The following is a 287,662-nucleotide window of genomic DNA, read 5'->3' on the forward strand; positions in this document are numbered from 1 at the left end:
TTTTACATTATATTTTAATATGTTAGAACAGTATTATTACTGCTCTGTGATGTTTACTTTATATTTTATATTCATTAATAATGTTCTTATAATAATAATTTTAAATTATTATTTAGTTTTTTAAATTTCCTAGATATTTTTCCATATTTATCAAGTTTATTTTTATTTTTATTATTAGTTTTAAAATAATTTTGCTATGTTCCATTGCACCCTAACCCCAAAATCACATTGGTTCTTTGATTTGAATTCCACTAAATATATAAGTTGAGTTTGGGAAGTATGTCTTTTTTGCAATATTCAGACTTCCTGCTCAGGGATTTGTTATGTTTTTCCTTTACCTAAGAGCTTATTTTTTAGGTTCTTCAGTAAAGTTTTATAGCTTTTTTTCTTATGGGCCTCGACATTTCTTGTTAAGGTATGCCTAGGTATTTCATAGTATTTATTCATTGCTAATGGAATATCTTTTTAAAAAGGTATACTTTATAAATGGAAATCACAGGTATTTAGTATTGTGTTTAGAGGACCCCATAAGTAATACATTTCTTCCTTTTCTGAATTTGGAAGAAACTGAGGCATAGGAGATAAAAATACTGTATTCATTACTGATAAACTTGACTGGAAAATGTAGCTTTTGACCTGAAGCCGACTGGACTTGCTGTATTTCCTCCTGAATTGGATAGATTTACCTCTATAGAAAGAGGTAGTTTTGGCAAATAGTCCACTTACCACATGGTGGAGAGCACATGAAAATATTTGCTTTCTGCAGTCAGCCAAAGCCAAAAAGAGAACTCATAAGCATCTATTCTTGTCCACTTCCTTCTCCCAAATTCACTTATCAGGTTGTCATTCATTTTCCTCTAGGGTGGGGAGAGGCCACGTTCAGTTCAGTTCAGTGGTTCAGTCGTGTCTGACTCTTTCCGACCCCTGACTGCAGCACACCAGGCTTCCCTGTGCATCACCAACTCCCAGAGCTTGCTCAGACTCATGTCCATCAAATTGGTGATGCCATCCAACCATCTCATCCTCTGTCATCCCTTCTCCTCCTGCCTTCAATCCTGCCCAGTATAAGGGTCTTTTCAAATGAGTCAGTTCTTTGCATCAGGTAGCCAAAGTATTGGAGTTTCAGCTTTAGCATTAGAACTTTCAATGAACATTCAGGACTGATTTCCTTTAGGATTGACTGGTTTGATCTCCTTGCAGTCCAAGGGACTCTCAAGAGTCTTCTCCAACACCACAGTTCAAAAGCATCAATTCTTCGGCTCTCAGCTTTCTTTATAGTCCAACTCGCACATCCATACATGACTACTGGAAAAACCATAGCTTTGACTAGATGGGCCTTTGTTGGCAAAGTAATGTCTCTGCTTTTTAATATGCTGTCTAGGGCGATCATAGCTTTTCTTCCAAGGAGCAAGTATCTTTTAATTTCATGGCTGCAGTCACCATCTGCAGTGATTTTGGAGCCCACAAAAATAAAGTCTGTCACTATTTTCATTGTTTCCCCATCTATTTACCATAAAGTGATGGGACCAGATTCCATGACCTTAGTTTTCTGAATGTTTAGTTTTAAGCCAACTTTTTCACTCCCCTCTTTCACTTTCAACAAGAGGCTCTTTAGTTCTTCTTTGCTGTCTGTCATAAGGGTGGTATCATTTGCATATCTGAGGTTATTGATATTTCTTCCTGCAATCTTGATTCCAACTTGTGCTTCATCCAGCCCAGCATGTTGCATGATGTACTCTGCATATAAATTAAATAAGCAGGGTGATCATATATAGCCTTGATGTACTCCTTTCCCGATTCGAAACCAGTCTGTTCGTTCTATGTCTAGTTCTAACTGTTGCTTCTTGACCTGCATACAGATTTCTCAGAAGGCAGCTAAGGTGGTCTAGTATTCCCATCTCTTTTAAGAATTTTCCACAGTTTGTTGTGATCCACACAGTCAAAGGCTTTGGCATAGTCAATAAAGCAGAAGTAGATGTTTTTCTGGAACTCTCTTGCCTTCTTGATGATCCAACGGATTTTGTCAATTTGATGTCTGGTTCCTCTGCCGTTTCTAAATCCAGCTTGAACACCTGGAAGTTCACGATTCACATACTGTTGAAGTCTGGCTTGGAGAATTTTGAGCATTACTTTGCTAGTGTGTGAGATGAGTACAATTCTGTGGTAGTTTGAACATTCTTTGGCATTGCCTTTCTTTGGGATTGGAATGAAAACTGACCTTTTCCAGAGAGAGGCCATGAGTCTTTCTCTAATGGAAGTCTCTCTTTATGAAAAGAAGCCTTTTCCTTTAACATTTAGGAAAACCATTGAGTTTGGTTTTTCTCTTATAACTAGCCACTTTACTAAAGTCTCTAAGCTTTTTAGTTGATTCCCTTCCATTTTTATGTTTAGGTATGTATTGACATCACGAACAAAATAATGGCAAGTTTGTCTTTTTCCATTATTTATATTTCTTATTTTTCTTATCTTATTGTATTGGCTTTAGTCTGTAGCAATTATGGTGGGCATTCCTGTTTTGTTTCTGACTAAAATGAGAATGCCCTTAGTGTTTCACCATTAAATATGTTTATGGATGGCTTCTGTTAAGTAAACTTTGTCATTAAGAAGCTTAAATATTCTTCCTAGTTTATTAAGGGTTTTTTTAAAAAAGAAAATTATAAGCTATTGGTGTTGAATTTATAAAATATTTTTAAAGTGTCTCTTCTGTTGATAATATCCTGTGATTTATTTTTCTTTACCAATGAAATGAGTTTACAGAGTCACTAATGTTGAATCATCCTTGACTTTTGGAATAAGTCTTGCCTGATTATAGTGGATTTTGACTTGTTTTAGAGCAAGTTGGATTCAGATTGCTAAGATTTTATTTAGTAGCTTTGCAACTACTATATACTCCAGCAGATTGGTCTGTGAGAGTAATGATTCACAGGTTAGGGATTAATTGCTGAACTTTGAACAGGTGGTCCTGGCTCAGATGAGTTTGGGAAATACCAGATTTGTTTACTCTTGGACAAGGTCCGTCTAGTCAAGGCTATGGTTTTTCCAGTGGTCATGTATGGATGTGAGAGTTGGACTGTGAAGAAGGCTGAGCGCCGAAGAATTGATGCTTTTGACCTGTGGTGTTGGAGAAGACTCTTGAGAGTCCCTTGGACTGCAAGGAGATCCAAGCAGTCCATCCTAAAGGAGATCAGTCCTGGGTGTTCCTTGGAAGGACTGATGCTGAAGCCGAAACTCCAGTACTTTGGCCACCTCATGCGAAGAGTTGACTCATTGGAAAAGACTCTGATGCTGGGAGGGATTGGGGGCAGGAGGAGAAGGGGGAGACAGAGGATGAGATGGCTGGATGGCATCACCGACTCGATGGACATGAGTTTGAGTGAACTCCTGGAGTTGGTGATGGACAGGGAGGCCTAGCGTGCTGCAGTTCATGGGGTTGCAAAGAGTCGGACACGACTGAGCGACTGAACTGAAGTGGATATCACAGAGACCTTAATTATACTTATTGTGATTCTTTAAAAGGTAGACTATATGTGGCATGCAGTACTTTCTCAAGTTATTTGACTGCAGAACCTCCTTTTCAAAAAAACATGTATTAAATTCTCTGGGGACTTGTGTTCTGAACCTGGCCTGTAACTCTCCTTTTTGGTATTATCTCTGTCAGTTTTGGTATCAGTTATGCTAAACTTGGGAAGTGAAATGGAAAACTTTTTTCTTCTGTGTAACAGTTTAAATAACATAGAGATTATTTGTCCCTTAATGGTTTGCTAGAACTTGCCTGTAAAACCATCTGAACCAGTGGCATTTCTGAGTGATAGAAATGCTTGGAATGCACACAGTAGGAAGGCTCCCCCATAGGACATTTTCCTCAACAATCAGTTCTTCAGAACACCTTTTTCTTTTTTTTTAAAGGATCAAACAGCTATTTTAGAAAAGCCTAAGAATGTGTGGAAATTAGACTTGAGACATTAGCAAACTGATACTAATCAGTCCTGCATGGTCCTCATCTCTAACAGCATGCTGGCACTCCCTCTGAGTGCCTTGCTGGGGCTGTGCGGGGCATTTTTGGTTAAGGATGCAGAGTTGGCACCACCGACTAGCCACTCTAGCTGAAGGCCAAGCCCTAGGTCCCTCTCCTCATTCAGTTCCATTTTATCCTTTGGCTTGTACATTTTCCCAAGTACTGTAGGGCCATAGATCAGCTTAAACTTTTAAATACTTCCCCTAAGCCAGCCTCACAGTCCTTGCTTTGGACCTCTGTAGGTAGCATAAGAGGGAGACAGATATTGCTAGGAATTTGGGGTCAGTTTGAGAGGCCTGTATTGGCACTGGGGACTGCGGCCAGGCTAAGCTTGTGTTGGGTCAGCTGGGTGATGGGGTCTCCTGAACCGAGTGAGCTGAGCTGAAAGATTGGTCTGGGGTCCCGTAAAGCATAGGAGGGCTGAGTGTTCCTGAAAAAGGTGTGTGTGTGTCCCTGCCCCTGCAAGAGGCATGCGGGCGTGTGTGGTGTGTAACGTTTATCCCAGGTTCCAAGAGGCTGGATGTCCCTGCAAGAGGCGTGTGGGTGTGTGTGTGTGTGTGTCCCTGTCCCTGCAAGAGGCATGCGGGTGTGTGTGGTGTGTAACATTTATCCCAGGTTCCAAGAGGCTAGGTGTCCCTGCAAGAGGTGTGTGGGTGTGGGGGGTGTGTGTGTGTGTGTGTGTGTGTGTGTGTCGCTGTCCCTGCAAGAGGCATGTGGGTGTGTGTGGGTATGTAACATTTATCCCAGGTTCCAAGAGGCCTGGGGGCTTCCGGAAAAGCATAGGAGGGCTAGGTGTCCCTGCAAGAGGCATGTGGGTGTGTGCGGGGTGTGTGTGGGTGTGTAACGTTTATCCCAGGTTCCAAGAGGCCTGGAAGCTTCCAGGGATGTAAGGACTGGTCTAGGGTATAGTGATATAGTGAGGCCTAGGAGAGAAGAGGGGGCTGCGGGTTCCTGGAAGAGACCAGCTTGGCGGAGGGGGAAATCGGGGCCCAGGCTCCAAGAGGCCTGGGGCTCCCTCGGGTCTGGGCGGCGCCGGGGGGCCGTTGCGGACTCTTTGAGAGGCCGGGTCGGCGGCGCCAGGGCCCTCCCCGGGCTAACGGGCCAGGCCGTGGGGGAGGCAGGCGCGGGGGGTGGGGGGGGAGGGGTGCCGACCGGGCGGCGGCGCGGGCTCCGGACGCGAGGGCTCCCGCTCCCTCCTCCCGCCCGAGCCAGCCTCAGGCGCCCGGCGCCTCCCCCGGAGCCAGAGCCAGAGCCGGGAGGCCCGGAGCCCGGCCTGCCGCCGCGGCCCGCGGAGGGAGCCGCAGCTGCCGTTGTCGCCGCCGCCAGGCCGCGCCCCGCCCCTGCCGCCGCCGCTGCAGCCGCTCCCCGGTGAGGCTCGCGCTCGAGCTGCCGGCCCCGCCGCCTGGGCCCCGGGCCCGGCCCCTTCCGCGCCGCCCGGGCGATGAGAAGCTGCTTCTGCGTGAGACGGAGCCGGGACCCGCCACCGCCGCAGCCGCCGCCGCCGCCGCCGCCCCAGCGGGGAACAGTTAAGTGAGGGCGGGCGGGCCGGGCGCCGCGGAGGCTCGGCCGAGCCGGCCCTGCTCCTTCGGGGGACGGGCGGGCGGGCGCGGAACCCGGGCCGAGGGGCGGGCGGGCGGGCGGAGCCGGGCTGCGCTGAGGCCTTGCGGGCTCCGTGCCCGGCCAGCCGCGGGGACAGGCCCGGCGGCCTCTGCTCGGCCCTGCGCGCGCCGCGACTTCGCGTCCTGGCTTGGCCTTGCAGCCGGCAGGCGGGAGGATAGCGCGGGGACCCGGGGGCGAGCAGCGACCCCCCGGGCCGTGGCAGGTGAAGTCGCCGAGAGCCACGTCCATACGGTGAAAGGTGAGGCGGCCCACCTGTGCCGGGGCGCGGCGGCCACCTGCACAGACCCGGACCTTCATTTCACTGGCGGGGCCCGGGGTCCACTCTCTGTGGTCACGTGGGTGCCGAGCAGATTGCACCTGAGCCTCGGGCATGATCTGCGGCCTCATCTGTGACCTGAGCAGAACAGAGAGGACAGCCAAACTCCAGGGCACCTGTCTGCAAGGTGACGTGCTGGTCGAGGCACCCAGGACCCAGAGTACCATCCTTGAAGGGTAGTGAGCCTGTTGATAGTCACCCCATGGGGACTCCAGTGCAAATGAGGCTCAGGGGCAGGGGCCAAGCGAAGAAGCCAGACCCATGAGCATCTTTGTCCTCTTTGTTACCAACACACAACTCTTTCTAAATCATCAGCCTTTCCCAACCATTAAAAATGATTCTTGTATTCTCTACCCCTCCACAGCCTCTTCAGCCTGGCCCAGAGGAAGGCCCACTGGAGGGCAAAAAGGGAGTGGCTGTTGCCCCTTCTCTGCTCCCTGCCCCCACCATGAGCCAGCCCCGACTCAGTTTTCTGCCACAAAGCAGACAGCAAGCTGGAATCTCTTTAGGGGCCTTTGTCTCTGGTGGTTCCTTCTCAGTATAATCTCATTGTACATTTCTGGACAGCTGGCTGGATCTCATCTCATTTTAACAGGGCAAGAAAATCTTATCAGCTGCACCAGAAAAACCTTAGAAAAGTTAGGAGATGAGCTCAGTGGAAGCCTAGACTAACTCAAAAACTCAGCATACTCAGAAAGTTAGCACAGGCGACAGGTGACACCTTTCTTGCTTGCGGGAAATTGAACTGGCTATTTCAAGATGTTATGCCTTGCATAGAATATTTAAATGGGGCCTCTGAGAGATGGGGCCTCTTCTGGGACCTGGGCACCAAGACCTGTGCAAAGCAATTGACATAGCAATTACTGGTTCACTTGAACCCAGAATCATCTTCTCTGATCCACATTTTTCATTCCTTCCTTCTAGCTTTTAGGCCACACTCCTGATTTATGCTAAAGGCATTTCTCTGCTTTGCTTCCTTCCCACTGGTGGGGTTTTCCCCCACTTCTAGATGGAAGAGTACAGTACACCATGATTAAACGCGAGAACGTCAGAATTAGACCTCAGCTTATGCCTTGGCTGTCCTTATTGTGTGTTCTTACGCAAATTAGTGAACTTTTCTGAGCCTCAGTTTCCTCATCTGTAGAGTGAGGCTCATGATAATGTCTATCTCATAGGATTATAGTAAGAAGTAAGAGAAATATAACAGGAGCAATGCTCAGCTCCGTGCCTGCCACAGGGCAAGTGGTCAGTAAAAATTAGTGGTTAGTATTCAGGGTTTGTTAACTGGTTAATCAGAAGAGTAGCTTCAATTTTTTTACTGTGCTTCTCTGTTAGTGGTTGTATTGAGGGCCACTAGGAAAGGATGCGGAGAAGGCAATGGCACCCCACTCCAGTACTCTTGCCTGGAAAATCCCATGGACGGAGGAGCCTGGTAGGCTGCAGTCCATGGGGTCTCTAAGAGTCGGAGATGACTGAGCAACTTCCCTTTCACTTTTCACTTTCATGCATTGGAGAAGGAAATGGCAACCCACTCCAGTGTTCTTGCCTGGAGAATCCCAGGGACAGGGGAGCCTGGTGGGCTGCCGTCTCTGAGGTCGCACAGAGTCGGACACGACTGAAGCAATTTAGCAGCAGCAGCAGCAGGAAAGGATGGGAGTAGAAAGAACACTGGGCTTGGAATCTCAGGATACCTCCTGGAACCTAGGTAACCCTAGGCAAGTCATGGAACCTCATGGAACCTTTCAGAATCCCCATTTGCTTATTTATTAAAGAGACCTAAGCGTAAAACCTACCCTGTAAGGCTGAACAAGCTAAGGTATCTGAATATGTGTGACACTGTGGAGGGGGTGGGAGGATCCTCACTAAATTTAAGTGGGGTCTAACCCTAACCCCTAGTCAATTAACTAGGGGTCTAAGACCCTAGTTTTGTGGGTCTGCCATTTTGACAATTTGTTGTGGGTGGGAGGGGCTGGAAGAAAAACAATGCAAGAATATCTTGCTGTACATTTTACAAAACCACACGACCATGTGAACACTTTGTGATCTGCTCTCAGGGCCTTGGAAGGGGTAAGTGGGGGCTGGGGCAGGGGATGTCTGGGTCCAAGCGTCCTGGGCCCCGCTGCCATAGCAGATTGAAAGTGCTCCGTGCCTCGTGCTCAGAGCGCGGCGTCCTTGCCACGCTGAAAAGCAATGATGGTGTTGGAGTCAAGCGTGGGAAGCTTCAGAGGTGCTGTTATGATGATGAAGATAACAAATGACTACATGGCTGGATATGATGGGCCGAGAACACTGCGTTTAGTTGGCTGCGGCTGAGTGAGCAGGGTCTTGTTTGCTCACTGGGTTGTGGGAGGGGAGGCCTGGGTTCCCTGAATGAGCTGCCTTTCTGCAGGCTGTCCTGGCTCTCCCTGAGGCTGCGGTGCCTGACCCCACGGGCTCTCCTTGGCCTCCTGCTCACTGGGCCGCCACTGGGAATTGTGGTTTCCCTGAGTTGTCTGCACTGTCTGCAGTGGGGTTGCTTGCCTCAGATCTCTTCTTCCCAGCTGCTTGGGAGGCAGGGTGTGTTTGACATTACCTCCTTGCTGGGGACATCCTGTGGGCAAGCGTTGGGTTACACGACACACTTCTGGTGAGATGCAGAGCTTGTGTAGGCTGAAATGTGAGAAGCCTGTGGGCCCAGAGCCCAGGGGTCATATACTTGAGCTTTGTAGCAGCTCAGACTCCCCTGAAAACTGGAGGGCCATCTTGTTGGGCCTGTGGCTTTGGGATTGTTCTACACACATACACACACACATGCACACACACATACACATTTTTTTTTTTTCCAGGTACTGATCTGCCCAGGAAAATGTTCAAAAGAATACCCTTTGATCCTTTAGAAGAGAGAAATAAATGAATTCTTAATGAGCTAAATATCCCCAGGATGTTTCTTGAAATGCAGATCCCAAGGCCTCAAACCCAGACTTTGAATCAGAATATCTGGGGAAGGGACCCCAGAATCTGCCTGTTGATCAAGAATCTTAGGTTGTACTTAATGCTTACTGAAATTTGAGGACCACAGTTACAGATGCTTTTTAAAAATACGGTGAAACACACAAAATAAAGTTTGCCATCCTAATTTGCTACCTAATGCATTGGTGGCATTAAGTGCATTCATGTTGTTGTACAACTAACCGCTAGAACTTTTTCATTTTGCAGAACTGAAACTCTGTACAGTTGACCCTTGAACAACATGCATATGAACTGCGCAGGTCCACTTACAGATGGAATTTTTTCAATAATAACTGTTGCAGTACTACACCTTCCCCAGTGAGTTGAACCCCCATATGGGAGGGACCGTGAATTTGGAGGGCCACCTATAAGGTATATTCAGATTTCTGACGACTCGGAGAGTTGGTATTCCTAACTCCTGCATTGTTCAAGGGCCGTCTGTGCTCATTATGCAACTCCCATTTTCTCCTCCTCCAGCATCTGGCAACCACCATTCTACTTTCTATGAATTTGACTACTGTGAGTACCTCATACCTCATATAAATGGAATCATGTAGTATTTGTCTTTTTGTGACTGTCTTATTTCACTTAGCGTAACAACGTCAGTGTTCATCCACACTGTAGCATGTGTCAGAATTTCCTTCCTTTTTAGCAATAGTACTCCATTGTATGTAAAGACCCCATTTTACTTATCCATTTATCTGTCTGTGGACACTTGGGTTACTTCCACCATTTGGCTATCGTGAATAATGCTGCTGTGAACATACACATACAAATATCTCTTCGAGACTCTATATCCAGTTCTTTTGGGTATATATCCAGAAGTGGAATTGCCAGATCATGTAGTCATTTTACTTGTAATTTTTTGAGGAATCACCATACTGTTTTCCACCAAGAGTGCCCCAGGTTTCCAATTTTTCCACATCCTCAACTATACTAATTTTCTGAGTTTTGCTAGTAACCATCTGGAGGGCATAGCAACCCCTTCCAGTATTCTTGCCTGGAGAATCCCCATGGACAGAAGAGACTGGTGGGCTACAGTCCATGGGGTGGCAAAGAGTCGGACATAATTAAGTGACTAAGCACAGCACAGTAACCGTCCTCATGGGTCTGAGATGATATCTCACTGTGGTTTTGGTTTGCATTTCCCTAATGAGTAGTGACACTGAACATCTTTTCAGATGCTTTTTGGACATTTGTATATCTCCCTTGGAGAAAAGCCTGTTCAAGTCCTTTACCCTTTTTTTTCCATCAAGTTATTTGCTTTTTGTTATTGCTCTGTTGTAGGAGTTCTTTATAGACTTGGATTTTAACCTTGCATATATTTTGTTTGTTTTTCTTTCGTTTATTTTTGGCTGCACTGGGTCTTCATTGCTGCATGTAGACTTTCTCCAGTTTTGGTGTATGGACTTCTCATTTTGGTGGCTTCTCTCATTGCTGAGCACAGGTTCTAGAGCACAGGCTCAACAATTATGATGCACAGGCTTATTGCCCCTTGGCATGTGGGATCTTCCCAGACCAGGGATCAAACTCATATGCCCCACATTGCAAAGTGAAAAGTGAAAGTTTCTCAGTCATGTCCAACTCTTTGCAACCCCATGGACTCTGTGTGTGTGTGTGTGTGTGTGTGTGTGTGTGTGTGTTAGTCGCTCAGTCATGTCCGACTCTTTGCGACCCCATGGACCGTAGCTCACCAGGCTTCTCTGTCCATAGAATTCTCCAGGCAAGAATACTGGAGTGGATTGCCATTCCCTTCTCCAGAGGAACTTCCCAACCCAGGAATCGAACCCTGGTCTCCTGCATGGCAGGCAGATTCTTTACCGTTTGAGCTTCTCCAGGCCAGAATACTGGAGTGGGTAGCCTTTCCCTCCTCCAGGGGATCTTCCCAACCTACGGATCAAACCCAGGTCTCCTGCATTGTGGGAGGATTCTTTACCAGCTGAACTACCAGGGAAGCCCAAGAATACTGGAGAGGGTAGCCTATCCCTTCTCCAGGGGATCTTCCAGATCCAGGAATCAAACTGGGGTCTCCTGCATTGCAGGCAGATTCTTTACCAACTGAGCTATCAGGGAAGTGTGTATTGCAAGGCAGATTCTTAACCACTGGACCACCAAGGAAGCCTGGATTTTTAACCTCTTATCAGATATATATGGTTTGCAAATATTTTCTCCCATTCTTTTGTTTCTTTTAATGGAAGTTCTACAAGTTCTTTATATAGTTTAAAACCCTGTAAAGAAAATATTATGCATTGTTCCAGTTTTATAGGAGTGGAAACTCAGGCCCAGTTCAGTTTTGCCTGCCTGCGGTCACACAGCTGTGTCTGAGTTGCAGCTCAAGCCCTGGTTTCTCTGAGTCCAAAGCCCACACCTTTCCTATTTCTCTACTTTACCACCCAGCCCTCCCCGGAGCTAACAGCGTAGAGGCCCTGCCAGGTCTGCAGGAAGTGGCAATGGCTTGAGAAGCGTTCAGCTTCAGGAGAGGAAATGGGAACCCAAGACTTGGGAATCTCCCTTCCGACTACTGGGGCGCTCCTTAGATCCTCATCATTGCTTGGACCTTAGAAGGAGCAGAGAAGCGCAGACAGGTTTGGAAAGGTTTTGTTTGTTTAGCATTTCATGAGCTTGTTTCAGAGCCCCTTGCTCCTCACAGTTTCCCAGACAGCCCGGCGCTTCGTGCCTCCGCTGTTGCCCTGTGCTCTCCCCGCACCCCTTGCAGCGCTCTGTGCCCGCTGTCTTTCAGGAAGGCCCGCTCCCTGGCCGCACCCCCACCACCTGCCCCTGGCAGAAGGGAGTGTCCCCTTCATTTACAGTTCCTTTCTTTGAGGACATTTCCTCTAGCCCGTGAGCCCGTGGGTGGTGGCCGTGACTTACTGTCGCTGTCACCCAGCACAGTGCCCCTGCACCTGGGCAGTGCATTATCCAGCCTCTGCCCCAGCCCAGACCAATCAGATCAGAACCTGGAGGGTAGCTGTAGTTTTTACAAACTCCATGGGGAGTCTTCATGGAGCCCCCAGCCAGGTCCTCATCCAGCCTACTCTGGATCTAGGACAGACCTGCTTCTGGAACCGCCCAGAGTACTGAGGTCCCCCCTCCCTTGCTCGGCAGGTGGCTGTGCTCTGGAGTTGTGGTGTTTGTCCTGCACCAGGCATCAATGACCCCAGCGGGGCACGCTCACCATTGCTCCTGCTGCTTTACGTGCCCCCTTAGTCCAATGGAACACAGACAGTTTTGAAAGCAGGACAGGGACTTCGTTTATCCATCCTCCCATCCGTCCTTCCATTTATCTATAGTCTATTTATTGATGATGCAAATTTATTGAGTATTCACTATAGACTAGGTACTATGATGGACATATACCTTTGGACAACTAATGCTCTGCTTGGGAAAGTGTTGTAACCTTCTGAGAGTCAAGACCATGTTTCTTTACGTGTGTGTGTGTGTGTGTATGTGTGTGTGTGCGTGTGTGCCCATGTGCTAAGGTCATGTCCTTGAACAACATCAGAATTCTTAGTGACAGCATCTGTCTGGCTGGGCAGTGGGGAGGGTTTGGGGTGAATAGGAGATGTGATCCAGAGTTTGAATGGTGGGTTGGGTGCCATAGGGGAGGGTTTAGGTGCTCTTGGGTAACCTGTGTTAGGGAGGGAAAGACTGAAGGACTTACTCTGAGGCTGCTCCCCAGGGATGATGACCTTTAGGTTCCTTCTTCCCTCTTCCCTCCCTCCCTCAATTTCCTTCCTTCATCAAACATCCCATGAGTACCTACTGCCTTGTACTCAGACTTTGGACTGTGGACCAGCTGTTTCAGCATCTACCTGGATCTTGTTAGAAATGCAGCTTCTCAGGCACCAAGTCAGCATCTTGGGGAGTGGGTGTACGACTTTGTTTTCGTGAATTCTCTAGGTGACTCAAGCATGCTAGAGTTCGAGAATGTCGGGCTTCCCATCTTCGTCGCTGCTCCATGCTCAGCACAAGAGCTTTCCACAAACATCTGTGGGCTGACTGTTATGCACCAGGTCCTGTTCGGTACTAGGGATGTGGAGATGCCTCGGGGGGAGGATGGCGAGGTCAGCCAGGTTGAAGGTATCAATGGGACACGCAGGTGGCAGTAGCCAGCAGGGCACCAGATACACATATCTGAGTCTCAGGAGAAAAATCTCAGCCTTGGAGGTAATTTGGAAGTCATCAGCACACACAGGTAGAATGACTACATGACCAAAGAAACTCTTAAGGCCCATGTGAAAGTCAAGAGCGTGGGTGGTGATGAGATGGGATGTCTACTGACCTGAAGCCAGGTGTTCTGACGATTCTGGCCTCAGGGCCCATTGTCCAATGTTGAGGTGACATGTTAGCATTTTTACTCAGCAGACACTGTGGTCATCAAGCCAAGGCTGTGACTGTTTCCCGTCACTGAATATTAGGCAAACAGCCAGCCGGCTCTTGGGGCCTCCTGGGATGGTTTCATTTGTAGGGCGTCTGCCTTCCATGGTCCACCTTCTGCCTTCTCTCCAGGGGGCACTATGGCACTAAGATCTGATGGGAGTGGGTAGGGACGACCTTCATCTGCAGAACTGTGAGCAAGTTGGGGTGGGGCTCACAGTGTGCTGGAGAATGCCCCCTCCTCCCCAGCACCAGGCTCCTTGGTTTTGCAGAGCTGGGCCTGTAGGGGCAGGCCTTTGGCCACAGCCGTGCTGTAGAACTTGATCCGGATTTATTTTGGGAGAGTGTATTCTGGGATCCAGCACTGCACTGTACTGCAGCCACCCAAACCCCAGGTGTGCCTCACATGGTTTATGATAAATCTGTTTGGCTATCAAATGGTTAATGCCAGTCTAAGCAGAGGTCTGATGGGGTGGATGCATTTGTACACCAGATTCTTCTATTAGAAGTAACAGACTTTTACTGGAAAAAAAAGGAAGTGCTCACCATTGTTAGTTCCCTGGCTGGAAAGTTCTTTGTGATCCAGGGGAGCTTAGGAAAATACTTGCTTTCATTCCCCAGTATCTTAGCAGCCTTCCCAGCAGCCTGTGGCCTGTTGCCACCAGATCGTACTCGACAGCATTTGTCAGAACGATTTGGTTTCTGACTGGTCACTCGGATCAAATGTCCAGGCCAAAGTACAGGATGCACCAGGAGGCTATCCTGAGGTTCCACGGTGGCCGCCTCTCAGCCTGTGTGCGCTATCCCTATGGGTGGTGCCCAGAGCCGGCTGGCCGTTTGCCTGGGTGCTGCATGGACCCTGACCTCAGCCTGCAGTCTCCTGAGGAGGTAGGGCTCTGCATGCGCCATGGCTGCCTGCGGTGGCCGGGTTTGTGTATTTGTGTGTGTTGTGGGTACCTGGGTGAAGCCTAGCCACCGACTTCCTCCCCTGTCCTTCTGTCCCCCGCTTAAGATTTGTTAGCAGGAAGGAACCGGTAGTTATGGGGTAACAGAGACGAGCAGGGGTTCCTGCAGCCCACCGCCACCACCGAGCTGCTGGGAAGCAGGCAGAGAGCTGCCTCACACCGGGCTGCAGCTTTTCCGCAGGGAGGCTCTGCTCTTCGGCTGTTTGCCACGGGGAGTGAAATATTTATCCACTGCTTTTCCCCAGCTCTGCAAGCTGGTAGATGTGGGCAGACAGTTTATGTCTTTTCTGCCCTTGACTTTGGATTTCAGACAATCCGATCACAAGTTCATCCTTCTGTAGAGACTTAATTAACCCACTGGTTTTGTCATTTCAATCCCAGTAGCCCTATCTAACCTGCCCCACCCCCCCGATACTTTGATATTACTCTCCTCCAAAGCTGTGTGTGAGTGCCACCTTCAGCCCTGGTGGGCAGCGCTGGCTCCGCTTCTGAGCTGGTCTTCCTTCCTTGTCCTGGGTTCCTGCTGTGCCTCCTTTGAAGGCAGCATCCCCTGCCCCCCGGCAGTTGTTGCCTCCCCCCACCCCCAGTGTGCTTTAAACGCCTCGGCTCATGCCCTACCCTGCTGCTGGAAGGGCCTCCGTGGAGAGAGGTCTGAGCTCTGTTAGTTGGGTTTTGATTTCAGTACAGGAGTTGATAAAACGAGATAAACCCCAGGCTCACAGGGCCGGGGAAATTAAACAGAGATGATATCAAAGTTCCCCTGAGTTTTCAACTGTGATTCAGTAGCTTAGTTTTCTCCCAGACTGCGGCCGGGAGGCACGCCTTTGATTCTGAAACAATGTTCAGCATCAGTTAAGCCCAGCACTGCTGACTTTTAGGGATTAAGCACACTGTCGTCGTAATTCTTTGATCAGCTACAAGGGAGCCGTGTGCTGTCTGTGTGAAGGGGCTTTATAGTTAAAGTTCATTTCTCTGTGAACCTGGGGCGACAGCCTTGGTGAGGTGCTGCCGTGCCGGGGGGCTGGGACCTCCCCCGGGCACTGTTTGGTGCACACGCAGGAAGCTCTTCTCTTACCCAGTGTTGTTGGATGGAACTCATTGAGCACGGCTGGAAAAAATCCTGCTGGTCTGGAAAACACACCTTGCCCTAACTGGCCCCATCCAGTCTCTCAGTCCCAGGAAGTACCACACACACACACACACACTCTCTCTCTCTCTCACACACTCTCCACACACACACACACACACACATATACATTCTCTCTCTCTCATTCTCTGTCACTCTTCATCCCAGTCCCCCAGTCCCAGGATGTACAACACACACACTTACTCTCATCCTCCCGCTCGCTGTCTCTCTCTTTCTCCCCCTGCTTTGTGGAGAAATCCTCTTGGGACAGACACAGGCACAGCTGCCCAGGGTGAGGCTCTGTAGCCCCCAGCCTTGGCGATGGTCTGAGTGAGGCTGGCGGCACGCTCGGGATAGACAGGGACTGGACGACCTGTGAGGTTAAGCTAGGAGGACTAGGTCAAGGTCAGTGCTGCCAGGGTACTCTCGACTCTTCCGATCCTCCCCGAAATCAGACGTGACTCCCAGGTGCTGCTACCGTCGTCATTCCTCCCCTGACATTTCCTGGAAATCCACTTAGCTTCAGGTTGGCTCCTTCCTAGAGTTCCCAGAAATCTCAGTCTCTGTTATCTTGTCATCTAAAACACCGAGTGAACTTTTGGCTTTTCCTCTAGGGACCCTCCTTGCAGCCACAGCCGGGGCAGTAGAAGTTTCCCCATCCCCTGCCCCAGCCTCTGCTGGCCGTGCAACTTGCAGCTGGCAATGGAGGTCCCGTCCCCCACCCCCCCCTCCCGTGTGCTGTTGATTGTGTTCACACCATGCTGTACATCACCCCGTTCCCTCCTGTGCAGCACGCGGGTCTCCCTCATTAGGCCTAAATTTACCTCTGTCCTACACAAACATGGCCTTAGCTCATTTTTATTGCTGTAAATTATTTATGAGGGAAATGTTGCATCTCGAAACTGAGGTGTGAGGAAAATTAATCCCATGTTACTGTTATCTCTCAATACTTTTCTCCCCCTCGCTTCACTTACTGGGTTACTGCTATAGAAAGGAGAGCTTTGGCATTTTAAAATATAATTGGTGCTGAGAGCACTTTCTTGATCAAGTATGGGATGAGAAGTTGGGTCTGTCTCTGCCCAGTGTGTGGAAAGTAGACCAGACTGGGGAGGGAGGGTCAGAGGCCCCTGGGGCTCTGCCTTCTGCCAGCCCATGGTGTCTGAGAACCCCAGGCCTCTGTTTCTTTCCTCTAAATTAGGGATTAATATGCTCCAGTCCCCTTCCTAGGTTTGGTGTGAGCATCAGTTGAGAAGGAGCTGGTGAAAGCTTTTTTGGTAATTGCAGGGCACTGCTCAGATGCGAGGAGGTGTGTTCGTGCGTTCTGTGTGCAGCTAGAATTTGGAGCTGGAGGTGGATGCCAGGCTGGGCAAAGAGAGCTGAGGAGGACACCCGTTGTTGCAAGCAGGCCTGGCATTTTCTGCTTCAGCCCAGAGTCAGCGTCTTGCCAGACAGGTTAATGGTGGTCTTAAACACCCCCGCTCGTCTGCCCCTCTCCCCAGGCAGCTCTGCTCTGCAGCACCCACCCCCCACCCCATTAATGGCCTCTTCTCCCCTTCGCCGAGGCCTGGCTTGTGACCCGGGCAGCCGCGGCCGCTGCCGTGCCATCCCCTTCGGGCCGGAGGTTCTGCGCAGCCCAGGGAGCGCCGAGTGCTAGTTAATAAATGGCCTTTTGTGAGGAAGGTCAATTGAAGTGACGGTAGAGACGCTGTTAAGAGTAATTTGCAGTCAGAAAATATGTAATTCAGAGCAAGCGGCTCTGAGTGATTGCCTCTGCCATGGATATCTTGGGCGTTTCTCATTAAAAGCTTCCTTTGCTGGTGGTGGCGCTTTCCTCCGCCGCCCCAGTGAGGAGTCATTTGTCTGTATTTCACAAAGGCTGCTGGATCCCCCAGGGCACTGCCACTGGGGGTGTGTGTGGGGTGTGGGGGCGGGGGGTGGGGGGAGGCGTGCATCTGAGATGCTCAGTGCTAATGCCCTGCCCGCCGCATCCTCCCAGCCTGCAGGCCCGCTGCCCGCCGGCCGGCTCCTTTGTCTGCTCCGGAGGCTGCCCGCAGCCATCTTGGGGCTCGGTGCCCGGCTGCCCGGTGCATTGTGGGAGCAGCGGCGTCAGCCTCCCCTGCTCCCGCAACTTGCTCTCGCTGCAGAGCAGAGGAGGGCAGTTGGTACCTGGACCAGGATGCAGTGACCCGAGGATGGGGCATCCCTCAACGAATAAAATATTTCTTATTTATTCCCATGCTCCCCACCCCCCACCTCAGATAGTAGAGGCAGCACTATCTTAATAATAATAATAATAAAACTTACGTCTCATGTTCTTTATTAAATTCACAGCATGATATTTTAGCACTGGCAGAATTCAGTGCCTTCTGTTAATGAGTTGTTAATTGCAAAGCATTTCGGTAACCAACAGCAGGTATACCAGTATTTTGCTAACGGCAGCGATGTTATTTCTATGTTAACCAAGAATACCGAGTTTTCCAAATGAAGTACTTTTTGATCAGTTTGCTTTGGATTCCGCTGGTGCAGATAGTGAATTCTAAACCTTCCTGCCTGGGGGCATCCCTGCAGATTCATTCAGTAAATATTCACTCAGTGCCTACTGTGTGCAGGAAGCACTGAGCCCTGTGCCTTATGCAGATAAACCCGCCTGGTAAATAAGATCTGAAAATAGAAAACGTTCAGTGATGCGGTGTGATGTCCTGCCCCCCTGCCCTTTACTTCCAGAAGCTTATTTTCAGTAGAATTAAGTAAAGCTTAACTTAGTTTGGCTTTTGTCATAAACAGAAGCTGAGACTGTGGCTGCTGCCAGGCGCTTCCTAGCCTTGATCGGAGAATTAGCTCCCTGGCATTGACGAGCCTGTTTCTGGAGCCTTTCGTGGGTTCCAGGGAATGCTGATTACATGGTGACTTGCATACAGCCCTCTGGTTGTTTCTACGGACGAGGCTGTAGTCATTTTTAATGGCCTCTGCCTTTTCTGATTCTAGGCTGAGAACTTAAAATATTCCTACTGGCTGCCCAGTTAGACGAGAGTGTTTGGTTTGCTTTAGCAGCAGTAACCAGCCTTGAGAGATCTGACAGACCTACAGCCAGTGGAATGTAATCGCTGCAGAAGGAGGTAGAATTTAACTTGCTGTTTTCCACTGCTGGTCCTTTGAAAAAGCTCTAGAAGTCATTTACATAAGGTGTTACCATTTTATATGCTTTCTGGTACACTGCCACTGGAGCTGCCCAGACCCAGTGCTCTCTATATTCTGCTGGTCTCCTCCTGTCACATCAGGAGGCAGGCAGCAGCAGAATAATAATTTCATTTCCCTCCCTTTCTCCCAGTGTCCAACAAGAATTACAGTCATTGTTAGTGTTTAGCTTTGAGTAAGTGTCCACATGACCCTAGGATTAAACACAACAAAGGGACCCACCAGTCCTCTTGGGAACAGCCGTAACTACGTTTCTGGCCGATTACACTGGACCTTTGTGTCCCTCACCCACCCTTCTCGTCTGCATTTCGTTGAGGGCCTACTGTGTGCCAGGGGACCTCTCCAGGCCCTTCGTTTACAGGATTCCCTTAGTTCTCACAGCAGCTCTGCAGCTTTCGGTGTCCTGAAACTTTGCTTGCCTGCTCACCAGCTAGAAGTCATGGAGCCTGGACTCCATTGCCTTGCTGTGTCCTCCATGGCAAGAGCACTTTCCTCTATGTATTCACAAAGCTCTGCCTCCCCAACAGCCCACCCTTGGATGTAGTCATGGCTGTGGATTTGGAGGGCTGTTCTTCTGCCAGGAGATGCTGTGAGGGGGAGAGATGGAAGGTGTTGCTAGATTTAACCATGTCTGATTTATCCTCAGAGAAGCTGCTGGTATCTGTACGGAAGTCAGACAGCAGGGTGGGAGAGTGTTCAAAACTCACTTCAGAAGAGCAGTGGCTGGAGATGACTTGAATTCTTTTTTTTTTTTTTTTTTTTTCATAGAGTATTTCTTTATGTATTTGGCTGTGCCAGGTCTTAGTGGGGGCACATGGGATCTTTGATCTTTGTTGAAGCATGTGAACTCTTAGTTGTGGCATGTGGGATCTAGTTTCCTGACCAGGGATCGAACCCAGGCCTCCTGGCTTTGGGAGCACTGAGTCTTAGCCACTGGACCACCAGGGAAATCCCTACTTGAATTCTTGATCTGAGGAAAGGGTCAGGTAAAGCCAGGGCTCCCTTAGCTGGTCCATGTATGTGAAGCTGAGTTCAGGATATTTGCCCCAGGATTCTGGTTCTGTTTGAGACTTTGTATTGCTCACTTTAAATGCTCCATTTGAATTTTGTGCTTTCTTTTTCCTTTTTGGAATCAGGAGCAAGCCACCATGCCTGAAGTCAAAGACCTTTCGGAAGCCTTGCCAGAGACGTCAATGGATCCCATCACAGGAGTCGGGGTGGTGGCTTCTCGGAACCGAGCCCCGACAGGCTATGATGTGGTAAGTCAAGGTTCATTGATTTGGCAAATATTTGTTTCCTTTGTTCAAGACCCTCTGAACGTTGTGTGTAAGATGTGTTTCTGCACTCTAGGAATGTAAACAGGAAGGGAAAGCACCACCAGCGGCAAGGTGTGGGAAGTGTCCTGGCTGGACCTGAGCCCATCTGGGCTGTTGCTTGGCCTTAGCTGGGTCACTTGACCTCTGTGATGGTCATCTTCACATTCTATAAAATTAAGGGATTGAATTAGTTGATTTCCAAAGTCATTTTTAGTTGTGACGTTTCATGAAAAGAATCCAAGCATCTGAAAGACCCTTGGTTGTCACAGATTGTCTTGTATAAATGTTAAAAATATATTGACATGTGTTTATATAGCTTCTTACAGTTTACAAAGCAGTTTTTCCCACACATGAACTCAGCTGGCTCTCACAATTCCCTGGAGGGTGGGAGGGCAAGTTGCCTTCCGTCCACTGTGCTGATCAGGAGAACACAAGCTCCAAGAAGGGAAGTGATGGAGACCCAGCGCTTGGGGGTGGTGAATCAGGTGACTCAAGTCCAGGGCTGTGATGACCGCATCACCACAATTTAGTAGAGAATTGGCTTTGCTTTTCAGCACACGTCTGTGGTGATGTTCAGTAGTACCGATGGCTCAAATTAATTATGTTGTCTTTTCAGTAGATAAATTCCAACTTGGGTAGGGCTTAAAATGTGCAGAGGAACTATTGGGAGGCTTTAGTTAACGGTGACTATTGTCATGTGTTCTGAACTTCTAAGGTGGGCTTTTTTTTTTAAATTATTATTCACTTTTGGTTGTGCTCCATCTCCATTGCTGTGAAGGCTTCTCTCTAGTTATGGTGAGCGGGGACTACTGTCGAGCTGTGGTGTGAGGGTGTCTCACTGCAGTGGCTTCTCTGTGGCAGAGCACAGGCTCTAGGGCATGCGGGCTTCAGTAGTTGTGGCACAGGGGCTTAGTTGCTCCATGGCATGTGGGATCTTCCCGGATCAGGCTCGAACCTGTGTCTTCTGCATCGGCAGGTAGATTCTTTACCACTGAGCCACCAGGGAAACCCCTAAGGTGGTCTTATTTTTCACTTTCCTTATTTTGTTTGATGACAGAGGATGAGATGGTTGGATGGTATCACCGACTCAATGGACATGAGTTTGGGTAAACTCTGGGAGTTGGTGATGGACAGGGAGGCCTGGCGTGCTGCGGTTCTTGGGTTCACAAAGAGTTAGAGACGACTGAGAGACTGAACTGAACTGAACTGATTTTGTTTGGGATGACGTTTTATTCTTGCTCATTGAAAATGTATACCCAGAATACATAAGAGTAAAAGAATATAAGTCTCATTTGTCAGCACTGAAAACCTGGCACAGTGATAAAATCAGCCTCTGATGTGAGGTGTGAGTTGGGGGGGCATGCCATGCCTAGTCCAGAAGAAGCCCTAAGGCAGGGTTTCTCACCCTTGGCATTACTGACGTCTTGGGCCAGATGATCAGATAGTAGTATGTGGTGGGGCTGTCTCGTGTATGGTGGGGACAGCATCCCTGACCTCTTCATGCTCAATGCCAATAGCCCCAACCCCCAAGGTGTGACAACCAAAAATGTGTTCAGACTTGCACAAGTCCCCAGGCAAAGGGGGCAGGCAGGCAAAATCAGCCCCATGGTGAACAGTGCCTGTCGCGTCAGCCCACGCTGGCTCCCGTGTGAGGAAGGGCGAGCCTGTTACAATCCTCCACATCACTTTCCCAGCTGCTGGAAAGCTTATAAACATTTTTAAAATGAACGAACGGGGGAATCTTTTTTTTTTTGACAAAGATTTGAGTTTTACCTGCTGCCTGACTTCAAAGCACTGTTTGAATGTATAACTTGCCATAAAATAGAATCATTAGGTATGGCTTTATGCCATAAAACTCTTGGGGAAGCTAATAAAAATGTTCCTTATTTGAGCAGCCCAAGTGTCTTTTGATGAATTAGATATGAAGCAGTGCATCGTGAATCAGGGCAGGGGCTTGGTGTGCGCCTGTCTCTGGGAGGACCGTCTCCAGGGTGACTCTCTGGGTGGGGGGCAGGGCTGGGGGGCAGGTGGAAACCCGGGTCTTCTGACTGTTCCCTCGTGTGGATCTGTGTCTTTAACATTCTGCTGGCCCCTTTGGGGTCACTGTGAATGCCGGGCCAGTGGGCGGCAGATGGCCTTTGATAGTCTGGTTTTCTGAAAGTCTTGGTGAGTCTGACAGGAGCAGAATCTATCCCTATCATTTTCTCCTAACGTCGAGCTCAGGGCAGAAGAGCACGGTGTCAAATGAGTGAGATTAATAAGCACATTTCATGGTGGGGCTGCACCAGGCATCATCGTAAAAGGTGAGCAGGCCAGGAGGCTCCAGAGGGTCAGCTCGGCAATTACCCAGCCTCCACACGCCAAGACTGAGTGTCCGAGCTCCTCCAAAAGCCCTTCTGGGGAGAGATGCAGGAGTCCTGTCTTTGTGCTGACCGCTAGACAAGCATCTGCTTCCTCAGAGGTCTGACCCTGAGTTCAAGGGGGATGGGGAAGGACACCCCCCTTCCCTTTATCCAGCGTTTAGTGGGAGGTTGACATCCAAACCGAAGTGCCAGGCTTTTGGCGGTGGCCGGGCTGCAGAGATGCTGAGACAGAAGTGCGGCGGCCGAAGGAGGCTCTGCTGCGGACTACGGCTGGGGCCTCTCCAGCATGTGCAGGAGGCCTAATCCCTCTGTGCGCTCAGAGCATGCTAAGTACCGTGACACACAGACCCGAGAGTGGACGCCAGATGGACCGCTGACTCTCAGTGGCACAACCATTTTAAAATGAGCAGAGGCCCTGGTGCTGCTTGAAGTAAAAGATGCCAAGTGTTTGTTTATAAAAATTGAATTTGACAACTTCTCTGCCGGTCAGGGGATGGTTCCTCAGGTAGGGGCTGGGCATCACTTGCTAAACTTCTCAGTTTACCGTCCCTGTTTCTGCAGCTGCCTCTGAAATAGCCTCCCCTTCCTGCCCGGCAGCCACAGGCTCAGAGTCTAGAACGTTCGGCCAAGGCCCAGGTCTGTCCTCTGGCCCCTCCGTGCCCAGCTTCTGCTCTTTCCTGGCTGCCTTCATTCTCCCTGACTGCAGCGTTTAGAACTGCCAGGTGTGGGGGCTCAGCCAAACTGAGTCTTGGCCTCCGAGAGACTTAGAGATTTTTTTTGTCTTTTTCTTCACTGTGCTCTAAGAGCTCCTTCCTTCCCTTCCTGAGAAACCCCGTGTGCAAATGGGAGTCTTTGTGGCATGGTGACCCAGATGTGACAGTTTATCACCTAGTTCAAGGACTGTTCCCAGACGCCCAGGTGGGGGTGGTTCTTGCTCAGTCCTCTGGAGAACCCCACACCCCGGCTTCCTGCTGCAGTAGGTCTGGGGTGGGGCTGGAGCTTGCATTCTAACCGATTGCCCACTGATGTTGATGCTGCTGGTTCAGGGGCCACACTTTGAGAACTGCTGGTCTAAGTTAAGTCATTCTTAAATAATATGTACCTGTGGACCCCACAAGTCTAACTCAGGAAGGGCTGTACTAGCTTTTCCTGTTAATTTTTGACGTGTCCTGATTTAGAGTTTAGAAAGTCTCAGGGGAGACTTTCTGTGTATGTGTTTGTGGGTTTTTTTAAAATACAAATGAGATGGTACCATTTATACTCTCATAACTTAAAAAATTTATTGTGGGCTTAGCTCAGTATCAGTCTATATAGATGTATCCCCTCCTCTTAATAATGCATATTTATTGTTTGGCTGTTTCCTAGGTGGTGCAAGCAGTAAAGAAGCTGCCTGCCAATATACAGGAGACATAAGAGGAGTGGGTTCAATCCCTGGGTTGGGAGGATTCTCCTGGAGAAGGGCATGGCGACCCACTCCAGTTTTCTTACCTGGAGAATCTCCTGGACAGAAGAGCCTGGCAGGCTACAGTCCATGGTGTCGCAAAGAGTCGGACAGGATTGAAGTGACTTAGCACACATGCACACCAAAATTTGGCTAATAATTCAATATTGAAGAATATTGAATTTGTTCCCATTTTTGTTTTTAATGCAATAAACAACACCCTTGTGTCTGTATTTTGGCATGGTCATCCTGTTAGTGCCATAGAGTAATTTCATAGGTTGAAATTACTGGGTCAGAGTGTTCACATTTTAAACTTGATAAGTATTGCCTATTGTCTTCAAAAAATGTTGTTACATTTTGTGTTTCTGTTCTCACTCAAGCAAGTGTTGAGTAAAGTGAAATTTGGGGGCTGGGGGGTGAATTGATCAAGTCCCCCTCCTTCCAGACTCTGTGTCCAGTTTCCCATCACCAGTAAGTCCAGGCAGTCCTCCAGGGGTGAGGGCCTGGGCAGTAAGCAATAAGTGGTAGCCATGGATCTTCTCTCTAAGAGCATCCTCCTCTCAGACAACCAGAGAGAGGACAGATACCCAAATCCCTTAACTTGACACACGTGTCTTCCAGTCTCTTCTACTCTATTCTCCTCCAACCTCATCAAACCTCTAGTTTCTCACATTTGGAATAAGGGGCTTCCCTGGTGGCTGAGACGGTAAAGTGTCTGCCTGCAATGAGGGAGACCTGGGTTCGATTCCTGGGTCGGGAAGATCCCCTGGAGAGGGAAATGGCAACCCACTCCAGCACTCTTGCCTGGAAAAATCCCATGGATGGAGGAGCCTAATAGGCTACAGTCTGTGGGGTCACAAAGAGTTGGACACGACTGAGCGACTTCACTTTGTACCATCAAGCCCTTGAACCCACTTGGCCCATATTTTCAAAATTCCTGTGTTCCCACCTTTTTGGATAAAAATTTTCTCATCCTTCAGAACCCAGTTTGAAAACTCCTTGGTGAGGCTTTTCCTGATGTTATGTGTTTATTGCTTCTCACATTGGCTTCACAGCTGTTTATTGACCCCCTACTATTGTGCAGAAACCCCGGGAATTCCAGTATCCTGGGAGGGGTTCCATCATGTGAAAGGGGAAAGGTGAGAGATGAGGTAGTGGGGGTGGATAAGGTCATGTCACACCAGAGGATTATAAGCTACACAAAGGCATTGGTCATTATTCTGAGGGTGTTAGGAGTCATTAAAGGACTTTAAGAAAAAGGTTCTTACATTTGTGTTTTTAAAAGTTTCCTTGATGTGTATAGAAGGAGAAGTAATTGGAGGGCATAGATATTGAGTCAGGGGGCTCAGTTTGTAGGGTCTGTGTTGATGTAGGGTGTGAGGATAGAAACCTAACCCACTAACAATGGAGGGAAGTGGGAGCATGGGGCCTGGGGACCCAAATGCACATTCTTTCACAGAAAAAAACGTAGGCTGAATGTTGGGAGATAGGTGCAGAGGTGAAGAAAGGGAAGGACCAGAGCGACATTAAGGGTGTCTTGCTGAGCAGCTGGGGGGATGTTGATGCTCTCTGTTGAGATGGGGACATAGACAACCAGGAAGATTGAGGGTGGAGGGGAACCGTTGGTTCAGTTGTGGACACACTGAGCTTGGGTTGCTCATGTGATATCTGGGTAGGGATGTTGAGCAGCCTTAGGTCTGAAGTCCGGGGAGATGTCTGAGTGTTATCATCACATCGGAGACCCTGTAGCATCATGGAGATGGTCCTGTCACCTCAGACTCCTTGTCAGAGTCCACTGCAGCATCACCAATTAGGGGTGGGGAGAAGGAGGCACTCGGGGGGCTGGGGCTGAGCATCCAGAGAGGTGGATGGAAGATTAGTAAGAAACGGGGGGGAAATGAGTATTTATAGAAGGGGTGGTCGTCATTATTAGTCAAAGCTCTGTAAGGGGTAAATAAAATGAGGCTGAACTGTTCCTGGGAGAAGGCAATGGCACCCCACTCCAGTACTCTTGCCTGGAAAATCCCATGGACGGAGGAGCCTGGTAGGCTGCAGTCCATGGGGTCGCTAAGAATCAGACCGTACTGAGCGACTTCACTTTCACTTTTCACTTTCATGCATTGGAGAAGGAAATGGCAACCCACTCCAGCGTTCTTGTCTGGAGAATCCCAGGGACGGGGGAGCCTGGTGGGCTGCCGTCTCTGGGGTTGCACAGAGTCGGACACGACTGAAGCGACTTAGCAGCAGTAGCAGAACTGTTTCTACTGGGCTCAGTTACTAGAAGGTGCTTGTGAAGTTGGTGGTGGCTCAGAAGACTGCCAGTGGGCTCGAAGTGGGAGGTGTGGGCACAGATGCCTTAAGGAAGGGAGGGTGGCGGCTAGAGGATGCCTTGGGATCAGGAGTCTTCTTGCCTTTGAGGGTGGGCAGGTGTTGAGTGAGTGTGGTCGGTGATAGCTGTCTGATGAAGCAAGGCCCCCGAGGAGCCGAGGACTTGGTGTCCAGAGACTGGTCAGAGAAAAGCCCAGGAAGTCGTGTGTTTTTAAAAGTAATGAATGTTTGGGCTGTGCTAGATCTTCTCTGTTGCCCGCCAGCTTGCTGTAGTTGCGGTGAGCCGGGGCTACTCTTCGCTGTGGTGTGTGGGCTTCTCGTTGCAGTGGCTTCTCTTGTTGGGGAGCGCAGACTCCAAAGCACAGGCTCAGTAGTTGTGGTGCCTAGGCTTAGTTGCCCCTTGGCTTGTGGGATCTTCCCAGACTAGAGATCGAACCTGTGTCTCCTGCGTTGGCAGGCAGATTCGTACTCAGTGGACCACCAAAGATGTCCCAGAAGGTTGTGTTTGTGTCATTCTTGGTCCCTCCCAGGGCTGTGTGCTGGGAAGCCAGCCTTGGTCGTGGCCTCTGACCAGCAAATGGGCCCCCGAGGGCCATGCATGGACCCATCCTCCCCTAGGTCTTTACTTCCCGTTTCTTCTGTGCTTCCTCTTCTCCCGCTTCCTTTCTCTCAACACTCCCATTTATTTCTGGGACTGATTAAACAGCAAAACATTTCTTATAAACTGCTGGACCTGTATAGTTTATATATTTGAGATTTCCTAAGTAATGGGAAATTATTCAAAGATTCTGATGCTAAACTGCCAAATGAGAGGGGCTCTGGGGTGCTAGGAGAGGTCAGCCCCCCTCCCCGGGGCTGTGGGCTGTTGTCGAGTACCATAGAGAAGGATGAGTTTAAATCTGCAAGTGAAGTTCAACCTACAAAAGTGGAGAAAGAAAAAAGTAATTGGCCAAGTGCTGAAGCCTAATTGAAGCACATTGGTATTTTTACATACAGCTCAAGAAGTTTTAAAAAGTCAGTGAAAGACATGCAAAGACGGTCATGATATCTAATTAAAAGCACATTGTAGATATCAGGTGGAAACCGGGGAACATAATCACACGTCCGGCCTAGCACAGCTGTAACGTGAGTCTCCAGAACGCTGATGCTTGCGGGGAGGCCCGAGCCAGGCAGGAGGACCACCCCACTCCTCGGGGCCAGAAGACAGGAGGGCTGCGCCCTCCTCCCCGCCCCGGAAGCTCTGGCTCCACGAAGCAGATGCAGAAGCAGGTGCGGCAGCCTCTTCCCACTGCCCCCAGCTCCTGCCCATGTGGCTTCGCTGCCCAGGGCCTGCTCCCAAGGGCAGACATGACCGCAGACCCGAGTCCCACCACACGCTGGTTCATTTTCAGAACCAGAGCTACTTTTCATAAAAGGCACCAGGTGTTCCTGCCTTTTGTTTTGTGGGAAAATAAAATGAAAAAGATTCACTGAAAACACAGAAAGTGACTTTATGGCCAGCCCTTGGGCCTTTGTTTCCTGTGGTCTGGATTAGCCAGCTTCGGTAACAGCATCATCCCTGCACCTTCCCGGGTGCCCTGCAGAGCCCTGGCCAGTGGACCTGCACCGGGTGGCCTGGCAGGGCCACTAACGTGCGCACATGCCTGGCTTCCAGGAGGGGCGTGCAAGGCAAGCATCGCTGTGGTCAGGATGACTCTCAGAGATCCTGGCTTGAATTGCCTCCTTCTAGGCTGCTCTCCCCCACCAAGTATGCATTTTGGTTTTGACCCAAAGACTTTATTCTCGCTAATGACTTGCTCCATAGTGGGATCAGTGGGAAAGGAGAGAGGACCTGGGGGGCACTGCAGCGTGCTGGCACTCCATCCTGCTCACTGCAACCTCCTATTTACCGTTTACAAAGCCTCCTGACAAAGAAACCTCACTGAGTGGATTAATGGGAAAGAAGAGGGACTTGCTTTAATCTTTCTTTCATTTTTTTTCAGTCAAACTTTTAATTTTGAGATAGTTAGATTCACATGCATTTGTAAGACATACTACTGGGAGAGCTTGTTTTTATTTCCCCCCAACGGTAACATCTTGGAAATTCTCGTAGAGCATCATAACCAGGATATGGACAGGGATATGGTCAAAATACAGAACATTTCACTTCTAAAATGTACTACCTGGGATTTTATTTTTCTTCGGGTGTGGTGAGGCCAACAGATCAGCAGAACACTGCCATTGGAAGGAGAGTTTATTCTCACAGTTTAAGAGAAGGGATCCATCCACTCCATGGAGGGCCACACGGGGAGGCACCAGGGGTTAGTCAGCAGGCAGAGGGAGGGAGGAGCGATTTCTGCGGGGAAGGCAAGGCAAGGCAGCATAAGCAGATTTAGGATTGTCTAGTTTAAATAATTTCAGCTTGCTCTGGGCTTTCAGGGTGGCCTTAGTTGTCAGATAGCTGGCCTTGGGGTGATTTAGGGCAGGGAGAGAGTGTTTCAGACTGAAGGAGCCTGAGAAAAGAGGGCAGGTGGGCATATGGCCTCAGGATTGGTTGGTTTGCATATCAAATTGTGTTCTGTCTCTAGGAATTAACTAACTCCTCTTTAACCACTGACAATCATTAATTTGTTCTTCATTTCTATAATTTTGTCTTTTCAGGAATGTTATATGAATGAAATAATATACCATGTAATATTTTGCAAGTTTTTTTGTTATGTTTTCAAAAACTCGGCATAACTCTCTGGAGATTTCATCTAGAAAATCTATTGCGTATGTCAATAGTTTGTTCCTTTTTATTGCTGCATAGATTTAATTGATACGACTGCAGCGCAAATTGTTTAACGATTTACCCATTGAAGGACATCGTGGTTGTTTATCCAATTTGGAGCTATCATGATTAAAGCTGCTATAAATGCTTTTCACAGGTTTCTGTGTTAATGTGCCCTTTCATTCCTCCGGGATAAATGCCTAGGAGTGTGCTTGCTGGTCGTGTGGTAGTTGGATATTCAGTTTTGTAAGAATATGCCAAACTGCTTTCCTGGGTGGCTGGTAACCTTTTACATTTCTACCAGTTTTGCCACTTCTTTTCCAGCGTCTTTTACTGTCAACATTTGTTGTTCTTGTTGTTGTTTTTAGCCATTCTGATAGGGTTGTGGTAATAACTCGTTTGGTTTTCATTTATGTTCATCTAGTGGCTAATGATGATCTTTTCCTGTGCTTATCTGCCATCTCTGTTTCTTCAGTGAAATGTTGCTTCATTTCTTACTCATTTTATAATTGGATTGTTTGGTTTTTTACTGTTGAGTTTTAAGAGTTCTTTGTATATTATAAATGTGAGTCTTGTTGTTTGGAAACACTTTCTTCTAGTTTTCACCTGTCTTTTTATCTTATCAGGATCTTATATAGAGCAAAAGCTTTAAATTTTGATGAAATCCAATTTATCAGTTTATCAATCATATTTTTGGTGTTAAGTCTTAGAACTCTTAGTCTAGCCCTGGATCCTGGAGATTTTCTCTTATATTTTTTCTACATATTTTACAGTTTTACATTTAACAAGTCTGTTTTAAATTTTGACTTAGTTTTTGTATAAGGTGTGGATTTAAGTCAGAGTTCTTATTTTCCTCAATGCATGAATAGCTGCTCCTGTACCATTTGTTCAAAGTTGAATTGCTTTTGAACCTTTATAAAACAAATCAGTCGGGCATATTTGTGTAACTCACCATTCAATTTTATTCTGTGTGTCTAGCCCTCTGCCAGTACCACTCAGTACTGATTGTTATAGCTTTATAGTAAGTTTTGAAATTGGGTAAAATGTTTTCTTCAACTTTATACTTCATTTAAGGTATTGTTTTTAACTATTCAAGTTCCTTTGTCTTTCCATATAAATTTTAGAATAATCTTATTGGAATTTAGATGGGAATTAATGTGTAAAAGGGGCTGTGGACCAACAGGGAGGTGGTTCCCTATATCAACAACAAGCAGTTCTCAGACACCACCTGTAGGTACCCTATAGTTGAACACTTCTGACACTGTCTACCTGGAAATAGCTTCAGAGTCCACAGGTTAAGAGCTCAATCCCGCAAGACTGCGCCATGCCCCACCCCAACTTTGGTGCTAATCTCCAGCCCAGATTATCACCTGTGTGTCTAACCAGTTGGCTGTAGTTCAGGGGTTCGAATGACCTCATTCCTTAGGTTCAATTACTTTGCTAAAGTGACTTACAGAACTCAGAGAAACATTTTACTTACTAGGTCATTGGTTTATTATGAGAGGCTATACCGCTGGAGCAGCCAGATGGAAGAGTTTATAGAGCAGGGTATATGGAAAGGGTGAGGACCTTCCATGCTGTTTTTCCTAGCATGCAACTCTCCCCAGATCTCCTATGTTCACCAACCTGGAAGCTCTCCAAACCTCATCCTTTTGGGTTTTTATGGATGCTTCTTTACATGGGTATGACTGATTAAATTAATGCCATTGGTAACTGATTCAACTTCTAGCCCCTCTCCCCTTCCTGGAGATCAAGGAATAGGACTAAAAGTTGCAGCCCTTTACTCACGGTTGGTTTCCCTGGCAACCGGTCCCCACCTTTAGGTGCTTTCCAAAAGTTACCACATGAACATTAACCCAGTTGTGAAAAGGGACTTGTTATGAATAACAAGACACATACTTCACTTTTATGGCTCTGAAGTGATTGCAGGAACTAAGGAGAAGAGACCAAATATTCTGACAAGGGACTTCCCTGGCAGTCCCTCAGTTGAGACTCCATACTTACATTGTAGGGGCCATGGATTTGCTCCCTGTTTGGGGAACTCAGATCCTGCATGTTGCATGGCATGGCCAAAATTTCTTTTTAAAATAAATGTTATGACAAAAGATGCTCCCATTGCCCTTATTATTCAGGAGATTCCAAAGTTTTGGGGAGCTGTGAGCCAGGAACTGTGGGTGAAAACCAAAGATGCATTTTTTATTATAAATCGCATTATCACAGCCTTAAATTTGTACATAAATTTGAGGAGATTTCACATCTTTATTATGTTATGTCTTATAACTCATGATCATAGTATGTGCCTCCATTTATTTATTATTTTTAAAATTACTTTCAGCAGCATTTTGTAGATTCAAGCAGATAAGCTTTGTATGTGTTTTAGTTGATTTAAGCCTAAGTGCTTTATTTATTTATTTTTTGAACAATTCTTAATGGAATTGTATTTTTAATTTTGATGTCCATGTGTTCATTGCTATTATATAGAAATATTTCAGTAAAATTGAGTTTTGTATGTTTGTTTTTGCTGAATTTTAAGACCTTGCTGAACTCACTTATTAGTGTATATTCCTTGGGATTTCTCTGTAGACTATCACATCATCCTTTTTTCCTTTCTAGCCGGTATGTCTTTTATTTCTCTTTCTTGCTTTATTGTAATGGCTAGAACTTCTAGCACTATTTTGAAAAGAGTGGTAAGAGTAGACATCTTTGCTTTATTCTTGATCATAGGGGGAAAGCATTCAGTCTTTCACCATTAAGTATGACATTAGCTGTGGGGTTTTGTTTTTTATAGATGCTCTTTATCAAGTTGAGAAAATTTCTTTCTTTTTCTGTTTTTCTAAGAATTTTTATTATGAATGGGTATTTTGTCAAATGCCTTTTTTGCATTGATTAATATATCATGTGATTTTTTTCCTTTAGCCTGTTAACATGGTGAATTACATTGATCTTTAAAGAATGAACCAGCCTTGCATCCCTTGAATAAGTCCCAATTAGTCACGGTGTATTGCTGAATTTTCTTTCCTAATATTTTGTTTAGGATTTTTGACTCTGTATTCATGAGGGATGTTTATCTGTAGTTTCCTTTTTGTACCATTTTTATCTGGTTTGGTAATACTGGATTCATAAAATGAATTGAAAAGTGTTCCCTCCTATTGCATTTTCTGGAAGAGATTATGTAGAGTTGGTGTTAATAAAATGCTGTTGTTACTGTTCAGTCACTCAGTTGTATCCACCCCTTTGCGACCCCAGGGACTGCAGCAAACCAGGCTTCCCTGTCCTTCACCATCAAGTTTGCTCAAACTCATGTCCACTGAGTCGATGATGCCATCCAGCCATCTCATCTTCTGTTGCCCCCTTTGCCTCCTGCTCTCAGTCTTTCCCAGCATCAGAGTCTTTTCCAATGAGTTGGGTCCTCACATCGTGGCTCAGCCTCTTCATTCCTTCTGCAGCTATTTCTCCGCTGTTCTCCGGTAGCATATTGGGCACCTACCAACCTGGGGGTTCATCTTTCAGTGTCATATCTTTTTGCCTTTTAATACTGTTAATGGGGTTCTCAAGGTAAGAATGCTGAAATGGATTGCTGTTCCCTTCTCCAGTGGACCACATTTTGTCAGAACTCTCCACCATGACCTTTCCATCTTGGGTGGCCCTACATGGCAGGGCTTATAGTTTCACTGAGTTACAGAAAGCTGTGATCCATGTGATCATTTTGGCTAGTTTTCTGTAATTGTGGTTTTCATTCTGCCTGCCCTCTGATGGATGAGGATAAGAGGCTTGGATAGGCTTTAAACATTAGGTCAAATTGTCTAGTGAGGTCTGGGCCTGGAAATTCATTTTTTGAAAGTTTTAAAATGATGAATTCTCTTTTCTTACTAGTTATAGGGCTATTCAAATAATGTATTTCATATTGGGTAAGTTGTGATAATTTGAGTTTTTCAAGGACTTGACCGATTTCATCCAAGTTACCAAATTTACGTGTGTAGAATTGTTCGTAGCATTCCTTTATTATCCTTTTGATGTCTGCAAAGTCTATAATAATACTCTGTGTTTCTGATATTAATAATTTGTCTTCTCTCTTTATCTGTCTTCCTAGATAGAAGTTTGTCAATTATATTAACATTTAAAGCAATTTTTCTTTATTTCATGGTATTTTCTATATTGTGTTTTCAAATTCATTGATTTCTGCCTTTATCTTTATTATTCCTTTCCTTCTGCTTGCTTTGAGTTTATTTTGCTCTTTTTCTCTATTCTTGAGGTAGGAGCTTAGATTATTGATTTAAGAGTCTTCTTCATTTCTAATATATGCATTTAGTGCTAAGAAATTTCCTTCTCAGCACTGCTTAAGCTGTATCCCACAAATTTTCATATGCTTTATTTTTGTTTTCATTCTCGCCAAAATATTTTTAAATTTCTCTCTAGAGTTCTTTGACCCATGGATTATTAGAATTGTGTTGTTTAGTTTCTAAGAATTTAGTCTTTCCGTAATCTTTCTGTTATTGATTTCTAGTTCGATTCCACTGTGATTGGTGAACACACTCTGAATGACTTCAGTTCTCTTCAATTTGTTGAGGTTTGTTTTATAGCCCATGAAATGGTCATTTTGGCATGCATTCATGGTTGCTTGAAAAGACTGTGTCGTCTTCTGTTACGGAGTGGAATTTTCTTTAAATATCAATTAGATCCTCTTGGTTGATAGTGCTGTTTGTGTTTCTCTGTATCCTTGCTGATTTTCCATCCAGGCATTTTATTAATTTTTGAGAAAGGAAAGTCTCAAACTGTAATTTTGGAATTGTCTTTTTTTCATTTCATTTGTATCAGTTTTTTTCTTCACATATTTTTCAGCATTGTTGTTTTTACACTTACCATTTAGGATTGCTATGTCTTTTTGGTATATTGGCCATTTTATCATTATATAATATCCCTTTCTGGTAATTTTCTTGGCTCTGAAGTCTGTTTTATTTGGTATCAGTATGGCTACTCCTGCTTCCTTTTTATTAAAGCTTTCATAATATATTTTTTTCCATACTTTTACTTTCAACTTGCCTATGGAGTTATGTTTGAAATAAGTTTCTTGTAGATGTCACATAATTTGATCAAAGGTTTAAATCTCCTTTGCCAATCTCTGTCTTTTAATTGGTATATTAAGACTGTTTGTATTTAGTGTAATTATTGATATGGTAAGGCTTAAAGCTGCCGTTTTATTTTTTATTTTCTAGAGGTTTTTCCCCTGTATTTTTCTCCTGACTTCCTGTGAGTTACTTGAACATTTTTTAGAATTTCATTTTTAGCTTAGCGAAGTGTTTTTGCATGTACCTCTCTGTATGGCGTTTTTAGAGGTTGCTCTAGGTCTTGCATTTTGTTTGTATCTATGTGTGTGCCTTGTAACAATCCCCTGGTGACATCATTTTACTGGTTTATATGAAGTGCGGAACCTTTACTCTCTTCTATATCCTTTTGTTGTTGTTATTGTTGTTCAGTCGCTAAGTCATTCATGTCAGACAATTTGTGACCCCATGAACCGCAGCACACCAGGCTTCCCTGTCCATCACCATCTTCCTGAATTTCCTCAGACTTATGTCTGTTGAGTCAGTGATGCCATCCAGCCGTCTCATCCTCTGTCTCCCGCTTCTCCTCTTGCTGTCAGCTTTTCCCAGCATCAGAGTCTTTTCCAGTGAGTCAGCTCTTCACATCAGGTGGCCAAAGTATTGGAGCTTCAGTTTCAGCGTCAGTCCTTCCAGTGAATATTGAGGGTTGATTTCCTTTAGGGTGGACTAGTTTGATCTCCTTACGATTTGAAAGCGGCAATTCTTCAGTGCTCAGCCTTCCTTATGGTCCAACTCTCACATCCATACATGACTACTTTTACTCTCCTTCATTTATAAATATGATTATCTTAAATATTTTTTTCTACATATATATAGAACCATGTCAGCAGTGTTACAATTTTTGTTTCTAATTATCAAACATAATTTTAAAAATTCAAGAGGCATGAAAAGTCTACTTTATTTGCTCATATTTTTGCTTGGCATATTTTTTTCTTCCTTCCCAGTGTTTCGAAGTTCCTTCTTTTATCATTTCTTTTCTGCTTAGTGAGTGTCCTTTAATGTTTTAGAGTATGTCTGCTGGAGACAAATTCACTTAGTTTTTCTTTATCTGAGAATGTCTCTATTTCTTGTTCATTCGTGAAGGATATTTCACTGGATATAGGATTCTGGGTTGATAGTTCTTTTAGCACTTGAAAAAGGATATGTCATTTCCTTCTGGCCACTATAATTACCAATGAGAAATCTGCAGTCATTCAAATTGTTCTTCCCCTTGGAAGTAAAGTGTCATTTTTTTCTCAATTCTTCAAAAATGTTTCTTTGTCCTAATTTTTCAGAAGTTTGACTGTGATATGTCTTGGTGTGGATTTATTTGGATTTATTTATGTGGATTTATTCTGTTTGAAGTTTGCTTACCTTCTTGATTCTGTGAATTTGTGCCTGTTGCTAAATTTGAGGAAGTTTTTAGACATTATTTTAAGTTCTTTTTCAGCCTCACCCTCTTTCTTCTCTCCTGGAACTCTGACGGCAGGAATGTTAGATCTTTTGTTATAGTCCCATGGGTCCCTGAAACTGTGTTCATTTTTTGTTTCAGTCTGTTTTCTCTCTGTTGTTCATATTGGATAATTTCTATACTCTCTCTCAGTTTACTGATTCTTTCTTCTCTGTCTTCTTTTCTGCTGTTGCGCCCATCTATTATATTGATTTCAGTTATTATATTTTTCAGTCCTAAAATTTCATTTTGGTTCTTCATTTTCTATTTATATATGAAACTTTATGTTTCTTTGCTGAGACTTTTTGTCTTTTCATCTGCTCCAAGCATGTTCATCATTGATCAGTGAAACATTTTCACAATGGCTGCTTTAAAAATTCTTTTCCGGTCATTCTGACATCTCTGTAATCATGACCTTGGCATATTCATTTTTTAATTTGTATTCAGTTTGAGATCTTTCTGTTTCTTGATGATTTTCTTTGATGAGTGAATTTTGATAGGAGACTGGAAATTTGGGGTACTATGCTACGTGACTTTCGATTTTATTTAATCTATTTTACCTGGCTTCTTTTGAGACTGCTGTGATTCTTGACAGGAAGTAGTAGTCCAGTTTCTCCCTTTGGTGACACCTGAGGAGTTGGGGCTCCTTGTTACTGCTGGATGGAGGTGGGGGGTTCTAACTCCCTACTGTTGCTGCTGCTGAGTCACTTCAGTCCGACTCTGCAACCCCATGGACGGCAGCCCAGCAGGCTCCTCCATCCCTGGGACTCTCCAGGCAGGAGTATTGGAGTGGGTTGCCATTGCCTTCTCCAATGCATGGAAGTGAAAAGTGAAAGTGAAGTCTCCCAGTCGTGTCCGACTCTGTGCGACCCCATGGACTGCAGCCTTCCAGGCTCGCCTGTCCCTGGGGCTCTCCAGGCAAAAGTACTGGAGTGGGGTGCCACTGCCTTCTCCAGGCCTCACTTAAACCTTCCTGGCAGGAGTGTCTCATTACAGCTCCCCCGTGGCCTCCACTGACATCACAGGGCTGGGGAGCTGGCCTCGGTAGACAGATGATCATGGTGAAAGTCCTGGCTCCCTACTTGGCCTTCCCTGGCACCATCTTGAGGTGTGGGGATGTCTTGTTATAGCTTGGTGAGAATGGAAGTCTGGGCTCCCTACCTTGGTTTTGCTGGCATGAGTAGGGGTGGGGCTGCTATATTTTATGTGGTGTTTGGCTGGAATCCGGTACTGCCTGAAAGTGTCTGTCTTGCTAGGAGCCCCTCTAGAGAAAGTAGCTAGCAGGGGCGGGGGCAATATTTGGTCTGTGTCTGTTGCTGTTTCCGGGTTGTTGGCCTCTTTAGCTCCAAGTCAGGGATGTGTCAGGCTGACGGAAACCCAGAAACTCACCGCCATGTTGTACCTTGGGTCCCGAGGTCCCTACCTGCTTGCCTTCTTCTCTCACCTTTCAGAGTCCACTTACTGTTTGTTTCATATAATGTTCAGGGTTTTCAGTTGTACGTAGGAGGAATAGGAAAAAGTATATCTATTCCATACTCCTGGAAGTGGAAGTCCTGGTTTGCTTTAATTTTATGTTAATTCAGGGTTAACTAGAGAATCTGTTTGTTTCTAAGCCTGTCAGAAATCTTCCCCTAAGTTTATGATCCAGCCTTACATTACATATGTAGGCAAGAAATACACTATTGCATGCTTGTGAAATACTTGTTGGATTACTCCTTAATGCCTAAGACTCAGAATGCTTCAGGGCCACCTTTCTCAAGTTTTGTGGTCCACATTTACAGTGTTAGGAGGCTGTTTGTGTGAGGATGGTGTGTATCTGGAAGAGGAGATGTGGCTGGAGTTGAGAGCTGTGGGTGGTGAGCTGTGTTTTTGAAAGACCCAAATCACTGAAAGGGAGAGTTGATACAATGTTTCCAGATAAGGGAGATGAGACCTGAAGGGAGCATCTGCACTGGTTCTTGAATAGGCAGACATCCAGGGGATCTAGTAACCAGTTCTATTCGTTAACTAGCGCATTATTTCGGAGAAGGCAATGGCACCCCACTGCAGTACTCTTGCCTGGAAAATCCCATGGACGGAGGAGCCTGGAAGGCTGCAGTCCATGGGGTCACTGAGGGTTGGACACGACTGAGCGACTTCCCTTTCACTTTTCACTTTCATGCATTGGAGAAGGAAATGGCAACCCACTCCAATGTTCTTGCCTGCAGAATCCCAGGGATGGGGGAGCCTGGTGAGCTGCCATCTATGGGGTCGCACAGAGTCGGACACAACTGAAGCTACTTAGCAACAGCAGCAGCGCATTATTTGTAAAGTATTGTTTTACCTTAATAACAAGTAACTATTGTTAACAGTTTGGTCTGTATCCTTCTGATTCTTTTTTTGTGAATTTGCAAATACCTGTTTATGTATAGAGAGAGGCTGTACAGTCTAGTGGTCAGAAGCATAGACTCTAACTCTCCAACCTCGGTTCAGATCTTGGCTCCTCCACTTACTAGCTGAGTGACCTTGGTCAGGATACTCTACCTCTTAGTGCCTCAGTTTCCTTATCTCTAAAGTAAGATCAACTACAGAACTTTCCTCAGTTTAATCCTTTCCTGGTGAGGATTAAATGAGCTAATAATGTTCATGGAGTAGCCTGAAACTGCCCAAGCTATGTAGCTGTTAGTATGTTGTTGTTGTTATTATTTGTATAAATGCTATATATAATATTCTTTGACTTTCCTCTTTCCTTAACAGTATGTATAAGAAATCTATCCATGTTATGTCTGGGCAAATAATCAGTCTCATTTTTTCCAGTGGCTGTTTTCCTGCTGGGTAGTAAGTAGCTTGTTAACCCTTTGTTCTGCAAATGAAAACTCAGGTTTTTTGTCTTTGTAAAGCAATGCTAAGTATCCTGGTACATACATCTCTAGGTGTGTGCTGATGGATCAAAAGATATGTACATTTACAATTTTTCCATCAGTAGTTACTATCAGTAGCTTTTCAAAAATGCTTTACCAGTTTATGTATACTCCCAGTAAATGATTTACAAAAGTTTCTATTTACCCTCATCCTTACCATCGTTGTTTATTATCAGTCTTCCTATTTTTATTTTTCCAAACTAGGGGTTTGTGGTGTAAATTTGCAGTTCTGTAAATAAGGTTTGAGCACCTTTTCATGTTCATTGGCCGTTTGTGCTTTTTCTATTAATTTCCTGTTTTTACATTTGATTCATTTGGTTGGCTTTTTCTTATTGATTTATACGAATCCCTCATATTTTCTGTTTATTAATTCTTTGTCTGTTATATTTGTTACATATATTTTTCTCAGACTATCATTGTCTTTCAAATGTGTTCCTAGTGTCAAACTTTGATTGATTCATCTTATCAGTTTTTCATTTTATGTAGTCACATCTGTCAGATTTTTTCTTTTTTAAAAATATTTATCTTTGGCTACACTGGCTCTTTCTTGCTGCATGCGGGCTTTCTCACGTTGCGGTGAACAGAGGTTGATTTCTGTTAGATGCTCAGGTTTCTTATTGCCGAGGCTTCTCTTGTTGTGGAGCAGGGACTGTAGGCCCACTGGTTTCAGGAGTTGGGGCTTGAGATTCAGAATCTGCAGCACACAGGCCACTAGCTGTGGCTCGTGGGCTCTAGAGCTCAGGCTCAACTGTTGTGCTGCATGGATTTAGTTGCTCCATGCCATGTGGGATCTTCCCGGATCAGGGATCAAACCTGTGTCCCCTGCATTGGCAGGCGGACTCTTAACCATTAGACCACAAGGGAAGTCCCCAGTTTTTTTCTTTTTGGACTTAATGGTTTAAAAGACCTGTCTAGATGCTAAAACTAGTAGGTCCAAGTTTTAGGGGGGAAAAAACATATATTTACATAGTCTTGAAGTATCTCTCACAAAATACTAATTACAAAAGAATAAATGTGGGGAAACCAAGCAGATACCACCTTAAGCAAGTCATAGAAGTTAACATTACCAGTGACAAATCAATATCATGTTCTCTTGACATGGTTATAAAATATTACATATATAATGTATGTGAGAGGAAAGAAAAGAGAGAAGAAGCAAATATGGTAAAATGTTAACATTTCGGGGAATCTGGGTAGAGGGTATGTAGGAATTTTTTATATTATTTTTGTAACAGCTCTAAATCTTACAAAATAAAAATTAAAGATACAAAGCACTTTCCTGTCTCGAGATTGTAGAAATATTATCCTATAGTTTTTACTAATACTTCATCTTATTGATTTGGCTTTTTAAACATCCAGATTTTATTCTGGAGTACAGTGTAAGGTGGAGTCTAACTTATTTTTTCCAAATGTGTAGCCACACTCTGAGCACACCTTCTACCTCTCTGACGTGTAAGCTCCATCCTCCAGTGGGTTGTGCTTGAGAAGCTTGTTTCCTGACCCAGCGGTGGAACTCTTCTCCTTAGGGACAGGGCCCTTCTGCAAACAACACAGGATGTGAAACAAACAAAAAGATTACAGTCTCCTTCTGACCTCTGCTGACCCCCCAGCCAGACCACCAGGGTGGAGGTTATGGAGTAGGGGAGAGAGAGCTGCTCTGGCAGTTGGCGGGTGGGGTGGGGGGTCCTGCAAGGAGTGCTGGGTAGCCCTTGCCTGTAGGGCTGGGATGTGAGGTCCATGTGCCTTGTTAGTAGGTTTAATAGCTCCACTGCAGCAGGCCCAGGGCCAGAGATAACACCCCAGTTTGGTCAAATGATACCACTAACAGAAAATTGTGCCCTTAACATTCAACCCTGGCTTTTGTGCTTAAATCTAAACTACTGTATTATATCAGTGTGGCAACATCTGCTTCTAGCTGAAGGCCTGCAGCCATCAACTGATTTAGGAAGCCGTTTGTTGACCAGTCTTGTCACAGGATAGCATTTGCTGGAGTCCCAAAGAGGGGAATTTTCCAGACTATTTTCTTCTGTTCCATTAATTTATCTAACCTATTCTTCTACAGTAACACACTGGTTTAGTTATTGAAATTTTATAGCACATGGGTTTTCTTGAAGTCAGCAATTCCTTGGTTTTCTAAAAATATACATGAAATTCCTGTAACATAAAATTAACCATTTTAAAGTGAGCAGCTCAGAGGTGTTTCATGCAATCAGAGTGTTGTGCAACCATCACCTCTGTCTAGTTCCATAACATTTGGTCACCCCAAAAGAAAACCCTCTTCCCCTTAAGAGGAGAAGGCAATGGCACCCCACTCCAGTACTCTTGCCTGGAAAATCCCATGGATGGAGGAGCCTGGTAGGCCGCAGTCCATGGGGTCTCGAAGAGTCGGACACGACTGAACAACTTCACTTTCACTTTTCACTCTCATGCATTAGAGAAGGAAATGGCAACCCACTCCAGTGTTCTTGCCTGGAGAATCCCAGGGACGGGGGAGCCTGGTGGGCTGCCATCTATGGGGTCGGACAGAGTCGGACACGACTGAAGTGACTTAGTAGCAGTAGCAGCTACCCCTTAAGAAGTCACTGCCTCCCATGTTCTGGTCTCTGGTAACCAGCACTGAGGTTCTGTCTCTATGGGTTTATCTATCCTGGGTATTTTGTTTATTTGGAATCATCTAAGTATGACGTCTTTTTCTTTCACTCACCATAAAGTTTTCAAGGTTTTCATCGCATGTGTGATATTTGATGGAGTGGTTTCCTTCGTTTTTCTCATTTTTCCAAAATTTTTGGTTATTACAAACTATGATATTTTCTGAAAGAACTTGAGAATCGACTTGTCAGATTCCACAAAATATTATGTTTTGACTCTCAGTACAATTATGCTGAGTTAAACATTGATTTTAGGGGAATCCGTATATTTATGATATTGAATTTTTCCATCTAGACACATGGTTTACATTTCTATTTATTTAGGTCTTATTTTATCAATGTGTCCTTAAGTAAGGTTTGTAGTGTTCCTCATATGTCTTATCATTTCTAGAAGTGCTTTACTTTGATTTCTGTTATATATGGGTTTTTTCTAATACAGATTGTTAAGATATAATTGATCTATTGCATACATCCAGTGTTGAGTTTGATGAATTTTGATGTAGGTATGTATACATTTGTGAAACCATCATCACGGTCAAGTTGATGAGCAGGTCAGCCAGTGCCCCAGACCATCCCCAGAACGATACTGGTCTACTTCCCTATATTGGAGACTAGGTTGCATTTTTTGCTATTTTATATAAAATTTTTTTTATTTGACTTTTTTTCTCTCAGATTTTTTTTTTTTGGTCTTACTTTTTGCTCTCAGAATATTTATTCTGAGGTTCATTCATATTGTTGAGCATGTCAGTAGTTTTTATTTTCTTGTTCAGTTCAGTTCAGTCGCTCAGTCATGTCTGACTCTTTGCGACCCCGTGAATCGCAGCACGCCAGGCCTCCGTGTCCATCACCATCTCCCAGAGTTCACTCAGACTCACGTCCATTGAGTTGGTGATGCCATCCAGCCTTGTTAATGAGTAGTAAATACTTCACTGAATTCTTACAGTTTGCTTGTTGATGACTTTTTGGGTTTTTTTCCAGTTTGGACTATTAAAAGTTAAACTTCTGAACTCTCAGATTCAAGTCTTTGTGTGCACATATGCTTTCATTTCTCCTGGGTAAATGCCTAGGACTGGATGCTGGTTTGAATGGCAGATGTATGTTTAAGCTTTTAAGAAACTGCCAGACTATTTTCTAAGTTCTTAAATCATTTTACATTCCTACCAGCAGGACATTAGAGTTCAGTTGTTTTTATATCTTTGTCGACACTTAATATGTTCATTCTTTTAAATTTTGCCATTCTAGTGCATGTGTACCCACTCCAGTGTTCTTGCCTGGAGAACCCCAGGGACGGGGGAGCCTGGTGGGCTGCCGTCCATGGGGTCGCCCAGAGTCGGACACGGCTGAAGCGACTTAGCAGCAGCAGCAATGCATGTGTAGTGGCTTTAGATTATGGTTTGGGTTTGCATTTCTCTAATCACCAGTGATTTTCAGTGTCTTACCTTGTGCTTTTTTCCACTAGTATATCTTCTTTGGTGAAGTGTTTGCTCAGTTTTTTTTTTTTGCCTGTTTTCTTATTGGGCTGTTTGTCTCACTATTCAGTTTGAAGCGTTCTTTATATATTTGAAATGCAAGTCCTTTATTGGATATATGTTTTACAAATATTTTCTACCAGTCTATAGATTACCTTTTCATTTTCTTCACAGTGTTTTTGAAACTTTTAAACTTTGATGAATTCAATTTATTAATTTTTTTGTAGATAGCATTTTGTATTACATTTTTTAAAAATTGCCTAGTTCAGATCAAGATTTTTCTTTATAATCCCTTCTAGGAGTTGTATGATTTTAGTTCTTAACATTTAGGCCAAGGACTTCTTTCAAATTGATTTTTGAGTGTGTTATAAGGATCAAGTGTCGCTTTTACATATAGCTGTCAAATTGTTCTAGCACTGTTTCTTTTAAAATGATTATCCTTTCTTCACTGAATTGCTTTGGCACTTCTGTCAAAAATCAGTTGATTTAGTGTACAGGTATATCACTGGACACTATTCTATTACTGACGATGCTTCAGTTCTGCCATCTCGCACCTCCTCTCCCTCCTCCAGCCAGTAACTCTTCTTGCCTCTTCACTTGATGCCAGTCCCTGTATGCCAGCTCTTATACTGTACTACTGTACCTTTCAAGGTAGTATTCAGTAAGCTTTGGAATATTTTTTTCATTGTTTGTATTTGGTGTATTATTTGTGTGAAAAGCATTGTAAACCTATTACAGTACAGTGCTATATAGCTGATTTTGTTAGGTGAATACCTAGGCTAACTTAGTTGGACTTAACAAATGTACTCTCGGAACTGAACTTGTTCACATGTAGGGAACTTACTGTCTACTTACGTTATTTATTAACATTTAATTCCATGTCATCAGAGAATAACTCAGTTTTATGGCCTAGCATGAATCAGCAAGAGATGCAGGTGTGATCCCTGGGTGAGGAAGATTCCCTGGAGGAGGAAATGGCAACCCATTCCAGTATTCTTGCCTGGAGAATCCCATGGACAGAAAAACCTGGCAGGCTACAGTCCATGCAATTGCAAAGAGTCAGACACGACTGACCATGCATGCACACACATGAGTCAACAAACATTTTCTGTAAATGTTCACATAGTAAGTATTTTGAGTTTTGTGGGCCACATATGGTATCAATTGCATACTGATTTTTTTAACCCTTTGAAAAACATAAAAACCATTTGTAACTCACAGTCTGTACACAATCTACAGTCTGGATTGGCTTACATGACCCCAAGCCTAAACGATAATCCATCTTGGTAAATGTTTCTTTTCTCCTAAAAGGAATGTAGATTCTGCTGTTACTGCAGTTGAAAAGTTTCTGATAGTTATTAAAATTAAGTTTTTCATCTCTCCTTTTCTCTGAGACTCTGATTACATGTATGTAGACTACTTTATATTGTCCCAGCTATACCTAGATGAACACATGGAAGGAAATAATACAGATATAATCAGAAATTAGAAGTAAGAAAGAAGAGAGGAGAGTTGTTAATTGAGAATCAATTCTCAAGCATAATAAACTTGGCAAATGTAATAGTAAAAGAAAATAAAATAATTGTAAGCAGAATTTAGATGGCGAAGAGTAAAGTAAAAGTGTAAGGAGATTTGAAAATTATAAAAGAATATGTTGCGTAGCTCTTATGTGTAGCCCTATACAGCTAAGATTGAAATTCTTGATGAGTTAAATCATTTCTACTGCTATTTAAAAAGAAGGAATTGGATGTCAAACCCATATCGAAGGAAAAAATTGGAAAAGTCATTAGAGAATTATTTCCAACAAAAGCACTTGACCCAACTCTTTTTAAGGTTCAGTTCAGTTCAGTCGCTCAGTCGCGTCCGACTCTTTGTGACCCCATGAATCGCAGCACACCAGGCCTCCCTGTCCATCACCAACTCCCAGAGTTCACTCAAACTCACGTCCATTGAGTCAGTGATGCCATCCAGCCATCTCATCTTCTGTCGTCCCCTTCTCCTCCTGCCCCCAATCCCTCCCAGCATCAGAGTCTTTTCCAATAAGTCAACTCTTCACATGAGGTGGCCAAAGTACTGGAGTTTCAGCTTTAGCATCATTCCTTCTAAAGAAATCCCAGGGCTGATCTCCTTCAGAATGGACTGGTTGGATCTCCTTGCAGTCCAAGGGACTCTCAAGAGTCTTCTCCAACACCACAGTTCAAAAGCATCAATTCTTCGGAGCTCAGCCTTCTTCACAGTCCAACTCTCACATCCATACATGACCACTGGAAAAACCATAGCCTTGACTAGACAGACCTTTGTTGGCAAAGTAATGTCTCTGCTTTTCAATATGCTTTTTAAGGTAGCATTCTATAAAATTGTCAACAAAAGGTAATTCCCCCATTCTGCGAACTATCTTAAACCTTTGGAAAAAGATGGGAAGCTTCTCAGTTTGTGTAGTGTAAAACTAATCTTTTAAAAATACATTTATCTTATGTTCAACAACCTCATTGAATTCTTGTATTGTTTCTACTTTCCCACCCTCTTTCTTGGCTATTTCATGACCCTTTGGATTATGTTTGGGGCTGATAAGTTTATGAGTTTTATGTGATAGGAATTATGTGATTGCAGATTCCATGATATTTGTGAAGAGGAGCAAATGAGAGGGGAGAAGTTAGCAAACATCCAATAATTCAATTCTCCACTCCTTTTTCAGTCCTGTTGAATGGGCTCCGAGCATCTCTCCCTAACTCCATTCTAACCTGTCTTTCCTGCATTCTCACCAGTGGAAATTTTCTAAAGATCAGATTACTCACCTGCTTAGAATTGTCCTCCAACCCTCCATTTTTAGATTCAAAGGCAAGTTCATTGATTTATTTACTACTGGATGCTCAGCAGCTAACACTCAGTAGGTGTCTATGCAATGGGTGGACCTCACTGGAGTCCAAGACGTTTTTAGATGTGCCCCCTCCCTCCCTTTCTAGCCCTCCTCCTGTCAGGGGACTCCATGCAGTTCTCCAGACCTGCTGCTGCCATTTTTGCCTTTGTGCACACTCCGTTCCTCTCCCTGTGGGTTATGTTGGGCTCTGTGTTGTGATAGCACCTTTATTTCCCTCCATTGCAGCTCGTACCACTCTAGGCACGGGGCAGTGAGCGTGCCTCTCCCTGCAGCCAGGGCCCCTGGAGGCCATACGAGGTGCCTTTCACCTGCCCTCCCTCCAGCACACTGCTCGGGTGTGTCCGTGCACCAAGAGGCATGCAGCAAGCCTTCATTGAGTTGTAGTCGCTGGCTCCTTTCTGGTTGGTGTTTCTATGTCTGGGATATTGGATGCCAACCTCCAGCTAAGTTATGTTTGTGTTAAACATGAATTGAAATGTAATTACAGCTGGCAATGTGGTTTGGGGGCTGAGTAATAGAGTAAATAAGAAGGGTGGCTTCGTCCTGAGCGCCGGTTCATCTTCTTTGCTTTCCTGCCTCCTGTCATTGAGCATGACTCATGAGTTCAGCTTGTCTCCTCTTAAATCCCATCACTTTCACTCTTCCTGTCCTTCTTGCCTTGTAGGAGCGCTTGCAGGGCCCCTTTGTTAAAGCCAGTCAGAAGCCCACAAGCCAGGCCTTTGCGGTCTGGTTGGCCTCCACAGCACCTCCACAGCTGGCTCCGGTGGTCTGTGTGGAGCCTGGGCAGAGGGGCCACTCAATAGCTCTTTCCTAATTCTTATTCTTCTTGACCTCATCTCAACTCTGGATGCTGTTGACCAATTTCTTCCTTCCTTAATATATTCATTTTCTGAATATAGAACTAACTCATGCTCACTGTAGCCAACTTGGAAGAAAAGTACGAGGGAAAAAATGGCTCATAATTCTACAACTCAGAAGAAATATGCTGTTAACATTTTGAGATGCATCCTTTAGTTTTTTTCCACCTCCATGTGTGTGTTAGCGATAATGGGATTCTATCATATATGCTCTTGGATAATATGCTTGTTATTGCATTGCATGTTGTTGTTATGCTACCGCAGTGTTTTCTTGGCTCATCAAGTATTCTGTAGCCCTTCTTTCCTGAAGCACTCTCATCCCTTAGATGTAACCTCACCTCTCTTCTCCCTTGTGTTTTCCTGATTTCCCCTTTGCTTGGGGTCTCTGCCACGCTGCACACGTGACCCAGCCTCCTTCCCTGTGAGCCCTCCTCCAGCCTGGGGCCCAGCCACTCCCTTCCCCACCAGTCACCTGCGCCAGCCTCTCTCCTTAGCCAGGCCCACATTTCCTGCCTGGCATACAAGCCCACCCATCACGGCTGACTGACACTCATCCTGAATATTCCCAAACTCCACTGTCTTCTGTGTCCTCTCCACTCCCCACCCAGGCCCCCAACCCACAGCCATCCCTGGCCTGAACTTCCTCCCAGGTGGAGGCCAGGTTCCTCCTAGGGCTCCTCTGCCCTCCCCCACCCCTCCCATACCCCATCTGGCAGTTTCTTGGATTCTCCTTCTGCCTCATCCTTTGCATCATCCTTTCCTGTCTTTGCCTCCCCGCGCAGGTCCTCACTGTTCTTGTTCTGGATGGGCTCTTCCAGGGGGACTCTAGTCCCTCCCTTCTCAGTGCCAGGTTTTCTCCTCTAAGCGTCACTCTTAGAATTCCTGCTCCTGCTCTGGCTCCCCAGAGACTGTCCCTCTTGCACAGGGCCGAGTCCTGACTCCTGCACTTTCCCTGACACCCCAACCCTCTGTCTGCTCTCACCATCCAGCCATTCTTGTTCCTCCCATGCAGGCCTCTTATGACCCAGGTCCATGCCGTTCCTGCTCCTGTCTTTTCTGGGGCCGTGCCTTCCCCCCTTCCTTTGCTCCATTCCCAGCTGTCGATGCTTTACGAGACCCCCACCTAAAGCTGCCTTGGATTCTCCTCTCACTCACCCTTCCCTGCATCCTGAATGTCCATGCTAGGTCTGCCCCAGTGGTAGGTGCTTCCATGGATAGTGTTTACCTCACAGAATGACCCCATGAAGATACTATTATAATCGCACTTTACAAATAAGAAAACAATCTCAGAGAGCTCGAGGGCTCTTCCTAAGATCACACAACAGGTGTGGATGAGCCAGAATCAAACCTGGGGGGTCTCCTGCCTCTCAGCGTTGTGCCCGCCTGCTGATCCAGAGTATCTCCGGGCTTTCCTCCAAGGGCGGTTCCCCGTCTTACTCATACTTGTAAATACTGAAGCGTGTGGTGCAATGCCTTGCACGTTGTAAGTGCTTAGTAAATATTTACTGAAAGAAAAGGCTTGTGGCCCGAAGGGATGAATTGCAGCCTAGTGAGGACTGTACCTGCAGGTAGAAGTCTCTGCTTAAAGCCAGGTCAGGCTGCATACCCCAGGGCGGCACGGGAAAGACCCAGAGCATATCATACAATTTGAACACCAGTATTTACCACTGAGGAAGTGTTTTCTGTGTGCTAAGTGAAGTGAAAGTGTTAGTCAGTCATGTCCGACTCTTTATGACCCCATGGACTGTAGTCTGCTAGGCTCCTCTGTCTCTGGAATTTTCCAGGCAAGAATACTGGAGTGGGTAGTCATTCTCTTCTCCAGGGCATCTTCCCGACCCAGGGTTCACACCTGGGTCTCCCTCATTATAAGCAGATTCCTTACCGTCTGCACCACCAGACTAGGTGCTGGGCAAAGCACGTTACTGACACTTTAAATTATTACCGCAACTGCTTGAGATAGAACCTGTTGTCTCCATTTACAGAGGTAGAAGCTGAGACTCAGAGAGGTCAAGGAACTCAGCCAAGGTCACACAGCTACTAAGTGACAAAGCCAAGGTTTGAATTCACATCTGTCCTTTACCATAGTCAATTTTTTTTTAATTAATTAATTTATTTTAATTGGAGGCTACTTTACAATATTGTAATGGTTTTTGCCATACATTGACATGAATCAGCCATGGGTGTACATGTGTCCCCCATCCTGAAACCCCCTCCCACCTCCCTCCTCATCCCATCCCTCAGGGTTGTCCCAGTGTACCAGCTTTGGGTGCCCTGTTTCATGCATTGAACTTAGACTGGTGATCTGTTTCACATATGTATCAATGTTATTCTCTCAAATCATCCCACCCTCGCCTTCTCCCACAGAGTCCAAAAGCCTGTTCTTTATATCTTGTGTCTCTTTTGCTGTCTTGCATATACGGTCATCATTGCCATCTTTCTAAATTCTATATATGTGCGTTAATATACTGTATCGGTGTTTTTCTTTCTGACTTATTTCACTCTGTATCAGTTCAGTTCAGTTCAGTCTCTCAGTCGTGTCCGACTCTTTGGAACCCCATGAACCGCAGCACACCAGGCCTCCCTGTCCATCACCAACTGCTGGAGTCTACCCAAACCCAGGTCCATTGAGTTGGTGATTCTATCCAACCATCTCATCCTCTGTCGTCCCCTTCTCCTCCTGCCCTCAGTCTTTCCCAGCATCAGGGTCTTTTCAAATGAGTCTGCTCTTTGCATCAGGTGGCCAAAGTATTGGAGTTTCAGCTTCAACATCAGTCCTTCCAATGAACACCCGGGACTGATTTCCTTTAGGATGGCCTGGTTGGATCTCCTTGCAGTCCAAGGGACTCCCAAGAGTCTTCTCCAACACCACAGCTTAAAAGCATCAATTCTTTGGCGCTCAGGTTTCTTTATAGTCCAACTCTCACATCCATACATGACCACTGGAAAAACCATAGCCTTGACTAGACGGACCTTTGTTGGCAAAGTAATGTCTCTGCTTTTTAATATGCTGTCTAGGTTGGTCATAACTTTCCTTCCAAGTATAATAGGCTCCATTTTCACCCACCTCATTAGAACTGATTCAAATGCATTCTTTTTAACAGCTGAGTAATATTCCATGTGTATATGTACTACAGCTTTCTTATCCATTTGTCTGCTGATGGCATAGCCCATGTTTTAAGCTGCTGTGTTCTCCTGCTTCCTTGGCTCAGGAGAGAAGGTATTTGGTCGTATGAGGTCTAGGTTGTCAGCCCAGAGTCCAGCCAGAAAGGGACTTTGAAACGTTGTCCCATGGTTAACAGGGACAGAGAGGGTGGTCTTGAGGAGCCGAACTAGCCTTCAGCAGTAGCTTCTCTTCTCTTCTCTTCTCCTTCCTTCTCTGTCAGCAGACACATCCTCCATAATGAAGTTCTAACCCTCCTGATTCTGTGATAGAGAATTGGTGAACCCTGCCTTTTTTTAATTAAAAATATCTTCGTGACATTTTAAAAACTATAAAAGCTCATTTCAGAAAATCCAAATCATGTAGAATTATATAAACCAAAGACCAAAAATGCTACCTTTTCTTCCGTGTAATTCCACGCCTTTTATTAACAGTTTGGAGATAGCCTGCTTGGGTTGTGTTTCCCTTCTGCAAGAAATCGTATTTACTTTTAATTAAATAAGGAATACAAAAGCTTCTTATTTAAAAATATCAAACAGCACAGCCAAAGCTCAAGCACATTTTGACCACACTCCTTGTTTCCGTTAGTCGCTGTCCTCAGTTTGCTTTTTCGTCCTTTTCCCCTTCATTTGCACATGTAAATAACTGTCAGAAATATAGCTTCATGGCTTGTCCTCTCAGTATGACTTATATCACGCAGTGAGCTCTCGCTTTGTCTCTGCTGGAGGATGCACGTGTCATTTAGATCTTTCTGTATCAGCGTGTGTGTCTCGCGGGTTCTCACTCCCCCGTGTGTGGTGTGTGTAGGCTGAGCGCTCTGCTCAGGCAGCCGCCTCTCACTGCTCAGATTCAGTTTCCTCCCAGTTTTTCACTAAACAAAGCCTCAGTAGAGGCCTCTTGTTTGGATCACCAGATTTAGCAAATAAGAATACGGGATACCCAGTTAAATGTAAAAATTTGAAAAAAATGATTCATTGTTTACCTGAAATTCACATTTAAGTAGGTGTCCTGTTTCCTCTGGCAACTCTCCTCCTTATGCATATTTGCAAGTATTGAAAGGCCCCACTTCTTTGCTTTTAAAGTCTATTGTCTGATTTTCTTAAAAATTGTGTTACAAAGCATTTCATATATGTACAAAAGTACAGAGAATAAAGGAGCAAATATCCGTGTAATCACCAGGCAGCTTTTCCAGGTCTTAATGTTTCACCAAGTTTATGTGGTTTTTTTCTTTTTTAATAAAAGAAACAAAACATCATTGGTGCCTGTGTACCCTTTAGGCCTGAGTGTCCTTCCTAAGCCTGAGTAACCACTGAGTTCGGTGTTTATTGTTCCTGTGTATTTGTTTCTGCTTTTATATCGATGCTATCATCATGTGGAAAGCTTATCCTACTGTACATATTTTCAACTTGCTCTTTTGCTTAGCATTGTTTTTGAGATTTATCCTTGTGGGTGCATGTAACTCCAGTTCACGTGTTTTTAAAGCTGTGTGGATTTTTGTTGCGTGAATATACTGTGATGTACTTATTCACCCTTCTCTTGATGAGGATTTGCATTGCTGCCAATAATTTACTACTGTAAACTGTATTACAAATAATAATCCTTATGTCTTTATGCTAAGAATTTCTTCTCTAGGGAACAATTTAGGAGCAGAATTGCTAGGTCATTTCCTCCTTACCAAAGTTAGTAAGTGTGTTTTCCAAAGGAGCTGTGCCAGCTTGTGCCCCACTCATTTTAGTCAGATAGTTATTATGGTTTAGTCAGTGATTTACCATGAATGGTATAAAATTGTTATTTTAAATTTGTTCTTAGCCACTTCCCTGGTGGCTCAGTTGGTAAAGAATCTACCTGCAGTGCAGGAGACTGGGTTTGATGCCTGGGTCAGGAAGATCCTCTGGAGAAGAAAATGGCAACCCACTCCAGTATTCTTGCCTAGGAAATCCCATGGACAGAGGAGCCTGGTAGGCTACAGTCCATGGAGTTGCAAAGAATCAGACATGACTCAGTGACTAAACTACCATCAGAGTGGTCGAACATTTTCTCATGTGGCTTTTACATGTTGTATATTACTTTTCTTTTCTCTTCCTTTTTTTCTTATTGATTTGTAGCAGTTCTTTATTTATTTTAGATATTGTCAGTTCTGCATTGCTAACAGTATGAGAATTGTCTTTTCACTGTTTTGAGTGGCCTCTATTGTATCAAAGTTTTTAGTTTTAGGATAATAAGTTTCAATGAAACTATGAGCCATGCCGTGTAGGGCCACCCAAGATGGACAGGTCATGTTGGAGAGGTCTGACAGAATGTGGTCCGCTGGAGAAGGGAATGATAAACCTCTTCAGTATTCTTGCCTTGAGAAACCCATGAATAGTATGAAAAGGCAAAGAGATACGACACTGAAAGATGAACTCCCCAGGTCGATAGGTGCCCAATACGCTACTGGAGAAGAATGGAGAAGTAACTCCAAAAAGAATGAAGAGACAGAGCCAAAGCAAAAACAATGCCCAGTTGTAGATGTGGCTGGTGATGGAAGTAAAGTCCAATGTGGTAAAGAACAGTATTGCATAGGAACCTGGAATGTTAGGTCCATGAATCAAGTAAGTTGGAAGTGGTCAAACAGGAGGTGGCAAGAGTAAACATAGACATTTTAGGAATCAGTGAACTAAAATGGATGGGAATGGACAAATTTAACTCAGATGACCATTATATCTACTACTGTGGGCAAGAATCCCTTAAAAGGAATGGAGTAGCCATCATAGTCAACAGAAGAGTCCAAAATGCAGTACTTGGGTGTGATCTCAAAAATGACAGAATGATCTCTCTTCATTTCCAAGGCAAACCATTCACTATCACAATAATCCAAGTCTATGCCGTAACCAGTAATGCTGAAAAAGCTGAAGTTGAATGGTTCTATGAAGACCTACAAGACCTACTAGAACTAACACCCCAAAAAGATGTCCTTTTCATCATAAGGGACTAGAATTCAAAAGTAGGAAGTCAAGAGATACCTGGAGTAACAGGCAAAGTTGGCCTTGGTGTACAAAATGAAGCATGACAGAGGCTGATAGTTTTGCCAAGAGGACACACTGGTCATAGCAAACATGCTCTTCCAACAACATAAGAAAAGACTACATATGGACATCACCAGATGATCAGTACTGAAATCAGATTGATTATATTCTTTGCAGCCAAAGATGGAGAAACTCTATACAGTCAGCAAAAACAAGACCAGGAGCTGACTGTGGCTCAGATCATGAACTCCTTATTGCAAAATTCAGATTTAAATTGACGAAAGTAGGGAAAACCACTAGACCATTCAGGTATGACCCCAAATCAAATCCCTTACGATTATACAGTGGAAGTGACAAATAGATTCAAGGGATTAGATCTGATAGACAGGGTGCCTAAAGAACTATGGATGGAGGTTCATGACATTGTACAGGAGGCAGTGATCAAAACCATCCCCAAGAAAAAGAAATGCAAAAAGGCAGAATGGTTGTCTGAGGAGGCCTTACAATTAGCTGAGAAAAGAAGAGAAGCTAAAGGCAAAGGAGGAAAGGAAAGATATACCCAATTGAACGTAGAGTTTCAAAAAAATCAAAGAGAGATAAGAAAGCCTTTCTCAGTGATCAATCAGTGCAAAAAAATAGAGGAAAACAATAGAATGGGAAAGCCTAGAGATCTCTTCAAGAAAATTAGAGATACCAAGGGAACATTTCATGCGAAGATGGGCACAATAAAGAGGCGAAATGGTATGGACCTAAGAGAAGCAGAAGATATTAAGAAGAGGTGGCAAGAACACACAGGAGAGCTATACAAAAAAAGATCTTCATGACCCAGATAACCACGATGATGTGATCACTGAGCTAGACCTAGACATCCTGGAATGTGAAGTCAAGTGGGCCTTAGGAAGAAGCATCACTACAAACAAAGCTAGTAGAGGTGATGGAATTCCAGTTGAGCTATTTCAAATTCTAAAAGATGATGCAGTTAAAGTGCTTCACTCAATATTCCAGCAAATTTGGAAAACTCAGCAGTGGCCACAGGACTGGAAAAGGTCAGTTTTCATTCCAATCCCAAACAAAGGCAATGCCAAAGAATGCTCAAACTACCAAATATCTTACATGCTAGCAAAGTAATGCTCAAAATTCTCCAAGCCAGGCTTCAACAGTATGTAAACTGTGAACTTCCAGATGTTCAAGCTGGATTTGGAAAACGCAGAGGAACCAGAGATCAAATTGCCAACATCTACTGAATCATAGGAAAAGCAAGAGAGTTCCAGAAAAAGATCTACTTCTGCTTTAATGACTATGTCAAAGCCTTTGACTGTGTAGATCACAATAAACTGTGGGAAATTCTTCAAGAGATGGGAATACCAGACCACCTTACCTGCCTCATGAGTAATCTGTATGCAGGTCAAGAAGCAACAGTTAGAACTGGACATGGAGCAACAGACTGGTTCCAGATAGGAAAAGGAGTACGTCAAGGCTGTATATTGTCACCCTGCTTATTTAATTTATATGCAGAGTACATCATGTGACATGCTGGGCTGGTTGAAGCACAAGCTGGAATCAAGATTGCCAGGAGAAATATCAATAACCTCAGATATGCAGATGATACCACCCTTATGGCAGAAAGTGATAAACTAAAGAGCCTCTTGATGAAAGTGAGAGAGGAGAGTGAAAAAGTTGGCTTAAAGCTCAACATTCAGAAAATTAAGATCATGTCATCCAGTCCCATCACATCATGGCAAACAGATGGGGAAACAATGGAAACAGCGACAGACTTTATTTTCTTGGGCTCCAGAATCACTGCAGATGGTGACTGCAGCCATGAAATTAAAAAACGCTTACTCCTTGGAAGAAAAGCTATGACCAACCTAGACAGCATATTAGGAAGCAGAGACATTACTTTGCCAACAAAGGTCCATCTAGTCAAAGCTATGGTTTTTCCAGTAGTCATGTATGGATGTGAGAGTTGGACTATAAAGAAAGCTGAGCACCAAAGAATTGATGCTTTTGAACTGTGGTGTTGGAAAAGACACTTAGAGTCCCTTAGAGTCTCCTTGCAAGGAGATCAAACCAGTCAATCCTATAGGAAATCAGTCCTGAATATTCATTGAAAGTACTGATGCTGAAGCTGAAACTCCAATACTTTGGCCACCTGATGTGAAGAGCGGACTCATTGGAAAAGACCCTGATGCTGGGAAAGATTGAAGGCAGGAGGAGAAGGAGACGACAGAGAATGAGATGGTAGGATGGCATCACCGACTTGATTGACATGAGTTTGAGTAAGCTCCAGGAGTTGGTGATGGACAGGGAAGCCTGGCATGCTGCAGTCCATGGGGTCGCCAAGAGTTGCACATACTTAGCAACTGAACTGAAGATTCATCCATCTTCTCTTTTATAGATTTTCTTATACACGTGTTTGTTTCTTTAATAATTCTCTCTATTAAAATTATAAAGATAACTTACATCTTTTTTTGAAAAGTTCTAAAGTTTTGCTTTTCACATTTAATCTTTAATGCACCCAGAATTTTATTTTTATGTGAGACAGAGCTCTAATTAATCTTTAATTCTACAGTGATTGTCACGTGTCTGCATGCTGTTGTGCAGTTCGTGCCTTGGCCCCTGGTGTGTCAGCAACAGCTCCGTCACAGACTGAATGTTCGTGGCTGAGAGGGACGCACCCTCCACGTGGGTGCCCCCCAGCCACGAGGAAACCTCTGTGCCACTGATAATGCTCTCTAGGGGGCCCGTGGAGGAGGTCCAGGGCTGTGTCCTGGCCTGGCCGTCTGGGGGCGGCAGAGGCAGAAACAGGGCTCCTATCTTCCAGGGGTGTCTCTAGGGCCCTTTGCTTTTTTCCACCCACCCAGCCTCAGGAACCAGTCCTCTCTGTGCCTGCAGTAACCATGGCAGCTGGTCAGGGGTGGAACAAAGAGAGGGCCATTCCGTGCAGCTCTGATGTGCTCCCTTCACTCCATGTGCATTTTTCAGACTGTATGTTTTTTACTTGTTCACTCAGACATCTGGTCAATATCTGATTGTGTTCCACCAGCAGGGCCTTGGGTTGGGTACTCTGAAAAACACCCAAGGAGTAAAGTAGGATCCTTACTTTAAGGAGCAAAAGTAATCATAAAGAACTAACATTTTTGGAGTATCTGCTACATGCCAGGTCTAAGGCTTTTTTCCAAAATACAGCTTTATTGAAATATAATTAACCTACCAGAAAACCCTCTCCCTTAATAGTGTATAGTCCAGTAGTTTTTTGTATATTCACAGAGTTGTGTAATCTTCAGTTTCAGAATATTTTCATCACCCCAGAAAGAAATCTCAAACCCATTAGCAGTCACTCCCCATCTCCCCATGCCTCCAGGCCCTGGCAACCATGAAACCACTTTCTGTCTGTGGATTTGCCTTTTCTGGAGGTTTCACATAAATGTACAGTATCCTTTCGCTTGTCATAATGTTACCAAGGTTCAGCAGTGTTGCAGCATGTGTCCCGTCTGCATTCTGTTTTTATGGCCAAGTAATATTCCATGGTATGGATAGATCACATTTTGTTTATCTGTTCATCAGTTGATGGATATTTGGGTTGTTGCCACCTTTTGCCTCCAAAAACTCAAGTACTTTCCTCTGTCATACAGTTTCCTTAATATTAGAGAAGGTTTGATGCAAGAAGCTGTGAGAAGGGAAGATCCTGGAAGAAGAGAGCATAATCCTGGCTGGTGGGAGCAGGGAGACGTGGCAGTGGGCTCTGTCAGCCAGGCCCTGAGTGATGAAAGGGAACCATGGGGACAAAGCCTGGAGGTGGCCAGGTGCAGTCAGGGAAGGTGAATCGAGGAGGGAGAGCTGGGGTGTCAGTGGAGGGACCAGCCCAGAGGCGGAGGGAGCCGTGGCAGGCTCGGGACGGAGCCACACATTCATTTCTCTGGCTAAGAAATACCCGAACCTTTAGCTGAAGATTCCTGGCAGGCTTGAGTCTCCATTCAGGATTCAAAACAATAAGATGATGCAAATCAGATCAGAACCAAAACCAAAGACTTCCTGGGCTCGTTACCAGATAAGTCAAAAGGCTCATTTCACTTTATCATTTTCAGAAAGCATTTTGGTCACACCTCCTATTAGAGATCCAGAAGGATGTTGTGCCCACACTGGTCTGAGTAAGGGTGTGGGGCTCCCTGGTTGGCCACTCTCTGACCTGGGCCAAGTGTGTGTGTTTCAGCAGTGAATGATCTAACACTTCAAGAGCCCTTTGAACACGACTCTTATTCCTAGCGTCTGCCAGATATTTCCTTTGGAATGTCTGCAGAATTTCCTGGCCCTTTGACTGCTTTCTGTCTGCCAAGCACATCTTTGAATTGTGGGTGGGCTCTCTTAAAACACCAGGGTGTGAACGGGTTGATGAAACCCATGGTTAGCAGTCTTTCAATAGCTTCTCCTTGGGCAAGAGTACTTGATCCTGACATTGAAGGACCTCTGACAGTTTTAAGGATTTACTGCCAGCCCCTCTCCAGTCAGCTTAGTTGGGGAGCTGATTTACAAAGTGTTTCTTGGGTTTAAATCCAGCAGATCGTTCTCTCTCATTCCATCAAATGAAGTCTTTTAAACTGTTGTTTTTCTTTTCTTAATATTAAAATTTTTTGTTTTTCTTATTATGAAAACCATAAAGAGTTAAAAGGTACAAACTTCTAGTTATAAAATAAATAAGTGATGAGATGTCATGAACAGCATGGCAACTGTAGTTATATTTACTTGTGACTGTGTCACATATTTGAAACTTGCTCAGTGAGGGTAGGTCTTAGAAGACCTCATCACACACACACAATTCTGTAAGTATGTATCGTGACAGATGTTAACTAGACTTACTGTGATCACTTCACAGTGTATAGAATATTGAATCATATGCTGTATAACTGAAACTAATACAATGCTGTATGTTAGTTACACCTCAATAAAAATAAATGTAAAGCAATAACATTAAAGAATACCTATAATGTCAACTGTGCAGAACCAAACAGTAGTTTAATACGTTGCTTTGATTTGTTTAGATCTTTTCCTGTATAGCTAACTTTTATTTATTTATTTTTTTTGTTTGTTTATTTTTTAATTTTATTTTATTTTTAAACTTTACATAATTGTATTAGTTTTGCCATATATCAAAATGAATCTGCCACAGGTATACATGTGTTCCCCATCCTGAAAACAAAATATAAGATTGAATTTTTAAAAAATTTATTGGAGTATAGTGGATTTACTGTGTTGTGTTTCAGATGTACAGAAAGTGAATCATTTATATATATATATATGTATGAAAAAATGTTAGTTGCTCAGTTGTGTCCGACTCTTTCTGACCCCATGGATTGTAGTCCGCCAGGCTCCTCTGTCCATGGAATTCTCCAGGCAGAAATAGTAGAGTGGGTAGCCATTCCTTATCCAGGGTATCTTCCCTGCCCGATGATCGAACCCATGTTTCTTACTTTATTGTCTGAGCCACCAGGGAAGCCCATATATATACATGTATGTGTGTATATCCATTCTTTTTCAGGTTCTTTTCCCACATAGGTTATTGCAGAACATTGAGCAGAGTTCCCTGTGCTATAGTAGGTCCTTGTTAGTTGTCTGTTGTCAGGGGACGTTTGACTTTAAGGAATCCTATATGTTGTCATTTCTCAAGGATTCTCTGTTCCTTATCAGTTCCTATTCTGGGAACAAGTGAAACAGCACGCTGTTCCCAGGACTGAGGTCATAGGATGACATATGTATGAATCCCCTTCAGTGACTCTTTTCTGCATCAGCGACCTTGTATGTATTAGACTATCCATATTGTGACTATTGATAAAATTTCATCCTGTAATCATCTTAGTAGAGATATATAAGCCTGCATTTCTGCTAATAAAGCACCCTTGCTCCATCAGAGCTTGGGTCCCCGTGTCTGTCTGTCTTTCTTTCTCTCTCTCTCTTTCACTTTCTTATCGTCAACTCCGGACCACTGGGTTCCGGTCCATTAAAGGACGCCAACAGTCTGTTTTATATATAGTAGTTTGTATATGTTAATCCCAGTCTCCTAATTTATCACTTTCCCCACTTTTCCCCTTTCATTGGTTTGATTTAGAGACCTGTGAGTCTGTTTTGTAAATAAGTTCATTTGTATCTTTTTTTTTTATTCAATCCCAAGATTGTACTTTAGAAACCACTGTGTAACTTACTCTTTCCCTTCAGCTTCCCTTGTCGGGTGATGTGTCCTCAGCGTCGTTTGAAATGCTGCAGAGTCCTGCATTGTAAGGACATCCTCTGATCATTGGAAGTGTGTCACTTGCTCCCCTCGTTTGCCTCTACACTGTCGAGACTCCTGCCTCCTGCCAGGCTTTGGCCCCAGAGCCCTCCCCTCGCCCCTGTGGCCCACTCGTCAGCCTCATCTTCCCCTCGCTGCACACAGCTCTGCCTCCAGGTCTCGGGACAGCATCTTCCCATCACAGGCGTTGGCACTGAGGCCCCTCCTCAGAGAGGCCCTCCCTGGTCGCCTGTCCCCATTACTCTCCTTTATGTAAGACTCTTAAGACTCCTAAAATCATCTGATATATTTGTTTGTCTACCTGTTTGTTATGCATCGTCCCCCATCTGGAACGTCCCCTGTGGGGTCAGGGCCCAAGTCCACCTAGTCCAGCCCTCTGTCCTCTGCACCTCGTCCACGTCTGGCGCCCAGAGGCTCAGTGTGAAGGAACAAGTGATGATCCACTCTTGTGCACAAAGCTGATGTTCTCCTTCAACTCTCTGTCCAGAAGTGACGTTCCTTGGTCACGGGACATATATAGCTTTAAGGCTTTTGATAGGCAGCACCAAGTTAATGGAATTTAATACTCATTTCAGGAGTAACTGGTATGTCCATGTCTGCCTTATATGGATTGTCTCATATGCTTTCTAGTACGAAGATCCCTGCTCCCCCACTTAATATATCATGGACATAATTCTCTACATATACGTACATTGTCTTTTCTAAGAACTGAATATGTGTCCTTTGGTTCTGCATTGGTTCTGCACAGTTGACATTATGGATATTTTTTAATGTTATTGCTTTAAATTTATTTGTATTGAGGTATAACTGACGTGCAGCATTATATTAGCTTCAGTTATATAATATGTGTCCTATGTATGTCCATTACATAGACATACCATAATTTATTTAGCCACAATCCTTTTGTTCCTCAATTTCCTCATCTATAAAATCAGCTAGTAACCGATTATTACAGTAACTCACGTAGGGCTGTTGTGTTAAATGAGGTAACTTACATTAACAACTTGAGAATAAGATACTTGGAGTCGGTCCCGGCACCTAGAACGCACACAGTGAATGTGCGGTGTTGCTAGGACCCCCGCAGCGTCTAGAACGCAGTGAACAGACTGGAGAGTGGGTTCATCTGTGACGAGTGCAGTCTCTTGCACAAGCCCCTGCATCTCTTCTCTGAGCAAGTGAACCCCCGTGTGTTCTCTTCCTGAGGCCTGCCTGCTGGCTGGGGTGCTCCCTGGTCCCCGTGTGCCCGTGTCCTCCACTCTCCCCTCGTGTGGGTGAGCTCAGGTGTTCCCGTGTCATGCAAGTTAAAGAGCAGTGTTAGAACACTGGGCCCTGTGTGAGCGCACAGGACCTTTTAAAGCATTCCAGTTAGTCTGTTTCCTTCTCTTCTCCTGTCATCACAGCAAAGCTCTCCAACCCCACGGGCTTCCAGACTGTTCCCGAGCGCTGTCTTCTCTGCAGCATTCAGGGATGCCCTTTCTCAGGGCGTCCTCTCCGCAGCATTCAGTTCAATTCAGTTCAGATGCTCAGTCATGTCCGACTCTGCGACCCCATGAATCGCAGCACGCCAGGCCTCCCTGTCCATCACCAACTCCCGGAGTTCACCCAAACTCATGTCCATCGAGTCGGTGATGCCATCCGGCCATCTCATCCTCTGTCGTCCCCTTCTCCTCCTGCCCCCAATCCCTCCCAGCATCAGGGTCTTTTCCAGTGAGTCAACTCTTCGCATGAGGTGGCCAAAGTATTGGAGTTTCAGCTTCAGCATCACTCTTTCCAATGAACACCCAGGACTGGTCTCCTTTAGGATGGACTGGTTGGATCTCCTTGCAGTCCAAGGGACTCTCAAGAGTCTTCTCCAGCACCACAGTTCAAAAGCATCAATTCTTCGTTGCTCAGCTTTCTTCACAGTCCAACTCTCACATCCATACATGACTACTGGAAAAACCATAGCCTTGACTAGACGGACCTTTGTTGGCAAAGTAATGTCTCTGCTTTTGAATATGCTATCTAGGTTGGTCATAACTTTCCTTCCAAGGAGTAAGCGTCTTTTAATTTCATGGCTGCAGTCACCATCTGCAGTGATTTTGGAGCCCACAAAAATAAAGTCTGGCACTGTTTCCCCATCTATTTGCCATGAAGTGATGGGACCAGATGCCATGATCTCAGTTTTCTGAATGTTGAGCTTTAAACCAACTTTTTCACTCTCCACTTTCACTTTCATCAAGAGGCTTTTTAGTTCCTCTTCACTTTCTGCCATAAGGGTGGTATCATCTGCATATCTGAGGTTATTGATATTTCTCCTGGCAATCTGATTCCAGCTTGTGCTTCTTCCAGCCCAGCGTTTCTCATGATGTACTCTGCATAGAAGTTAAATAAGCAGGGTGACAATATACAGCCTTGACGTACTCCTTTTCCTATTTGGAACCAGTCTGTTGTTCCATCTCCAGTTCTAACTGTTGCTTCCTGACCTGCATATAGGTTTCTCAAGAGGCAGGTCAGGTGGTCTCGTATTCCCATCTCCTTCAGAATTTTCCACAGTTTATTGTGATCCACACAGTCAAAGGCTTTGGCGTAGTCAGTAAAGAAGAAATAGATGTCTGCAGCATTCAGGGATGCCCTTTCTCTGTGGCACTGTTTTCAGTGGCCTGGGTGGTTCTTTGTGTCAGAGAGGCCTGCCCATGGCTTGTCAGCTGTCCCCAAGGCAGGGCCCAGAGGTGCCCTGGTTTTGACCCGGGAGGTGGACCATACTTCCCTGGGCTGTGTGGGGGTGCTCTGCTTACCAGGTTCTGAGGGGGCAGAGCCAGAGGGCACAGAGCCCCACCTCTGCTCTGACCACGGAGTGACTTTGAGTTAGTTTATGGAAGTTCACCAAGCCTCATTTTCTCATCTGTAAACTGAGGGGGAAGTAGTACCCCTTGCATCAGGTGATTGGAAGGATTCAGTGAGACTGCGCAGAAGCTGCCTAGACCAGAGCCCCGACAGCAGTGAGTACTCGGCCGGGATCCCTGCCCCTCCTCCTGTCCTCAAACCAGGAGGCTTTCCTGCAGTTATGCTCAGGGGTTCCTTCCCGCGCCCCATGGGCTCTCTGGGCTTCCTGAACACACATTTCCTTCTGGGACTGCCTCGTGGTCATGCAGAATGTGACCTCTGAGCTGGAGCCCGAGAAGGAAGGAAGTCGGGGGCCTGGGCTGCACGAGCCAGAGGCTGAGCCCAGGCCGGGCAGGCAGCTGTACAAGGCCCCGGTGTGGTCCTGCCAGGCTTGGGGCCGCGGCTCCTCCACATGCTCCTGTTCCCTTGGCGGACTCGGCAGTGGAGAAGGCACGTGCAGCTTTGGACGCTGTCACACACTGGGATACACTAAGAAGATGACCGGAGCCGGGTCACGCTGTACCCGCAGGAACATCCCTGTGGTCCTCGCAGTAACGGCTTCTCTCCAGGGAGTATCGCCCCCATCCTGTCTTCCATGAGACATCTCCCCAGCTCTCTTGAGTTTTTAAAATTAAAATTCACTTTTCTGTTTTTAACCAAGTGATGCCTACACAGTTAAATCAGAGAGTGCTAAGGGACTTTTAATAAAGTATAGCCAGCCCGGCCCTGTCTCATTCCCCAGAAGCAGTTACTTTCAGCTCTTTTAGATTTTTTCGCTTCTGGTACTTCATCTCCATGTTTCTAAATAATGTGATTGTACTGTTTATTTCTTGATTGCCTATCCTGCACATGTAGTTTTCTCATGTTCTCCGCCCATCAGGCAGTATCACAGTTTTGGAACATTAGTGGGCAGCGTTTATATATCATAACAAGGCAAACATTGGGTACCACTGCATCAAGTGATGCAGCAGGACTGGAGGTTCTTTCTTGTAACCATTTCCTTTTCTTGGAATTAGTTCCTGACTTGTCTCTTTCATTTACTTCCTTGTCTAGATGCCTACCGATTTTTACATGAGAATTTAAAGTTTTTCTTTAAAGTTTTCAAGTTAGTTACTAAGTTATATTTTCACGCAGAGCTTCAGGCCTGTAAATGCTCGCATGTCTGTCCCGCGCCCATCCACACCTCTTCCCAGGGTGCAGTCCACATTGCCCCCTCCCCCAGAGACGGCCCACACCGCTCTTCTTTCCATGACCTGCTGTCCTTTCCCTCCATCCAGGCCGTCCCCAGGCTGTCTTGTATGGGGCCTGTCCTGGAGCTCTAGGTTCCTCTGTATGATTCAGTCCCCAGTCATGCTGGCACATCCTCCCCTAGGCTCCCCAGAAAAGGCAGTGGGATGAACTTTGTGAGCCCATGGATGTCTGCTAAGATCTTCTACCTTCATGCTTACTTGACGCTGGTTGAGGTGGAGAAATCCGGAAATCCTTGGAATTTTGAAGAGGTTGTTCGCGCCTTAGTTTTCAGTGTTGCTAATGAGAAGTCGGGTGCATTCTGATTCTGTTCCTCTGTACCTGGCCTGTTACTTCTCTCTGGAAGCTTTAAGGGCAGTTTTTTCATCCCCAAATCAATGGGATTCTCCATGGCTGTGCTTTGGGGTGGACTTTTTTATTCACTGTGCTAGAACTCTCAGGATCTCCTTACTGTGGAGGCTCACTTTTTCTTATGTTTTTTATTTCCCTTTCTGGAAATTTCATTGTTGGATACTATATTGATTCTTCAGTTTTCTTAGGGTATTTTTTTCCCATCTCTAGTTTCTCTCTTCACCTTTGTATTTTATCTTCTGGGAGGTTTCTTAAATTTTCTCCTCCAATATGGGTTTTTTTTAATGTTTAATTTTAGCTATAAGTTTTTATGTCTAAACTCCTTGTGTTGTCTTAAATTGTTCCTTTTAAAACGTTTTCCACAATATTCTATTCTCGTTTTAAAAAAATTGAAAGTGTTAGTTGATCAGCTGTGTCCAACTCTTTGCAGCCCCGTGGACTGTCCATGAAGTTCTCCAGGCAATAATACTGGAGTGGGTGAGCCATTCCCTTCTCCAGGGGATCTTCGTGACTCAGGGGTCGAACCTGGGTCTCCGGCATTGCAGGCAGATTCTTTCCTGTCTCAGCCACCAGGGAAACCCAGTTCTTGCTTGGTGACTGTGTATCTTTTATTCCTCTGAAGATACTCATTACAGGTTTGGTTGTTAATTCTTTAGCCTTTGTTGTTTCCTCCCATTTGCTGTGCTATCTTCAGGTTCCCTTTCTTCTAATAATTTGGACCCTGTTGTCATATTTGAGACTCCCCCAGTGCCTGGTAATTCTTTGTTGTCAGTTAAGAGCCAGGCCCTAGCTCCTAGGGTTGGAGCCCTGTGGTAGGGGTGGGGCCTGATGACTGGTGGGCTGCACAGTGGCTGGTGCACCACGGAGCTGGCTCTTGTAACCGTAACCAGAGACCTCAGAGCCTGTGGGTGCTGGTCTTCTCTCTGGCACTCTTTAATTTCTCCAGAGACACATCCTTCAATTTGCAACATTTATGGGTGCACCTGGCTCCCAAGGTTCCAAAAGCAGGAAGGAGGGTGGGCCTGGAAGGGACAGGGGAGGGCCCACCTTTCAGTCACTGTTCAGCTCAATGTGCATATTTATTACCCTCTGCTCTGACTCTGGAGTTTTACTTCCTCCTTCACCTCCTTCCCCACCAAGCTGGTGTCCTGGAGCTCTGAGCCCTGCTGATCCCATTTCTGCAGAAAATACTTCTGAAGCAGAGTGGGGCTCTAGGAATCTTAATGGCTTTGTTCTGCCTGTCTCCAGTTCTAAACTCGCATCCCACCCATCTCCAGGCCCTCCACCCTCATCCCAATGGTGTCTGGGGCCCTGGGATATCTGTCCCCCCTCCTCTGGTACACCCTGGACCTTCCACTTCCCACGTCTCCACAGATCCGATGGCCTCTGCCTCGTGCTGTACTCCTCTCTTGCTCTTTATTTTAGTGGCTCTGTACTGTCTCCACTAGATTGTCATTTTAGAAGAATATTGGCGGGGAAGAGCGGTAAACCCAAGTGCCCTGTCTGTCACTGCTCACCTCTTCCTCCACAGAGGCAGCTCCTATACTGGGAAGATGGGAGAAGAAGAGGGAGGGTCTGAGTGTGTGAGTGTGTAAGAGGGGTGTGTGTGTGTGTGTGCATGCACGTGTGAACCCCTACGACAGACACGCCCGGGGCACTGCAGCCAGCAGCAGCATTGGGCATCCTCTAGTCATTTTGGGAACAAGACAGGGTACAGATAAAACCGAAGGAATAAGTGGCCTCGCTGTTGAAATTGGGGTTTGACCTGTGAGTGGTGATTTTGAAGGGGACACATACATTCAGCTCAAGGGATTAAGTCCTGGAAATTTCATTTTTTTAATTTGTATTACCTTACTCCAGCAGCTAGCGGGGTTTCTTGGTTTTTCACAGTTTGCTGCAGATCTACAGGCTGATTTGTCCGTTCACGCCTTCAGCCAGTTGTGGTTGAGCCCGTGTGTATCAAGTAGGATGCTGAGTACAGGGGATAAATGGCCATTGGACATCGTCCTTGGCTTGGCGAAGCTTTTATCAGTGGCGGGGCAGTAGAGCCGGTAAAGGTTAATCACACAAGTACATAATCTGTGTTGAAGACCAGGTCTAGTCCCAGAGATGGGAAGGAACCCCAGGGACCAGAGGTTGGAGCTGAGCCCTCATGTGACAATGCAGGGCTTTTCAAATCCTGATGTAGTGTGTTGTAGCTATAAAAGCGTGTTTCATGTCGTCGCGTTTGCGTAGACCTGTCTGTTGGCGCTGGCTTCATGGGGTCGTCACGTTTGCGTAGACCTATCTGTTGGTGCTGGCTTCATGGGGTCGTCATGTTTGCGTAGACCTGTCTGTTGGCACTGGCTTCATGTGGTCCTGGGTGAACACTGAGGCAGGTCTCGTGCATTATCCCCTCTGTCCCCACAGTGCCCTCAGGGGTGGGGGCTTGCTTAAGCCTGGAGTGTCAGGTTGGGGTCTGCTGTACCTAGAGTCCTCTTCCTCTACCCACAGCCTGCCTCCCTGTCCCCCCCTTCCCATCCTGGGACTCAAGACTGAGTTCACAGGGACAGAGTTTAGATGTGAACTTCTGTGGGGCACCCATGTAGCTACTGACCACATACTTACCTCATATGCTCAGTCACTTCAGTCATGTCCAACTCCTTGTGACCCTATGGACTGTAGCCCGCCAGGCTCCTCTGTCCATGGTGTTCTCCAGGCAAGAACACCGGAGTGGGTTGCCATTTCCTTCTCCAACTTACCTCGTAGCTAGTCTAGCTTCATGGGGAGAGTTTAGGTTGGGAACTTGCTCCAGGGAAGGCAAGCTGTGAAGGCCCAGCCTTGTTCCTCCAGGGACTTCCCTAGTCCTGCTGCTGAGCCAGATCTGGGCTCCCCACACCTCAAGCAGCCTTGGAGGTGGATCCAGCCCAGGCTGTGGACCCCTGGCTGCAGGCACCTCTGTGCTCTGCACACCCACACCCACCCATGCACACGCATGTGTGCACGCACACCCACACACACACTTCTCTCCCTCCTCCTCTCTCTCACTCTCACCTCCCTTCTCACTCCCCTTGGCTGGGGTTGGAGGGCGTTACACGTTTTCATTTCACCGCACGTGAGCTGTGGCTCAGGGCAGAGCTGGGCCATGGTGGACCTTGCTGAATGGGTCTCAGGAACAGGTTGGAGGCCTGTTAACTGCAGGGACAGAGGGAGGGAAGGGGGCCTCTGAGGAGGGAGCAGGCCTGCTCCTGCTTCCCGCTCCCCTCTTTGCATTCCTGCACCAGCCTCTTCATCATACCAGGGTGTCTTCTCATTCAGAAAAGGGAAGATTCTAGCAGTGGGGTGAGAGGAGGGAATCCTCATTTTCAAACCCTGGAAATGATGGCCTTGAATGAGGGGGCATACCTCTGTGTGTTTCACAGTTTCACACACACAGTAGCCAGGAATACTCTCCTGAACCCCCCAGGCTTTTCTGTGGAAGGGTGGAGGTACCACAGCCTTTGCGTGTTCTGCAGACTCTCTGTTTTTTTGTAAAAATTTATCAAAAATAATACATTTATTATAGAGAAACTACATAGGTTCCCTTCTTTTTTTGTTCCTGTGGCATCTTGTCACATTTTAATGGTTCCAAAATTGCAATGCATCTGAGAAATAGGTTTCTGCAATTTGACATGATGTTTCTTTTTTTCCTAAAGGAGCATTCTTTAAATCCACAGGTGATTCTCAAATAGCTACATCTTTGAACTGAGGAAATACAAGTACATTTGGGAAACAAAATTCTTTCAAATGTGGAACCTGTGGGAGAAGACAAAGCATAAGGGATCCTTGGTGGTAGAAGTTGGGGCCACGGCCTCAAATCTCAGGTTTTCTGAGGAACTTTATGTGTGACCATTATAGGGACAAGTGCGGACAAGGCCTGGTCTGTTCAGCCGTGTTTCTTTCCGTGGGAGTGACATACTTGAACCAGACTGTCCATGAGATTGTCACCATACCATTCCTCCTTCAGATTTCAGGTCAAACATCTTTGCATATTCAGCATAAGGACCCTTCTTTTCCCTTTATGGCATTTATGAACTTACCAATTGTTCAGTGTGAAAGCAAGCCCTTTTCTTTTGCCAGTTGGCCTTTGGTCTTTTCAGGGGCTCCCTCAGAGAACATGGACGTGGGGGCTCTGGGACCCTCCTGGTGGAGTCGGCCCCACACTCCCGGCTTTGCACGTGACAGTCCGAGCCGTGTGGGCCTGCTGTGCAGTGTGGACACAGGACGGGGCAGAATCAGGGCAGTTTTGTGTAAAGAACAGAGGCATTTTCAGCAGTTTGTGAGGACAGCCCGGAGCTTGTCAGATCAAGGAAGGCTTCCTATAGTCTTCCCCAGTGGCTCAGCTGGTAAAGAATCTACCTGCCGATGCAGGAGACTCAAGAGATGTGGGTTCAATCCCTGGGTTGGGACAATTCCCCAGAGAAGGAAACGGCAACCCACCCCAGTATTCTTGCCTGGAAGATTCCATGGACAGAGGAGCCTGGCTGGCTACAGTCCATGCGGTCGCAAAGAATTGGACCCAACTGAGCACACATGCCTCCCACAGTCTAAGCCTCAGAAGGAGGAGCAGGGAGACCCCAGAGTGCACTTCAGGGGGCCGGCTGCAGAGGGCACTGCTCCCCAAAGGGGCCCTGCTCCCAGTCTTCCTGGAGTCCCATTAGGGTGCAGCCAGGATGTGGATTCCTCTGACCTGTTGGGTGCTGAGGGAAGAAGCAGCACAGAGCCTGATTGTTCCTTAACGAGCATCGTGGAATGGGGACAGCGTGTCCTGGCCAGCCTTCTCCTCCTCTCCCATCTCCTCGTGAGCTCTTCCCATTGATGGCTTTGGTCCCACGGCCCAGGGCCTAGGCCCTGTAAGACTCATATCAAGGCTGGCTTCATCCTTGAACGCGTCTTGAAACTAAAACTGAAAAGTGCTAGTCCCTCAGTCATGTTTGACTCTTTGCGATCCCAGGGACTATAGCCTGCCAGGCTCGTATGTCTATGGAATTTTCCAGGCAAGAATACTGGAGTGGGTTGCCTTTCCCTTTTCCAGAGAACTTCCCAACCAAGGGATCGAACCCAGGTCTCCTGCATTGCAAGCAGATTCTTTACCATCTGAGCCCCCAGGGAAGCCCTTAGAGGGAAATTTCTACAGCCATATATGAGACTATGGCTCCTCAGTGAGACTAGAAACTAGCAGCTGAGTCTTTTTAAAATTTTCCTATCACACTGGTTTTCAACCTTGAATTCCACTCGCAGAACTTGTGCTGAAAAGAAGCGGGGCAAGGCGAACCTCCCTGACGCCCTGCCCGCCCCCCGCGCCCAGTGATAGCAGCCCCTGGCCAGCCCAGTCAGCCCCGGCCCCTCTCAGGTGGCAGTTCATGCCCCATTCTTCCCTCTGCGCTCTGTACCGTCCCCGGAGTGACTGGTAATGAGCACCATACGTGCTGACTTCTCCAGTCCCTTCTCGGTCCACGACAAACAAAAGTTCCTCTTTTCTCATTAGAAGCACTTTTGTCAGGGTGTCTTTAATCAATGACTTCCCCAGGGACAGTATTTTTAGAAGTTGTATTTTTCACACTCTCCCTTGGCCCCTCTTGGAAAAATCTCTTCCCAGGGCCTGGTGAAGAGGACTAATGAGATGCTGCGCGAGTCCGGGCAGAGTTAACTGGCGCAGGCACGGAAGCCCCTCGAGCCCGCCCTCTGTGGCCCCTGCCTCACCTGTGTCCTCCTCCCCGTCTCTCTGGTGCAGGTCGCTCAGACAGCAGATGGTGTGGACGCTGACCTCTGGAAAGACGGCTTATTTAAATCCAAGGTTACCCGATACCTGTGCTTCACAAGATCCTTTTCCAAAGAAAATGTAAGTCTAGCTTTCCGTTTGCTAAGTGAGCACAAGTCCTTTCCATTCGTGTTTGAAATTCTCCTCACTTTTTTGGTGGTGGTTTATTTTCATCGCTGTGTTAATTTATCGGTGGTTTTAAGTAAACAAGGTAGGATCAGCAACCACCACTGGGTTTCATTTATTAACAGTATTATTAACCACATACCCAAGTGTGCAGTGAATTCCATTAAAACCTGTTTTCCAAAGGAAACACAGAAAAGATTTCTCTCACAGCTCTCATCCTGCCTGCCTTTCATCCGAGTAACAAATTGCAGGGTAGTATGATGTGAGCATCTTCCAGAGGAGCTGGCTTTAAAGCTGACCAACAGAGGGGAACATAGCCAGAAGATGCCCCATGGTCACCCCTCCCCGAGACGTGGCCGTGTTGACTTTCTCCCCAGGTCTCTCTGCCACGTGACATTTCATTGTTTCAGCAGGTAGGTATCCACCACACATGCAGATTACTTTTACTGTGTTGTTTTTAATACTTAAGCCCATAAATTAGGAAATTTTAAAGGCACCTACTAAAGATGTTCTAATAGGTGGTTTAGAAAAAAGAGAAGTGGCTCTTGTGAGTATCCTTTCCATGTGAGGCCTGTCCTGGGCACTCTGCAAATATGCTGCCTCCATCCTCAGACTCTTAAAGTAATAGCTCCTGAGATCAGGGAGTTTATGCGCTTGTCTAAGGACACCTGTCTTCCCTAACCCTAATAGGGAGCAGTCAGATTTTTCATTTTTAGGGGTGCCATTTTATTTTGGGCCTAAATGCAAAACAAAAATCAGATGGGAAATATTTTTATTGTTTTTATAAATCTTATGGCAACAATAAAATATGTTCATAAGTGATTTAAAAAATAATCAGGTTCAAGCATCCCCATTCAGAAGCCTGGAAGGGGAAAAGATCACCGTCTTTCTCTCCGTCACAAGCCCACAGCCCCGTGGTCCCGTCATAGTCCTCATGCGTCCCTGCAGCATTTTCTGGCTGTGGCTCGTCACATGGATCTGTGGTCCACACTCTTGTCCAGCAGCCGTTCCCATTTGTTGATGAGTGTTTGTTAGGAAAATGATTTCTAACATACTCAGGGAGGACTCATTGCTCTCATTTTTTCCCACTCATGATGCAAGTAATAAATACTCACTGTAAAGGACAGAGCTCCTGATGGAGGAGGGAAGTTCCTGGCAGCTGGGCCCGCGGTGGGTCTGAGCAGGACCTTCAGGTCACAGAGCAGCGAGGAGACCCCAGGGGCAGGTCTGAGGTCGGGTCACGGTGCAGCGAGGAGACCCCAGGGGCAGGTCTGAAGGCTGGTTACCTTTCCAGATGTCAGGCCTGTGACGTTCGGGCAGTGCCCCTGGCTCCATCCCTCCATCCTGTGTCCATAAACACCTATGGTGCTCTCTTGTCCCCTTTGTCCCTGGAGGTTACCTATACCCTCTTTGAAACCATCCATATTCTTAGCTTTTGTCACCTCTGTTCTGCCGCTGGCTGCCCCTTTCTGCGGGAAGTCTGCGTGTTCACTGCACGCTGGGCTGCGGGACCACCTCCTGAGGCTTGAGCAGCGCGTGTCCACACCCTTGCTCTGCCCGGTGATTTCACGCGTTCACTCCTGACCTGTACTCAGCCTCGGCCCCTCCTGCTGAAGAGGAGTCCATGGCTGCAGAGGACAGACGATCTCATTGGCTGTTTTTGGTTTCTGTTTTTGTTGCATTTCCTTGAAGGCTATGGGGTGTTGGTACTCTCGGCCAGAAGAGCCCCTGATCCCTTGGAGTAGGGACACTAACAAGTTAAAAAATGACAGAGAGAAGTCACTGGGGCTTGTTAATTTTAATGTCATGGGTAAGTGAATGGTAGAAAATAGATCGATCTAATCATTTGTCAAACATTCAGGAGATGTGTGTTGAGTGCCTACTTTGTATCTCTTACTCTGCGAGGACCAGGCAGGCATGGTGAGGTGCCTATGGGAGAGGGTGTAAGACGAGGACAAGGGCAGTGGGAGAATCCCCTGCTCCCCTTTTGAGGCAGTAAGGAAATTAGGTGCATTTTATTTTCAGAAAAAGAATGAATGGGTCCTGTAGTGAGACGCAGAGGGAAGGCAGTTCAAAGGGGTGGCAGGGGCCCCCTTGCCAGCCGAGGAGTAGAGCAGGAATGAGCCATATTTTAATCTGTTACAGCCGGTCTGTCCCAGCCCCGCTGTCAGAGCCAAGACTTTGCATGGCATAATTTTTTACAACTGCAAAGGAGGGATGTAGAATCTCAAGACTGGACAGATTCTTAATTAGGCGACTTGAGACTCCCTGTGTAGGAGTTTGGGGAGACTCCTCTGGAACCTGAATTCCTTTCCCCCAATAATGCTGTTAACACAGAAACCTGGCTTTGGAGTGACATTGCTTCCTGGGGAAGGATCGAGATTAATTGCACTTTTCATGCCCTGTACTTTCTGCATTACCTGTAATAATAATGTACATAGATTAGGTAGGGAGGATATTAAACAGAAGGATTTATGAACATTTGAATATTAAGTTGGTTATCTGTGGCTACCTTAAATGCAAGGTTGTCAAAAATAATTACAGTATACTAGCAAATACTGGCTACCAGAGACAATATAAATACCCTGAGTCAGTGCATATTGGGCTTTTGGCATGAATCATTTGCTCAACAAGGATTGGGAATACGTTCTTCATATTTATGAGGAGGAAATGAAAGAGAGCACAGGATGGGGGAAGGGAGAGGAACAGGCAAAATTAATGGTGTCGCAGACCTACTGTATTAAACGCGGTGCAGCGGCAGCCCGGGGCGCCGAGGGACCTCACTTGGGCTGCAGGAAGCTCTGACAGTGCAGCCTCCCGTTCCATGTGTACCGGAGGGGGGTCTTCATGCCTCTTTTAATGGCTGCACCACTGACGTTCTGGCTTTATGATCAGGGACGTTCGTAGAGTGTGGAGGGTGAGGTCGCTAAGTGGTTTGCAGTTGACTTCTGTTAAAACCCAACTTGTCAGATGGAAGACGTTGGAGAAGGATATTGATGAACGCCCATCCATCTATAGGGCAGGGAAACATACCCAGCTGTTAATTTCTCAATGCAGAAAGCAGTGATGACATGGAAAAGCAACTGCCATGAAAAAAAAAAAATGTATGATAGATTAGATCAGACGATTCTGAAAGCAGCTGATGTTTGCGAGTTGGGTTAATGGTTCCAACCCTTCCTCCACGGTCAGAGATTTATTCCACGTTAGGGTTCCACTCTCCACTTGCTGTGCTGGCCTGTGCGTTGTTTTCCTGAGACCCAGCTACCTGAAATGTAATCATTTTAAATCCTCCACAAATACCAGCTTTTGAGAGAGATGGCTTTCTGACCACAGTGCCGAGAAAACACTGGTCATAGTTTACACTCGACACTTTGACCTTCATGGCTAAATTTCAGGAATTTATTTCATTTGTGTACTTTTGGTTTATAACGCACTTACTAAATATACTTTTAATATTTTTGTTGGCATTATTTAGATTTGTCGTCCAAGCAAGTCCATTTTGATTTCGGATTCTGAGTGGCCCGTCTGGTTGAAAACGTACCCCAAAATAGTAATTTATTCAGCAGTAATTATTGAGTAACTACTGTTTGCCAAGATCTATGCTAGGCTTGGATGTATAGTAGTAGCAGAGATGGTTTTGGTCCTCGTGGTTCTTAAACCCTGGTGGGGAAGCAGATACTACATAAAAACCTCACAAAGAAGATACTACCTAAAAACCTCACAAACATGCCATTAGAAACTGATACGAAGGAAAGTTGAGCGCGCCAAGAGAGAACAAAGCATAGAGTATAGATGATAGGAGTTCCCTGCTTGGTTTTCAGTGATGGTGATGGTACTGGGCAGGACGCATGGGGCCACAGAGACTGAGGGCCACACCCTTCTCTGAGCAGGCCAGGCTTGACTCTGGAGGAACTGCTGTGCAGGGCAAGGTGGTGGGGTCATCTGGGAACGTAGAACAAGTAAACCACGTGTGTGCTTATGGGGGCTTGGGCATTTCTGGAAGACGGGCATGCCAAGTGCGTTGTTAGCATCCTAACAGGAGAGATTTGGGATGGGAAGGCATCATTCTTTTTCTAACTGGCTCTAACTAGAGAGAAGGGGAGCTAAGTTGTAAATGACTCTGAAGATGTTAATGAAACCTCCGAGGTGGCCCCATTTTGTTTAAGTTGTAGGGTAGATCTCTTTAGAGCTCGTTTCCAACTTGAAATGCGGGCTGCAAGTGCCAGGGCGTTTGCAAAGAATTCTCTCTTGCAATTATAGGACTGCATGCCATCTTCGAAGATATTTTTGCTCTGGTTACGGAAAACTGTGCACTGTGGACCCTGTGCACCACCACTAAGTAGAAGCTTTAAGAGACCCCTGTGCATGTCATTTTAGAAGATGTGTAATATTAGGCAGCAGGGCTTTCCCACTCTGTGTGAGTTTACGATTCGTGGGGTTTTACAGAACATATCTAGCCACCGAAATGCGTGTCAATATGCAGAGACCAGTGATCACTGGAGAGTGTGGTTGATTCTCTGTTAGAGATGTAGCTCCCCTGCCTCCCGGTGCAACAGCCACCCCGGGAATGTGCTCTTCTAAACCTGTTGCCCCAAGAGCTGATGCTCAGGGCTAAGGAGCCACGTGGCCCCGGGACGTGGGTGCACAGCTGCTCTCTGCTCGGTTACATCTCGGGCATCTCCTGAGCCACTCATTCTGCTAACCAAGGCCACGTCTAAGTGACTGGCCTTGAGGTTCTGCAGACGAAATCCTTTTCTGGGGGCCACCAGAGTCCCCGTGTAGCCGCTGGGGATCATTAACTGGCACCTACTCTAATTAACCTGCTGTCGTAAGGCTGCATGAGTCATTGTGTTAAATATGCGTTTTGAAGCCAGAATGGCAGACCCACCACAGGCGTGTTCAGATTAATTGTCTATATCTCTTTTCTTTCTTCCCAAGAGCCATTTAGGGAACGTGTTAGTGGACATGAAGCTCATCGACATCAAGGACACTCTGCCTGTCGGCTTCATCCCGATTCAGGAGACGGTGGACACACGTGAGTCACCCTCTGGCCCTACTCACCACAGTGAGAGTTTTCTTCCTCCAGGTGTATGTGTAGACATTTTTATGTGCGGTTTGCTTCAGAAACATTTTAGGCGGCCTTACTGCGTGCCCACAAATAAACCCTGCTGCTTCTGACATGTGTCTGACTTGGCTCTCCTTTGGCATGTTCTGGGTAGGGGTGTGGAAGTGAGCAGAACTCACCCTTTTCTCTGAGATTGGGGCTCCCCGCTGGATCAGTTCACTCGGGAAACCGATTGTAGTTTGTCCTTAGCCCATCCTCCAGCAATGCTGAAGCCAAGCTTCGCACAAGACCCAGAAGCAAAAGGAAAAAAAAAAACAAAAGACACTCAGGGAATACAAGTGCCCTGATACCCCCACTTTTGGTTCTTGGAGCATGCAGGAAAAATCAGAACCAGAAAGACTGCAAGTTAGAGTCCTCAAGATCTGAAATTGAGGGAAGACCCTGAGCCACACGGAGCAGGAGTGAGTGGCTGACATGTCAGAAGCTTCTTCAGGATCGCGTGGCAGTTTGAGGTTCTTGTCGAGGCGTCAGTCATTAAACAGTGCTGGAAACCTCTGCGTGGCTGAGCCTCCTCAGTTTGATGTACAGCGACTAACTTGCTTTATTTTGTATTACTTAGGACCAGTGTTAGGATATCCACAAGAGTGATGTGGCAAATCAGAAACAAATCCAGAGAATCCTTCCTTCATCACACACCATCCATTATGAAACTTTGCATCTCACTTTTTTGTCACACATACTTTGTTTTTCCCATTTTAGACCTATTTTTGGTGGGGGGGGCTGTTTTCCTGCAAACGTTTCTTATAGATCAGACTTTCCATATCTACACGGACGCCACATAGCTATTTTTTAATGAAACAAGTGGATTCCATGGGTAGCATACTTTTCTTAATGCTCTCTTCACTTTTGGACATGGGTCTACTTCTAGTTGTTTGTTATTAACATGTATTAGCTAATAATTTCATAGCAGTCAGTATTTAGTATGTATTTACTATGTAGCCCCTGTCGTGAATGTTCTACATACTTGATCGCATTTGATCTTCAGAAGACCCCTGAAGATAGGTACCTATTTGGAGATAGGTATTATTAATACATACTCATTTCACATATGAGAAAAATGAGGTGCATTAGCAACTTAAAGATTAAAGAGCTTATCCAAAGTTACACATCTAGAATGGAATGGAAAGAATACACGGAGGAACTATATAAGAAAGATCTTAATGAACTGGATTACTGCAACGGAGTGGTTAGTCACCCAGAGCCAGACATTCTGGAGTGTGAAGTCAAATGGGCCTTAAGAAGCACTGCTGTTAATAAAGCTAGTAGATGCAGTGAAATTCCAGCAGAACTACTCAGATCCCTAAAGGATGATGCCATCAAGGTTCTGCATTCATTATGTCAGCAAATCTGGAAGACCCAGCAGTGGCCACAGGACTGAAAAAGGTCAATCCTCATCCCAATTCCCAAGAAGGGTAGTACCAAAGGAATATGCTAACCATTGGACAATTGCACTCATCTCCCATGCTAGCAAGGTCATGCTTAAAATCTTGCATGCTCGGCTTCAGCATTATGCGAACCAAGAACTTCCAGATGTCCAAGCTGAGTTTAGAAAAGGAAGAGGAACTAGAGATCAAATTGCCAACACTGGCTGGATTATAGAGAAAGCAAGAGAATTTCAGAAAAATACCTATTTCTGTTTCATCAACTACACTAAAGCCTTTGACTGTGTGGATCATGACAAACTGTAGAAAGCTCTTAGAGAGACGGGAACACAGACCATCTCACCTGACTCTGGAGAAGCCTGTATGCAGGTCAAGAAGCAACAGTTAGAAACCTGCATGGAACGACTGATTAGCTCAAGGTCAAGAAACAAGTACAACAGAGCTGTCTGCTGTCACCCTGTTTGTTTAACCTATACGCTGAGCACATCATGAGAAATGCCAGGCTGGATGAGTCATAAGCTAGAATCAAGATAGGCAGAAGAAACATTAACAACCTCAGATATGTGGATGATTCCACTATCATGGCAGAAAGTGAAGAGGAACTAAAGAGCCTCTCGATGAGGGTGAAGCAGGAGAGTGAAAGAGCTGGCTTAAGACTAAATATTAAAAAAAAAAAACAAAAAACCTAAGATCGTGGACATCTAGCCCAATTGCTGCATGGCAAATAGAAGGGGGAAAGGTGGAAATAGTGGAACAGATTTCCTCTTCTTGGGACCCAAAATCACTGCGGATGGTGACTGCAGCCATAAAATCAGAAAACGATTGCTTCTTGGCAGGAAAGCAATGGCAAACCTAGACAGTGCATTGAAAAGCAGAGACATTACTGTGCCAACAAACGTCCATATAGTCAAGGCTGTGGTCTTCCCAGTGCTCACATAAGGTTGTGAGAACTGAACTGTAAAGAAGGCAGAATGCCAAAGAATTGATGCCTTTGAACTGTGGTCCTAGAGAAGACTCCTGGGGTAGAAGGAGAAGTGGCTTCGGAGGATGAGATGGTTGGACAGCATCACCAGTGCAATGAACGTGAGCTTGGGCAAACTCCAGGAGATGGTGAGGGACACGGAGGCCTGGCGTGCTGCAGTCCATAGGGTCACAAAGAGTTGGACACGACTGGGTGACTGAACAACAGCAACAACAACAACAACAACACATCTAGAAGTAGGGAAATAACTAGATTACACACGGAAGCGTGACTCCCCACACTTTTAACCACAATGCCACCTGAAAAAGCATGTGTTGAAGCACCTTTTACTGATTTTATATATTGATATATTTGAGTTTTGGGATAACAGCTTTATTGAGGTATAACTCACATACCATACAATTTACCCATTTAAAGTTGCAGTCCAATGTTTTTAGTATATTCACAGAGTTGTGTAACCATCAACACAATCAGTTTTAGAACATTTCATTACCCCCAAAGAAATTGCATACCCACTAGTAATCACTCTCCTTTTCTCCCTAGTCCTCACCTCCCTACCCTCTACCAGCCCAGCCATAGGCAACCACTAATCTACTTGCTGCATAGATTTGCCTATTCTAAACGTTTCATGTAAGTGAAATCATATCACCTGTAGTCTTTTGTGTCTGGCTCCCTTCACTTAGTATAAGTTTTCAAGGTAGGTTCGTGTTGTAGCACGTCAATACTCCATTCTTTTTTGTTGCCAAGTAATTTATGTGCAGAGTACATCATGAGAAATGCTGGGCTGGAGGAAGCACAAGCTGGAATCAAGATTGCCAGGAGAAATATCAATAACCTCAGATATGCAGATGACGCCACCCTTATGGCAAAGTGAAGAGGAACTAAAAGCCTCTTGATGAAAATGAAAGAGGAGAGTGAAAAAGTTGGCTTAAAGCTCAACATTCAGAAAACTAAGACCATGGCATCTGGTCTCATCACTTCATGGGAAATACTTGGGGAAACAGTGGAAACAGTGTCAGACTTTATTTTGGGGGGCTCCAAAATCACCGCAGATGGTGATTGCAGCCATGAAATTAAAAGACGCTTACTCCTTGGAAGGAAAGTTATGACCAACCTAGATAGCGTATTCAAAAGCAGAGACATTACTTTGCCAACAAAGGTCCATCTAGTCAAGGCTATGGTTTTTCCAGTAGTCATGTATGGATGTGAGAGTTGGACTGTGAAGAAAGCTGAGCGCCAAAGAATTGATGCTTTTGAACTGTGATGTTGGAGAAGACTCTTGAGAGTCCCTAGGTGACCTTGGAAATCCAACCAGTCCATTCTAAAGGAGATCAGTCCTGGGTATTCTTTGGAAGGAATGATACTAAAGCTGAAATTCCAGTACTTTGGCCACCTCATGCAAAGAGTTGACTCATTGGAAAAGACTCTGATGCTGGGAGGGATTGGGGACAGGAGATGATGGGGACGACAGAGGATGAGATGGCTGGATGGCATCACTAACTCGATGGATGTGAGTTTAAGTGAACTCTGGGAGTTGGTGATGGACAGGGAGGCCTGGCGTGCTGTGATTCATGGAGTTGCAAAGAGTCGGACACGACTGAGCGACTGAACTGAACTGAACTGAATACTCCATTATATGGATATAACATTTTGCGTATCCATTCAGTTGATGGATATTTGGGTTGTTTGATTTTGGGTTATTGTGAATAACGGTGCCCTGAACACTGGATGCACAAGCTTTTGTGTGGGCATATGTTTTCACTGCTCTTGGGTATACACCTAGGTATGGAGTTGCTAAGTCATATAGTAACTCTATATTTAACTTTTTAAGGAACTGCCAAACTGTCCTTCAAAGGAGCTATACCCTTTCACATTCCAACCAGCAGGGTTTGAAGGTTCTAGTTTCTCCACATCTTCACCAACGTTGGTTATTATCTTTCTTTTTAATTCTAACCGTCTTAGTGGGGATGCAGTGGTCTCTCATTGTGGTTTTGGTTTGTGTTTCCCTTGTGGCTAGTGATGGTGAACAGTTTTTCATATGCTTATTATCCATTTGTATATTTTCTCTAGAGAAATGGCTATTCTAATTCTTTGCCTGTTTAAAATTGGTTTTTCTTTTTATGATTGAGTTATAAGAATGTTTTCATATATTCTAGATGTAAGTCCTTTATTAGTTACATGATCGGAAAAAAATTTTTCCCATTCTGTGGGTTTTCATTTCATTTTCTTTTTTTAAATCAAAGTATAGTTTCATTTTCTTGATACTGTCCTTTGAAACAGAAAAGTTTTCTATTTTGATGAAGTTCCATTTATCTATTTTTTTTTCTTTGTTGTTCATGCTTTTGGAGTCATACTTAAGAAACCATTGCAAATCCAAGGTCACCAAGATTTATGCCAATGTTTTCTTCTAAGAGTTTTATAGTTTTATCTCTTTCACTTAGGTTTTTGATCCATTTTGAGTTAATGCTTGTGAACTGTTCAAGATAGGAGTTCAAATTTATTCTTAAAAAAAATTTTTTTTTGTTGAAGTATAGTTGATATACAACAGATTTATTCTTTTTTCAAGAATCATTTGTTGAAGAGACTATCCTTTCCCTCACTGAATTGTCTTAGTATCCTTGCTGAATATCAGTTGACTGTAAATGTGAAGGTTTGTTTCTAGACTCTGAGTTATTTTCCTATGATCCGTAGGTCTTGCCTTAGTCCAAAACCACAGTCTTGATTACTGGAGTTTTGTAGCAGGTTTTGAAACCAAGAATCCTCCATGTTTGTTCTTCTTTTTCAAGCTATTTTGGTTGTTCTGGGTCCCTCAAACTACCACACCAATTCTAAAATTAGTCAATTTCTGCAAAGAAACTATCTGGGATTTTGATAAGGAATGGTGTTGAATCTGCAGGTCAGTTTGAATATGTATAGATTTTGAATGATTTTCTTGTGATAAGTTTACAAGTACTTGAGGTTACTGGGTCCTGGGTCCTCTATGCCTGCCCCCAGCCTTCCTCTGCAAGCATCTTCCTCATCGTCAGGCACCAGTGCTTGACCCAGACGAAGCCACTCACTGTGCCCTCTTGTGCATCTTTCTTTTCGTTCTTTCTAAAAAGCTCCCTTCTGTTTGTTTATTTATGGCTGTGCTGGGTCTTTGTTGCGGCTCGTGGGCTTTCTCTGGTTGAGGCAAGTGGGCTTTCTCTAGATGTGGTGGCTTCTCTTGTTGCAGGGCACAGGTTCTAGGGCACGTGGGCTTCAGTAGTTGTGGCACGTGGGTTCTGTAGTTGCAGTTCCAAGCTCTGGTGCATAGGCTAAGTTGTTCTGCGGCTTGTGGAATCTTCCCAGACCAGAGCTTGAACCCATGCCCCCCTGTGCTGGCAGGCAGATTTTTAACCACTGGACCGCGAGGGAAGTCCATTTGTGCTCCTTTTTTTTCTGACTCCACGGATCTGCTTTGCTGTTTTCCCTGCCTGAGATGCCCTTTCCCTCAACTCCAAATGTCACACCCCATGTCTTTGTAGGGTGAGCTCTGATCTCTAGATGCAAGTGTAAAGCAGGCTCTCTCCTCTCCTCAGTCAGCTACTGTGGGTGCATGTCTCCTGCAGGCTCTGCAGACTTGGCTTTGGGATACAGAGATGAGCCTAGGAAAAGAACCCACAAGGGGCTTAGTCCAGAGGGTGACTATAATCACCTGGTCAGGAGCCCTGTCTGCTCTCTACTACTCTTCAGCTGCTTGACACAGCACACGTTTTTTGAAGGGCAGGAGGAAAGTAGGCAAATGTAAAGAAAAGTGGTGGAAAGCCCATATGATTCTGGTCCTGAATACCCATCATTCCCTCTGTTAGCACAGACTGCACTTGGCATAGTGGGAGGAACTTGGACTCTGGAGTCAATCTCGCCTAATGTGGAGTCTGGCTCTACTACTTACAAATGAGGGACCCTGGGCAAATGACTTCACCTTCCTGGGCCTCAGTTTCCTCATCTGTAAAATGGGGCAGCACTGTCCACCTCATAATGTTGTTCTTAGCTTACATTATAGCCATTTACATATTTTCTTCATGTCTTTGCTACTTACCTCTTTCTTGAAGGGCAAGATCTGTGTTTAATTCATCTTTGAATCACGTAAGATACCTGCCATACACAGCTCTGAGGATGAGTTCAGTAAAGATAGGCTTTATTACCCTCTGTTGTCAAATTAACTTCCAGAACACCAGTTCACGTTGCCCCTGATGATACCGACTTGTACCTTTTTTCCACAGGCCTGCCAGCATAGGCTTTATATTTTTAATTTAGCTTTACTATTCTCATTTTATTTAATTTTTACTTATTATTTGTTAGCAATATGAACATCTTCACAAGTTTTTGCTTGCTCCTTTTGCTTACACTTATATGAATGGTCTGCTTAAGAAATAAAATTGACTTGTATTAATTTCCTATTTCTCCCCGTGTTTTTCTTAGTTTTAAAATTTGCATTGTCATTTGTTTTTGACAACTAAGTGGCTTAAAATGTCTTGCTATTGATTTACTATAGAGTCAAGGGATTTCTCATTCTGCATTTTCTTCAATTTGTTGAATCTGTTCAGCGAGGAGGCCCAGGACTGAGTCCTGGTCCAGCTACTGTGCAGCCACGTGATCCTGGGAAGTCACCCTGGTGACTGGGGGTGTGTTGGTCACTACCCACATGGCAGTGTGAGGTTGGGTCCTGGTGTCTCCAACAGGTGTCATATCCCACAAGGAAGGACGACTGTAGAGTCACCTGTTCATTTAGGGTCATCCAATCTGTGGTCAGCTCTGGGACGTTTGAGAGCATTTAAGATCCTGATTTTTTTTTTTTAATCAGCCAGCAAGATGAGACTCCTGTAATTAATTTAAAATACGTTTTGTTGCAATCCATATAGCACTTAAAAACTGGAAGACTGTTTGTTTTAGTAAAGTGCTGTGTCCTTTCTCTGTGTTCATTAGCATGACTGAACACATTTCTATTGACTCTGTATAATATGTTTACTTAAAGTCAGGCCTGTTTAAGCATGTGTAATTAGCGGCTCCATCTCTTACCCCCAGTTTGCTGTAAATGGAAGAATGGAGCGAAGAGCAGCTGGCAAAGCAAGTACATAAAATACCTGCATCTTTGTTTACTTTGAGGAAAGGTCTCACCTCCTTCACACTTTCAAAGGCCTGAGTTTACTGGCTAATAGTTTTTAAAGCTGCAGGGTTGCTGTGAACTGTCTCCCCGCAGGAACCCTTCCTGGCTGGTTGGATCCGTGTTCGGGGTCTAGATTCAGTTTCCAGTATTATTACTCAGAGCTGGTATGTCTGATCAAGCGCTCCATTTCCTCTCCTAGGAAAAGAATTCACAAAGTTTCTGAGTTTCCAGCTGGTAATCCCAAAACATCAGCACCTGATTCTCATCTTCCCTTGATAAAATCAAGACTAACAGCAACACAGCGCTTTCCTCTTGTGTCTTGCTCTCCAATGTAAATATGCTTATTTCCTGCAGCAGAACTGAAAGGCCTTGAAAAAAATCAGTGCCAAACACTGACACAGATTGCATGCTCGAGGCTTCCTCACAGTATTATGATGAGAGTGACCACGACTATTCTTTACTGATCACTTTCTGCGTGCCAGGCACCAGGCTAAGTGAAGCGTACGTGTCATCACGTTTCATCCACCCCATGTCCCTACAGTGTCAGGCTTCATTAACTCCCTTTTAGTTGATGAAACCAAGGCTCAGAGAAGTTAAGTCCCTTGCCTAAGATTAGGGTGCTGGAAAATGATGGAGTTGGAATTTTAACCCAGATCTGTCCCACGTATTGAATGGCTGCAGTGATTGAAACTCATCGTGTGCGGTTTAAAAACCACACATGAACAAACCCAAACCATGTGGGGGTCACCCCGTGTGGTTGTTAGGCAGCAACTCCTTACCTAAGACTTGATAAATTAGAGAAAAGAATCACAGATGTGCCTGTCCTTCCTGCGCTGGAGCATGTTTCAGGGAGACCGAGTAGTTGAAGAATGAAAGATTTTTTTATAGGAAAATTCCAACTAATAAATGCAGAAGGAATGACAGTTAGAAAATCGCTATTTGACACCTTTAATGAAGTTCCGGATCTAGGCACGGTCATCAGGGGATGAGAAGACCACCCAGAGCAGGGTGTTAGGGACTTTATAACCAGGGCACCAGGCTGAGGGCACTAAAACCCACCGAGAGTGTCATCACATTTCATCCATCCCGTCACCCATCAGATGTGCGTGCACCACCCATGGAGTGCTCCTGCCTATGCTGTCTAACCTGAGTAGAATCAAACCTTTCACTCAGCCATGTTACAGGAGATACAGCGGATGACCCGAGCTCTGCATCCTATGAGTGCCCTGAAGATGAAGGGTAGGTGGGGAGGTTACCACAGAGCAAAAGAGACATAACCGCCGAATGCCATGCACAGACAGTGTTTGGATCTTGGTCCAGACGAACCGACAGCTAAATGACATTTTTGCGATAATGGAAAAAACCTAAATGCAGACTATTTGGTGATATTAAAGAATCATTGTTTGTTAAGAATAATAACATCTTATTATTAAGATGTTAATAACAATAACATCTTATTATTAAGATGTTATGGTTAAAAAAAATATATATATATATATATTAGCCTACCCTGGATGCCTTCCAAGATATTGGTGGATGAAATGACATCATGTTGGAGAGTCATTTTAAATCTCTGCAGAGCTGAAGAGGGTGGGGGAGGAGACGAGAGGGTTCCTCCATTGTTGACAGTATTGAATTGGGTTCATGGGAACACATGGATTCAGCTTATTTCCTGTTGTCTCTATTGGGGGGAATGTTTGAAAATCTCTGTAATAAAAAGTGAAAAAGAGAAGGCCCGTGTAGTGAAATGTGTTAACGCTGGGGGCGTCCGGTGTGCTTGTGTCCGAGGGTTGGAGCAGCGAGCAGGCTGCCGTCATGAATTTATCCCAGGCTTCCCCTGGCAGAGGTGTGTGTGTGCCCTGTGGGCCCCTTCCCGGCAGTGGGCGTCGGGGATCAGGCCCTGAAGGCAGAGCAGGGTGACCGAGACTGTCCACTGTGACCCTGCCCCGGGCCAGAGCGGTGGTGCCCCAGCCTTTCTGTCGGGCATCTTGGATGACCAGTCATGTCCACCGCCGGGAAGGGAACACGACGGGAGACGTGGTGTTGAGAATAAAGATGTGGTCATCTCTGGAAGACTCATACCTCTTCTTGTGGTCCTTTCCTTCAGAGGAAGTGGCTTTTAGGAAGAAGAGGCTGTGCATTAAATTTATCCCGCGGGATTCAACTGAAGCGGCCATTTGTGACATTCGGATCATGGGCCGGACCAAGCAGGCCCCGCCTCAGTACACGTTCATCGGGTAAGTCTCAGCAAGGCCAGGCTCGTCGCTACTGTCTGCCGAGCGTGCTCAGGTCCCTCCCAGGGGCCAGGTCCGGAGACCTGTGTGACCCACAGCCTCTCAGCCGCCTGCCTCTCCTGGGCCTCCATCTGGCCCTAGCGCTTCTCACTGCCCTTCCCACCTAGACGACAGCCAGTCCAGGACACCACCCTCCCAGGCTCTCCTCCCGTGCTCATGCCACCTGCTCCACCTAGGGGGCTCTCCTTCCCCCTTCCTCCTGTGTGTTCATCCTCAGGCTCTCAGGGGTCTTTCCAGATGCCTTGAGCCAAGGGGCTGCCTCCTTTCCGACCACTGGGCCTCAACTCTCCCCACGGTTTATTCACCCCATCACAGTTTAGGGAGCACCCCGTTTGGTGCACAGGGCCAAGCCCCTGGATATGGCGGTGAGTGAGGCAAAGAGCCTGCTCCCGTGGAGCTGATATTCAGAAAGGGAGACGAGCAACAAACAAGAAACCTATGGGTGAGACCTATTTCAGCTGGTGAAGAAATGGGGGCAACTAGGAATGAGGGGTGTCTGCTCCCCAAGTGCAGAGGGGAGGTAGAGAGTCAGAAGGGGGATGAAGGGGTGCTGGCTATCCAAGAGATAACAGATGTTCACGCATCAGGCCTCTGAAATTCGGGTCTCTCAGATCAACAGTGTGGTAGATGGTTTTTGGCCTCTTGGCCACATGCCATCTCCCTGGCCGGCTTTGCAGGCTTCTTGCCTGCCCCTGTGGGTCCCCAGGGATGCATTCTCCTACTTGACTTTGGAGGTCAACTTCCTGGATCTTGCTCATTTGAGCCTAAACCCTCCTCTTTACTCGAAAAGCCATGGCCTTTCCTTGAAGGCTGCACACAGGCTGGGAGGTAGATACATAGATGGATAGGTGGATAGATAGATAGATAGATATAGCCAGCTGTAGTGTTTGCTTGAAGCGCTTGGGGAACAAGTGTCACAGAAATAGAGTTTATTTTCATCTTGGTGCACAACAGCTCGTTTGACTCTTCAGCTATGGAATCTGAACGCTCTGAGATTTTGAGGTCCCTAAGAAGGACTCTGTGATCACACCCTTTCTACACACTCAAAACTCCTATTTTGCAACACGGTTTAAACTCATTATGTAAACAAGATTACCAGAGTAGAAAACAGTTAAGAAAATAACCATACTTCAGGTATCTTAGAAACAGCCACTTACATACAAATAGTAGAAACCAACAATTTAATAATTGCTACATCTATTATGTATATTCAGTTACTATGTGTATTCAGGTTTTTTGAATTACACCCTATACTCTTTTCAAAGATTCAATTTTTAACCAACAATTCTAAAGAATAGATTCTTACGATATATGTCTTGGTAATCAAAACTAGAATCCTTTTCTTACATCATTTTGAGAAGATTGCTAAATAAAGTATATTTTTGTTTCATCTTGGGGCAAAAATTCTTTTCCAGAGGAAGACAATTCCAGTGTTATTTGTAAGGAAAGAGATTTCAGTGTTCAGAACTCTTAAGTTACTTTTTCTTAAAAATGGACACACCCCTACAGGTTACTTTGCAAAGGTTTGGGGTTGTCGGCTGTGAGGGACAGAAACCTCAGACCAGGAACAGCTCCTCCAAACCTGACTGTGGCCATGACCAAGAGGTGGCAAAGTCAGTGCAGCTGATTAGAATCAACCAGCTAATAAGACACGACTGGTTGAGAATAGTTCCTGCAGTGTACTGATACAGAGAAGCTACCAGAAGGATCCACTGAGCAAATCTGTTCTTGTTTTTTGGAGAGATGACCTTCCTCTACATCCCAAGATGCAGATCTATGGGGCAGCTGAGAAGTCGGAAGTTGGATGTGGCTGAGATAATCCAGTTACAATTCCAAAGAGTACACCTGTCTCGTGGGCACCTGACTGTGGGGTGGGGCTGGGCGGGTGTGCTGGTCAAATAACAGGAAGCCAGACGTGGCCAGCTGTCAGCCCCACCTCGGTTGTAGTGGTTCATGGGGCACATGCCTGGCATTTTGTGATGCAAAGATGTCTCCCAAACAGGCCCTGAGAATGATGGGCAGTGAGGGGCCTGGAGGAGGGGCGTGGCCTGGAGCTGGGTGGGGCCTGTTCTCCTGGCAGTTCAACACCAGGTACAGGTGGTCTGCCCTCTTGAAGTGGATTACGGCGCAGATACCCTCAATGAAATGACAGAGTAAAAAGAATTTTGCAGACTCAGAGCCGAGGCACATGTTGACAGCATATGTAGGACGGCAGGCCCCGGGATGGAGGAAGAGGACCACACCCGACAGGCCTGCGGGGTTGAGACACTTGCCATCACCTCAGGCTCTGAACCGTGACACCTTCATGGGCCAGAATCGACTCCCTGATGTCTGAGGCCGTGACCCTCTGAAATGAGTCGGTCTGCTCAGGTCATTTTATGCTAAACCGCCTCCATGAAGATTTCTCTTTTCTCTTAAAGGGAACTGAACAGCATGGGGATCTGGTATCGAATGGGCCGAGTACCACGAAATCATGATTCATCTCAACCCACAACGCCTTCCCCGTCATCCGTCGCTTCCACCCCAGCCCCCAACCTTCCCAGGTGAGGCCCTGTCCGTGGCACTGTTCTGTTATGCATGTCCCAGAGGAATGTGGTCTTGGGTCACACTGCGTAACTTCTTAAACACCTCCACTTAGGATCTGCAGAAACACTGCCGGAGCAGTATACCTTTAGAGGAAATTTTGCAAAACAGGTTAGAAATCTTCGCATTACATGAATGTAAAAGCCGTTCTGTGTTCTGTTGTACATATTCTGCAGGCTTCTAAAATAGCAGAATATGCAGCTTAAAATGGGCTTGTTATTCTGAAGAGCTCATAGCTGCAACCAGTCACATGATCTGTAGCCTTGCGGTTGGGAAGGCTAGCCATGGAAGGTGGAGTTCCTTCTCTGCCTTGGCCACCAACTCATTTCACTCTAGGAGAGTTGGTAAGTGATTTTGTTCATTTCCATATTGTTTCTTTTCCCAAAGAGCTGCAGACTAAGAAACAGGTAGTTTGGGTGTGAGAGAATAGCGAGAAGTTTTTCAAGGGCTGTTCATTTTAATACTTGTTTCCACAAAGAAACGTGGCTGAGCAGACTGGTCTCTGCACCTGATTTAACCTGATTTCCGTCGGAGCAGAAATCTGGTAACAGCTGATTACCTGAGTAGTAGTCTCAACACTTTCTATCTGATCAAAAACCTCTGCATCGTTAGCAGTAAATTATTTGAGGACAAGGAGCAAACAGCAATGATAGACTGAACTTGAGAAAGGAATTACAAAAGTAAACAAGCAAGTAAGGAGTGGCGAGGCAGTGCCATTGGAGGTGGATGAAGGTTAACGAGAAGGGATCTCAGAGCTTCCATTTGGGCGAACAGAGGTGACAGAATCGGTCAGGAGCAGGACAAAGCCGTTACTGGGCGCTTGCCCCTCCGCACGCCCCAATGTCCACACCCTGCGCCCCAGAAGTCAGAGGAGAGGGTGGCATGGCTGGTCCCTCACGCCCTGTTCTCCGCTGAGCGTCCCCTGCCTTCAGGGGAACGTGCTTGCAGGAGCTGGCAGCTCGGAGTCCTGTCCTTCGGGACTTTTCCGAAAGACAGGTGTTTCTCGCTCGAGACAGATTCACACACCAAGAGTGGTGGTTAATCGTAACTATCCCTGGCCTCACCTGAAACTTGAGAAGTAGTTTTTAGTTTCACTTCAGGGTGAAGAGAAGTGAACAGCTTCCCAGAGTTGTGTCTTTGTTTTAGGAGCATGAGGCTCACGCAGCTCAGGTCAGCCCTTTGGAGTTCCTCTCTCACTCCCCCAAGCACCGTCACAGCTGTGATCACTTTCACATGTGCTTGGGGTTGGCTCGGGCTCATCACCTGTGCCTGGGGTCGGCTCAGGCCCATCGCCTGTGCCCGGGGTCGGCTCGGACCCATCGCCTGTACCCGGGGTCGGCTCGGACCCATCGCCTGTGCCTGGCGTCAGCTCAGGCCCATCACGTGTGCCCGGGGTTGACTCAGACCCATCACGTGTGCCCTGGCTCAACTCAGGCCCATCGCCTGTGCCCGGGGTCGGCTCAGACCCATCGCCTGTGCCTGGGGTTGGCTTGGACCCATCACCTCGGAGAGTTTACAGCTGCTCCCTGTTGACGTCATATGTTGTGGAAGGGCCTAGAAATAGGCGCCACCTCTGGGCAGGTTTAACTTTTTGTGAGATAAAGAGCTCCACTACTCCAGTTAAGGCAGGAGGAGTGCCCTCTCCCCACCCAGAAGCTAGCCGATCAGCACGAGAGCACAGTCACTGGGACCTGAAGCTGGGGGACGTGGGAACACAGGCCACGGAGAGTCTAAACTGGAGGTAGCACATCAGAAGGAGCCTTACAAGGCTTGTGTATTTTATAACCTCTTGTTCAGTTTATGGTTTACAATGGCTGCAGGAAAATTGGATCAGTTTCATTTTACTTGCCAAATAAAGCAAATGTCAAAATAGTCAATATAAAATGTATTCTAATTTGACTGAGTTAAGTCAGCCAGGGTTCAGTAGGATAATTGAATGTTACATTAACACTCCCCTTGTCTGTCCCAAGCCCTCCTCTCTCATTGTGCAGTCATTTATAGATGGCCCACACACCTATGAGCCTCCTAATTCAACAGGGTGTTTTTGTTTTTTTTTTAATGTTCTTCAGTTTTTGTATTGTTTTCCTATTGCATGTGTTTGATTTAAAAAAAAAAAAATGAAATGCTGATAATTCAGGTTGTCTACTGAAGATTTGTGAAGTGATGAGTGTGTTATTCTGTGCGGCTTCTGTCCAGCAGAGGAACCTGGCAGCTTTCTGGCGGAGAGCTGTGGGTGACGCTTGTGTTCCCGCTGGGGTCTGCAGGGAGCCTGTAGGGTGGAGGCCTCTGTGCCTAGTTCCCAGGAATGGGCTTCTCTCTTGTCCGAAAGCCTCCAACTTAGAACCAGCAGCCTGTTTTTCCTTTCCTGTTTTGTGCTTCTGCGCCTTTGTTCATGTGGACACTTGGGCGTCCCATATGTCTCGCATTGCCTGCCTCGGATGTCAGCTCAAATACTGCCTCTTGCAGGAAGCCTTCCCTGAATGCCCTGTGCCAGGCTCTGCCCTCAGAGCCTTCTCAGCCGTTACCCCTTCACTTTGTGGTCATGTTGTAAACTCCTGGAAGGCGGGGACTGTGTCTAGTGTCTGTTACCTTCCTGAGCTCAGCCCAGGTGCAGACACGTTCAGTTATGCAGGAAATGCCTCTCCAACAGCCTGGGACCCCATGCTGCGGCCTCCCCAACCCCAACCGCAGATGCCTTGTGAACCCCTGAAGACTCCTCAGGCTTTTCTGATTCTGAGAGAAGACAAGCTGGTAGAAAACAGCATAGAAAATAATGAAAGAAAAAAAAGACTCCAGTAAGCAAAGGCTCATTACCTTTGGGTACATTTCTTTCAAGTCGTTTTCCTGTGTACTTTTTACATAGGTGCTATTATATCACAAAAAAGCAAAGTCTGTGTTTCGCTGCTGCTTTCTCTTGTGAAAGCACAAGCAATACCTCAGCTGTGGTCTTTGTGTGGACGCAGGGATCAAGTTACAAAGCCAGGGCTGCGGTGAGAGCGCGGTGAGGCAGCGCCCTCTACTGACCAAGTGTGGAGGAGGCTGGAGGACGGGCAGGCTGTTGGAAGCAGGGCCTGCGGGCCATTTTCCCACTTTCTCCTTTTCCTGGGGGCGGAAGGAAGCCAGGGAGAGCCAGTAGCAGGCCTTGTTGCCTCCGTGAGCTTGACTTTATGTCTCAAGAGCCAAAAGCGTGCTCTCTGCCTTCATTTCTTTTGTTAACTCAGGTTTCTAATAATTTCCCGTCATTTTTTTGGAGAGCTGTTCACCCCCGTTGATCTTAGCCCAAAGGGGCAGTTGGCAAGATGGTGGGTCACCACCCGAGGACCTCATGGTCCTGGCAGAACCGCCTTCTCCTTCCAGAGGCAGGTACTGCCCCTCGGAATGCATGCTTCCTGCCCATTTCTTCCCTGTTGTTGCAGAGAATGCCAGCTGCGGGGCCAGACGTGGTGGTGTCCTTTCAGGATGGGCAGGCCCCTCGGCTGTATCCGGTGAATGGGGCAGAGTGTTTGAAGTTCATGGCAAGATCCAGGATAAGGTGTGTTGGCAGAGCTCCTCTTCCTCGTCCAGCGAATCTTTCTCTCTCACGCACATCTCTCCACTTGTTTCTTGACAGTTTTACCCACGTGAGGAAGGGCGTGTCACTTCTCCCCCGGGGGCCTGGAGCCTCCATTTCTCCCTAGGCCCCAGCGCTGTTCCGTCCTCTGCCATCTGCTTCATGAACATTGACTAGCAGGGTGGGCCTGGCCATGGGCCTCGGGCGTGATCCTACGAGCCCACCCGTCTCCTGGGCTGGCCTCAGAGTTTTGGGTCGGCCCGGTGCGTGTGAGCAAACACTGGTATCCCTGGGTCCTGGCCCTTCTGATCCTTCTCTGCTGCTGCCTCGGGACGGGTGCAGACAGAGCAAGCACCTTCCTTCCCCCTTCAGCCTGGGCAGCCCCCACCCCAGCCCTCATATGTGATTCTGCCAGGATAAGAAGTTTCAGCTTCTGCTGGTACCAAGGTCTGGAAAATCTTGGGGAGGCAGGAGGACTTGCAGCTGATGGAGCACCAGCTGCCCCAGCGTGTGGGAGAGGGAACGGTTCTGTGCCCTCCCAGGAGGGGCCCTGATGGGCTGCTGCCCCCCGGCTTGCCAAATGGTAGAACCCATAGCTTGATAAAGACATCAGAGGCATGCTTATCAAATGTGCAGATGACACACAGTCATTAGGGAGAGCTGATGTGCTGAATGGCAGAATCAATACCCGACGTCTCCTCTACAGTCAGAGCATCCTGCCGCATCCAGGAGATGAAAGTTGATGGGTGAAAATGGACAGGGCCCCCCACAGTTCAAAACATCCAACTGCACGGGAGCCAAACTGAGGAAACCTGGCTTAGCTGCAGTCTGTGTGAAGCGGGCGTGGCCTTGGGTGCGTGGAATGAATGCAGCCTCATGCGCACAGTGGGACGGCTCGCCTTGTAGAAGTTACGCAAATCGAGCATTGAGCTTGAGTCCGAGGAATCGCTGAGTTTTGACCTGAGTAAAGATGGGGCAGCTGGCTTCAGATGTCCAAATGATTACTGTGTAGAAGGGAGCGTAGAAGTGCCTCCAGGTGGGGCTGGAGCATTGGAGCCCCTGGAGGCAAAATTAAATCAGGTGGGCTGAAGTCACAGGGAGGTAGATTTGGGCTTAACCTTTTAAAGTCAATAAAGAGAACTTACCAAGGGTGAAAACCCCATGGCATTAAAGAAGCCAGCTTAGGAGGCCGTGTGCACCCAATCGCTGGCAGGATTCAAAAAGCAAATGGATTTTTCAGGCCTTCAGTGGTTCTTCTTTAGCCTGTTAAGAAATGTGTCACGCTCTCCAGCCCCGTCCTCAGGAATCCAGATTCAGCTGGCCTGCACGTTAGGGCTGCAGACCCCTTGCCCATGGGGTGCTCCACTGGGCGCCTGACACCCGGGTCTGCTCACAGCGTGCCCAGTGCTTCCCCACCCTCCGACCTGTAGCCCGGCCTCCTTCAGCTCACCCAGAACCAGTGTCAGTGGGTCGGAGCTTGGGGCCTGCGGGTGGCGCCACAGAGCCCTGTGTGGTGCAGCCGGACCACACGGTTCCAGCGGCTCCTTCTGCCCGTTCTGCTGGCTTGGGGTCCCCAGGGAGGAGCTGCCCCCCCAACTCTGCTCCCGCAGACCTCAGGCCTTGGGCGGTCCTGTGACCCTCCACGGACACTGTCACCCCACCCCCTGCCCCGGGAGGAAACGTCGTCTTCCCTCCGGGAGCCTCTCCCCCGTCAGGCGGGGGCTGAGCCTCTTTATAAGGTGTGCGGCGCTGCTCCGAGTTGTTCCGGAATCTTCCGGTGATTTGTCAGCTTCCAGCAAGTTGTCAGTCACAGGTTCCGAGGTATGTTTCTTAGTGACAGACATAATTGTACTTAACTTTCTGCGTGGATGTTATCAATCTGTGACAGATACTCTGGGAAATGGGGCATTTTGATTGCAGAAGATCTGTCACCCGCATTTACTCTTCTACTCAGGGACACCGGGATTCAGTCACAACTTTCGCATGTCCATGTCAGGTTTTTGAGAACATGGATCCTCGCTGACCTCAGAAATGGTTCCGTCACTGCCATCCCCTGGCTGTCATCTGAAAGGTTAATGGCTCCTCCTAAAAGAGAGGCAGCATCCCGCCGCGGCGATCTAGCATTCAGGCTGCGCACACGCAGGCTCGTCCCCGCCATATCTGTTGTCAGGAGCCTGCGGGCTGCCGCGCTCCATCCTGGCCCCCTGGCCCCCGCTTCCTATGGACGTAGGATCCACCGAGCCATTTGATCTACTCACAGAATAATCCAACAGCCGGGATGGAGCCTTGCTCACCAGCTGCAGTCCTGCTGGCTTAAAATCCTCGGGCTGCCTTCTGTCCACGTTGTATGACTAGGCCACACCTGTTGTGGCAGGACTTGAACGGGAGGCCCAGGGCTGCACAGATCAGGGAGGCTCTTTTCCCTTTCCTGCCGAGGTGCCTGCCCCCGCCCCAAGGGGCAGCAGGCTTGGCGAGGTGATGTTTGCCTATAGGGAGGCCTGGCAGTTTCACCACTTTTGTAGCTTTACTAGGAGAAGCCTTCCCTGGTGGCTCAGCAGGAAAGAATCCGCCTGCCAATGCAAGAATTGCAGGTTCGATCCCTGGGTCGGGAAGATCCCCTGGAGAAGGAGATGGCAGCCAGCTCCAGTATTCTTGCCTGGGAAATCCCACAAATAGAGGAGCCTGGCAGGCTATGTATAGCGCACGGGGTCGCCAAGATTTGGACACGACTTAGCAACTGAAGAACAACAACAAAAGGAGAAAGCCCAGCCCAGAGGATTGGAGGGAGTTCATTTTCGAGTTGTGTAACAAAGATTCATCATTTATGAGAAGGGTTACACGGGTCCCACATGAGGGTGAGATTAGAAGGCGAGCCCAAGGGCCGGTTCTGGTGACGTTCCCCGCCGACCTCCTGATAGCAGGCAATTTAGGACATGAATTTTGAGCTCCACTTCTGCAGTAGCAACAGTTTGGGGGGGTGTGAGCCCAGCGAGGTCCTGTGGGACCGTGCCCGTCTGCAGGGCAGGTCCAGGCACAACTGTGAGTCTGGCTTTACTTAGGAGAACTAGACTTCCTTTTTGTTCACACGCACACCACACGCCTTTTTTGTTTCAGTCTGAAAATAGGACACACGTGTTTGTATCCTTCCTGCTGTGACCGTCCTTTGAAGATGGAGATGGCAATGTGGCTTTGCCACCTCCTCCCCCTGCTCACGGGCACCCACCCACCCACCCAGCTGAAAGCACCAGCCTCCAGGGGGATCCCAGAGAAGAGGGGGCAGAGCCAGAACACGAAATCAAACTTAGACTCCAGGCTCCTGGGGCTCGGTATTAATTTCATCTAAATAGCACACACCTACATTCTTTGTCTGGAGCTTTAAAGTCCTAGGTCGCCTCCCATCCTGTTGGGGTTTTCAAACACATACATACACACGTCCTTCCCCTCCCCGCCCCCCCCAATTCAGAGCCTTCCCTGGCCTGTTACCTGGTCTCACATGAGTCAAGTCCATCTCCTCTTGGCTCCTGGGCACATTGTCCTTATCCTCCACCCATCTCTGCTTGGGCCATTGCTATGTGCCTCGCCTCCTACCAGCCCCCGCACCCCCCGAAAGCGGCAGATTGGACTCCACAGAGTGTGAAGGCCTGGTCCTGTCCAGCCTCCAGGCTTGGCCTTGCCCTCGCCACTTCTGGAAGGCCGTCCTCCCCTCCGTTGCCCGCACCCTGCAGTTTGGCATTTCCCATTTCCCTGTCATTGCCATGTTTATTTATATTTGGTCTTGTGACGAGATCTGCTGGCTTATTGATGACAGGGAGTCTCACATTCCTTTTTTTTTTTTTTCTCCCTTTAAGCCTCAGAAAAGGCTAGTCACAGAAATAGAGATGACATTGTATCACGTGTATCAAAACTTACCAGGTTCTTTAGGCTGCATCCTCTCATTGGAGACTGTAAGTGTTCAGTGGAAAATGGTGTGGCTCCAAAACGGTAGGGACCTTTGAACTCCAGATGCCTGGCATGTGGTGGCCAATGTTTACTGAATGTATAAAGTGAGCTGGTTAGACACATCGGACCAGGTATCGTATACATCTCTCCTTCCGTCTAGCCAGCCAGCCAGCCAGCCAATCGAGACTTACATTTGCGTTCTCTGGGTGTCAGGCACTATTCAAGTGCATTACAAAGAAAAGCTTATCTAATCCTCATAACACTTCTTGAGTTGGGTACTGTTTTTTTCCTCCTTTTCGAAATGTGGAAACTAAGATCAGGGAGGTTAAATTCCTTTCCCAGCATCACACAGCTACTAAGTGTCAGAGCTGGGATTTGAACCGAAGCACGGATGAGCTGCCAACTCAATGGACATGAGTTTGAGCAAACTCGGGGAGATGGTGAAGGACAGGGAAGCCTGGTGTGCTGCAGTCCACGGGGTCGTGAAGAGTCCAACACAACTTAGCGACTGAACAACAGCAGATGAGCTACCCCTGGTTGGCAGACTGTCCTCGTGCCCTGATGCTTGAGGTCACAGGCTCCCTGATGTGAAGCAGGTGCCTTGAGGGGCCGGTGGTTGGGGTGTAGCTTCTCCAGGCTCCTTCACGGCTGCTGGAGAGGACTTCCCAGAGCCTGTGGTGTGGGCAGCAGCCCATCGCGTTCACACTCTTCCCGGGAGACGTGTGGAAGCTGGCTGGGGGCCAGTCCTCTCGAGTTGTGATTGCTGCCTGAGGAGAACATGTGGGAGCCATACCCCAGCGGGTCCCTCAACCAGCTTCAAAGCCCTCGATTACGCAGGGTTACAAGCAGTTTGATTTATTCTGGTGATTATGAGAGTGGTGTGAAAGAGACCTGCAGAGCGAGGTTATTTGAATATCTTTGAAATGCTTGTGCCGCAAAGCCTGGACTGCCTTTATAACAATACCCAACTTAGTTTTGGTGTCAGAGTAATTCTGAAGGTGAAATTTCATTAGAATACAGTTTGGTATTGTTAGATATGAATGATGAGTTTAGGCTGAGCGATACGCTTTTTGATATTAATTTTTAATATGGCTTCTTGGGAAGTCAGAGCTTCTGTTTAATGAAGAATTGACTAGTAGTCAATACAGCTCCCACCTCTGAGCAAGCTTTCTCTGTTTTCACTCTCCTGAGTCAGATTTTTGACAAGGTATTTGCTGCTTGTAAATGTGTGATCTTTGTGATCTTTGTGACTTTGTGAGTGTCTTATTTTTCTTGGTGGTTATGATGGTTATGCAGGCTTGTTGCTGTTGTCCCAGAAGGCAGGGTTATAAATGTGAAACGATTCCCTCCAGTGTCTGCTTCTCAAATGTGCAAGTGCTCTTTGCACAGTGGGTGTAAGCTCTGGGGTTTGGAGAAAGGTCTTTTTCAGGATTATGAAAATAGTTTTCCATGTGTCAGAACAGATTTATCAGTTCACTTTAGGGTCAGTTCTGTGAACCAGACCATTTAGAGGAGGATATTTTACCTTTTATCAGAGTGGAAGCTGACAGTCTATTTGCAGGTAGCTCTCTGGAATATTTCACCTGGGTCTCTCCGTGTAAATCCAGCCGCTGAACAAAGTAAAAATGAGTGTGAAGCGGAATTTCCTGGTATTTCACCACTCCTGCATGTGCTGCCCACCCCCGCCACTATTCTATTTCAAGACAGGGTTTCAATGATTAATTTGGGTATTTAATAAAATATTTTGCTTGTAGTAACTTTTCAAAGGCCTTTGGATTTACTCGGGTAGGGGTTTTGCCCATGAGTAGGGTGGCATTCAACTTGAACTCCCTTCTGAGCAGCAGATGTTTTGTTTCCAGTTGAATAATAATATTAATAATTATCAGAATAAATACAATTATCACCACCATCATTATTATTTCAGCTACAGGGTTTTGTTCTTCTTCTTTTTTTTTTTTTTTTTTTGAGCATCTTGTACCAGGCATTGTGTAAACACTACATATTGTGTTTAATCGTTCCAGTCTTTACAACCATGCAGTGGGGTGAACAAACGTGTCCTTATCTTGAGAAATGAGAAATCCGAAGCTTGGCGAGATGGCGACTTACCCCAGGGCAGAGGGTTAGGATGAAGAGGAGCCAGGATGGGAGCCCAGGTCCCTGCCTTCAGGGAGCCTCAGGCGTTTGGCATTTAGAGCCCTCCCCACCTCAGTGTCCCCTGCAGCCCGTGGCACAGCCGAGGCCAAACCCAGCCATCAGAGCTTCGGACCAGGGCCCACATTCCTCCACCCGATTAGTCCTTGTTTCACTTTGTTTTCCGCAGCTTTTGACACTGAGTGGGCAAGAAGGGGAAGAACGCGCCTTGGGTTCTTGATGAGACTTTGTTTTCTGCCCCAGGCCCCTGCCTGTCCTCCCCGTGCTCTCACGCACACGGGGCCTTTCATGAATCTGAGTTTTGGCAGGCTCGCTCCCCTTGAATTTTGGAGAAGCGGATATTTTAGTAGGCTGGAAGAAGATGAAAAGCTCGCAGTGCCCATATGTTCCTTGTTTTTAAAAGCAAGGTCAGTGAAGTTTAGAGACTCTTTAAATATTTCAGTTTATAAGATGAGACGAGATCATCTGGAATGGACGTGCGGTGCCCCGAGTCCCCGGCTTGGTTCTTTCCTTCTGTAATGGAGGTAGGTGTTTGGGCATTTCAGGGTTCAAGTGTAATAAAACTTAAAGTACTGCATAAATACCATGATTTGGAACATTGCTGCAGCTATGAAAGTTAGATTTCCTGCCACCCTTTTTTTCACCCCCCTCTTTTTTGCTTGTCGAGTAATCAGTGACTTGAAAAATAGCAGATTGGTCCAAAGATGGTAGTTTCAGAAACCAAAAACTCCCAAGCTTTAAGGGAGTACAGTGTTCAACATTTTTCTAAGAAAGTGTTTTCTTCATTCAACTAAACCTTCCCCATTTGAGATTAGACATATGTTCCGAAATGTATGGCTACTGTACTTTGAAATGCTACACAAGCACCCGTTTTTAGTTAAGACAGTGCCACCCTCTGCCTCCGTTTTCTCTTGAATTTCACAAAACAAATGACATGGTGGGTGTTTTTCTTGATCCCAAGTTATTTATAGAAGCCCAGAATCCAAGCGACTGTCCAGCCCATCCCTAAGGATACAGTGAGGGGGCCACTGGCATGACCTGTTGATGCTGGCATGTGGGCAGGAGGATCAGGTCTGGGACCAGGTCTCATCTCCCTGTTACCACATGCCTGGGAGGTGAGATGCTGGTCACCGACCCAGGTGCAGGCGGGGGATGGCTGTGGTCATAGCCTCGGCAGGACCTCCGAAGGCCCAGAGAGGCGGCCGTGCCCTTCATTGTTTTCCAGGGCCTGGCCTTCCCCCACCCCCCGACACCCCACCCCATGGAGGAAGCAGGAGCTCCGTGCTGCCGGCATTTCCTGTCATGTTCCCTGCACTCTTCATACCTCTCCGATTCTAAATTTCAGAAGTAATTTGTCAGTCTAGAGGCGGGAGTCATTAATAACCATTATTTAGAACTGTCGAGTCTTCCCCTGTGTGTGTGTGTGTGTGTGTGTGTGTGTGTGTATGTAAGTTAAGCATCCAAAAAATTGGCTTTGTTGGTGGCAAACAGGGAATCTCTATTGACAGATCAGGCCCGCCCCACCCCTGCTGGCCTTTCTCAGGTCTGGTTATTCCAAGTCTGTCTTTAATCACCAGAAAGGGTGGTGGCAGAGTGGTTAACGCATGTCCTCCTGGAATTCATTAGTATTATTACCAAAGACCGTGTTGTAAATTGTTAATTTTTTTTTTAACTGCTTGGAAAAAATGTCTCTCTATTTCATTTTAATGTACTTAAAGAAAAAAATTTGTTTTTTCCTCGTCAGACATTTGAAACAGAATAGTTGAGAAGCTGGGACTTCGATCACACTGGGGTGGGCTCTGGGTGGTCGCCCTCATGGCGCTGAAGCTATGTCACAAAGCTGGGACTCAGATCGCACTGGGGTGGGCTCTGCGTGGTCGCCCTCAGTGGTTCTGAAGCTATGTCATGAAGCTGGGACTTAGGTCACACTGGGGTGGGCGCTGCGTGGTCGCCCTCATGGCGCTGAAGCTATGTCACGAAGCTGGGACTCAGATCGCACTGGGGTGGGCTCTGCGTGGTCGCCCTCATGGCGCTGAAGCTATGTCATGAAGCTGGGACTTAGGTCACACTGGGGTGGGCGCTGCGTGGTCGCCCTCAGTGGCGCTGAAGCTATGTCACCATCAGATTGGGGTGCAGCTTGAGCCCCCAGACCGTCCAGCCGCGGTTACGGAGAGGAGTCGGCATTCAGTGTCTGTTAATGCAGGCTGTTATTCTTTAACATTAAAATTCCACTAAAGGACTAATAATTACTGTTAATATCTTTCCGTGGAAACTTACAGTAAAGGAGCAATAGCAGAAACAGTATTTAAGGGAGAGCTGCCGGCATGAGGAGAATGCAAATAAGTGTTATTAGCCTAATGATTTTGCCGTCGCCATGGTTGTGCAGCAGCTCTGTTGTGAATATGTCATCCGGCACCCGTGAATTTGGAAAGTGTGTCAAAACACAACTTCAATTAGTTTGCTCTAATTATGGCTCTGGAGAGTTTGTAACTACATCACTCCTCATTAAAAGAGATTTTCTTATATGGATTAATGTAATATACAAAGGAAAGTTTCAAAGTTCCTGACGCCATTTGCTCCCACAAGGAGCAGGCGCCGAAGAGACGTTCTGGATCCCGGGTTTCCCGCTGCCCACTCAGCTGGGCAGGGGGGCTGGGCAAGGGGGGCTGCATGGCCGGCTCTTCCCTTCCTGCCAGAAGTGGCCACTGCCAAGGAAGCTCTGGCCACATCCACGTCCACAAGAGGGTAACCGAACCCATCTCCAGCTTTTAGAAGAGACCCGCTAATCAGAAACCATCAGGACGCCCACCCCCACCCAAGCTCCTCTGTGGAGTCTGGAAGCAGAAAGCTCTCTGGACCCACCATGGCCAACTGCAGGGTACGAAGTCAGCCTTTGTCCCCGTTCCAGGGGCCATGGGGGAGATTGCACGGAAAAACGTGTTACTTTTGGTCACGCCGAAGCGCATGGTGCCCACAAAATGTCTTAAGTCTTTTTCATACAGTGAAAAGAAGACCTTAAGGAAATGCAGTTCTCTTGGCCAAACCGATATGTAGTTATAAAGGCTATTGCTGAGCCACTGCCATTTCAAAAGAAAAAAACCAGATTCACGTTTTCTTGTCCCATTACCAACCTTCACCCCCTGGCCTGACCCCAGTGGTGGTCCACAGTGACCACCTTGGCACGGCCCCCTTATGCAGGGTCGGGGTGGGAGGGAGGGGGCAGGATGGGCAACAACTCAAGGCCGCTTCCTCAAGCTTTGCTACCCATCCCTTTGTCCGGCTCCCGAGCAGCTGGCCATAGTGGCAGAGATGTCCCAGCTTGGGGAGCTCAGGGATGCATTTTTAATCCAAGAGTTGAAGTTTAGAATGCTGCTTGAGGAGGCCTGGGTCTCTTGCCCTTCCCCTCCAATTTATTTGCAGGATGCAGAAAACCAACAATGCAAAATGATGCAGCTTTAAATACATTTTTGTTAACCGTTAAGTGTCCTATTTGTTACTTTTGATGAATACAAGGTAGGGGTGCCTGAATGATGAGTAACTCGGCCTTGAGACTACTCAGAAGCAGTGTCATGTTGAGTAAGTTACATCACTCCTCTGAGCCTCAGTTTCCTTGTCTGTAAAATGGGGATAAGAACGCCCTCTCTGCAGGGTTGCTGTGAGAACCAAATGGGAAGACACATGGAAGTGCCATGCTGGGCACACGGTGGGCACCTATGTGTGTGACTTTCTGTCATGGTCCAGGGTTTGTTTCCAAGTTTCCTTTGGGCATAAGCAGCCAGTCCCCTTAAGACCTTTCTGTTGTCCCCATCCAGCCCCTTTGAGCCTTGATCGCCAGCATCCCCAGCGAGTTCCCAGAGCATCAGGCTGGTTACAGGCCTGCTGCCCCGCAGAGCTGCGCTCACAGGTGAGCAGCTGGGAAGGGGTTAAGATAGTAATTGTGTAAGTCTTCCAGGCTTTCTCCCAGTTCTGCGATAATTTGATGAAGAACTTCACCCTAATTAAATATTCAAATTAGGAATAAGTGTCAATATGGCTTCCCATTGCCTGGAATGATGATTAATTGTATTCAAAACTCTAGTGGCCCACTGTAATGTAAACTGAACCGTTGTTCTTGATTATTTCTGCACCACACTTGCCATGTTTTTGTTTTAAGATTTAAACTAGTAATTGATTTGCCATATGCTGTCGAGCTGCACATACTTTAAAGTTATACGTTTAGGAACTTGGGGAGTTTGGAACTGAAATTTCCTAATCTTGCAGAGGCAGCCCTTTTATTCCTGGTCCACTGCAGAGTGATTTGGTTGGAGGGTACGTGTGTCTGTGCATGTGTCAGTTGTCGTCCACGAGGAAAACTCATTATACAGTCGAGTTGGTAGGTTGAAGTTATATTGATCATGGCAAATGGGTTGCTTGAATGGAAAATGAACAAGTCTGCATTTATACTTCTGTGCTTCTGCCGTCTCGGTAAAGCAACATGGCAGAGTGGAAAAAGCATGAACTCAAATCCCAGCTCAGTCAATTCCTTTAGCTGTGTGACCTTGGACAGGTTCCTTAACCTCTCTGAACCTTCTTTCTTCCTACCAGTAGAACCTCCCCTGGGTTGTGAAGATTCAAGGTGAGTGAGAAGCGTGAAGAATTGTGCAAGTTTTCAGTAAGGGGTGACTGTCGCAGTCCCAAGTGATTCCAGGAGCAAAGCCTTCAGTGGTCCCCTGCTTCCAGGAAGCCACTTCCAACCCTGAGTCAGAAATGATGCCCCACTTGTCTCACTGCAGGAGGCTCTGTTGCCCCTCTCTGACTTTGTCACAAGTCTTAGGTCATTGTCTTGACTCTTGAGTTGCTGTTGCTGTTCTGTTGCTCCAGCCTTTTCTCCCCCACGACATTCCTCCCACTTGGCAGGTAACGCCACGACGCCCACGTCCCTGGGTACCTCACAGGGCCTAGTCGGAGGCCTGGTGTGTGGAAGTTGCTGAACAAATGTTTGTTTTGTTTTATGCCATTGTTTTAAAATTGAAGCATGTAGCCTTATAGTTTTCTATTTGTATATCTTGTGATATTTAGAATTTTTAAGTTTTATGATAGAGGGGCTTCCTTGGTGGGTCAGTGATAAAGAATCTGCCTGCCAATGTAGGAGACTCAGGTTCGATCCCTGGGTCGGGAAGATCCCCTGAAGAAGGAAATGGCAACCCACTCCAGTATTCATGCCTGGAGAATTCCGACAGAGAAGCCTGACGGGCTGCAGTCCACAGGGTTGCAAAAGAGTCAGACACGACTTAGCGACTGATCACGCGCGTACTTTGTGATAGAATTTATATATGTCTTCAGTTTACTTACAGATACATCTAAAAGGGAATGATGAGTCTTAATTGGGTTTGGGGTTTTTTTTTAATTCATTTTTAAAAGACTTTATTTTTTAAAGAAGTTTTAGCTTTACAACAAAATAGATACAGGGATTTCATGCCCACATCCAGCTTCCTCCATGATCAACGTCACGCACCAGAATGGCTGTTTCCTTTTTATTTTTAAAAGAGGAACCTACGCTGTCACTGTGTAATCACCATAGTTTACCTTAGGGTTCAGTCTTGGTACTGTGCCTTCCATGAGTCTGGACAAATGTATGACGACATATGTTAATCGTTATATTGTCATAAATGGTACTTTCACTGCCCTGAAAAGTCTCCGTGCTCTTCCTGTTCATCTCTCCCTGTGGCCCCTCTGGCAACTACTGCTCTTTTTCCTGTCTCCATAGTTTTGCCTTTTCTGGAATGTTGTAGAGTTGGAATCATACAGCATATAGTCTTTTCAAATTGGCTTCTTTCATTTAGTAATAGGCGCTTATCATTTTAAAAAAAACCTCTCAAGAGCCAAACACAGTGTTGGGACATACAGTAGGAGCTCAATTAAAAACCGGTGCTCTGTGTTGGTCACAGCATATCAATTCTAGCACCTCCGGGTGCCTCTGGACCCCATGGTCTGTATCCCCTTGGATGGCATCAATTTACTGGCTATATTTGGAATTCAAGTTTCAGGTCTGGGCATGGAAAGTTTGAGATGGTGAATTGTCATTGCAGAGGAAATAGGTCCATTGTTAGGTTTTTATAAAATCTCACTTGACTTCACTGGTGTCATTTACAAAAAGAAAGAAAGCAAAAGGTCTCATCAATAGAAAGGGTAGTAAACTTTGTACTTTCTGAGATTGACTTCAAAGTCAGTGAGGGAAAAAAAAATCACCTCACCTAAAAATATTCTAAGGCCCAGGTCATTAAAATAGCTGACTCTCTATTTTAGTAGAAGCTAGTTACAAGAAAATGCAGCGTTTTCTGGCCTCCCTGGGTCTGCACGGATCTGAATGGTAACTCAGGATCTCGGTCTGGAAGCACAGGGGACCTGGTGCAGGGATTCTACCTGTGAAGTCTTCGAGGAGGCTGTGCATGCTGGCCAGGCCCTTCCAGCTGAAAATGATTCATTTTAATTACCTTCCTGGACACTCCGTTACCTGAGCATATGGTCCTTAAGAAATCAGCTTCCCCAGACTGTCAGCGAGTGTGGGCAGTGGTCAGGGACCTTGGTTCTGACATCGCTGACCAGCCTTGGAGAGCGGACGCTCAAGAAGGTGCTTATTAAAATGCCAGCAGGTGCGGCCAAGGTCCCCCTTCCTGTGACTCCCTCACCCCGCTTGTGCCAGGTGTTCTATAAAAACCTTTTTCTTCATTAAATGGCATTCATTAAGCACATCCTTACACCTGGCACAGAAGCTGTGTGTCACAGATGACTTCTTCCCAGTGGTGTTTTGCAGGAATAAAGTGGAATTTCATTTAGCCGTTTGCCATGTTTCTTTTCCCCTACCCACCTTAGCTCAATCACTGGCTTTTGCATAATACATTCTTCCTCCGTCCCTACCCCCATGCTGTGACTTTCTTTTGCACGCGTTGTCTCTGGTCCTTGTCCCCCAGCAGCCACGTTAGCACCGAGTGCCGTGCAGGACGTTTCTGTAGACTGTAGCTCTTGCAGAATTCTCCTATTGTCTGCCATCTTTGTTTTCTGATAAAAAGGAAAATAATTTCTCATTGAAAAAATTAACATAAAATATATGAAAAGCAAGGGGAATAAATCTTTTCTCTGACCTCAGACAGTGATTTGGGTCATCTACACCATGGGCATAGTCCTGCCGTGAGCCCAGGGCCATCGCTGCTCTGAGCAGGCACGTCCTTCCAGGTCATTTTCGTCCTGGGGCATGTGTATATCTGTTGCCTGTAGGAAGATGTCATTCTTGTGGTGGTTTTCGTATATGTCATTCTGCAATTTGGTTTTCGTTTTGTTTGCTTTTATTTCAACCTAACAGCCATGTCTTTGAGATCTGACCACATTAACGTTAGTATAAAAACATCCAGCTCACTCCTTCTCCTTGGTCTGTTCCGCTAGCATCATATGAACACTTTCCCAGTTCCCTGCTCTTACAGACACCACCCCAAGGATCCAGTTTCTGCCTCTTGCTGTAGCCAAGATCACTCTCCCCACACAACCTGTGCACAAGTTCCTCACCTAGCATCATGTCATAAGCACCATCCCCCAGTTCCACCCAGAAAACCTGGAAACATCATTTTAAGTCTGTAAAGCATTCTGACATCTTATAATGTTATTTCCAGTTTTTAAGTAGAGCGTCGTGACTCAGAGCTGAATTTTGTAATTTGCTCCATCAGGGTTCAGATCCAAGCCGTGCCCCCTCAGGCCAGCTGCTGAACCTTTCTGAGACCTTCTGTCCGGTAGAAATGATCTCAGCGCCTGGTAGTAGGATTCAAGCAGGATCACATGATCCCTGTGCAGGGTAAGCCCTGCGAAAATGTCAGTGAATGTTATTTTACTGTTTCTATCTTAAGCAAGTCATCTCTCATGTTTCAGGTTGTTTCCTCAGGCTAGGTTTCCAGAGGGAGGGAATAAACGTTGGTCTTTTTGTCCCATTACTTCTCCATTCTTAGGTCTTAATTTTGAATCACCTGGAGCATGTTTTAATGTATTTCTTTCAGGAAAAGGGACATGATCTTCTTTGTTGTCATGTTCACATATAAAAGACAACCCGGGGTTCAGAACTGTTTCATCTGTTGCGCATTCTTTCCCTTCCTGACTCTGTGGCTCCCTAGCCTTCAGCATGTCATATAACAGGAAAGGTGTGAGGTCACCACCAGTGTCTGCTGGGATTCATCGTGGGTCTCTGTTTACTGCCCTTTCTGGAATACTGTGAACCCCACTGGCTTCTCTATCTAGGTTTTTTTTTTTTCTAAGATCAGGAAAGTGTTTTCAGCTTTGCTGAAATACACTAGATGCACAATAAAGTGTACATATTTCAAGTATAACTTGATGAGCTTTGACACAGGTAGGTATGCACCTTTGACACCATCACCAAAATCAGGATCGTGACTAATTCCACCACCCCCAGAAGTTTCTCTGTGCACCTTAGTAATATATCCTCTCTCTTCAGCCAGCAACAGATCTTCTTTCTAACCCTATAGGTTAGTTTGCATTTTCTAGAATTTTATACAAATGGAATCATACCATGTGGATTCTTTTTTGTCTTTCTTATTTTACTTAGCATCATCATCCTGAGATTATCCATCTTACAGGTATCACCAGTTCCTTTTTGATTGCTGAGTAGTATCCATCATATGGCTGGACCGCAACATGTTTATCCAGTCACTTGTTACTGGACATTGGGCTTGTTCTTAGTTTTTCACTTTTACATATAAAGCTGCCCAGTACCTGTGTATCGGAATCTTGGTAAAGACATATGCTTTTGCTTCTCTTGAGTGAAAATCTATCCATGTAATGGCTGTCTTGTACCAAGGGTATGTTGAAGTTTTTAAGAAATTGCAGACTGTTTTCTGAAGTGGTAGTACTATTTTACATTCCTACTAACAGCGCATAGGCGTTCTAATTGCTCATTAGCTTTGTCTACAATTGATATTGTTGGTCTATTTAATTTTTGTCATTCTAAAATATGTGTAGTAACGTCTCATTGTGGTTTCAATCTGCATTTCCCTAATAACTCACTGGTAATGCTGAACATTTTTTCATGTACTGATTAACCATTTGTGTACTTTCTTTAGTGAAATGTCTGTTTAAATCATATGGTCTTTTTAGAACTGGCTTGTTAGTCTTCTATTAGGCTGTCAGAGTTATGCATGTATCCTAGTTATAAGTCACATGCGTGGTCACAAATATTTTCTTTAGATCTTTAGCTTGCCTTTCAATTTCTGTAATAGTGCCTTCTGAATAACAAGAGTTTTAAGTATTGGTGAAGTCCTGTATATCAACTGAAAATAGTTTGTGCTTTTTTGTGTCCTTTGCCAAACCTAAGTTCACAGCGATTTTCTCCTGTCTTTTCTTTGACAAGAGGCCACTCTACACCTGGCCAGTCAAGATGCATTTAAATAAAAAGTATCAAATCCTGGGCCTGGACTTAATAATTTATACCTTCCTCTTTTCTGGAATCTCTGAATCTCTTGGGTTATTTTATGTATGTGTGTGGTGTGAGATAAGTGTCCAGGTTCTTTTTTTTTCTCTTTGCATGTGGCTATCCAATTGTTCTAGCACCATTTGCTGAAAAGATTTATTTCCCCACTGAATTGTCTTGGCACCTTTGTTGAAAATCAGTTGATCATGTATGTGTAGGTCTATTTTTGGACTCTCCATCTGTTCTATTGATCTGTATGTCTGTGTTAATGCCAATACCACACTGTCTTGATTACCGTAGCTTTACACTAAGTCTTGAAGTTACGTAGTCTTGAAATCGGGATTTATTTAGCTCTGAGTCTCTTTATTGATTTTTGCTTAGAATCTTGGAAACCATGTTGGCTTCTATATTTTGTTGTTTGTGGGTTGGTTGGTTTTTAATCAGGCAAGCTTTCAGTATTTTTTTTTTGGTTTTCACTTTTAATTGTTCTAATTTCTTTCTAATACCTGGAATGTTTAGGTTGGTCTTTGTTTTCCACATTTATCATATTTTTCCTCATCATGATCATCTTTGTTTTCTTTCTTTCTCTGCATTCTGGAAATTCAAGAGGGGCAGGGGTTTATCCATGATGCTGCTGATTTAGTTTTGAGGGATTTTATTTCTGCATTATTTCTAATGCAGATAGCTTTTTCTACATCCTACAGGAAATTTTTTTCCCAGAGGTAATGTTCTTTTCCTCTTGTGTGACACTTTTTTTACAGGCCCTCACAAGGAGATGTATTTGTAGACTGGGTATTGGCCAAAGGGCAGGCTGTGTGCATGCCTCCTCCCCTCATCTCTCCTGGGCACTCGTTATTTGAATGATTCATCTTCCGAATCTTCATTACCTTTCTCTATTCTCGTTAGCTTTTGTAGACCCTTGGTGACCGGAGGCTAGCTGAAGCTATCACTGGCCCTACAAGTCATATAGTACTGTTATATTTTTAAGACATGTATCATTTCATCCTCCTAGTTTGAATTTTTTTTCATTCTTTTAAGTATTTTCAACTAACAATTCTTTATATCAGGAAAGTGAGTAAGCAAATGATACTTCTCATTATGGAGGGGATTGTTGTTGTTCAGTCACTCAGTTGTGTCCAGCTCTTTGCTACCCTATGGACTGCAGCACGCCAGGCTTCCCTGTCTCTCTCTATCACCCAGAGTTTGCTCAAACTTATGTCCACTGGGGGAAATGCTGTTTAAAAATCTAGAGTAGCCTTGTCATTCTGACTCAGGAGGCTTATGTCTGGGCAACATTCTGACCCAGAGGTCGTACAACCAGACATCTGCCTCCGCCCCACTGGCCGGATGTTGAGTCTTCTGTAGAGTTATGGTTAACACATTATCCCCTATTAGTAGTTTTCAAACCTTTTGGTCTAGGACTTTTGTTTGTTTGTCTTGATGTGGACCATTTTTAAAGCTTATTGAATTTGTTACAATATTGCTTCTGTTGCTTATGTTCTGGGTTGTTGTTTTTTTTTTTGGCCTTGAGGCATGTGGAATCGTGGCTCCCTGATGAGGGGTCAAACCTGCACCCCCTGCATTGGAAGGTGGAGTCTTAACCATTGGACTGCCAAAGAAGTCCCAAGGTCTTAAAAACTGAGGATTCCCTCTTGCTGGGGAAAAACAAATTGAGAATTAAGACTAATTTTTGTTTATGTAGGTTATATATATATCTATATTTATTGTTGTCATTATTTAGTTGCTATGTCATGTCCGACTCTCTTGCCACCCCATGCACTGTAGCCCACCAGGCTCCTCTGTCCATGGGATTTTCCTTCTCCAGGGGATCTTCCCAACCCAGGGATTGAACCTGCATCCCCTGCATTGCAGGCAGAGTCTTTACCACTGAGTCACCAGAGAAGCCTAGTCTATATTTACCTTATAAAAATTAAAATTCAGAAAAATGTAAAACATGAGACTACCTATGCAAACACCAGAGTGATGACAGCCTCACGAGTCACACAGCTTCTGGAAATTTTTTCTGCCTACTTGTGAGGATGGAGAAGGAAATGGCAACCCACTCCGGTATTCTTGCCTGGAAAATCCCTTGGATGGAGAAGCCTGGTAGGCTACAGTCCATGGGGTTGTAAAGAGTTGGACACGACTGAGCGACTTCACTTTCACTGTTTGAGGATAAGCAGGCAAAAGACCAGTGGTGTCATCTTATTATGAAAGTAGCGATGACCCGGTGGGCTCCCTGAGTCTGAGGAGCCCCCGGAGGCCCCCAGAGCACACTCGGGAAACTGCTGCCAGACGGTAGTCTTAGTTTAAAGTACAGCAGAAAACAATGGCAATTGTGATTTTAACACCACAGAGTGCATTGGTTGCAAGGGTGCACGTAGGGGGTGGGACATAAAAGTAGCATCCATCTCTAACCACGAGGCCGCCTCTGCCGTTCCAGCAGCCACTGGCCCCTCGGCGCTGCCCTCTGACGGTCTGAGAGGAGAGCGGGCATCGTGGCTGCCTGGGCAGGGCCATCTTCATTGCATGTGGCCACTGGGTTCAGAAGATTAATAGCAACATTTTAAAAATTCACACAGACCTGGAATCAGCACGAGAAAATACAGATTTAAATTAACAAGGAAAAAGCAGAATCCCATCAAAGGAAATAAATCGTACTGGCAACTATTGTCACATAATAAAATGTATTCTATAACTGAAGGGCTTTTATATGGAGCTGTCTGCGGCTTAGTGGCCATGTTAATTGAATAAGGTGCCAAAGACTGACTTGGGGGAGAAAAATGAAATTTCCCTCAGCCTCTATTTAGCAGGAGCTGTCGTTGGCAGCACGTGCGATGCTGACCTATTTGTTACAGAACAGCCAGGGCCCCTGCAGACAGACGTGATGGCTCTCGGGGTGTACCTGGTCTCCTCTGGGCTGTCCTGGAGGCAGGGGCCATGGTGGGGAGCTTGGTAAAGCTCCCCCAGGATTCAAGGGCTGTTCTAGTTGGAATTCTCCAGTGACTGAACAGATTTTGGGATCATGATCCATCATTTGAGTCAAGAGGCAGAAATTGTTGGCCTCTAATGGTCAGTGCCCTGTGCCAGTGGTCCAGAACCTACTGGGGATGATAGCCGAGGGTCTTCATCCCCAGGTGACCCCCAAGATAGAGCCAGTCTCATGAGTTCTTGGGTTTGCTTCTCCTTGGTCTGCTGGTAATCTTTATGAACACACTTAAAATCTAAAGTGTACTCTTCTAGATCAATAGAGAGTGGTCTGGAGGGATCACAAAGTGATCAGTAGCTTGGGGTCCATTGAAATGACTCCAGTGAAACTGCCGTCTGGGGGGGCCCCAGCCCGCATCGTGTTCACAGACTTCTCAGCTTTGATGCCGTCGAGTACCAACTCGTGTAACTCCCCTAGGCTGAGGTACTTCGGAACACCTGAGCATTTAGTGCCATGATCTACTGAAGTGCCTGGCTCTTTCTTTCCTCCTCCAGTAACCCCCAGTGTCATGAGTCGCGCATTCCTTCAATCTCATTAGACAATCAGGTTATGGAAAAGAAGCCACAGAGTGTTGGGTTAACTGATTACAATTCCAAGTGTAAAAATAAGGATTTTATATATTTTTTTCTCAGTAGATGGTTATGGTAATGGGCATGGGCCCAGGCTATTAGTCTTCTAAAATATTTCAAGTGACTAAAACATTTTATCAGATGGCTGTACAATAATTTTTTAAGTAGTCCCCTATTTGATCTCTAATTTGACTCAAGTTTTTTGGCTTTGTAAGCAGTGCCATGATGAATGTAATTCTTGTTTGCATAAAAATATTCATGAATCAGAAATAGTCACATTTTCCAAACTATTACCCAGCCCAGCCCCAGGGATGAAAAGACAGTGGGAAGCCCTCCCCAGTGATCTCTAATTGCAGGTCAGAGTCAGAGTCATTCATTTTTTCAGCAGCATTGGGTGATCTTGTAGGGTTCTCCCTAATGTTTCCTTAAATGCCTGCTGTGTGCTGGCCACAGTTGTAGACACTGTGGATGTGGTAGAAAGCGCCATGGAGATCATATTCTGGTGGCGTGTAAACAGATCGACAGTCCTACAGAGCTGGAAGGGCTCTGCAGAACGGGGAACTGATGGGAGAGCCACAGGGGAGGCGGGGTGCCTCCCACAGGAGGAAACAGCAAGTACAAAGCCCCAAAGCAGGAATGAGAGTGAGGAGGGGAGGACCAAAGGCAGGGGGTGAGGCTGCAGGGTGTGAGTGCTGGGACCACCACCAAGACCAGAGCAGAGAGGAGGGATGGGCCAGAACCGGAGAACTGGCAGGGCCTGGCAACCATGGGCGGAACGGGGCTCAGATTTCCTTCTAGTACAGAGGGAAGGTACAGATGTGTTGTCATAGTCCTGTATTGAGGCCCTCGTGAAACTGTTAGTCGCTCAGTCATGCCTGACGCTTTGCGACCCCATGGACTGTAGCCCCTCAGGCTCCTCTATCCATGGGATTCTCCAGGCAAGAATACTGGAGTGGGTAGCCATGCCCTTCTCCAGGGGATCTTCCCATCCAGGGATCGAACCCAGGTCTCCCATATTGCAGGCAGATTCTTTACCCTCTGAGCCACCAGGGGAGACCCAAGGCCCTCATGAGTGGGACTTAACGCCAGGGAAGCAGGAAGGGGAAGAAATCAAGATAGGAGTTGTGCTCCCATGCGCTCAGCGCATGCCGGTTCTATGCTGTCGGCTCTGCCTGCATCTGTGCGCTGGGAGGCAGCCCGCCCATGATGAAGGGCACCCAGCTCCTGCTGCTGGCACTGGGATTTGAACCTGTGTCGGCTGGACATTGGGGTCGGTAGTCTTCACCACCGCACCTGCTCTGCCTTCCCAGGTAGATGGTTGGGCCGTTGGTTGTCCACATCTGTATGTAGCTCTTCCCTTGTTACCAAGTTAGATTGACTGTGACCAGTCGTCAGGGTCACTGAGCTAGCAAGTGGCAGAGAGGTTGGGTCCCCGGCACCATCGCTTTCCCAGGTGGATCCCAGTTTCCTGGTTGAGTGATCTCAGCCTGTGTATGGACGGTGAAGATGGTCCATCAGGGTGACTTCTGAGATGCTGATGGTGACCCCCCAGGGGACTCGTGGACCCACCTTTTCATGAATTCTGGCTCACTCTCTGTCAGCTTTGCCTTGGAGGACCTATAAGTGATTGTTCCTACCTAAAAAGTTTGCTGAGAGGATCAGGCAGGTGATGTCCATGGAGGAACTCAGCCCAGTGCCTGGCAGGTGGGCTCCCACCAGACGCTGAGGAATTAAGACTCTCGTTGCGCTCTGAGGTTCAGCTGACCACTGGGCCAGTCCTGCCCATCCTCACTTCCAGGCTGATCTGACACCGAGCCCCTGGGTCACTCCTCCTTCATTGGATTTAAACCACGGGTGCCCTGTCCCCTCAGCCCGAACTGTCCACTCTCATTAACAGGAGACCTTGATGTACCTTTGTGGCCTCCTGTCCCCATGCCCCTTCCTCCCTGTGTCCAGTAACCAGAGAAGTGATGATGCCAAAGCAGCTGTTTGTTATGTGGGGTCTCCTCCCTTCAGCCCTCTCTGGCCGGGGGTCTTCTTGCTGCTCAGATTGCTGCCCTAAAACTCCCTCCCCACCTGGTGGCTATCAGCCACCAGAGCTGAAGCTTTTGGTGACTTGACTTCAGTTGGATGGATTCCTGTTGAGCAATTAGCCTCTAAAAGAGTCAGGCCTGTGACTTGAATTCTCTTGGAATTTCCCACTTAACTGCATCAGCCCCACATTGTCTGCCTGTTGTATAGTGTTCAGAACCTTTCTTTCTTTTTTTCCCTTGTGAATTCCTGGTCACTGCCACCACTGACTTCTTACACCTGACCTGTTTTTCTCTGTAGTGTCGGGAAGTGGGGTGTGTGGTGTCATGGGTCTCCTAGAGACCTCTGAGTCTAACTGACCAAGCCCACAGGCAGAAATGCAGTAGTAGAGGCAACAGCAGTTCGTGTCCAAAAAGACCCAGGGGTTTTAGTGGAGTCGGTTCAGCACTCTTAATTGTTCAGCGATCGTCTGCCCTGGGGAAGAACCTGTCCTAGAAAATGGGGTACCAACTTGATGAGAGTTGGCCTTTTCCTTGACGTGTCTTGGGACAACCGGAGTGAGAGAGGACATCCAGGCACCCAGTCCCCCCCGGGACAAGCCCAGGAAGGGTTTTTACCAAACGAGGATGCTCAGACAGAGTCTTAAAGGACCAATAGGAGTTTGGAGAGGAAGTAAGGAGGAAGTGGAGACCGCAGGAGGAAGGAGCAGGGTGGACGAAGGATCAGGCCAAGGCAGACCCAGAGAATCACAACTTTCTCGCTTTCTGGTGGAGGCAGGAGTGACAGGAGTGTCTGAAGAGGTGGCTGGTGTGTGAGGATGGCTCAAACCAGGGTACAGGTGCCGGTTAGGCTGCCCAGGGAAAGTGGGTGGGGTGAGAAGAGAGCTAAACCAAACCCTTGCCAACAGCAGGCCCTGCAAAGTAGAAGAGGAGCCAGGAAGGGCCATCTGCGAGGGGGAAAGAGAACCAGGTCCCAGGGTGGGGGCAGAGGGGAGGGGGTTGCGGTCTGCAGGATGGGGTCAGCCAGGCAAAATCTGATGCCCTCGAAAGGCAGGCAAGCTTGGACGGAGAAGTCCTTGTGGATGGGGCAGCTGTAGAGCCAGGCAGCTTGATTCTCTGATCTACACTTCTTAAGTTCTGTGGGCCATAGAATCCCCCTGGAACTGTCTGTTTAGAGGATCACAGCAGGAGATTTGGGTGGGAAGCATTGAGTCTGCACACAGTAGGTGCTGCATAACTGCTTGCAGTTCCATGATAACCCTCATAAAGATTGGCTGCTCTCTTCCCATCTACAGTACATCTCAATTTTCCCCCCTCACTTTCCCACAGGGAGGTAATCTTCTAAAGTTGTTAATTGGAGCTTATCCCTTCTCAGCTTAAAACTCTTGAGGGTAAAGTCAGAACTTGTGCAGGGCCCTGCGTGCAGTGACCCCAAAGTGCTCTCTTCAGCTGGCTTCAGGCCCTAGCCACCCCCACCTCCTTCCAAGCCCCTCTCCTCAGCCAGACCTCCTGCTGCTTAGGAGTTACCCCAGAGCCCCTCCTTGCCCCCCATCCCCAGCTCCCAGGGGGAACAGCACTTCCTGGGGTATCGTGGAGAGTCTTTCCACTCGCCCCGCGTCAGCCATGGCTCCTGTAACCTGGTGGCATGTCCCTGACCCCTGCTACAGGGTTCGGTTCAGTTCAGTCGCTCAGTTGTGTCCAACTCTTTGTGACCCCATGGACTGCAGCACCCCAGGCCTCCCTGTCCATCACCAACTCCCAGAGTTTACTCAAACTCATGTCCATTGAGTTGGTGATGCCATCCAACCATCTCATCCTCTGTCGTCCCCTTCTCCTCCTGCCTTCAATCTTTCCCAGCATCGGGGTCTTTTCAAATGAGTCGGCTCTTCACATCAGGTGGCTGAAGCATTGGAGTTTCAGCTTCAACATCACCCCTCCCAATGAGTATTCAGGACTGATTTCCTTTAGGATGAACTGGTTGGATCTCCTTGCAATCCAAGGGACTCTCAAGAGTCTTCTCCAACACCACAGTTCAAAAGCATCAATTCTTCGGCACTCAGCTTTCTTTATAGTCCAACTCTCACATCCATACATGACTACTGAAAAACCATAGCCTTGACTAGACAGACCTTTGTTGGCAAAGTGATGTCTCTGCTTTTTAATATGCTGTCTAGGTTGATCATAACTTGCATTCCAAGGAGTAAGCGTCTTTTAATTTCATGGCTGCAGTCACCATCTGCAGTAGGGGAGCTCTGCAAAAGCAGGACCCTGCCCGTCCTGCCACCCTGAGTCCCCCCTCCCCAGGTCTGGTTTGACTGGACCAGGGCTGATGGCCATCTAGCTGGTCTGGCTCTGTCTACTCAGCCAAGGAGGAGGCCCCCCCGTGCTGTCACCCAGGTTGCCCTGTTGTCTGAGGTTCTGCCAACACCCTGCCTCCTCTGCAAGGGCCCTGGAGTGCTGCCACACCATGCCAGCAGCGTGGTGTGTCCTTAGTTAGGTGTGGCGTACCTTCTTAGGGCTTTCAGGGCTCAGTGGTCTCAGGGCATGGCAGTGCTGAAGCTCAGTTCTTCCCCGGCTCCTGGAAGAGCCCTCTGGGTACAGTGGGTGCAGCGCCAGCACGTGGGGCACACCAGCTGCATGAGCGTGTGGCCAGCGCATGGCACAGGCCCCCGTTCTGGAGGGCCCCACACTGGGTTCAAGGCTCTGCTGTTGCCCTCTTGAAATGCTTAAAGATATTCAACCCAGGTCCCCACGTTTTCACTCTACACCAGGCTGGGTTCCTGCCTTGCAGGGCCGGTATGCAGAGCCAGGAGAGAACCCGGGAATCTGCTGAGCCCGGGGCCCCCGCTCAGGGCTTGCCGACCCTCTCCGCAGGGCCGCCTGTCATTGTTTCAGCTCTGCTCAACCACAACCACAGTCAGGAACTTACTCTTCTGTTTGCTCAGCTCCGCCCACTGAGTGCTGCGGTCGGAGGCATCGATCACCTGCTTCCACCCTCTGAAGCTCTCCTCCCCCTGCCAGGGTTCCCAAACCAGCCCATCCTCAGAGTCACTGCTGGCCTGGTTCCAGGGATTTCTAGGGTGCACCCCCCCAGGCCTCTGAACAGACTCCCCAGGTCGGGGAGCTGAGTCTGTGTTGTTAGCGAGCTCCCAGGTGCCTTGAGCACTGCCTCTGCACTCTGACGAGCAGAACAGAGTTCGAGAACCTTCATCCAAGCGGATAGATCCCAAAGCCCATAGTGTGGCTTCTGGCAGCCTTTCCTGTCTGGCTGTGGCTTTGTTTCCCACGCTAGCCCTGCAGCAGAGTGGCTCCCTGACTGCCCGTACGTAGGTCCTGTCCCCTCCTGTAACCCACATCCAGCTCAGAGGGGCTGTCACTGGAAGCCCTGCACCCCCGCCTTCATGCTGAGTGCACAGATTTTATCCTCCTTGGAGCACATCTCCTGGTGCACCCCAGCTTGTTCCAGCCCTTCTGTCCCCTGTAGCCTGGAGCTCCTTGTGGAAAGAGCTCGCCTCGACGTCGCCCTTTCATCAGGAAGGAGCCAGCAGTGCAAGTTCACAGCACATGCATCCCAGCGCCTTGTGCATACTCCCCTCACGTGAAGTGTCACCCGTCCCCCCGCGCCCAGCAAGGCCCCGCCACCTGCTCGAGCGGCCGGACGGACGGCACCGGACGGCACCGGTGTTCACCTTCAGGGCTCACCCCACAGCTCAGCCACCTCACTTAGAGCCCTCAGCTTTCATCTTGGCCCTGGGAGGGCCTCTGCTCCTCCTGGCCCCGTGAGAATAGGCCCCGCCTCCCTCCCAGAGCCGTTCTAGAAGACTACGTGTTTGTTGTATGAAAAGGGCAGCGTGCAGAACGTCAGCTTCCTTTATGTGATCGGTCCTCTCCATCCCAGCCTCTCCCGTTTTGGGAATGACTGTGTGACTGGAGCTCAGGGCGCTGAGTGACTTCAAACCAGCCCCAGTCGTACCATGAAGGGGTGACTGTGCCCCCCAGACCTGTTGGGTTTTAAATGTCTTTCCTACTATCATCGTCTTTTCTTCTCAGCATTCACTAAAAGGCAGCTGATAACCACACCAAATGGATTATATGCTTTGAATGAGGATGCACTTACGCTCTGGGCGTTGAGCCTTAATGGCCAACACCTGTGCCATAAAAGACACACTGGGTCAATGGAAGGTGCTTTCTGAGCATCTACTCCGTGCCGCCACCTGAGGCGGACGTGTGCCGCTCACAGAATTCAGAGGAACATGCCATTCTGATTCTCAGTGGGCCTTGTTTCCTGGGCTCATCTGGTAATAACCCCTAACATCTTCCTTCACCAAGTGCTTCCTGGGACAGGCGTGGAAGCCCCTGGGTGGGTAATGGGACCAAGATGACGGGACAAACCGAGGCTTGTGTTCAGAGCTGAGCATCCTGGTCCCCTTGGTGTGCTTTGCCCAGTGAGCAGAGATCGGGGTTAAGTCACCCGCCTCCTCCAGGCACCTGGGACATCATGTAAGGCTTGGGAAACCCTTTCTTCCTCTTGGATGTCCTTCTGTGTATGGAAAAGGTAGCTGCTGATGTCCAGACACTTCTCAATTCCTTGGGGAACTCGAGCTGCTTGGGTAGATGGAGGCCTGCTGCGCTGTGGGCTCATGGTGGCACCTGGGCTTTCTGAGCCTTGGGGACTGCTCCATGCTCCCTGTAACCTCCTTTTCTCTCCTCTGTCTTCCTCAGGCACATCTCTCTCACGCTCCCCGCTACCTTCCGGGGCAGGAACAGCACTCGGGCTGACTATGAATACCAGCACTCCAATCTCTATGCCATCTCAGGTAGGTGGGCCACCGCCAAGGGCCAGCGAGCATGCCTGTGTCCCGGGCACCACCTCCCTCTGCGCGTCTCACTTCTAATGGCACCTGTGCGTCTCGTTGCTCTTTCTTCCCCTGCAAGGGGCCTGCTCCCCACAGGGTCCAGGCCTCCCCTTTCCTCCGTGTCTCTGCAGCACTTAGTGAAGGGCCAGAACCTCAGCATGTTTTGAAACTAATGATGAAAAACAGCGTGTGGGTTTCGCAAGCTTGAAGGGAGGTTTCAGAGAATAGTGACCACATTGTTCACCTGCCAGGTCCAAGCCAGGTTCCCCGCAGGGACCGGGGACCGCGCAGATCCGAGGCCCGGTGCCGCCTGCCCTCCTGTCCACATCTGTCCTCGCCTCTCGTTTCTCAAGACCGGGTTTGCGACCAAAGGGTACACGGGGGGCCTCCCTCCCGCTCCCCCCAACCCCTGTCATCTGAGTCTGTGATTTCTGAACTCGGCCTTGAAATGGATAGTGTTACCTTGTCAGGAACTTCATCACAGCTTTCTTTTTCACCTTACCCAGAGAGGGAAAAACTTACAAAGCCTTATTACGGAATTGAGATTCATTAGGTGGCGGGCAGTGCAGGGGAGTTGCTAAGAGTTGAGGAAACCCACGAACTTGACTCCGATTATACAGGGGCCTCCAGTCGGAGGCCTTGGTGTATCAGGGGGAAATGGCACATCGGTGCCACTTACCAGCGCACACCCCTAATGGTGAGTGACGTTTTGAACACGGGAACATGGCATTCATTCATGTACCATAATGAACCGGTTATTTGAAAGGTAATCTTTTTTTCTAAAAATTGCAACTTCAGGGTACTAAACAGATGAAATAGAACAATGGTATAATTCGTGTCAGTATTCGTTTTTCTTTGTTATGATCGCTCCCTAATAGGTTTGGAAGGATAAGCAAAGGCCAGTTGTTCCATTTCTGGGTGGCACTCCTGCCGGGAAAGGGGAGCGACAGGGAGGTCCCCACAGCCCTCGTCCTAGCCCCATGCCAGGAGCCGAGTCCCCAAGGGGAGCGGGCGCATGTTGTCTGAGAGCAGCGTCTCCAGGGAGAATTTCTTCTGCGCTCTGGCTATTTCAGCAGAGTCGACAAGGAGCATAACAAGTGTGGAAAGATGACCTATTTTGTAGAAAAGCTGAATATTTCCCCAGATGCTTAGTGGCAGAGTGGTGCAAAACAGGCCTGTGAAATCCAGCAGGGTGAAATCCCGCTCTGAATGCACATACAGGCAGCTCAACCAAAGCAGATGCCTTTTTCCCCCCCCTCCAGCTTGCAAATCTTTTTCCAGCCACAGGGTCCAGCTGCCCCCACCTCACCTGGGTTCTCTGATGGCTTTCCCAGCTGTTGACATTTCTGCAGAGAAGGGCCCACGGAGTGAAATCTCCTCTGGTTTGGCAGGAATGTTCCTGTCTGCCCCTGGACCACTGCTTCCTCGCCCCGCAGCTTTGATGAGGTGTTGTCTGGGTTCATTTCAGCTGTTAGTTTAGCAGTACCGAGGTAACAGCCTCAAGACACAGGGGAAGCCATTCAGGAACTTCCTGTTACATTTATGTAAGTGGCAGTCAATTGGATTTTATCTTCCAAACAGAGGTAGTTGAGGCCGCAGCCCATGACGGCAGGCAGCTCAGGCCTCCTCGGTGGCTGCAGGCCCCAAATTGCTCTGCCAGGGTCCAGGACTGCTTCATTGTGAGGCTGCCAGGCGTGCCCTGCAGGGCCCGCTGGCTCCGTAAGGCCTGCAAGCTCAGCACTGGGCAACCATGGTGCAGCTGGGAAGCCTGCCCGCCCACCAGCAGCCTGCCTGCAAGCCGATCTGGCTAGAGGGAAGCAGAGACACCCTCCCCGCCGTCCCCCCCGTTCCAACGGTGCTTGGCACCGAATGGCACGTCTCAGTTTGGTGTTGCGAAGTTAAGGTTTCAAAGGTTTATTCCAGAAACAGTCAAGGCAGCGGGTGCCGCAGGCCCAGCCCGGGCCCCGTGCCTGCTGCCATAATGGCTGGTGCTCTGCTAGTAATGGATTAAGCCACCACACTGTTCTCCTTCTAAACCAGCCCTGCACACGTTCGCTGCAGACCTCAGGCCCTGAGCCTTTGGTACAAACTCCTGGTCTGCTCTGGTTCATTCCTGAAAACACTTGATTACCGCTCCCTTCATTTGCAGTCCCTTCCTAAGATAAGTAGATTTCCAAACAAGGTAATTAGAAATTTGAAAAGCAGCCCACATTTCATTTGTACATGTGGTTATTAAAGTGATATTTACTTTTGCATATTTTCCCAAGGGCGTACCTGTTAGGCTCTCCCCTCTGTGCTTTCACTGAGACAGTTCCTCTGTGTCCTGCCTGCAAAGGGAGTGACAGTGCTGGGGAATCGGGTGCGGACCACGTGTAGCTCTGTCCCCAGCACACACAGGTGCTCCTGAAACAGTTGTGGGAGGAAGGGAGGGAGGAAGAAAAGCTTTTAGCTCATGTCTACCTTGCCCAGGAATACCCTTTATGACATCTCAGGGACGCCATCATTCTAAATGCTGTTTGAGCTCTCCAGCAGCTGGGGCCACTGCCTCCGAGCAGCCCAGCCCATCTCCACAAGGTCCTCTGTGTAGTTCAGCAGTGCCGTCTCGCTGTGCATTCATATCCGCCCATCCATTTGGGGTACCACGCATCCCATCAGTGATGCGTGCCAACTATTCTCCACCATCCAGCCCGTGGGTAGCTCTCTCCTGCCCACAGAATTGGGGTGAGGAACTTCTAAGCCTCTGTGCCAAAATCCTGAGATGCTTACTCCCTTCTCTGCCAGCTATTACCCTCCTCAGAATGGCCATGAAGCACAACTTTGATCCTCACACTTCCTCTTCCAGGAATTTCCTCTGGAAAATGCTTACAGATGTGCAAAAAAAGATTTATCCGCAAGGGCAAGCACTGCTGCTTTTTAAATGTAATAACTCAAAAAAAGAGGTGTGTGTGGGGGGGTGGATATCCTAAATGTCTAAAACAAAGGCAAGTCGGTTAAATTATGAAACCTCCATACAGTGGCCTTAACTTCTCAAGCATCAAACAGATTTTTTATTTAGATAAAAAGGTGTGCATGAATACTGCTAAGTGACAACTGGAGTGTGCAGTGTGATCTCATTTTAAAGGATATATCCACAGACCTGGAAACGTACACACACAAGACATTCACAGTGGTTTTCACTGGGTTTTCCAGCTCTTCTTTTTGTTTCTTTGCAGTGTCCCACTTTTCTATGATAGCACGTGTTACTCCCGTAATAAAAAATACCGGCTTGGGGTTAATTCAGCACAGTCTTGGGAAGCTTCCCAAGTGGCCACCGTCTTTTCTGAGGGCTCACAAGCCTTCCTCTGAGTGCTTCACAAGGACTTCCCCATGGCTCAGATGGTAAAGAATCTGCCTGCAATTCAGGAGAGCCTGGGTTCGATCCTTGGGTCAGGAAGATCCCGTGGAGAAGAGAATGGTGATGCACTCCAGTTTTCTTGCCTGGAGAATCCCATGCACAGAGGAGCCTGGTGGGCTACAGTCCATGGGGTCGCAGAGTCGGACACGACTGAGCAACTAACACTCTCACAGACTCATACTGTGCTTTCGAATTCTAATGGAAATCACTTCCAGACCACAGACCAATAGCTTCTTCTTGTCCCTTTTTGTGGACATGATTGTCCTCTGTTGTCCCATCCCCTGGACCCTCCTGTCCACTGATGTTCCTCAGAGATCACTGACCATCCTCTGCGTCTGCTGGCCCTCCAGTCCCCAGCTGAGCCCGAAAGCACCTGGATGCACCTGCTGCCACCTCACCTTTCTTGCCCCTCAAATCCCCCATCTCCATGTTATTCACTCTCTAGGGTTTGAGGGTGGTTTTCCTTGAAAGAGTAGATGAAGTAAAACGGTGGGTGCCTGGTGTGGCCCACTCTGTAACCCGCATATATTAGGGTCGGCAAACCACTTTTTAAACTGGTCTCACTTGTGATCCATGGCAGCTGGCAGGCGCATGCTTTCCCGGTCGTGTTCTCACTGCTGTGTCTCCCTTGGTTAGATGCCCTTAAGGTCTTGTCCCCCAGGGGGACTCTCTTCAAGGCCGTGTTGATTTCTCTAGATTCTGTCCCAGAGCCCCAGCTCCTAAGTTTCCTTGTCAGAACTTCTAGTGACTGTTCGTTTTCTTTTAAAGAATGTCTTCTTGCTCCTGAAAGTCTTCTATTTTGGTCCCAGGTGGTGGTGTCCTCCCTTTTTTTTTTTTCTTATCATTTTTTTTTTTTTTTTGATGCTTAGATGTCTGAGCACTTACTCATTTCTCTTCCACTTATTCCAGAAAGATTTAAGGTAGCTCTGAAAACGCTAGCGAAGTGAAAATGGAAGGGGCAGAGCAGGAGTGAATGAAAATACAGGATAGCAGAGGAGGGTGCAGCCTTGGGTGAGGTTTTGCATGAAGGGGAGATTCCAGGTTTGGTCCAGAGTCAAGTCTTTTTATAGACAACATAGAAACAAGCCAGTTGTTCGGGAAGAACGTAACTATTCCTTTTATGAATTCTTCCTCATAGAGAGGGCCCTGTAAGGTGCTGGAAACAACAGAAGAGCCGCTTTTCAGTGAGCTTGATAACGAGAGAGTGTGACCTACTCGTGTTGGAAACCCTAAATGTTTGGAAGTTGAATGCAGTGATTTTTTTTACTGCGCTGAGTTGTCATTGCTGCACACGGGCTTTCTCTAGCTGCGTGGGGGCTGCTCTAGTTGCCGTGCACACGCTTCTCATTGCAGTGGCTTCTCTTGTTGCGGAGGAGGGGCTCTAGGGCACACAGCTTCAGTCACTGTGGCGCAAGTGCCCAGGGGCTCCGAGGCACGTGGGATCATCCCCGACCAGGGATCGAACCAGTGTCCCCTGCATTGGCAGTTGAGTTCATAACCACTGGACCACCAGGGAAGCCCGAGTGAGATGTTTCTTAAGACATGTCCTTGTGCTGGGCATCAGACCAGGGGCTGGAGACCTGGGGGACGTCAGGAAAGAGGAGCTCCCTGATGTCCTGTCCACCTTGAGGGTTTCCTATTCCCGGGGTTCCTGTAACGAGCAGCTCAATTCAGAGACCCCAGAATTGCTTTTTCCAACCTAGGAGTGTCCCATCAGTCTCATGGCAGGTTTTACTTCATGAACAGGGAAACGACACTGTAACGTTCTTTTGTTTTTGTGGTGGTTATAAACTGATTCATAGCTCCACGTGAAGAATTTTTTCCCAAAGAACTTATTTTTCTTGCTTTTGAAAAAATCAACATAGTTGTGTAAAATAGTAAAATAAAGCAGGTGCATATTAAAACTAGCACGTAATAAAGCCAAAACTCTCAAACAGCCCACAGTTTCAGGGTGAGCCACACGCAGAAATGCATGGAGGCCACACGGTGCGGGGAAGCACCTTTTAGCGCCTGATGTCTTCATCTGTCCATCAGTACCAGGCCGACCACTTAATGTATTTTCCACGTCATCACTTTTGAGAGTGAAAGGGGCGTGGAGCTGCCCCAGACAGAGCCAGAGAACCCAGAGCCGACCTGGCCAACTGGGGGTGCAGTCACCCTGTCTTGAGCTATTCTGGGTTTTTCAGGTTTTGGGGGTTTTTTCCCCCCTTTTTGGTTTTCTTTTTGATTGTGGAAAAGCCAGCTTATTGCCTTCCACAGCTGTTCCCTCTTAAAAACCAGTCCGTTTTCAAGATGTTTGACATCAGGAAGCATGTGAGCATGGACAAGCCCGAGTCCATCAGCAGGCACTGTAGCCATAACCCTCATTCAGAGAGAAGGGGGATTTTATCTGAAACACAGAACCCCATACCAGCTGTGTGACTCTGACATCAGACCAGGAAAGCGCAAAGCAATTAAAAATAATTAATGATTTCTGAATATCAGCCTTCTCCATGCAGTTTTAATCTAGTCCTCATTTAAATTGGAAGATGGACATTTAATTATCAGTATTATGAAATTCATGATTTATATATTTCATCCAACTGGATAAAATTTCTGCCACCGGCTCTTCATCTTATTATGAAAAGAAAAAGAATCTGTGTGTTTTACAATGTGATCCTTTAGAAACTCGTCTATAGCATACCAAACAATTACGAATGTGTTTTCCTTTCATTTTTAGTGATTGCGTTATTTCTGTCTTTCAATTAGGAGAAGAAAATCTCTCCAGGAAAGTCAGAAACAAACTTGATACTTTAATGCCAGGTGGGAAAACGACCAAAAGACTAAAACAATCGGGCATGTGAGAAATGAGAAATGCCCTTCTCTTTTGTGTGAGGTGTTCTGACCGACAGCCATCCACATGCCACGTTTATGCTGCAGAGTTTGCATGTGTTTTGTGTGGGTGTCACATGTGTGGGTGAGTGCCAGCCTGCAGGTGGGTTCACAACCTCAAAGCTGGGGAAGGGCTGCTAGCTTCCAGCAGGAGCCCCAGAGTAAATGTTAGTCACCCTCTGCATTCACAGTTACCTCTGTGGCCTGTGAATTAATGGACATGTTCTTGCGGCTTCTGTGGCCTTGAACTTCAGACCTCCCCCCCACCCCCCCGCCCACCTCTTTTCATGTATCCTCCACTGAGGATTTCAGACTCACCTAGGACTGCTCAGAGCGGTGGGGGGTGAGCTGGAGGGAGGGGAGGCAGGGAACCAAGGGAGGAACGTGGGTTTGACGGGCCCCAGATGATAGCATATGGGGAAGATTCCTCAGTGGAGTGAAAAAATATATATATTTATAATAATGGTGCTCGAATCAAGAGGGAAATAAGTCATTTTAAAGGCATATAAATTTTTATCATCCCCTCTAACAGCCATGGCGTCCCTTGTCTATCCATCTCTTCCTGCCCTGACAACAAAACCGAGCACAAAGGAAATGAGGAGAAGAGCAGGCAGAACCAAGCGGGCGCGGGTGGGGACTTGCTTGAGTAGTAGATCTGTACATCCTGATGCAAAGGTGCGGGTGACAGGTGGCCAGGTTTGCTCTGTACACAACCATGTGTGTGCTGTCAGGCGCTCACACGCCGCCTTGTTGCGATTGATGAATTGCCTGCTTTCTTGATTAAACCTTCCGTCACTTAAGAAACAAAAAGCCTGTGTTTAGATGGCAGAGTGGGACACGTCAAAAAAATCTGTCTCCTTTACCTTTGTGCAGATGTTGGGCACAGACTGTAACATGTATTATTAAAATGAATGTGGCATTTACTGTGCATTATTCCTTTCCTGGGAGAAAGGACTGTAAATTATATGCTAATAATAAGCTTTAACCCTTTCGAAATGCAAAAGATTTAAGAGTGCAAATATTCATGTAGGCCCGGCTAATTGGACGTGCCTTCATACACCCAGCCGTGGTTGCCGTGTCACCGGAGTTAATGAACAGCGTGTGCGGGCAGACACGCAGGGCGCTTGGGGAGCTCTCGCTTCCTGGAGGGGCTCCGCTCTGCAGGCGCCTCTGCTAGGATTTTGCAGAGAGAGACCCCGAAACCCCTGGGCTGGGCTCTGGGTCACCCTTCTGACAGATGAGGGCCAGAGCCTTGTCCAGTTCCCCCGGCCCATCTTCTGGACCCGAGCGTCAGGCGTGGTCCTCTGTGCTCTGTGTCCCTGACTCTGGGGCCAGCTGGGCTCGGGCCTGGCAGGTACCTTTTTGGTACTCAAACTTCCTTGACCTGGCTTATCAGTCCCCAGTCCAGTTGCCCAGGTGGCAGACTGACATCCCCAAAGCACACCTCGTCAGATCACGTTCACACCAGCCCCAGCCCACTGCCGACTGCATTCATGCGTACCTCACTTGCCCAGAGTGGGGGCTGTCGATGGCCAGTCTCTCCCTGTGCGGTATCTCTTCCTCCAGGCCCCCCAGCCCAGGTAGCTCCCGGTGTCCTCTCTCCATTGTGTCTTTCTGTGCACCTGTCCCTGCCGGTCCTGTGGCCTGATGGCCCCAGCGTCTCCTCTTCTGACCCATCCTTGAAGGCCTGCTTCCACACTGCCTCTGCCACGAGGCTTGTCTCATTCCCTCCCAGTTGGGGTGCTGGTTTCCTCCCCCTCGGTTTTGTGTTGGAGCCATTTCACCTGTGAGCACGCTCAGACAGCAGAGGCTGTGTTTAGAAGAGAGGACGGAGGCTGTCTTCACTCCTTTTTGAGTCATTGAGGATGTTATTAAAGGCAGAGAGAGAAGAACGACTGTTCACTTCTCTTTTCATTCAGCAGACAGCGCTGCCGTGTGCCAGGCCCCGTGTTCCCACTTCCAGGGCAGTGGGAAGGTTCAGCATGTGACTGACGGGGCATTTGGGGTCAGAAGCGCATGCAGCCATCGCACAGAGCCGCCGTGAATGGCCACACAGGTTGTGTGCTGAACAACCCACACGCATGGTTCCCAGTAGAGCTATGCAAGGGCCCTGTGTTACGTGACCCTGGGCAAGTCACTCGATGCTAGTTAGTCACCCCTCCCCGGTGGCTCAGATGGTAAAGGATCTGCCCACAATGCGGGAGACCTGGGTTCGAGCTCTAGGTCAGGAAGCTTCCCCTGGAGAAGGGAATGGCAGCCCACTGCAGTATTCTTGCCTGGAGAATCCCCATGGACAGAGAAGCCTGACAGTTACAGTCCATGGGGTCGCAAAGAGCCAGACATGACTGAGTGACTAACACTTTCACTTTCGAGATAATGCAGTAACCGCCTGTTGCCTTCCCAGTTGTTATGAGGGTCCAGGACGTGTGAGAGTATTTCATAAATCGGGAAGCGCCTCCCCTGCCGGAGCCCAGAGGTTTGTTGAGAATTATCACCCAGGGCACACCTTCTCAGTCCCGCGCTCCGTTGTATGATTTTGTGCATAAGATTTCTTCTCAGCAGTCGGCGTGCTCTGAGTGCTCAGGGAAGACATCTTCCTGGGGCCGGAGAAACTTGCAGTAAAGGCTCTGGCACAGCTCCGCTGGGCACCACCCAGAAAGGAGACGTCCTGTCACGCGTTGTCACTTAGACATGGGCTGTTTTGCGTGGCCAGCGGCCCACAAGCCCTTTCTTGGGAAAGTGACGGGATGCTGGTGTGGGGGCAGGAAGGGAAGACGCCTCTTGGCAGAGTGAGCCGGCAACCTCCATAAAATCTTGCAACGTGCCTTTGGTTTTTCAGAGGAAAAGTGCTTGCAGCAGGGGGTTGGGTGTGCTGCTTTCGTCTCCAGGTTTTCATTTCTGCTTTTCCTGTGCTCCCCCGGCAGGAGAAAGTTAAGACTTTTTCCAGTTTCGTCATGGTGAAAAATAAAAATATAATGAGGTGACAGATACTTGAGTGTTCTTAAAAGATGGCCACCCCCTGCTGTGCCTTCATTCTTCATATTTTTCTTTCACGTGTGGCAGAGAGTAGGCGGCGTTGGTTTAATGGGCCACGTCCCCCTCCCTCTTAAATCCTTGAGTGAGGCAGCTGAGAGGTGGTGGGAAGATTCTGGGCAGGAGCCAGAAGGGTAGGTGCAGCGAAGTTTCTGCCACGGACCTGCCCAGTGACGTCAGGCACAGCACCAAGCCTTTCTGGACCTGATGCCCCCGTCTCTCGACATCAGTAATTGCAATCCTGTTAATCATTCAATTGTAGCAATAGTTCAGCTCATGTTTTTTGGAAGCATCCTCTGTGTCTGCCATTGTCTGGCATCTAGGGGAGCAGTGATAACACCTCCAGGGGCTAGGGCCATGTGGGAAGGAGCTTGTGTGGTTTTCACATTGGGATACCCGAGACGTTACCACCAAATGCAAACTTACTGCCTCCACACTTCAGAGAAATGCCATCCAAACGCTGTCTTGACCATAAAGGTCCCACACGTGGACAGAGAAAAACCATCTCTCTGACACCTTTCTCTCTGCATGTGTATCTTCTTTGTGTAGTTTTTAAGCAGAAATATGTCTCCATTTCCCATCATAGTTCGCTTCCTGGCAGGCAGCGTGACTGTGGTCCTTTTTGAAGGCCTAGCCAGAGAAAGGGCTACCCAGGTGGCGCTAGTGGTAAAGAACCCTCCCACCCAAGCAGGAAAATGCAAGAGACCCAGGTTCCATCCATGGGTCAGGAAGATCCCCTGGAGAAGGAAATAGCAACCCACTCCAGTATTCTCGCCTGGAGAATCCCATGGATAGAGGAGCCTGCGGTCCATAGGGTCGCCAAGAGTCAGACACGACTGAAGCGACTTAGCACGCAGCCAGAGAAATGCTGAAAACAAATAGAAGACACTCAATCTCAGCACTTCATCTGCTCTTAGCACTTCTTCAGAGGTTTTCTCTGGGGTGAGTGAAGTCATCGGGGTTACCAAACACTCCTGCCTAGGAGCAGCTTGTATCAAACTAGCCTTTTGTTTCTCTTTATACCTGTGTCTCTGTCTTGCAGTAACAGACTATCAGCTGAGAGGGAAAAAATGATATAATTAAGGTAAGTTCTTTAAACACATTTCAGGAGCTGAAGTTGTTTTTGCTTTTATTAAAATGGATCACTTTAATTTATTTTAATAAATCTAACCTTCCTCTAGACTTACCATGTACAAAACTCTGTAGTAAGCCCTTTCCATGCATTTTATTATTTAATCCCAGCAAATCCTTATCAATAACCTTATAGAAAACCTCTCAGGGTTTGTACTGTTACTGCTGTGATCTCTGTTTTACAGACAGAGCTGCCAGTGTTGCTGAGTCCCTATGTTCAAGCCTTGTTCAAAGCCTTGGAGAATGAATACCTGTAATAATAATGAAAATGAAAATGCAACCCACTCGGTCGTGTCTGACTGAGTACAGTCCATGGAATTCTACAGGCCAGAATACTGGAGTGGGTAGCCTTTCCCTTCTCCAAGGGACCTTCCCAACCCAGGGATTAAAGCCAGGTCTCCTGCATTGCAGGCAGATTCTATACATTAATATGACAATAATAATAATAAATATTGTGCAGGTGGAGAAACTGAGGTTTGAGAGTGATTTACCCATAGTTAGCAGTGCTAGTCAGCAGAAGGGCTGACATTCAAGCCCAACCAGCCCCTCAGCTCCCTGCCACTACCCTGGGGACAACTCCTCCTAGCTGGGGACCCTGTCCCTCCCTGTGTCAAGCGATGCTGGAAGGACACACACACACTAGAGTGGCTCACATGAGGACTCATCGGCTTATTAGGTCTCAGTGTAGTTTAACCTCAGGTGGCCCCTGGACCATCGTCTCTGGGACCTCGTCAGAGTGAGGCCTTCGTGCTTGACTGAAGATGCCCTTCCCCACCCCCGCACCCTCAGGGCACCTCCAGGGGGAAGTGTGGGTCCTGCTGGGCAGAACAGTGCAGAGCTGAGCACACAGCCCCTCTCGTAAAGCTGAGTGACCTTAGGTAAGGTCCTTAGTCAGACCTTAGGTCCGACTCTTTGCGACCCCATAGACTGCAACCTACCAGGCTCCTCCGCCCATGGGATTCTCCAGGCAAGAGTACTGGAGTGGGGTGCCATAAACTACACTGAGACCTAATAAACCTTCACCTTCACCTTTCTGGGCCTCAGTTTCCTCATCTGTCAAATGGGAACAGTGGTGGTTTGCAGTGAGGATTGGAACTGAGCCTGGAACATAGGAGGTGCTGCGGGGGTGTCCTTATGATTGTAATTATCCCACAGCTCCTCCCTCCGCCCCATCTCAGATCCTTTCCAGACCAGCAAGGGCAATACTCCGGATGCTTCAAGAAACCTCTCCGCCATTAGCAGGCAAGGCTGCCGCTGGTACTGCTGTTGGAAACCTCTGTCTGGGGTTGTGGGGAGCTCTGGGCACCTGGGTGTCCCCTTGCCATGGTCTTCTCTCAGCCCTGAGGTGACAGTGGCCAGCCCAGACACACCTTCTCACGTCTTGGGACTGAACTGTAGGCGTCTCCCCCCACTCCAGCTCTCTGCACACAGCAGGGCTCCTACGTGAACTGACAGTCACCGTAGTGCCACCTGCTCTGAAGCTTCACCCTCTAGGTTGGGCTTCCTAAAGTGCCAGCCTCTACCGAGGTGACCGAGCTGTTCCAGACCCTGTGCGACTCTGTGCTCCTGGTCCCAGGTCCCCTCCTGCCGGCTCCGCTGCCTGAGTTCTGCTGCTGCCTGTGTATCCCCGCTTCCAGGCTCCAGCCTGGCTGACCTACCTCAGTAGCCCTCGGGGATCAGTTGCCAAGTGGGCATCTGTAGACTCCTGATGACTTAGTAATGATGGGGGAGTTGGTAGAACTCGGGGAGCGGCTGGACAGGATCCCATGATGAGACGGGAAGTTTTCTCTGTCCCCCACACAGGATGTCAGGATGGGTGCATTTAACTGCTGGCCTCAGGACCAAAGAGCTCTGATCCGTTCTGTAGCAACAAAGCCGCCTTTCCCGTGGACAGAATACGTGCATCCATCCGTTGTGCGTTTGGCGTCCGTGTCCTGAGTACCCAGTACTTTTTTTCCCCATCTGTTTATAAATGGCCAGTGACGGTCTTAACCTGTTTATGTTTAAAGAACAGACTTCATTGCTCCAGCCTAGAGTTGGGATGGGGTGTATTTATCACATGTCCTAGAGAACGCGGGGCCCTCAGTCCTCAGATTTGTCTTTCGATTGTCTCCGAGACAATGAGTGATGCAGAGCTCTCAGCCAAGGTTGAGATCCTTTGTTAGCGCGCGGTTTCTCACTCCTGGCTTGTTTTATAGCGAGAACGATCTGATGATCCACCGGCGAGGCGACATCCATAATTTTGAATGAGAGAGCAAAGCTTGCCTCGTCGGCCCTAAGCATCGCTCCTGGTGACACGCTTAGAAGTACTTAATCGCTTGCTACCTGGAGGCAATAAACGCACCCATCTTTCTGTTCATTGCCTCCTGTGTTTACCTTAAATATGCCCTGGGCTAACAGAATGCCACTGACACTCCTGTCAGAGGATCCCTTGGCTTGTGAATTACACAGCTGCCTCTCACCCTTTTTCCGGCCAAAGATGGTTGGGCCTCCCGTAGGCCCAGCGTGGGCACCTTCTGTGGCCAGAAGCCTCTTGGCTGTTGATGCTGCTTGTAAACTTTGCCGTCTGATTGGTTTTCCCAGTTCTGAGAAGGGTGACCTGTTCTTGGTTGTAATGTCTCGTTCTATGCTCAGTTCTCCGCTGGAGTCCACGGTCTGTCCCGGGAGGTTAGGACCACAGGTCTCACACCCAGGCAGCCCAGCCTTCGGGAGGTGCTGAGATCCTCACTGTTGGACTGATTCTTGAGACCCACCCTTTGTATCCACCCTCCCCGGCTGCACGACTTTGGACAGTTTACGTAACCCTTCAGTCATTTCCTCTTCTAAAACTTGGGGATTAGGGATAATGTATGTGAAGTGCCTTGTACTGAGCGGGCCCCCCAGAAATGGTAGCTCACATGACTGTCATAGACCCTGGCATTCCAGGGAGCATGGGTCTTATTTCCCACTGAAGTAGGACCCCAGCCCCACCCCACCTAAAATGCAGTCAGGAGTGGGGCTTAGGTCCACTAAGGCAGGGCCGGATGGGGACTCACAGGTTGGAGCCTGCCCAGGTCCGGGTAACCCTCCACCCTCGTTCAGAAATCTATAATTGCTTGAGATGCAAGTTTGTTAGTGGGTGAAACAGTTTTGAAGAGAACGTCTCAGCGTTTAAATCAGCCTCCGATTTCCCTTTTCCCTTCTCCTTGAATCAGCTCTGGACTGAGAAATGAGCATTACCTGTTCTCAGCGCTCGAAACATTTGACTCCTTTCTTCTTTGTCCTTTGGCTCTTTTTTTTCCTGCCCCTCCCATCCCAGGACCCTTGCCCCAGAGTCCTTACAGACCTGTGAGCCGAGGCTAGGTCTCAGGATACGTCGAGAGTCCCACCACCCACCGGGCACATCCTGAAGGCTCTCTCATGCTCCAGAGCGGCCACCGGGCCAGTGGGGCTCCAAGGCCTGTGCCAAAGGCCTGTGCCAAAGGCTGGCTTGGCAGCCACGGGACACACTGTCCACTGAAGACCATCTTTCTTGGGGTTTGGGAGAGTAGTTTAAGCAACTTTCTGAGACATTCCCATCTTAAGAAAGGATGCCAGACTATCTGTCGATGCTGAGGGATTGCTCCTTTCTTCAGACTACCTTTTTAAAAAAGATATTGTACCTTTTATTTGGATTTAATGAGGGCAGACATTTTAATCAGAGGTTAGTCATTTATTTTTGCAAACTATTGTTTTGATTCATCATTTATGCAGATAATTAAATGGTTCAGTTGGCACAGTGTGTCTACTTTATTAAAACAGGTAATTTTGGGGGGAAAAAAGAGAGAGATGCTGTTTTTTGGATCACTGCACAAGAATTGCTTTTATCTTCATCTCTGTGCATAGTTTCTGGTTGTGTTGCCAGAAGGCTCTCTCACCTTCAAGTGTTTGGTGTCCTCTCTGGTCTGGGGGGTGCTTGCCCTGGGATGATTGGGGTGTAAGCCGTTATACCCTTTGAACTGGGAGATGAAGAAATCCTGTGCTGTTACCTTTCGGAAAGTCTCCAAGGTTTTAATTGGATTGGGGGAGAAGAGCCTACAAGTTATGAACTTTGCAGAGCAGCAGTTCTTATGCTAAAAACAGATTAATTGTAGCCCTCGCAGGGGGTGGAGTTTAAAAGTCAATTACTACTTGTCCTATTATAATTTATACACCTAGGATTTGAAAAAGTCTGTCACTTGGTGCAAAAATGAAAAGGTTACGTGTACTAGTGTGAGTATTGCCGTGACTTTTCATTTGTAAATGCTTTAGCTACACGCATCTGTATGTATGCAGCTTGTAGGTGCAGAGCTCCAATATTATTGCAGCTTAGAGCAGGGTTTCTCAGGAAGAGTAACCTTTAAGATTTCAGTCTTTAAATCCATAATGGCTTGAAACTTAGTCCTTTGTCTGGCAGTTCACTCCATTTGTAGGCACCCTGGCAGCCCTAGCTAGGGCCCTGGGGACACTCCCGGGTCACAAACCAGTAAGAGATGGCCCTTTAGGGGTCAATTTTTTAAAAACAACAAATTGCTTGCGAGGTTTGCTCTCCTTGATTTTTCCACGTTTGCATCCTGAATCAGTTCATTCACTCATTAAAAGGATTTATTTTAGGCAGACCAATTAAAACTTTGGAAGCTAATATTTTGCTGAGCAGCGCGCAGACCTCAGGAAGCACAATTTATAACAGGGCTTCCGCCCTTTTCCACCAAGAGCTGTCTGATGGCGCTGTGATCCCCCGCGCTCAGAGCATAGAACGTCGGTCCTTCGCGGGTGGGTGGCTCCTGGCCTCCATTGTTTCCTGGGGAACCCGCAAGTCTGAGAAGCCCAGCCCAGCCCGGGAGTGGCTCGCAGGATTTGTTTGCTTGCACAAACCCCACAGTTTAATATTTTTTAATAGGAAGCTGCTGTGTAGTTTGGATATTTAAACAGTTATTAACCGAATGACAATTAACAGATTGCATAGACAGATTTTCTTTTGAAAACCTCTGAAATTGAGTACAGTTTGCAAAACTATCACGGCCTAGTAATGACAATGAATTTTGATTTCCCGGAACTGATATTAGACTCCTTATTAAACTATGTGCATCTGCTTTTAATTTACTCCAAATAATTGGAAAATGCAATGAAGCTTTCCAATTAAAGCACGGCTTTATGCTGTTTAATAATACCCCCATAATATTATAGCTTATGAAGTGACAGGTGAGTTGGTGTATGAATAAAACATAAAGGCAGCAATAAGGGACAGAAAACCGGAGACAGTTGTGGGGATTTTAAATGCTGGATGTAATTTGCATATATTAATCTCTTCTTTTCAGCCTTATCAGGCGTTCTTCAGTATTTGAAGTTAAAATAGCGTTGACAGGCGGGAGTACGCTTAGTTTTTTCAAGGATTTATTACTTGTATAATTTCTGATCTTTAATAAGCAGATATGACTGATCCTCATAGTTCTATAGAAATCGGTTAATTGTTCCAGATGGCGTGTACTGATTATGCAAAATTACTTTTCACACCATTTTTTTTGTGATGGAGTTTGGAGTAAAATTAAATTTTTTATAGCCTTCTTATCATGCTGTTTTACAGTGGTTTTTCCACAGAAGTTGAATTTAATCTACTATATTACATTGACCAGCACAGTTATTCTAATGTAGCATTTTGTGATTTGACAAAGAATAATAGAACATATTGCTCATTGTTCATTACTGTATCCCTAATAAAAAGGAGCTCCTGTGTATAGAACATAGCTGTTATTTATGAAGAATGCCTAATTCATGCAGTTAAAAATGCAAAATTGTACTATGCAGTAGTTCCTTGTAGGGAGAGAGTATCTGAGAAAAGCAAATGGAAATAGGCTTGTTGCTACAGATTTTACATGCTAGAAGAGGGGTCTTCTTTTAATGACCAGAGAGTTTAAATTGTGCTACTTCTTCTTCTGTGAGTGGGGGAAAGAAAAAGCTAGATAATCTCATTGTATTGATATTAAGAGAGGTGTCACCGGTTGACTTGTCTTGATTTACATAATCCCAGAAGCCTTTCGTAACTGAATAGCGTTTATAAAAGGTGGTTATACTTTGGTATAAAGTATCAAAAAAAAATAAATAAATAAAGCCTAAAAAGCCTCAAAGATAATTAGTCTCTAACGTTTTCCAAAGCGTCAGTTTTTGCAAAGCATCTTGTGCTGGTGTCAAATCCAAGTCCAGGCTGTGCATTTTACCAGGTGACATTAATCTAAGCTTATCCTTGTCCAGGTTCTCGGATAACATTCTCTCTACAGTTCAGCTGGTAGCGGGAGACGACTCAGCAGGCGCATCCCAAAATGGGATTGTAGGCCTGTCACCGTGATGCAGGGAGAGATCCAGTTTCTTTCCTTTGGGAGAACTCCTCCCAAAAGCAGAGGGAAGGAGACAGGTTTTTCTGTTGCATGAGAAGAATCCTGTTTGGGTGTGTAGTATTTTAAATACAGTGCAGAAAGAAGTAACGCATTTCTGTGTATATAATCTAAACTTTGACTTGTTTTCAAGGGACCACTGTGTGTAAGAAACCTTATCGGGATTTTTATAGACTTGGGATGTACATTTCTGTTTCAGGTAGAGTCAAATCCCTTGTGCAGAGAGACTCACAGATCTTTCTGTGGCCCAGCTGCTCCATCCAGGTAGTTCATTGAGTTCTGTGCGTCATCACCCCTTGCCCATAGCCGTCTTCCCACAGGCCTTGAGAATGCTTCCTTGTTTGAACAGACTTGAGGTGGATTTGGATCTGTTTAAAAGGTTCAATTCCTTTAGCCCTGGGGGAATCACACGTCTTTTTTAAAAAATATATTTTTCTGCTAGCAACACTGATTGCTATTCACAATGCTCCATCCCCCCTTCCCCACCAATCCTCGAGTAGAAGCAGGACTTCATTGATGCCTCTCTGGCAGGTTCGAGGGGACCAGACAAACAGGTTGCAGACTTCAGAGGTCGTCTGTCCAGCTGTGTCTGCTGAGGGTGGGACTTGGGATGCAGGGCAGGGGTGCTCTCGGGGTGTGAGCTCTCCAGAGGGCCCAGGGGAACAGATTCAGTTAGATGCCCACGTTACCATTGCCAGTACAGTATTGTGTAGATTGTACTGTTTTCTAGTCTTCAAAATATTTTCAGTTAAGTTCTACTTTGTATCTAGTCTGGTCTTGAAAGAAGTTAAGTAGGAAGGTAAATATATTTGGCTGCCTGCAGTACGGAATGACTAATTAGACCAAATATAAAGAAATGTAATTCAGAGCCCAGAGCACTTTCAGTAACCTGTACTAACTGAATTCTGTATTCTCTTTACCTCCAGAGTACTTAAAAGACCTGAAACCTTTCACCTGCTCTCTTTTGTAAACTCAAGATATATTTTTGTGAAAATGAAAATTATATGAAAAAGAGCATGCATAAATCAGACATGATTAAAAATATTTGTTCTAATGCAGTAATAATGTGGTAGTAATGCTTTCATCAGTATAGCTTAAGGCTACATTAAGTGGACAGACTTTATATGGATTCTCTAATTTTAATCTTCAAAATGCTATCTAATGTCTCATTAAGACTTGCATATAATGTATCTTAAGTACAGTCATTAAATATAGTTTAGGGAGATTTATGTTCAGATATTGCTTAAAGATGTTTTAATAGGCCCATTTACTCTGATGATATTAATGAGCTCTTAATACAGACTAAGCTTCTAAAACTAGTTGTAAAGACTCCAGCCTGAACACAACAACTTGGGATTAAAGCCCGGTTTGCACGAGAGCCTGCAGGCTTGCCCCACTGACACGCAGGGTCAGGGCCACCCCTCTGCAGAGCCTTGAGCTTTGGAAAAAGAGTCTCCCTTGCCTTGGTCTGGCTGCTGACCCAGACGACTCCTTCCTTCTGCCAGCGCTGAGTACAGTCCCAAATTGTGCGCTGGACACGTGCTAATCTGGCCAAATCGCCCGTCTCCAAGGTCACCTGAGCGGCGTTGATGCCCTTGGCGGTATCGCTGGGGCACAGGAGGGTTAAAGGGGCTTTGCTGTGCTTCTCCCATAAGCATCTGCCAGGTAAGGTGTGCGCAGTCTGGCGACATCATGTGAACAGCTTCGACCTGCCATAAGCAACCTGTAAAAGGTCGCACGGGTGTGTTTTCATCACAGACATTCGTGGTGACTGAAATACATGTATTAAAGTGTCCTGCAAATTCAGAATTGGAAAGAAAAGCCCAGCCCACCAGGAGTCTCTATGTGTCCACTCTTGTGTATAGTCACCCCACCCCACCCTACCCGACCCCCTGCTACCAGGCCCCACTTTTAAACATATTGAAAAAAATAAAACTCCATGTTGGTGTTTCCTTTTCTTTCAGAAAAATACTGAAAAGCATTTTTTGTTTGTTTGTTTCAATTATTTTAGGGGAGGGAAAAAAAAAAGAACCTATGAATTCAGAGACTTTTCTAATTACTAAATTGGTTTGTTATAAAAAGATAATAGCAAATTTCTTCTTTTCGTAATTGGACATCTCTTCCCTGTAGGCTGATGCGTGCACAGCCCGTGCATGCACAATAAGTTGTGCTTTTGAAAAGCCATAACTAGCTAATAACAGCTACAGTGTCATCAGAGAGTAATGGTGTGCTGATTAGCATAATTAATGACAAATGGTGGTGCGGAATTGGTGGATTGGTTTAGCGGATGATGAATGCGGGCGAGGCCTGGGCTGGGGCCTGCCAACTAGGCCTCGCTGGCTGTCAGCCCTTCTGTTCTCGCCGAGGCAGCCCTCATTAGTCACGATGGGAGGTGCCAGTTCGTATTCTGTTTGGAGCACAGAAAACTTAATAATCCAAGCGAATGTGGCTTCCCCTCTCTCCTGTGTATTTACTCACAAAACTCTATCCTCGCTCGTTCCCACTATGGGCTGACCCATGAGGACACAGCTCCTTCGAGAGGCTGCCGTGATCCTAGAAGGGGGAACAAAAGGTGGTGCTATAGAGACACATGCGTGTGGCCTGGTCCTCCCCTGACCACAGATGAATTACTCCCCTTCGGAGGACTTCTGCTTGTGACTCTGTTTATCTGGGTCTTTATAAGGGGAAAAGAAATGAACTCAGTAAGCTATACATTCCGTCCTGAAATAAGACTAGCACATTTATCTTTGGCTTGATTAATCAGACCTAATTTGCATTCTCAAATGAGACTGATAAAAATGGATTTACCTTGTAACCTTTAGAGGGGGGGAAAAGTATTTCTCTGCAAGATTTCCAGGGCTCTCTTTCCTTAACTGATAAGAAGCAACTCCTTGATCAATAAAGATGAAAATCCTTAATTTGCATTAGTGAATGAGACTAATTATTATATAGTTAATTAGCATCTGGAAATGAGGATTATCTTAATTACAAAGCACAATTTCCCTAATAGCTACAAAACTGTAAGTTTGATCCGTGTGGAAATTGGTAACTATTATTATGTAATTAGTGATAACATTAATAGTACAGAGTATTTAGACATCATTTGCATATGCAAATGTAATTTACCTGAGCCAAACAAGTGGAGCATTAATGATTAAAGCATGATAGAGCTGAGTGAAAGTTCTAGATAGCTGAATAGTATCCATTATGCAGAGCATCTAAATAATTGTCGTAGAGTAGATAAGGACCTTTTATATTTAGATGGTCAGAATGGTTTTTGTTTTAAGAAGGATTAGGACCAGAAAGATTAAACACAAGGCTTCACTGCTTAGGGAAGTAGCTGGCCACATAGTCATCTCCTCAACTCTGCTTTCCCCATGCTTCCCAATGTGCCTTGAACCTTAGATGTTCTTTCCCTGTATATCTTAACATTTCTGGATATTGGCTTTGTCTTTCAGTTGATGCGTACTCCTAAAGCAGTTTTACACACACATGAGCGTGGTGAACTGTGAAGTTGATGGTGCGGCATACAGTTCTTAGGGGAGTCTTCAGAGGTCTCTGAATTTTATCTGTGTGGCCGCAGTCTCCCCGGTTCAGAGCTGCTGCTTTGTCTGCATCTCCTCTGGTGCCCAGCCGCTCCCTCTTTCAGGCTGTAGCAGTGTTTGCCAGAAGATGGGTGTGTGCCCGTGAGGGAGTGTGAGATGTGGGTGGCCGTTAAGATGTTTTTATTTCAACTCTAATAGCATATCAGCGGACAGTATTGTTGAGAATAAGATTAAAGCAGGCGCAGTCAACCAACAACCCCCCAAACCACCATAGCTTCCCATACCACCATTCGGTATGCCACTCAAGTTCCAATCTGGGGAGTGCAGGTCGATGGGGTTCCTACTTCATATGTCATCTCTTCCTGGGACCTGGGCTGAAGGAGCAGCTCCCATCTTCCGAGACATGCTGTTCTTGGAGCAGAGGGCAAGGGTAGAAGACCTGGAAGAGACACCCAGTGGCTCTGAAGCCTCTGCTCTGACATCAGAAGCCTTTGGACAAGGCATCCAGACCAGTCAGGTCCAGTTGCGGGGTGCCTGCTCTTCCCCAGGAAACCCTGACCTCCCACCTTTCACAGGGAAGTAGGATCATACGCCCAGGAATGGTGACTTTGTGGGGTTTAAAAAAAGTAGTTCAGAAAAAAAAATTTTTAATGAAATAACATTTAATTTTAAAAAATTTTAAGTGAGTTTTCAGATGTAAAGGAAAATATAAAGTCAGTAATTATACATGGAAGAAAACAAGCGAATCTGAGACACGGGATAGTTTCCTGACATGTGAGAAACGTTGGCCTGGAGTGTCTGTTGCTTATCTTCAGCTTGGCAGGAGCTTAAATTCTCCTGGGAAGGCTGGGGAGTCACTCAGGGATTTGCACAGCTGTTCCAGTGTGGTGGAAATAGCACTGCTCTCTGGGATTTAAGGCTCATTTTGACCGCTTCCAAACCTGAGAAAGCGGCTTCCTTTGCCTGGGTTTCACTTTTCCCAGCTGCAGAATGAGGCTTTGGGGCCAGGTGGTCCCTGTTGCTGCTCAGCCCTCCCACTACCCCTTTGGAGCACCTGTTGAGAGCCTGCTCCTCTCAGGGGCTAGAACAGAGGTGCTCCAGAAAGTTCTGCCTCAGGGCTGATGGGACTCAGCGGTTCCTGTAAGAACCTAAAAAGCAGTTTGTTGCTAGCCAGAACAATTTATGATAGCTGTTCTGGTATCCATGTCTGATTTTTTTTTTTTTTTAATCAAAAACAGATACAAACTTTTCTGATTTATAAAAGTAGAAAAATGGGAAAATATATAAGCGCATACAGAAGAAGATAAAGATCATTCATAAGCCCATTATCCAGAGAAACAATTATTTTAAGGTATACACCATGTATTTGTTCTTGATTATTAGTTACTAAGTGTGTCTGACTCTTTGCTACCCTGTGGACTGTAGCCTGCCAGGCTCTGCTGTCCGTGGGATTTCCCAGGCAAGAATACTGGAGTGGGTTGCCATTTCTTTCTCCAGGGCCTCTTCCCAACCCAGGGATCAAACCCAAGTCTCCTGCCTTGGCAGGCAGATTCTTTACCACTGAGCTACCAGGGAAGCCCCTATACACCATATATATTTATATATAAAAGTATATTTCTACCTAATTGTCCATTATGGGGTATTTTGGTTAGATTTATTGAGGTATAATTTACATACAGTAAAATTCATCCTTAAGTTTATCGTGTATTTCTTAAAATTATAATGTGTACAGTTACTGAATTTTGACAAATACCAAATCACATGATAAATGTCATGTATCTACCACCAGAAGTAAGCTAGGGAATTTCCGCATTACCGCCCGAGTTCTCTTGTTCCTGTTTCCGGTCGTGGCGTGCACCACCCGCCAGTCCCTGGCAGTCACCCATGTGCTTCACGTACAATCATGGAATCGTACAGTACTGTGGTTTCATGTGTCACCTGGTGTAATGTTTTTGAGATTCGTCCACGTTGTTGAATGTATCAGCAGCTCCTCTTTATTCCTGAGAATGTCCACTCCTTTTGACTCGTCATCTCCAGAGTCTTCCTCGGGGCTCGTTGAACAGATGCACAACTTCCCTCCTGAATCCAATGCACGTTTTCCGACCAGTCCTCAGTGGCTGGATACTTCCGTCATCTTTGCTTCTCAGAGTAGTACTTTGGTGAGCGTTCCTTTAGACAAATCTTTGTTCCTTAGGGCACGTATGCATTTTTAAACATTTCGATGTGTAATGGCAGATTGCCCACCAAAACGGTGGAATCCCTCTACAAGTCCATGTCAGACAAAGAGGCTTTCTTGCCCTGAAACCTTACTAACTGGCTGCTGTCTCCCAAACTCCTTATCAGTCTGAAAGTTGGGTTAGTGAGGGGCGGTTCCCTCCAGCCCTTTCCTGGGCCAGCCATCCCTCTTTTCTGTTGAAGTCCAGTTTTTGCTTATTGAGCTGCAGCATCTCCTTAAGGAACAAAGTCTTTTTTTGACTCTCACCTTACTACTGCCTTTTTTCAGTTTGTGATTTAACCTTTAATTCTCCTTTTCCTTTTTTTGTTGTGCTTTTGCCATCACATTTTTGAAACGCCTTTTCCATCTTATCATATATTCTGGTACCTTCCTTTTTTTTAACATTTAAATCTAAATTTCTTCTAGAAATTGTTCTGATATATGGTATAAGGATCTAATTATGTTGTCCTAAAATTATTTGCCTTTGTCCCAGCTCTACTACCCTGAGTCAGGAAGATCCCCTGGAGAAGGGAATGGCTACCCACTCCAGTATACTTGCCTGGAGAATCCCAAGGACAGAGGAGCCTGGCAGGTACAGCGCATAGGTTCACAAAAATTTGGACATAACTGAGTGACTAACATTTAACAGCACTACTTATTAAATCTTTTTTTTACCAACTCATTTGAAAACAATCTTACATTAACTTCCTATTATCTACTATGATAGATTTTGTGGCTTATATCCTGTTTCATTGGCCTGGATGCATATTCTAATGAGTAGATCACACCACTAAGTATTATTCATGTGTATGTTTTGATATCTTATCTTATTATTCTTTGTAGTTGATTTTAAGAATGTTTCTGGTAATTCTAGCTCAATTTTTTATCCAGTTGAAATTTGGAATCACTTTACAGTCCAATGAAAATACTTTCAAGGTTTTAATTAAGAAAATATAAAAATTACAACTTAATGTTGGGAGAATGATCATCTTTAAAGTACTTGATCGTTCCCTCTAGAAATGTAACATGAGTCTCCATCCATTCAAATGTTCCTTTATATCACACAGTCAAGTATTATAGTTTTTTTCCTGATGATTTAATTCCTAGGTTTTATATTTGTTGTTATTATTGCTTTGCCCATGATGTTTTAACTGAGGATTGCTTATATGTATTTTAAAAACTACTGTTGGTTACCTTTTTTAGATTTTTTTTTCCTTTTTAAAATGTATTTATTTATTTTGGCTGTGCTGGTCTCCATTGCTGCTAGTGGGCTTTCTTGAGTTTCAATGGGCAGGGGCTGCTCTCTGTTGTGGTTTACGCGCTCTAGAGCGTGGGCTCCGTCATCATAGCGCACAGGTTTAGTGCTTTTTGGCATGTGGGACCTGCCCAAATCAGGGATCGAACCCGAGCCCGGGTCCCCAGCATGGGCATGCAGATTCCTAACCAGTTACAGGACCATCAGGGAAGTCCCTACTATTGGCTTTTGAATATTCATCTTGTGACTGGCCCCCTCTCTGTTTGCTTGTTATTTCCAGTAGTTTCCAATCCATCACCTGGGTTTTCTCGGTAGACAGCACTGCCATCTGCAGATATGATTTTGTCTCTTTGATAACATTGAGACCACATTTCTTTTTCTTGCTTTGTATTATTGGCCAGAACATCAAGAACAGCAAATGATAATGGCAGTAGCTTGCATTCTTATTTGGTTCCAGCCTCAGAGAAGATGTTTCTAGTGTCCTGCAGTCAAGGCTAAGGTAGGCTAGTAATTTAGGAGAGAGAGTTTGATTATGCTAAGGGAATACTTCTTCCCTTTCTATATTCCTGGGTTGTTTGTTTTTTTTTTTTAATTCAGACACTAATTTCAATTTCTTATGAAAATAACTTCAGAAACTATCAATGTATTATTATATTCATTCTCACTTAATTTATTGATATGAATCATTTTGATGATTATCATTTAGAAAATTATCACTGTATTTATTTCATACTAAATCTTATTTTAGTATGGTGCATTATTTATGGTACTAGATTTGAGCTGCTGTTATTTAAGTTAGAATTTTGGTATATTTTGTATATGTGAAGTTGGATTTAATGCTTATTAAGATATTGTTTTTGTGTGACCTAAAAATTGTTTTTTTTTTCAAATATAAGTATATTTTAATTTCTTTTCTTAGGGGGAAAGAAAATGAAAAAAAAATCCCTGTAAAAACTAAATGGACTTGGAAGCATTTGGGGGAGCTAAGGGTGCTTTGGGGAAAAGGACACAATTTCAGTTTCTTTCACAAATGATAGATTTTTTTTTAATTTTATCATTTACATTTTCTTTGGGAAAAATCAGTGCTTTTCACATAAGTGTTAAAGTTTAGTAGTACAAAATTGTGCTTAAGAGTTTATTTTGATTTTAAAAGTAGTATACCCGTGGTCATATATATCACTATTGGGCTTTTTTTTTTTTTTTTTCCCTTTTTTCTTAGTTATCCTTACTAAGGGCTTGTTTTATTTATCTTTCAAGCAGCCAGTTTTTTATTTTTTTTATAAAGGCATTAGGCTTTTGCGTTACCTTTCATTGTTTACTTTTATTTTTATTAGTTCCTTTTACTACTTTCTTTTGGCTCATTCTGGGATTTTTGTAGCTTCTTGGGTTGGACCATCACCTTATTTGTTTTCAATTCTTAATGATTTTCAGTGAAAAGTGTTCAAAGCTATATAAATATTCTTGTGTGTTACTTTGATGGCAGTCTCATATGTAGTACTCATATTTATAAATACATAATAATTTTAGTTTCATTGCCTCTTTGACTCAAGTGGTTAGAAAACTTTTTTTTCTGAGTGATTGGATTTTGTTGAATTAGTTTCTAATTTTATCGCATGGTGTTCAGAGAATGTGACCTCTGTAATTTTTTTCATGTAATTGGATCTTTCTCTGTCTTCTAGCACATGATCAGTTTTAGTAAATGTTCTGTTGACACTTGAGCTGTGTTTTCTTTCTGTGAGGCACAGTATCTCACACACACTCTACCATTCTTTGATCAACTAGGAGGAATGGGTCCATATCCACGTGCACATATACATTTGTTCATCATATTTGACCCAAGATGGTAACCCTCATTGTTTTTTACATTTCTTCTTGTGTCATTATCATTTTAATCATTGGTTTTGTTTGTTTCAACATAATGTTATTCGGGCCACGAAGGTTTACGATTGTGTGTTTTGTTGTTGTTCAGTCACTAAGTCGCGTCCGACTCTCTGCGACCCCATGGACTGCAGCACGCCAGGCTTCCCTGTCCTTCACCATTGCTCAGAGTTTGCTCAAACTCTTGTCCATTGAACCAGTGATGCCATCCAACCATCTCATCCTATCTCACCCCCTTCTCCTCTTGCCCTCAGTCTTTCCCAGCATCAGGGTCTTTTCCAGTGAGTACACTCTCTACATCAGGTGGCTAAAGTATTGGAGCTTCAGCTTCAGCATCAGTCCTTCCAATGAATATTCAGGGTTGATTTCCTTTAGAATTGACTGGTTGTATCTCCTGGCAATCCAAGGGATTCTCAAGAGTCTTCTCCAGCACCACAGTTTGAAACCATCAATTCTTTGGCACTTAGCCTTCTTTATGGTCCAACTCTCACATCTGCACATGACTATTGGAAAAACCATAGCTTTAACTATACAGACCTTTGTTGGCAGAGATGCCTCTGCTTTTTAATATGCTAAGTTTGTCATAACTTTTCTTCCAAGGAGCAAGTGTCTTTTAATTTCATGGCTACAGTCACGATCTGCAGTGATTTTGGAGCCCAAGAAAATGAAATCTGTCACTGTGTCCATTGTTTCCCCACCTATTTTCCATGAAGGTGATGGGACCAGATTCCATGATCTTTGTCTTTTGAATGTTCAGTTTTAAGCCAGCTTTTTCACTCCCCCCTTTCACCTTCATCAGAGGCTTTTTAGTTCCTCTTCACTTTCTGCCCTTAATGTTGTATCATCTGCATATCTGAGGTTGTTGGTATTTCTGCTGGCACTCTTGATTCCAGCTTGTGCTTCATCCAGCCCCGCATTTCATATGATGTGTGTTTTACCTTTCATCAAAATAAAATTCCACCTTTTTGTTCCATTTGTGTTTGGGGCCTCAAGTTCTATAATGTTCTTGTCCCATGTTGGCTCTCAAGTGATTTGCAGGGGCCCTGTAGCTGTGGGTCACCCCTCCCTGTGCTCTGGCTGAGTGAGGCTTCTCAGGGTGCTGCCCACACAGGCCTTGCTTGGGGCTTCCTCCTGCCCCAGAGAGCCTTCCTGTCCCCTCCACATCTTCACCAGCCCCGTCCTGCACTCCAGCCGCAGTTGTTCCCAGAGACCATTCATCCTTGGTGATCCCTGTTGCCCTCTGGTTCCTTCTGCAAGTGCATCCAGCCCGCCTTTGTACCTGTATGTGAGCACAGTCTCTCAACTGCCCTTCACATGCATGCCAGCTGCCTTGCATAGGCTTGGCCCACTCCCTGAGGACAGGAGCTCTGTTCTGTGAGTCTCCCAACCCTGGCACGTGGTACCCAGTCCATCCCTGCTCAGTCTGTCTTTGCCACATAGTTCCCTTGTTACCACAGGGGCTGATTGCTGCTACTGGACTGTTTTGTTCTTAGAGTGCATCATGAAACACCAGCTATTTCACCTTTCAGAAATTACGCCGAGGCCCTTGCTCTGAAACTTTAATCACTGGCAGTGCTGCACATAAGCCATGCACATTCCATTCCAATACTTCAGTGACACATGCACAAGAACACTAGGCAGGGGGCATAGGGGGGAGCAGTGGCTTTGGAAACCCCCGCCGTCTAGTATCTTACAGCCGCTCTCACTTGGACTCACAAGGCTCCCCGCACCCATGTCAGACTCAGGCCATGAGTATTCACAAGGCCATATGCTCGTTCAACAAGCAGTTACTCAGAAACTCCTGGCCGGGGTAGGGGGCGGGCGGTGACATTCAGCGTGGGGGCCAGGCATGGTTGATGACACGTACAGTGCCTGGCAGAGCCTGGGGCCAGTGGGTGGGTGCTCAGAGTGTGGCCACCCACACAGACATTGCTGTAACCCGGTTCCAGAAATGTTCAGATCAGACTGTGGGTGCATTAGCTTGTGGGGATGTCACTGAAGAAGGCCCATAGTGCCACATCCACAGAGCGAGCCTGGTGGGCGGGAACAGCCCCAGAGAGCACAGTCCTGCTCCCTCAGTTCATGAGGCTGACAGACTTAAGCCATGAGTATTCATGAGGCCGTGTGCTCATTCAACAAGCAGTTACTCAGAAACCCCTGGCTGGGGCGGGGGTTGGGGGGGGCGCATCCAGCCTGGGGGCCAGGTGTGGTTGATGAGAGCACGGCCTCCCTGGCTTCCTGTCACTAGCGTGGTTTCAGATGAGACTAGATGTGCCCAGGTGCCTCCTCGCTAAGGCTTATCTCCACAGGAAGGCAGAGACTCACCCTTCATGGCTAAGAGTAAGGACGGCCTGTAATTGGGGCAGATTTAGGCACTTGCTACCTTTCCTGCCCAGAGACCCCAGAAATTCCTGAACCTGGAAGGGCTGACCTAGGCCCAGGAAACCCTGAGCCCTGTGGGCAGCTGTACCCAGGCTGAGATGGCTGCTGTATCATCATTCATACTGAGAAGGGTCTGCCTTGTTCTCCCCAGACCAGCCTTCCCACAGAGGAGCGTGTGGCATGCTTCTGCTTGGTTTTAGGAATAATAATGTGCATTGAGTGGAATTGCTTTCACCACAGGGATTTATTAAACTGTTTTTCCCATTTTATACATGAGGAACAGAGGTTCAGAGAGGTTAGCCGGTTTTCCCCAAGGTCACACAGTAAACCATGACCACGCACCTGGGTGTGTCCATGGCGCCTTCCACGGAATTCTGTCACGGCTTTTGACCATCTCCTCTTGGTTTCAAGTTTCTTTTTTGTTTCCTGGACGGGATGCTCCATGGGGAAGTGCTTGGCCTCGTCAGTCTTTGTACCCTCAGCGTCCTGATGTGTACAGCGACTGAGTTGACCGTGAAGGCTCTGTGGTCAAGTTAATATCCCCCCACTCCAGCGCCACAGCACAGCAGGGGCAGAGCGGCACGGGCAGGGCGGTCACCAGGTGACGAGCACTGCGGTAACCCGCCTCGTGCAGCGCCAGGACCCCAACCCTCCCTGGGAAGGAAGGCCTGGCTTCCAGGGAGCGGCTGGGGAAATTCCATCTCCTCTCATTAGGCAGCGTAACTGATGGCCTGCTGAGCTTGCAGTTCTGTCCAGGGACTGGTGGGCCCTCCCGTGGGCTCCCAGAGCAGCCTGGGAAGCCGGCCCCGTCGGGGTAGCACAGATGGCAAGCCCAAACGACAAAGTAAACTCCAATATGTCTTAGAGACATTGTCAGCCTGCAGTTTATTTGTCATGTCACAGCGGCCTCGTGGAGCAGGGACCCCCCCCCCCTACCCCATCCAGCTCCCTTCCTGTGTGGGGATTATTTACAGGAAACTGATTTTTGGTAGGGTTGGGGGGAAAGCATGGAGACAGAGCGTTTCCCCAACAGACATTGGTCGTTTTCCTTCATGTTTAGAGGCGACTAATAACAACAAGAGCCAATACCTGGCATTGATGAAGTGCTGGCCCCTGTTCTGGGCGCTTTACCCAAACCGTTTCTCTATTCATAATAGCCCTAAGGGGCACGCTGCTGCTGCTGCTGCTAAGTCACTTCAGTTGTGTCCGACTGTGCGACCCCAGAGACGGCAGCCCACCAGGCTCCCCCATCCCTGGGATTCTCCAGGCAAGAACACTGGAGTGGGTTGCCATTTCCTTCTCCAATGCATAAAAGTGAAGTCGTGTCTGACTCCTAGCGACCCCATGGACTGCAGCCTACCAGGCTCCTCCGTCCATGGTATTTTCCTGGCCAGAGTACTATTGGAGTCCAGTTCCTTTCAATTTATTACAGGAGAATTAATGCTACTGTTCCTAATTCTTTTACCAAATCTAGAAGAAACAAACTTCGGTGCTCAAGCAGATAAACAGCCCACCCAGGCAAAAGACTATTTTAAAAAGAGCCGGCCAGGTCTATAAAGATACAGGATATCCTCCTGAAATCTCTGTGCAATTCAAAGCTCTGAGGCTTGTAGAAGTATAAATGCTACAAACTTACAAAACATCACCTGAGAGTCTACTTGAATTTCCTCCAAACTCATCAAGTTCTGTAAATTTTAAACATTAAGCTCAATTTCAATTTTCTGTCTCAGCCCATTGTTTGCCATCTTCAAGAGGGACTGAAACAAAAAATCAAAACCAAAAGCTCAACATCCAAGACCCACAAAATTAAATGAGTTTAGAAGAAACCCAAGCAAACTCTCAAGTGATGCCTTGTGTCTGTAGCATTTATACTTCTGCGGCAGTGTCCTGGAGTGGGGCATAGGTATCCTTAATCCCAGCTTACAGATGCAGAAATGTAAGCTCAGAGGTTAGTTAACTTACCCACAGTCACACAGCTCTGGCAGGGTGGGTCCACAGCTACTCTTCACCTCCACACTCTAGCGTCCAGCATGTGGTGGAGGGTAAGAGGTCCCTGGCCCCTTACTGAGGGCTGGGACTGCTGGTCACTGCTGCGGGATCCTGTGGGTGCCGACCAGCTGCTCTCCTCAGCCTGAGACCAGAGACAGTAAGGCAGGGTGTCCAGGCCATCAGGTCCTCCTACCCCAGTGACAAGGCCCCGGGGTGACAAGCCGTGGCAGGGCCGGGCAGAGATGTCTGCTCCAGCCCAGGTAGTGACCCGGCTCCTCAGTGGTGACATCTTTGCATCACTGGAAGGGCAGGGGTCAGAGGAGGAGCAGGGGGCCTGGGGCCCAAGCCTCCCCCAGGTCCGCCCTTCACCCCAAACCATGATCAGGAGGCAGGCCATCTGGGCCTCAGTTTCCTCAGCTGTAGAAACAGAAATGGAGGCACGAAAAGCCTTCTCAGAGAAGACAGTGGTGCTTCGAGATAAATGCCTGGCTCACAGCAGGAGCAGAAAGTGGGCGCAGTGAGGAGGGGACACCGGTGGCCCTGCTGGGGGACAACCCTGAGGGGTGGCTGTACCCACAGGCCCCGCAGTGCTCTGAGGAGGAGCCCTGGGTGCCAGGCCGTGGCAGGACTCTCAGAGGGGGGTTCAGTCAAGCCACATCCCCAACAGGAGTTCACACATTCTGGGGGAGCAGGGAAAAGAGTGAGAGGGGACCAGTGTAGCTCCAGGTCTGACTGCCCTCGTCCCTGCCTTACAGAGGCGGAAAGAGAAAACCCTCAGGGCCAGGCTGGGTACCCAGAATGCGTGTCCTTCAAAAGGATTTATTTATCTTTCCAATTGAGCTTTAAAGATGCCCCGGAACTCATAGCCTCTGGTCACAGGTGAGCCGTGAAAAGCCAGGTAGAATGTAAAGAGCCGATTCGGTGAACCGTGATGAGTCGAGAGCTGTGTGCCCAGTCTCTGTGTAAATTTCAGGCCGGTTGGCTGACAAGGACCACCTGGAATGTCCCAGGCTCGGCGGCGATGAGTCACACGCTTTACCCTCTTTACTGCGCAGGTGATGCTTGTAGGAAAAGCCCGTTCCCAGCAGCCCGAGTGCACACAGAAGCAGGGGCAGCTGGTGAAAGCCTTCTTCAGGCATTCAAAACGAGGTGCCTTTTCTCCCCTCTGGAAGATGGAGGAAGGAGAGAGGTTGCCGAGTACCCTGGCGGGTCTTCACACTGCGTGTGCCCTTACAGTGTACAGGATATGCACTAGCACATCCGTGTGGCTGCACACACACGCAGGTGCGCACCAACACACACCCAGGGCTCTCGGGTAGAGTTTGCTTTGTGCCTGCTGTTGGGTGTCGGCCTTTCAGCCAGTGGTTTATCAAGCCCAGAATGGCTGCTCCGCAGCGGTCATTCTGCTTGATTCTGGGCCGCAAACGGCGGAGAAGGCAGCCCAGGCGGCGGCTCTCCTCCGGGGACACGTGTGCCCGGTCCTGGCTCCTGCCCGTGTCGTCAGCATCACCCGTCCTGCCACGATCCAGACCTGGGCTGAGGGTTCTCCAGGCCCCAAGAGGGCAAAGTGAGAGAGAGAAAACCAATGTCTTTTGTGCCATCAGGGAAACTCTAAGCCAGAAGGCGACACGGTGAAACCAGGGGTCAGAGGCAGACATGCAGGCCTGTAGCTATGATCTGGTGCCACCCGCCGCCCGTTAGCGCCTTGCCTCAGTCCCTCAGCAATTTGAAACCATCTCTCTGTACCAGGGCCTTGCCCTTCTGCTTTTACTTTCAGACTTCAAAGATCCCTTTTGAAATAGTTTTTCCAGTGAAATTCCAGAGGTTTTACACATGTGTGAAAGGAGGAGTTTGGCTGTTAAAACGCGTTTGCTCTGCCCTCGGTCCTCTTAACTACAAAGGTTCCGAGACCGCCCCCACTTTGTTCCCTTAAATGTTAAACCAGCTACCTCACTGCCGCCACGTGGGGCTTCGCCCCAGCCTCTTCCTGGTGTCCCCAGACTGGTTTCTGTTCAGCTAGAGCCTCACGGGGCAAAATTGATCATTTTCTTTTCTTTTTTCTTTTTATTACTGGAAGAATTATTTTGTGTTTGGGCGCTGTTCACAGCTCACTGCCATGAACCCCGGTCTGTGTAACTGAGACAGCTCTGGGGTCCAGTGCTGGGCAGAACGGGTGGTGGCCCTGGCTGCAGCTCACAGCACTTCCCATCTGAGAGTGGGAGTAAGTTTTCGGTGGGTGGAGTGTGGGCATGGTTGATTTTAACCCCTGCATGTCTTTAGCCCCACAGAGACCCAGCTAAATAATTGGGGTGAGGGTGGATTTCTGTGTCCCTGACGCCCTCACCTTGGGTTTTTGGTGTCATGGGTGATTCCAGAACAGTAAACTTTGATAGGCCATCTTAAACATCTCTTCCGAATACAGTAATCAGACCACACATGTTTTCAGGGAATGACTCCCTGAAAGATATTCCCCAGATTTGAAAACAGCTCTTTAGCCCATAATTTCTCCCACAAAAGCCTGGCAACGTAAAAGTGAAACGTTTTGTTGAGCCTGTAGAAGCAACGATTCTATAAATAAAAGTTGACATCATTTATAAAGTTTTTTAAATAAATTTTGTCATTTAAATAAATTCCTCCGTATATTACATCACCGTTCGTAATAATTTTAACTGTGGGTTTTATTTATGTAAAAAAGAATTGGGCCAAGACCCAGGCTTTTGCTGATGAGGCTATTGGTGTACTTGGCCCGGGTTCCCGTTTCGCCCCTTCCCACGCCCCCAGATCAGGACGTTCAAAGCAATAGTGTGAATCCAAAGACAGCCGCAGAGGGACTTCTGTGGCAGTCCAGTGGATAGGACTCTGTGCTTTTGCTGCGGGGGCCAGAGTTCTGTCCCTGGCTGGGAAACTAAGATCCGGCAAGCCACACAGTGCAGCCAGAGAAATAAAGACGGCTACGGAGCCCCAGGAGCTGCTGTTGTGAAGCCTCCTCAGACTAGGAAGCTTCCTCTGCTCCAGGATATTAGGTCAGGGATGGTATTTTCTTACAACAGAGGCCAGTTTCGTCTGCACCGACTCCTCGGCCCTCAAGCCTGGTAATGAGGCTTCACCAACAGCCACGTCTGCCCGGAGCCCCCTCTCTAACACCCGCTTGTAAAACACAGAAGAGACAGAAAGGCCTCTGAAAATTCTCAAGCTGCCTTTAGTCTTGGAGGTGTTCCCGGGTCCCTGCTTTCTCCGGAACCACCTCGAGAATCTGTACTTTCTGTGAACGTCCTCACACCGCAGGGCAGTTAGGTCTTCGCTGTTGCCCAGGGTCGCCCTCCGTCCCTTGGCGAGCTGTCCTCATGTGCTCAGTGCCCCGCCGCGCCCCAGGCCAGCGGTGCCCCTGCCCCACCTCCCATCCCGCTCTGTGATTGACCCCGTGCTCCGCCTCTCACCCCAGCGACGCCCCCTTCACCGTCTTAGCCCTTTTTGACTCCCCTTTCCCTTCCAGCACCAGCGGTTGGCTCTTGGTTGGGGTCAATTTTTTAACATAAAGAAAGTTACTGCTTTTGCAGGAGAGAAGCTTGGAGTAGCCCAGTTGGGCTGCGATTCAGGTGCAGAGTATCTGATGGGCTTCCTTGGTGACCAGATGCCCCTACTCATGAAATCCCAGTGGTGCCGCAGCAAAATGAGCAGTTGCTTCACATCACGGCCTGCAGGGTTTCCGCGGATAGCAGACACCAGGAGTCCGAGCCTTGAGTACCAAGTACCGAAGGGGAGGCTGTTTCAGGGGCAAGGACAGCTCCCTCTCCACTTCCGGTCACACCGCAGATGACCTCGGAAACAGGGTGGTGTTGCCTCTTGCCTCAGAGGGAAGAGGTGTGCTGGAGGGGCGCCCCTCGCCCCTGGCCACCTGGGCCTTTACAGGCAGAACCAGTAACACCACCTGGTGTTTTCACAACCCTCTGTGTAAATGAAGTCACAGCTTGGTGCTGGTCCAACAGCCTGGACGAGCATCAAGCTGTGAGCCCCAACCGGCGGACGCCGGTTCGCTCTCCACCAAAACCTAAACGATAAAAACAAGCAAAAGAGGTGTGCTTTCAAAGTGCATCTGTCAGAAGATGATTTGGAAACTCTTTCACAATAAGAACTGAAGTCTGAAAGTGAAAGGCGCTCAGTCGTGTCCAACTCTCTGTGACCCGCATGGGGTGTATAGCTGTTCTGGCCACGGAATTCTTCAGGCCAGAATACTGGAGTGGGTAGCCTTTTCCCTTCTCCAGGGGATCTTCCCAACCCAGGGATAAAACCCAGGTCTCCCACCTTGCAGGCGGATTCTTTACCAGCTGAGCCACCAGGGAAGCCACCCTCCTCACCCCTCCCCAAGCAGACTGTTAATGATTTGTGTCCTTGGAGTCCCCAGGGCCCTGAATTTTCTCTCACTGAAAGGCGGCCTTTGATTTTGGATTCGGAGTTTCTTCCAGGCCTCTGCTCAAATGGTTCTTCCACTGAACCAATAAATGATTACACAGCAGTCAAGAGACCCGTATCCAACACTCGACTTTGTTATTAGCCTGCTGGTCACACTGAGCAAGCCAGTAACCCTCTCTGAGCCCAGTGTCATCCTGGTGAAACTGGGCCAGGATCAGCCTCATGGGCACAGGGTGGAGACTAAAGGAAATCCTGGGTATGGGGCCCAGAGGCCAGTTACGAGGCCCTGCGGGCGTCCACCTGGAGCTGCTCAGACTCCAGTGAGTGCTCCCTGGCCTGGCCTATCTGTCCCTCCCCACTGGCCTAGAGCTGTGCCCACCTGCAGGATTTCTGTTCCCCTGTGGGGTCTGTTTTTTGTTTTTTTTTTAAGTTCATGTAATATTACCCCTTCCCTGGGACTTGAAAGAAATGTATTCTTAAGAACAGGCCCCTGGTTTCCTACTGACCTGCTTTTCTTTGTTTTCTTTCTTTTTTTTTTTTTTTCACTTTTATTTAGTTATTTATTTTGGGCTGTGGTGGGTCTTCATTGCTACACAGGTGTTTTCTCTAGTTGCGGAGAGCAGGAGCTCCTCTCTAGTTGCCGTGTGCGGGCTTCTCGTTGCATTGGCTTCTCTTGTCGAGGAGCACTGGCTCTAGGGCATGAGAGCCGCAGTACTTGTGGCCCGTGGGCTCAGTCGTCGCAGCTCCCGGGCTCTAGAGCACAGGCTTAATCGTTGCGGCTCACGGGCTTAGTTGCTCCGCAGCGTGGGGGATCTTCCTGGACCAGCGATGGAAGCCATGCCGCCTGCACTGGCAGGCGGATTCCTTTACCACTTAGTCACCGGGGAAGCCCTGACCTGCGTTTCCTGAAGATTACCTGCTCCTGGCCTGCAGTTTTTCCTCCTCCGTTATTACCTCCACAGCCCTGAAGTCCTCCCAGTGGAGACATCACTTAGGTGTATCTTTTTGAGCCCTTTGTTCCTACTGAAGTGTGGGCTTTCACACTTTGTCCTGACAAAAAGATTCCTTTAAAAACTCCAGGGCAGATTTTCAAGCTTCTGGAAGTCCTCACTCAAGAGAAGCCCAGAGGGGTTTAAGGAGGAAGCTTGAGTCTCACGTGAGCAAGTGAGAGCTGAGTTCCTTGACTTCAGAGTGTGCCGAGTTCACTTTGAGTGAGGTAGACAGAGAAAAGCCTTCGGTCTGGAATCCAGAAAGACAGCCACAAGTGACGTGAATCTCTTTTTCCTGATATTGAAGGTAAAAGCCGTAGAAACCCTGAGTACTCAGAAATCTGAGTACAGAGAGATACAGAGACAGAGAAACCAAGGACTGTCCTGAGTTCCTTCTCGCTTGTGAGTTTTAGAGGCTCAGTCCACAGAGGGTCTGAACCAAAGAGACTCCCAGAGTTAGATTACAGCATAACAAATAATCTCCCTTATGGATCACAGCCTTGTCGTGGCAAAGGGACCTGGGTAACCCAGTGAAGCTATGAGCCATCCAAAAGGAAATCAACCCTGAATATTCATTGGAAGGACTGATGCTGAAGCTCCATGCAAACAGCTGACTCACTGGAAAAGACCCTGATGCTGGGAAAGACTGAAGGCAAAAGAAGAACAGGGTGGCAGAGAATGAGATGGTTACATACAATCACTGACTCAATGGACATGAGTTTGAGCAGACTCTAGGAGATGGTGAAAGACAGAGAAGCCTGGCGTGTGGCAGTCCATGGGGTGGCAAAGAGTGGGACACAACTCAACTACTGAACAACACCATACTGAATAATCCATTAGTGAACAGAGTCTCTGATTATACTTTGGCACTGGTGTTACTTGACACCAAATTTTACAGGAGTGTCAAGAGGCCGGTCTTCTGAGCTAAATGTGGGTGACGGTGCTGCCTTCCCCTTTCGACTGGAAGCAGGGCTCTCTTGCTTCTCGCAGACATAGGACAGAGTGATCCCATCTGCCTCACAGGGTTGTGACAGCTTTCTCCAAGTGACCGCTGTGGCCAGTGCTGACCACCCCCCGCCCCCTGACACCGTTAGTCCTTATGGATAACGGAGAGCCTTGCTCATGCAGAAAAGCTTCACGGAGCTACACCCATGAAACCCTCAGCGAAGCACTCTCTGGATCCAAGCCCAGAGAGGAGTTGCTCCTGTTGCCATTGTCTCTAGGTTCCTGAGCTGGTCTCTGGAGGTTTGGGGCTAGGAAGCTGCAGTTTTAATGAGCACCCCAGGCCATTCTGACATACCTGGAAGTCTGAGAACCTGCTGTTGGAGAGTCTGGGGCCAGCTCTGAAGACACAGTCTTTAAAGCCCTCCCACACTGCCTCTCCCCCCCCACCAGTCTGGACCAGTATGTTGCCCATGAGGGTGCCCCTTGTCTTCTCATGGGATGTCGTTTGCTCTTTAGAGAGAGGGCGTGCGTGGCCAAGAGCATGAGCTGGTGCCCTGGGTGAGCAGCAGTGTCCCTGGCGGTCGGGATCATCTGCCTGGACTCTCCATTAGGGCTCCTATGAAAACCACTTGTGTTTCCTGCCTGGGGCGTCTGCGATCTCTTGGAGCTCAGTCAGCTGCTCTGGAGGTTGCCTGCCTGCGTCCCCAAGGACCCCCTGGCACTCCCCCACATAAATCTGTGGTACCCCTCGCAGCCTCTAAACCTGGGCAAGTTCCATCAAGCCATGTTTGCTTGTGTGACTCCGCTCCAAAACTGCCCTGAGAGGGCAAAAAGAAGCCCTGCTCGCCACGTGGGACCAGCGCTTACTGCAAAACAAGGCAGGATGTGGGAGGAGGTGCCCTGGGGTCTTAGGCAACCTGGACCTGCGCTCTGGCTCTGTGGCCACCTTGCTGTGAAAATCATGAGACCCTGACCCACGTATCTTCACCTGAAAAAGTAGGCCTTTCCACAGACAGGCCACCAGCCTGCTGGCTTGGACCTTTCCTGTGTGTCCTTTGACTTTATCCTCAGAGTCCTAACACCCGTTTCAGCTCCCACCAGCCGTGTTTTCAGCTGTTCCGCTAGGTGCCCTGGACAGTCCGCTTTTGCTACACTTCCTGTGATTTAATAATAATAACACATAACCTCATGGGATTGTCATGAGAAATCAGTTGACATACGGGAAGCACCCAGACCAGGGCCTGGCACAGGGCAATTCAATTGAGATTGAACCGCCACCACCACCCTCTTTGGATTTAAAGGACTTTGGACTCAAGGTGCGTAAGGACAGTGGAATTTAAAAGAATGAAGGAAAGAGCAGGGTCCTGTGGCTCTAGGCGACCCCCAGGTAGGAGTGAGAGATAGGGAGTGGTAGAGCCTTTCCCCAGGATTGGGAAAATGAAACAGGAAGCTCTCTCTAGGCAAGAGGGAAGCAGATCCACCCTTGCTTGCTTCTCTCTCGGAGGAGGTCAGGACAGTGCCTGTGGCCTCCACTGTGGTCCCCTCGTGGGCTCAGCTGCATGTAGCGAGCGATTCCCGTCCCCAGGCAGCACTGCAGCTCTTCGGGGATTGCTGTCTCTTATCTGTGAATCATACTGCTGGGGAGTAGTTTGCATAGATTCCCAAGTTTGTAATTAAAGCAACTGAGAAACAGTTTTCACTATATATTTAAAAAAAGAAAAAAAAAAAAAGCATAGCTGAACAGGAAATGTCTTTTAAGCAGATGTTGTGCTGTGAGCCCTGTAGAAATATTATCTTCTCATCAGCCCAGCACAGTTATCTCAAGGCTCAAAAGAAACTAAGGGAGCATCTTTTCTCCTAACCTAGCATTTCTTTAGCGCCTGATATCATTTCACATTTAAAGGTGACAGCAATATCTTTAACATTTTTCTATTGGATTAATAACATTTAATGTTCAAAGCAATAAAGCGAAATGCTTTTGTGAGGGTTCCTTATATCACTAGCAGAAAATTCAAATTTAAAAACAAAAGACCACACACTGAAAGTACAACAGACGTCGAGAGCCATAAACTCAGAAGGGAGCCCTGGCGTGGAGGTGGTTTTGCGGAGTCGGTGGGTGTGGGCGTGCAAGGCCTGCCCCGCCTGGTGCCTGGAGGGACTCGTGCACTTGGCAGGGAGTGCTCGGCGCCCTCACCCACTCCCCCAGCCATTCATCTCCCCCCGCCCCGACAGCAGAATATGACAATGTTAGCATTTTTCATTTCCCTGACGTTACCATTAATAAAGCAATGATCCAAAAGGGGCTTTGCTGACTCTGTTCTTTATGCTTCCATCACTCACGACTAGATAATTTCACACAGGATCGTTTTAAAATTAAATGACGATAAAAACGCTCTGCTGTTCTGTGTTCACCAGTTCATAGAAGTCTATCAAGTCATTAATGTGTCATGACAAACTGCTCGATGGATACAAGAGTAATTAATTATTTGAATAAATAACAAGTTGAACTTGGGGCTTTGAACCACAATGACACCACACATCCCATTAAGGGCGTCTTGGAACCTTTTCAGGGCACTGGTCTGAAGAGTTAAAACGCAGGCCAGGGTATTTGGAAACGATGAAAAACAATTTCATAAACACAGGGTAACGTTTTAACAGGAGAAAGCCAAAGTGTCATGTTGCCATGCCCACACGGAGTTCGTTTGGTGTTAAAAAAGTTCTCCTCTGCGGCCGTTTCAAGATACCACTTCATCAGTGATGATTTCAGAGAACAATTATACAGATTTTCATAATCACCATTAATCTCTGCATGTTTTTCAAGATAATTACAGCAATTATTATTTAGATTTCTCTTTCTGTGTGCCCATTGTAGAAAGGAACAAGTACTTATTATACCAGATAGTTCAAAGAACCTTGGATTAAAATTCTTTGTCATCTCTGCACTCATTATTTCAACTTGTGTTGCCTCTGAAAGTTCATCAGCTCTAGAAATGAGCGCAGTATGAGCAGGGCTCTATTATTAAACCTTACGGTTGAGCTCAAACCGTGGTGAATTGTTCGTCCATGGGACTGCTGGGTTCGGTTAGAATTACTGTCAGGTAGAGGGAGACGCCCCTGACAGATGCAGTCGGAGACGGGTGGCAGCCTCACACGCAGCTTTCGTGATCGACTTACAAAGTGAGCTCACAACCTGTATTCAGAGAGTACATTTCTGTGACATGCCCTTTAAAGGTTAATATTAAATCTGAAATCTGAGCACTTGGTGGCATTGTACTTCAGAGACACTCCCCAGTATTCCAGATGAAAGCGGGTGTCAGCCTAGGCATCAGTTTTGTCTCTGGCTGCTCCTTTTTCTGACATCACCGTGGTCCTGGGAGCTTGTCCGCCAGAGCTGAGTTTGGGGCATGTGATACATGGCTCTCATGAGAAGCCGTTTCCAGGGAAGAGCCCCTTGAACGTCCCACTGGTTGGAAAGGCGCCCCTGGGCAGGTCGATGGGCACGCCTGTGTCCCGTGCCTGCTACGGAGTGCAACTTTGTCATCTGTCATTGCACACTCTCCGTGGGCACCAGCAGCCTGCCCACCTCAGCCAGAAGCTGCAAGTCTGGCTACGTGAGGGGGAGGAAGGCCAGGCCTTCGGTTTTTAACTGGGAATTCCAGTGTTTGAGAAAAATGCAAGACAGAGAAATGGTTTGTTTTTTTTCCTCTCTTCAAATTAAGTTTTATTATAAAGTTATGACCTGGTTCAAAGGCACACGGCAGTGCAGTCTTACTTAAACAGGTTGGATTTCGATTGCTGCCAGACTTCCCGCGTCATTTGGTCCGTGTCTGTCCGTCACTGTGCCTGGGCTTTTGGAATCACCCGGCGGCTTGGGGAGGATGAAACTTGGGGCCTCCGGGGTGGCTGCCCCTTCATGGCTCAGGCCGTGGCTCCAGGGTGCTCATCCTGAGTTCTCCCCTGCACTCAGGGGTGCCCAGGCCCTGATGAACGTGATCCCACTACTCAAGATCAGGAGATCTGTGTGCTGTGGAGCCAGAGGATCACATTTTGTTCCATTTCCCTTTAACCTGTGGGCAGTCTCTTTCCAAATCTTAAAATTTATAACGTATACCTTTCCAGCTGTGTGATGCTCTAGCCTGTTGTCTTATCATTAAAGTACTTGGGCAAATAAACAGTTAATTAACAGCTTACTCATTGATTGTGGAATCAGAAGAAAAGGAATTAGAATGTCCCTTTTCGTAGAGTCCTACTAGAGAATTCTCATCTGGAAACACAGCTTCCTTCGGGAACGCTGGCCTTCCCTCGTTTATCCAGGGTTGCCACGTCCTTGCAGGCCCCGGGCTAGCAGGGAGCTTGTGATCTGGGGAAAGGCACTGGGGGGGATTACGGGAGCAGAGTAGTACTGGGAACAAGGCCATTGATTCCAACGAGTGACAGCTCAGAAGGTGACCCAGAGGGGTAACCTTCAGCCGGTTTGGGGGTTCGCAGGCAGGAATGGGCTCTCCAGGCAGAGCACAGAGCAAGGAGACGGGTGCATGGTAAACAAAAGGCCTGGCTTGGTCAGAAGTGGCAAACAGGTTACAGTAATTAGATCTCAAGGTGTACGGAGCCGGTGGGGGAGACTGCAAAGCTAGGTTGGGATCAGCTTGCCAGGGCCTGGGCTAAGACCTTTGGATATCAACCTTTAAACTTGAGGAAACAATTGAAGAGTTCACGTAAAGGAATAACTCGAGGAGTCCTGCACTGAAGCCAGCTCCAAAGATCCCTGGGGTGGATGTGTCTTGGCCACAAGTGTTATATCCCTGGGGCAAGTGCTCAGAAGACCCTGTGGGGACCGCCCCCACCATCACCACTGCCCACCCTGTGCTGGCCACTTCACAGCCTCGACTCAGCGTACCTTCCATCCTGGTGCTCACCCTTCCTGACTGCGGCTTTCTGCTCCCATCCTTCTCTGACTGCTTCATGCCACGCAGGGAGGTGTCCCCATTTCTGCGCCAGTTTTGTGGCCCTGACCTGGCCCCTCCCTTCTGGGCTCCGGAGCCCTTTGCAGAGCCGGGGTGGTGACACTCATGGGGCCGTGCAGAGGCTTAATTCTCGTTCAGTCACCAAGTTGTGTCCGACTCTTTGCCACCCCAGGGACTGCAGCACCCGAGGCCTCCCTGTTCCTTACCACCTCCCGAAGTTTGCCCAAATTCATGTCCATTCAATCGGTGATACCATCCAACCATGGACGCGTGTGTAAGTGTCCCTGACGCTGTCCCCTGGACAGGTACCCCAGGGCAGTGCTCCCCTGAGCATGGGTCAGTGCTGGACAACCTGGACACCTTCTCTCTGCCCTTTAACCCCAGGAGAGGGGAGGCCTCTGGTCCAGAACTTACTATAACCCTTCGTGATTGTTGCTTTTGAGAAGGCTTTTTGCGTAGAATCTAGAGGAAGGGTAGAGAAATCAGTTGTTACCTACAGTGGGCCAGCCTGGGTGGATTTCGTCCATTGTTTCTTCTGAAGCTTAAATCCAGGTCTCCAATCACCAATGCGTATTTAATACTTAGGGTGATTCTTACCATTTGTGAGACTGAAGAAGGTCAAGGCTGGGACAGATGGCCCAAGGCTGTGCAGACCTAGCTGCACACTGCAGCCACCTGGGAGCTTTGAAGACTGACTGATGCCTCAGTCCCCTCCTCAGACCAAGTAAAGCAGAACCTCCCAGGGAGAAACAGCAGCAGCAGCAGTAATTTTTGAAAGTTGCCAGGTGAGCACCAGCCAGGTGGCTGATGTAGCCCAAGCCGCTCACTCACAGATGAGAATGCTGAGACCAGACTGGCCCCATGTGGGCCCCCTGGCTCCAAGGCCAGTTCTCTTCACTGTTATTTATTCTTGGTGTATCGTATCAGGAGGTCTGTGATGTGGGTGTGACTCGGCCGTGGTGAGGTTTTGCTGGTTGAAGTGCTGTTTGCCAGGTTTCTTCACCGTGAAGTTTCTGTTTTTCCTTTTGTAATTAACGCATATGTTGTGGGAAATACTTCAGACTATGTAAACAGCTCATTCCAAATCAGATTTTCACCTCCTAGTTTTAGCATCTGTTGATTTTGTCGCTCCATCCTTCCTTCAGTATTTCTTAGTTGGCATTTTATCATAAAGAAGAGTTTTCTCTTATCCCCAGTTTGTGTATATTGATGTGGACTAATGAAACTCCAGTACTTTGGCCACCTCATGCGAAGAGTTGACTCATTGGAAAAGACTCTGATGCCGGGAGGGATTGGGGGCAGGAGGAGAAGGGGACGACAGAGGATGAGATGGCTGGATGGCATCACTGGCTCGATGGACGTGAGTCTGGGTGAACTCCGGGAGCTGGTGATGGACAGGGAGGCCTGGCGTGCTGCGATTCATGCGGTCGCAAAGAGTCGGACACAACTGAGCGACTGAACTGAACTGAATGGATTCATATTCATTCTTACCATTATTTATTTTGATACTCATCACTCTGATGGGAGGCCCGACCTTCTGCTGCTTTCCCCTCGTTCTTTGAGAAAGTCTTTACTTTCTAGTACAACAAGATGTTGCGTGTTCCTTCCCTGCCCAGCACTCAACTGGCCACTTCTCCAAAGGGCCCCGTTTCTTTTAGAGAAGAATCCTGGAATCCCAAATCGGGGCACTGGGCATTCTCATCACTTTCAAGGTGCCACTGCTTCTCTGGCCCCAGGAGATAGAAGTGTATTACGTGTGTGTGTGTTGGGGCACATACACATACATGTAAATGTATGTATATATACATATACATACCTACATGTGTTCACCTCTGTACCTGATTTTCTTCTTTTGAAGTATAGTTGATTTACAGTGGTGTGCTAATTTCTGCTGTACAGCAGAATGACTCAGTTCAGTTGCTCAGTCGTATCCAACTCTTTGCAATCCTATGGACTGCGCACGCCAGGCTTCCCTGACCATCACCAGCTCCTGGAGCTTACTCAAAATCATGTCCATCAAGTCAGTGATGCCATCCAACCATCTCGTCCTCTGTCATCCCCTTCTCCTCCTGCCTTCAATCTTTCTCAGCATCAGGGTCTTTTCTGATGAGTCAGTTCTTCACATCAGGTGATGAAAGTATTGGAGCTTCAGCTTCAGCATCAGTCCTTCCAATGAATATTCAGGACTGACTCAGTTATACACATGTATCCATTCTTTTTTTTTTTTTTGATATTGTTTCCCACTATGGTTTATACAAGGAGATTGGATATAGTTCCCATGCTGTACGGCAGGACCTTGTTGTTTATCCGTTCTAAGCTCAGTAGTCTGCATCTAGTAACCCGGAACTCCCAGTCCATCCTTCTTCCCCTGCCGCTCAGCAACCAGAAGTCTGTTCTGTATACGGTGGAATACTGTGTTCAGTCACTCAGTCGTGTCCAGCTCTTTGTTATGGCAAGGACTGTAGCTCGCCAGGCTCCCCTGTCCATGGAATTTTCCAGGCAAGACTACTGGAGCGGGTTGCCATTTCCTCTTCCAGGATACCTTCCCAACCCAGGGATCGAACCCATGTCTCTTGCATCTCTTGCATTGGCAGGCAGATTCTTTACCACTGTGCCACCTGGGAAACCCACAATGGAATACCAATCAGCCATAAAAAAAGAATGCAATGTTGCCATTTGCAGCAACATGGATGCAACTAGAGATTATCATACTAAGTATAGTAAGTCCGACAGAGAAAGATAAATACCATATGACTTCACTTATAAGTGGAATCTAGAATGTGGCACAAATGAACCTATCTGCAAAGCCAAAGTATACCCACAGACATGTATCTGCTTATTAAAACCAGGTTCCTACTGACACATCTACTTTCAGAGTACATTCTCATCTTCTTCCCATCATTTTGCCAACTTCTCTGCCTCAGCCTGCACATTAACAGTCAGCATCCTTCAGTGTTCCATCCTGGGCCCACCTGTCCTCAGTTATCACGATGCAGGTAACAGCCAAACACTCCCTTAGGTCTCCCTCCTGTACTTGTGTCCGGGCGGTCCTCACCAACCAGCCTCGCATTTCTGGCGCTTGTTTCCGCACCAGTGTTGGCCAGTGTCTTCCCTTGGATGTCTCACAAGCCCTTCAGACCTCACACATCCAAAATGGGACCCTCCAGTTCGCCCTGCACTTCCCGCCCCCGCCCCCACATCCATGCCCAGCACCCTTTCTCCCAACTGTTGGAACCTCAGAACACCTCAGAAGCACCCTTGGCTCCTCTGCCCTTGCTCCTCCATAGCGCATCGCCGCATCTCTTGATTGTGCCATCTAAATATCCCTCCCGCTGTCCCCTGCCCTCTGCTCTCACTGTCACAGTCCTAGCCCAGGCCCCCAGCATCCCTTGATTTGCTGTCAGAACCTCCTCCAGGTTGCCCCACCTCCAACCTTACTCTCATCGCAGCATGGGAGACATCCCTAAAATACAAACATGATAGGTCCTCTCTAGCTCAGAACCCTTCAGTGGTTTCCCAGGGGCCTCACGGGGACATTCAGGCCACTGCAGATAGCAGTCAGGGCTCCTTGTGAGCTGGCCCTCCGTTGTCTCCACCCTTTCTTCGGTGCAGCTGTAACAAAGACTGGGATAGATCTGTAGCCACCCCAACACAAGTTCTCTGACAGGTGGAAAAAACAAACTGCAGAACAGTCGGTTATGCTGTGATGCTATTTTTGTTAAAAAACACCAATGAAAAAGGAAAAAGTGAAATAGGCTCCTCTGTCCATGGAATTCTCCAGGCAAGAACACTGGTGTAGGTAGCCATTCCCTTCTCCAGGGGATCTTCCTGACCCAGGAATTAAACCTGGGTCTCCTGCATTAGCAGGCAGATTCTTTACTGTCTGAGCCACCAGGGAAGCCTGTACCCAAAAAAATGCTACATTTCTTCTTGACTTGCAAGCTCATAGGCAAACACAGGAAATGGAGGGACTACAGGGGCCGTGTGCAGACCACTACCCCGGCTGCCCCAGAGGATAGGGCTCTGCAGCCAAGGGGCACTTTCACGTAACTGGACTATTGGAATTGTTTCTTTAGAAAACATTCATTTATTGAGAGGTTGAGAAAAAGAAAACTTAAAAAATATGTATGAGTTGGTTTTGAGACAGTGGAAAGAGCCCTGGAGAACAACGTTCATCTCCTGCGCTGGGTCCGACCCTGCCAGGTCTGTCCCGTCCCCGTCAAGGCTTGGCCTCAGTCGCAGGACAGTGGCTGTGGGTTGACCGGCTCGGTTTAGACCTCGCCCACCTCCCTGAGCAACGTGCTTGCCCCTGGTGGCAGTACCCCTGGGCTGGCCCCTCGGTTCTGCCTCTTGTTCTGTGCTCACAGAGGCCTTTGTGTTGCTCTCGAGCTCATGGAGGAGATTGTGTGTGTGCGCACTGGGGAAGCAGGTGTGAACACGTGGTGTGAACACGTGGTGATAGTGACCCGCCCGGGAGCCCCTCAACAAGCCACAGGGGCAAGTGTCGCTTAACTGGATTTTATCTTTACTTTGAGGGAAATGCAGTTGGTCCCTGCCCCAAGCCTTGAAGTACTTACAGAGTTTTATAGTTCCCTGGTGGCTCAGACGGTAAAGCGTCTGCCTCCAGTGCAGGAGACCCAGGTTCAATCCCTGGGTCCGGAAGATCTCCTGGAGAAGGAAATGGCAACCCACTCCAGTATTCTTGCCTGGAAAATCCCATGGATGGAGGAGCCTGGTAGGCTACGGTCCATGGGGTCACAAAGAGTCGGACACGACTGAGCAACTTCACTTTTCACTTTCTGCAGCCAAGTGAGGGTGTCTCTTTCATGTATTTAGAGGGCGTGGTGGGCGTGGCAGCCACCCATGGCCCAGCTGCATGGGCTCCCACCGCCCAGCAAAGACCCTCGAGGGTCCTCCTGCACAGCCCCTGGGGCCCTCTGGGGTGCTTCTTGGAATGGTGGGGCAGGAGGGCTGGAGGGCCCCCAGACTCCTCCCAGGATGTGGGGATGCGGAAAGGGGAAGCAGGCTACAGGACTGAAGTGACAGTTATCGTCAGGTGCTGTGCATTTGGAAGGTAGGGGCAGAGATATGGGGGGACTTCCTGATTACCCACACAAAATAGAACCTCAGAGACCATTCATTTGTGGTGTGAAGGCATCTTTATTTGAAAAGTGCTGTATTTCTGCCTCAGTTCAGTTCAGTCACTCAGTCGTGTCCGACTCTTTGTGACCCCATGAATCGCAGCACGCCAGGCCTCCCTGTCCATCACCAGCTCCCGGAGTTTGCTCAAGCTCATGTCCATCGAGTCGGTGATGCCATTCAGCCATCTCATCCTCTGTTGTCCCCTTCTCCTCCTGCCCCCAACCCCTCCCAGCATCAGGGTCTTTTCCAGTGAGTCAACTCTTTGCATGACGTGGCCAAAGTATTGGAGTTTCAGCTTTAGCATCAGTCCTTGCAGTGAACACCCATAACTGATCTCCTTTAGGATGGACTGGTTGGATCTCCTTGCAGTCCAAGGGACTCTCAAGAGTCTTCTCCAGCACCACAGTTCAAAAGCATCAATTCTTCGGCACTCAGCTTTCTTCACAGTCCAACTCTTACACCCATACATGACCATTGGAAAAACCATAGCCTTGACTAGATGGACCTTTGTTGGCAAAGTAATGTCTCTGCTTTTCAATATGCTCTCTAGGTTGGTCATAACTTTCCTTCCAAGGAGTAAGCGTCTTTTAATTTCATGGCTGCAGTCACCATCTGCAGTGATTTTGGAGCCCAGAAAAATAAACTCTGACACTGTTTCCACTGTTTCCCCATCTATTTCCCATGCAGTGGTGGGACCAGATGCCATGATCTTCGTTTTCTGAATGTTGAGCTTTAAGCCAACTTTTTCACTCTCCTCTCTCACTTTCATCAAGAGGCTTTTTAGTTCCTCTTCACTTTCTGCCATAAGGGTGATGTCATCTGCATATCTGACGTTATTGGTATTTCTCCCGGCAATCTTGATTCCAGCTTGTGCTTTCTCCAGCCCAGCGTTTCTCATGATGTACTCTGCATATAAGTTAAATAAGCAGGGTGACAATATACAGCCTTGACGTACTCCTTTTCCTATTTGGAACTAGTCTGTTGTTCCATGTCCAGTTATAACTGTTGCTTTCTGCCTAACCTGGTAAAATTAGCCTCCTGACACCCAGGGGCAGTTTTGTTCTCTTGGCTTTGGGGGCTCTTTTCCAGGGGACGTTTAGCACCTGGACCAGCATGGGCCTTGCTCTCACAGGTGAGCTTGACCTGTGACTGTAGGGACGGCAGACGCCAGGAGAGCCAAGGTCAGGGCACCCAGGGAAGCCGTCCCGGGCAGGCTTTGCCTTTGCACCCCCAAAAGCCTTTGGCCTCAGATTACGTAATTGAATGTGGATGCAGTTGTGTTTTTATGTAAAAGCAGAGAGAAAGAAAGGTCTATCTTAGATGGCTTTTCCATCTAGTGCAGGGGTGTTGATAGTTACTGAGGACTTAGTTTGTACCTGGGGCTTTACGCTTTTAACCTCATTTAAACTTTGCAGCCGTCCAGGTATGACTTCCTTCCTTCTGCAGTCAAGGAAGCAGGCTCAGAGAGATGACATGCTTGTCCTGAGTCAGAGGTGTGGGCAGGGGGTGCCTGCCACAGGCCCCCAGCCTCTTCCCAGCAGTGTACTGCGGACCAGGCATGCCTGTCCCCCTCCACGAGGACAGTTGCCTCCTTCCTCCCACGGAGCCGCCTCATGCATGGGACTTGGGAGGCTCTGGTTGTGGCCGATAAAGCACTGCTTTTGGCTTACAAGTAACGTGGCTAAACTGATTACTATGGGGATCCAGAAGGAAGCTGTTGGCCTTGTGTAAACTCAATTGGAATGTCACCTAGCAGACAGCTTTGGGGCATCCACAAATATCTTCCAAGGAATTTCCCCAAAGTGAAATCAAAGAAAGCAGAACGGGCTTGGCCGTTTTGGTTTGCAAATGAGTTTTGAGAAATGGCCCTGAGATCTTGAGTTGTTGGCATTTTTCCCATCACAGACTGTAAAGGACTTTTGAAACGCCCTAGGAAAGGGGGAAAGAAAGGGCCGGGTTGCTGATTATTTACAGCTCTGAGCCCCAAGCAGGTACACAGAATTAAAGGCCTCCCACCATTCCAACTGCATGTAATTTTATTGTGAAAATGACTGCCTGCCAATAAGTCACGTTGTTCACCCTCATCTCTGCGAGGACTTCTGAGGAAGCACAACTGAGCTCACTTAACACCACTTGGCAGCTGTAAGCAGATGACAGTTGAGATGCTGGTGATGGAGTCTTTTTAAAAATTTTACATTTTCACCATTGTTGTTCAGTCTCTTAAGTCATGTCGGACTCTGCGACCCCCTGGACTGCAGCACGACAGGCTTCCCTGTCATTTACCATCTCCTGGAGTTTGCTCAAATTCATGTCCATAGAGTTGGTGATGGCATCCAACCATCTCGTCCCCTGTCGCCCCCTTCTCCTCCTGCCTTCAGTCTTTCCCAGCATGAGGGTCACATTTTCACCCTATGACTTTATGAATCTCTGGATCGAGTGTGCTGGAAGTAATTCATGTGTTGATTGGAGTATTTCCTCTTTGAGGAAGGCATCAGCTGGTCCTGGGCCCGGTGCCTTTGGGAGCTGGTCAGCAGTGGGTTTGTGTTGGGCCTGCAGAAGTCCAAACGTGTGTGTGTGGAGGCGAGAATGGAGGGAAGGCACCGAGGGATTGCCTTGGCAAGTAAAATTATAGTTCCCGTACGCAGGAGCTATGGCCCTCTCCTGTTGCCAGGCAGAGTTCCTGCAGATTCATGGCAGAGGTGTCTGTGCAAACGAATCCAGTTTATGTCCAAACAGAAATGACATGCAAATCGGACTTCTTCCCGCAAGGAAAGCAAAGGCAGGTAGCACGGTCAGTTGGGAAAAAAATAAATAACCACCCCCCCACCTCCTTTCCTTCTTTAGAAGAGGGAGCGGTATTAATATAGTAGCAGATTAGAGCTTTATTTGTTTAAACCTTGCAGATTCTGTAAGCATTCACAATCCTCTTGACTTGTAGTGCCTGATTGTAAAAAGAACAGTTGAATGAGCTCATTGTTTCCTGGTTTTTTTCTGTAATGTATTTTACAAACACTCCGGTGACAGGCCTGACACGCTGATTTCTATGTAGTCGCACTTCAGTTTGGGATTACAGCATTAATAACAGAGTTCCATGCATCATGCCATTTTTAAGCATGATCGTTATGATAAAGGGCATATACTTAATTACAGGCCTGCTTAATTACAGCTCTGTTGAAGCTCGTTTGTTTAGGAGAATGCTAATTGCGCTACGGAGCCCACGGCACATCCTTGCTTTCATCTGCTGTGTGCCGCTCGGTGCCGAGGATCAGCGTTTTGTTAAAACTGCCACCAAAAGTAAAATTGAAAAAGAGAAAAAGGGGGAGGGTGGAAGGAAGAAGACGAAGAGAGCACTCGTCCTAGTCCTGAAAGGCGGCCTGCCTGGCGCGGGGCTGTGGGCCTGCACAGAAGCCCCTCCCCGGGCAGATGCCGTGTGGTCCCCACTTTACAGGCAGGGCGGCCAAGGCCCAGAGGGGTGAGATGGCCACACGTCTGCTGCACATCCTCCCTGCCACAGCCACGGCATGCCACTGCCAGCTGGGCACCTGGGCTCAAATCCTGGCCCCATCAAACTCCCTAACTCCTCAGCCTCGGGTTCCTTAAACGTTAACTTGCCCGTGACCATCGTGGAGGACGTTATTTGGTGCACGTTGGCTCTCTCGGGTGTGGTCAGTAAATGCGGTTTCGTTTCCTTCACACTCTCTCTGGCCTAGAGTTGGGCAGGGGAGAAGTTCTGCTACATCCAAGGTTTCAGGGGGTCAAGGGACCAGAACAATGGACTGCTCTGGGCCCCGGAAGCTCCACCTTCAGTGCCAGTGAGGAAAGGACAGACCTCTGTGTCCTGCCTCTGGGTTGTGCCCATGGATCGGTCAGGCTGTGTCCATGTGAGAGCCCTGTGCAAGCCCAGGCTGCCTGGGAGGCCTGGGAGGGGGGGGGACGAACATGTACCCCCTGAGCGGTGGCTCTGTGGGGGCTGCCCCTGCTCACGGCTCCCCCTCAGCCCCTCCACCGCGTGTCACTCTGACTGGGACTTGGCAGTGGTTGAAGGCTGGGGGAGGAGTGGGATGAGGACAGAGCACCAGAGCACAGTGAGGAAGACACGTGCTCCCCCATGAGGAGCACGGATGATGATTTATGAGATCTTTTGGAACATGTAAAAAATGAGCACCATTGATTTTAAGAATTATGTCTCACAAGCCTCTAGATATCTTAAAATGTGGAAAAGCTGCCCAGATAAGGAGAATAGAAATGGATGTCCTAGAATTAGAAGGGGATGTAGCAGTCCCACAGATCAGCTTTTCTGACACATAAGATCCCTCTCTAACCCCCTGACAAGTGGCCGTGCGTCTGGAACTTTCTCAGCCAGTGCTGTGTCCTTCCTTCTGGCTTCTCCAGAGGAGGACAAGGTCTCCCCTGGAAATCGTGCCCTGATGCCAGCCCCTCTTCTTGTGACAGCTCTCAGAACACGTGCAGACGCTTGACCACGTTCACCTCCAAGGCTTCTCTTATCTGGTGATGGTGGTTGTTCAGTCACTCAGTCGTATCCGACTCTGTGCGACCCTATAGACTGTAGCCCACCAGGCTCCTCTGCCCATGGGATTTCCCAGGCAAGAATACTGGAGTGGGTTGCCATTTCCTTCTCCAGGGCATCTTCCCGACCCAGGAATCAAACCTGTGTCTCCTGCATTGCCAGGCAGGTTCTTTACTGCTGAGCCACCAGGGAAGCCCCTCTTCTGTCTGGACCAGAACCTATCTAGCTGCACTTCTCGCATGCGGGACACTGGGCTCTTGGGTGCCAGGTATGGTCAGGCCTCCCTAGAGCAGCAGATCTGATGACTTCCTCTCCTTCCCTCCTGTGGGCTGGCCTCAGGTCCCTCACCAAGCTGTCCAGGACAAGGCTCTTGAGAGTACAGTCCCAGCACGGAACCCCTCCCTTGAGCCCAGAACAGACCAAGGTGGTGATTCCCCACCCTGGCATGGGGACGGCTGTGCTGTCGCTTACAATGGCAGCTCCCAACTTCTAAACAGCCAGGTCACGTTGTTGACTTGTTCCACTACGGACAAGTCTTTTTTGTGTGTCTTCTGCTGTTATTCCAGGGTGAACATCTCTTTCATTCCATCTGACGCAGTTGGCATTTTGGACCCAAGGTACAGGACTTAACACTGACCTTTAACAAATTCCATCTATTAAATTTAGCCCCTGACCCTGACTTTTTGAGATCTCTATTGGATTTCTCTCCCTTATCCAATCTGTGGGCTGTCCCCATCGGCCGCATATCGGATATGCCTACTCTGCGTGCCTTCACTGAAGTAATTGATAACGCCCTGGGCACCCTCCAGAGAGGTTGCTTGAGGTCAGTGTCAATCTATTAATCAGCTTCTTGAACATCTAGTCCAACCAGTTATGGATTCTCCTACCCTTAACATTGTCCAACCGTACTTATCTGTCTTGTCCGTTCAGATAACGTGAGAAATTTGTCAAATGCTTTGCTCAAATCTGCCTTCTTTCAGCCTATCATAATCTTGGCTATGCTAGATTTTTTTTTTTTAAATAAATGAAACTTGGTTGGCAGATCATCTGTTCAGCAGACTCTCAGTGGCTCCTGGGGACCTGGCTCCCCTTTTCAGGGAGTCCGAGCGTGTCACCCCAGAGGCTGTTCCTCTCGAGGCAGCGCCTGCCCATTCAGCAGCTTCTGCCCCCAGGACCCCGTGGATTCACTCTCTTTTCCTCCAAGACCGTTAGAGTCTGTTCTCTAGAAGAATGCAAGGACTGTCTGGCTCTGCCCATCTTCCCATCCTGAACTCTTTTAAGATGAAGTGGAAACTTATCCCCAGATTCTCATCTCTCTCTCCCTCCCCAGACGGCTCCCCTCAAGGTGGGATTAGGTCCACGTGGTTCTCCACAGCGGCCCCTCTGCTGCTCAACCCCGTCAGGAGGCCATCACCCCACTGTGCTAAGGGCCACCCTCACACTGCCTCTTGCTTCTCAGTCTTGGGAATGCATCCTCCCTTCTCCCCAGAGGTATCCCAGCCTGGAGCCCCGTTACAGGGGATGCTGAGCTCCCCAGGCACCCCCTGTGCTGGGATAGGAACACAGAGCTGACTCAGATGTGGACAGTCAGAGGCTCATGGCCAGCAGAGGAGACGCGGCCCTAGCCTGGCACCCAGCGGGGCAGGCAGGACTTCAGGGATAGCGTCCTGCAAGAGGGCACGCTGAGCTGACCCCAGAGGGATGGTGGAGGGACGGGGGTGGACATAGGATGAAGGTGGGGGCAGGGAGCACCCCTCCTTGGCAATTCCCGTCCGTTCCCTTTGGGTGCAGCTGTGACTCCAGCCTCGTGTCTCTCACTCCTGCCCAGTGCTCCCCAGGACTCTCATTTCCTGTAGTAATCCAGCCCTTGCAGGTCAGCATACCACATTTTCAGAACACAAGTTCACAGAACAGACACTGACATTTTGATGGAAACAGATGTCACCAGTGAGAAGGGCAATCTTCATCATATCTTTCCAGAACCTCCAGACACTATGATGGGCAGAAAGCCCAGTGAATGACCAAACAGGGTTCCCAGCCCAGGAATGCAGCCAGGGCAGGTGACCACAGGGGCTTTGAGAGTTTGAGGGACAGGTAAAGTAGGCTGTGGTTCCCAGCATCTGACATGGAGTGGGCAGGATGTGGGCGGTGGCTTCATGACGAGGGGACTGACTACGGAGGGAAGTGTGGGTCCAGAGGACAGTGGTGGGTGTGACTTGGGGCTGTTGGCGCACATAGTCACCTCCTGGCCCGTAGGTCTGATGGAAAAGAGCTGGCCAAAGGCCAGCTAGACACTTGTCGAGTGTGTGGTATTTTCAAAACCATGAAAGGCCCTGGTGTGGAAGAAGCAGGTTTGCTGTCAGAAATAGCAAGTATCCCTCACAGGAGGGCCAGAGATTAGAATCACTGCTTCCACCTATTGTGGCCCCCGACCGCCTGTCTGTGAGTGATCAGAAATGCTGCCAGTGCTGCGTGCCCACCGGCCTGCATCAGGAAGCAGCCAGGGTCAGAGTGCCACGTGAGGTGAGCCTTGACTTCCAGCCACGGTGGGTGGACGGTGGCAACCACGGGGAAGGGAGCTTGGCCCTTCCCTTGGGTTCTGAGTGGGCCTTGTCTTGTCTCTTCTAGAAGGCATCACAGCCTTTCAGGGATCATCTGTTCAGGGCTGTATTTTCCCAGCTGTGAATGCGCATGTGTGGCTGTGTCATTTCAGTCATGTCCGGCTTTTTGTGACCCCATAGACTGTAGCCCACCAGGCTCCTCCATCCATGGGATTCTCCAGGCAAGAATCCTGGAGTGGGTTGCCATTTCCTTCTCCACGCATGTAGAATGCGTGTAGGTGCTCAGATTTCCTTAGTATATTTGTGTATATGACATACTGCGTAAGGTGATGGTGGGCTCCCTGCTCCTTCCTGGGGAGGTGTCACACTGTCCCCAGTGCTTAGCTGGGTCTCCAGGCAGGGAGGCAGGTCCCCGGGGCCTCTGTGATGCAAGGTCTCTGACTGCAGATGTCTCTGTCCGAGCCCCGTGGCCCACGCAGCCCTCCCAGGAAAGGAGGGGGTGTCCCGTGCCGTAGTGGGGCCAGCCGTGCTAGTTCCTTTTCATACTTCCCAGAGAAGGTCCATTTTTTCCCTCCCCAGAAATGATGAAAGTAGCTTAAAATGAGACATTTGGCTCATCTTGTTGATCAGAGAGGATTTGTCCCAGAATTCTTTTCTTACTTCCTTTTCTTCTTTCTCCTTCTGCGACTCTCTATTTCTTAGGACTAAAAAAAAAGAAAAACCGTTGTCCACCAGCAGTGTCCCAGAGAAGGCCCCCCCACCCCGAGATGACAGGGAAAGTGGAGATCTTCATTCCCAGGGAACGAACTCATCACTCCACATCTTTCCGTAACCACAACTCACCAGAAAACCATGAGGCCCCCCACGCCGTGCCTGTGGCTGGGACTAGCGAGGCCACTTTGGCCCCTGCTCGGGGCTGATGGGGACGCTGGACCCCGGGAGAAGCCCCTGCCCATCTCCCAAGCCTGTGGCCGCCCAGCCTTCACGCTAGGAGCACCTGTGTCATGCTCTGTCCAGGGTGACCTGTTTCCCTGGGTGCCAGGGTTTCCACATGGACGTAGGAATCCCTCATCCCGGGAGAAGAGGGGCAGCCCCAGGTCGTGACTTGGTGGCGATGATGACCTGGGGACACTGTGGATCCAGGGCCGTGGGAAAGGACCTTAACCCCTGACCCCTGCCTTCCCTGTTTTCTCTTCTGAGGGCCCATTCCCACCGCTTGTGTGTCGTCTAAACACTGAGCAGACAGTTGAGCCTCCATCCAGCCCTAAAAGACCAGGAGCCAGCAGTGGTGGCCGCATAGGCCCACCTGCCGAGCTCACATGGACAGCTCACACCAACTCCTACACAGGCCGCACTGCCCTCCTTTTAAACCCAAGCACACCCAAGGTCATGGCCAGGGTTCAACCCAGTCTTTTTGACTCCAGAACCACTCTTTCTCCCCGAACCTGGACCTTTCCTGTGAGCCTGACAGCCTGGCTGCGATCAGGACTCGGCCACGAGGGCACCTCATGAACACACTCACTGCCCGCCTCCACCCCGAGCCCCCAGCCTTGTCCCTTCCACCCTGTGAGCCTCTGTCCTGCTCCCAGCCCCTCAGTGGCTCCCCCCACTCACAGCTGGGACCCTGGGTGGGCTCTGGACCGTCCTTGCTCTCACAGTTCCTGTCTGTACTTCCCTCTGGGTGTCTGCCTCGCTCACCAGGTGTGTGTCCTGGGAGCACGGATGGTACCTGGGCACACATCGCCCTTGGGCCCCACTCACCTGTGCACGTGTCAGCCGGCTCCAGCCCCTGACCGCCCTATACTGTCCGTGTCAATAGCTCAAGTTACTGAATGTCAGTGAATCTGCAATGCCATTTATTTTCGCTTTTTTCCCCCCCTTTTCTTTTGCAGCCATGGATGGTGTGCCTTTTATGATTTCAGAGAAGTTTTCTTGTGTTCCAGAAAGTGTAAGTTTCTTGCATGATTGCCCTCCCCCTCAGCTCCCTCCACCCCTAGCCTAAGCCCTTCTCTTCACAGCACTGCAGGGCCATCTTGGCAGCCCCCAAACCCCTCCCCTGCCAGAATCATCCATCGCTACCTTTGTGCCCCACCCCCCACCCCCCACCACCGGAAGCTCAAGAGCAGGATTCTGTAGCTGTGCCTAGAAGGTTCTTGATAAGTGAGAGAAAAGAAGGGATAAGGGTGGGGAGGGAGCAAGAAAGACGGACAGACATACTCAGACGCAACCACAGGCCGAGGCTTCTTGATTCAGATGTGATGGTAAATTGTTCTGAACCTCGCTGGCTGTAAATGTTCCTGGTTTCCAAGCTCACCTTGTTAATTTCTGCTGTTTTTTATTTAACATTGACAACGTTCAGTAGAAAGCAAGCTGCTAACCCTTTCCCATTGTCATTGCCGCATCCTGTGATGACCACATTCTCCGCTCTGAGTCACAGGCGTCTGAATGGCAGGGCTGGGCCTGCTCACGCAGGCTGCTGCTCGGCAGCTGTGGGTCCATCGCCCATGGCAGGCCAGCCCAGACCCCACGGTACACGAGAGGGAACCGAGGCCAGGCTGGGCCCCCAAGCCGTCTTTAGTGACAGAGGGACGAGTGAACTAGCCAGACCTGAAGGCCGGACCCCACACCTTGAGAGGCATGCATGGCCTTGCAGGGCCCATCTGGCACCCCTGTGCCCTGTCTCTGGCAGTGCCTGCACCCCTCAGCGGTGCAGGCCTGGTCTGCGGGCTCAGTAGACTTGTTTCTGGATTTTTTTCAAATCCTTGCTGCAGAAGTTTGCTCTTGAGTAGTTAATAAACATGACAGCCCTGATTTGGGCACCAGCTCAGAGTCCTTCAAGCAAAAGTGTTTTTCTTGGATCCAGCTTAAAACCACCCAGCTTGCGATCTGACCTGCCCTGGAGTTTCCATTTTCATGAAATATAATAGGCCTCCTCTGAACCCTTCTGGTAAGCAGCTTAATCTTGGAAAAAAAAAAAGAAAAAAACACGCCCGTGATGTTGACACGCGGAGCCTGTGTAACTTCAGCCGACCACTCACTCCACTTGGCTGTGTTGCCATGGAGATGCTGGCGCCTCTCCCGCCCGCGCCATTGGAGAGGCCATTCTGTCCTGCGCTGCGGCTCCAAGCGGGCAAGTTTAGTGGGGCAGTTAGAGCCTAATGATACAACAGCTGGACCACCGCTGGATCCCGGGCCGCGGGGGCAGGCGGCCCCATGCTCACGCCGCGCGGGCTGGCAGCAGGAGAAAGCCAAACTGTTTTGTGGCTGCGGGCAGCGCAGCTCCAGAAGCCGAGAGCCTAATTCAGTGGCCCCGTCCCAAGTCCGGGCTCTGCCGACTCAGCGAGTGCTCAGGCAGGTGGCCACGGGCCAAGTCCAGCGCTTCCCCTCGCTTCTCTCTCTAATCTCCCGGCAGCCCGGCCTGGCCAGGAGGGGCTCACCCGCCAATGCTTTGTAACCGGAGAGGAGGTTGATGGAGGGATTAACCTGTCCTGCTACATCCCACCTAGAGGCAGGCGGAGGCACTGAGTCCCGTCAGAATCCAGGTCCTGGGGCTCAGAGCCGGCCTTCAGGGAATCCCCCCACTGGCTCAGCTCAGACTCCAGCTCTTGCCCCCTGCCTCTGGGCTGCAATTCAAAACCACAAAGGCCTCTGGGGGTTTTATCCGACTCTCACCTGTTCACCCCCAGCTGCTAGCCCTGGGGGGCTGCCTTGGGAATATAGACCATGGGGATCCCAGAGGAGACCCTGGCCAGGGACCTTGGAGACAGGGCTCCCTCTGCCCCTCACCGGGTGCTTCAGCCCAGGCTTCTCTGGGCCTCCAGCTGACTCTCGTTGCCCTGTGGTTTAATTTTTCATGCTGGCTGTGGAAAAGCCAGTGTTTTCAAAGAAGAAAGGTCCCCATCTCTATGAAGTTTTAGAAACAAACACCCCATTAAAATGGTGTTATTATTTTCCACCACTCTTTGATTTCTCAAACGACCATTGGTGGGCAGTTGGTTAGTTCATTCACCTGGCATTTTAAATGACCTAGAATTCCCTCCACCCTCTTCCCTGATGCTAAGGAGTCCCAGGCAAGAGATGGGCTGCCTGCCTCCCCAGAGTTCCTCAGACCTGTTCCAACACACAGGCGGGGGTGGTCAGGGCAGTGTAGTGAAGCCGTGGGCACCTGCATCCCCCTGGCTGCAGAAAGAGCATACTGGCCTTTCTGGGGCGGGTGGCGGTGGCGGAGTGGGGGGGCGGTCAGAGAGAGACGAGAGGCAGAAGTGACTGGTGACAGTGATGGTCTTTCAGGAGAGCTGTGACCGCCCCCAACCTGGGCGCCTAAGCAGGAGTCCCCACCAGAAGGGACCCGGTGGCAGCCAGGTTTTCTGAGTCTGCTCCCGCAGCACTGTGGAGTCACACTGATGGTTTCTGTGGCAGAGGAGTGGAGAAAACACCAGATCGCAGTGGGGTTTGAAGTGTCGCAATTGTGAAGAAGAGCAAATGTGAAGCAGCACTTTTTCCAGCCACGTAAGAGGATGACTTGATGTATTTTCAGATGCAGCCCTTTGATCTCCTGGGAATCACCATCAAATCTCTGGCAGAAATTGAAAAAGAGGTAAGCAAGCTCCCCAGGATGGGGCAGGTGGGGCCTGGGTCCTCGCTGGCTGGCCCGGCGTCTCCCTTCCACATTAAGGGTGTGTTCCAGGCACAAGAAGGGACCTCAGCATGGGGCAGCCCTCTGAGAAAGACGCTTTCACTCAAGTTTACTTCTTAGAAAAAGAAGCTCTCTTTTTAATGTGTGTATTACTTAAAGTAATAAGACAGAAGGTTTTACATGATAACACGGAACAGGCAACGCTGCTTCATTTTGTTAAAAGTCTCAGCTTAAAGAAGGCAGAGGCTGGGGCCAGGGCGCGGAGTTAGCTCTTTATCCTTCAGCTTTATTATTTGCCTCCAGTAGGGGTTTGAGGAAATGTCTGAGCCATTTCATGATTTAGGGGAAGGATCAGGACACATTCCATTGTGCTTGATAAAGCCAAACCCCACTTGGCAGCCTGGTTAGAAAGAGTTTGGATGTTTTCCTAATAAAAAGAGATCCCAGGATTTGGAAGCACATGTGACGCCTCTGAGGACAGAGAGTGGCGATAACAGAACGAAACCGGGGGTCAGCTCTCCCGGTGGTCTCCCCACTTCCGTCAGACAGCGCCGGCGTGTGTGTCGTCTTCCGTGTGGAGACGGCTGTTAAGCGGTCACATGCTTGCAGCCGGCTCTCCTCGGAGAGGGACATCCGTCTCAGAGATGGAAATGGAAGAACCATTTCAATATTCTCAGCTCCTCTGGGTGTTCTCTTGTGTACCCAGCTAGCAGAAGCAGGTTGCATTATTGAAAGATGGCTGAAATCAAGGAAAATTGAATCAATATAGTACAACAAATTTCTAAACCTGTCACAGCAAAAACAAGACAAAAAAGTCCCCCTTTGTCTTGGATTTTCAGTAAATCATAAAACCCCAAGCTGACTGTCATCTATAGATTTTAAGAGGGGTAGAACAATGACCGGCTGCCACATCAGAAAAACACCGGTGGGTTGGAGCCCCAGGTCAGCCCTGGCTCAAAGTGAGGTGACGCGCCCCCCCCCATACTGCCTTTGTGTGGGGTCCCCACAGGGTGGCGCCGGTGAGCGTGTCCACACGGCCTTTGCAGAGACCTGCAATGGCACCCCACTCCAGTACTCTTGCCTGGAGAATCCCATGGATGGAGGAGCCTGGTGGGCTGCGGTCCATGGGGTCACTGGGAGTCAGACACGACTGAGTGACTTCACTTTCACTTTTCACTTTCATGCATTGGAGAAGGAAATGGCAACCCACTCCAGTGTTCTTGCCTGGAGAATCCCAGGGACGGGGGAGCCTGGTGGGCTGCCGTCTCTGGGGTCGCACAGAGTCCAACATGACTGAAGCAACTTAGCAGCAGCAGCAGCAGCAGCAACAGCTCTGGCCGCAGGCTGTGAAGCAAGGAGCAGCCTGTGACCTTTCAGGATGGACAAGGTTGCACAGACTTTAAGGGGTGGGGGGGGCCAGGGGTATGCCCCTTCTCTGCTTAAAGCTTGGATAACAGGAAAACCTGTCTCATGAACACTAAAGGGACAGGTGTGAAAAACACCATAGACAGCAAGTGACCATCACTGTGGGTTGGTGGGGGTAGGTGGCCAGTGCCGGAGACAGGGCAGCTGTGAACGTCACCCCTTCTCTCCCTACCCATCCTCCTGGGCTGTAGCCAGAGCCCTGTTTATTTAAGCACCTGCTACATGGGCCTGGACTTTACCTCCATTATCACCGATTCTCACCCCAGGCTGCCAAGGTGACAACATTCCTCCCCATCTCGTGGGTCAGAACTTGAGGTTCAGAGAGGCGAAGTTATCTGCTCAAGACAAGATGGAGAGCTAGCGCGTCATACTCCAGACGCCCTCCGTTATGACGTAAAGTCCATGGCCCCCTGTCCTCGGGCTGGTGAGGACAGTGGTACTAGGGAGGCCCATCAACCTGGGTCCTGACCCCACCTGGGCCTTCAGGTGACCAGGACAGGGTGAAATAGGAGAGAGCCCAGTGGTAGAGCCAGTGCCCGTGGTGGAAACCACCATCAATTCTCTTAACTCTCTTCCCACGGAAGGGCCAAAAATGTGTTTGTTTAGAGTATGGTGTGCTGATGTCGGGCGCTCTGAGCAGAGCTTGGCGGGGGTAGCATCCTCAGATTTTCCATGTAACCTTTCTGAGCCTCAGTTTCCTCTTCTGTAAAACCAGGAGGGTATTAACAATGAAAACGCTCTGTAGCATTTGTGGGTGTCCCTGAGACAGTCACGGAAATGGTCCAGAGCAGCACTTGCTCTGGCAGCTGCCCAGTTAGGTATCAGTTCAGTTCAGTCACTCAGTCGTGTTCACCTCTCTGCGAGCCCATGGAGTGTGGCATGCCAAGTCCCCCTGTCCTTCACCAACTCCCAGAGATTACTCAAAGTCATGTCCATGGAGTTGGTGATGGACCAACCATCTCATCCTCTTTTGTCCCCTTTTCCTCCCACCTTTAATCTTTCCCAGCATCAGGGTCTTTTCAAATGAGTCCATTCTTACATCAGGTGGCCAAAGTATTGGAGTTTCAGCTTTAGCATCAGTCCTTCCAATGAATATTCAGGATTGATTTCCTTTAGGATGGACTGGTTGGATCTCCTTGCAGTCCAAGGGACTCTCAAGAGTCTTCTCCAACACCACAATTCAAAAGCATCAACTCTTTGGCGCTCAGCCTTCTTTATAGTCCAACTCTCACATCCATGCATGACCACTGGAAAAACCATAGCCTTGACTAGACAGACGTTTGTTGGCAAAGTAATGTCTCTGCTTTTTAATATGCTGTCTCGGTTGGTCGTAACTTTGCTTCCCAGGAGCAAGCGTCTCTCAATGAGGTATAGCAAGTGTCATGATTGTGGGCGGTGTGTTTTCTATTTATTTTTGGCTGCGCTGGGTCTTCATTGCTGCACATGGGCTTTCTCGAGTTGCGGCGGACCAGGGCTCCTCTCTCGCTGTGGTGCGCGGGCTTGTTATCGCTGCGGCTCCTCTTGTTTCGGAGCTCGGGCTCTAGGGCGCGTGGGCTTCAGTAGTTGTGGCACACAGGCTTAGTTGCCCCGAGGCACATGGAACCCTTCAGGACCAGGGATCAAACCCACGGCCCCTGCATTGGTAGGCGGACCACCAGGCAAGTCCAGTCATGTCGTGGTCACTGTCACCACCATCCCCCTGGTCCACAGGAAGCGGGGCGAGTTGGTGCAAGTCCGCCCCGTTGCAGCCTGACGCTCTGCCCTCTGTGGCAGAGCAGAGAGAGCCAGTGGACCCCGCCCGGCTTCCTTCCTTGCTTTCAGTGATGGGTTAAAAGCACACGCTGTGTTCTCTGTTGAAGGAGATTAAAGTGGAGTTAGAGAAAATGTAGGGAAATGGGGAGAGGTTAGACATGCTAAATAGGCTGGGAAACCATCGCAGACATCCCCACTGTCAGGGAGGCCGTGAGGGTTTTCATTTAATCTGAGGATTTAGAAGTTACTTCCACCAGCCATCCACGTGCACGTAATGGTGATTAGCATGTTGACATCCACACACTCCCGCAACAACATCGGCGAGCATTCTCCATAAATAAACTGGAGAACTAGCCCCTCTCAGCCTCTGAACTCAGCATAGCTCCTGGAGTTGGAGGCAGAGGAGGAGCTGAGCCCACAGCTCCCTGGCCCCCTGGCCCCGCTCTCAGGCTCCGTGGGCTGGCCCTGAGCACCTGGGGGTCCCCTTGCTCAGGGTGATTTTGCCCCTTTTCACTTGCACCCAGTCTGTCTGTTGTTTGGGGGTGAAGGGCGTTGCTTGGGGAAGAGCCTGGGAGCAGCAGGAGCTCGGCTGGGGGCTTGCTTTGCTCTTGTTTACAGCATCAAGCCCAACGCCTTCCCCCAAGATCAGGAGACTGCCTTTGGGTTCAGGGCTGACCGTGACCTGCACCATCCCCTTGCCCATCCTGAACAACGCCCACCCCTCTCCCCCGCCACCCAGATCTCGCCTGGGATTGGAAAACAGCAGGGAGAGCCTGGCGTCTGTGGGGGCTGCTTTGTAAGGGGCAGGCTCTCCCCTTCCTTATCCCTGCATGCCCCCGGGGGGAGGTGGTGTCATCCCGGCACACAGTGGTCCTGACTGTAGAGGAAGTGGGAGTGCTCGCCCTGAAGCAGCACGTCCAGGAGTGGCGTTGGCCTGCTTGCTCCCCTGCCGGCTTTGCCGTCCCCACCCCGTCCTGCCTGGGGGATGCTCTGTCACCATCATTTGGCCTCAGGGACAAGTCACCCCCGAACCAGCCTCATCGCTCTGTCGGTCTTGAGCTTCGTGATTTGGGGCCAGAGAGGACACCTGTCCCCAGGTGCCCCCCCACCCAGAGCAGGGACCCACCAGACCCCAGCCTGCCACTTCCAGGAGTAACAAGTGCAGGGAGACTGGGTGTCACCCCCCCCAGCAGTGGGTGGCGTGCTCCTCCAGCTCCCCCACCGTGGAATCTGACCACCTCAAGGAGAGGGTGCCACCCGGCCCTGCCAGCAGGAAGGTGGCACAAGGCTCGCTGGCAGTGTGGACCAGAGCCATCCGCCGCTGTGTAGACACCAATGTTTGTAGACTGTGCGGACCGTGGAGGAGACATGGCATAGTGGAGGGACACAGTTTTTGAGTCCAGCCCCTCTCCCCCAGATAGCACGCCAAATCCGCCACCTATGCTGACCCTGGAGCAGGTCCCCTGGCCTCCCCATCCTCAGGGTGGCGTGCAGGCCCGGGGATCCCACCGTGGCCATAGCGCCCACAGGAGGCCCCCCACAGGCGCAGTGACACCAGGCTGCGTTTCACGAATGGCCCCCAAGGAAGGTCACGATTATAAAGTCAGTGGCCATGCCACCCGCCACGTTTGGGGGGAATTCTTTAGGTGCTCGCAGGTGGTGTGGGCTGTTGAAGTAAACGAAGCCGAGGTGAGTAAACCAGTCCTCACTTTTAAGGCTGTCACTCTCCAGGCTCCAGCAGCCACATCCCATGCCATCCACATCTACCCTCGGCTCGGGGCAGGGGCTTTGCCACGTAAATTACCCCTTAAGTCAGGAGAGCATGTTTTTGCTCACCCTCTCCGGGCCACAGGAGGTGACCAAGGAGCAGCCAGCAGCAGCTGTTGGGGCGGGCAGGGGGCGGGGGGGTTTGCAGTGATCCCTTCTGGCTCTGACCTGGCCCCGGTGCCCCAGGCAGCAGTCGTTGGGCTCTGCAGGAGGGCGGCAGGGGTCCCCGGAGGGCTGCATCCAGTGTGAAGCCCTTATCGTCCTCCCTGTTGCCCAGACAAAAGGTTCTCTCCGTTCAAGAGTCGAGAAAAGTGTAATTTCGCAGCCGACCCGGTGATGAAGCGTCTTCTCTCAGCGCCAGGAGATGGGCATATAAATATTCTCTGTCTCTGCCGCTCTTTATTTCCCTTGTAAGCAGGCGCCCCATCCCTCCCTCTGATGGATGCCCCTCACAGCCAGCCCGGGAGCTCCCCAGCTCCTCAGTTCGGCAGCAATTCTCCGGTCTCCTTGCCTCTCCCGTAGCCTGTTCATCCTACCCCCCCACCCCCAGCCCCACCTCCCTCACCCACCGCCCTGTCCCTTGTCTCCAGAGCAGTGGCCCAGAGACAGTGGCCTCGACCATAGATTCCATGCCGAGTGCACAACACCGCAAGCCTCTATAAATAGGAGCCAAGGGTTCCTGTGCCTGAAAGGGCAACCCGAGAGCCTCCCAGCCCCATACACAAAGACTTTCCCCACCATGGCTGCCACCCTCCCCTGGAAAAGACCACAGCATTCAACCCCCTTCAGTGGTCACCCCACTCAGAAACGTGGCGAGGAGCGTCATCATTAGCCCAGCACACTCCCTGGTGGAGCAGACGGCCTCCATTTTCACTCGACTTTAAGGCTAAAAGACAAGGGAGAGTCTAATTAGTAAAGGGACGATCTGATATTAATCACTCCCTTAAAATTGACAAGGGAGGCAGTCCATTTAACCACTTAATGGCTACAGGTTTTTATGGGCTGCTGTTTGCAGACGTATTTAATGCTGAAGTTATAAATCCAAAGGAGCTTACAATTTTAATTTTATAAATATTTCCCTTGTTCTCATGTTTGTAGTCGGTCCTCCAGAGTGTAGTCACGTGGAATGTTCCTTAAATGAACATATTTGCTAACTGGCGTGATTTCAGTTTTTAAAACATTGGTTCCAGCAATTAGGCATTTTTTTTTTTTTCAGTTCCCAAATGACTAGAGAAATTCGTCTTGATTATAATTGCTCTTAGCCACGCATATCTAATTTGTGTCTTTTTAAGTGTTAATTAGTAAACAGTTTGAGCTGACATCTTTATGTGTTTGTGTGTTGAAAAATGGGGCTTATTGCTTATTTAGCTTGGGGCTGATTCCACTCGCATTGACGTCACGACATTGAGGTGAAATTAATGGAAATACATTTGGCATCATGAGGTAAAAAGAATTTTTGGAACCAACTTGTGGACGTCCACTTTGCATGGACTTCTGCAAGCGCTTCCGATATATGAGATTAGAGTGGATTTGGGAGCTGCGTGTGTGGGGAGAAAGTGAGGCAGAAGATTTTTCTATCAGTAATGAAATGGCAGAGTCCCAATTTTATAAAAGCAAAATGTTCATATCCCAGTGCAATTGTTCATTCTTCCTACTTCTGGAAAGCTTTCATTGTGCATATTAATGTTAGAAGAATTTTGCAGAGGGCGAAGTCACAAAATGCGTGATCACTGTGCACCATCTAGTGGTCAGGTCTCAAACTGCAACAGGAAATAAGGTGTCCTTTATCCTTGAGAGTCAACGTTTTCATCCCCCAGCATCTTTTTTATCTTTTGTTTTCAGTCAGGAAGCTGATATGTTTGGGGAAAGAAATTCACCTACTTCATTTATTAAATGAAAGTTAGTTAATTAGATAGAAGTTAACCTTTCTTATCTATTGTTCTGCTCCCCCTTTTTTTATATTGTTTTCAAAGACCCAGTTGTTCAGTCATGCCACTGAATTCTTTTTTTTTTTTTTTAACTTTACAATATTGTATTGGTTTTGCCATATATCAACATGAATCCGCCACAGGTATACACTGAATTCTTACAGAGCTATCACACTAAGCTGAGATCATTTCAGCCAAAAACAAAGGAACCTAATGAATTAGTTTAATGGATAGCCATTCCAAAGGCATAAAAGAAGGGTTGTTATTGTCGTTCAGTCACTAACTCGAGTCCAGCTCTTTGCCACCCAGTGGACCACAGCAGTGCCTGGCCTCCCTGTCCCTCACCATTCCCTGGAGCTTGCCCAAGTTCGCGTCCATTGAATCAGTGATGCCATCCCACCATCTCATTTTCTGCCACCCTCTTCTCCTTTTGCCTTCAATCTTTCCCAGCATCAGGGTCTTTTCCAATTTGAAATGTGGGAAGTAGCTTGGGGACCTGCCTCTCATGGACTCTTCAGGAGTCTGACCACAGCTTGGGAACCACTGTTTGATGCCACAGACAAGACTAGTTCTCTCCCCATAAAGTGTGGCAGCCATCGTGGGCAGTTTATCATCTTCAGCATCTACCCTGCCAATCAGAATCAATTTTTTAACATTTAGTGTTCTCTTTCCAAGTGCAAAGGTCATACGTGTTTTTTAAAATGCAGACACAACAGAAACATGAAAAAGGTGCGAGTCCCCCATGGTCCACTCCTGGGGGAGAGATGCCCGCATCCAGCAAGCATCACGGGTGTCAGTACCGCACATACCGTTCCTGGGTCTTGCTTTCGCACCGACTAGTATATCTTACACAACCTTCCATGTCATCACACACAGATCTGCCCCGTTCTTTTTAATGACTACATGTGGTTCCCTTTTATGATTGTGTCATAATTTATTTAAGCAATCCACTATTGATTAACTCTTGAGTTGTTTCCAAGTATTCGCTGTTCCACTGCTGCAGTATGTTTCCTTGTACGCGTCTTTGCTCTCCTGGGTCTTTCTTTAGAAGAATGCATGGTATTACCATTTTGCTTTCCAAAAAGAGAGTGCCCTTTTAAACCCCCCTGCCCCCCCGTCCTGTGGTGTGTGAGGGGGTACCTGTTTCCCACACCCTCTATAAGCATCACAGGTATTTAAAGGTGGACATCTTTTCATATATTTATCAGCCATTTGTATACTTCTTTTGTGAATCTATTCTGTGTGTGCCCTTTGCCCAGTTTTTTCTATTGGCTTATTTAGTTTTTTCATTCATTTGTGAGTTTTTTATGTTCTTTGTAACAACCTTCTTTCTGTCCTATGTTCAAACACACACACACACACACACACACACACACTTTAACCAGTGGCTTTTCACCTTGTTAAAGATGTGTTTTGCTATACAATAGTTTTTAATTTTTCATGGACAATCATGACTTTAATGTTTTGTTTTTGGTTTCATGTCATACTTAAGATTATAAAAAATACTATTTTCTCATACCCTTTTGTGTTTTAATATCTTACAGTATTAAACAGTTTTCAACTATTTGATCCATCTGAAGTTTATTAGAAAGTAAAAACTAGAACCAGCTTCATTTTATCCTAAACCGTTAACCAGTTTTCTTACCATTGTTTACTTTCTTCGGTAGTTTTAAGTGTTACTCTTATCGTATAGTTCCATCTGTAAGTGGACCAATGGACGTTTTTCTTGACACTCATCTCTGTTCTTTTTGTATGATTACCACACTGCCTTGACTCTGATAGCTTTATAATAAGCTTTAATATATGATAAGCTTAGTTCTTCCTTCTCCCCCCACCCCAGATTTTTCTAAGTATAGTCCCTTGATTATTCTTCTATCTGAACTTTAGACTCTTTTCAGGGGGAGAAACTCCACCCTAGATGTTTATTGTTGACTGCACCGAGCATGGAGGTTAATAGATGTTTGGTGAAGAGTCTCCCCCTGGGGATTTGTGTCTGTCGCTCAGCAGGGTAGAAGGGTGTTCTTTGCAGAGAGTCTGCACACTTCTTTGTAGGTTATTGCTGAGTGTTTGATGTTTTTGTGGTTCTCATGAGTAGAGTCTTTTTTTCCATTATATTTCCTGTCATTTTTTGTATCAAAGAGCTGTTGACATTTGTATTTTATTTTAGGGGCTGGCTCTCTCGCTAACTTCTACTTCTGATGGTTTTCAGTTGCTTTTCTTTGGTTACACAGGCTGGCGTTAATGTCGTCTGCAAACGCTGACACCGCCCCCTTCCTGAACCTTCAGCCAGCATTGCAGCTGGAACGATCAGGTCACTGGGCCTCCTTGTCTGAACGGAAATTTCTAGTTTCAATACTCACCCATAATGCTGCATTTTGGCTTGCTATATATAGGCATCATTTTTTTTTTATCATGTTAAAGAATTAGCCATCTATTTCTATTTTCCTAAGTGTTTTTATCAGGAATGGATAGTAGCTTTTGATAAATGTCTTTTAATCATCCATTGAGATGATATTTTTTTCTCTGTGGGCATATTAATATGGTAGATTATATTAATAGAGTTCCTAATTGTGAGAGTCTGAGTCCCCCTCCCCCCACCACCCTCTCTGGTTCTATCAGCAGCAGTGCCGCTAAGCGCCAGCCTCCACCCAGGTGTCCAGGTTGCTGGTGCAGCAGCCCAGGGCGTTCATCATACAGATGAGGGAGCCAGGCTGAGCCCTTGGAAATGAACCTGAGGCAGAGCTGATGTTTGACAGACAGAATTATCTGCCCTGGATACCGTCGTGAGCTATACCTGGCTCATGTAGAATAGAGGTCAAGGTGAATTATATGGTCTTTTGAAAGTTCATCCTAAAAGGACTTTTCTGTCCTTTTCTTGTGGTTTGGGGAACTCTCATCCCCCAAGTTTTAAAGTAATACCCTGTACACCCCAGGGACTTCCCTGGCAGCCCAGTGGTTAAGACTCTGTGCTTCCACTGCAGGGGGGCAGGGCGCAAGTTCAATCCCTGGTCAGGGAACTAAGATCCCACATGCTGCGCAACTTGGCCAAAAAAATAGTTAATACCCCCCCCCCCAAAAATAGTAACACCCCCCCAAACTGAACTCCTGGAAGGTTGCCTGACGTGTAGGTAAAAAATGAGCATAAAGATGACGAATGAGGAGGGCATCTTCCTGTAGTGATCACACAGCTTCTTTTTCACTCAGAAATCAGTGTCAGAAAGCAGCATCGTTCTAAATATTTTCCACAAATAACCTGGGAGAGGGAAAATACAAATACGCATCTTTTAGGTGATATTTAGATGAATTCTGAAATGCCGATTCACTGAGGGGGCTAGCCCTGCGGCTGTTCGTTGACGCACACCAGTGTTTAGTTGGCCACAGAGGTATCATCAGCCCCCAGCCTTGCCCAGAGCCCCACGCAGGCGACGCTGGTTGACACACAGGTTCCTGCCAGGCCCCAGCCCCGCAGCACGGGAGGGGCCTGGAGAAGCAGAGCTCGTTAATACTCACACAGAGATCTAAGTCCCACCGTGGAATGCACGTTCCCCCATTTCCCTTAAAATGCCTGGCCTTCTCAGTCTGTATTTCGTTTTCCTACTTTTAAGCATCATGGGCACAAGAAATAGTTCTTGCTTACTCTGTCCCCATCAGTCCACACAAAATGCAGTCACGGTGATAAAATGGCAGAACACTCTGGTTGGGTGATTTATAGGGAGTGGTGGGGACTGTGCAAATTGGAAAATCCGTGTGTTTCTAGAGGAGGCAGCCTCCATTCACCTGTGTGAGGCTCATGGTCGTAGTGGGAGAGTCAAGCCATAGCCCCCTATATTTTTATATAAAACCTGGAAAATGTTGGCATTTTATGCCAAGTCTCTCCACTTTTCCACGTTTATGACTATTTTAAACCACCACACAGGCCAGCAGCATGAGCCTCCAGCTTGCACATGTCTGAGATACAAACACAGATCACATCTATACCTATACCTTCACCATTCATGGTGGGGGGTGGGGGGGCAGTGGTGGCAATGTGGATGAACCCTGGGATCAGCACTTTGCCTCCATGAGGTAAAAACCCCAGGATAGGGGCCATGACACCATCAGCCCAGAGGCCATGGGAATGCAGAGGACCCAAGGCTGGACTGACACACCACTGCTTCCACAAAAGACTGAGAACCCAGATGACCTCCCCGTTGTCTAAGAACTGAGTCCCTAAGCTAGCTGTCTGCTCTGCATTGAGCTGCCCCTCACTCACCCATCCACCCTCTCACTTCTCACATCCTGTACCATCATCCATCCATCCATCATTCGTTCGTTCATCTCTTCTGGGCCACAGCCTCTACCAGACTCTGGAGCTACAGAAATGGCTGAGCCCCCACCCCAACCTTGCACTTAAGGAGGAAATGGACAGTGATGTGGGGCCCTGGGGGCCAGTAATTAATTGTCCCCAGAGGAGGACAAATGTCCCGGGGGGAGTAGCCTTCCCAAAGGCACCAAGGCATGGTGCTTGGAGGGAGGGGGGTGGGGGTGGGATCTGAGAAGCCATGCCTGGGGACAGGTCTGTGCAGGAAGCGTCCACACCTCCCTCCTGGGACTGGAGCTCTGCCCCGGGTGGGGACTTGGGAGGCACTTCGCCCCTCTGTGCTCATCGGATCCTAGGTGGAGATGCTCCTGAGCAAGGGTGCCCTGCCCTGAGTGGGGGGCTCTCCCAGCACTGAGCCCAGGGCGGCAGGCCATGAAGGGTGCAAGTGGGTGCCACCATCCCCTCCCAGGAGCCCCAGGCCTGGGGCAGGAAAGGAAAGGGGGTGCTGACAGGCATTGACAAAGATGACCTGGGTGCCCCAGAGTCAGAAGACACAGGGGCTGACTCTGCACATGGTCTCAGTCACCCTGCAGCCATGCCGGGCACGGTGCCCAGACAGGCGTGGTCCCTGCCCCTCAGAGGGGAGCTTTTCCAGCCCCTCGTTTAGGGTGAGACCGAGCAGCGGGACTGGGTGGGGCTCAGGGTTTCTGACTCTGGGGTTGCTGCTTGCGGGTTAGCACTGGGGAACCTGAGGGGAATGCAGAAGAGGCTTCCCAGAAGGTTCACACCAACCCCGCTGTGGGCTTGTCATGGGACCCGCCTGCTTCCTGACCTGGTGGCCTCACTCAGGACAGTCACCCATCATCGGAAGAGCGGTGGTACCATCTTCACTGGCAGAGAGGATTCTGTCCCCGACTGGGGACCCAGCAGCTCCTGCCCCTCCTGTCCCCTTACAAATGGCCACACTAGTGACCAAGGGCTCGTGGGCTGTAATCCAGGAGCCCTGACCTCCAGGCCCAGCTGTGGACTCTCAGCAGCTGAGGGGTGAACAAGGCACCACCCCAGCTCTGGGGTATTCTAGGACCCCCTCCAGGTCTGGGGGGGCGGCCCGTCTTGGCTGCCTCATGTCCCCTGAGCCCCAGTCTGCATGTGACAGCCTTTCCCTGGAGCCCTTTTAGAGCCCTTCTACGGGCTTCTCAGCCCAGGGCCTTCCCCTTTCACCCAGGCTTTAGGGTGTGTCTCTGGAACTGTAATCCAAGTGGGAAAATGGGGAGACCCGAACTCGTCTCTGGGCCTCCCTGGCCCTTTCCACAGCTCGAAGGGGTGGACATGTATTCACATCAGCTGGACGGGCCCTCCCAGCACACAGAGGCCTGCTCCGTGGGCCATGGGGGCCCTCAGGGCCCACTGCTCACAACGGCACCTGCTCCTTCCCTCCCCAGGAGAGGGGGGCCGAGATCCAGCAGCCAGGCTTCAGGAAAGAGATGGGAGGACACGAGCCCTTGTGTAGGGAGAGGAAGCTTCCAGAGCTGGAATTCCCCGAGGGTCTGAACCAGGCATCGAGCATGGCAGGTATCGTGTCCTGGCCCCCGGGGCCGGGCAGGTGCCAGAACAGGCTCCAGGAGAGGCAGGCTTGGGGCCGCTGGGGCCACTGCTTAGAACTCCCCCACCACCGCGTGCCCCAGGCACCCTCACAACTGTGGCTCCAGCCCCAAACCAGACTTGGCGTTGGCCGGCGTCTTGCTCCTTCACTCCCCTGAGGCCCAGCCTGGGCTCCTTCAGGCCTGCCCCTGCCGCCATCCTGCCAGGCCCTTCTGTAACCCCACCTGCCCCCCCATCTCAGAAGTCCACCCGTGTAAGTGGTGAGTCCAGGTCCCTGCCCCTGGCGCCCTTGGGGCCTCGTCCAGCCCCCAGGGACCTTGGGAAGTCTGATCCTCCCCTGAACCTCAGCTCCCACGTCTCAAAATTCAGGTTCTAAAAACAGCCTCTCACTTCTGTTTCTCATCGACGTGATGGTTACGAGACCCAGGGAGGGAAGCGGGGAGGGTACCTTCTTGCCTTACTCTGCTGTCCGTTTAATTTAGTAAAAGGTCTCACGTAGTGGTTCCCCGCCTGCCTAACCATTGAAATCACTTTAGTGCTTCTAAAAAAGGCACCGATGCCTGCCCCGCCCGCCAGTTAAACCAGAACCACCCTCACCCCGCCCGCTGCCAGGCAGGACCCAGGTTCAAACCCTTGACTCTCTGATGCAACCCTTGACTCGGAAGGAGGACCGGGTTTTCACTTTCAAGGTGTTTCACGCCAGTTGTCTCACGTCTCTGCGAGTGGATGCGGGCTTGCTCCCCCACCCCCACCCCCGTCCCTTTCTGCCTCGAAGCTGAGGCTAGGGTGCCTTTGGCTCCACGGTGTGGCCTCCCAAGGCCAGGACGTCGGCCTCACTGTGACAAAAGCTCTCGGAATCTGGGAATTGAGCGCCACGGCTTAAGAGTTGTCATGATGGCTCTTGTCCACCAGAGGGCGCTGTGGCTGGGGGCGCTGCTCCGCGGGGGTCTCAGCTCTGTGAACCAAAATGCTTTTTAATTGAAAATTTTTTTTAATTCAAAAAGGATTTGCTGTTTGTGCGCGAGTGCAGGTCCTCCTTATGCAGGAGACTTAATGTCTTGAGTAAACAGATCCGGGCCCAAATCCACCTTCAAAGGTACTCACTGTTTGCCCAAGGGAGCGAAAGGGCTTCCAGAAGCGGCCTAGTCTCTTGGGCAAACACTGGGGGCCAGCCCGTCCCGGCAGGGGACAGCGTCTGTGGGAAGGGTTATCCGCGGCCTAAGGGGGATTATGGCGGGGGGACATATGTTGAAATTTCATTTGGGGAGTTAAGAGAAAACAAGAGGTGGGGGAGCAGTGCTTTTCTCCAGCCAAGATGACCTAAAAAGGGAAAAATCTCGAGGGTAGGTGCGGGGCGGCGGTGGGGGTGGGGTGCAGGCTGTGCAGTGGGTCCCTGGCCCCTCTGGGGGGCGGGGAGGAGGCGGTGGCATACTCGGCCCTGAGTCAGGAGATGGTGGCTGTGTACCCCGGATTTCCCCCCCAACACATGCCCACACCCCCTCACCCCAGAGAGTGAAAGAAGCAAGAATTTAGTTTATCCTTGAAGGCTCTTCTACACCACCAGCCCACCCCCCACCACCCAGGGACCCTGTCCGTTTCTGGCCACAAAGACGGCCTCCCAACCACCCCACAAGGCACTTCGACCCCGGCCCGCCTGCACCCCCTTGTCCCCACTGCCCCATGCCCTCAGAAAGTACCCTTTCTGGGCCTACCCCTGGCAGCATCCAGGTCTCTGAGCCTGGCCCCTGGGCCCCTGGCTGTGGACATCTGGTGGCCCATGCCTCCGTCCCCTTTCACGCACCCTCTGTGGCCAGCTGGCCCCCAGCAAACTCAGGCGGCTTCCCTGCCCTGGGCATTCCTGCCACCTGGGAGCCAAGCACAGCAGGCACTGGAGGGTAGAGGTGACCCAGCCCACAGCTGGTTGGTGCCACTCCAGCGGCTGACACTGGGCTGGCTCCCTCACTTAAGTGCCTCACCTCGGCTATGCCCCAAGCAAGGCCTCAGAGCAGCCCAAGTGGAGCCCCCCGCCGCAACCACCACCAGCCTCCTCCCCACATCCCCCCCATTCCCTCCTCAGCGCCCCCTCAGCCCTAAAGTCTCTGGCTCTTCCTCTCTGCCCCTCCCGTCCACTCCCACATCCTGCTGGTGGGGCCACAGAACCTACCTGCAGCATTGGGTCACCAGGGAGCTGGCTGACGAGGTGGAATCTCTGGCCCACTCCCCGGACCTACTAAGGCAGGACCTGTGTGTGTTACAGGCTGACCAGCCTGCTGCTTTCAGTCTGGGTGCCACCCTCTGTCCACCCTTGAGGAGAGACCACACTCTGCTGTCCATGTCGGCACCGCCCTGGAGCCTTTGCCCACCCAGCACTGCCCCTGCTGAGGTCACCACGTGCTTTTAGTGACCTTATCCCCCCCCCCCCCAGCCTGTGCAGCTCAGGCCAACTGCTGCCCCCTGATCCCCCTCCGTCCTCCTATCTGGCCCTGGGTCCATCGCCAGGGCTGGTGTCCTGCCTTCCAGGCCCATCCTCTTTGTCTTCTGATCCTATAAGCTTTCCTCCAAACATCTCTGCACTGTAACTCCAGATACCCTCTCCCCCAAGGGCTCCCACTTCATCCCTTCATTCCTGGTTCATCCACGTCTCTGCAGCCGGGCAGGCGGCACCCCTGAGTACTCCTCAGGGACCACCCTTGGCCATTGGCAGAAATGCCCTCATGTTCTCTCCCCGAGGCTGCTTTCTATTGCCCATTTGGGTTAAAAGCACCGGAGTTCCGGCGTCCATCCCCTGCCCCTCTTGTAGGGCTCCCTCCTGACCCCAGAGCCCAGCACAGGCAGATGCGGGTGGGTGAGTGGGTGATGGAGGCAGAGATTGTTTCCTGCCGCGATGCTCCTGAGCAGCCACCAGGTGGCGGTATTGTCCCAAACTTTGCCCGAAGTCCTCCTGGTCCGAGGCTGCACTGCTCCTCCAGCTTCCTGGAGCTGGAGTCCCGGACCAGGGCTGGAGCCCGGGTCATTAGCAGGAAAGTGGGGCCACTTTGATGTCTTCTCTTACGTAGCCAACAAATGTACAGTGAGTGCTTGCCTGGTGCCGGGGCAGGCGGGCCCTTAACCTGCCGCACCTCATCCCACCCTCAAAGAGGGCGCCGGGAGTAGAGATTGTCACCCCCACCTCCTTTATTGAAGTATAAAAGGCATATTGGCTTCAGGTGTACAACATGTGTCGATAGTTGTATATATTGCAAAGCAATTATCATAATAAATATAGTTACCATCTTTTATCTTACATAGTAACAACTGTTTTCTTCTGATGAGAATTTTTAAAATTTAGCAACTACCAAAATATGAATTGCAGTATTGATATCCATATTCATGACGCTGTACAGCCTATCTTCAGGACGTAATCACTCTGCAACTGGACGTCCGTGCCTTTTCACCCCCTTGCCCCGTTTCACCCACCCCACCTGCCTCTGGCGTCGGCTCTGCCCGGTGGGCTTGGTCCTGCTGTGTTCTGGGTTCCACGTATAACTGAGATCACAAAGTGTTTGTCTTTCTGTGTCTGACTGACTTCATTTAGCACAACGCCCTCAAGATCCATCCATGTTGTTACAAATGACAAGATTTCCTTCTTTTTTTATTCTTTAAATTTTTGTTCTGAGTATAGTTGGTTTACAGTGTTAGTTTCAGGTGTGCAGCAAAGCAGTTCGGTTTTTTACACAGATACACACACACACACACACACATATATACACACCCCCTTTCTCAGATTCTCTTCCCTTATAGGTTACTATAAAATACTGAGTATAGTTCTCTATGCTACACAGTAGATCCTTGTTGGTCATCTGTTTTATATACAGCAGCATATATTTGTTAATCCCCAACTCCTACTAATTTATCCCTACCTCCTGCTTCCCCTTTGGTAACCACATGTCTCTTTTCTATGTCTGTGGGTCTATTTCTGTTCTGTATACTAAATTCATTTGTATCCCTTCTTTTAGATTCCACATATAAGTGATATCCATGATGTTTGTTTTAGTCTGATTTACTTCATTTAGTATGATAATCTCTAGATCCATCCATGTTGCTGCAGATGGCATTCTTTCTTTTTATAGTTGAGTAGCATTCCGTTGTGTATATATAGGCAAAATTACTGGAGTGGGTTGCCATTCCCTTCTCCAGAGGATCTTCCCAACCCAGGGATCGAACCCAGGTCTCCTGCATTTGTAGGCAGATTCTTTACCATCTGAGCCACCAGGTAAGCCTATATATATATCACATTTTCTTTATTCATTTCTCTGTTGATGGGCATTTAGGTTGCTTCCATGTCCTGGTTATTATCAAGAGTGCTGCAGTGAACATTGGGGTACATGTATTTTTTCCAATGATTTTCTCCGGATATATAGCCAGGAGTGGGGTTGCAGGATCATATGGTAACTCTATTCTTAGTTTTTTTAAGGACGCTTCATACTGTTCTCCATAATGGCTGCACCAATTTACATTCCCACCAACACTGTAGGAGAGTTCCTTTTCCTTCACACCGTCTCCAGCATTTATTATTTATAGACTTTTTGATGATGGTCATTCTGACCAGTGTGAGGTGATACCTCATTGTAATTTTGATCAGCATTTCTGTATTAGCAATGTCGAGCATCTTTCTATGTGCCTTTTGGCCATCTGTATGTCTTCTTTAGAGGAATGTCTGTTTAGATCTTCTGCTCATTTTTTGATTGGGCTGTTCGTCTTTTTATATTGAGCTGTATGAGCTGTTTGTATTAATATATTTTGGAGATTAATACCTTGTCGGTTGCATCATTTGCAAATATTTTCTCCAATTCAATAGGTTGTTTGTGGTTGTTTTGCTGTGCAAAAGCTTTTGACTTTAATTAGGTCCCATTTGTTTTTTTGTTTGTTGGTTTGTTGTTTTTATTTCCATTCCTCTAGGAGACAGATCCAAAAAGAGATAGGTATGATTTATGTCAAAGAGTGTTCTGCCTATGTTTTCCTCTCAGAGTTCTATAGTATCTTGTGTTCACATTTAGGTCTTTAATCCACTTTGAGTTTATTTTTTGTGTATAATGTTAGAGAATGTTCTAATTGTATTCATTTACATGTAGCTGTCCAGTTTTCCCAGCACCACTTATTGAAGAGACTGTCTTTTCTCTATTGTATATTCTTTCTTCCTTTGTTGTTGATTAATTGACCACAATTGTGTGGGTTTGTTTCTGGGCTTCCTATCCTGTTCCATTGATCTGTATTTCTGTTTTTATGCCAGTACCATACTGTTTTAATTACTGTAGCTTTGTAGTGTAGCCTGAAGTCAAGGAGTCTGATTCCTCCAGCTTCATTTTTCTTTCTCAAGGTTGCTTTGGCTATTCAGAGTCTTTGTGTTTCCATACAAATTAAAAAATTTTTTGTTCTAGTGCTGTGAAAAATGCCATTGGCATTCAATCTGTAGACTTTCTTGGGTAATATAGTCCTTTGACAATATTGATTCTTCCAATCCAAGAATGTGGTATAACTTTCCATCTGTCTGTGTCATCTTCCATTTTTTATCAGCATCTTATAGTTTTTGGACTCCAGATCTTTTGTCTCCTTGAAGTGAAGTGAAGTTGCTCAGTCATGTCCTACTCTTTGCAACCCCATGGACTGTAGCCTATCAGGCTCCTCCATCCATGGGATTTACCAGGCAAGAGTGCTGGAGTGGATTGCCATTTTGATGCAGTGGTAAATAGGATTTTCCTTAATTTCTCTTTCTGATATTTCATTTTTTAGTATATAGAAATGCAGCAGATTTCTGCGTATGAATTTTGTACCCTGCAACTTTACCGAATTCATTGATGAGCTCTAGTAGTCTTCTGTCAGTGTCTTTAGGATTTTTTATTAGTATGTATAGTAACATGTCATGAAAATGGTGACAGCTTTACTCTTTTTTTTCCAATTTGGATTCCCTTTCTTTTTATTCTCTGATTAATTAACATGCCTCGGACTTCCAAAACCATGTCAAATAAAAGTGGCAAGAGTGGACATTCCTGATTTTAGAGGAAATGCTTTCAGCTTTTCACCATTGAGTACGATGTTTTAATACCTGTGGGCTTGTCATATATGTCCTTTATTATATTGACAGTAGGTTCCCTTTGTGCCCACTTTCTGGAAAATTTTTACCATAAATCAATATCAAATTTTATCAAAAGCTTTTTCTGCATCTATTGAGATGATCATATGAATTTTACTCTTCAGTTTGTTAATGTGATGTATCACATTTTTTTTTACCATTTTTTTTTAAATAGCATTACTTAAAAGATAGTTTTTATTCCCTGAAATAAACCCACTAGATCATGGTATCAGTTCAGTTCAGTTCAGTCGCTCAGTTGTGTCCAACTCTTTGCGACCCCATGAATTGCAGCACGCCAGGCCTCCCTGTCCATCATCATCTCCCGGAGTTCACTCAGACTCACATCCATCGAGTCAGTGATGCCATCCAGCCATCTCATCCTCTGTCGTCCCCTTCTCCTCCTGCCCCCAATCCCTCCCAGCATCAGAGTCTTTTCCAATGAGTCAACTCTTCGCATGAGGTGGCCAAAGTACTGGAGTTTCAGCTTTAGCATCATTCCTTCCAAAGAACACCCAGGGCTGATCTCCTTCAGAATGGACTGGTTGGATTTCCTTGCAGTCCAAGGGACTCGCAAGAGTCTTCTCCAACACCACAGTTCAAAAGCATCAATTCTTTGGTGCTCAGCCTTCTTCACAGTCCCAACTCTCACATCCATACATGACCACAGGAAAAACCATAGCATATGATCCTTTTAATGTATTGTTGGCTTCAGTTTAGTAGTATTTTGCTGAGGATTTTTGCATCAATGGTCATCAGTGATAGTAGCCTGTAATTTTCTTTTTTGTGGTATCTTTGTCTGATTTAGGTATGAGGATGATGGTGGCTTCATAGAACGAGTTTGGGAGTGTTCCTTTTTCTGCAATGTTTTGGAATAGTTTGAGAAGGACAGGTGTCAACCCTTCCCTCAGTGTGTGATAGAATTCGCCTGTGAAGCCGTCTGATCCTGAACTTCTGTTTGTTGGGAGTTTTATAATCAGAGGTTCAGTTTCAGTGCTTGTAGTTGGTCTGTTCAGATTTTCTTCCTGACTCAGTCTTGGGAGACACACCTCTCTAAGAATCTGTCCTTTTCTTCCAGGCCGTCTGGTTTTATTGGCATAGAGTTGCCTGCAGTGGCCCTCATGGTCCTTTGTATTTCTGTGGCATCCCCTTGTAACTTCTCCTTTTTCATTTCTGATTGTATTGATTTGGACCCTCTGCCTTTTTTATTTCTTGATGATTCTGGCTTGAGGTTTATCCATTTTGCTTTTTTGATTTTAGTTTCATGAAGATTGCATATTTTTTATGAATACCCTATGTACGCACCACATTTTCTTTATCCATTCATCCATCGATGGACACTTAGGTCGCTTCTGTATCTTGACTGTTGTGAATGATGCTACAGGGAACACAGGGTTCCCTTTTCTCCACATCCTCACCCACACTTGTTATTTCTTAATAACAAGAAATTATTATTATAAAGGCGATGAGTTCACTGAGCTTCAGAGGCGCTGGGGTCACCCTGCAATGTCGAGTCCTCCCCTCCCCACCCCTTCTGTTTGTAGGGAGCACCGTCCTGTCACTGGCGTCCCCTGGCCCCTTTGGCTGCTCACACGGGACGGCCGGGGCCCGCCCAGACCTCGCCCCCACACCCAGCGCCAGCTGCCCCTCTGTCCTGGGCTAGCCTGTAGGCCATCGGCAGGTGGCTGAGGATGAAATGCTGGCTGCCTCGTTCTCCCCACCCTTTCCCCCGGGAGGAATAAACCCCTCCATCATCCTCTGCTCCCCCCTCATTCCCAAGTGACCCCCAAAACCCCTCAGCTGTGCTCCCTCAGCTCAGCACAGCCCCTGGAAGGGCCTCGTAGCTGCATGCAGCTCACTTTGGGGCTCGGGGACCATTTGGAGCCCACAGCTGTGGCACCTTACTGGGTGGGCACCCAATGGTCACCCCCCGACACCCTTGCTGGGACGGTTCCATGTCATCCTGGCGGCTCCCCCAGCTGGGTCCCCGAGAGGGCAGCTTCAGACAGAGGCTGAGTTCAGCCAGGTGGTTCAACTCTGCTCTGCTTTATGTAGGGGAGCCCTTCCTTATGGCAATTTTAGTGCTGAAAAGTTTTTGAAAATATTATTTTAAATGTTTAATGACCACTGATCTAAGCAACTCATTCCTAAGACCCAGGGTCCTGCGTGGCTGCCGCCCCTGGTGTCCAGGCCCTTCTCACGGCCCACTCCCAGTCCTGTAGCCTGAGCCCCCCCTCTTCTTGCCCGGCACACCTGCCCCACATTTGGGTGTAGAAATCCCTACTGGCCGTCAGGGTGAACCACAGGTGTTCCTCCTCCTCTGAATTTCCACCAGACTCGGAGCCCACCATCTGTCATTTCCGTGACCCAGGTCAGGTGGGTAGGCTTGGGTCTCCAGCATGAGAACTGAACGCAGGTTCAGGCCGGCAGCGGGGCAGGCCGGGCCCAGGTCCACTCCGCTGGTCCCACCCTGGCCCAGGCTCTCATAGCTTACTACGAACTGGCCCCAGGAGCCCAGGGAGGAAGGCACTGGGAGCATGGGGTGCCCCGTCCCTGTGGCCCGCGCCACCTGAGGCTTGTCTTCAGATCAGAAAGCACTGAGCAGGCGGCCGGCCCCGAGGGCTCCCCAAGCCTGCAGCCGCAGCCCGCCTGCCCAGCCAGGTCTGGGGTGGCGCCCAGGGCCATCCCTCCCCATCCAGGAGACTCCTCCCGCAGCGGGAGCGGGGGGAACCATCTGCCGGGAGGCGGGAGGACGTGCAGCATACCACCTGGCATGCAAGCTGCTGCTGCTGCGGGCTCATACCACCCGGGGAGGGGTGTCAAGGGTCCAGTCATCACAGATGAGCCAGCCAGCCACCACGCAGCACCAGAGGCGTGCCCCCTTCCCCGTGCACACACGCACACACATGCACAGCCCATGCCTGCGGTACGTGTGCACGTGCCAAGGGCAGCCCTCCGGCGTCCTCGGGGCCTCCGCCCAGCTTGTCCGCGGCCATGGGCTGGTTCTCTCCAGTGTCCCCTGCCCTGACTGAACTTCTCTCCCCCCTGACCTCCCGCAGTACGAGTACAGCTTCCGCACAGAGCAGAGTGCCGCGGCCAGGCTCCCGCCCAGCCCCACCCGATGTCAGCAGATCCCCCAGTCCTGAGGGGCCGCCCACCCGCCCGCGGGGAGACGACACAGCGCCCGGCCCCTCCCGCCGCCCGTCCACACTGCCCTGCTCGGCGCTCCTGGGAGACTCTGGGCAGCTGAGCTGTTGCCTCCTCAGTCATCGGTCATCAGCTTGCCCAACGTGACGCCCCCTGCCCCCCCCGGGGATGCTCTTCCTTAACCTCCACTAACCTGTGTGTGCTGTAGTGACCAGCGGCTCCTCCCGTATCTGTGTGATGACCAGTAGTCCTCTGACCAACCCTACCCACCACGGGAGCCATCTGAGGGCCCTGGACAGTTGTCTGGCTGCCCAGTGATGCCACCGGCTCCCTGCCCTCCTGACTCTGCCACCATGAAGCCATCACCTCCTCCCAGAAGACCCTGAGGGGCTGGCGGCCTGGCACAGGGCACCCACCCACCACCACCATCCCCCCCAGCACTGATGGGTTGCCCCATGGAACAGATCTCTCACGCCAGGGGCCTCAAGTGCCCGAGAACTTCATGGGGACCCTAAGGAAACATGGAGGGGCGGCCGGTGGTGCCCGAGTGGACCTGGGCCTGGCTCCCCTCTGACTCACCCCTCAGTTCACACACTGGACGCCCTGAGGATGGGGGCCGGCCATCCCGCAGCCACTGGCCCAGCGAGGACTTGCCTGCAGGCGAGGCGGCCGAGGGGCTGGGTGCTTGCGTGGACGTGAACTTTGCCGCCAGGTCCCCATGCCCAGCCTCCTCACCATCATCCCCACAGAGGGCTCATCTCTGCAGTGCTCACGTGCCAACAACAGCTCAACTGCCTGCCCCCACGCCCGGCCATCGCCACGGGGGTCAAGAGGCTCTGTGAGCCGGTGCCCAAGGACGTGGACACACAGTCACCAGACTGAAGCCAGAACCGACCCTTCTGCCACGCGTGCCAGTGACCGCACCATCGTTCCCCCACGGTGCTGGCCGCCCAGCCCAGCTCCCCACACGGGCACCGTGGGAACGGGGCCGCTGTCCTCCCTGGAGGCCCGGTCCACAGCCAGTGGCTGCCTTGTCTGGCCATGGGACTCTGTCCTAAACTCCCAGAACCTGGTATCTCACACCTTGGAGGTGGGGGGCAGGGGTCAGCAGATAGTTGGAACATTGGACGTGAGCTTTGACACGTGTCTGGCGTAAGCAAGCAGCCCAGGAGAGGCCCTGCCCAGCTGGGAACAGAGCCCCCGCTCCCTGCAGTTCCTCGAATGACACCGGGGTGGCTGGGGTGCAGTCAGGAGGGGCAGCCTCTGGCTGAGACACAGGGCCAGGGCAAGACATACCTCAGTCAGCCGGCCTCAGCTCTGCCATCTCCAGACCCTCTGCCTTCCCCCGCGGCCGCCCCCTGATCTTTCCCTTCCGATACCTCCTGATTCCTGTGTGTCACCTCTCCCCGCTGTCCCCGAGACCTGAGGATATCCCTGGCAGGGCTGGCCTCCCCTGGAACCTGCCAGGGCCCAGGAGGCACAGGTGGAAATTCCTTGGGCAGACCTTTGGGATGGGTGCTTGCCCAGGGCTGAGCCAATGATCTGGCCTCAGACATACCCACTGAAATGAGCTGGTTGTTCCTAGGAGTCAGGGTGGGGAGCCCTGAAGGGCCCAGAGAGCCTACGTCTGCTGCTGCTGCCAGGATGGTAGAGCTGGTCCAAAACCAAGAGTGGGGGTGACCCCTCTGCTCACCTCTGTCCGGCCGTATTAGCTCCGTCCCTCAGTCTCTCCTCACACCCCGGCTGTGGGGTCGTCCCACCAGGTAACACCCGCAGCCTTTTCGCGGCCTTCCTCCACTGAGAAGCAAGCATTTCAGCTCCATGGGCCCGAGGAAGTCCAGAGACGGTCACATGAGATTTCCTGTCAGGGAGCAAGAGGGCCATGAGGGTGGCTTTTGGGGAAAGGGTCTCCCCTCCACCCCCCAACCAGGCCACCCACGGGCCAGGCCGATAGAGGCAGGGTCCAGGGCCTCCGGGAGAGGGCCAGGCCTCCCCCAGCAGGCAGCCTCAGCACAGGGTCTAGCGAGTGACTGTGGACGGTGCCGTGATGGCAGCTGGAGAGAATGGCGCAGCGACGGTGTTGGAGAAGCCGGCGTTCCCGGTGGGTCTTAGGCGGCTCCCGACCTCTGTCTCTCTCCTTCTGAGGGGGGCTGCCCGCCCGCGTGGAGGTGAAGCTCGCTCACTGGGGACCGAGCCCCCTCTTCCCCCTTCCTTTCTGGGACGGTGCTTTTCTCCGCAAACCCTCTGGCCACGAGGGGCGGGGAGGCAGGGCTTCTCTCAGAAACACGAAGGGCAGTGACCTCCACCCTTCCCAGAAGGACTCCCCAGAGCACAGCGTCCCCCACTGCCTACTCCTCCATCCCCCGAAAATTCTAAGCCTGTCTGCACAGGCCTTGGAAATGGCACAACGGCGCTAAGGAGCAAGCAGCCGGCCCAGGTTCACTTGCAAATTTATAACAAGGTTTTCCCCCACCCCCGAGTCCAGGAACTGACTCTGGCCACGACCTCCTCTCAGAGGGACGGTCAGGACTGCGGGGGACGGGAGGCGAGGACCGACACATCCGAAGCACCTACTCCTTGCCAGGCACACAGCCGGCACTTGAAGCACATTTTCTTCTGTCATTCCCACCCACCCCACCCCGCCAAAAAAAACACACCAATACCCAGAAGCGGATGCTGGTTCCAGATGAAGATGCTGAGACGCGTCCGCAGGCACAAAGCCGGCGCGCGGCAGAGGCGGCCCAGGCCCCACTCTGTCCCGTCTCGAGCACCTGCCTCCGGTGCAGCAACGGGCCTGCGGGCATGACGGTGTCTCACCGAGCACGGGGCAAGGGCCGGGTCCAGTCCCCAGGGCTGCGGGCTGCCCCTCACCGTTCACACGGATCCCAGCCCGCAGCTCCCCGGAGCTGGCCGGCGAGCCTGAAGGTGAGCGTGAAAGCCGAGCTCACCTCCCCGGGGCCTGGAGCGGCCGGCGCCCGCTCTCACCGCAGCTGCCTGCCCCCCAAGGGCGGCTGGCCGTCCTCACCTGTTGGACCCTGCCGGCCGGGCCTGTCACCACCAGGAACGGGCCCCGGGCGGGCGGCTGGCTGCGCTAGGTTAGGAACAGCGTTGTACTGCGTGTATTTATTTGAGGTGACTCTAGTACTTGGCAAAGGGAAGTTTCACTGTGTGATTGTCTTCTTAATATAATTTGTTAAATAAACGTTTGTTTTAACCTTTTCCTGACTCGCTGCTGTCTCTGAGGCATGGAGACTGGGGTCCCTCCAGCTCATTCTGGATGCAGGCCGGGCCGGCACCATCCTGGCCCTCCAGCCTTCTAGAAAGAGCTGGTGGGTTTTCTTGCCCCGTTTGGATGACCTGGTGACAAGCCAGAAGGATCCAGGAGGAGCGGCAGCCCTCAGGAATGCTCCTGGAGGGAGAAAAATGCCAGTTTCCATAAAAGCATGTGAAGTGCATGTGTATTAATGGGTCTCCAGCAAGGAATGCAGAGGGCGCTTTCATCTCCAGCTTGCCCCGAGCCTCGTCTGTGCCGGGGCGGGGCCGTCTGGCTGCTGGAGCGGGGCTCATACAACCACACAGCTTCAGCACCACTGGTTTTGTCCCGTCCCCTCGCTCACCTGCTGGCAAGATGCTGCCCCAGATGCCCGGGAGGGGCTGCCAGCCCCAGACATGCACAGGCTCCTTGTGGGACACGACTGGTCAGGTTACACCATCAGAGCTCTTTGCCTCCTTTATAAAGTGACCTTAGTGGCTCAGAATCTGCCTGCAACGCAGCTCGATCCCTGGGGTCGGGAAAGATCCCCTGAGCAGGGAATGGCAACCCACTCCAGTGTTCTTGCCTAGGAAATCCCATAGAGGAGTCTGATGGGCTACAGTTCATGGCGTCACAAAGAGTCGGACACGACTGAGCAACTAACACTTTCACTTGTGCATTTTGGGGCCAGACACCTGGGGCTCAGCCATCTCCACCTCCAAGCCTATTAACACCAGGCTTGGGTGACCCGTAGCTGTCATCTCACTAGAACCGTGAAAATCCCCCAAAAGGTAACGGCACCTCCAGCCCAGGCCCCCATGCCCGGCACCCCTCGGGTCTTTTCCCACGGTGGGAGAGGGAGAACAGCCCAGAGAATTCTGTGAGAAAGCCACGAACGCCGCTTGGCATGGAGTTCGGAGAGCTGACCTCATGTTCCGGCGCTGCTGCTTCCTGAGCACGTAGCTCAGAGCACCCCACGCCTGTCTAAAGGGGCCGTGCCTCCCTCGGCGGCCTCCCCTGGGAGGACGGAATGAGGACACTCAGGGCAGTCAGCACGGAGACCGAGTGACCTGCCAGCTATCTTTGGGGCCTGGTTCTGTGTTGCCGCCCACCGGATGTGCCAGGTTCCTCCCAGGGCTGCGCCACCCAGGAAGGTCAAGTGGTGGCCTTTGACACCCAGGGCACAGAACCTGTTTCCAGAGGGTCCTCCAGCACTGCTCTGGAGGGCCCCGGGAGAAGGCTCTGGGCAGCAAGAAACCGAAGTCCACACACAACAGCTGGACCAAGGTGGACTTTGTGGCCAGACCTGGAGACACTCGGAGCCCAAAGCAGGACGCAGTCGAGCCTGTGAGGGGCCAGAGCCAGGTGGCAGCTCTTTGCCCTCTGTCTGGACACCTGCTTGCTTCTCGTCCTCTCACACCCCAGCCCTCCCTCTCCCCTGCTCTGTGCACCAGCACACTTGGCACATGCACGCTCACATGACCCTCCATGTTTCCACATTCTCAGTTCAGCAGACCCAGAGACAAGAGTCCCAGGACAGACTGTGATTGGCTGCCTGGGTCAGGTGACCCCTTCTGCTCCTGGCTGCTCTGGCCGTGGTGGGAGGGGGGCTGTGCGACCCCAAAGCGCCTGGAACAGGTGTAGGTTTAGACCCTTGAGAAGCATCTGCTACAGAGAAGGGAAGACTAGGCAGAGGGGTGGGACACCTCCCCGGGTGATAGTGGAGCCCGCCACCACTCTGGGACAAGGGGGGAGGTCAGTGAAGAGGGTGGAGCACCACTCATCCATCCACACATCCGCCCAGCTGTCCAAGCCGTTTTATATATCCACGTGCAGGCCCCAAGCTGGGCACTGCGGGCTCAGCAGTGACTGGCACCGTGGACCTCCCTGTCTTGTGGTGCTGATGGTCTAGCCCATCCCACTCCATGCACGGCCCCACACACATACATCCCAGCCGTGTCTGTCCTACTCCCCGCACTAACTGGCTTGTTGCTAAAACCCAGGATGCTCCCTGAGCCCAACTTCACCTCTCCCCGCTGCTCCCCACTCCTGGCAGCTGGGAGCCGGTGGGTCTTTATGCTTAGGTCTGTCATGGCCAGTCTGCTTGAGCTCCAGCCGCATGGCCCCAGCAACAGTCTCCACGTGGACATTTCACCTCGATCTCAGCACAGCCCGAGCCAAGTGTGCCACCTTCCCCCAGGCCCCACACTGCCCACCTTCTGCTAACGTCCCCATCTCTGGAGCAGCCCTACCATCTCTCACCAGAGCCACCCACGCCCCCACCTGGAGCTGCCTGTGATCACCCCATTTCCAGCTGGGCAGTTCTCGCATCTAAACTTGCTTTCAAACTCAGCCTCTATTTTTCTTGCTGCTCCTTTTTCAGTTTCAGCCTCAACACCTTTGGCCTGGATGACAGCATCTACCCCTTAACTATTCCCCCCACTGCCTCCCCTGTCTTGCCATCTCTTCCATTGTCCTCACGGCCAAGATCCAATAGTAGTCCCCCACTTCCTGTGCTTCACCCCTCACCCTGAGAATGAAATCTGAGCCCCCAGGTCTCCATACCCCACTGTTCTAGGTCTGCCCCCACCTCCCATCCCAGCCTCACCTGCCGCTAATCCCCCTGCTGAATTATTCACACTTCCTCAACCCTTCCTGGTGGCTCAGAGGTGAAGCCTCTGCCTGCAATTCAGGAGACCCAGGTTTGATCCCTCAGTCAGGAAGATCCCCTGGAGAAGGAAATGGTCAACCCACTCCAATACTCTTGACTGGAAAATTCCATGGCTACGATCCATGGGGTCACAAAGAGTCAGACACGACTGAGCGACTTCGCTTTCACTTTCTTCAAACATAAGCTCTCCTTTCTTGCCTTTGCATATCCTATTCCCTCTGCCCAGAACGCTTTTCCCACATTTTCTTCTGCCTGGTAAACTCTGTTCATCCTTCAAGACCTGCTTATATATCTCCTCTGTGATGTCCTTTCTTGACTCCCTTCAAACCACTGAACACCTTTCGTTTAAAAGCCATTGATCTATTGGTGGTATTGGAGCCATTTGATCCTCTTATTGGGTTATCTGCTCCTGGAGGAAGGGGTATATGTCTCATTTATTACACTTACTCCCTGGGTACACATACTCAGAGCACCTAGTACAAGCCCAGAGGAATAGCAGGCATGGGCAAATGCTCTTTGAATGAGTTTCCTGAAGTGGGTGTAGAGACAGGTGGACCAAACTCAATTGCTGAGGAGCCCAAGAAGAATGGGCCCCAGTGGCACTTGCTGGGAGGCTTGTGACTGCCCCAGGGACCATGATGAACAGCACTGGGCTTCCACAGGCTTCCTATGCTGGCTTCAAAGACACCAGAGACAAGGGTGAGAGCTGGGCCCTCACCTGGCTCGTTTCTGAAGCTACAGCACCTAACACGATCAATGATGGTGGTGGGGTTGAGGCAGGAAGGTGGACTGCCATGGACTGCTGTTTCTCTCCCTTGAGCCCAACTCAGGGGGGTGTCAGAGAAAGAGACAGGGAGACTGGTGGATCACAGGACCCAGCACTAAAACTATGAGGGGCTTGGAGAACACCAGGCCAGAGAGAAAAACACAGATGCGAGATGGCGCGGGGAGGCGGTTTTCTGGCTTTGCTCGTTCATCTCTCTCCCACCCTCCCACACTGCCCTGGCTGGGTCACTGCCATCCTGTCACTGTCCCTTCACTATTTCACCCTTTTACCACCAAAACAACAACTGGGCTAGACACCTCTCTTCTCCCCACACCTTGGGCCAGGTAAATGCAACTAGAGACACAGATCTCAGGAAAGGTGGTTCAGGGGCATAGGTCTTAGACACTGAAGATCTGAATCCCCTGATGGGGGAGGACACATGGGCAGAAGTTGGCACAGGCTGGAGCCCCCAAGGTACATCAATCCCTCTATAACCCTCTTATCCTTCTCTGGAGGGAGCTCAAGGGTTTGCAACCTTGATTGTTCATTAGAATCAACTGAAGAGTTTTTAAATCTTCTAATGCCCAGATCATAGTTGCAGGATACAAAAATCAGTTGTTTTAGTACACTAATAATTAATTATCAAAAAGGGAAATTAAGAAAACAATTTAGCCTATAATTGCATCAAAGACAATAAAACATCTAGGAATAAATTTTAACCAAGGAGGTGAAAGGACTGTATATTGAAAACTGCAAGACACTGGAGAAAGAAATTGAAGACACAAATAAATGGAAAGATACCCCATACTCATGAATTAATAGGATTAATAGTCCTAAAATGCCCATATTCTCTAAAGCAATCTACAGATTCAATACAATCCCTATCAAAATTCCAAGGGCATTTTCACAGAAAGAGAATAATCCTAAAATTTGTATGGAACCACAAAAGATACCAAATAGCCAAAGCATCCTTGAGAAAAAAAGAACAAAGCTGGAGGCATCATGCTCCCTGATGTCAAACTATTGATATATTTTAAAGTTTTATTAACCAAATCAGTATGGAATTGGCACAAAAACAGACAGATAGATCCATGGAACAGACAGCCCATTAATAAACCAACACACTTACGGTCAATTAACCTACAACAAAGGAGATAAGAATATACAATGGAGAAAAGTCTCTTCAGTAAGTGGTGCTGAGAAAACTGGACAGCTATATGCAAAAGAATGAAATTAGAGTATTTCCTCATATCATATACAAAAGTAAGCTCAAAATAAATGAGATCTAAAAGTAAGACTTGAAACCATAAAATTCCTAAAAATGAACCTAGTCAGAACATTCTTTGATATAAATCATAGCAATATTTTTTTTTACCTAAGGTTAAAAAAAAAGCAAAAATAAACAAATGGGACCTAATTAAACTGAAAAGCTTTTGCACAGCAAATAAAACCATCAACAAAATGAAAAGGCAATCTGCAGAATGGGAGAAAATATTTGCAAATGATATGACTGACAAGGGATTAATATCCAACATACATGAACTGTTCATACAACTTAATAGCAAAAAACAAACAACCCAATCAAAAAATGGGCAGAAGACCTGAAATTTTTTCCAAAGAAGACATCCACATGGCCAACAGACATGATGTTGAGCAACATCATAATCATGAAGGAAATGCAAATCAAAACCACGAGATGTCACCTCACACCTGTCAAAATGGCTATCATCAAAAAGTCTACAAATAACAAATGTTGCTGAGGATGTGGAGAAATCCCACTGTTGGTGGGATTATAGACTGATGCAGCCACTGTGGAAAACAGTATCAAGTTTCCTTTGAAAGCTAAAAAATAGAGCTGCCGTATGATCCAGCTATTCCACTGCTGGGTATTCACCTGAAGAAAATGAAAAACCTAACTCAAAAGATAATTTCATCCCAGTGTTTATAGCAGCATTATTTATAATAGCCAAGATATGGAAGCAACCTAAATGCCCAACAACCGATGAATGGATAAAGAAGATGTAGTATATGTGCGTGTGTGTATATACATATATAATAGAATATTACTCTGCTGTTAAAAAGAATGAAAATCTGCCATTTGCTACAATATTGATGGGCCTAAAGAGTATTATGCTTAGTGAACTAAATCAGATAAGAAATACAGATACTCTATGTTATCATTTGTATGTGTAATCTAAAAAATAAAGCAAAGAAATGGATATAACAAAACAGAAACAGACTTATAGAGAACAAACTTGTGTCAGCAGTGTGGAGAAGGAAACAGAGACGGGTGAGATAGGTTATGGGACTAAGAGACACAGACGACTTTGGATAAAATAAATAAGGATATTTGCAGACTATAAAATAAGAAGGATATTTGGATAAAATAAACAAGGATACACAGTACAGGGACATTCTGCCATTATACTGCAATAATGTTAACTGAGAATAATCTGTAAAAACATTGAATCACTGTTATACACCTGAAGCTAATGTCATATTGTAAATCCACTATACTTCAATTAAAAAAAAAAGATAAAAAGGGCAGCCATCACCATCATTTTACAGATGAAGAAACCAAGTCTTCAAACAGGTTAAAGTGATTGCCTAAGGACATTAACTGATAAACGGTGGGTTTAAAACGGGAACACAGAGGGCTTCCTGGTGGTCCAGTGGTTAAGAATCTGCCTTGAAAGGCAAGGGACACCAGGTCAATTCCTGGTCCAGGAAGATCCCATATGCCACAGAGCAACTAAGCCCATGCACCACAACTACTGAGCCCACACACTACAATGACTGAAGCCTGTGTGTCTAGAGCCTGTGCTCCGCAGCAAGAGAAGCCACCAAAATGAGAAGCCCGTGCACAACAACAGAGTAGCCCCCACTCGCCACTAGTAAAAGCCTGTGTGCAGCAGTGAAGACCCACCAGTCAAAAAGCCAATTAATTCATTTTAAAAATCAATAAAATGGGGACACGGAGCTAATTTTTTTAATACATTCTCTGATTTGTAGGCACTTTGCAGTGTATTATTGATAAATAAGTAAATAAACACCACCACCACCACCACAATGAACCTAGTGCATATTATAGAGAACGGTAATTGCCAGAGACGGGGGTGGGGGATGGGCAAAATGGGTGAAGGGGGTCAAGGGATACAAACTTCCGGTTATAAGTTCCAGGGATGTAAAGAACAGCATGGTAACTGCAGTTATTAATACTGTATTGCACATCTGAAAGGTGTTAAAAGAGTAGATCATAAAAGTTCTCATTATGAGAAAAAAAGTTTAACTGTATGCTGACAGATGACTTCCCAGGTGGCACAGTGGTGAAGAATCCGCCTGCAAAGCAGGAGGCACAGGACACACGGGCCCGATCCCAGATTTGGGAAGATCCCCTGGAGGAGGAAATGGCAACCCATTCCAGTACTCTTGCCTGAAAAATCCTAGGGACAGAGGAGCCTGGTGGGATACAGTCCATGGGGCAACAAAGAGTTAGATATGACTGAGCATGCATGCACCATAGAATATATAATAACAGATGTTAAACAGATTTGTTATGGTCATTTTGCAACATATACAAATATTGAATTGTTATATTGTACACCTGAAATTAATATATGTCAATTACTGAAATCAGATTGATTTTATTCTTTGCAGCTGAAGATGGAGAAGCTCTATACAGTCTGCAAAAACAAGTCTGGGAGCTGACTGCGGCTCAGATCATGAACTCCTTATTACAAAATTCAGACTTAAGTTGAAGAATGTAGGGAAAACCACCAGGCCATTCAGGTATGACCTAAATCAAATCCTTTATTATGGTACAGTGGACGTGACAAACAGATTCAAGAGATTAGGTCTGATAAAGCACCTGAAGAACTGTGGATGGAGGTTCGTGACATTGTATAGGAGGTGGTCATCAAAACCATCCCCAAGAAAAAGAAATGCAAACAGGAAAAATGGATATCTGAGGAGGCCTTACAAATAGATGAGAAAAGAAGAGAAGTGAAAGCCAAAGGAGAAAAGGAAAGATATATCCATCTGAATGCAGAGTTCCCAAGAATAGCAGAGAGAGATAAGAAAGCCTTCCTAAGTGAACAATGCAAAGAAATAGAGGAAAATAATAGAAAGGAAATAGAGATCTCTTTAAAAAATTAGAGATACCAATGGAACACTTCATGCAAAGATGGGCAGAATAAAGGACAGAAACAGCATGGACCTAACCAAAGCAGAAGATATTAAGAAGAGGTGGCAAGAATACACAGAAGAACTATACAAAAAAGATCTTAATAACCCAGATAACCACAATGGTGTGATCACTCACTTAGAGCCAGACATCTTGGAGTGTGAAGTCAAGTGGGCCTTAGGAAGCATCACTATGAACAAAGCCAGTGGGGGTGAAGGAATTCCAGCTGAGCTATTTCAAATACTAAAAGATGATGCTGTGAAAATGCTGCACTCAACATACCAGCAAATTTGGAAAACTCAGCAGTGGCCACGGGACTGGAAAAGGTCAGTTTTCATTCCAATCCCAAAGAAAGGTAATGCAAAAGAATGTTGAAACTACCACAAAATTGCCCTCATTTCACATGCTATCAAAGTAATATTCAAAATCCTTCAACCTAGGCTTCAATAGTATGTGAACCAAGAACTTCCAGATGTACAAGCTGGATGTAGAAAAGGCAGAGGAACCAGAGATTAAATTGCCAACATCCGTTGGATCATAGAAAAAGCAAGAGAATTCCAGAAAAACATCTACTTCTGCTTCATTGACTATGCTAAAGCCTTTGACTATGTGGATCACAACAAACTGTGAAAAATTCAAGAGATGGGAAGAGTAGACCACCTCACCTGCCTCCTGAGAAACCTGTATGCAGGTCAAGAAGCAACAGTTAGAACTGGACATGAAACAACAGACAGGTTCAAAACTAGGAAAGGTGGTGTATCAAGGCTGTATATTGTCACCCTGCTTATTTATCATATGCAGAGTACATCATGCAAAATGCCAGACTAGATGAAGCACAAGCTGGAATCAAGATTGCAGGGAGAAATATCAATAACCTCAGATATGCAAGTGACACCACCCTTGATGAAGGTGAAAGAGGAGAGAGAAAAAGCTGCCTTAAAACTCAACATTCAAAAAACTAAGATCATGGCATAGATGGGGAAACAATGAAAACAGTGACAGGTTTTACTTTCTTGGGCTCCAAAATCACTGTGGACAGTGACTGCAGCCATGAAATTAAAAGACACTTGCTCCTTGGAAGAAAAGCTATGACAAACCTAGACAGCATATTAAAAAACAGATACATTACTTTGCCAACAAAGGTCCATATAGACAAAGCTATAGTTTTTCCAGTAGTCATGTATGGATGTGAGAGTTGGACCATAAAGAAGGCTGAGTGCTAAAGAATGGATGCTTTTGAACTGTGGTGTTAGAGAAGATCTTGAGAGTCCCTTGGACTGCAATAAGATCAAACCAGTCAATCATAAAGGAAACTCAGACACTTTGGCCACCTGATGTGAAAAGCTGATTCATTCGAAAAGACCCTGATGCTGGGAAAGCTTGAAGGCGGAAGGAGAAGGGGATGACAGAGGATGAGATGGTTGGATGGCATCACCGACTCGATGGACATGAGTTTGAGCAAGCTCTGGAAGCTGGTCATGCAGCTGGCGTGCTGCAGTCCATGGGGTCGCAAAGAGTCAGACACGACTGAGTGACTGAACAACAATGGCAACCTCAGTAAAAAAAAAAATCTTAATATTTAATTTTTGAAGTTATTAATATAGTCCAATTATCAATCTTTTCCTTTCTGCACCTTAAGAATCTTTGCCCATACTCTCTAATCCTTTAAAAATGACTTTTGTTTCCCACTAGTCCCCATCCCTTGGAGAGGAGTCCTGGAAGATGGTAGAAGAAAGGTTTTGGAAGAAACAAGGTGGGTGCTGAGCTCAGAAGGGGATGGACTGGGATGAATGATGTTCCAAGTAAGGGGCAAACAAATGTAGGGGGGTTTGCATTTGGTCACACAGCCCCCGCACACATTTACAGAGGACCACAGCAATCTGCTTTGTGTGTTACACCACAGTCCATGGGCTCAGACTCTTTCTACCTTTGCCTATGCAGAAACCAGGCTGCAGAAGGATGGGTCAACCAGAGGGAGCTCAGGGTGTCCAACCAGAGTACTCCCAGAGCCCGTGCTGAGCCTGAAGGCAGCCGGGATTCCATGCTCCGGGGGTCCTGTCCCGTTTGGGGATGACTCCTGAGGTTTGATGGCCCCAGCTCAGCACCCAGCTCTGAACACAAGCCTGGGGCCCTGAGAAAACAGCCAGCAATCACCAGGGCTTTCCAGGGGAGGATCTGAAGTGAGACCCTTAAGATGCTTGGCACACGGTGTGGCCTAATGCTGGCTACCACCCACAGAAGGTACTGGGCTCCAAGGAGGCCAAGGAAGGCCCATTTAGGATACGCAGGAAGGGAGAGAGGCACTCTTAGGAGACCCCAGCTCACCCTAGACCTATCCAACCAGTGTGGGGGCCCCTAGCCTGGGTGCCCCATCAGTGTTCCCTGGCTGGATTTTTCCAGAAAATTTCCAAGAGCTCCGTGTTTGGAATTTGCTTCCAGCACCACCTCACCCATCAGCCCTTCCTGCCAGGTAGAGCGCCGCGGTGGGCCCCGCAGTCCTCCACCCAACGGAGGGGCGGCAACAGCCTTTGGTTGCTTCCAGGGAGCAGGCCTTTCGCAGGGAGGCACTCCCTCACTTTGAATTCCATTTCCCAGTCGGGGGAACCTGGGAGGTCTCTTGCCCCTATCTTCTGCCTGTTTTCCCCTCTGTAAAAACAGGGCTTATCGCATCCTAGACCTCCCTTTCCGGCCGGTGCAGAGCACGAGGCCCCTCTCAGCCCGCAGCCTGGGACGCGGGCTCGCGCGCCCCAGTCCGGCCACGCGAGGGCGCTCTGCCGCGCCCGGCCCGGCGCCGGCCCTCGCTGGGCTCTGCGGGGGCCCCGGCTCTGCGTGCTGGCGGCTCACCCACCGTTCGGAAAAGAAAGCAGAGCTCCGAGAACCCCTCTGACAGTTCGGAAAACGAATCCATCGCCTCCGCACTGCGGGCATTTGTTTGGATGGAGGCCAGCCCGCCGCACTAGCCCCTCCGCGCCTCTCGGAGGTCCCACCCCAGCCGCTCCCCGCCGGTTTGCGGAGGGCGGCCCGCGTGGGCTCTCGACCGCCGCAAGGGGGTAACCAGCCCCGCTCGCCAAGCTCGGAATCCGGATCAGCTGGAGGGACCCAAAGCCTCCGGCTCCGCCCTCCCCCAGTAGCTTGGACCACATCCTAGAGACCAAACACTGAGCCTCGACTTCCACACATAAATTGGGAAAGACAACAGTCCCTACTGTGGAAGTTGCTGAGAAAGTTAGAGATGGGTCGCTATCGTCCGGGCCTTAGACAAACCACCTGCGTCTTTCTGAGCCTCAGTTTCCCCACCCGCAAAATGGGGATAATAAAAGTCTTTACCTCCCAGGGTCACTGAACAGGCCAGATTGCAGCAGCCACTTGGCACCCCCTGAGCTTTCGGGCAATGGAGCCACTGGGGTGGTTAGGAAGGCTCTGCAGAAGCACCGAGTTCACAGCTCATTCCAGAACCCCAGAACCCCATGGGGTTGTCTATTAGGAACCAGGTCCCCCAGCTGGCTTAGAGCATGGCTGATGATCCCTCACTTCCCTGGCTCAGATGGGGGGCTCGCTGGGCAGCCCACACGGGCGTGTGGGCAGGGGGCTGGGAGGCAGGGCCCCCCACTCCTCCTGGTTGGTTTTCAGGGCCCTCTCTGGTTGAGTCACCAGGCAAAAACACACAGCTCTGACACCATCCAGAAAATGAAAATGTCTCCGGCATCTAATCCTTCCCTTTCTTTTGGCAACTTAAATCTCCCTGAAACATAACCAAGATACCAGACGCAGTGTGAGCGCTCATGATGGAGCCGGCCTCCTCCCATAAAGCCGGCCTCAGGGACTTTGTGCAGCAGAGCAATACCTCAGGTCAGGCTCAGCCTCACCAGGTAGGTGATGACCTCTGACCTCCCCAGTCCACATCACAACGTGCCTCCACACTGGCCCTGACCTGACGGGCACCCTCAAGCCCTGACTTCCTTCCCAGACAAGGGCTGCTACCCACCCCCATCTACCCACCCCCCAAATATTTGGAATGGTCTTTGACTGAAATGAGATTAATCCTCAGTTCCCTGACAGTGTCTTTGGGCATGTGTTTTTATAACCTCCCTTTCAAATGAGAACCATTTGTCGTGGGGAAGCTGGGGAGGCCCAGCCCTAACTGCTGGGCCAGACATCATCGGCACCTGATTGAATGTCAAGGACAGTGTGAGGGGGCAGGGCCGAGGTGACGGCAGGCTGTAAGCAGCGATGACCTGTCCTTTGCTGGTCCCCGGCCCAAGCCAGTGTCATAAGTCTGAGGGTCCTGGCTCCAACCCAGTCTCTCCCACCCACCAGCCAAATACCCTTGAGCTGGTGAGCCTTTAGCCTTTGCCTCTAGGAGTCTTACTTTCCTCATCTGTAAAATGGGCGAGTTGGGCTTCCTACATGGCGCTAGTGGTAAGAATCTGCCTGCCAAAGCAGGAGATGCAAGAGATGAAGAGCTGCAGGTTGGATCCCTGAGTTGGGAAGATCCCCTGGAGGAGGGCATGGCAACTCACTCCAGTATTCTTTCCTGGAGAATCCCATGGACAGAGGAGCCTGGCAGGCTACAGTCCAGGGGGTCACAAAGACACGACTAAAGCAACTTAGCACGCACACACGCTGGGCCCAGACCAGTGCCTGATAAACAATAGATCTTCAATGTCCAAAGAGGCTTTTGGTGGGGAGGCAAAGCAGCCCACACTGGGGTCTTCCAGGGGGTTGCAAATGTCTGTCCTATGTGTGACTCAAATCTGTTCCCTTTCCGGGCTCACCCTAAGTGAGGGGCACATCCTTGCATAGAACTTGAGTGGCTGGCACTTGAATAGGGAGAGGGTCGAGTTTATAGGTGCCCCCACGCAGTCTCTTTAATTAGCTCCGGGCCTTCTGTCGGTGGCCTCCCTGCTCAGCACCATCTCCCCCCTACCCCCACCGCCACACCAGGTCCTGTTTGAAGTTGGCAGACCCCCACCCGCTTCCTGCCGCCCCAGCTTGCTGAACCAACTACAGACCCTTGGGGCTCAGCTGGGAGGAATTTATTGGTGGAGAATTTCAATCATGGGTTCTTGGCTCAAACTTGTTGCTTCCCCCACCCCCAAAGTCTCCCCAGCAGTTTGATACTCATGGAACTGAGGCTCAAAGGAGGGACTTCTGACGATCTCAGAATTCCACCTGGGCAGGTCGGAGAGTTCACAGCCACTCGTCACTCGGAGGAAGGGAATGCAGAGGAGCAAGGATGCAGGTTCCTGAGACCATACGGAGGTACCGGAATTTGCTCACCTTCCAGAGCTGCTTAGAAACACCATCCCCACCTTCACTAGCATCCCCTCCCCAGCACTGCGGCAGGTGTCTGGATCTCTGAGGTGTGAGCTTCCCCCCTACCCAAAGTTGGTCTCGGGGCTGGGGGAAATGGGGGAATCCGAGTGGAGAGCCCAGAACGGCCGACCTGGACACCAAAGCCACAGAGATGTACCATTTTTCTGAAGCCGTGTGCCTTTGCCTCCCCAGAGGCCTTCCCTGGGCGGTTTCCAGACCAAGAAGCCCACGCCCTTCCCCGGGAGCCGAGCCAAGAAGGTCCTGGGACTGAGGGCCCCATGTGCCGCTCATTTTCCAACCCCTCTGGGAAGGGCTGCCTCCGCTCCATGCCTCGGAGAGATCTTTGCAATGATGGATAAGCCGTGGCCCCGACGGCCCTGGCCCTGGGGAGGAAAAAAAACATCTTTTGCAGTTTCGTGTAAAGCCTCCCACTTCTCGCTTAATAAGTGCTGAAAGAGGCACAAACAGAGGGACCCCGAGCTTGCCATGACTAACAAGATGACCACATCAGGCAGAGCCGAGCTGGGGGAGAGGACCGCGCCGGCCGGCCGCCCGGCTTCCCGGCGCGGAGGTGTCCGATTCCCCATTCCCTCCCGGGACGCTCCGCCAACAGTGCTTTGAAGCCGTGCCTAGGAGCCGGGAGCAGGGAGGCACGGAGCAGAGGGGGGAAAGGGCTGGTCCTCCCTCCCGCCTCCCGCAGGATGGGCACAGATCGCCCAAGATAAAGGAACCGCAGCCTCCTCCAACTTGTGCTGAGTCGCTCTTTTCAAAAGCCCTTTCAGATGGTTTCACTTCTCCGCGCGCGCTTTGTTGAAAGATGTAAAAATTTCAAACCACCACAGAGTAAACATTTCAAAACTCGCTCTTTGCAAAAATCAGTCACATTTTCCAAAAAAAAAAAAAAAAAAAAAAAAAAATCTTGAATTCCATCTCTCCACGCACCACCACTCCCCCCCCTCCGTCTCCCCCGCCCCCCCAATCCCTTCTTCTGCGCTCTTTGGATTCGAGTGTTTTTCATTAATTTAGAAGCAGTCCAGGTAAAGCTGGTGTTTGCGAGCTGGTGTTTTACGGGCGGGAAGTAGCTTTGTTATTTAGGAGATGTTTTAGATAAGTCAATGTCTTGTCAAAATCAAGCAGGTTTTCTTTATTAGGGTGAAATCGTAATGAACTCATCTGCTTCTAATATTTATAAAGAGAAGAGAGGCCATTAATTCTACTGCTTGTGAATAAAACCATCTGTGATTTCTTTCCATTTGATGGGTTTTGGTTTTAATATACATTTTTCACAAATAAGCACAGAGATTTTTTGGTGAAAATGTCACATTCAGGATCTCATAAAGAAAGAATGCAAAGAGAGGAAAACGAAATGTTTTGTTAGCTAAGTAATTTCTCACCTTGCAGAGTGGGGAACATTTGAGCCAACTTTAGCACATTTGGGTGATGGACTCGCCCGTTCAACGCTAATGCAATCCATGACATGTTACAAGGCGAACCGCGTCCGTTTTGAAGTTTGTTTTCCTTCGGGAATTACACAGTTCATTTAACCTAATCTGTCCTGACACTTGAATTATAATATCATGAGCTTCTTCAGGGAAGTAAAACAGTAGTTGCCTGCTTAAAAGCAAAGCAGAAGTTAATAAAGTGGGCAAAATGTCAAGGAAAAGGAGCTAATCGAATCACAGTGTCATTCTCTAGAGAAAATACAGTCAAGTTGTATTTTTTTTCCAGTCGAAATCTTGGACGCCTAATGACACATTTCTGTCCAGGAAGAAATTTGAACTCTGAAACCAAACTTGATTAAACCCCAAACTGCAAGACCTTGCCCACTGGGGACCGCTCGGGGACTTTGACTTCTGGGTGTCAGAGCTTAATTAAAATATTCATCCAGCTGCTCTCCCCTTGCCAAGAGGACCCAGAGGAATTAAACCAATAAGCCTAATTCTATTAGTTCACCTGCCTGTGTACACAGAGATGCGGAAGACCATTTACAGGTTCAGAAAAAAATAAAAAGCACCAGAGCCACCCTGCACGCTCAGCATCAGTGAAGTGGCCCCCTAGACAGAGTTCCGTGTAATATTTAGGGGTCTCAGTTCCCGGCTCCAAACATACATGACAAGTTAAAAATTCTCTTTCAAGGAAACAAAAATGCCAAGTAAGACATTGTAAGGATTTGTGTGTTATGATTTATGTATCATCTATAATAACATCTAACATTCACTGAATTCCCTGTGCCGCTGGGCTGACCCTGTCCCTTTCACATCTCAAGGAAATCTTCAGTTCCCCTTTGTGAAGTAAACACTGTTATTACCCCCACTCGACAGATGAGGAAACTGAGGCTCCTCAGTGAGACAAGTAGCTTGAAGCCCAGAATTCCCAGACCACAGTCTGAGCACTTAACCTCTAATATAATGATGGCTTCCCTGACATTCTGATCTTTGTTTCAAATTTTAATGATTTTGTATTCACCCTACACACACACACGTACAAAATTAGGAAAGTAGAGAAGCTGTAAAGAGGAAAGTCAACCTCGGTCTCTCCCTTCCTCGGTCCCGCCCCCAAAGCAGTCTCTTTGGACCATTTCTAGTGTTTCCTTCCAGAGTCGAGGCTTATTCCAACAGTTATGCATATATTTCCCTTTCAAAAAAAAAAAATATATATATATATACAGAGCATACCAGTACACAATTCTGCAGCTTGCTTTTTTCCATTTTCTAATACATCTTGGAGAGTCCTCCATCTTATCCCTTTTAAGACTGCCTGTTATAACACAGAGAACTATATTCAGTATCTTGTAATAGCCTATAGTGGACAAGAATCTGAAAAGAATACACACACACACACACACACACACACACATGTATAACAGAATTACTTTGCTGTACACCTGAAACTAACACAACATTGTAAATTAACTATACTTCAATAAAAAAAATTTTATTAAAAAAGTGCTCACCATTCTATTCGATAGAGGTGGTAGATGGATCCATATGAGATTATCAATATTCAACCATTTTTGACCAGCAGAAATGGTAGCTTAACGTGGTTCTGCCTAATATCATACTTTTTTTTTTAAACCCAATCTCCAGTAATGGATGTGGAGGTGGTTTCCCCAACTTGGCACCTACAAGCAGTGCTGTGTTGAATATCCCTTCACACAATGGCAGGTACCATCTATAGGGCAGACTCCTAGAAGTGCTACTACCTGGGAAGAGGGGAAGTCAGGTCCCATCCCTTGACCCAAAGTCTTTAAAATGAAGTGGTCACCCTGGATAATTTCCGAAGCCCCTGTTATCACTACGTTTGTAATCCCACAGCCTAACTTGAGATGACCCCCCCCCCCCACACACACACACACACAAAACCTCACAGCTCCAGCCTCAGGATCCCCCAGATCACTGTGAAAATAAATGTTTTCCACCAAACATGGACTCCCTCCCTACTGGCTGCATTTGTCAGCCAGGGAATGAGACATTTCCCCGTGATCAATACAAATGAAATAGAGATCCAGCCTGGGCAGCTGCAAGATGTGGTTTTTTAATAAGGAGACCTCCAGAGGATATTGCATTCCTATGACAACAGCCGGAAGACCTTGATTTTTAGTGTCAGAACCTGTTTAACGCGAAGGTCTGTGGCTGGGGCCTGGCCGAGCACTGGGTGGGTGGGTTGTCTGAGGCTGGAATCAGGCTGGTCCTCCAAGGCTGCGGCGGAGACCAGCCACCGCCCCTGCGGGCCACCTGTTCCCAAAGGCGGCTGCGTCTACCAGCTGGGCGGCCGTGGAGGTGGCGTGGCTGTCCAGCCAGAGGTAATCTACAGCCACGGACTGGGTTATTTACGGCTCGCCTGTGGTCCCCGACACCTGGGCGTCTCTTGGATGACGGCAGTTTGCCTTAAACAGGACCGGTACCTGAGCAGAGGTGGCAGCGAACGTGAGCAACTCTATTGACTGTCTTTTTCTTTTTATAAATTCACTGGTAACAGAGCAAGTCAGAGAGACGATATGAGTTGGTTGCTATTTGAAAAGACTTGAGAAGGAACAGCTACCAACTGTACAGGACAGAGTAGGATGTTCTAAAAACGCAATCCTTGCCCAAACAACCTAGATGCCTCTGAGGTTTCTCTCTCGATTCTCCAGCCTCTTTTAGAATTATCTGCTAATACAGACCAGGGCCAAGGACGACAGCAGAAACAGAACAGCTGGTGCTTAAGGGAGATGGGATCGGCGGTGCTTTATTCCAAGGATTTGATATTTTAAGTTATTGTTGTTGTTACGTGTGTGCAATAAATCATGTTTTAAAGTATCTGTTAATAGAGTGTTTTATTCTTTAAAAATAATAATTTTTTTTTTTTCTTTCAAGTGGATGGGTTGTTTCTTGAAGCTGAAACTCTCAGGTTTTATGAAGAGATGTGACAATCAGTAAGAATGTGTCAATAAATTTTTCCACTGGGAAAAAAATTTCCACCCAATTTTATCACCTAGAAAAGGTCTTGTCCTTTAAAAAATTAGAAGGAAAAGAATAAACGGAGCCTTAGCTAGTATGGCTTAAAATACTTGGTTTGAATTTACGTAAATGTATTTAGTCCTTTGGCTTTTTTAACCACTGAATTCGCGTTTAGGAATTTTAAATACCATGATGGGTGCTCTTGAGTTTCAAATGGCAACTCTCAAAGCAGCATCTGCCAAAGCTCTTGAAAACCAGGGCACAGTGGTCCCCCAAGGAGGGTCTTAGAGGATGATTACAACATTCCTTTGTGTGACACAATAACACCCCGCTCGTGGACACTCTCGGACCCTCTGCTGAAAGTAACCGGCTGGGCCGCGGCTTAAAACTAATCTTGTCCGCGGCTGCGGCTCCCGGCAAGAGGTCAGGAGGAGGCGAGTCTTTCAGAAAATGATCTCCGGCAAGATCTGAAGGGCTCCGGGAATATAACAAGTTGTAAAAGGGAGGGGGAACGGGGAGAGAGAGGGAGAAAAGAAAAGAATGAAAGGAAAATGAGATTTTTACAATTAAGTATACTCCTTTTTTTTTTTTCATTTAGTTAATTTCCAGCCGCTCACGTTTATTGCACATTAATTATGCATACAGCTTTTGTGCGACTTAAAAATGTGAAGACTGTGATCCTTATCCTTTTATGGAGGATCCGGCTGCCACGCTGGAGGCCCCACTGGAGAAGCTTCAGGTCAGACGGGGCAGGAGTTGCCGACAGCCAGCGGCCCGAACCAGTCAGTACCCTCCAATCCCCTGCCTGGCTTTCACAAAAGTGATTTCTACAGAGGGGCGGCGGTGGGATTGGGTGGGGGCGGTGTGACTCAGGGCCCCAGAGGGTCTGAATCAAGGGAAAGGATCCCAAGCAAGCCCTTGGCTTGACCAATATTTATGTTCAAAGCCACTGGCCAGGCCTGGGGCTAAAACAGAATGTCACAAACAAGAGGTGTTGGGGTCTATTTCCTTCTTCCAAGTACCCATCCCACACGCCAAAGGAAGCCGAGGAGGCAGCAGGCATAACCTGGTGGGAGACTGTCCCCCAGTCCCACCCAACCCCAACCTCCACGCTCCCACCAGTGGCCTCAGGAAGGTATTGGCAGATGGCCCTTGGCCAGAATGCTGTGTGAAACCAGACAGGGCCACAGCCTCTCCGTACCCTCCTATCAGCGACTGTGCAGAAAGCCCTCTGGATGCCAGCAGGCCCAGTGCGTCTCTGCCTGCCCCCATTTTGCCTCGGCAGGCCACAAACAGGAGACCACCAGAGCCCAAGCAGAGACGAGGATTCATCATTTGGTACACCCACTTGTGGGGAGGGGCCCAGGAGCCCCTTCACCAGCTGATCAGACCTAGGCCAAGAGCATAGATCCAGGAGCCCCAGGCCCCTACTTGAGGAGGGAGAGACCCTTGGGGACTGAAAGTTGCCACGTTGGGCCAGGACCCACAGGCTCTTCTCAGAGCAGGGCTCCCAGCGTCCTCAGAAGCTGCACTTCCCTCCCCAGCCTGAGGTCAGCTGTCTGGTCACCCCAAGGAGCCCACCCTGAGCCAGTGGGGCAGGGCCATCCCCCTACTTCCTGCACAGGTTCTGAGCAGACAACCTGGGGTCCCCAGCACAGGCCCACCCTGACCACTGGGTGGCTTGGGTAACAGGGCTTCCCTCTCTCAGATCCCAGATTCCTCATCTGAAAGTGGGGATCAGATGAGACACAGAGTCACCCTAGGGTCAGGTGGAATGGCCTCTAGAGCACCCAGCCCCGGGAGAGCACCCAGGAAATGGGGCACTCAGAGCAGCCCCAGGGTGAGAGTGAAGCCCCCATGTCACAGATGGGGAAGCTGAGGCTTTCGGGGAAGGAAGGCACCAGCCTCCCACCACAGTCTTGGTGGCAGGACCAGCTGCATGACACGCTCCAGGAGTCTTCCTCAGGGGTCCCCCTGCCCTCCGCTCACGAAGGACTGGAACCCCCACCCCTTCTCCAGGCACTGCATCGGAGGGGAGAAGAGAGAAAACACACACTCAGTCCCTCGCTCCCTCCCATGGACAGCTCTTGTGACGGGTTTGCCGAGGGGTGTCACACCCCACATGGGCTCTTGTCCCTGTTCCCTGCAAGTACAACCACACACCAGCCCCTCCAACCCCCAATGCTGGCCTGGGGAACAAAGGCGGTAGAAGCTGCCCAGAGGCCCACAAGCCTGACCGGGCAGTGAGCGGCTCCCACCACAGCCAGACCTCAGGAGGTCAAGGCCGGGTTCCAGGACAGGCGCCCACAGGCCACAGTGGCCCCCTGACCCGCTCTTGGGAGGAGAGCTTTGGGCCTGGACAGCCTCCTCTTCCTCTGTTGTTTTAATAACAACTGCTCTCTACTGGGATAAACTGGCAGCGATCCTTCCTGCCCTTCTCTCCCAGCATCGCCACCCAGTTCGGCAGGGACTCTGTGACAAACTTTAAAATGAAATTGTCATCATAAAGAAGTCAACTGCGTGTACTAATAAACAGCACGCTTAACATTTATTACTCTGCCTTCTGACAAACTAAAATGTGAAAACATGCCAAAATTCGGGTTTCATAAAACAATTTTTCATCAAGTTCTTTCCTCTGACAAAATGCCTCTGTTTCGTTCCTGGCTGGCGGGACTCACTTCAAACGCAGCAGCGTTTCCAGAAACGGGTCTCTGGTCTGACGCTCCCGAAGCCATCTCTGGCTTTCTGAGACTTTATCTGATTGACCACGTTCTGGGCTTTGCTAGCAAGCACCCGCGGGGGACAGGGGGCACCACGGTTCCGAAGCAGAACCTTACAAAGCCGCCAGTCACAGGCACCACAATCCCACCATTTTATTGTGGTAAAATACACAACATAATTTTTACCTAGCCATAATCCTAACCATTTTTAAGTCTGACAGTCAGTGGCATTAAATACCTTGACACGTCGTACAACCATCACCTCCATCCCTCTCCAAAACCCCTTTCAGCTTGCAAAACAGAAATTCTGTCCCTATTAAACAGCTCCCCACTTCCCCCTGCAACCCCTTCTCTACTCTTTGTGAATCTGGCTGCCCCAAGCACCTCACATAAATGACACGGTACAGTCCTCATCCCTTTGTGATTGGCTTAATTGCACTGAGCTAATGACCTCCAGGTTCCTTCCGCTCGTAGCCTGTGTCAGGATTTCCTTCCTCTTAAAGGCTGAATACTATTCCATCAGCTGCCACCCAAGCTCTCCTAACCTCACACAGGTACAGGTATATGATGCTCCCCCTCAGCTGGGGAGGGCAAGGGGCCTCACAGTGTCCGAGGAGGCACCACATGGCGCCATGATCCTAGCTCAGTGTCGACGGCCCCGAGGGAGCTGGAGATTTGGGGGTACCCCAGTCAGCCCGGGTCTTAAAGACTCAAATGGCTCCAGTCTGCCTACCAGGCAAACCCTGACTCTCCCCCCACGCCTCCCTGCTCTGGGCAAGGACGGAACCGGGAGAACAGAGCCCTCCCTGTACTCGGGGGCATAAGGGGCTACTTCAGGATAGGCTGTAGCCAGGAGTGAAGTCAATCAACAGGCACCTGGAAGGTAGTCACAGTGTACCCCCTGCTCTGCTCTCACAGAGCTCACGGGCTTTGTTACCAGAGTGCCACCCCTTCCTCCACCAGCTGCCCTGGATGGAGAATGAAACCAAGGGAAGCTTTTAAAATAACAACACTCTGCTGGGCTTTTTGCTTTTTTTCTGAGGTACCAGACCTTGTGTTTTAACTAATTGTCAAAAATTCCTCCCTCTCAAATTACGGCTAATTTTATTCACATGGTAATGGTGTTATGGTTCCAGAGGAAAATGTCCTTATTCTTAGAAAAATCACCCTGAAGTACTTAGGCACACAGGATGGCACACAGAATTTAGTTTCAAACTTGTAACAAAAAATTACAGGTATATGTGTATACATTGGCTTTCCTAGTGGCTCAGATGGTAAAGAATCTGCCTGCAATGTGGGAGACCTGGGTTTGATCCCTGGGTTGGGAAGATCCCTTGGAGCAGGGCATGGCAACCCACTCCAGTATTCTTGCCTGGAGTATTCCATGGACAAAGGAGCCTAGCAGGAGGGCCTGGCCTGGTGGCCATGGAGGTCACAAAGAGTCAGACACGACTGAGCAACCAAGAACACAGCACATACATAAAGTATAGTAAAATGTTCATGTGTATTGAATCTAAAGAAGTGAGCATATCGGCATTCCTTGGACTGCTCTCAATTTTTCTATATATTTATAATTTTTTAAAAGTCTATGTGTTTGAATATATTTGTAACAACAAAAAAACAACCTAATCAGAAAATGAGCAGAAGACCTAAATAGACATTTCTTTAAAGAAGACATACGGAGGGCCCACAAGCACATGAGCCATGCTCACCATCGCTAATTATCAGAGGAATGTAAATCAAAACTACAACAAGGTACCACCTCACACTGACCAGAATACCTATCATTTGAAAATCTACAAATAACAAATGCTGGAGAGGGTATGGAGAAAAGGGAACCCTAGTATGCGATGGGAGGGTAAATTAGTGTGGCTGCTATGGAACACAGTATGAAGATTCCTCAAAAAATTAAAAATAGAGTTGCCATGTGACCCAGTACTCCCACTCCTAGGCATATATCCAGACAAAAATATAATTCAAAGAGATACATGCACCCCAGTGTTCATTGCAGCACTGTTTACAATAGCTAGGACATGCAAACAACCCAAATGTCCATCAGCAGATGAATGGATAAAGAAGATGAGGTGTATGTATATATACACACACACACACACACAATGGAATACTACTCAGCCAGCACAAAGAATGAAACGCCATTTGTAGCAACATGGATAGAACTACAGATTCTCATACTAAGTGAAATCAGACAGAGAAAGCCAAATACCATATGATATCACTTATATGTGGAATCTAAAATATGCCACAAATGAACATATCGAAGAAACAGAAACAGCCTCACAGACATAGAGAGCAGCTTGTCGTTGCCAAGGGAGGAGGGGTGGAGGAGGGCTAGACTGGGAGTGCGAGATTAACAGATGCAAACTATTATGTATAGGATAGAGAAACAAGGTCCTCCTGTAGAGCAGAGGGAACTATGTTCAATATCCTATGGCAAACCATGTATGTATATGCACAACTGCATCACTTTGCTGCACACCAGAAAATTAACACACAGTAAATCAACTATACTATCAATATAAATACAGCTATATTTACACAGTAAATCAATACATATTTTTTAAGTTGGGGAGAAGCCCTTTGCTCTCATCTTGCCCTTCCTTTTATCGTTCTGCATCCTCTTACCACAGATGTGACCCAGGGGTCCGAGAGGGCATGTCAGTGACTGGACATGGGAAGAAGAGCCTGCCCAAGGCTCAAGCAGGAGTACTCCATTCTCTGGCTCCTAATGGAGGCATCACATGGCTCAGCCCAAAAACCGCAGGTCCAGGTGGGGGCAGGAGGCATCAGGACCACCACTACTCCTGTATCCTTTAGGGACCCACTGGGACCCCAGGAGGGCTGTCACCCAACAGTGAGGGCTCTACCCCCAGCCCTTGCTCAGGAACCCTGGGGCATCTGTGATCTGCTGTGAATTATGTGGCCCAGAACCCATCGCTAATCAGAATCAGAACCACCTCCCCCCACTTCCCCGCATGAGGACAGGAATCACATCCATCTCCCTGGCCACTGTGCCCCCAGCACCAGCCCAGGGCCTGGCACAAAGCTGGGGCCTGGCAGGGTGAGTCAAGGCTTCCAACTGAGGTTCTCTCTTCACAAGTTAGATGAACCTTAAGGTCCTTCCTCGCAGACAGCTGACCATAGAGGTCAGAGGGACTTGGCACATCTGTCCCATCTTCCTGGCAGCAGCAGCAGCAGAGGGCAAGAAGTCAGTGGGCCCGAGGAGCCCTGATGGGAGAACCTCAAGGGCAGGTGGCTGGGATCCAAGCATGGGGAAGGCAGCAGGCCACCAGGCCAGGGACAGTTCTAACCCTGGAGTCTAGGTGAGCCTCTCCAGAGTCCCTTTGAAAGCAGGACCTCTCTCACGGGAAGGCTCTGGGAGGGGACAGTCTCTGGCCACTCACTGTCTGCCAGCCAGAAAGGGGGCTTCCCTCCCTGATGAGGAGGAAACCCCTGGAGAGGGTGCTTTCCTTTAACCAGAGATCAAAGACAAGTCCCCCTGGGCTGGGGGTCCTCTATCTCTCCTTCCCACTCCAGGGTGCCTGACTCTCAGCTCCCCACTTCCAGAGCCGCTGCCTGGGGCCACCTCTGGACACCTGTGGGGCAGGGGAGCAGGACCTCAGAGCTGGGGACTTGCTAACTTTATGGCTGTGGTCTTACTGAAAGCCCAGGCACAGGTAAGAAGAATCGAGGAAAAGGCTGTGCACCTGGAGAAGTGGTGCGTTGCGGGGGCCTGAGGACCAGCTCAGGCTCCCACCCTTCCAGCGAGGCCAGTGATTAAAAGCTGGGCAGTGGGGTGACAGGTCTGGTCCCACCCTGCCTCTGACTGGCAGGCCACCTAACTCGGAGCACACAGGATCGTCCTCGTCAAACGCTTGGTTGGTCCCCGGCGGACTGAGCGCTCTGTAAGCAACCAGGGTTATCTTTGCCGGCACTGTTCTTACTGACTCGGGTTCACTCCCCACGCCAGCGTCCCCTGTGGCTGCTGAGGTTGGCTAAGATGCATCTTAGGTGAGTTTTTTTCACTGGGAGCCAGCGAACCTGGCGTGACGGGCACGTAGGTCTGAACATGGAGGCTAGGAAAGCCCCCTCCCTCGGCCACAGCCCGTGGCCTGGGCCAACACCCCCACTCCAGGGCCAGCCACCTCCCTGCCCTTCCCAGGAGGTGGGATGGCCTGCGTCCCCCGCAGACAGAGGCCAGAGACTTTGGCCTCCTCTGCCATGAAAGAGCGAAACCACCGCAGGGTTCAAAAGGAAAAGAGGAAAACCTGGTAACTCGACCCAGACGGTCCATCCGCTTTATCAAAGCTGAGTCCAGGGAGCAGCATTCCCACCAGGAGAGGCTGCGGCCTCATTAGGGACGATGAAAAAGCTTGGCCGCAACGCACATCCCAGGGACAATTAGGCCTTGTCTCCCTGCCTTCAAAGGCAATCTGTGTGTGTGTACATGCGCGTGCACCTCTTTTGCATTCGTTCTCTCTCCCCCTCCTTTCCGCCTACCCTCTCACCTCTCCCAGCACTAAGTGACTCGGAATGTCATTAAAGACCATCCTTGGCCCACTGAGTACCCACAGAGGTTCAAGACCCAAAAAGAATTCCCCCAAAGACCCTGCTTTCATGCCACTGGCCCTGATTCATGCAACTGGCCCTGAGACACTGCCCCCAGACACTCAGCTCAGCCAAAAGACAGGCGCAGTGCGATCATTTTCGAGCGTTACTCCTCCTGAATGCCAGTTTTCCCATCCGAGACACAGAATGCAAACTATTCCCCTAGAGCAACTCCTGCTCCGGTTTCCGGATGCCTCTCTTCTAGCAGCAACAGTCTGAGCCCCGGAGACTCTTCTCCAAATCCTGGCGAGCACCTCCCCACCCCTTCCCCTGGAATGTTCCTTACCCACTGGCAGGAATCCGAAGCCAGGACACTAACACATTCCTTCGCACACGGACACTGCCTTAGACCGAGAGGCATCCCGCTGTCAGGAGGCAAGGACTTGTTTTGGGATTGCCACCCTGAAACGGACCCAGGCCCTGAGCACGACCCAGGCCTGCCTGGTCCTGCCAAGGCCACCGCCCGCCGCCCAGGCCCTGGCACCGTGAAAGTTTCCTGTAACCGACAACGCCACTTGTGAGATGCCGATTCTGACATCAGGCAGTTATTTGAGGGGATCAGCGTGTTGCTTTTAGTGAGAAGGCAAATTCTAGATACTTGTTTTTGTCATAACACCAGAGGAAGCGGGCGCAATATTTGTGAAATTAGAAACAGCCGTAGGTCTCAGGCCCTCGCTGATGGCACCCAGGTATTAATCCATTAAGGGAATCAAAAGAGCTTAAATAAAAGTCTGAAGCCCGCAATATACATGTCCATGAACAAGCAGTAAAACTTCCTGAAAAGGTGATTTCAAAGCCATATTGCCCACGCTTGGCAAATTGCATATTTAATTATTTTGTCATTCCCTCTCGCTCCTCTAATCTTTGGGGAAAATGCCTTTGGACATATGAAACCAGTTAGGATAATTAAACTATGATGGAATTAGGTGTCGGCTGATTCCTCAGGAAGATGGCATACTCTAACCTGGTATGAGATGTGTACAGGCCCCAAAAGGCAGTAACGTTGCTAATGCCTGCCTTTCTATAGAAAGATCAAAGGTCTTTTGCCCCTTTCAAGATGTCTGTAGAATTTGTTTCCCAATTATCCCACATTTGCGCACTGGGACATCCTAGTTAACTCTTTGATAGCACCTCTAGAATTGGGGCATAATTGACATCAAGCCGCACCTCGTGGCTCCAGGCTTGGGGCCAAGATTCCCCTCTGAGGTCTATGATCCTAGAGGGAAGAGGAGGGATGGGAACTGGAAAGGGGGTGCTGGCTGAGGTTTGGGTCCCTTAGGTTTCAGCCAGCATCTTTGCTCAGGAAAGCAGGACTCACCCCATCGTTCAGATTTAGCGGATGGAGCATAGGTGAACTCCCCTGGGTCTCATTCTGATGTGAATTGGGACTTGGATTTTGTCTTTGCAAAATTTTGCCATCTTAAAAGCAGAGCCTGACTGCCTTTAAATACTGTTCTCAAAAGGAAATTCACTGAATACATTATTTTCCCGCGTTGGAATATTTTTCCTGGTCCGGGAAGATATTTTAAAAAAACAAAAAGAAAGAAAAAGCCATCAAATATTTGGGGGAAGTGAGAAAAATCCAAGATTTGATGTTTTAGTTACGGCATCTTGAAACTAAGTGTGACTAGGGTAGCACAAGGTAGAAAGTTAGATGTCAAAAAATATTAACAAAAATCTAATATAAAAGACTTTGTTTTCTCATGTGTGTCTTTTACTTGCTTTTTATCTGTTTCCTATTTTCAAGTTCTGTTGATCTTTCTTGACTCTGCAAATATTTTTTCCTGATTGCCTAGTTCAGATAATGTCTTTAACATCTATGTGTTAGCTTAAGAAAGAGAGAGAATGGGAAAGAAAAAGATCTAAGTCTCTTTATATGCAAAGGCAGCAGCCCTTTTGGAAAAGGACCTCAACAATTTGAAAAATGAAACATCATTGATCCCAAGAATTGTATTTCAAGAGCTGCTCTGAGAACTTTTGCAGGTATTTTGTTTTTTTCTTTCATTTTACATCTTAAAAAAAAAAAAATCCACCTGTGTTCCAGCAAGTTTTAAATCGAGGAGATGAGCGTCCAGAAACATCAGAAGGAAAAGTTCGCAGGGCACCATCGGCTGTTTTCCATATTCGTCAAGAGAAACTAGAGACCACAGGAACGGTCCGCCCGGCGCTGCCATACCCTCCACTAGCGACAAACTCAGGACCGCCCCGTTTCCCAATAAATAATTCCCCTTGAGAGGGAGCCCTCCAAGCCTCCTCCAGAAGCAAATACCGGAAGAAAAATATCGCAAGAAAATGCATTTGCTGTTCTTCGCAACAGTAAAGGAATAATTATGGCTTCTGGCGTCTCCAAATGGTAAGACCGGTGCCTCCAGCCCAGGGCCCTGCTGACAGAGAAGAGCCTAGAAGATTCTCCCCAGAAGGGAACAGCAGCCCCAACTGGGGAAGGGGGCCTTGGGTAGAATTGCCAGATTTTAACAAATAAAATACAGGATGCAGGATTTAATTGGAATTTCAGGTAAATAAGGAATAGCTTTTTTTCAGTATAAGTGTGTCCCAAATATTGTACTGGACAAACTTACACTGGAAAATTATCCCCTGTTATCTGAAATTCCAGTCGGATGGAGAGTCCTATATTTAATCCCACAACCCCGGCCCAGGGCTCTAGAAGGGGTCGAGGAACCTGAGCAGGGACATCCTAGTTTTCCGCCCAGAAGCAGAACCAAAGCCATCAAGAAAACAGTGCTTTGCATTGGGCTAGAACAAGGCTTGGCCTCCATCGTGTGGCTGTGACCCCAGAGACCTGTCCCATCCTCTCGCTGCACCCAGGTTTCCGTATCGTGGGTTGCAGGTTGGGGTGAGGTTTGCAGGAAGGAAGGAAGCTGACTGGCTCAGCTCAGCCCTGAGCGTGGCTTTCCAGGGTCTCTCCTGTCCCCAGCTCTCCAGGGTCAGTAGCCTTGGTCCAAGGGAGGAAGCGCCAGGCTGGGTCACCCTGTGAGCAGACAGAGCCTGTGCTTAGGGCACCAGCTGAACACAAGACACCTAGAGGTTTCAGCCGAATTGTTTTAAAACACCAAAGTGTTCATTGTGGGAAGAACTGGGACATTACAGGCCTTCCTAACCCTTACTGAACAGTTTTGTACTTTGACAGTTTATTTTCATGAGCTACGGTTTAGGGTGGGGGGGGGGGCATCATGATGTTTGGGGGGGGTGCCTTTGGCGGCTAAAGGTTTCACCTTCTGAGACCGGCTGTCCTCAGCCTGGGTGGGCTGAGACATGGGATGCCCCAGAACCCTGACTGTTCAGCAAGCTTGGAGGGGCAGCTTCAGGGGCTCCTACTTAAAGCTTGAGAGCCCAGACGCTGGGCCTGCTGGAAGAGTGGAGCGTCAGATCCACAGGCAGGGCTGGGAGAGGGTGATGGGTTCATTCAAACGTGTCATGGAGGAGGAGAGTCCTTGGGGTTAACTTTCCAAGTTCTCTCTGGCCCCCACGAGCTGTTTGGAGCTGCTGTCCTGTTCCTTACAGCTCCTCAGAGCCTGACCACCCCCTTCAGCCAGTTCTTCCTCCTATCCCCCCTAATTCTCTCCTGCTGTAGAAGCCCTATCTGGCTCTGCTGGGCCTCCAGGGAGACAGAGAACAGCTGGTCAGCATCTGGTGCTCGCCATTAACCGGGGCCCCTGCCCCCTGGGCCTTCCGCTCCCCGGGAGGAATAATCCCGCTTCCTCTAACCTTTCGGCTAGGTCCCGTGCTCCGGGCCTTTCATCATGTCCATCGTGGCCTCTGAAGCCACTCCAGGCTCCCTGGCCCTCCTATGGCTTCTGCTGGGCCGGGCCAGGCGAACCGGCAGGGGTCGGGGCAGGGGGTGAACAACCCGCTCTCTTTTCGGCACAGAGAGAGGTGGGGGTGGGGGCAGCCACGTCCAGGGAAAGGAGGCGGAGGTCAGAGCCCTGCCAGGTTCCCGGCTGCCAGGTGAGTCTCGGCTTGTCTGGAAACAGGGGGAGCCTACGCTTCCCTTTAAGGTTTGACGGGAGGGTGCCTGCAGGTGATCTTGGTAGGATTCTCTGCTTTTAGTCCCAAACGCTCTGGTCCATTGGGCGACTTCAGGTCAGTAAGCTCATTGCTTAAACCTGAGCTTCCTCGCATACAAAGGGGTAGTTAAGGCCCCAGAGATAAACTCACCCCTGACTCACCTCTGCACGCTTGGCCCTGGCCCATAGTGACAGCTCAGAACCTGTATTATCACGGGTACTGTGCCCAGTGGTGGGATCATCATCAGTGTCTTCCCAGACCAGAAAAGTGCCCATCCCAAGGCTCAGCTGGCTCAGGCCCAGCTCTACTTCCCCGGTCCCCTGGCTGAAAAGGAGGGACCTACGAGCGCAGCTGAATTCAATGTTTCTCCTCGGGGCTTGCAGAAAGAGGAGGGCTATCTCCTCTTTCCAGAAGCTTCTGTGACCCCAGCATGGTGCCTCAGCTGAATCTCACATTCCCTCTCCCTGGCATGGGTGGCTTCCCTGAGCCGGGCCAACATGCCCCAAGCCATATGGACAGACCTGGGGGCATGTCCCTACCACACCATCATGGAAGCATCCCAGAAATGCCACTGGTTAAGCGTCCAGAAGCAACGTGTACTCTCTGACTTGGAGACCAGTGCGTCACCCCGCCTTGGGTCCTCCGAGGCACCTTGTCCTGAAAGGGGCTGCAGATCTATCAGATCCCCCATCTGCCTGCCCCCTCCCCCAGCCCTCTGTGATCCCCCCAGGAGTATAGACTCCTATGTGACCTTCCAGACTCACGTCGAAGTTAAGAAAGAGCCACTGGCCGCATCGCCAGCTGCCTCAGCCACAGGGCCTCATATCTGCCCATAAGCCAGCACACACCTCGCGATTAATTTGGTGATCATGACTTGGAAAGAACCCCGGAGACCAGAGACATATTTATTAAATGCAAACTTCTAATTATTTCTTGGAACGCTGATGAAAACTACTCCTTAAGTAATCTTTTTTTTCTTGGCTAGTGACGGAGCTGCCATGTAGTTTTCTAGCAATTATTTTTAACATCCCCAAAATTGCCCTGAAGATATGCGAAACACACTTCCTACGAATCGCACTTGAGAGAGGCGAGCAGCTCTTTTCTCTCCATTTGTTATTAAGAAAATGGGAAGTCAAATTTATTGATAAACACACTTCCACGGCAGATCCTAATGGGGGCAACTGCCCCCACAGCGAACAAGAAATCAACCAGAGAATGCGTCTTTGTGTGTCTGCCATGACTGCCAAAGGACACGGGTTTCCGGAGTGGAGTCCTCCCCAGGGTCAAGGGGCACCAGGCTCTGGGAGCGGCTCGGATGGAGTCCAGGGCCATGGGAACTTACCTGCCGGCGTCCGAGGGGCAGGGCGAACTCAGGAGCTGGCGGTGCCAGGGCCGGCCCAGGAGGTACGGCTGTATGGAGGCTCTCTGTGGACAGGTGCATGGGCCCATCTCTCTCCCAGGCTACCTGCGGTTTAGTGGACGTTTATTAGAAGTCCACGCAATCTCATGAAGCACCTGCAGGCCATAAAACCTCACATGTGTGAGGCCTTGAGGAAATTAACGGCTCCTCCCTGGGGGTGCATATTTTGTGAAGATGTTTATTACAGATGAAGTGCTCCTGGGGTGGAACATTAACAAGTTGTAGAGTGATAAAAGGATTTTTATCCTTTTTCAGTGACAGAGGTAGGAAGAAGGCTTTAACGGAATCTATAAAAGACCCACTTCCTAATGAATTTTCTTAACTCTTTATTAATAGGGTCGGCTGAGTGGAGTCAGGGTCTTTGGACTGTTGGACCACTGGATGAGGGGGGTGGGGCCGAACGGGGACCACGGGGCCTGGATGCTGGACAGAGGATGCCCAGGATGGATGCGGGTTGGAATTCCAGGCACAGAAGGCCATCCGAGCCCGGGCGCATGGGGAAAGCTTTCTGCCCCAGGAAACTCATTTGGAGGCCCCTCCAGGTGATGGGGTGAATCGGGCCAAAAAGCAGGTTCTAAGCCCCTCCTTTTAACCCCCTGTTCCCCACTCCGGCCTGCAGACCATTACCGAGATGAAAGCCCAGAGAATGCCTTTGGACCACGACTGCGGGATCTAATTGAATTATATGAACGCAGTTAAACGCCTGCTTCAGAGAGGCAGGGCTTGCTTTCAAGACTGGATGCTTCAGGAGTTAATGGGCTATTTGAACAATATAGGCCGAGAGCCGAACACAGGTGGGCTGTGTTAATAACTTTATTTAGACCCGCTTTTTTTTTTTCCCCTTTGAGGCGCACAAGCCTTCCATTAATGCATTCATTAGAGTTTATGGCCAGGCTCTGGTTTTCTCCTAATGACACTGTCCAGACCCGGCTCCCCGGCTAATTGAGGCCAGCTGCCCGGCTGCCCCACCCCGGCCTCAGGACCCAGTGTCACCAGGATTAGCCACTGGGGCTGAAGCTGGACTTGGCCTGAGCCAGGCTGGGGATGATAGCCGTTCAGGAAGGGAAACCTGCTACTCTCCCCAGCCCACAACCACTGTAGCTGTGGGGGAGGAGGGGTCAAGGGAACCTGTGTGTCTGGACACCCTCCAGCCCTACCCAGGCACAGCGAAGGAGCCCAGGTGGGTGGGCTCCCATCCCCACGTCTCCTCATCATGGCCTGTGCCACCTCCACCGCTGTCCACTCCCGGGCCTCCTCCCCACCGCAGTCACACTGACGATCCCTGAGACCAACCTGAGGCCGTCGGGCCCTCTGAGCAACCTGCTGTGGCTCCCCACAGCCCTCCGAGGAAAGTTTAGAAGATATGTCTGCATTCACAACCTTCTTGTTGCCTTAGGTCTCATCTCTCATCCCTCCTCCACTGTGCGGACCGTCAGCCAGGAATGCCTCCCTCTATCTCCCATGGACACCCCTCCATCCTGAGTCCTCAATCCTGCTGGAGTCAATTTAAATGCAACCTCCTCCAGGTAGCCTTCCTTTGCAGAAAAGAATCCCATGAATGCATATAGGTCTTGTCATTGCCCACCTCCCCCCCTACTAGAGTATGAACACCCTGAGAGGATATATGTTCATTATTTTTACTAAAGTAACTACAACACACTAGTGGGTCCCACTTGTCAAGCATTTGCTTTATGCCAGGTGCTTTACAAGCTTTAACTCATGAAATCTCCATAGCACCCCGGGAGATACATTTTATTGGCCCCATTTTACAGATGAGGAAACTGAGGCTCAAGGGCAGGAAGTTACTTGCTCAAGGATACTCAGTTCTCCCATTCACCAGCTGGGTGACCTCACTTCACCTCCCCAATGACAGCAGCTATGTCATGGGATTGTAGCAGCCGTGTACTGAAATTGGTTCAGACAAGCTCCCAAGAACTGCTTGTTAAATTTTCAAGAATTAACTTTGTGGGCTGGTCATTAAAAACAGCCTTTGTTAAAAATTAAATTAGGTAAACTTACAATTAAATATTGTGATATTGAAATAAATGCTCCAAATCTGTCAGTTCCTATAAAATTACATTTTACTATCATCAATGCCCTGAAGGTGGTCCGGGTCTGTTGTATCTGTGGTGGAAATCCCACATAGGGGTGTGTTATTGCCTGTCTCTTCCAGTTCCACATCCCATGACATCATGGGTCACTTGAAATCAACCACAGTTGGAGTATTTACACCAGGGAAATTGGCAAACTCTACAAATCAGGGTGTGTATGCTTTTTCTCTGGAGAACTGGTGGCGAGACCTGTATCAGCACACCACTGGATTATAGGGAAGAGTCAACAATAAAGAGCACAGTGCCTGCTACCTACTAAGTGCTTAATTAAAGTTCGCTTAGATGAAGACTGGGCATCCCAGGTGGCTCAGCAGTAAAGAATCCTCCTGCAGTGCAGGAGACACAGGTTCAGTCCCTGGGTTGGGTAGATCCCCTGGAAAGGAAATGGCAACCCACTCCAGTATTTTTGCCTGGTGAGGCCCAGGATCAGAGGAGCCTGGCCAGCTACAGTTCAGGGGGTCACATGAGTCGGGCACAACTTAGCGACTAAGCCACCACCTCAGTGAAGATCATGAGTGGCGATGACAATGAGGATGTCATGCTCCCCGGGCTCCAAGCCCAAAACTGTCCAGGGCAGGATGCTCTCCTGAGCTTTAGATCCCCCGGCCCCAATTTCCCAGATACCCCCGACTAAGATGCCCGAGAGCCCCTTGGACTTGACACCCCCAGAACAGAATCATTCCTCTGGGATTCCCCAGCTCAGTGAATGGCATTTCACCCCTCAGTGGCCAGACCAGCAGCCTGACCATCAGACTTGGCTCCTCCCTGACTCCCTCCCCTACAACCAACCCTTCACCACTACCCCTTACCTGCACTGGGGTAACTTGACCACACTGACTGCCAGTCTCACTCCTTCCAGGACATGCCCATCCCAACCAGCAACCTGACTATCCATCAGCATAAATTCAACCACTCATCTTGCCCGGCTGACTGACTCCAGGAAAAGATCCAAGCTCCTTGCCATCATCCAAGGCATCCCCCACCCCCAGCCTGTTGGTGGAGTCTACTGGTTCTAAGCCTCATCTCCTGCCTCCCTCCTCAAGTTTGCTCTGTTCCCAGCAATGCCAAACTGTTTGAAGTTATTGAACATATGCTTCTAGATGGTGTTCTAGTACTAGGACCACAAGAGTGAACAAAGTCCCTATTCTCTTGAAACTCCCATTCTCACTGGCAAAAAAAAAAGGTTAAAAATCATACATATATATCATATCACACATTATGATATATACATAAATATATATGTATACATATACATGTGTATGTGCATGTGTATAAAATCAGGTGACTTTATAAGCTCAGAAGAAAATAAAGCCAGGTAAAGACAGAGAGTAACTGAGAGTTTATACAGGGGTCAAGGACAGCCTCACCAGTTGGTGACATTTGGGCAGAGACTGGGGGGAGAATGAAGGTGGGAATCTCCAGGCACTGGAAGCAGGCAGTGCAGAGGCCTGAGCCAGCAATGTTTGGGCTCTCCAAGAAACAGCAGTGGTTGGAATAGAGTGATCAGGTAAATTCAGAGAATCACTGAGGCCAGATACATCAGGTCTTGCTTGTGTCAAGGACTTTGGGATTTATCTGAAAGTGAAAGTTAAAGTCACTCAGTCGTGTCCCACTCCTTGCGACCCCATTGACTATACAGCCCATGGAATTCTCCAGGCCAGAATACTGGAGTGGGTAGCCTTTCCCTTCTTCAGGGGATCTTCCCAACCTAGGGATTGAAACCAGGTCTCCCACATTACAGGCAGATTCTTTACCAACTGAGCCCCAAGGGAAGCCCTGGGATTTATCTGGAGTAAGCTAAAAAACCATCAGTGGATTTTCAGCAAAGGAGGGACATGACATGCTAGGAGGCAGGTACTACAGTAGTCCTGAGAAGAGATGACAGAGTTGTGCTGGGTCTTCCCTTTGGGTCTTGGTTCCTTGTGTCCCCTTAGCATGGATACCCTCTTCTCCTCATCATGCAAGACAAATTCCAGGGCCACCTTCTCCAGGAAGCCTCTTTGACCTCTCTTCCTGGGTTGGGTCAGGTGGCCCTTCCTGGGGTCCCACAATGCCACTCATGTCCTCCTGACTGCAATTACATCATTGTGTATAAGGTGTGTTTACTCACCTGTTTCCCCAATAGCCAAACAGCACCTTGAGTACAGGTGCTGAGATTCTTTCCCCCAGGATCAGCATATGACCAGGCACAAAGGAGATGCTCAGCAAATATGTGTTGACATGAACTAAAAGATACAATAATAGTAACACAGTGAATGCCATTCAACATGAACTCAAGGAATACCTGTCAAAGGGAAGTTTCTACAGGGTGCCAGAGATTCTGCCCTGAAAACAACCTACCCTCTTGAATCTCCTACTCTAGGGCCTGAGGAATTTCGAGAAGTTAGGTGTGGCCAGAGGGATTGATCCCTGAGTCGGGAAGATCCCTTGGAGAAGGAAATGGCAACCCACTCCAGTATTCTTGCCTGGAAAATCCCACGGACAGAGAAGTCTGTAGTCCAGAAGGCTGTAGTCCGCAGGGTAGCAAGAGTTGGACATGACTGAGCATAGCACAGCTAGAGTATAAGAGAGTGAGGGAGAGTAGTGACAGATGGTGCAGAGGTCAATCATACTGCAACTTGAATGTCAGGCTAAAGGATTTTTGCTTAACTTGTAGTCAATGAGAAGCTGTTGAAAGCATATGGCATAGTTAAATTTCAGTTTTAGAAAGACGACACTAAAATGGCACCAGGCCCAGAGGGTTTTATGCACTCTCGCAAAGAATGGATAATCCACCTGCAATTAATACTTTCCTGAGATTAGGAAAAGATTAAAATGTTTGTTTATAATAGGAAAGTATGGAAAGTTTCACTTATAATTCTATGAAGCAATCAAAAATCTCATGCCATAACCCAACAAAGACAGTTCCGTAAGCCCTATAGACCAATCTATCAAAGAGAATCTAGTAGAATATAAAAGTATAATACACTGTGATTAAATAGCAACTATTCCAGGAATGCAAGTCCAAGAATACATAGTTAACACCAGGAAAAACTATGTAAATAGCCCATTACATTCAATGCCCATTTAAATATTATGCAGACTTTGTACTTAGGTGTCAAACATGACCAGCAGACAGATAAGCCAGCCCAGGTTGTTGACAGGGTGCCTGTGATGGCAGCTAGGCTACAACTTTGCCCAGGAGTTCTCCTCCTTTTGTCTTAGAGACATGCTTACGTGCCCTTTTCCTCATGGCCACCTCAAGATGCTTAAAGTGGTGCTCAGCATCACTAAGCCACATCTGAGGTTATTGGTGATTCCCAGACCACACACTATAACCCATCCATTCCAAATAATCATGACATATAAGGCTAAAAGGAAGTATAGATACTGGAAAAGAAAGTATCACCTTTCTTCAAATGAAGATGCTGTTTGCCAATAAAACCCATGACAATGAAAAAAAAATTATTAGAGCTAAAAAGAGAGTTTGGTATAACAGCTAGTGTGTTGTTGCTGTTTAGTCACTTAAGTTGTGTCTAACTCTTATGTGACCCCATGGATTTAGCCCGCCAAGCTCCTTGGTCCATGGGATTTCCCAGGCAAGAATACTGGAGTGGGTCACCATTTCCTTCTTCAGGAGATCTTCCCAACCCAGGGATTGAACCTGAGTCTCCTGCATAGGCAGGCAGGGTCTTTACCACCTGAGACACCAGGGAAACCAATAGTTAGATGATTAGAAAGAAATAACTTTTCTAGACTTCAGTAGCAAGCAGTTAAAATATAATGGGAAAAATCCCATTTATAAAAACCATTAAAAAGTACCAAATGCCTAGAACTAAGCACAACCAAAAATGTATTAGGACCTATAAAATGAAACTTAAGAACTTCCTTGAGAGACACAGAAGAACTTTTTTTTTTTAAGCTGAAAAATTTTTAATCCTGAGAGACACAGAAGAACTTTTAACTAGCTGGGCAACAAGACATTTTACTGGATAGGAAGATCAGATCAGATCAGATCAGATCAGTCGCTCAGTCGTGTCCAACTCTTTGCGACCCCATGAATTACAGCACACCAGGCCTCCCTGTCCAACACCAACTCCCGGAGTTCACTGAGACTCATGTCCATCGAGTCAGTGATGCCATGGTCAACAAAAGAGTCCGAAATGCAGTACTTGGATGCAGTCTCAAAAACGACAGAATGATCTCTGTTCGTTTCCAAGGCAAACCATTCACTATCACAGTAATCCAAGTCTATGCCCCAACCAGTAACGCTGAAGAAGCTGAAGTTGAACAGTTCTATGAAGACCTTTTAGAACTAACACCCAAAAAAGATGTCCTTTTCATTATAGGGGACTGGAATGCAAAAGTAGGAAGTCAAGAAACACCTGGAGTAATAGGCAAATTTGGCCTTGGAATACGCAATGAAACAGAGCAAAGACTAATAGAGTTTTGCCAAGAAAATGCACTGGTCATTATAAACACCCTCTTTCAACAACACAAGAGAAGACTCTATACGTGGACATCACCAGATGGTCAACACCGAAATCAGATTGATTATATTCTTTGCAGCCAAAGATGGAGAAGCTCTATACAGTCAGCAAAAACAAGACCAGGAGCTGACTGTGGCTCAGACCATGAACTCCTTATTGCCAAATTCAGACTTAAATTGAAGAAAGTAGGGAAAACCACTACACCATTCAGGTATGACCTAAATCAAATCCCTTATGATTAATACAATGGAAGTGAGAAATAGATTTAAGGATAGGAAGATGGAGTGCTGTAAAAATCTATAAAATGCCTACCTTCTTCGAAGTAATCTGCATATGCAACACAAACAAAAAGTCAACGGAATTTTATTTTTCAAATTAAATGATTCTAAAGTTCATCTGGATATGCAAACATATTAGAATCACCAAGAAAGTTTTGAAAAGAAAGATTAATGAGAAGGGTTTGCTTGTAAGATTACAAAACATATTATAAAACTACAGTAATTAAATCAGGGAGATACCAGCAGAGGGAGAGACAAGCACGCCAGTGAGATAGATCCAAAGACAATAAGAATTAAGTACAGCAAAAGACAATTCAAATCAATAAGGAAATAATGGAACTTATAATAAATGATCAGAGACATTAGAAGAACCACTGAGAAAAAAATAGTTACATCCCTACCTTAAGTGAAAATAAATTTCAGATAGATTAATGATTTAAGTTTTTAGAAGGGAATTTATTTTTTCGATTACCAGAAGAAACTATTGGTGAATATGCTTATAATCTTGAGGATAGGGAATATCTTTCTAGTTTGACTTCCAAAGATAAATAACAAAATTTACTCTAACTACATAAATTATTAAATAATTTGGCATAGCAAAGTATTCCAAATGAGCAAAATATAAAAGACACACTGTAAACTGGAGGGAGGAGGGCTATTCGCTAGATATATGACAGAAAGAAGTGAGCATATTTGCATATAAGTATGTATACGTATGGGCTTCCTAGGTGGCTCAATGGTAAAAAGAATCTGCCTGTCAAACAGGAGACGCAGAAGACTTGGGTTCGATCTCTGGGTCAAGAATATCCCTTGGAGGAGAAAATGGCAACCCACTCCAGTATTTTCCACTCCTGGGAAATCCCATGGACAGAGAAGTCTGGCGGGCTTCAGTCCATGGGGTGACAAAGAGTCAGATATGCCTGAGCAACTGAACACTCCCGCATGCGCATTTACCCATAAGAATCTCTCAGAAATCTATGAATATGTCAGAGACAATTCACAAAAGAAGAAATGAAAGTGGTCCGTATGTGTAAGAAAAGGTGCCCAACCTCACCAATACCCAGAAAAAGGTAAAATACAGCATCAAGATAGAATGTTTGGCTTATCAGATTGGTCAAGATTCAAATGAATGATAATACTGGGTACTGGTGATGCTGCAGGAAAAATCTATTGGTCAGCCTTCTAAAAGAGGCAGCATACACTGACAGCCTCTAAAATATACATAGGGGCTTCCCTGGACTTCCCAGGTGGTTCTAGTAGTAAAGAACATGCCTGCCAAGGCAGGAGACCTAAGAGACGCAGCTTTGATCCCTGGGTCGGGAAGATCCCTTGGAGGAGGGCATGGCAACCCACTCCTGTGCTCTTGCCTGGAGAATTCCATGGACAGAGAAGCCTGGTAGGCTATGGTCCATAGCATCACAAAGAGTCAGACACGACTGAATCGACTTAGCATGCATGCATACAGAGACTTCTCTGGTGGCCGGGTGGTAAGGAACGCACCTGCCAACGCAGGAAACATGGGTTCGATGCCTGGTCCAGAAACTAGGATCCCACGTGCTGATGGCAACTAAACAACTGTGTCCACCTGCCTCAACTACCGAAGCCCATGCACCCTAGAGCCTGTGCTCCAGGACAAGAGAGCCAGCTCAAGGAGAAGCCCACGAACGGCAATGAAGCATAGCCCTCGCTCACCACAACTAGAGAAAGCCGGCGCATAGCAACAAACAGCCCATGTGCTCCAGTGAAGACCCACTGAGGCCAAAAATACATTAAAAAAAAAAAATATATATATATATACACACACACATTATGTTTTATTTAACATTTCTGCTTCTAGGATTTAGTCATGAAGATAGACAAGTTCCATACACAAGCATATGCAAGGAGGCACTGTTAATAAATATGTGACAACCTGGATACAGCTAAAAGTCTACGAGATGGATAAGTTTTTGCACAATCATCTTAAGTAGCCTTAAAAAGAATGAGGGAAACCTTTGTGTGCTGATGTGGAACCATCTCCAAGACTGCGGATAAATAAGTATGTAAGCAAATGCCAAATTATTTATAGCATGTTTATAGTTATGGGGGGAAAAAACACATATTTATATGTACATGCATAAAAGTTCTAAAAACATGCCCTCCCAAAACTGTTAACAGTGGATGGTGGGGGGGGGGCGGGTATAGCTATTTGTACTTTTAATATTTTTATCTTGTGGTTTTTTATTTTAAAAAATTAAACAAAAAAGTCATGGTAAATATGGGTGTGTGCTCTCACATGGGAGAGCTATCAAAAATTAGCAGTTACCAAGTGGTATAAACAACAAGATACCATCTTTTTAAAAAAAGAAAGAAATACGTGTGTGTGCATGTGTGTTTGTGTGTGCGTTTTGTTTCTGGCTTAGTTATTGTTTCATCTCATTATTGTGTGTGTTTCATTCTGGACACAAAATTGGGGCTTAATAATATTTGTTGGATAGTCTAAATGTGCATTGCTAGAAGATACATGTTGATATCTTACATGGTGCTGGTCCCTCAGTAATAAGGTTATGAATGATTTTTTATTTTCTTCTATTTGCCATTTTTCCTTAAAGTTTCTTTAATAAATAGATATTGTGTTTATTTCTGTCATTATCTTTTTGATTAAAAAATAAAAGCCAATCATTTCCCTACAAAATGGGCTGGTCAGTGGTTGAGGTCTGGTGACCTTATGGAAGACAGATGGGAGGGGCTTGACATCCTGGCCCAGTCTGCCCAGGGCACACATCTACCAAAGAACCGCCCGCAACATTCCCTTCCCCAACATCCTGGTTTCCATCCCAAATAAGCATCAGTTGCACCCGGAAGCTTATTAAAAACTGTTATGCTCAGTCTCAGCTTAGACCAGCCTGAAATGGTGAGTGAGCCCACTCACCAAGGTGGCCGAGGGCACTCTGGTCTGGAGCCCCCAGAGCCCCATTGGTGCCAGGGCATGGAGCAGCCCACAGATCAGGGCTCGACCACGATGCCCTGGGTTCAAGTCTGCTCATGATCTGGCCTCAGTTTATAGCCCTGAAGTCATATGGAACTTGAAAAAAGTGAAGTGAAAGTGAAGCCGCTTAGTCATGTCTGACTCTTTGCGACCCCATGGACTGTAGCCTGACAGGCTTTTCCTGCCATGGGATTTTCCAGGCAAGAGTCCCAGAGTGGTTTCCATTTCCTTCTCCAGGGGATCTTCCTGACCCAGGGATCGAACCTATGTCTCCCGCACTGCAGGCAGAGGCTTTACCCTCTGAGCCACCAAGGAAGCCCTGTATGGCACCTGCTTCCCTTAAATCGCATCCCCCTCTACGCCCCACTAAAACCCTCACTCTTCCTAGAACAGACCTGACCCCTTTTCCCCTTTGCCCTATTGTACATACAGCTCCCTTATCTGAAATGCCCCCTCTTTGCCTTCTGGCTCCTTCCTACCCGTGGAAACCAATTCTGGGCACCCATTCAGAGACACCCCCCAATAACAAGTGGGGTCTGGATGCTCTTTGCTCACTCCTGTCCTGGAGAAGGCCTTGCCCAGGGAGGCCCAGGGGACACAAGGGCAGGGAGGGGCTGTAATGGAACAGCTCTGGGCCCTGGGGATGAGAAAGGAATGATGCTCGGAGCCTGGTAGGGGGTCAGAGAGACAAACAGATAAGGGGGCCTTCCGGGGCTGGGGTCGGGCCTGCTTGGAACCCCTGTGAGCTTCAGCTCCCTGTCCCTGAGGGGGATCTTGCTGCCAGTCCTCTGTGCTTTGCCCACGGCACCAAGCATCACTGGGGACACCTAGCCAGGCCCTCCAGCCCTCCCCTCAGGCATCCCCTTCCTGGCCTTTCTCACTACCCACCCTAACCCAACAAACTCCCCTTCCCAAGGCAGTGGGGGCCTTCTGGGGGGAAGTCCCCTTAACACTTTAGGGCCCTAAATGGAAGTCTCCCCACTGTGGTGCCCACCTGGCCTGCAGTGACCGGGTGGGATCTGCCTCCAGCCCCTTCATCAGAGGTTCCTTTTCTTTCTCCATCCACCCTCGGCCTTTAACCTCTCAGTTCTCTCCACACTGGAAAGAAAGTCCTGGGACTTCCCTGGCAGTCCAGTGGTTAAGATGCCATGCTTCCACTGCAGGGGGCACAGGTTCAGTACCTGGTTGGGCACCAATGCCTTGCATGTCGTGGCCAAAAAAAAGGAAAGTCCTTTGAATCCCTCCCCCAGTAGCCACACCTTCACACTGCTCTATTGCATGGGCAAGCTTCTCAGAAGGGTCCTGGGCATCCCAGCCACACCTTCGCCCCACCCCTCCACCAAAGCCCTGCTCTCCCAGCCTCCTGTTCCAGGTGCGTCTCCACCCCATGTCAGCTCCTCCCTCCAGCTTTCCTCAGAGACTCAGCCTTCCCTGGGGTTCCCTCCCCCTCTGCACTCTGGTCCCCCTGCCCCCCAACTCCCTGACCTTCACGGGGAATGGCCATTTTGTTCTTTGCTGAATCCTGGACACCTGAACAGCGCCTGGCACAGCTGATGAGTGAGTGAGTGAATGAGTGAGAGAAGCCAGAGCTCAGCGTGGGGCAGGGGGGCTGAGAGGGTCCAAACAGAACTGGGTGGGAAAGGCCACTGTGGCCAGCAGAGTGGGTATCATTGTGCCAACAGGGACCCCAGTGAAGCTGGGGAAGTTGGTGATTAAGGGTAAGGATCACGGAGTCAAACAGTGCTCATTCCAACCTTCACCCTGCCTCCTGGGCCTCTGTTTTCTCATCTGTAAAGTGGGTCTAATACCCCCTGGGAAAGTATTTGTGGGGATTAAGAAAACACAGGACACACTTGCCTCTGTCTGGGGCTTGCTGTAAGGAGCCTGGGTTTAGCTTCTTTTCACCACAAGCCTGGAATTAGTCAAGACTATTGTCCCCATTTTAAAAAGTATTTATTTACTCAGGTGGGTCTTAGTTGCCGTGCACCAGCTTTGTTGCCCCACAGAACGTGGGATCTTATTTTTTCTGGTCAGGGATCGAACCCATGTCCCCTGCTTTGGAAGGCAGATTCTTAACCACTGAACCGCCAGGGAAATCCCCATTGTCCCCATTTTTCAGATGAGGAAGCCAAGGCTAGAGAGGTTAAGTGGTTTGCCCAGGGCAGCAAGGCTCAAAGGCAAGGGGCTTCAGATTTGAACCCAACAGTGTGACCCCGGAGCCAATATTCCAAGCAGAGCAAAGCAGCCAGCACACTGAAGGTGCTCCAGCAACAAGGGTGCCCACCCGGCACAGGGCTTACTCTCTGGGGTTGCCCAGAGATGGAGGCCCAAGAAGACAGTAAGGAAGCCCATGACACTGAAGGCTTTCAGCTAAAAAGTAAGGATGCACCAGGCTAGAGGAGAAACAACAGAGCATCATACACTTCAGGTTGGGGGTTGGAATGTGAGTCACAGGGAGCCATTGCAGGTTCTTGAGTGAGAGGAACCCTGCAGCAGCAGTAGGCAGGGTGGATGGAAGGCACTGTGTCCCTGGGGCTGAAGTTTACACTCTAAGAAGACAAGGATCAAGCTTGGCTCATTTGCCACTTGGCCCTCTGTGCCCTGCTTAGTGGCTGGCCCTTAGTAGGCAAACTATGGTATAGAATAGTAGGCAAACTGTTGATAGATGGATGAATGGATGGATGGATGAGTGAATGGATGGATGGATGGATGGATGGGTGAATGGATGGATGGATGGATGGATGGGTGAATGGATGAATGGATGGATGGATGGGTGAATGGATGAATGGATGGATGGATGGGTGAATGGATGGATGGATGGATGGATGGATGGGTGAATGGATGGATGGATGGATGAATGGATGGGTGAATGGATGGATGGGTGGGTGGATGGATGGATGGGTGAATGGATGGATGGATGGATGGGTGAATGGATGGATAGATGGATGGATGGATGGGTGAATGGATGGGTGGATGGATGAATGGATGGGTGAATGGATGGATGGATGGATGGATGGGTGGATGGATGGGTGAATGGATGGATGGATGGATGAATGGATGGGTGAATGGATGGATGGGTGGGTGGATGGATGGATGGGTGAATGGATGGATGGATGGATGGGTGAATGGATGGATAGATGGATGGATGGATGGGTGAATGGATGGGTGGATGGATGAATGGATGGGTGAATGGATGGATGGATGGATGGATGGGTGGATGGATGGATGGGTGAATGGATGGATGGATGGATGGTTGAATGCATGGATGGATGGATGGATGGATGGATGGGTGACTGGATGGATGGATGGGTGGATGGATGAACAAGGTTTCTATATTAAGAGAGATTCTACCCTTCAACCCAACAAGTTCTATTCTGGGAATTGTCCTACAGACAAACAACCCGATGACGTATGTATAAGGTTCTTCCACTCATCTTTGTTAAAAGTAACAAAAAACAGGCCACAATCAAAACATCTGTCACAGGGGTCTGGTTAAATCAACCCAGGTACCAGCACAATGGAATACTAAGCAGCTGGAAAAAGGAGAGGAACCTTCACATCAATATGGAAAGATCTCCAGGATGTAGCATTAATAAGTGAAAGAGCAAGGTAGAGATCTTGGTGCACAGCGTTTTGTTTTATTTTTTTGTACCTTGTAATCATACCTAAACATATACGTGCATAAAGAAACTCAAGAAGAGTACCCGAGAGGCCGACAGTGGTGGTCCCCTGTGGGGGTGAACGTGGTGACTTAACTATTCTGTCTATAAATAACTTTGAACCATGTGAACTGTGATGTATTATATATACAGGGATCTCCCTGGTGGTCCAGGGTTAAGACTCCATGCTTCCAGTGCAGGGGCTATGTGTCTGATCCCTGGTCCGGGAACAAAGATTCTGTATGTCTCAAGGTGCAGCCAAAAGAAAAAAAGTAACAAATAGGTATATATTTTGGCCACATTGTAGGGCATGTAGGATCTCGGTTCCCTGACCAGGGATTGAACCTATGCTCCCTGCATTGGAAGAATGGAGTCTTAACCACTGAACCACCAGGAAGTCCCATGTATTTTAAATAATTAAACTTAAAATATTTTTTTGTGGATTCCAGGGAGAGACAGGGTCTGGGAGAAGACTAGCTGAGCCCTGAGTCTGACCTGGGGGAGCCAAAGCCAGAGCCGTGCATCGCTGGATGCACCATGGGTGCCCCTCAGGCCCCTACTGGGGGGTGGCAGGGACCATACCCCTTCCCCGGGCAGAGTGATGGGTGCTCCTGATGTGTAGCTGAGGAAACTGAGGCACAGAGAAAGTGAATCATCTGCTTGCTTGGTTCCTAGCCTGGTAGGAAGTAAAACTGGTATAGGAGCCTCTATTCCAAACTCAGGGTTGCTCGTCGGCTTCGTTCATTCATTCATCCATTCATTAGATCCAGTAAGTTCCTTACATGCAAATGAGCTCCGTTCCGACAGCATGTTCATAAGTCCAACAAAGTCAGCCTAGGTACCCAGCTAACACAATAGGCTTTATAGTACTGTACTGTAATAGGCTTATAATACTTTTCATACAAATACTACATTAAAACACAATAAAGAAAAAATTTTTAATCTTACAGTATGGTACTTTGAAAAGTACAGGGTACAGAACAACAGCTGGCATACAGGGGCTGGCATCGAGTGAACAGGCAAGCGTTACTACTGACTGGAGCAGGGAAAGGAGGTAGGAGACGGTAGAACTGAAGGACGTCAGCAGTAGGAGACGGAGGGCCAGCTGCAATGTCACTCTGTCCATGGGGTCCTCCAGGCAAGAATACTGGAGTGGGTTGCTAGGCCCTCCTCCAGGGGATCTTCCCTGGGTCACAACAAGTAGGACATGACTGAAGCGATTTAGCATGTAGGGACTGACGCGGATGACACAGGTTCTTGTTCCTTGTTGGAAACAGATGCACAGTTGCATTTTTCAAAGTTCGCAACTTGAAGGTTCATATGTAGCGGACTTCCTGTATTCCCTGAGTCCCTGCTGTCTTGTCAGGCTCTGGACCGGGTGCCGGGGGATTCATATGTCATCAGAGGAGGCCAGGGAGGGACACGGTGGGCTGGGACATGAAAGACAAAATGAAAGCCACAAACGGAAGGCTGGACAGAAGGACCCGAACAGGTGAAGGCAGGGAGGTGGGAGGGGAGGGGCTGCTGAGAGTGCAACACTTGGCCTCACCCAGTTCTCCTCCAGATACAGCCTCCAAGCAGAGCTGGAGATCTGCCCGGACTGTTGGGGGGGGGGGGGAGGGGAGGGAGTGGGGTGCGGGCAGGGCAGGGGGCAGGGACGTGGCAGGAGAAAGGGAAGAGCTGGGCAACAGGAGGTTGGAGCAGGGAGGGGGCAGCAGGGAAGGGGCAGCAGCTGCCGCCTCTGGCTGGGCGATGGGCAGGCTGATAGCAGCGGTGTCGGGCCGGCCGCGGGGCTCACTGCATCTTCCTCGCGCAGTTCCTTATCAGCAGGATGCGCCGTTGCCAGGGAGCCCGCTTCAGGCCCCGCTCCAGCCGTTGCTGGGAGGATTATCAGCAAGATTTGAGTCTTTTTAATTAAATCTGAGCTGAATGCAATTCTGCTCCCGCCTGCCCGGAGAAGCCCATTCAGTATCCTGTTGAAGACTCTGATAGCTTTGTCTCGAGAGCCCTGCTATCAGGGTACCTATCTGGTCGCAAGGCGCGGGCACCCCTGTCCCCAGCCTGATAACTGCTGGCACCTGTGGGGATGGCTTTTAAAGCTGAGAGGAGGGTTGGCCCAGGGCTGGTTTTCTGGCGTGGCTCTGGTCTCTGCAGAGGCTCCCAGGCCAGCACCCAGCAAGTTCACGCCCCAGGGGCCTGCACCTTTCACTCGGTTCTCAGTCTGCAACCATAAAAGGAAGGCTCTAGGATCATTCCCATTTTACAGATGAGAAAACGGAGCCCCAAGGGGAGTTACTTACCCAGGTCCACACAGCTAGGAAGTGGCAGAAGCAGGATTTGAACCTAGATCTTTTTGACTCTCGTCTCCACTCTTAATTGTTGCATCTAGGAGCTTGAGCAGCCAGCATGGGCTTCCCCAGCCACCCCAGCCTCCCTCCCGCCAAGACCTCCTGGGCTCCACGCAGAAGCCCCCACCACCAGGGCTCAGGATGTCAACAATGTTCACAGCCCATGTTGGCTGAGTGGTCACTGAGAGCCCAGCACCCTTCCTCACTGTCTCATGGGTGGGGGGGCGGGGGTGGCAGCTTCAGCTTCTAACTCACTTCTCAATGCAGAAACAGACCATCTGGGTGGAGTGAGTCACTTGCCTGACATTACAAAGCCGGGGGGGTCCTGCCCGCTCTTCCGCATCTCTAGCTGGCATTCCTGGTTTTGCTCCTCCCCCAAGGAGGCAAGCGTGTGCCTGGCACAGCCTGGGAGCAGCAGGCAAGTCAGGGTCGGGGCTCAGGGGCTTGGAGTTGGTTCATGCCATGGCCAGAGGATAAAATTAACTCGATAAATAACATGGGCACGCGGGGAGGGGAGTGTTCTTTTTAGAAAACCCAGCAGCTCCCAGCACCCACGCCTGTGTGCTGAGTTTATAGAGCTAAGTTTTAATTGCAGGCCCCACACCCTGGCTGAAGCCGCCCTGCAGAGGAGGATGTGTGTTCTTTTTAATTAAATCTGTCTGTTATCACGGCAGATTGTGATGAAAGGAGGCCCATTAGTGGCGCATCGGCTGCCGGGAAACCTCTCGCTGCACTGGACGCATGGCCCTGAGAAATTCCCGATGGGGCCAGATTCCCTGACCTTTCCCCCTGTCCACACTGTGCCACCATGGAGAAGCTCTGGACAAGCCGCCTGACACTCAGCCCTACTACCCTCCAGAAGGCAACTGCCATCCAGAGCTCTTGCCAACAAGCCTCGAGCCCCTCATGCCAGAAACTGGAAGGACCTGGACTCTGGGGTCAGAGACACCTGGGCCACTGCTTTGCAGCGTGATCCTAGGAGGGCAACTTCACCTCTTTGGTCTTGGGGGTGACAGGCAGTTCACATAAACTGGCCCATCCTAGAGGGTAAACTATGGGCTCTTAGCACAATCCTGGACTTCCCTTTGACTCAATGGTAAAGAACCCACCTGCCAACGCAGGGGACACAGGTTCAATCCCTGGTCCGGAAAGATTCCACATGCTGCAGAGCAAGTAAGTTCGCATGCCATAACTACTAAGCCCACATGCTGCAGCCACTAAAACCCTTTCATCCTAGAGCCCACACTCCACAGAGAAGCCCCCAAAATGAGAAGCCCCATGCACTGCATCGAAGAGTAGCCCCCACTTGCCACAACTAGAGAAAAGCCCAAGTGCAACAACGAAAACCCAGTACAGCCAAAAATAAACAAACTAATTAATTTTTTCAAAAGAGCAGAATCCTATTGACCACACACAGCACCTCAAGAAGTAGTAGTGGTTCAGTCACTCAGTTACGTTTGACTCTGCGACCCCATGGACAGCAGCACGCCAGGCTTCCCTGTCCCTCACCGTCTCCCAGAGGTTGCTCAGACTCACGTCCATTGAGTCAGTGATGCCATCCAGCCACCCATCCTTCATCATCCCCTTCTCGTGCTTTCAACCTTTCCCAGCATCAGGGTCTTTTCTAATGAGTCGGCTCTTCGCATCAGGTGGCCAAAGTATTGAAGCTTCAGCTTCAGTATCAGTCCTTTCAATGAATATTTGATTTCCTCTAGGATTGACCGGTTTAATAGCACCAGTTTGAAAGCATCAATTCTTCAACACTCAGCCTCCTTTATGGTCCAACTCTCACATTCATTCATGACTACTGGAACAATCACAGCTTTGACTATATGGACCTTTGTTGGCAAAGTAATGTCTCTGCTTCTAAGGCTATCGTTATTAAACTGAGGCTCAGAAACAACTTACTATGGGTCACTACAACTGAGCTAGGATTTGGATGGATCACTGAGAGTTTCCCCACCTAGAAAGTGAAGCCAGTGATCCTCAACTGGGAATGGGGGCTTTAGATAGGACAGTGAAGGGCATGAAGTCTCAGTGAATGATGGCTGTTTTTATTTGAACTTTGTATTTTAAGTACCAGAGTGGCTATTAGCCTGATTATCCACATGAGAAAGCTGAGGCTTTGGCCCCCATCACCTATTGTATACCCACTCCAAGATCACTGCACACCTGGATATCCCAACGGCCTCCTTATCAGGGTTCCTGCTCTGATTTCATGCCTTTCAAATCCTGTCCCCTTGGGTACCCAGAGCAATCTCTCATTCTATCATTAAAAAAATGTATATTTGATTTTTCTTACTTGAGTATAAAATCAGGATAAACATGTGTTCAAAAGAGTATAAAAAGAAAATTAAAATCCCCTGTAATTCAATACTGTTATCTATTTGGGATAATTTCTTTCTGACATTTTCCTGTTTGCTTATTCATTCGTTGAGTAAGTATTTGGTGAGCTCCTGCTCTGTGCCAAGCCCTGTGCGCAGTGATGGGGAAACAGACTAACCTGCTCCCTGCCTTCAGTGAGTTCAACATAATGGGAGGAAGCCTATATTAAATAGGGAACACATCTATGATAGTGAACCTTAGGTGCAAAATGTGCTGTACCATAATATTAGGAGGATTATACTCCATGACCAAGTGGGATTTATTCCTGGAATGCAAGGATAGTTCAACATATGAAAATTGTTCTGTGTAATATATCACATTAACAGAAGGAAGGGGAAAAAACCCACGTGATAAAAAAAAAAAAAGGCCATGATCATCTCAGCCAATGCAGAAAAAGCATTTGACAAAATTCAATACCCTTTGTGATTTTTTTAAAGAAAATACACATAACAAACTGGGAACAGGAGGTAACCTCCTAAACAAAATAAAAGCCAGATACGAAAAACCTACAGAAGCGTCATACTTAATGGTGCAAGATTAAAAGACTTTTCCTCCAAAATCAGGAACAAGGCACAGAAGTCTGCTTTTCCACTTCTGTGCAACACAGTACTGAAAGTCCTAACCAGAGAAATTAGGGAAGAAAGGGAAATTGAAGGCATCCCACTGGAAATAAAGGAGTAAAATTATATCTGCTCACAGACAACATAAGCTTATATGTAGAAAACTCTAAAATTCCACAAAAATCATGGGCAGAACTAACAAATTCAACTAAGTAGGAGGATACAAAGTAGACACACAAAAATTAGTTGCAATTCTGTACACTAACAAGGAACAATCTAAAAGGAAAATTAGAAAACAATTCCATGTACAACAGCATCCAAAAAAATAAATGAAATACTTAGAAAGTAACTTAACCAAGGAGGTGAACGATTTGTACAATAAAACCTATAAAACATTTCTGAAAAGAAATTAAGACAAATAAATGAAGAGACACACTATGTCCATGGGTTGGAAGAATGAACATTTCTGAGATATCAATGCTACCCAAGATAATCTATATACTTAATGCAGTCCCTACCAAAATTATTATCTCAATAATTTTTTGCAAAAGTAAAAATTCAAAAAAACTCATCCCCAAATTTATACAGAATCTCAAGGGACCCCAAATAGCCAAAACAATTCTGACAAAGAGGAACAAAATTCAGGTCACACTTCCTGATTTCAAAACTTACTATTATACAAAGTTACATGAGAAAAAACAGTGTGGTACTGGCATAAATACAGACATACAGACAAGTACAACAGAATACAGAGTCCAGAAATGAATCTTTACATGTATAGTCAAACAATTTTTTATAAGAATGTCAAGACTAATCAATGGAGAAGAGACCATCTTTTCAACAAATGGTCCTGGAAAAATTAGATATCCACATGCAAGAGAATGAAGTTGGACCTTTTATCTAACACCATGTACAAAAATTAACTCAAAATAGATCCATGACCTAAACGTACAGCTTAAAATTATAAAACTCTTAGAAGAAAACACAGGACAAAAGCTTCACAACATTGCCAGTGATATCTTGGATATGACACCAAAGGCAAAGACAACAAAAGGAAGAGAATAGACAAGTTGGACTCCAACAAAATTATAAATTTTTTATGCATCAAAAGATACCATAAAGAAAGTAAAAATGCAACCCACTTAATGGGAAGAAATATTTGCAAATCAAATATCAAATAAAGTATTAATATCCATAGCATATAGAAAACTCCTAAAACTTAACAATGACAAAATTCAACAAACAACCCAATTCAAAAATGTGCAAAAGACTTAAATAGAAATTTCTCCAAAGAAGATATATAAATGGTCAATAAGCACATGAAAAGATGCTCAACATCATTGATCATTAGGGAAATGCAAATCAAAACTACAATGAGATATCATTTCATATCATTAAGATGACTATTATGAAAACAAATCATAGGTGTTGCTGAGTATGTGACAAAATCGGAACCCATATGCACTGCTGTTGGGAACACAAAACGCTTCAGCCACAGCGGAAAATAGTACAGTAGTTCCTCAAAAAGTCAAAAGTAGAATTACCAAATGATTCAGCAATTCCACTTTTGGGTAAATACTCAAAGGAGTTTAAAGCGAGGTGGCTATGGAGGGGAGACAAAGGCATCATCCTATTTCATACAACATTTGGATTTTGTTCCAGGTGCCTTTCATAACTGAAAAATAGATAACATTCAAGAAATAAATAATACGGCTTTCAAATATTACAGTTTTAAAATTTCTCTTTGGGCTACAGATGTATTATCTATTTACCTGGGTTCGAATCCCAACCCCATCACTTCCTGGCTGTGTGACCTTAGCAAGTGAGCTCATCTCTTGGCACTTCGGGCTCCTCATTCACATTATTCAAAGGAGAGCAACTTTGTGAGACGTGAGAACAACATGTGTCAAGGTACCCAGTGTAGAGTGGGTGCTCAACTCTTCCCAACAGAGCTCAGCCTGGGTTCCCTTACTCCCTGCCTCACCTTACTACCTTAACTGTGGCTTTAGCCAGGGTCATCTCTTCCCCTGGGGTGGCCCTGACCAGCTCTGGCCCCAGGCATGGCTGGTAAGTCCCCTCCCCATGGGGCAGGGGACTGGAAATGGTGGCCTCTGGGGCTCGAGTCCCACAGCCCCTATCCATCTCCTGCCAGCCGACCGGCGCATCTGAGACCCATGTGTGTGCTCTCCCAGTCAGGGGTTTGGGTTCCTTGTTTATGACCCCCTAATCCGCACTTGGCAGAAAGGAAGTCGTGGGTCCACCCAGCCGTGCGGAGAGTGGCCGGAGGATCCACACAGGAAAGATTCATGGACCATCAAACGGGTCTTGTGCCTCCCAGGCCGCCCCAGCCCTTCCCATGGAGATAAATCACAGCCAGAGGAGGAAGATAAAAGGTACAGGATAGCAGGGTCCCGTCTTATGAGAAAAAACATGCAGAGGGGGACTATTCCCTGGACTCCTGCAGAGCTGGGCTGGTGACATCCCAGGGCCTCCTGAGACATGCATGTCCCCCATAGGCCTTCCCCAGACCCAAAGGGCTGGGCTTCCTGGGCGTTCAATTTGTGCAGTGACACAGAACCTCATACTTAGAAGGGCCCTGTACTTGGCTTGCTGATCTGCTTTATCTTGAAATTCTTAATTTTTGAGCAAAGGGTTCCACATTTTCATTTTGCAGCGGGTTGTGAAAATGATATAGCCGGTCCTGCCTGTCCAGGAGCAGCTTTGGGCACCTGGTGCCCCACACCCTCTCTGGTGGGTGCTTACCCAGCACAACTTGCACACCTCCGGGGATGGGGAACTCACTTCCTCCTGATGGGGCGGCCCACTGAATCTGCTGAGGAGCGGCTAAAATTCAGAGGTCTTATATCACTGTTGTTGAGGAAAGGCTCCTAGTCTCCCGGTCCTGGAAAGCCCTGGCTATGACCTGGGGCATGTTATTGAGCCTCAGTTTCTTTGTCTGAGAATGAGGTTAATAATAAGACTATAATTAGAAAAATGAGAATTCAGTGAGATCTTGCATAGTCAGCACCTGGCACAAACTGCTTTTCACACACACATGCACACACATGTGGACACACACACAAAGAGCCAGAGGCTCCCCTCTAAGGTCAAACCGAGTTTCACCTGGGCTCCACCCATCAGGTACCTTGTTCTCTGCTGCCATCTGCTGGCTTGAATACGGCACTGCATCACAGGTGGCGCCGCTGGACTCCAAGCTTCATTAATAATTGGAAGATAATCGAATCCTTCCCTAGCTCTTTACTGAAGACCTGCTTTAAATTTTCTGATGAACATAAAAGACAAGGACCTTGTCCTCCTGGAACTGATTCTTGTGGGAGAGATGGATAACAAGCAAGAAAAACAATCATCTGATTTCCACCAGTGAGAATTACAACAAAAAGGAAAAACAAAAACCGAGGGCGGGGAATGGAGCCCGTGCGCTCTCACGGAGCCAGGAGAACAAAGTCCATTTGGAGGTTGGGTCAGAAGAGCCGCAGGCTGAAAAACTGTCTGGTGCGGGGGAGAGCCTGTGGCTCTGCTGTTTGTCCGGTCCCCCCACTTCCTGTTTAACTTTAGGCAACTTCCGCCCTTGACCCAGGCCCTAGTTTACCGATCCGGAAAATGGGGAGAATCACAGGCGCACCTCAAAATAGTGCTGTTGTGAGGAGTCAGTGGGATCCTGGAGGGGAAATACAGTTTGAACTGTATTATTTTGTTTCATTATAATCTTATTGTTAGTTAATATTTGCTCAGCATTTTTCAGAGCCCTTTCATAAATCGCCTGTTTGAATCCTTAGAAAAACCCTGCTTGGTAGATACTGTGATTACTCCCCACTTACAGATGAGAAAATCGCAGCCCAGGAGATAAAGCAGCTTGTCCAAAGACACAGAGTACGGTGGCAGCTGAGGGGCTTGGATGAGTGAAAGTTTGGGGACCAGCACGTATCAGCAGGAAGGCTAAGGGTCTTGCTCTTTTCCAGACTCACTGCTGCCTCCCACTCCAAGTCACCTCTATTCGTCCTTCCAGTTCTCACCTCCCTGGGGAGGGATGGTGAGAGTAGAGGGAAGGGCTTCTCTCATGAACATGGCCATGGCCGTGGCCAGCAGACCCTGGGCTCCACTGTCCAGGAAAACATTATCTAGTGACCACAAGTCTCCCATGCCACGCAGACACAGGCGTTCCTGTAACCACAGAACTTAGTCGTTCAACCTCAGCAGGTCCTGTCTGACCCCAGATATGCTGCCTATTTCTCTCTGGCCTCAGTTTTCTCACCCTTATAGCAGGAAGAATAAGTAGGATCATTGGGAGGTTCATGAAATAAGGGTAGAAGTGTTGTGTAAACTGTGAAGTGCGGTGCACACGGGGCCCCAGCCGTCGCTGCTCTTCTCCAAGACCCCACGTTCAGCACTTTTCATTCTCACAACAACCCTGTAAGTGACCAACTCGTCATCCTGGTTTGCCTGGAATTTTCCAGGCTCGAGCACTGAATGTCCTGCATTCCAAGAAACACTCAGTTTTGAGCAAACCTGAAAGGTGGAGAACATTGTCTCCATTTTCCAGGGGAGGAAACTGAAACTCAGAGTCCTGGGCCCTGAGGCTTCCCTGTAGCTCAGCTGGTAAAGAATCCACCTGCAATGCAAGAGACCCGGGTTCAATGCCTGGGCCAGGAAGATCCCCTGGAGAAGGGATAGGCTACCCACTCCAGTATTCTTACCTTGTGAGAATACTACCTACTTACTACTTACCTACTACCTTACTCCAGTAGGCTTACCTTGTGGCTCAGATGGTAAAGAATCTGCTCGCTATGTAGGAGACCTGGGTCCAATCCCTGGGTTGGGAAGATCCCTTGGAGGAGGGCTTGGCACAACCGATTCCAGAATTCTGGCCTGGAGAATCCTCATGGACAAAGGAGCCTGGTGGGCTTCAGTCCATGGGGTCGCAAAGAGTCAGACACGACTAAGCACAGCACAGCAGCCTGGGGTCCCACAACCAGAAAGGGGCCCAGGTTGGTGGGCTCCAGAGCTGTCCTCTGGCTGAGGTGTCTGGCTGGTCCTCGTGGACACTGGGAGCCATGGAAGGTTCAGGGCAGTGGCAGGCACATGCTTGAGAGCTCACAGCCCACCCAGACAGGCCTGGGCCATGCAGCCATTGAAATGTCAGCCAGCGATACACTTCAGAGGAGGACAATCTGAATGAACAGCAAAACACCCTGTTACCCTCCCTTCCATGTTTAGGTTTCGACTTTGAAGACACAAATGCCCCAAATAAGTTCAACATGGACTCCAGGCCCAAGAGACTCGGGCCCCAATTGCTTCCAAATGGGCCTGAAGATTCATCTCCCAGAACCTGTTTTCATGTACACGTGGTTTCAGATGCCTGAGGATCCCAGGCAGGGGAGAAGGGGCTACGTGCGTTCCTGGAAGGCCAGGCCTTGTAGTGGGAAAGCTTGGGCTCAGGGTTGACAGCCGGGCAAACCCCAGGCCTGAGTTCTATTGTCAGTTGCCATTTACTGAGCAATCACTGAGTAAGCCTGTAGAAGTCTCTGAACTCTAGCTGTGTTATTATCCCCATTTTACAGATGGACAATTGAAGGCTGAGAGAGATGCCTTGGCCCAGGTCACCCAGTGGGAAGTGCTGGAGCCAGATCACACCCAGGATTCGACAGCCCCCCAAGCCCCACAGTTGGCATGCATGTCCCACCTCCTGTATGCCCCAGGTATCTCTGCCCTCTGTGTCCTGGTTGGCTCACCTGGAAGCTGGGAGTAAGAGTCCATACCTCCTAGCATGTTGAGAAGACTCAGAAAGATTTGGTTTGCAGGGCACTCGGGAAGGACTGAGATCATGGCGTGAAATGATTGATAGTTGTGGTTATCATTGATCTCCAGTGAAGGGGCTCTTTAGGTTCAAATACACAATTTTCTCCTGTGTCCACATCACCTGGAAAGGGGGCTAATGTCCAACAGTCCTGAGATGGGCACATCCTCCTCCTCAGCCGCTCACAGGCACGGAAACACAGACCAGAGCAAAGGACCTTCAGCTGCTAGGTGGTGGGGCTGGGCTTTGAATCCAGGCAGACTGGGTCTACACTCTGAGTTTGATTCCACAGGATGGAGGCTCCCAGAGGTAGCTGGGACCCCTGGACAGGGCCAGGGCCAGGGATGCCTGGCTTTGGTGGGGAACAGGAACCGGAGAGCTCTGCCGGGGCCCCAGGCACCGTGGGCACCCAATTTGGCCCACTGTTACGTGCCCTCGTTCCAATCTGTCTCCTCTGTAAAATAGGAGGTGAAGCCCCAGAGGAAATGAAACCAGGGTGCGGGGATGGAGTATGGGTGGGTGGGAATGGGGAAGGAACCACGGAAGATAGAGTTGCCAGGGAACCTCGCTGAAGAGGTGACGCTGGTACGGAGTCCTGGAGGTTGGAACAGGCTAGTCTTGTGAAGGACTTCCGGAGACAGCAGACCTGCTTGCCAAGCCAGCCTCAGTTTCCCCATCTGTAAAGGATGAGGGGTGGGGCTGCTGCTGCCCTTCCAGAAACTAAAGTGAAGCAGAACCCCAGGCAGCTCTGATCCATGGGGATCCAGGCAAAGCTCAGAGGAGGCACTTCCCCCGTGGTCCAGTGGCTAAGACTCCAAGCTCCCAATACAGGGGGCTGGGGTTCAATCCCTGGTCAGGAAACTAGATCCCCAATGCCAAAACAATGATGGAAGGTCCCCAGTGCAGCCAAATAAATATCAAAAAAAAAGAAAAACTCAGAGGAGTGAGGGGACCCTGGGAGCTGGGGGACAGGGAGCTGGAAGGGTCAACCAGAAAGCCTGAGGGGCCCGACCCACAATACTGAAATTCCCTTTCTGGAGGGGCAGAGATGGGCTGTCAGGACAAGACGGAGGCCCCCGGGCTGGGAGGGGGGAGGGACCACAGATGGGAAGCAGGTGGGGGGTGGCGGGTGGGAGGCAGGAGACAGATGAGGCCTGAACAGGGAGGAAGCGGAGAACAAGATGAGAGATAAGATTTCAAAGGCGCGTCAGACAGTGGCAGGGGCGGAATATAAGCAGCAGTGGCTGGACCCGGGAGGGCTGGAGTGAGGCGGGTGGGGAGGGCTGAGGGACCCGAGGAGAGGAGCAGAGGACCAGGCTCCCCGGAGCCCTGTCCACACCGCTGTCTCCCAGGACCATCCCCTGTGTCTCCACCACTACCCGCTGTGCCCCGGACTGTCTATGTGACGCACATGCTGTTCAGGGGTGAGCTTGGTACCCACTGTTGCCAGCATCTCCAGCCACAGTGTGATCCCAACCCCATTCCTGTCTGAGTCCCTGTAGCTCTGGCCACGCCCTTGCCTGGGGACAGCACCCAAGCTCAAGGTGGGTCCCTGTGTGGTGGGAGGACAAATCCAGGCCCCAGACTCACTGGGCAGCCCACAGTGTGGGGACTCCTGCAGCCCCACATTTCAGAATCAGATGGACCCCAAAGTGGGGGGTTGAAAGAGCACGGGAGAAACCTGTACAGAGCTGTGTCCCTGGAATATCTAGAAGAACCTGGATGAGCTGAACATATCTCCACCCCCTGCCCCCCCTCCTGCCTCCTGTTTACACCTCAGCCTAGGTGCCCTGCAGGTGGCTCTGGGGACACAGAGGCATGGAGATCCTTCAGTAGCCCCTGACCTGCAGACATCAGCCCAAAATGTCCCCCTCCACCACTCCGCACCATGGGTGTTGGCACCAGGCAGCCAGGTCGACACCCAGCTCCACCTGGCCCTGCTGGGGGCCCTCGGCAAGTCTTTCGACTCTCAGGTGTGGATGGGTCGGTGGAGGGACCTGCATCCCATGGTAGTGTCAGGAGCCAGGGAGGGTGTGGCACACAGTAGGACCTCGCTGCATTGACATATGATGCCCTGCCATCTCCATGACTCTAATGGGAGTGATAGCATCTGAAGGACCCAACTGGAGGGTAAGACCTGGGGGCATCCCAGAGGCATTGCCCAGGGGTGGGAGGCAGTGTCAGAACCCAGATCGGAAGGGGGCGCCAAGAAGGTTTCCTGATGGAGTGGATTGGGAGGCGGTGAGAAAGCAAGAGGCAGGAGGGAATCCCCTGTGCAGAGACGGGGCTGGGTGGGTGGAGGCTGGCCTTTAGCTTCTTGCACTGAGGGCAGCAGGCAGGCACAGCGGAGGATGGGGCTGTGCGGTGGATGGCGATCTACAGTGGCTGCAGAAATGAGGACAGCTCGGGGGTCTCACCACAGAGGGGCTGTCACCCCCTTAGCTCCTGCACAGGTTGTGGAGAACAGCCCTGCACCACAGGGGTTGGGATCTGATCGCCCAGAGGGGCAGGAGTGGAAGGTGCAAAGCCAAGGTTGGGCCAGGTGGGCAGAGCCAGCAGGTAGGCGTGGGGGTGTGGAGGAACCAAGGAATAGGCTCTGAGTGCACCCTTAAAAGTCCTGGGACCCTTCAAGCCAGTGCGGGTGGTCTGTCTGCAGCCTCTGACATCAAGGCACATGGAGCAACACCAGGAACTTGGAATCAGGCAAGTCCAAGTTTGAATCCAGCCCCTCGACTTCCCAGTGGGCAACCCAGTTAGAGACATCTCTGGGTAAAAATCTCTCAGTGATATTGAATTTGGAGGTTTACATCCCCCTCTTCCTGTGCGTTAGAGCAAACCCAAATTCACTTTTGTGAATAACTTTATCTTGGCTAATGTCTGTCAGGCACATATTCCTCGTCAGTCATTCTGCTAAACACGCTCCACGAATTATCTGGTTTAATTTAATCTCTCTCCTAACCTTAACCTTTGCCAGTTCACTCCTGGGCCAGTGATTGCCAATGGGCCAGTTGGCCACTCAGACTCTTCTAGTTTGTAATAGTAGAAACATCATCAGAATACACACAAAAACTATACTTCTAACCTCCAGAGCTATGCTGCCCAGCAGTAGCCAATAGCCGCATATAGCTACTGAGCACTTGACGTCCAGTCAGGACCAATGACACAAGTGACCAGCATAAAATACACACCAGATTGCAAATACATATATGAATGAAATACATAAACCAGCTCATTAATTTTTATATTGATTGTATGTTGAAATAACATTTTGGATATATCGTATTAAATAATTTCTTTAATATTTGTTTATTTTTGGCTCCATCAGGTCTTCTCTGTGGCACACAGGTTTGCTGCTGTGGGTGGGCTTCTCTCTCTCTAGCTGTGGTACCCAGGCTCCAGAGCGCGTGGGCTCAGAAATTGCAGCACTCGGGCTCAGTTGCCCTATAGCATGTGGGATCTTAGTTCCCCAACCAGGGATCAAACCCATGTCTCCTACATTGGAAGGCGGCTTCTTAACTACTGGACCACCAAGGAAGTACCTAAATAATATTTTATTAAAGTTAATTTCACCTATTTCTGTTTTAATACAACTCCTAGAAAAAATTGCTGCATGTATTTTATTTATTTCTAGTGGACAGCACTGCTCCAGACCAACCAAAGTATCCACAATTATCATCAAATCATGAAAGTTCCAAGCCCTGGTTTACATCTCTGGACGTCTTTTCTGACCTCCCAGGGGGCACTCCCCACTGGCTCTAACTGTGCAGGACCCAGAGTTGGTTCTGTGTAGGCATCAGAAACCAGCTAGGCTTTGAGGCTTGACCCAAGGTCTCCCCAAAGGTCAAGACACGACCCATAAAAGGCACAACCACACATTCTTTCTGCAAGGTTCCCTCACAGGAAACCCAGAAGTTCAGGCTCAAGGCTGATTCATTCTCATCCCAGGCCACAGCCCCAATGTCACCTCCTCGGAGATGCTGTCTGGACACCCTTGAGCACTTTGGATGCCCAGGGCCAGTAGAACAATGCCTCACTAAGGTTGGGCAAACCTCGGCTCACCTGCCGTGGGGTTTCTCTCTGCACACTGCACAGTGGAAATCCACTCAGAGTCCACATATTTGCAACCCAAACATTCAGAAAGAGATAATGCCTGGTGGGGTGAACCAGTAACCAGCAAATGGGATAAACCTTTGAGCAATGGGGGACTGGTGTGGTGGGGTGGACAAGCCTTTCCCCTTCCTGCCACGGTTCCTACAGGACTGAGCATACATTGTCCCTAGATGGCAGAGGTCAGCTTGATGACAAACTTTCACACTGGCTCTCCCTCCTCCCTGACTCACTCTGTAACCCTCACCCCTCCCTGGGATCGCACTCCCCGTAAAGTATCGGGTTGGCCAAAAACTTTGGGTTTTTCCAAAGGAGCTTAAGAACCCAAAAGAACTTTTTGGCCAACACAGTACTTGCACTGATAACTTTGTCTCAGTCCCAGCTTGCTGGGGAGCCCAGGCTAAGACAGAGGCCCCCGCCCCGGCTGCCTGTTCCCAGCCCCCGGTACCCCCAAATCACATCTTTTATGCTCTTGATGATCGTATTCATTTCATTTGCTTGACTTGTGTTTTCCTCTCCACCCAACTAGACTGCAGGCTCCATGGGGGTGCCATCCCCAACACCTGAAACTGGAACAAGGGCATACTTGGTGCTTGATTGAAAGGAATGGCCCCAACCAAGCCTGACTGTCCTCTTAGAGCTCGTTAGACTGTGAAGCCCAGACTCTGCGTGTATCCGATGGGTCAGGCATGTTGAGAACAGACCACCTAGTAAACTGGTAGGTCTTCGTCCTGGGGACAGATGATGCTGCTCCTCTGAGAAACAGGATCTTACCTTCTGGATCCACCCAGAGGGGCCCTTGCCCTTGAAGGTAATGGCAGTCAACAAAGAAGCACATGTTGAAATCCACCAGTCAGAGCATTTGGAACAGTTCTGGGGACACATAATCCTCCCCTGGAGACTGGATGGCCTTCAGCTTTTAAGTCACCTGGGATATTAGGAAGTTTCTCCAAGGTCCAGAGAGCAGCCCAGGGGAGCTGATGACAAGGACTTCCTTTGGCAAGTGGCAAAGGCCCTGTCTCACTCACCAACCTCATGGGGAGTGGGGTGGGAAGGGGCTTCCTCAGGGGTTGGGATGGGGAACAAGTGAGGAGCACCTGACATATGCATTGTCTTCATGTTCTTTATTCTTTCCGCTTATGATACTGAACCCTCATTGTCAGACCTAAGACACAAGCCCTGTTCCTCTCACACAGACCATGTCCATTCCAAGGAAGTATGTCTAGATCAGGGGTCCTCTACAAGGGCAATGTTAACCACCCCCACCCCCAGGGCATGTTGGCCATGTCCAGAGGCATTTTGGGTGGTCAGAGCTGGAGGGAGGATGCGACTGGCAGCTAGTGGGTAGAAGCCAGGAAGCTTGATCCTCCAGAGCATGGACAGCCCCGCGCATGTCAGTCCCAAATGTCAGTAGAGCTTCCAACCCTGAGTTGGAAGATGCAGGGTGCACATGGAACGTGCCCTGAGCCTCCTGCTGCACGGGACAGTGTGGCAACGGAACCCCAACCGACTGGGTCTGAGGCCTGGATCCTCTCTGAGTGTCTGTGCATCCTCGGGCAAGTGAAGTTCCCCCTCTGAGCCTCAGCCACCTCGACTATAAAATGGGAAAGACTACACCCATCGCTGTAAGTTGCAGGAGGATTAAATGAGATAATATTTAGAAGGGGTCAACTCAGTTCTTTGCGGAAAGAGCTCATGGAATGGGGGCTGTGCTGGATTCAACAGTCCCCACCTCACCCCCATTCATGTCCAACCAGAATCTCAACCCGTGACTTTATTTGGAAATAAGGCTTCCCAAGTGGCACAGTAGTAAAGGACCTGCCTACCAATGCAGGAGACTCAAGAGACTCAGGTTCGATCCCTGTTATCAGGAAGATTCCTCTGGAGAAGGAAATGGCAACCCACTCCAGTATTCTGGCCTGGGAAATCCCAAGGACAGAGGAGCCTCTTGGATTATAGTCCGTGGGCTCACAAAGAGTTCCACACAACTGAGCAGTGACTGCAAACGTTTTTGCAGATGTAATTAGTTAAACTATGATGAGGTCACGCTGAATTAGGGTGGGGCCAGAATCCAATGACTGGTGTCCTTGTAGAAGAACGGAGGACACATTCAGACAGGCGGGCACTAGGGAGACCCCTCCGGGGAGAGACCAGATGGAGACAGAGGCAGAGATTGGAATGATGCAGTTACAAGCCACGGAGCACCAAGAGTCGTGGCCGCCCCTCACTCCAGGAGAGAGCGTGGAGCAGGTCTCCCCAGGGCTGTGGGAGGAACCAACCCCACCGGCACCTTAACTTCAGACCTCGGGCTTCCTGAAACTGAGAGAGAATAAATTTTGGCTATCTTAAGCCCCTAAGTCTGTGGCTCTATTTTACAGAAGCTCCAGAAAGCTAATCCGGGGCTGCAGCCATCCTGCGGCTGTGACCGACGTTACCTGGAGGGGACAGCTCCAGGGCACACAGACGTCTCACCCTGCTGAGGGCACCTGCATGCAACGGGAAGGCCCAGGCTGAGTCTGGAGTGGGAAGGTTTTCTCCACGGATGGGGAGAGTGTATCTCCAGACCTCCAGTTGTGTCTGGGAGTCACTGGCGGTCCGCAATGTATACCATCAGTGCCACCTGTGTGCACCAACCTAGTGGGAGGGGAGGGGTACGTCCAAGGTGGTGGTGGCTGGCGTCTGGGGTGATGTGTGTATTGACACAGCTCGCCACCTGTGTCCAAGGAAAGGCGGACAAATTTGGAGGATGCAGACAGAGCCCGTGGCACACTCGTGTGCGCACACGGCAGGAACACCAGGTGCGGCCCACCCACTGCATCCCCAGCCCACCGACCGTCTGGAGGACACAGAGCGGGTCTGCGGCACCCGGGCGCATGCGCAGCCCGCCTTGGCTACCCGCGGCCTGGGAGGATGTCTGCCCGCGGAGATGGCTCCGAGAAACTCGGAGTAGCTATGACACATGGAAAGCAGAGAAGGAGGAAAATCCATTTGGGGCCAAGAGCTCTGTCTGAACTTTGTCCTTTTCTCAAGCAAAAGAAAATATTATTTCACCCTCTAAAGAACCACACATAATAACAGGCGAAATGTCAAGACCAATGTTGATATAAACCCCCAAGGAAAACAAACATCTCTGTACCTTCTCCGCGGCCTCCCCACCTCACCCTGCTCAGCTAGTTTAAACAGATCTAGCGGTGGGCAGAGGGGAGGTGGGGGAGAGCCTGCCTGGCTGGGAGCTGCGAGGGAAACAGGGTCTCTCCTGGACCAGGAGCCGTCTGGGCGAGCCTGGCCTGAGAGGACACAGACCAGACCAGCCATTAAGAAGTCATCCTGATTCCAAGTCCCGGTGTCGCTCGCTGGCTGTGTGATCCTGGGCAAGTAGCCTGACCTCTCTGAACCTGAGGTTCCTCTTTGGCAAATGGAGAGGATGGCATGGGATCATGCAGTAGGGCGCCAAGCATGGCACTTTATGATCATTACCCTCTAGCAGGCCAAGTGTCCCCTGGGGTTGTCACCAGGGAGAACCCCAAGGGGGCATTAAAAACCATGTTCTGACTACCTACTAGGTGCCAGCACTACTGAAGCAGCCCCATGGCAATTGCTCATTGAATCCATGCAGTAATCTCCATGTGGAGATGACCATCGAGTTGCAAGAAGCAGAACAGGTTTGGAGAGGCGAAGGGACTTAACCAAGGTCACACAGCTGGGAAGCGGCGTTGAAATTTCAAGCCAGATCCACTTGGCTCCAAGAACCCAGGCAGGGCTCAACCATGAAGCTGAAAGGCCCAGTTCTAGCCCCAGAGTTTGTGGAACTCTCTGCAGCCCAGGATATATGTTGTGGGGTGTTGGATTATACTGCCCAAGAGACCCTCCCCTGCTAAGTTTGGCTCTGGATTGAAACCTCAATTCACCAGCCTGAGCCTACTGGTCCTCCAAGCCCCACCCAGGTGATCTTCTAAACTTCAGTCTAGCTTTTCTTTTTATTTGCTTTTCTGAATTGGAAGCAATCTGACAAATATTCATTGAGCTCCTTCTCTATGCCAGACCCTGGGCTGAGCACTAGGGACCCAGAGTTAAATTCTCCCTGAGCCCAACTCTTGAGAATCTCCCCATCCAGTAGGGGTGGGGTGGGGTGAGGGAGACAGACAGATGTAACAAGACTATTACAGTTATACTAAGTACTCACTTTCATGGTGACTGTATAACCTTTAATAGGACCTTAGTGAAGGGGCACCTGAGATATCCAGGAGAGTCAAAGGGAAGTGGCATCTGAGAGAAGATTTGAAAAGGAACAGTAGTTTGCCTGGAGGATCAGAGAGGAAGAGTGTTCAAGACAGAGAGAATAGTGCATGTAAAATTGTAGGGACAGCAAAGCCTCAAGTGATGGGGATTGGCACGCAGTCCGTGTTGATACTGAGCATGGAGACTGGCAAGAAAGGGTAGCGAGCTGACCCGAGATGCCCCAACGAGAAAGCAGGGTGGAGAGGCTCTCAGGGGCCACATCATGGAAAGTTTTATTGAGGTGGGTTTTATTTCAAGAACAACAGGAGGCTATTGAAGGGACGTAACCAGATCAAATTTGCATTAGAGAAAAATGACTCTGTGTACAGTGGGGAGAGGGCTTCCCTGGTGGCTCAGTGGTAAAGAATCTACCTGCCAATGCAGGACACGTAGGTTCAATCCCTGGGTCAGGAAGATCCCCTGGAGAAGGAAATGGCAACCCACTTTAGTATGCTTGCCTGGGAAATCCCATGGACAGAGGAGCCTGGTGGGCTACAGTCCGTGGGGTCTCAAAGAGTCGGACACAACTCAGTGACTAAACAACAACAGTGGGGAAATGAGTTCGGAGGAGCAGGGCTGGAGATGGGAGAGCAGGGAGGAGGTAAGAAAATACGGCAGCCTGAATAAGGGCGGAAGGCCGGGGATGTGAAGGAAGAAGGGGAATAGAGGATGCACAGGAGGTAGAAATGACAGGGCCTGGTACCCGACCCAGAGCAGGAGTGACTAGAAGAGAAGACAGAAGGATCCACAGGGTGCTCCGATTTCACACCTGGGTGGAGGTTGACGGTGACGCCCCCGGTGGAATGGGTAGCCCGGGGGGAAAGCCCACTAGGTGTTCCAGTGGGGATGTGCTGAGTCTGCGGGGCCAGCGGTTTGTCCCAGTGAAGACAGCAGGGCACCAGGAGGCATTGGCTCTGTGGGTAGGAGCAAAGCCAGAACTGGGGGTGCAGGTTAGGACATCATCTCAGGGGTCCTGGGGGCTGAGGTCCCCCAGCGAGGGGGGGCCATGCTGGGAAAGCTGTGGGTGCACCAACATGCAGGAGAGGGAGCAAAGGAAGAGACGCCAAGAAGCAGCTGGAGAAGAAGCAGTGGTGAACCAGAGGGGAGAGAGGCTAAGGGTATAAGGCGAAGACGAAAACCTGGACGAGTGGACCGGAAGACCCAGGGGTCAGAGGCGGTCTCAGCCAGAGCCATTTCAGGGGAGACATGGGAGCAGAGTGCCAAGAGCTGAGGGGTGGATGGGGGTGAAGAGGCGGACATGCAGGAGGCCATACCCTGGTCTTGCAAAAGCTTGGCCAGAGATGGAAACTGAGACCAAAGGTGGTCTAGCTAGCAGGAGCCTCCAGGTCAAGGAAGGGTTTTTATTTCAAAATGGGCTAGTTGAAGAGCCGCTGGAGTGTGAGTCACGGGAGCTGATGGGTTACTGGAGGCAAGGGGGTCCTGTGGAGAACACCAGGGTTGAGGTCTGGAGGCCATGGTAGGGGAGAGGGGTCCTGCCTTGAGACTGAGGGACAGAAGTGATGAGCTGGAGGGTCAACCTGGAGCAGGCAGAGGGAGAACGCTGGGGGCGCTCATCAAGGGCAGGCCGAGGACTCCAGCAGGGCTGGAGAGGCCGGGGCTTCTGGACGCAGCCTTATCTGGGTTTGCGTCCCAGCCCTGTCACCCACCAGCAATGCAACCCCACGGCAACCCCCCCAGCACACACTGCTGCTCCTTCTTCCCTGAGACCCAGGTAGCAGCAGTCCCTGCCCCACGGGAACACATGCACAAAAGGCATTCAGCCACGGGACTGGAGAGCAGAGGACCTGGATAAATGTGAACGAATAAGAATAATAAATAATGCGGAGCCATCGAGGGGTTTTGAAGCTGGGAAGTGACAAGGTCAAATCTGTATTTTAGAAAGACCCCGCTGGAGGAGGAGTAGCCTTGGGGAGAAACTAAAAGGTCGTGCACTTCTCGAGGTATTTCTCTGAAGTCTGTGGGAAGTTTGTAGTGTCAGGTTAAGGATTTTATTGGTTCCATGTTTGGTTTTTGATTCGGCTGCTTCCTCGGGTCCTCACACGTCGGATGCCGGTCTTACTGGCGGGGCTGCTGAGTTGGGTCTATCTGGGGCTCTGAGGTGTATTTCAGGGATGAAATGAAGGGGCAGGAAAAGAAAATACAGAAAAATAAATAAGTAACTGGGGGGGGTTTCGGGGAGGGAGAGGGGTGGCCCGGTGGCACCCCCGCCCCACCCCGTTCAGAAGATGCTGCAGCAGGGTGAGGGGTGCTGGCCGAACCAGGAAAGGGCCGGGAAAGTGACTCCTCGTGAGATTTCCTGGTCGGCATCCAGGGATGACCTGCCACTGGGATCCACACGGGTGAGCTGCCCTCACACCCCTCACGGCCTCATCAGGGAAAGCTTCCATTTAGGAACAGCATGGACCCATCTTGTAGGAGACTCCTGGGCCCACGCTGAGCCCCGGTGGGGTTAGAACTGGGTGAGAGGCAGCAGTGGTAATAGCACTCACGGTGGCTGTATTGTGTTCTCACTCGTCATCCGGCCGCACGGCTCTCTGATGAGACGGACGCTGTTATCTGTCCCATGACACCGAGGAGACGGGGGCTCGGGGAACGCTGTTTGCCAGAGGCCTGGGCCTGGATTTGAGCCTCTTGGAGGAGACGCCCACCTGCTTTTCCATCCTACTCTAGGGACCCCGGCCTGTGTGGAGCCCTTCGCGGGGCCTCCCCCATGAAGCCCCAGGGAGGCTGTTTTTTCTCTGCCAGTCACTCAGGCACAAAGTAGAGAGCGCCCAGGGGAGCAGGTGGCCTCCCCTTCCAGCACTCTGCTAGCCTGCTGTGTGACCTTGGGCAAGTGCCTTCCCTTTCTGAACCTTGACGGCCTCCTCCTCAGTCATGTGACTCAGCGTCCAGTCTTGGTAGGGGGTTGGGGGGGTTGGAGGTCTCGCTGGCTCCCGCCTGCCTTGGGCCTAGCACATAGTAGGCGCTCCACAGAGGCCCGAGCCCTCTTCCAGGGCTTCCCTGTCAGGGCCGATTATGTCCATGGAATCCACACTGTGAAAATAAACATGAACTCAAGTGGCCCCGGTCTCCGTGGCAGCCAAGGGGAAGCTGGGTCCCCAGCCTGTGTCTGTTCTGGGCAAGAACAAAAGTTTCCCTGTGAAGTTGCCCCCACCCCCGCTTCCCTTCTGGAGCCAGCTGGGATGGGAGGACGGGCGGGGGGAGGGGGCCCCGCCAAGAGCAGCCCAAGAGCCCAGCTGCCTGTCAAAACCCAGTCTCCCTCCCCCGCCCAAGCCCATCCCAACACACACCCCCACCCTCCGGGGGTGGCTCAGGTAGGTGAAGGGCCCCCAAACTCAGGAGCCCTAGGGGCAGAAAGCTGAGTCTGGTTAAGGATTTGAGGAAGAGAAGGTTCCCAGGGGTGGTCCTAGGTACAGAATGTGTGACACTATAGAGTCCAGGGATGCAGGTGGGAGAAGCTGCCCGGTTACTCTTGCACCGACCGCCATCCGGTCCGTGCCTCTTACAGCCCTTTACCCCCTACCCGAGCCTCTCAGCTCAGAGCCTCTCCCAACCAGGGGGAAATGGCCAGTTCTGGAGGACTCGGCCGAGCCAGCACAGAACTTGGCATCAGAGAGAAATGGCACAGATTCTGGCTCCATCATAACCTGCAGTGAGACCTTGGACCGGGAAGGTGCTCTCTGAACCACCGTCTCTGCCTCTGCATCACAGAATGGATTGGGGCCGAGCGGCAGCCGCGTCCAAGTTCAGTGACACGCCTCTGCTCAGCAGCTGTTGTGCCCACCGGGGACCAGGCAGCGTCGTTGGGTGGACCTGGAGCTCACCCACCGGGGGGTCAGACGTGTGACATGAGACAGCCTGGGAGAACATGGGAGCGGGGTGCCAGGAGGAGCAGAGGGCCCGGGAGAGAGGGAAAAGAGACAGACTGAACCCAGGGCCAGAGGAGCAGAGGGTGACTTGGACAGGATATGGCTGCTGTCAGTGTCCAAGCAGCAATCCTAACACCCACGTGGACACAGCTCTCCTAACAATGGGATTGCTCCCTGAGGCGGGGGAAGAACTGTGTGGAAGGAAGCTTCACTTCACTCTGCTCCTTCCTGGGCCCAGGCAGCGCTGCTGCAGAGCCCCCTAGCCAAACAAAAGCCGGAGGAACAACCTCCCTTTCCTTTCCAAGGTCATCAGGGCGGGAGAAGTCCACAGGGAGCAGCATCTCTGCGTGGCCAGGGGCCATGGGGGAGAACTCTGCTCAGCAGGGCTATGACATAGGTGAGGGAGGGGGAGGAGATGTCAAATGACAACCAGGACTTGCATGAATTGTATCTCAATAATGCTGTTGAAGAAAACATAATTGTGATCGCTCATTCCTAGTTTATAGAAAGACAAGTGATTTGGGTTTTAGAAAATATATATTTATTTATTTATCTTTGACTGCACTGGGTCTTCGTTGCTCCGAGTGGGCTTTCTCTAGTTGCAGTACATGGCCTTCAGTTGTTGCAGAGCGTGGGCTCAGTAGTCGTAGCTCATGGTCTTAGTTGCCCCTCCGCATGTGGGATCTTCTGGGACCAGGGATCGAACCCATGTGCCCTGCAATGGCAAGTGGATTCTTAACCACTGGCCCACCAGGGAAGTCTTGATTTTTGTATTTTGATGTAGTATCTTGCAACCTTACTAAACTCACTTATTAGTTTTAGCAGCATTTTTTGTAGATGACACTGGATTTTTCTACATAGATGATCATGTCATCTGCAAGTAAATCAATGCTATGTTTTCTTTTCAAAATAAAATGACAACCAGGACTTACCTGTGGGTGCACATTCCACACCCCTCGGGGTCTCCCTGAAACACCTCGAAGGATAGGGCCCTGCAAGGTACAAGGTCTCCTGAGTGAAGAGACTGATGCTGAGAACTAGCAAGGTCCTGGTTAGTGTCATCCTAGGCTGATGAAATCAGTTTCCGAGATCATGGTCTCTGCCCTCTAGGGGTATCATGAGAACTCATGATGTCAGAGCTGTAAAAGCGTCTGATGCAGAGAAGACTGGGAGCCCACAGAACTGGGATCCTTGCCATCTGGAAAAGAAAGTCATGTGTTTGATAACATTACTGTGGGCTCAGTGTTTGTATCCCCACCCAGATTCTATGTTAAAGCCCAATCCCCAACATGATGGTATTTGGAGTTGGGACTTTGTGGGGAGGTGATTAGATCATGAGGGTTCCACCCTTCCAAATGGGATTAGTGTCCACAAAAGAGAGACCCCAGAGAGCTCCTTCGCCCCTGCCCCCACGTGAGGACACAGGTGGCTATAAATCAGGAAGAGAATCCCATCCCCAGACACCAAATCCACTGATCTTGGACTTCTCAGCCTACAGAACTGTAAGAAATAAATTTCTGTTGTTTATAAGCCACCCAGACTCTGTTATAGCAGCCCCCAAACACTAAGACATGTTTTAATCAAAAACTAAACATTCCAATAAAAATTACAAGGTAGGTTTTCAAATCTGCAAAATTTTTGATTGTGTGATCTTAGTCTTAGAAACTGATTATAAGAAAATTATGAAATGCACAAAAATACAGGTTAATTAGTTGACAGATGATGGAAAATGCTATCACAGCATCAATTTCTACAAAAATGATTTGGAGATAATCTGAATATTCAACAACAATATAGAATGCTATGCAGCTGTGCTGCTCAGATATAACTTTGTGATGCATTTGATTTCTGAGTGCAATAGGTTACAATACAGTATTAGAGAAAAATCTCATTTTGCTTTATATATGTGCATGCTAAGTCGCTTCAATTGTGTCCAACTCTTTGTGATGCTATGGACCATAGCCTGCCAGGCTACTCTGTCCATGGGATTCTCCAGGCAGGAAAACTGGAGTGGGTAGTCACTTCTCCAGGGGATCTTCCCGACCCAGGGATCAAACCCGTGTCTCTTCCGTCTCCTGCATTGGCAGGCGGATTCTTTACCACTAGTGCCACCTGGGAAGACTTCATATATGTCACTAAGAGTCAGACACGACTGAGCGACTTCACTTTCACTTTTCACTTTCATGCATTGAGAAGGAAATGGCAACCCACTCCAGTGTTCTTGCCTGGAGAATCCCAGGGACGGGGGAGCCTGGTGGGCTGCCGTCTATGGGGTCGCACAGAGTCGGACACGACTGAAGCGACTTAGCAGAAGCAGCAGCAGCAGTCTCAGTTCAGTCACTCAGTCGTATCTGACTCTTTGCAACCCCATGTACTTTATATATGTGTATGCATATACACACATATGTATGAAATGTCCGGAAGAAAAATATTTAGCTGATTATTCCTAAGAGATAAAATTAGGAATAATGGAATAATGTACACTTTTTTCCTCTGGTATTTTTTGCTTTTTCTGAATTTTCTTGCTTTTCTACAAAATTATAATGACAACAGTATAAACAACTACCATTTATTGAGCATGTACTTTGTTCCACACTGCACTGAGGGCTTTCTATATGTTTCCTTACTTAATATTTACAACAATTCTGAGAGACAGGTACTAATCTTTACTAGGAAGGGTTCTTTCAATTGAAAGTGACAAAATACCCAACTCAAAAGGGCTTCCCAGGTGGCTCAGTGGGCAAAGAGTCCACCTGCCCATGCAGGAGACACAGGACTCAAACTGGTTTAAGCCAAGAAAGAGGATCAATTCACTTGGAAGTGTCAAGTGTCAATGGAAAAATCATGATTGACTTCAAGCAGGGACTCAAATGTTTCCCACAACTGGTGTCTCTTGGCTCTGCTCCCCTGAAGCACACTCCCATTTGGGAGCAAGATGGCTTTGTAGCAGGGACCAGTCACACCCTCACAACTGCAAGGCTTTATGGAAAAGAAGTGGTTGACTAAAGCCCTAAGGAATACTCCATTGGAATGGCATGGGTCCACATGACCACCCACCAACCCATCTCTGTGGCCAGGTGATGGGTGCACTGAGTGGCTTAAGCCCAGGTCACATGCCCGAGAGAGTGAAATCATAGTTCAGGGTAGAACAGAATTGGTTTTCTCAAAGCAAAAGCACAAACAGAGTAGCAGGTGGATGGGAGGGGGAAAAGCTTTTCACTGCAACCATCATCTCCAACTTACTAAAGAAGAAACTGCAGCTCAGAGATGGGAACTAGTTTGTTCAAAATGGTACAGATAGGGGAATTCTCTGGTGGTCCGGTTAGGACTCTACACTTCCACTGTAGGAGGCACAGGTCTAGAAACTAAGATACCCCAATCCCACAAGCCACCCACATGGCAAAAAAAAAAAAAAAATCTCAAAATGACACAGATAGTAAGTAAGGAGGCAGGGACTCATTATCTAGTTCCAAAGACAGGAAACTTAGTTACTATGCGATATTGCCTTCCAGGATTACTCGTGTAGTATTTTGGTGAATTTAGAAACAAAAGAAAGTCATAATTCCCACATCAGTGGGTTTAGGGTGCCTGGCTGCTTAAGGTCAGGGTGGGGTCAGGGCACAGCTGAGACACATGTGCCCCAATGCTTCCTTCCAAGATGGCGATCATCCAGTTGCTTCACATCCTTCCATCAAGACGAGCTGTCAGAACAACCCTGACACCAGAGAATGGCCAGTGCAGGTTGGGAAAAAAGAGAAGACCCTCCAAACACAAGTTATAATAATAATATCTGATATTTATTGATGGCTTATCCTGGGCCAGGCATTGTGCTCTTGTGTCCTCGTGACCCCTAGTGGACGCAGGAGCAGGTGCTGCCCTGGGTTACAGATGAGGGAACTGAAGCACAGAGAGGTGAAGCTCCTTACTGAGATCACACAGCCATCTCAGGAGGACCCAGCTGAGAGTCTGACTCCGGAGCCAGCCCCTAATCACACACTCTGATGCCAGCATCACAGCTCCTCACCAGCCAGGAAAGAATTTTAGTGGTACCTGCAGAGATCAGAACTGTAGAGAGTGAATGTGCTGATAACATAACGCTGAGCCATATAGGAGCCAAGTAAGGCTGATGTCTCCAGCTGATTTCTTGAGGCATTTCCCTGGGCCTTTGTGGGAGAAAGGTTGTGCAGTCAAGGCTGAGGCCCGGTACCCTGCTTAGAAACCTGCTTAATAGTCTTCCCATTATGATATCCACCTTAGTCTTGAGTTTATAATTATTTTATGTGGTAAAGGAAATCGTCACTGGTGAAAATAAATCCAACCTCTAAGTAGACCCTTAAGTCTGAAAAGGTGTTCAATTAAGAAAATGTTCATGATACACTGTTAGTGATTTTTTTAATGCAAACCACAGAGCTATTTACATATATAGAAAAGATCCAAATGTTGTTTCTTAAACAAAGATATCCATACATAAAAAAGACCAAAGGAATAAACAGAAAGACTAACTCCAGGGGCTAGTATTATGGATTATTTTTATATTCTCATTTATGCTGTCTATATTTTCTATAATTTTCTAATAGTAATAAAGTATATTATACCCATAATTTAAAAGTTATTAAATTTTTAACAAAGTTTTCTGAGTATAAGTGACATAAGACTTCCATAACAACCTCAAGCTTTGTTCTTTCAACCTCCTTTATTTATTTATTCATTCAACAAACATCACTGGCTTCTGCTGTGTGGGGTTCTCGCTTCGAGTGGTGCAGACAGAGTCCCTTGAGGCGCTCCCTGTGCAGTGGGTGGAATGACAGACAAATGCTCAGACACGAATGATGCCCTAGGTGTGAGCCTCGTGAGGACAGGAGCCTGCCTAGTTCATCTCTGTGTCTCAGCACCTGGGATGGAGTCTGAAACAGAGTTAGGAGCTTTGGAAATTCTCACAAACAAATGGGGGAAGTCAGGGAGACAAGAGTTCAAATCCTAGTTCATTAAGTTCCAGTTTCCATTTCTGCAAAATAGGGGGATAACAACTACCTCCTGGGATTGTTTGAGGGCTCCACTAACATGCAGGCATCTTTTTATACAAAACTGGAAATAACAGTGGGCCCTCAACAAAGAACAGAAATAATGTATTTCTAGTTGGATGGATTCTGACAGTGTACAAATTCTGCAAACAGCCGACTCATTGGAGAAGACCCTGATGCTGCGAAAGACTGAGGGCAGGAGGAGAAGAGGGCAACAAAGGATGAGATGGTCATATGGCATCACTGATTCAAGGGACCTGAACTTGGGCAAACTCCAGGAGACAGGGAGGAACAGGGAACTAGCATGCCGCAGCTCATGGGATATTGAAGAGTCGGACACAACTTGGCGACTGAACACCATCAACAACAACACGAAGTCCGGGGTCAGCAAGTATCTGGAACTTGGGAAGAAATTGGGTTTAAAATTTGGAGAAGAGTGTGTAGACTATACTCTTATTTATCTAAGAAAAGAGGAGGCATTGTATTTTTAAATGAGAGGATAAACTAAAAACTTGAAGCAGCAAAAGTTACCGAACAGGAGAGGAACAGCATAGAGAAGCAGAGATGGAAGGTAGACTACGTGTAACATCGCATGATTTGTGGACCTGACTTGGAAACCAGGCAAATATTTTACATAATCATGTGTTAAATGTTTAGAAAAGGAATTCCAAATAACAAAAGCAAAGCAAAGAAACAAAAAGCTAACTTATGGCAAGTTGGTGATAAAGCCATGGAGAGGAATTGTTCCAAATAACTAAAACACAGTACTTTGGACTGTCCATCCCTAATAAGATATTCCCTGAAGGCAAAGCAAAAATAAACTGCAAAAGACAAAAACACAGTAATTGCACTGTGGGTGGTACTGTATTCTCATCTGAGAGCGTCATCTGGAATGCTCATGTGTGCTCACTTGTGTCTGACTGTTTGAGACCCCATGGACTGTAGCCCACCAGGGTCCTCTGTCCATGGAACTTTCCAGGCAAGAATACTGGAGTGGGCTGTCGTTTCCTACTCCAGGGGATCTTCCTGACCCAGGGATCGAACCTACACTCTCTTGTTTCTCCTGCATTGGCAGGCAGACTCTTTACCACTAGAGCCACCAGGAAAGTCCATTATGTGGAATAGGATTCAGCAAACGAGTGCATCTTTCTCTGGGAACTGGGGAGAAAGGACAGGCAGCATGGGGAAAAGGATATGCAGATGTAAAATGAATGAGGCTAAGTAAAAACACTGCAGCCCTGACTTTGAATGAGAAGTGTCAATCGGAATTCATATTTTGAAAATAAATTAATGGATCTTATTTAACTTACATGCAGAGTACATCATGAGAAACGCTGGGCTGGAAGAAGCACAAGCTGGAATCAAGATTGCTGGGAGAAATATCAATAACCTCAGATATGCAGATGACACCACCCTTATGGCAGAAAGTGAAGAGGAACTAAAAAGCCTCTTGACAAAAGTGAAAGAGGAGAGTGAAAAAGTCGGCTTAAAACTCAACATTCAGAAAACGAAGATCATGGCATCTGGTCCTTCATGGGAAATAGATGGGGAAACAGTGGAAACAGTGTCAGAGTTTATTTTTCTGGGCTCCAAAATCACTGCAGATGGTGACTGCAGCCATGAAATTAAAAGATGCTTACTCCTTGGAAGGAAAGTTATGACCAACCTAGAGAGCATATTGAAAAGCAGAGACATTACTTTGCCAACAAAGGTCCGTCTAGTCAAGGCTATGCTTTTTCCAGTGGTCATGTATGGATGTGAGAGTTGGACTGTGAAGAAGGCTGAGCACTGAAGAATTGATGCTTTTGAACTGTGGTGTTGGAGAAGACTCTTGAGAGTCCCTTGGACTACAAGGAGATCCAACCAGTCCATTCTAAAGGAGATCAGCCCTGGGTGTTCTTTGGAAGGAATGATGCTAAAGCTGAAACTCCAGTACTTTGGCCACCTCATGCGAAGAGTTGACTCATTGGAAAAGACTCTGATGCTGGGAGGGATTGGGGGCAGGAGGAGAAGGGGACGACAGAGGATGAGATGGCTGGATGGCATCACTGACTCAATGGACGTGAGTTTGAGTGAACTCCGGGAGTTGGTCATGGACAGGGAGGCCTGGTGTGCTGTGATTCATGGGGTCGCAAAGAGTTGGACACGACTGAGTGACTGAACTGAACTGATTTTTTTTTTTTAGCAATTTTAGGGTTACAGAAAAATTGAGCAGAAAGTACAAGAGTTCCCATATACCGCTGCATCTCTCCCTCCTCCCAATGAACCCCATTATTAACATGAGTGGGGTACACTTGCTACAGTTGATGAGCCAATATTGATGCATAATTATGACCCAAGGTCCATAGTTGATATTAGGGCTCACTCTAGGTGCTGCACTTTTTTTTAAAGAATCATTTATTGTTTTTTAATCAGAAATATTTTATTTATTTATTTATTTATGGCTATGTTGAGTCTTTGTTGCCATGCAGGCTTTTCTCCAGTTGTGGTCCATGGGCTTCTCACTGCAGCGGCTTCTCTTGCTGCCGTGCGTGGGCTCAGTAATTGCAGCATATGGGTTTAGTTGCCCCAAGGCATGTGGGATCTTCCTGGACCAGAGATCAAACCCATGTCTCCTGCACTGGCAGGTAGGTTCTTAACCATTGGACCACCAGGGAAGTCCCTAGGCGCTGCACATTTTAAGGATTTTGACAAATGTATAATGACACATATCCATCATTGTAGAATCATTCAGAATAGTTTCAATGCCCTAAAAATGCCCTGTGTTCTGCCTATTTATCCCTCTTTCCACCAGCTCCTGGCAACCACAGATCTAGTTGTCTCCACGGTTTTGCCTTTTCCAAAATATCAGATAGTTGGAATCATACGGTGTGTAGCCTTTTCAGATTGACTTCTTTCACCTAGCAATATGCATTTAAGGCTCCTTTATGTCTTTCCATGGCTTGATACCTTATTATTTTTTTTTTTTTAGCACTGAATAGCATTCCATTGTGTGGATGTACTACAGTTTGTTTATCCATTCACCTTCTAAAGGACACCTTTGTTGTTTCCAAGTTTTGGCAGTTATGACTCACAATGTATTCTACCTGTAAAAAACAAATGTATTTCCTAGCTCTGTCTACTGAAAATGCCCAGAAACAATGACTAGCCCAGTGGTGCTAAGCATTACTTAAACCTTGACTGTAGTCTCTAAATGCCACTCCCCACTCAAAGAAACCAGGGTTCCTTGGAGAAATGGTTGATTTCTGGTCTGGGCAGAAAATGTCCAAGGCAAATCCGGGAAACTAGGGTATCTTGCTGTTCCAGAAAGCAAGAAAGTATCAGAGCCTACTAAGGTCAAAAGGCTGCAGGAGCAAACCTGAAGAGCTTCACTCTGGCCGAGGGGGAATCGTTTGAGTATCTTAAGAATAATCATTGCAGGGGATTAAAACACACCAAGTAACATTCAATTTCTATGTTTGTAATGATTCTAAAACAAAAAACTCCATTAAAAAATAACTTCAAGGATGTCAGGAAGCCAACTTATTATTTGAACACTGTTAAAGAGTCAAGTATTTTGTACTATCTGCATTATATGTATGAAGGATATTGTATTGTACCTCGGGGTAACTAAAGAGTTGAAGAAGAAAGTTTCTCTTTTACAAGCCTTCTAGCTAATAAATGAAGAAGGAAGACATAATTAGAATATCATCCTTTGGCAATCCTTAATTAAAGAATGAACTTGGGCAGTGAACCTCCATGAACTGCTAACTTCACAGAAACAGAGATCACAAGATATTATGGGCCACCTGATGAAAGGATGCAATAGCTCCTGTGAAGTATTGTGGCCAAAAATCGAACCTGAATCTGACCAAGCCTTAGATCTAATTACAGGAAATACAGAGGACAGAGGAACACGTTAAAGGACCCCACAGGAATACAATCCAGATTGAAGGAAAGTCTACAGGACAAACAACCAGGTTCCTTCAACAAATAAATGACAAGGGCAGAGAGGGAGGGAAGGGGGATGCGGAGGAGACTACAGATTAAAAGGGACTTAAGAGACAGATATGGTCTTTTTTACAAGGTGCAAAAAAACATTTATGAGACGGTCCAGGAAATGTAAACAATGGCTAGATATGTGTGATGATGATGATAATTTCTCTAGCTGTGATAGTGGTATTATGGCTATAATCTCTTTTTTTAAAAAGATTTTTTTATTTTTAGACATTTTGTTTTATGGAGTATAGCTGACTAACAATGTTGTGATAGCTTCAGATGCACAGCAGAGTGCACACATACACGTGTGTTGTACACACAAACATACACGTATCCATTCTCCCCCATACTCCTCTCCCATCCAGGCTGCCACATAATATGCAGCAGAGTTTCCTGTGCTATACAGTGGGTCCTTGTTGGTTATCCATTTTTTTTTAACTTCTTATTTTGTCTTGGGTGTTCTTGCCTGGAGAATCCCAGGGATGGGGGAGCCTGGTGGGCTGCCATCTATGGGGTCGCAGAGAGTCAGACACGACTGAAGCGACTTAGGAGGAGGAGGATAGCTGCTTAGTGAGCTTCCCTGGTGGCTCAGTGGTAAAGAACCCGCCTGAATGCAGGAGATGCAGGAGACCCAGTTTCAATCCTTGGGTCGGGAAGATCCCCTGGAGGAGGGCATGGACACCCACTCCAGTATTCTTGCTAGGAGAATCTCATGGAGAGAGGAGCCTGGTGGGCTACAGTCCATAGGGTCACAAAGAGTCAGGCATGACTGAGCATGCCCGCATGCATGCACACATAGCCAATTTGTACACCCATGGCTGATTCGTGTCACTGTATGGCAAAAACCACCACCATATTGTAAAGTAATTAGCCTCCAATTAAAATAAATAAAAAACAATGTTGTGACGTTATGAGTTTCAGGTGAACAGCGAAGGGACTCAGCCATACATATACATGTAACCATTCTCCTCCAAACCCCCCTCCCATCCAGGCTGCCACATAATATGGAGCAGAGTTTCCTGTGCTATACAGTAGGTCCATGTACTATCTGGTAGGTCCCTGATGGTTATCCTTTTAAATATAGCAGTGTATACACGTCCATCCCAAACTCCCTATCTCTTCCCACCACCCTCCCCCCCATAACAATGAGTTCATTCTCTGAGTCGGTGAGTCTGTTTCTGTTTTGTAAATAAGTCCATTTGTATCATTTTTTTTTTAGATTCTGCATATAAGGGATATCATAGGATATTTCTCTTTCTCTGTCTGACTTATTTCACTCAGCATGACAGTGTTCTAGGTCCATCCACGTTGCTGTAAATGGTATTATTTCATTCTTTTTAATGGCTGAGTAATATTCTGTTGTATGTAAGAACAACATCTTCCTTATCCATTCCTCTGTCAAAGAAAAATTTTCTTATCTTTTAGAAGGATATAGCCAAATTGCTATGGTTGAGATGTTAAAGGGTCTTGGAATTGCTTCAAAATAGCCCACTGGGATAGAGGAACTGGGGTAGAATATGGATAAAACAAGACTGGGCATGAGTTATAATTGTTGAAGCTGGGTGATAGGTATATTATTCTCTTGACTTTTATGTATGCTTGAAATTTTCCATAATAAAAAAACAAGCTTACCAAAAATAAAAATATTAGCTCCTTCTAACAAAATAAGAGGTAACCCAGAGTCTCCTGTGCCTCTGATGTTTTTATGTTGTCACCTCTTTGTGTGAAACTGACCTGAATGGTAACTTTCTTCTCTTTTATCTTCCAAGTGTCTGATGGTGAGTTGGTTCTAACCTGCCTGAGCAGAAGTGAGGAAGAACCTCCTGTGATGCCCCCTTCCTGTATCAGCCTGCACCCTGGGGGCAGACCACCAACCAGCAGGCAGAAGGAACCAAGCCAAGGGTGGGTCCCAGCCCTGCAGCCAACTCTGCATGAGTGAGATAGGAGGACTTTAACTCCCACCAGTACCTGAACGGGCTCCCCTCTGGGTCACCTACAGTGCTGGGCACTCACAGCCTGGCACAGGATGGATAAAAGCAGAATCGTGTAGTGATTAAGAGCTCAGGTTCTGAAAGACACAGGTTCAAATCCCAGCTCTCCCAGCATGTGTCTTCACCTGCCTGAGCCTCAATTTCTCCATCTGTAGATGGGGAACAATATGAGCCCCTTCCTCGTAAGGCTGGTGTGTGGATTCCATGTGAGAATGTGTGTGAAGCAATGAACTCAGTGCCAGGCTGGAGTAACAAATGGTGGTTATTTCTGCTGCTACTATCACTGTCAGTATTTTATAATAATTATTCTATAGGTAGAATATAAAGTAAGGCTTTCCCCCCGCCCAATTCCTTATATTTGCCTCTTTCCAAAGCATGGTGTATTTTGGGTCATTCTCTCAAGTATTTCATTTGACCAACAGCGTGTTGTTTGGGGAAGACACATTGGCCTGAAATGACCTCACTGGGTGCTCATTTTGGGTGTTAATTGCAGTAAGCTGACAAATGGGTTAAAGGAGATAAAGTCATTTCGTGTAGCTTTAGAATTTCTCCCGGGAGTGTGGCCTGGCATACATAGGGGTTGGATACTGTTGCAAACAAGCTTTTTACAATTCACTTTACGATGCAATATAGCAGCTCTGCAGATTATGAATTTGTACCTACAAGGAGAGTAAGTATAACCTAGTGCCATAATATGTGGCCAATCAGTATTTGTGGCTGGCATAATTACTACACCAAGCATGAATTTGTCTGTCAAGCAACTTAGAGAAGTAAAGAGAGGTGCTCTGGAAAGTGATGCTGGACATTTTGAAAGGTGGCTTTGTAATGACAAAGGTCACAGACTCAAAAATGCAGGTGTGGCACAGGCAACAAAAGCAAAAATAGGTAAACTGAACCTCAAAATTGAAAATTTCTGTGTATCGAAGGACTTGAATCAACAGAGTAAAAATGCAACCCACTGGATGTGAGAAATATTTGCAAATCATATATTTGATAAGGGGTTAATATCCAGAATATATTAGGAGGAGAAGGAGGAGACAGAGGATGAGATGGTTGGACGGCATCACTGACTCAACAGACAGCAAGCTCAAGGATATAGCGGAGGACAGAAGAGCCTGGTGTGCTGCAGTCCATGGGGTCACGAAAACTCAGACACAACTGAGCAACTGAACAACAACTCCACAACAACCAAGATCCCCACCAAACATGAGGAAAAGACCTGATAGACATTTCTCCAAAGCAGATATACAAATGACCAATGAGCTCATGAAAAAACGCTTAGCATGGCTATTCGTTGTTATCACTGTTCAGTCGCACTATTTATTAGGGACACGTAAATCAAAAGTACCAGGATACCACCTCACATCCATTAGGATACTACTATCAAAAACGGATGACATGGAGAAATTGGAACCCTGGTGCACTGCTGGTGGGAATGTCAAACGGTGCAGCCACTGTGGAAACCAGCATGGCGGTTCCTAAAAATAGTAATAATAGAATCACCATATGATACAGCAATTCCAATTCTGGGTCTATACTCAAAAGAATTGAAAGTGGGAATTTGAAGAGATATTTGTATACTCATGTTCATAGCCACATTATTCACCTTAGCAAAGAGGTGGAAGCAACTCAAGACAAATGAGAAATGGATAAACAAAATGTGGCATATATATGCACAATGGAATATCATTCAGTCTTAGGAAGGGATTTCTGACACATGCTATAACACAGATGAGCCTCAAGGGCATTATGTTAAGTGGAATAAGCCATTCGTAAATGGACAAATATGTATGATTCCACCTAATGAGATACCTACTGCTGCTAAGTCACTTCAGTCGTGTCCGACTCTGCGCGACCCCATAGACGGCAGCCCACCAGGCTCCCCGGTCCCTGGGATTCTCCAGGCAAGAACACTGGAGTGGGTTGCCATTTCCTTCTCCAATGCATGAAAGTGAAAAAGTGAAAGTGAAGTCGCTCAGTCATGTCCGACTCTTAGCGACCCCATGGACTGCAGCCCACCAGGCTCCGTCCATGGGATTTTCCAGGCAAGAGTACTGGAGTGGGGTGCCACTGCCTTCTCTGAATGAGATACCTAGAAGAGTCAAATTCATAAAAGACAGAATGTTGAATGGTGGTTGCCAAGGGAGTCAGAGAAGGAGAGAAGAAGAAATTATTGTTTGATGTGGACAGAGTTTCAGTTCTGCAATGAAGAGTTCTGGAAAAGGGTGATGGCTTCACAACCAATGTGAATACACTTAAGGCCACTGCACACAAAAATAGTGAAATGGTAAATTGTCACACAATTAAAAATAATTTAAAAAAGGAAGAAAGTCAAGTGAAGAGTCTGAAATTACACTATGTCACCAACTGTAAGAAAAAGCAATATTTATATGTACTATTGCTTCTTAACCCATTTACTAGGTTACTGCTATAAACATCCAAAATTATAATAAAATTTTTGATTACAATTTTACAGATAATACCCAACTCATAATATTAATATTTTAAGTAGCCATTTGAAAGTTTCATTGTCTTGAGCTCCTATACTTAAATTGGCCAAAAACATTGGAGGGTAATCCTCTCATTAGGCAAATGTGGAAGAAGTGGAAGCAGTGATGAATTTTATTTTCTTGGGCTCCAAAATCACTGCAGACAGTGACTGCAGCCATGAAATTAAAAGATGCTTGCTCCTTGGAAGAAAATCTATGACAAACATAGACAGCATTTTAAAAAGCAGAGACATTACTTTGTCAAGAAAAGTCCATATAGTCAAGCCTATGACTTCTCCAGTAGTCATGTATGGATGTGAGAGTTGGACCTTAAAGGAAGTTGAGCACCGAAGAACTGATGCTTTCGAATGTGGTACTGGAGAAGATCCTTGAGAGTCCCTTGGACTGCGAGGAAATCCAACCAGTCACTCCTAAAGGAAATCAACCCTGAATATTCATCGGAAGGACTGATGCTAAAGCTGAAGTTCCAATACTTTGGCCATCTGAGGCAAAGGGCTGACTCATTAGAAAAGACCCTGATGCTGGGAAAGATTGAAGGCAGGAGGAGAAGGGGATGACAGAGGATGAGATGGTTACATAGCGTCACCGACTCAATGAACATAAATCCAAGCAAACTCAGGGAGATAGTGAAGGACAGGAAAGCCTGGTGTGCTGCAGTCCATGGGGCTGCAAAGAGTCGGACATGACTGAGCAACTGGACCACAACAAGGGTGCTCACCGTTCCTCCTCGCATGTTCAGGACACAGTGGAACCATCTCCCGTCACTGCTGTTCCCTCAACCTGGCTCTCCTTGGGCAGCCTGGACTGTTCTGGGCTCCCATATAGACTAGAACCTGGAGCTCAGGGCCCCAAAACTCCCACAAAGCCTCTGTCTCCCCCGTGGGGAGCTTCCTAAACACAGAAAACATTTATTGTCTAAAATGCTCGTGTTTGTGTTATGCTTCTTAATGTTCCTTTATTAAAAAGAAATGAGTTTCTGAAAGAAATGGTTGGAAACAGATTTTTTAAATTGCTGTTGTGCCCTAACACCCTGAAAATACAGTTTTCCTTTTGGGGGGTCCCCTCTGGGCTGTCACCCTCCAATTGCCCCCACAATGAGCTCCTTCCATGGGAATCTGGCTTCTGCTCAGCAGTGGCAGACAAAGGCCTGAGGCCCCACGGGTGAAATCCGATGGTCATCACCATGCACGGGGTGCTTATGAAGGCACCAGGCTCCTGGCTACCTCTTCTCGTCCCCTTGCACTGTGTGAGACACCACCGCACCCCTAGGAGTTGCCTCTGTGGTCGCCATCAAGAAGCCTTAGGTAGGGACACTCCCCGACAGTTCAGTGGTTAGGACTCCGTGCTTCCACTGCAGGGGTGATGGATTCGATCTCAGGTTGTGGAATGAAGATCCTGCATACTATTTGGCCAGAGAACAAAAACAAAGCCAATATCTAACCTATGTAACCAAAAGATCTCATTAAACAAACCCCACTTGGAAAAATAAAAATAAAAGAGTCCCCAGGTATATCAACTATGTGTGCTAAGTTGCTTCGGTCATGTCCGAGTCTTTGGGACACCATGGACTGTAGCCCGTCAGGCTCCTCTGTCCATGGGATTCTCCAGGCAAGAATACTGGAGTGGGTGGCCAAGCCCTCCTTCAGGTAATCTTCCCCATCCAGGGATCAAACCTGTCTCTTATGGTTCCTGTGGTGGCAGGCAGGTTCTTTACCCCTAGTGCCACCTAGGAAGCCCATATCAACTATGAAGTGAAGTGAAGTGGAGTCGCTCAGTCGTGTCCAACTCTTTGCGACCCCATGGACTGTAGCCCACCAGGCTCCTCCATCCATGGAATTTTCTAGGCAAGAGTACTGGAGTGGGTTACCATTTCCTTCTCCAGGGGATCTTCCCGACCCAGGGATCGAACCTGGGTCTCCCGCATTGCGGGCAGATGCTTTACTGTCTGAGCTACCAGGGAATCAACTATAGTGAAGTTCAAGTAGCTCAGTCGTGTCCAACTCTTTGCGACCCCATGGACTTAGTCCATGGAATTCTCCAGGCCAGAATACTGGAGTGGGTAGCCTTTCCCTTCTCCAGGGCATCTTCCCAACCCGGGAATAGAACCCAGGTCTCCCACATTGCAGGTGGGTTCTTTACCAGCTGAGCCACAAGGCAAGCCCAAGAATACTGGAGCGGGTAGACTATCCCTTCTCCAGTGGATCTTCTCAACCCAGGAATCGAATCGGGGTCTCCTGCATCACAGGTGGACTCTTTACCAACTGAGCTATGAGGAAAGCCCCATATCATCTATACCTCAATCTTAAAAGTACTTTTTAATTTAAAAAAGAAAAAAAAGAATTCTAGAAACAGAGAACAGCCTCTCCTTACCTCACCATCTTCCACCCCCATCCTCAGGCCTTTAAGCTCCTCCCCACCCCCAGCTCTGCTGCTGCAGTCTCCCCAGACCATCCCACCCTCCCCTAGAACCTAGCAAGCCCAGGTCTCCATTCGCATGTTTTCCAGCCTGGCCTGTGAGTCCAGGTTTTCTTCTCCCACATCCTTAGGGCTCCCCGGCAGAGGGAAGGGCGGTGAAAAGGGACAAACTGGGGCAATTATTCAGTGCAATCAGCCTCATCTCATGCCATGAGAAGTGATTTCTTGCCTTGAGTCCTCAGCTGGTCTATGTGGGAGACATGTATCTTCAACCACTGAGCAAGCACAATATGGCCCGTGTTATATTTCAAGAGCCCTTGTCCCCTCCCCATCGTACAGATCCCCTTCCACCCCCATCCACCGAGGAAGTCCTCCCCGTCTCTCCTTCCTGAGACCGTGGGACTGTTGAAGAGTGGGGAAGACAGATAACCCATCGCCCCGTGATGAAGAAATACACATTGCTGAAAACACATAAGAGGAAGACCTGAGCTAGTCCAAGAAGTGAAGGAAGACTTCTGGGAGGTGGTGACATTTACACTGAGTCCAAAAGGATGAATAGGAGTAAGCTAGGAAAACGGAATGGAGAAAGCCTGCCAGGCAAAGGGAACAGCCTGTTCAGAGCCTGCAGGCAGGACAGAGTAGGGCTGTCTGAGAAGCTGAAATAAGGCCAAAAGTTTTGGAGAGTAATGCAGAGTGGAGGGGAAGGAGGTAGGGCTGAGGCCAGGGGGTGGACACAGGCCAAGAAGCCTTAGAGCCCATTGGGAGGATTCTAGTCGTGGAGGATTTTCCTAGGTTTGGAAAGCCTGAATTGCCAAGCTCTTCCAGGGAGAATAACTGCCGGGCAGATTATGTGGGCTGAAGTGAAGGTGGAGGCCAGGGTGCCAGGTTGCAATTCTCTGGCTTTTCTGTGCACTGGGAACAGTTGCAGGGCTGTCTGGATGCCACAGAGTTCAACAACACACCAGCTTGCCACCCTTCTGGGGCGGCCCAGCACCCACAAGTGGCAGTGTAAGGGCAGTGGCTACTGCCCTGGTTCTACCACTCAGTAACCATGAGCAAGGCATTTCCCTACTCTGGGCCTCGCTTTCCTCATCTGTATAATGGGTATCCGTGCCAGCTACCTCACAGGCTTATTTTAGGATGTCATGAGATCACAGGGCCTTCCCAGGTGGCACTAGTGGTAAAGAACCTGCCTGGCAATGCAGGAGACATAGGAGACGTGGGTTTGATCCCTGGGTCGGGAAGATCCCCTGAAGAAGGGCATGGCAACCCATTTCAGTATTCTTGCCTGGAGAGTCCCATGGACAGAGGAGCCTGGTGAGCTACAGTCCATAGGGTTGCAAAGAGTCAGACATGACTGAAGCAACTTAGCATGCACACAGGCACGCATAAGATCACAGATGTTAGAGACTTCACAAAAGCCTGGAATGGTCATCAATACAGGTTAGTTGCTATCATCATTACTATTACTGTTATTATTGGTGTTTGCAGCCTGTCCCAACTCCTAAAACACTGTTTCATCTGTTGGTTGCTGGATGGTTTCAGGGACAGACACCGCCAAGGCCCAGCACTGCAATGCTCTACTTTTTTGCATAAAAGTGCATTTTGCATTCAGAAGAGCCCCTCCTTCCACAGAGGGTCCAGCGGGGTTGCTCGGGGGACACATTCCAGAAAGAATAACTCTGTGTAACATGAAACCCTGAATCTGGAAACACAACCTCTATGGGAAATTAGAGGATAAGGTCTGCTCTGCGGACCGCCCAACCTCATTCCATACAAAAGGGATATTGAAACCCAAAGGCCTCGTCACTTGGCCTCTCGCTTATGGTCTCACCCTTCATCACAGCCAGAAAGATCTTCCTAAAAAACAAACTTGACTGTGGCATGATGTTGTTCAAGCCCTCCCATGGCTCCCTGCTGCCCTCGGATTCAAGTCCACACTCCTCGTCGTGACCTAGGATGTCCTGCGGTCAGACTCCTGTCCACACCTGCAGCCACGGCCTTCCTCTGACCCAGCCATTCGGGCATCCAATGGATCGAGTTCTTTCCCACCTCAGGACCTTTGCATATCCAGTGACATTCTTGCCCCCCCCTTCTAACAGGCCACCTCCAATTCTTCCAGACTCAAAAGCCCATAGGTCTTGTTGAACCTCCAAATAGTAATGAAAAGTAGTAATACTATCCCCATTTCCTAGATGAAGAAACTGAGGTCCAATGAAGTATCACATGGCTCCTGAAACTAAGCCTCAGACTAAGTCAGGCAAACTCCAGAAACCTTTGTGCACCCAAGAGGACGTACCTGGGTGCACCTCCATCGTAACAGGAGAGTGGAGGGGACCAGATAAGAGGGTTGAGCCAGTGTGGCACAAAGGCATACCACTCACACATTCGTAGTTCAAGGCAAGAAATGTGACCTCTTTGAACCTCAGTTTTCTCATCTGTAAAGTGGGGCTAAATAACATCACGTACCTCATAGGCACCTTGTGAATCTTAGGGAACAACATACAGAAAGTGCCTGGCATGTGCTGGATACTCAGTGACTGGCACAATGCCGCCCTCCCTGGCTGCATCTGGGAGGCTGCACCCGTCCAGACCAGCCCTTCCCAGACTAGACTTGCATCCCTCGAGGTTAGGCTGCTGGGGCCTGGGAACCATCCCTGCCCTGTTTTCTGTTTTGGGTTTTGTGTTTCCCAGCGTTTCCTTTGGAAAAAGTCCAGCTTCCTCCCTGCTGGAAGGAGGCAGAGGGGGATTGTTCACGCCTGGGCCGGGATGCCCAGGGGAGCCATGTGGGGAGGCGACAAGAGCCTGAGGTTTGGGGTCTGGCCAATCCAGGTTCGAATCCAAGATCTGACATTTAGAATGCTGTGTGACCCCGGGCAAGTGACCTCATCTCTCTGAGGTGCTGATTTCCTCACCTGTTAAAAGGTCTCATGATTTCTACCTCAGAGGATATTGGATATGGATGGAGGGACTAGGATAAGACTCTGGATCCACTTCCCCAGTGTACATACAGTAATTCCTTTGGGGGAAGGGGCTGAAGAGCAGGGGAGAAGCCACAGGTTTTATAGCAGGAGTCACCAATTCATACACTCCCTGACAAACTGAAGGGGATGGGTGTGTAGGGGTTAATTAGGGGCTGGGGGAGGGCACAATTCAGCTGCAGATTATCAACACCCCACTGGAATAAGGATCCAAGATAAGCAGACCTCTGGATTATCAGGAGAAAAATCCCTATTTTCATGCAAAACCCCATGATTAAAGTATGGTTAAGATGTACATACTCTATGATTCTGCACATATAAAATTCAAAACCAGACAAAACTCATGTATGATGATAGAAACCAGATAGCAGTTTCCTTCATGAAGGGGGTGGGCAGTGCCTGGGAGTAGGGCTGCGGAGACATTCTGCATAGCCAGAACATTTCCTCTCTTGATTAGGGTCTTGGGGGCATAAGTGTGTCCCCTTCATAATTTTATGCATTGTGCACTTCTCTGTATGTTTTTGTTGTTGCTGTTTAGTCACTAAGTCGTGTCTGACTCTTTTGAGACCCCATGGACTGTAGCCCACCAGGCTCCTCTATCCATGGGATTTCCCAGGCAAGAGTACTGGAGTAGGTTTGTCACTTCCTTCTCCAGTGGATCTTCCTGACCCACGGATCAAACCCAAATCTCCTGCTTGGCTGGCAGATTCTTCACCCCTGAGCCATATCATACGTCAATAAAAATGCTAAAATAATTTGAGAACAAATAAATCAAGACGACAGGGCTGGGAGGAGAGACAGCCAGCATGAACCAAACCTGAGCGCACCTGCAGGCCTCTCAGGCACCAGGTGGACACCTGAGACAGGGACACAGATGCTCCTAGCCCCTGACCCCCTGACCTGGCTCCTGGCCTTTAGGGAGCTCCCCTGCTTCCCCGGGCCACACAGGAGGAATGCCCATTCTGCTTCACCCTGCTCACCTTGTGCTGAGAAGGCTGGGGAGCCACATGCCCATTCAACCTGCCTCTCCACCGGATTCCGCTGAGCTCAAATTCCAGAGAAGTAGGTCTACCCTGCCACTTGGATGATAACATGATACGTGAAAAACTTACCCTTATTTTTTATTCATTTTTCTTCACCAAGAATATCCAGAGGACAGTAATCAAAAGGCAGGCAGATTCTGTTTCCAAAAAAAGCCTTCCTAGAATCTGTGCTTCACCCAACCCGCCTCCTAGCCCAGGGCAACTCCATGCAGCAAACCCAAAGGCCGCAAAACTTATTTGGTGGCATCCCCGGTTCCTATGAGCCCTCAGCAGAGGGTGGTGGTCTGCAGGGGGACGGCCTTGGCTCTGCCCCTCTGCCTGGGCCGGATATCTTGGTTTTATTTTTATTTTCACTCTCGTTCTTTTCTGAGGGCCAACAGAAGACGCACACGCCTCCTATATAAAGCGGCACTAGCCAAAACAAATGCACATCAAATGCATTTATTTGCACAGACACTCATAAAAACTTTACTAGACACCAAATAATTACAGGAAGAGGCAAACCTCCAGCTCTGCCGATTCCCCGCTTTTGAAGTGGATTTAAGATAAAGATCAAATAGGCTGGGCGCTGGCCCCTGCATCACACCCAGCCCCCCTTCCCCAGTCACGGACCCTCGGGGTGGAGACCAATGAACTTTCTTGCTTTTGTGAATTTGTGTCCAATTCATATAAAATGTCTTTCTGCGAGTTATTCTTAAGTGTCCTAATGGGGGTTTTATGGCTCGAAATATGGTCCTGGGCCTTTTCTTTGTTCTGGCTCAGGTCCTCCGTCAGGGAAGCCCCGGTTCTATAGGAGCCGCTGAAATACCCCAGCCTGTCCATTTGGCAAGAAATGCAAAGATTCTTGAGGAGAGTGCCTTTTAGGAAATAAATATAAATGGCACCTTGGGAGTCCCACACGGACAGCTTCGACGCATTGGGCTGAAGCCCCTAATTCTGTTGCTGTCTGAAAAACCCCTCAGCCTGGGCTCCACAGCCAAAGCAAGAAGTGAAGGCTGAGACTGTGCTGGGCTGTCTGGGCACTGCCTGGGTGGGGGGCAGGGGGTCTCCTGAACCCGGCCCACAGCTGCCTGGACCTGAGTTTCACCTCCCCTAAAGGAAGATAGATTGTTGAGCTCAGCATGCGTTTGGGCAGGAAGGGGGCAGCTGCAGTCTCCCCTAAGTCCTGGGGACTCTCTTTCCTCCAGACATCTGAGTGGAGACGCACTATGTGCCAGGCACTGTGGTGAGCG

General features: G+C 48.3%; 1 protein-coding gene and 2 long non-coding RNA genes across 18 annotated transcripts; all 3 read left to right on the forward strand.

Moving 5' to 3' along the window:
- Window positions 1-5,205: 5,205 nt before the first annotated feature.
- MVB12B (multivesicular body subunit 12B) lies at window positions 5,206-199,494 on the forward strand. Of its 13 annotated transcripts, none has more exons than XM_055541167.1 (10): window positions 5,227-5,540; window positions 19,739-19,861; window positions 68,747-68,854; window positions 73,838-73,934; window positions 83,624-83,753; window positions 86,231-86,353; window positions 115,789-115,883; window positions 171,433-171,488; window positions 174,078-174,137; window positions 189,208-189,762. In XM_055541167.1, the coding sequence occupies exons 1-10, from the start codon at window positions 5,457-5,459 to the stop codon at window positions 189,349-189,351; spliced, it is 1,020 nt and encodes a 339-aa protein (XP_055397142.1). In that variant the 5' UTR covers window positions 5,227-5,456; the 3' UTR covers window positions 189,352-189,762. The 13 variants fall into 13 exon arrangements, 12 of the variants coding, with proteins under 12 accessions (XP_055397147.1, XP_055397140.1, XP_055397145.1 ...); XM_055541169.1 differs by lacking the exon at window positions 189,208-189,762 and adding an exon at window positions 196,116-199,468 and having other exon boundaries at window positions 5,229-5,540; XM_055541173.1 differs by lacking the exon at window positions 189,208-189,762 and adding an exon at window positions 182,593-182,638 and having other exon boundaries at window positions 5,231-5,540.
- LOC129623561 (uncharacterized) lies at window positions 87,457-89,257 on the forward strand. Of its 2 annotated transcripts, none has more exons than XR_008700593.1 (2): window positions 87,457-88,134; window positions 88,590-89,257. It is a non-coding gene; the product is annotated as an uncharacterized LOC129623561 (long non-coding RNA). The 2 variants fall into 2 exon arrangements; XR_008700594.1 differs by having other exon boundaries at window positions 88,593-89,257.
- A 28,388-nt stretch (window positions 199,495-227,882) lies between the features above and the next one.
- Window positions 227,883-232,953, forward strand: LOC129623558 (uncharacterized). Of its 3 annotated transcripts, XR_008700591.1 has the most exons (5): window positions 229,699-229,886; window positions 230,243-230,417; window positions 231,020-231,149; window positions 231,797-231,885; window positions 232,594-232,953. It is a non-coding gene; the product is annotated as an uncharacterized LOC129623558 (long non-coding RNA). The 3 variants fall into 3 exon arrangements; XR_008700590.1 differs by lacking the exons at window positions 229,699-229,886; window positions 231,797-231,885 and adding an exon at window positions 227,883-228,143 and having other exon boundaries at window positions 232,594-232,950; XR_008700589.1 differs by lacking the exon at window positions 231,797-231,885 and having other exon boundaries at window positions 229,706-229,886; window positions 232,594-232,948.
- Window positions 232,954-287,662: the final 54,709 nt, after the last annotated feature.

Source organism: Bubalus kerabau, chromosome 11 (assembly GCF_029407905.1).
Source record: "Bubalus kerabau isolate K-KA32 ecotype Philippines breed swamp buffalo chromosome 11, PCC_UOA_SB_1v2, whole genome shotgun sequence".
In the NCBI taxonomy this organism is placed as follows: domain Eukaryota; kingdom Metazoa; phylum Chordata; class Mammalia; order Artiodactyla; family Bovidae; genus Bubalus; species Bubalus kerabau.

Bases quoted from the DNA above. Each gene is read 5' to 3' on its own strand.
- MVB12B (XM_055541165.1), top strand. From the start codon at position 5,457: ATGAGAAGCTGCTTCTGCGTGAGACGGAGCCGGGACCCGCCACCGCCG. The intron at 19,862-68,746 runs GTAAGTCAAGGT...TCTCTGGTGCAG, and splicing joins CCCCGACAGGCTATGATGTG to GTCGCTCAGACAGCAGATGG. The intron at 83,754-86,230 runs GTAAGTCTCAGC...TTTCTCTTAAAG, and splicing joins CCTCAGTACACGTTCATCGG to GGAACTGAACAGCATGGGGA.